Genomic DNA, 288358 nt, shown 5'->3' on the forward strand with positions numbered 1-288358 from the left:
TAGTTAACTCACGGGGTGTTTCTGCCAGACTTCTGTTTCCTTCACAATGTTGTTTTGCGTTTCTTCCCACAGCCCTCCCGAATATAAACACCTCACTTCCCTGTTCTCTTCTCACCCGTGTACAGTGATTATTTCATTTGTGTTTTAATAGATATTTATTTATTTATTATGTATACAATATTCTGTCTGTGTGTATGCCTGCACACCAGAAGAGGGCACCAGACCCCATTACAGATGGTTGTGAGCCACCATGTGGTTGCTGGGAATTGAACTCAGGACCTTTGGAAGAGCAGGCAAGGCTCTTAACCTCTGAGCCATCTCTCCAGCCCCATGTTTTAATAAATAAAGCTTGTCTGAAGATCAGAGTGCAAGCCTAGCCACACTCCTCAGTCATACAGGCACACACCTTTAACCCCAGCAGCCACACTTGTTAGACACAGGGGCTGGGCAGTGGTGGTGCACACATTTAATTCCAGCAGCCACACTGGTTAGCCATAGGGGCCGGGCAATGGTGGTACACGCCTTTAATGCCAGCACTAGAGAGGACTATAAGGCGGGATGAGACAGCAACTCGCTCTCTTATCTGCCTGAAGATTTCATAGAGGTAAAAGCTCTCTGGTGGTTGGCTGCTTTGCTTCTCTGATCTTTCAGCTTGAACCCCGATACCTCTGTCTGGGTTTGTATTATTCATGTGACGCCTGTTAGAATGCAGTGAGCCATTAGAAGGAGCTTTCAGATGGGGTCTGAAAATAGAGTAACCATTAGCAAGCGAGTGCACAAAGCTCTGCTTGTATATTGTACTAATTACGTTTCTTGTCACTATGGTAAAACATCTGGCAGAACAACTTAGAGAAATGATATTTTTGGCTCTCATGGATTTCCATCCACAGCCCTCGCTTCTCTTGTCCTCTTGATTTTGCCTCCACAGTGAGATAGAATATTGTGGCAGTGGGATATAAGGAGGAGGCTGTTCACTTCATGGCAGACAGGAGCAGAAAGGGGCAGTAACGGGGAAGCAATATAGGCAGGAGCCCAGACAAGGCAGTAGTGACATGCTCCCAGTGACCAATTCTGCCCTTAACCACGCCTCATCTTCCACAGTTCCGCCAACTTCCAAAGTTTCAATGTATTCAAATTTTGAATCCATCAGTGGATTAAAGCGCAGATTAGGCCAGAGCCCCCATTATCAACTGTTTCTGAAAATGTTCTCATGGACAGACCTTTACAAATTCAACCCAGCCAACCTGACAGTCAAGATTAACCTTCACACGGACTGTGGAAAAGCTGGAGAAAGTCTCGTAAGCCACAGTGCAGCACGTTAAATATTATTTGGGAGGAGGAAATGCTTGGGAATCTCAGAGACTGCTCTCCTGGAACGTCATGGAGAGCTTCACAAGGGTGGCATCTGGGGCAGATCCAGGATAGAAGATGGTGTGAGTCGCACAGCCTCTTGATGGAGGAGAGTTATCTGTCTATGTTTCTTTCATTGGTTAAGTAATAAAGAAAACTGCCTTGGCCCTTTAAGAGACAGAAAATTAGGTAGGTGGAGTAGACAGAACAGAATTGTGGGAACAAGGAAGTAGAGTTGGGGAGACGCTTCAGGCAGTCGCCATATGCAGTCTCCATGCTTCTCCTCTCCGAGATGGACACAGGTTAAGATCTCTCCTGGTAAGCCACACCTCGTGGTGCTACATAAATTACTAAATATGGGTTAAAGCAAGATATGAGAATTAGCCAATAAGAGGCTGAAACTATGGGCCAGGCAGTGTTTTAAAAGAATACAGTTTCCGTGTAATTGTTTCGGGTGTAAAGCTAGCCGGCGGCCGGGTGGTGGGACGCAGCCCCGCTGCTTCACACTACAGCCTCTTAATGATAAACAAAAACAAACAAGCAAACAAAAAAACCAAGGAACAAGAGACCTTGATCCTACAGCACCTTTGCAAACACCAGATGGTCCTGTGGATGCCTTACTAATACCTTGCCTGTGGTCTTAGGAGAGGGTGAACATGTGCAAGGGAAAACACGAAGCTTAAATCTCATTGTCCTTGCAGCAAATCTACCCCTGGAGATGACATTTAAGTGGGTGTCCAAGGCTGTCTCAGAAGGTGTCAGAAAAGCACAGAGAGGATCATCTTCTTTGGCAAAACTATCAGTACTTGCAAGGGCCAAAGATATAAAAACAGTGCCTATCACAGTGCCGATTACATAGATAAAAGATGGCACAGACAGCGATATAATATGACAGGGCTTCTGATTATATTCTGTTCCATTTTACCAGACTTGTTTAAATGAATGTTCTGGAATAGGATGAAGAATTTCTTTCCGCCGGAAGTGCCTGAGCACCTTGGTGACAGATCGCTGCTGAGCTGATGCTTCAGGGAATGAACTAGGTCTGTAGATTTCTAGGTCAGAGCAGGCTGACACTGTGTAGGTTATTCACAAGCCATAGAGAGCCACTGTGGTACTCTGAATGAAATGGCTCGTGCGTTTGAATGCTTAGTCTCCAGTTGGTGGAACAGTTTTGGGAAGGATTGGGAGGCCTTGTGTGTCGTTCGTTGTTGCGGGGTGGGCTTTGGGGTTTCAAAAGGTCACACCAGACCTAGTCTCTCCGTCTTACCATCTGAGCTGTAAGCAAGCCTCCAGTTAAATGCTTTGGTCGTGTTTTCTCTTCACAGCAATAGGACAGCCTCCCAGTCCCTGCCTGAGACATGGCGTTATGCTGGTGGAAGCTGGAAATAGAAACCTCAGCTAGCCAGCGTGCCTGCTGGGGCCGCCACCTGCCCTGACATGCACCCGGCACTTCGCTGAAACCAAGGTAGGGGTTCTGACGCACATGCGTCGTCGCTGCAGTTTATCTCCCACTGAAAGCAGGATTTAAACCCCATTTTACCTTTGCTGAAATGCCAAAGCAATGTGATAATCAGTTTGCCGCCGCTGCTGCTCGCAAGAGTGAAGTCCACATCTGTGCTGCTAGGCAACAAGATGCTCCACTTCCGGTGCACTTCCGGTGCGTCACTGGGTGGCTCAGAGCATCACAGACTTCCCTGCCAGCAGCATCCTTGGCACTAATGCTGAGCTGAGCTAGCTGTCCTGCCTTAACCAACAGGGATGCCCTCGGCTGCCTATCTGATCTCATGGGCAGGAGATTTAATCTGGATGGAATCTTGAAACTGGTCCTCGGCTACTTAATGGGCCACTGTATGTCCTCAGGATAGGGGGGACTGAATTTCATTTCTAAATGATCTGCTTCTTTCTGACTCCTCCCCTAAGTGGGTCAGGGTAATTTTAGACAAGATCTTTTGAGGCTCTAAGAATTCAATTCAAATTGGAATTGACTTTAAAGGATGTAAAATTCTCATGGGAAGATATTCCCACCTTGTCATTTTGAGCTCTCGTGTTAACTAGCTATGGTTTGGGAATGACCTCCTTCAGGTTCTCAGTGGTACCAAAAAGGAGAGAAGTGGCTGATGCAGTCCCTTGCATGGTGATTTGGAAACATTGCCTGGGCAGAAATCCAATCCCTCCATGTCCTCTGAGGCATCCTAATTGCCAGCGCCCCTGGTGAGCTTTCCAGCCCCGCATCTCCGCTGTGACCCCTACTGGGGGATTTCTGCCTCAGCAAGGCCCTGAGAGCTTCCGAATTTCTCTATGGAAACCGTTCAGGGGATTCATGCTAATCGAAGAGGGGTTAGGGAAGTTCTGGAAATAAATGCTTCTCACCTTGCATAGCAGCAAAAAGCGAACATTCAGACGCAAATATAGGAGAAGATGCGGGATGAGAGGCAATGGGTTCTACGCTTGGTTTCCTGGGCGCAGCCCACCTAGTCAAACTTCCCAAAGTCAGGGTTTCAAGGCGCTGGAGAGTCATGGCCAGCAAGTGGCAGTAGTGAGAGACGGTGGGACCGTTAGGCGTGACTCAGTGGGAAGTTAGGGCACCGGAACTGGACTCTGGAAGGAGTTACAGGACCCTGGTGCCTTCCTACGAGCCACAATGTAGGCGAAGCTCTGCTGTACGCTCTCGCCATGATGCAGTGTGCCGCCACAGGCACCAAGTGAGGCCAATCATGGACTAGAACCTCTGAACTCGTGAGTCAAATAAACCTTTCTTCTGTGTGCCCTGACTACCTTGGGCATTTCCGTCTGCGACGGACAGTGTGGAAGTGCCTTAGGCACTCCCCTCTCCATCACTGGTTCAGCAGACGTAAACTCTGTAATATTAAGGCTGAGCGTGTGCGCCCTTCTCCATCGACTGTTCTAGGATTTAACAGGCTATGATCCCTTGAGACATGGGCCCCACGGCAATTAAAGAAACAGTCATCTGCAGATATTGTTTATCTGGGAAAGAGAGAAAAAGGATGTGGTCAAATAGGTCATTTAAGACTTTTTTGCCACCTTGACAAGGGATAAATTGAACTCAACAAGATTCAAGACAGGTCTTAATGCATTCAGCTGCAGGAGAGCCAGGAAGACCCCAGACCTACACAGCAGCTTAAACGCGTCCCCCAGTGGGGCCAGTTCAACTACTAGGAATGTGAGGGCATTGGTTATTCCTTCTTGGAGGAAGAAGGGTTAGTTTGTGAGACTCAGAAACATCTCAGTGGTTAGTACAAACTAAGTGTGTTAGTGTAAACTGCCTCTGTTGATTATAACTGGGTGTGCTGGCTAGTTTGTCTGACCCAAGCTAGAGAGAGGGGAATTACAATTGGGTGTGCTGTCTAGTTTCCTGTCAATCTGACACAATCTAGAACAGAAGGAACCTCAACTGAGAAAATGCCTCCAATCTAGAAGGGAAGGAACCTCAATTGAGAAAATGTCTCCCTACCATCAGGATGCAGGCAAGCCTGTAGGGCATTTTCTTAATTAGTGATCAATGGGGGAGGGCCCAGCCTGTTGTGGGTAGTACCATCCCTGGGCTGGTGGTCCTGGGTTGTTTAAAAAAGCAGGTTGAGCAAGCCATAGGGAGCAAAGCCAGTGAGCTAGTAACCCCTCCATGGCCTCTGCATTAGCTCTTGCAGCCAGGTCCCTGCCCTGTTTGAGTTTTGACTCCCTTCAATGATGGAGAAGAACGTGGAAGTGTAAGCCAAACAAACCCTTTCCTCCACCGGGTCACTTTGGTCAAGGTGTTCCATCACGGCAACAGTGACCCTCACTAGAACACTGGGTTACCCTGAGACAGCCACAAGCCTTTCTGACCCTTAGTTCCTTTAGCTAAGAAATTAGAAAAATCACCTCGATCCACAAGGCAATTGAGGACTGGAGAGATGGCTCAGTGGTTAAGAGCACTTATCGCTCTTACTGAGGACCCAAGTTGGGTTCCTATACCCACACAATGGCTTATAACCATAGAAAAGTCCAGTTCCAGGAGATCTGATGTCATTTTCTGACCTCCTCAGGCACTTGGCACAAACATGGTACATACATACACTCAGGTTCACCATGTACACATAAGATTTTTTTTTTTTTTTTACAATGTGGCAATTGAGAGAATTAAATGAAATGTCGCTAGGAGGAAAGTGTCCCATACTATGTCTCCAAGTGCTCACAGCCATCCTGTGACGTCACTTCCCCATTTTGCAGAATGAGAAAAGAGAACGCTAAAGAGCCTAAAGAACTCTTTATACCCATATAATGATGTGGATTTATACCCATGTCTGCCAGATTTTGGACCATTGAACCTGTTTATGAACAGAGCTACCAATTTTGAGAACAAAATTACCTGAAGATTTTTGTTCTTCAATTTCCAATGTTGAGATGTCACCACGATCGCTTACATCTGAGGGTCTAGGGTACAGACGGTTAGGGACCCCCAGGCTTCAGAGACTCTCCGTTAATGTTGGGTCTCAACCGGCTGTTTCTTCAAATCGCCAAGGGAACCATTTCCAAGATGGCAGTGGTCACACTCAGGAGCTTCTGGGTTATAGCGTGTGCTCCTTCAGTCCACTAGAGCCACGGTTGTGCTGTGATAGTGAAGGGAGACCAAGGTAGTGGAGTTTTTGACACCATTGAGTCTATGTATAAGTCAAAGGCTGTGCTCACTGGGTGGGGGCGCGCACCTTTAATCCCAGCACTCGGGGAGGCAGAGGCAGGCGGATATCTGTAAATTCGAGGCCAGTCTGGTCTACAGGGTGAGTACCAGGACAGCCAGAGAACATAGAGGGAAAAAAAAGCTTTGCTAAGATGTTCCCAGAACCCTTCTGATTGCATTTGCGCTTCCTTAGGAGGAGTGCTGTGTTGTCTCCATTTGCCAGCGGGAGGGAGAAACTTTCCCCCACTCAACAAGTGGGTGGTGGAGGCAGGACAGGCAAGGAACAGCCCCCAAGAGTGTTGGTGCAAGCCTCCTGCTGCGTTCACACAGCTGGCTAGATCAATAATGAGGTCAGTGTACATTCATCTGTCCTCTTACTGAAGGATCTGAAATTTTCCTTATTAAAGTCAGTTTTTTTAAAAAAACAAACAAAATACTCTTTTCATTACTTTAAACTCTCTTACCCTTTTGATGACACCAAGTGGCATTTGTGCATGTGTTGGGATGACTCTGCCTTCCATTTTTAGTGAGAGGACAGTTATATTGCACTGTTGAACAATCCCCAAATCTCAGTGGCGTAATGGTAACTCATGTTCTTTTTTTAAAAAAAATATTTATTTATTATGTATACAATATTCTGTCTGTGTGTATGCCTGCAGGCCAGAAGAGGGCGCCAGACCTCATTACAGATGGTTGTGAGCCACCATGTGGTTGCTGGGGATTGAACTCAGGACCTTTGGAAGAGCAGGCAATGCTCTTAACCGCTGAGCCATCTCTCCAGCCCCTCATGTTCTGTTTTAAGGTGCATCTGGGGATGGGGGCAGGCAACTGGGGACCCAGGCTGGTGTGGTGCTTGCATAATTGTTTGGGCAGAATAAAGAACCTACTCAGTGTGGTCTCTTACATGTTCCAGCACTGGGGGAATCCTATCAAATGCTGACTCCTGGATACGGCACGGCTGATGTACTCATGAACACACAGCAGCTATGGCTTCCCTCACAAGACCTACATGCTCATAAATAAGACACGACAGTGAGAGAGGGGCCTGACAGAGTGGGAGGGGTAAGACAGGGTAACGGGGTAAATATGTTCACAATATATTCCCTCCATGTATGAAATTGTCAAAACTACAGTGATTTAAAAATGTCCAGCACAAATTGAGACACTCGGTATTGCTCACATCTCACTGGCCAAGAGTTGTACCACCTTAAAAGGAAGGCTGACGAAAGTCTGGCTCAGAGGGAGGAAGAGGGTATTTATGAACAGCTGTCATGACAAACACATCAAAACGAATATGTAGATATGATTTTTGTTAGCACGTCCCTAGAGCCTTGGCAGCTGTCCACAGAGTGTCACTCACAAGGACCCCACGGATTGTGGGCGTGACTACCTGGGTCACTAGCTCCGCTGGCAGCGAGCTGAAGTTAGCACAGACTGATGGAGACAGGGGATATTGCCATGGGTGCCGAGGAAAAGTGACTCCTTCCACACAAAGCCAGACCAAGCATGTGCCAGGGGAGAGGAAACAAGTCTATCTGTGGACCACTGCACAGGACCAGCCACCCTAAGGGATGGCGGGTCCCTGTGTCATCATGCTGTCTTTCCCTTCCCAATTTCAGTTTTCTTTACAGCAAACCTTACACAGGATCATATTTGACTAAAGCAACAACAAAGCAATCAAACAGCAGCAACAAACCCAAACGATTGTCAAACAGCCAAAATAATTGATAATAATTTTGAACCTATCTTGAAAGAAGTCCCAGCGAGGTATGAGGACTTTTTCTTTCTTCCCTCTTCTTTCCAGGCTGGAGAAGCCTGTTTTCTTCGAGACTCTTGCCAACAGTGTGAGATCTTTCTACACCGCCTCCTAGACAAGACCAGTCCCCTTACACGCTCACTCTACACTTGCAAACAGTGTGAGATCATCCTAGACAGAACCAGTCCCCTTACACGCTCACTCTATGCTTGCCTGCACCATTACAGCACTCACCATGCTGTGCTACAGCTTGCTTCTTGTATAGTCATTTATTTAACCCATGTACATAGTTCTCGCTATGATGCTTACTGTTTAGCCAGTATCACTTAATCCAATCCTTGTGACCTGTCCAGGAGGCAACCTCTGCATTTCTACTTGGGAACATGAGCCACCTAGCCTCAGAGGAGCAGGTATTTTCGGTTCAGGAGAAAATATGGAGGCTGGAGTTGACCCAGATAGTTGACTCTCTTGGCTGGATCAGGAACCTTGGGGGAAAGAGAGCGGCCATCATGAGCTTAGTATTCTCAAAGGCCTCGGCCAGCATCAGGAATGGCTGTTAAGCAAACAGGCTTGCTGATGTAGCTGCTGTGATAGCCAATCCTGGTTGTCAAGTAGATTATATCTGGAATTAACTAAAACCCAAGCAACTGGGCATGAAGTAAGTGGTTTTCTTGATTTTCTTATAAGTGGTCAAGAACCATCCTAGACCTGTACCACACCTTCAAGAACATGGAAGGGAGCTTTCTCCTTTTGCATGCTTGCCCTCAGCCTTGCATGGTAAACTCCTGAGTCTGGATTATGTATTTTGTTGTGTTTTCTTTGATTTTTTTGACTGTAAAGGAGCTAAGTACAGAGAGACATTTCATTATATGGGCTGCCAGGATAGACCAGAATGGACATCTTAACGGTATGACTCCAGGATTTGGATCTAAGAACATGATGCTTTGGAAAAGAGTTTCTTCTTTTGTTTTCACAGAGGACGAGACTCTGTGGATTGCTTCTATCCCAATATGGTATGATAGACCACGCCCTCCTGAAAGGTTGCTGTGAACATCTTCAAAAAATTACTTCACTCAACTGCCAACTGAGAGGAACCTAGCACACAGGTTATACCATGAAAGACCTAAATAACAACGCCCCCACTCAGCAGGAAGCAGTTTGGAGAGAAATAACTGCGCCCACATTCCCAAATATTGTTTATAAATGTTCTTTTACATTTAAAGGGGGGATATGATATAGATATGAATAATTTGCATTGGTATGGATTTTAAGGTCAATTTGTTATATGTATATGTATTTCTGATTTTGATTAAGCTATTGTGATTGTAGTTCATTTTAAAGAATGTAATGTATAATTAGGAAATATAGGTTGTTAATGGATAATCATCAATAATAGTCAAGCTTGTAGTCATGTTAGTTAGATTTTCTAGATGTGCATAGATATATTTCAGTTAGGCATTCTTCATATCTTTCAAAGACTGCAGAATATGGCATTTAATGTTTTAATAACTTAGGGTTTTTCATGACAATGAGACACGTCTGCTCCTGGCAGCACCAATCTACTTCGAGAGGAAGATGGGCATCGAAGAGGCTACTTATGGAGTTTGTTAGCCATTTGGGCAAGAAAATGCTCTTGCCTGGACTGTTGCATAAACTGGACACAAGGAACCCACAGAAAGAGGACTGCTGAACTTGCCTAAAGGTGAGATGGTCTTTCGGGGTTCCTGATTCATGAAAGAGTCTGCGAGACGTTCTGCAGGACACAGCAGAAAGTGACTGAACTGTCTTTGGAATTTTTCTGCTTCATGGAAATGTCTGCTGGATACTGTGGGCCTGAAGCCCGAAGATGGATGCCCCAACGGTACAGAGGAACTTTGGGTGACTGTCCAGGCAGCGAGTTGTCTCTGTCATTTCTAGAGTTTTATAAGTTACTTATTTCTTGTTTACTTAGGTAGCATTGTATCCTTCTGGAGTCTTTGATGGAGTTGAAGAATAAATAGATAGTTATAGATTTCCTTAGTTATGATAAAAGATAAAATAGATTTAAATATTGTAACTGTAATACTTGCTTGATAACTTTTGTTATATGTAATTTTGCTATGTTAAAGTTGAAGCCTTTCTTTTTTGTTTAAACAGAAAAAGGGGAAATGATGGAGGAGAGTTATCTGTCTATGTTTCTTTCATTGGTTAATTAATAAAGAAAACTGCCTTGGCCCTTTAAGAACAGAAAATTAGGTAGGTGGAGTAGACAGAACAGAATTGTGGGAACAAGGAAGTAGAGTGAGGGAGACGCTTCAGCAATTCGCCATAGTGAGTCTCCATGCTGCTCCTCTCCGAGATGGACGCAGGTTAAGATCTCTCCTGGTAAGCCACAACTCGTGGTGCTACCCAAATTACTAAATATGGGTTAAAGGAAGATGTGAGAATTAACTAATAAGAGGCTACAGATAATGGGCCAGGCAGTGTTTAAAAGAATACAGTTTCCGTGTAATTATTTTGGGTAAAGCTAGCCGGCGGCGGATTAGCTGGTTGCTGGGAACTGGGCGGCGGGAACGCAGCCCCGCCGCTTCACACTACAATCCTAGACAGAACCAGTCCCCTTACACGCTCACTCTATGCTTGCCTGCACCATTACAGCACTCACCATGCTGTGCTACAGCTTGCTTCTTGTATAGTCATTTATTTAACCCATGTACATAGTTCTCGCTATGATGCTTACTGTTTAGCCAGTATCACTTAATCCAATCCTTGTGACCTGTCCAGGAGGCAACCTCTGCATTTCTACTTGGGAACATGAGCCACCTAGCCTCAGAGGAGCAGGTATTTTCGGTTCAGGAGAAAATATGGAGGCTGGAGTTGACCCAGATAGTTGACTCTCTTGGCTGGATCAGGAACCTTGGGGGAAAGAGAGCGGCCATCATGAGCTTAGTATTCTCAAAGGCCTCGGCCAGCATCAGGAATGGCTGTTAAGCAAACAGGCTTGCTGATGTAGCTGCTGTGATAGCCAATCCTGGTTGTCAAGTAGATTATATCTGGAATTAACTAAAACCCAAGCAACTGGGCATGAAGTAAGTGGTTTTCTTGATTTTCTTATAAGTGGTCAAGAACCATCCTAGACCTGTACCACACCTTCAAGAACATGGAAGGGAGCTTTCTCCTTTTGCATGCTTGCCCTCAGCCTTGCATGGTAAACTCCTCTATCCTGTTGCTGAGGCATTCCATGGAGGGATTAGAACCTGATTCTTCGGGGTTCCAATGCAGACTGAAGACTAGCAGTTCCCTAGGAAACCTCCAGGACTCCAGCTGTAGACTGGGCCAGTTGAGACATTCAGCCTCATGGACGGAACAGTTACAGGCATTTTTATCCTTTCTATTGGGAGAGAGCCTTTGTTGGGTTACATGTGTCACAGCTTGTACACACACACACAAATACACACACACACACACACACACACACACACACACACATGTATAGTCTATCATTCTGTTCCTTTAGAGAACACTGACTAATCCATGCACCATCACTTGGTCAGCCTTCCCCACATCTCACTGAATGTTTGACCCCATACAGATCCATTTCACAGATTACTCTGAGCTCACTGAGGTTATTTGGGAGCATATCCCCCTGAGTGAAATGACTCAAGATGCAAATACAGTATTATGGAGATAAATTCCTTTCTCTCTCTCTCTCTAGAAATGTAGAACTCAGAATTACAATAGGCATTATTAGGTGCATCTAACTTACTATCATACCCTCTTATTTTTAGGCTTTGCTTTCATTTTAATTAATCTGAAATGGGTATTTGTAGGGGACAGAGGTGAGCTAGGTTTGCCTGGTGAACCCAGAGCCATTGATGAATGCAAATTCATTCCAGGATCACTATGAGGATTTGGGGGTTTGTGTGTTCTCCTAGGGCTTTCCCGAAGGCTCCTAGCTTGCTAGGAGATCGGGGAACATCAATCTTTGCAGTGAGACAGGCTGTCCCAACCTCACAGGAACTGGGCTAGGGAAATAAGGCCAGGAACCCTTTGTTATCATTTCATTCAGATTGTGTTGCAGCACTGACAGCTGGGCCACTGTAGCGCTCTCCAACCACCCTACATACAGTGACCTCAGTCATCCCCTTATAGAACAGAACAGAACAGAACAGAACAGAACAGAACAGAACAAACAAGCAAACAAACAGATACTTACTTTTGCTAGGTTACAAATGTCAATAATTGTTTACAAGTGCCTAACCTTAAAGAACCAAAACACAAAAGAGAACCTAGCTGTTAGTTAGGGAGGGGCTGAGAGAGGAGCAAGCTTCCTAAGAAGGTCAATAGGCCTCAGAGGTAGCAGAATAAATAATGGTTTTAACTGAGCAACTAGGAGTGGCTCTTGGGTTCCTAGTCAGTGTGTGGGTTCTCTGCAGCAGACCCCACTGCCCTATTCCTTTGTGAACCCGACTGGAGCAACTGCAGAAACTGCCCAGACCACCCTGCCTTCCTCCCTGACTAAGTACCACAGCCCTGGTCCTGGAAGCCTCCACCTCTTCCTCTTCTGCTGCTTACAACATTCGGGAACTCCTTTGCTTATTATCTGACAGTGCCTTCCTTCTCCCATCAGAAAACCCTAGCCTGTCGTGGAATATTCAGCTATGTAGAGATGTGTTACATTTGTTTACGCTGTGAAATATTTAATTGTGTAAATGTGCATTACATTTGGTATACTGCTTTTGTTACTGATGTAAGGATGTGTGTTTAATTATGTAAAGATGTGTTGCACTTGTTTTGCCTTACCTGCCTAAGACACCTGATTGGTCGAGTAAAGAGTTGAACAGATAATTACTAGGCGGAGAAAGGATAGGAGGGCTGACCGAAAGAGAGAATAAAGAGGGGAAGAAATCTGGGCTTGAGAAAGAACGAGAGGAGGTGACAATGAGGGGCAAGAAGCCAGGCAGTCTCCAGTCGGCCACAGAAGCAGTGAAGGTAAGATATATACAGGAGGAAAGAAAAGTAAAAATCACTAAGGCAAAAGGTAAAGAAAAGCAGGTTGAGCGTAAGCTAGGCCAAGCATTGAAAACTAGTAAGAAGTCTCCATGTGTCGTGATATGGGAGCTGGTTGATGGCCCCTCGAAAAAAGCATGGTACCTTAGCCCTTCCCTGCGGATGCCTCCTCCCCCCCCCAACCCCGCAGGCCTCCTCATGCCCCAATTTCTCCTCTGTCCCTCTCCAGAGCCCTTTACTCCTCCTCTAGCCATAGTGACCTTAACATGGAGATCATCCTCCCTCCCCACAGGACTTTGACCAGGCTCTTCCCTGCCTAGTGACTCCATTTTCTTGTTTAGACATGCTCCTACCCCTGCGCACGCACAAATGGCACCTTCCTGGGGAAGCCAGGGTTATGTGGGTTCCTATAGCGGTTCCTCACGATGAAATTTATTTATACCTTTTTCTTTTGTAAGAGACGTGAGCCATTCTCCTTCCCTAAAGTTGGAAACCTGGAGACTAAGCGATTTCAGTTGAAATCCAGAGAAGACCTGAGCAAGCCTCGGCTCACTTGCTTCCAGATCCTTGCTTTGCCCCTGGTCGTAGACGTCATTTAATGCACTGCCAGCTTGGTGAAGAATGTCTTATTTGTTTTTGGGGTTTTGAGACAGGGTTCCTCTGTGTAGCTCTGGCTATCCTGGAACTCACTCTGTAGACTCTTGAACTCACAGAGATCCACCTGTTTCTGCCTACCTGCGTGCTGGGATCAAAGGCGCGTGCCATCACCGCTTGGTGAAGAAATTTTTATTTGTTTTGTTATGGGGATTTGGAAATAGCTTTCCTTGTTTAGCTAGAAATTGTTGGAGCCACTGATTCCTTTTGTGGGCCTGTAACAAGTGACCGATAAATGACCTTGGAATGGTGGACCATAAGCTCCGCCCTTGGGTCATGCTAACTGCCGTTTCCTGAACCTCCAACCTTACCTAAAGGAGCGTTATTAAGTTCATGTACACTGATTTCTTCATCTTCCTCACCTCAAGCCCTCCCAGCCCAGACCACCTGTTTCTGCATTGCATCCCTAGGAAGGCTGACTTAAGCCCAAAGACTTCCTAGTCTCTTTGGCTGCCTCATGCATAGGCAGGCTTCAGGGATCAGCATAGTTAAGTGGCAGGCAAAATAGGCCCCACTTGGTAGCAGCTGCTCTCTCTACCAAGCAAGCTTTCCTGTTTGCTCTGCATCCCCAGAACAAAGGCTCTGTAAGGCTGAGGGGCTAATCCACCTCTCCCATGGCTGACAACCCTGCACATGGTATCTTGTACGCAGTAGGTACAACTGCAGACCTTAATCCTGACACTATCCTAGTGAAGCAGGAGTCACTGCTGCTGCTTTTCAACTGAGCCTTAGAAGAGTGGCCTGATGCTGCAAGGGTTTGAACCAGGATTTGGCCACAGGTCTTTGGCTCTTAGTGCCATATGGATTCTAGGGCCCCAAGTGGTTTTAAATATGCAGTGTCTTCAATTTTATGAAAATAGCTTATCTATGACTCAGCCTGTGTTCTTGCTATACATGATTCTGATGCACACCACGTTCAGAGAGAAGAGTTGCTGAAAGGCCACTATGTAATCAAAGACAATCATGACGGATGTATTAAGAATGGGGGCCTCTCGCAACAAGGAACTCCAAAGTGCCTGGTCCTGGCTGCTCACTGTGAATCCTCTCCTTTGGAGGAAATGCTTCAGGCTCTTCAAAGGTGGCCAAAAGCTTTCTTTTAAAAATAGACACATACTATCAACTACTAAATGGATGCACAAAATACAATGCATTATTATACACCATAAAAATGAATGACGCCAACCAGGAGGTGGTGGCCCACACCTTTAATCCCAGCCATGAAGAGGCAGAGGCCAGCCGGGTCTACAGAGTGAGAGCCAGGACAGCCAGGGATACTAAGAGAAACGTGTCTTCAACACAACAATGAAGTCCTGTAACTTGTACAACATGGATGAACCCTGAAACCTCTATGCTAAGTGAAAAAAACCAGACCTAGAAGACCACACAGTCGATAAAATACCCACCTACGAGAGAGTTCCTAAGTAAGCAAGACCCAAATCTGGCTCTAGACTCCATTACGCCTGTAATAGCACTGGCGAAGCCACGGCAGGAGGACTGAGTTCAAGGCCAGGTGGGCTACACGGAGAAAGGCTCTTTAAGAAAAAACCAGAGGGAATAAGAGAATCCATTTCGGGGGCTCTCCCTGCAAGAGTGAGTATGCAGTGAGCATTACACTGTGCATACCAAAACAATAAAGAAATTAAGTATCTGCAAACCTCTTAGGTCATTTTATAGAAAAGGGTAAAGAAAAACAATTAGAGTTACGTACAAAGATATAAAAACCAGATCCATAATTTGATTTTTTTTTTTTTTTGCTTGTTTTTCGAGACAGGGTTTCTCTGCAGCTTTTTTTAGAGCCTGTCCTGGAACTAGCTCTTGTAGACCAGGCTGGCCTCGAACTCACAGAGATCCGCCTGCCTCTGCCTCCCGAGTGCTGGGATTAAAGGCGTGCGCCACTACCGCCCGGCTCATAATTTGAAAACCTTACCATAGTATGGTATTTTCTGGAACAAACATGTTGGGCCCAGTGTGCAGATCCCACCCCTTGACTGTGGTTTGCCAAGGTCTGGGCTGCTGGAGCTGCCACCCCCCCCCCCCCCCATTGGTAGGGCACGCTGGTGGGTGAGTCTTGCTTCCTGGGCCTCAGGAATCTGCCACATCTTTCTTTAGTATGTGAAAACAGCTGGCACATGAAGGGTGGCTGGTGGAGATGGGCCCTTCCCTTCCCCTGAGCCCTTCCCTGCAGGCAGCTGCTCTGCCTTCTTAGCCGACCCCAAACCCACAGAACTGCCTTAGCGTTCATCTCGACGGACCGGTGGGAAATGATCTCATCCTACTGTCTTGGCTCTTAAAGTTTCAGTGACTCCATAGTCAACCTAAGTATCTGGAGGTTCCAGATGGCTTTATTCGTGGAAGGGTTGCAAGTGGAAGGGCTCCCTGATGAGGATGCTCTTACTGAAGCTTCCCACGCCTCTCCGTCACCCACAAGGAAATGGTGATAATATTGTCTGCACCACCCCAGGCCCTGCTGTGCCTTGGAAGCTTACCTCTTCCATCCAGATGGCACAATGCTGGTGACGAGAGCTTCTTCCTGCACCTTTGGGGTGTCTCGTAGCAGCACCCAGCCTGCACTGCCTTCCAGGCACCCTCTTCCCTTATTCCAACAGCTCCCAGAATCCTTTGCAGGGCCAGCCTGTCACCATGATTGGCTCAAGTGGTGCTGGAATAGCATCCTTGATGTGTTATGAGGACCATCGCGTCTGAGCTTTGTGGAAACTTGTTCTCTAGGGACCCCCAAAGTCACAGGACTGACTGCTGGGATCATCACCGCCAATACTCGGGATGCTTGCCTGAGGGTGCACAGGTGGAGACGGCAGTCCTGATGCATGCTGTCACCCTAAGCTGCTGGTGCCAGAGGAAAGAATCCCACTGTGCACCTGTCGATGTCTCTTTCTGTCCCTAAGGCTGGAGGCTGATCCCAAGGCTTCAGACACGCTATGACCACTCTCCCAGGGAGCCACATCCCAACCACACAAAACACACCTTTGCTGACAAGTTGTCCGTGGCTCTATCTAGTGTGATTCTGTGAAATTTCTATTGTCTACATTAAAAATGCTTTATTGTGGTAAAATTGCAAGATTTACCGTGTTGGCTCTTTTAAGTGTTAACTCGCTGGCATGAAGTGCATTCTCACTGTTGGACAATGCTATCATTAGTGCATCTTTTCTTCATCCTACACTGAATCCCTGCCACCATCCGTCCAGCTCCCATCTCTCCTGCCTTCAGCTCCCCCAGTGACTACTATTTTAATTTGTCTCCAAGAATGCCTGCATTAGTAAATAGCACGAGTGGAAATCCACCCCTAATTTGTGACTGACTTACCGCACTTACAAGGTTCACAATGAAGAGTGTACCAGAGCGTCCTTCTTCCCACTGCAAATACATGCTTTGTTTCTCCCCTCACGTGCGGGTAGCCATGTGTGCTAGTTCTGGCTTTCTGGCTGCTGTAACAACACCGCAGTAAAAAGAGGTGTAAAGGCATCTCTATGAGTCCTGTCCACTTACAAGCCTTGTGTATCCGCCGTGGGATGGCTGGCTAGGCGGTGACTCTGTGTGAGGGTTAAAGCAACTGTTATGTTCTCTTTCCACGGTGCTCCATCACCAACATGCTGCCAAGGTTCAACGGCCCCATCTTCTCACTAACATCTGTCTTTGAAAACTGCTTAAAGGAGGCACTGTGTGACCCCGGGAAGAGACCTTATTTCCTTTTCTTTAGAAGAGAACCATTGAACTAATGAAGCATCAAAGCCAGAAGCTCTGGCCTTTGTAAAAATAGTCCTGGGCTCTTCAACGGCGTCTTCATAACTCAACCCTCACACCACCCCCAACCCCAAAATGCTGGTCTGCCTGTCTGCAGTGGAGAAGGAATGACACGCGTAGCTGTGATCTACTCCCTTTCCTGAAGGGAAGGTGCTGGCCACATATACTTGTTGGTAGCCTCTTTGACATGTCCCTCCTCAGCTCCAGTGTCTGCAGTGAAAACAAAGCCATTTATTTTCCTGGATCTTCAGAGTCCTGAAAGCGATAATACCATGTCACAAGGGTGCGGCCCCAGGAGATGTGTGGCCAGCCCCCTCCTCTACATCCCCTTTCCCTGCACTCTGCCAGCGACAGAAAACCTGGAAAACCTTTCCCTTTAGAGCTGAAGAAGACAAGGAGCGGAGGTGGTGGGGGGGAGGAGCCAGTGAAGTGTGACACCCAAAACCTTGTTTCTTCCTTGTAAGGGCTTTATTTCTGTAGCATCATGGTCTCAGACAGACTCTGAGGCACTGTCATTTGTCTCAATTTGGTATCCTCATGGGTTTTTTTTTTTTTTTTTTTTTTTTGTAGTGCTTTCCCTTAAACAAGAAAATGTTGAGTGAGCTTTGTACACACTGTCAGTTAACATTTTAACAATAACTTAAAAATGGTGCTGTTGTCTCATTGGTACAGGGGACCAACAGTAACAGGGCGGTACAAGGAACTTTACAACAGCTCACAGTGGGTCAGCCCGACGCACACGCAGGTGAGGGCAGGGACGGAGCAGTGTATGTACAGGCAGGTGCCCGAGGATGTGCGGTAGGCAGAGTTTATGGGTCACACAGTGAGTCTTAAGTCCATCTCATGGACTCTGTACCTTTTCACGACTGTTGACTGCGTCCTTCCAGATGACAGACGCTCTTGTCTTCTGGCCGCGTGGCCTTTTCACTACAAAGAGTTCACTGAGTTGGGCAGTCTCAAGCATTAAAAAAAAAAAAGACTCTTAAAAAAATCCTAACACTGAACAAAATGAAATTTAACTTAGAACGCTCTGAACTCAATAGGGAGACCCCCCCCCCAAGCATAAGGAAGCAGTGCAAATTGAACAGAGGCAGTCGGGATTGGGAACAAGGTGGCTCGGAATCTCGTAAGATGTACATATTAAAACTCTTAAATCTATTTATACCTTATTTGCCTTTTTGTTTAATATATTGTGTGTAAAAAAAAGATGGAGGCAAAAATAGTTTTCTGAGCTATGAAAAAATTATTACAGGCACATTTTTCTGTTTCATGGCCGAAACATCTCAGTTTACCAGGTTGAACATTCAGCAGCCGTGTGTGTGTGTGTTTAAAGACATCCATTGATCTCGAGAAAGCTACATCTTCCCTTTGGGGCAGAGGTGGGTGGATGGTGATGGTCGGGTTGTGCAAATTACAGTGAATTATTCTGGTGACAATCCATGCAAGCTTGCATCATGTCACAGGTGTGGCTTCTCCTCTGGTGGCTCCTCCTCACTGTGTTCCTCCAAGGACACTCGGTCTCCGGGTGACTGAGACGGCGAGGCAGTGGGGGAGGGTGGGGCCCAACGGGATGGAAGGCGGCGGTTGGCTGGTCTCTCCGGCCTGGAGAAGCAGGGCTCTAGGGATGGCGCGAGTGCAGAACAAGGTAGTTCCTTCAGAGCCGAGAGAGGGAGACAGCGTTATTCAGACCTGGAGTGTCACGTGGGCCATGGCCCCAACATACATCACACATGCTGAAGTCGAAGGGAACAGCCCAGGAGGCTACAGCATCTGAACGATTATGGCATGCGTGGAGAGTAACCTAAAGCGACCAGTAAAACACTCCACATGGATGACTGGCGACACAGGACACGTGACCTTTCACACCGCGACAAAATACAACAAAACACGGGGACATGGTTCTGCTTGTAGGGCATCTCCAGAACTGGGCTCCAACACAGAGAAGATGAGGTAGCAATGGGGTCACCTTGTCTCAGTCCCATCCTTGAGCTCCTTGAGGGATCCCTTCAACTACTGAGTCAGTCTCGCAGGATTTCAGTCTACGGAGGCCCACAGAGTTCTAGGGTGGAACCCAGCTGTATTAGCAAAGAGAGCCAAACAGAACTCTGCCACTGTTTATTCCAAGCTGACTGGCAGAAGGCTAAACAAACTCCCACAGTGTGGGAAAAAAAAATGCTGCAGGCAGAAATTTTAACTGAGGTCTAGTTTTCTTTAATGATCGCCACCACAGAAGCAGTCTTACCAACGAGGACTAGACCATGCATACACGTTTGTGTTGCAGCCACAGTGCTGATCACGTGACACACAACACTCAGGCGTGGTGCAGATCATCTGTAGCTGTTTGCTTGTTTAAAACGGGCTGTGGAGCTACGTGTTCCTAGCCTGCAAGTCAGGGAACAGGGATGTCCAAACTTGGAAGTTACAGACACACAGAAGGGCGGAAAGCTGTGTCGCACAGTGAACCGTGGATGACGCTCACACAGGCCCGGAGGGGGTGATACATTATGTGATGAAAGGCACACGCATGATGTCATGGAATTAGGGCCCACAAAGGAAGTCAAGAGGTGAACTAGAAGGTTTAACATGACAATGAAGAACCCAGAATGAAGAGATTAGGAACAGAAGGGATGGGAGGACAGATGCCATGTCCAGGGGGCAGGCGATGGCTTTGGGGACAAGATGAAGACATGACAGGATGCTCAGAGATGGCCAGTGAGGATGTCATGACCCAAAGGCAGCAAGGGAGCCACAGGCTTCTGTAAGAGAGATGGAGTAATGGAGCAGTCTTTCCCTCAACCCTGAGGAGCCAGCAAAAAAGGAAACACTGAGACCATTCCATCAGATGCCTCCTTTTGGTAGACATCTTTTCCCTGACCTAGGAGAATCTTCCCCGGGCCACTTATGCCAATGGTACAGTGACTGCCAGGATGTACTCCTAGCTGCCACGAGGGTACACACGAAGTCAAGGTGGTACTGTATCTGTGTTACCTCACCTCACAGTACCCGGAGGAGGGTGGGTACAGCTTGTGAAATCCATGTCCCTGCTCCCACCACTGTAGGAGTGAGCACGCGCATGTTTGCTGCAGTTGGTGTGGCTGCCGCTACAGGTCCATCCAGCCCCTTCTTCCCACTGAGGCTGAACAGAACCAGCTCAGAGACCATCACACACTCCTTACTAGTATCTGTCTGTGCAGGAAGAAATGTGCAGCCACGACATCACGGAAACTAACATTTCCTTAGCAAGACACCAGTGCACATAAACGGGCGAAGCTGGCCTTTACCCATAAGCCAGTGAGGTGGTTGTGTGGGAAAATGGCCCTTCCCATCACTTCCTTGGCCATTCACCCTCTCCCCCTGCCATGGTGGCTATGTCTCCCTCACCCCCAAGACAGGATCTCACTATGTAGCCTGGCTGGCCTCAAACTCACTAATATCCTCCGTCTCTGCCTCCCCAGGGCTGGGATTAAAGGTGTGCATCACCACGTACAGCATGGCTCTCTCATGTTAGTTCTTAACTTCTGGTAGATTAGGAGGGTGACTACATCCTTGACTCAAACCAAAATGTGTGCTTTCTCAGAGGCCTCTCTCAGCTCAGGCTCTGAAGGCCAGTCCCAGAGTTCTCAAAAATACAGGGAACAGGGATATCCCTGCTATGATCCATTCAGCCAAAACTTAGCAAGAACTTACTTTTTGGCCAATAGACTCACTTGAAAAGACAAGATACATTTGGATTTATTCTTTCTGGTATGGTGGTATGAAAAAAGAAAAACAAACAAACAAACAAACAAAAAAACAGAGAAGGCTTAACACAGCCCAGCACACAGCAACACGCAGATGCAACCGAAATACCAGCAAGCAGTGGTGGGTGGGTCGGAACCAACAGACGCTGGGCACTAAGACTTGAGTTGTCTCTGGAGATGCCCCCCCAGCCAATGTTCCTTCTCAACTGCAAACTCCCTGAGAGGAGAAACCCCAGTAGAATCTACAGGCTGAGTAGTCGGCCCTGGAGGCACACAAAGCGGGGTGTCTGCACTCAGTGTCTGTTCCTGGGGATGAGCGTGGATTTGCACAGACGGTGAGGAATGTGACCATGAGTACATGAGCTACACACACAACTCTCTGCATGGAGGGAAGTGAGGAAGGAGGCACTTACAGTGTGAGGCAGGCAGGGCTAGAGTCCCCATGGGGCAGTTAGTAAGACAGTTTGGTTCTGGACAGACAGACAGAAAAAGGAGAGAAAAACCAAGTCGGTTGGAAAGTTCGTTTCAAATGGAAGAACAGTACAAGTATAGCCCCTGCTCCGAGGTGGCCTCCAGGAGAGAACGGTGGTCCCTGGGTTGTTCACTCAGAGGCAGGCCGGGGAGAGGCAGGAGGAGACGGCAAAGGCACTTAGTCACAGGACTGTCTTCTGCCAAGTATCAACAGGCTGAAGAAGGTGGGTGAACCAAGGACAGGCAGTTGTCCCTTAGCTCTCTGATGGCACTCACGTGACCAAGGGAGTGGTGAAAGTGGCTCAGCTGAGTACACAGCCTGGCTTGTTCTGGTCACAAGCTATGGCTGCCTGTGCTCAAACGTCCCCTCCACCGTACATTTAGCTCTGGGAGGGAAGGATGCCAGAGCATTCTCTTGGCACAAATCTGCTTTGCTGCCAAGCTTCAAGAGAAGAGGCTAGGGCCACTTGTGGGGTGAGAGGGAAGCAAGGAAGGGAGACTTCCTGTCTCTCATGTGTGGAGATCCTGGTGGCAATGCCACACAGGGTACTTGGCAAAGGCAGGGAACACACCAGCGACTCTGCTGTTCTGAGTGTCAAAGCCAGAACCCCACAAATTCACCGAGATGAGGCGTGACTCCCAATGCGCCCCTTACGTGGGGTCCAACCAAACAGGATTCTGCTGGTACCCAGAACAAGCAAGCTGCTGAGAAAAGGGGGAGATGAGCCCATCGCCTTGAAATGCTGCCAGTGAGTCTCCCTGCGGGTTCTTGGGCTCTGAAAAGTGCCTGTGCTCCTGTCGTGACTCTCAGCTTGTTGGGGACCAATAAGGCGTGTGCGTGTGCGTGTGCATGCACGTGCACAAATAAGAATCTAAACACATGCCTTCTGGAAAATAAGGGCAGTGCGGGGTGACCGCCGTGACAGCATGGGTTTTACATCACAGGGCTTTGACTCCATTAAAGCATGTGTCATCTCTATTAAATCTCTGGGGCACCCATTTTCTCATTCGCTGTCAAGAATACAAAGGTTCTTTGGTTCCCAAACTTAATTTCTACTTGGTCTCTAAGATGAGTAGAAACTCAAGACAGCCCATTGACAATGCCTGAAAACGAGTTCTGTTTTACCCGAAGGCAACATATTCATCTACAAACAGACCCTCCCAAGCCACAACTGAGGGCTCCTGAGGGTCAGGGGTAAAAAGATCAGAGGAGACACCATTTGCTACCTGAAAACTCTTATCCTGTGATGTCCTTTCTTTTCAGAGCACGTATGAAATTGGTCCCTTCTGAAGTTGGGCTGAATGCATTTAGCATTATGATCTGGCTACAAGTCCATGGGGGCCAAGGAGTGAACTGTGGTGGTTTGAATAAGAATGGCCCCTATAGGTTCATATATGTTAATATTTAGTCATCAGAGAGTAGCACTACTTGAGAAGGATTAGGAGGTGTGGTCTTGTTGGAATAGGTATAGCCTAGTTGGAGGAAGTGTGTCATTGGAGGTGGGTTTGAAGTCAGGCCCAGAGTCCCTCTCTTCCTGCTGCCTGTGGGTCCAGATGTGGAACTGTTAGCTCCTTCTCCAGCACCACGTCTGCCTGCATTCTGCCGTTGCTTCCCACCATGATGATACTGGGCTAGACCTCTGAAACTGCACACAACCCCCAATTAAATAGTGATAATGATTGATATTAATTATTAAATAATCATAATTAAATTATAAAACTCTTAAGAAATCTGTCCCTAGAACTCAGACCTTGGGAAGAGCAGCTCATGGGATTGCCATTTCTATAGCTAAAAGTCAAAACAGCAAGGCCTGCCCTACTGGTTTGAACTCTGTCTTTTGAGTTAATTACTCCTCCGAGGGCTGGACCGGAAACCTATCCATTTCTCCACTGTGAGCGGTTTGTGGCTAGTGGCAAAGGGAATATACACCTTTCCCCTCCTGTCACCCAGGAAGCCAGAGCTACCAGGAAGCAGTGGGCAGTCTGAGAGCACCCTGCAGTTTTCTGCCCCTGCCCTTGCTGTATGTGGGAGTGGCTGGCCTTGGATGATGCTCATGAACACAGGCACGTCTAGGCTCACGGGAGCAGCCGGCATGTGATCACGTGCCGGCCAGACCTGCTCTGTCGGCACTGCGTGAGGCGCCAGTCCCCACTGCCGTTACCACTCAGTATCAGGCTGCTTCGTTTTGCTGTGGACATGGGATTCCTTCCTTGCTTTTGAGACAGGCTCTCATTATGCAGCCTTGGATGGCCGAGGGCTTGGAGATAAACCTGCTGCCTCTGTCTCCTGAGTGCTAGGATTAAAGCTGTGTACCACCATACCTGTGGGCTTCCTTGTTTGCTTGTGTGGTTTTTGATTTGTTTTTGTTTTTATTTTCCAGTGCAAGAACACAAGGGGATATATAGGTACATGTATAAGAATGGACTTCAGTGCTGGCAGATTTGGGTCACCATTGCCACATTCTATTGGGGCACTGTTTTTACTTTATCCACTGCCTGAGTCCAAAGAAGGGTGGTTTATAAGACGACAATCTGCTGATCTCTACTGAGATGGCCCGAGAATCCAAAAGCTAATCTTGTAGTTCCTAATGAAAGGGTTTTGTGTCTGTGTGGTCCAAATACACACTCATGAAGCCCACAAAACGTCTGCAGCGTGTAAGTCCTGACAGGCAGACAGACACACGTGCACGCATGGTTTCCACTCACTCAGTTTTCACCCTTGCACCGAGTCACACAGAGAGAAAGCCAGTGTGCTGCAGGTACAACTCCCAGACCGAGAGAGGAAGGCTAACCCAGACCAGACGACAGTGTCGGACCAAACCACGTCCTCATGATTTTGAGGACAGTAGAAGTAATCTCTTCTGTAAGTTACTCAGGGTGTATCTTTCTGCCTGTCCCACTTCACGGTTCACTGCTTTCCTGACAACTTACAAGAATTCCCGAAACCAGTGCCCAGGACCCACCCGGCCTTTCTAAGCTAGGCAGCTAAAGGCAGAGCTAATGGGAGATGGAGCGGTACCCAGTTTACCTCCATGGATCCTGGTTCAGCTGGTCCTGCTTCTCCGCTGTGGCTGTCGCTGGTGAGACCTGAGGGGCCATGGGCGGCTAGCTTCTTCTCCTCCTTTAAGGCATGCTCCAACAACTTTTTGTTGAGGATCCGGGCTACATTCTCAGTGAGCGTGTAGCCAGGGGGTGCAGATAAGTCCTGTCTGACTGGTGTGTTCTCTCCCCCGTCCTCCCTGCACACCTCTGAGCACACGCCTAGGGGACTGGGGGACCTTCCTCGGGAACTGGTGCCCGTTTCCTGGCCTGGACCCAGCTCCTGTCGAGGTTCTGCTGAGCGAGAACGGCTCCCAGCTCGCATCCCAACAGGACTGTGGTCAATGATGTTGAAGAGGCTGGAGAGGCCATCGTTGATGGTGGTGTGCACAGGGCTCTCCCTTGTGGTGGTGGAACGGGCCCAGGCTGACTCACTGAACCCTTTCTGGGCCATGCCTGGCGAGGTCCTACTATTTGGCTGATCAGCTTTGGACAGGGGCTTCCTCTGAAGCTTGGGAGAACCATACTTTGGGGAGCAGCAGGTGCGTTCAAACTTGGCCTGCACCTTCTCGATAGCAGGGGCCACCTGTCTGTTCCTAAGGCTTCGGGAAGGAGAGGACACGGGTGTAGTGCCACCTCCGGCTTTTGGCGTGAGACACTTGTGGGGGCTGCTGGTGACACCGCTGGCACGCAGGGCCTCAGTCTGCAGGCCCACGCTGATTGTCTGGACGGTCTGTGTTCCTGCTGTCCTGGACCCGTTGGTCTGGCAGGCCATGTCCCTGACTTGAGGTTCGCCGGGACCGGAGCAGATGGCATTCCTGACAGAGAAGGCCACCTCTTTCATGTCGTCACTCATGTTCTTAGACATATCGAGGCTGTGCAGTGGGGAGGGGAACCCCAGGGAGGGGCAGACAGGTTTCTCTAGGGGGCGAAGAGACCCCTCCACATAGTCCCTGGAGTGTCTGGGTGGGGTGCAAGGCCACCTGTTGAGTACAGGTTCCGGATGACCTCCCTTGGCATCTGCCAGGTTCCCTCTTGCTCTGCTCATAGGAAAGGGACCCTCGGGGTCCACTGGACTCCTGCCCTCACCACCTGACACGATACTGTCAACCCGGCGGACAGCAGGGGGGCTGTGCAATACATGTACCCCAGACTGCTCGGTGAGGGCATGGCTCCGCAGTGGCTGCTTCTGGCAGTGCTCTGGGCTGGTCATGGTGTCTGTCGTCATGGTGACACTTGTGGTCAGGTACCAGGAGGAGTCAGGGAAAGGCTCCATGGTGGAGTCATGTCCTACCCGCCCCACCTCGGTCCTGTCTGCCCAGAGGTCTGGAGGCCTATCGGTCCCAGCCCTTGGGGAAGTATAGTCCCAGTTTTTGCTGTTGAACTCCTCGATGTACTTCAGGTCATCGGGAGACAGGGGTGGAGTGACATCCTCCTTGCTGCTGGCAGATGGTAGGCCCTTCTCAGGCAGGAATGGGGAGACGTCCATCAGACGTTGGAATTCAGACATACAGGACACAGACACAGCCCTGGGGAAGAAAGCAGAACAGGGGTCAGCTCCTGGAACGTACTCTACCCAGGACATACCCATGGAGGTGCCTGCCTCTACCTGACTCTTAAAAATCGGGCCAGCCACTAATATCCTGCATGGTTGTTACGCTCACCCCATGAATGCCCACAGTTGTGCCTGCCGTTTTGCCTTGGTGTGAATTGAATAGAGCTTCTCCCTCCGTGGCCACACAGATGCGTAGATTACCTACCCACAGTCATAGCTAATTCTAGACTGTGGTCTGGCGACTCAAGCCACTACGGAGGATCACCCTCTGCTGGCTTCCGCGAACCTGTGAAGATGAACACGCCATACTCTCTAGCTACTGTGAGCCATAGGACGTTCAGAGAGAGACCCTGGTGAAACATCTACAGGTTCTCATCTCTTTTCATCCAAACAGCCTCATCCTCCACTGGCTGGAAGGACACTGACTTTGACGTCTCCAAAGGCCACTTGGAAGATGTCGGAGGAAATGGGGAAGTGGAAATCCTGATCCGTTTTGAGTCTTGTCTCAACCTAGAATACGATCAAGCCCACCCAACTCAGTAAGGGGTGTCCTCGCCTTCTGTCCCAGCTTTCTTCTCAATAGCCAAGTGGCCTGCCTGTCCCCCCCCCCCCCCCCCGTGTGTGTGTTGGTTCTTTCTGTCCTCTAGAGGAGGAAAACTCCCTCAGGCACACGAACAACGGTAAAGGGGGAAGGTAGGTGGGTGACAAGAGCTGGACTTGGGTAGCCATCGCCCAATGTGTATGAATGTGGGCGCAGATCCTTGGTACCACCATTTCAACTTCCCATGTTCCAATCTGACAGAAACTTGGTGAAAGCTTTCTCTGTGCTCTTCAGTCTCCACAGAGGCGGTAGGGTGGCAAATTGGACAAATCAGGAGGTGGGTGGGGTCTTCATGCTGCTTGCCCATCCACCAGGGAAAACATACGGTCAGAGGCTGGGGATCGGGTGTGCCCACCAACACAGGTGACAGAATCGCTCCAGCTGCAGTAGAAGTGGGAGGAGGCAAGGCGGACACTAACTTACCATCCTACTAGATCCGTTTCCTCTTGGCCTGACGGGCAGACTTTATACCTAGGGTTCTAACTCAGTCCTAGCCACACCAGAAGGGATCCCATACCTGGTACCCAGATCACCCTCTATAGAACCTGGTAGTAACAGGAAGGCCAGACTGTGAGCAAGTCTAAATGCTCAATGGTTGCTACACTGAACCACTAGTGGCAGTCACAGGTCGGGGCTTCGTGGGGTTAACTGGATGGAGGAGCACAGAGACGAGAAAGAATGGAGGGGTGTGGACCTTAGAAACGGCCACATTGATGAAACAACATGCTAGGATGCACTGGACGCATGGCCGGGTGCCTCCTGGTGCAAGAGATGGTGCAAGATGTTGGGGCAGGGCCCCAACATGGCTAGAAGTCAGGGGCCACATGGCCTGGGGAGGGGTCGGCACCTTAATTGTTTTGTCTCAGACATTTGATGCTACTTAAAATGTGCAACCCCCACATTGACTACTTCTGAAATCAGGAGAAGCAAATAAGATTTAAAATCAGTTGCAGCACACAAAAGAAGAGGGAGATGGGAGGCCTGGGTATCAAAAGCGAACGGCACGAGCCTTCATCTGGACACAGAGCGATTGCTGCTGTAGATGGGGCACAGCAGTTGATGGAGCCACAGCTAAACCGTATGCGCTGCTTCTCTGGCTTTCTGTGTGTTCATACGTGTGAACTCCACAAAGGAAATAACAACAAAATCTTTCAAAGAATCTGACTCCCCTATTTACAGATGAAGCAACTACGGCCCAAAGTACTTAAGTCCCAGACCCACGGAAACACAGCAAGAGGCAGATGCAGATCACTTCCAGAGCCCAGGGCCACAAGTATACTTGCATTGCCTGGGGAAGACAGAGAAGGGCACCATGTCTGGGCAACTCTGTGGGTTCTGTGGAAACAGATGGTATAGGCTGCAAAGGAGACAGTCATTGCCAGCCTCCAAGATCACCGGGAAAAATAGGATGAGGGGAGCTGACAGCGGGAAACTGCTAGAGACACAGGATGCAATGGAGATAACACACGTCCGTCTACGGAGGGAAGAAAAGGCAAAACCAGAGAGCATAGGCTGTCAAAGAGGAAGCTGGGTGCAGCTATTACGAGGGTCACAGCTAAGGTCTGTTCCCTCTAGGAATCACAGCAGGGAAGACTACAAAGACAAAACAAATCCCCCATTTGCCTCAGAAATGAAGTGGTTTTCTGAGCTTCCCATAAGAAAGTCTCTATAGACCTCTGAAAGACTGGTTTTTCTCAAAAACTCCTCTGGACATGGCAAACACAGTTCTTATCCTAAAACACAAACCAGCTCACGTTGCCTTTTTTGCTAATACTAATCTAGGAAACAAATAGTTTAACAGCTGCTACTTACTGTAAATTTTGGAGAATACCCACAAACACTGCATCAAAACAGTGGATCCTTAAAGGCAAAAGATTAGAACTTAGCAATCAATTTTACTTACCTTTGAAGATTTCCCTTGCGACTTTCTTCTTCCTGTAAACAAACAAACAAACATCTGTCAGAATCAACTGATTCTGGCTTCCTAGGAATCCCGTCTGCAGTAAGTGACTTGTTTTGCTATGGTCTCTTAAGATGTGGTTCAAAATGCTCACTGAGGCCAAGTCCTAGGCTACTGCCCCGAGCTCTTTGAAGTGGAACAGTAAAAGCTGCATCCACAGCATCATGGGAGGGTAGGAGCTTCTGAGGTCTCCCCAGGGAGGCAGGGGCCCGCCTGAGTGAGAAACACTGACTAGAAAGCTTGCTGAGGAAATGGTTCTCCTGCACCCCCACTGTATGAAGAAGCTCAAAGAACTGGCAATCCCGAGTAAGTCCAGGTGCCTGTGGGGGTTAGAAGTGGGAGACGACAGTGAGCAGAGAGGTGGGAGACCGATGTCCTCCGGTCCAAATCTTGCTATGGAGGTTGGTGTGGGTGGCATCTCTGGGGCAGGGACTCCTGCTTGTTTTTGAACATTCGTGGTTAGGATCAGAAGTAGAAAAATGGTGACTTCCCCTTAAGGGCAGCAGGAACTGTACTGACAAACCGCGACAGAGACAAAGGCTGTCTATTGAGAAAGACTCGCATGCTGGCATGGTTTGGAAGAAGCAGTCACTGGACAGTAACGAAACCGTATCCCTTGCCCAGTCACACTGAAGCGTGCCTTCCTCACAGACTGCAAGCCTTTGCTTCCACCACACAGAGGAGTAAGGGTCTCCCTTGAACCTGTGCTCTCTCTGCTACAAAGCTGTACCACGGAGATTGCCTGCAGATCTGTGGTGGGGCACACCAACCAACAGACATCCTACTGACCTGCTACACACTGATGAGGGTAAGGCATTGGACTTCACTGACGTGACTGACATACATGGTTGAACATCCATCCCTTAATCCAAAAACCCGTAACCTGAAATACTTCAAAATCTAAAAATTTTGGACTTTGTTTCACACACAAAATAAGCATAGAATAAGATTGCCTTCGGGCTACAGGCATAAGATGAATATGGAACGTAAATGATTTCTGTGTTTGAATCGAGTCCAATCCCCAAGATACCTTTTTATGAACATGTAAATATCCCAAACGCCATGATAGTTGGAAACCTGAAACCCTAAGGTCTCAGCATTTTGAACCAGGGACATTCAACTCTCAGAATGTCTCCCTATTTCAGACCCATCTGAGACAAGTCCCATAGGTACGAAGTATCTGGAAGAACAGTAGCCAGTACAGTCACTGTAAACTGGCTCACATGTAATAACGCCCAAAGCAGGGTGCCCACCCCATCATCCGGGTTTAATTGAGATGGGGTCTCACTATTCTTATACCAGTTTTTAAAATGTGGCTTTAGAAAACAAAATCATCAGAGGAAAATAAGTGGCATCGTGCCACAGAAATTTTGGTGGCTCTCTTGAATTCAATCATTTATCTATCCACTTGTTGGATGTTCTTTCCCTTCGCCCAGAATAACATATTTACTGCGGTTGCCATTTAGTGATATCTACTAAATGTTAAGATATTCTTTAATACAGAATTATTTCTCAGCCTTCTGAGTTTTCTAGAATCAGAAAATGCATAATGATTTCAAGAAAAGTTGAAACTATACATTTGCTTTGTCTACTGAGTTTTGTTGACTACACTTGTTCTTGAGAGTTTTCATGTTCCATGGGATCCTAGTCCAGCATTTCTGAACCCAGGACAAGACTGGCTAAGTTAAACTGACCACAGGAGTAGGGTCGGGCCCACCGAACAAAACTGTTACCATTGGCAAGAATTCATAGGTGGTCTGGGGAACTAACTTGCCGGGAGGGTACCACCAGACACTGGCTGCACCAAATGTTGGCTCCCTCCCGCTGCTGGTAACCTCAAAGGACAAACCCAGGCTGACCTTGGCGAGGCAGTTCCTGAGGGGTGGCGGATCCTCTGGTTCATCATCCACGGACAAAGCATCCAAGTACAGGTTCTCGCTGGCTGAGCACCTGTCTGACTCCTTCAGTTTGGAGAGTGGCCGGTCTTCAAATGGGATGGAATCAGTGTCTGCACAGGGCCACATGGACACAGGCCGGGGAGCACGGAGGTCTCCTTGGTGTGGAAAGGGGCGGGCGTCGTCTTCCTTTTGACTGCAGAGGAAACTGCCGCCTCTCCTGGGGCTGTTCTCTTTCTGCAACTGAATGTCAAAATGGAAACAATAAGCCTCCCTTTCCAGGGTGACAGTTGCTCTAAGCCCATCCTTTCTCCACTATATCTACCTGAAAAGACTTTTTCAGAATCAAATGTGCCTAACAGCGTGGCATCGGGTTCAAAATGTCGCACCATGTCACAAATGCTTCCAAAAGAGAAACACACTTTACCTGGACTGCAGAATCTTCCTGATGCAAATATTTGTGTTTTGAGGGTTTCTGCTATTGTCTTCTTCATTTCTGTTGTAGTCATATAATTTGTTTATCAATTATTGTGCTTATGGGAAATTAGACATTTTGTATTTAAGTTTAATGGGAACAAGTATCATGTTTAATATTTCTTTTACAGTAACCTCCAGAACTTTAGGGATGCTCCATGGAATACTGCCAAGGATGGCAAACTCCTGAGGGGAACCCCATTTTCCTGCCTGACCCAAGGCAGATAACAAGTTTGATACAGAACCAAGTGAATGAACTGGATTGTAGTCACATGGTGCTCAAGACAATGTTAACTTTGCTTAAGAGAGTTAAACTTAGCTATAAAGATGACTAAAGACCTGGAACACTTTTCAGCCCGACTTGATAAACTGAAGTGGTAACGGGTAAAGATGGGTCACTTGGGGTGCCGATGAAGGCGCTGGGGGTATAGTTGGTGGGGGAGCACTTGCAAAGCCCTGATCTGGTTCCCAGCAAGGCAGAGATGCAGCTGTGGAGGTGTGGCTTGCTGCTTTGCAAGCAAAACTGATTTCCCAGCTCTTGCCTAGCTCAGTGGAGATGTGCAGACAGTTGAGCAGACAGGTGAGCAGACAGGGGGCCTGGCAGGTGCACTCACTGGGTCAATAAGCACCTTTCTTCCAGTGGGAGATCTTGAGTGGAGTGTTTTATCAGACAACTATATAAAAATCACAGAGGACTGATGGGACGTCCCAGAGATGTGGCTCACGGGTTTCGTCTCTCTTACTTACCGCCTCCCTCTTCCTAAATACTTATAGAAAGTGCAATCGAGGCCGGAAGCTACTCTCACCTAGGACTTCCTAACATGATTAAGTGCTCAGCGTCCTGATCAGAATGACGTTTGTATTTCACTGGAAAGAGTGGCCAGCTCAAGATTTCCAGTCCTCAAGTGCTGAGATGGTGGAGGAAGGTATTAAAAAAAAAAATCCCTCAAACCCAGACTGGTTTTTTAAATATATATAGCTCTACATTTTTCTCTGCTCCCCTCCCCCTTTCCCTTTAACCCTCCCCCAAAGTCCCCATGCTCCCAATTTACTCAGGAGATCTTGAAATTTCCTCTTTATGGATTTTTCCTGTGACTAATATGAAATGACCTTTTTTGTCTCTTTTGACTGATTTTAGCTTGAAGTCTATTTTGTTAAATATTAGGATAGCTACACCCGCTAGTTTCTTGGGTCCATTTGTTTGGTATATTTTTTCCCTTTACTCTGAGACGATGTCTGTCTTTGAGGTTGAGATGTGTTTCTTGTATGCAGAAGAAGGATGGATTCTGTTTTCATATCCAATCTGTTAGCCTGTGCTTTTTTATAGGTGAGTTGAGTCCATTTACATTAAGGGATATTAATGACCAGTGATTGCTATCTCCTGTTAATTTAGTTTTCATGGTTGGTGATGTCAATTTGTGCGTTTCTTTTTCTTCTTTGGGATTTGCTGTTGTGAGATCAATTGTCTGTGTTTTTGTTGGTGTAGTCATCTTCCTTGGGTTGGAGTTTTCCTTCTAGTATTTTGTGTAGGGCTGGGTTTGTGGCTAGGTATTGGTGAAATCAAGATTTGTCATGGAATATCTTGTTTTGTCCTTCTATGGTGATTGACAGTTTTGCTGGATATAGCAGTCTGGGCTGGCATCCGTGGTCTCTTGATGTCTGCATAATGCTTGACCATGACCTTCTGGCTTTCATTGTCTCCAATGAGAAGTCAGGTATAATTCTGACAGGTCTACCTTTATATGTTACTTGACCTTTTTCCTTTGCAGCTCTTAATATTCTTTCTTTACTTTGTATATTTAGTGTTTTGATTATTATGTGGCAAGAGAACTTTTTTTTTTGGATCCAGTCTATTTGGTGTTCTGTAAGCTTCTTGTATCTTCATAGGCATATCTTTCGTTAGGTAGGGAAAGTTTTCTGATATGATTTTGTTAAATAAATTTTCTGTGCCTTTGAGTTGAACTTCTTCTCCTTCTTCTATAGCTATTATTCTAAGATTTGGCCTTTTAATGGTATCCCATATTTCATGGATATTTTGGGTTACGCTTTTGTTAGATTTAATGTTTTCTTTAACTGATGAGTCTATTTCCTCTATTGTATCTTCAGTGCTGGAGATTCTCTCTTCCATCTCTTGTATTCTGCTGTTTATGCTTGCATTTGTGGTTCCTGATCTTTTTCCTCATAATTTCTGTTTCTATAATTCCTTCAGCTTCTGTTTTCTTTATTGTTTCTATTTCAGTTTTCAAGTCCTGAATAGTTTCTTTTATATGTTTGATTTCTTTTTTCTTAGTTTTCTTTAAGTGATTTGCTGATATCTTCCAATTTTTTTCTTTGCCTTTTCCTCAATTTCTTTAAGGGAACTTCTTATTTCATCTTTAAGAATTTCAAACATTCTCTTAAAGTTATTTTTTTAGGTCATTTTCTTCTGGTTCATCCATATTTAGTTGTTCAGGTCTTGCTGTTGTAGGGTCTTTAGGTTTTGCTGGTGTCATGTTGCTCTGTGTGGTGTAGCCTGTGATCTTACCTCTTCTATTCATCTTTTCCTCTAATAGGTATAGTTGGGGCTGTCTGAGATTCAGTTGAATAATCTTCTAGGTGCCAGTGAATCCAAAGCTCAGATGGTTGTTCCTTGTGGTACAGTCATTGTCACAGTTCTAGTTACCCCGTTGGTTACTCAGTGTTCCTGGAGATAGCTCAGCGCTCCTGTGCCTTGCTCTGCTCCCTTGCAGTTTGCTGTCTCAGGCCTGCTTTGGCCTAGGTTGCCGGCTTTGCCCTGTTTCTGTAAATCCTGGTCTGGAACCCCTCCTGCAGAAGTCCCTGGCTTGGGGCTGAACCTGTTCTGGTGGAGATGGCGGACTCTGGATCTGGTCGCTGGCTCAATCCTGGTCTGCCAGTGTCCGGGACTGGGTTGGCTTCTGGGATTGGCTTTGCTCCTGACTTCTGCTCCAGGTGGAGCTTCCCTAGACTGGTTTTTTAAGAGTACCTTTACTAGTTGCATCTCTGAAACCCGATTAGAGCCTACATCCACGAGCTTGCAGAAGCATGGCTTGTGAATGCTCAGGAGGAAGCTGAACAGGACAAAAGGCCCTGCAACTCGCTTTTCTAATTAAATGTCTCTGAGCATCATTGGTAGTCCATGAGCAGATGGGGGTCTCTGACAGCAGCAAAATCTTAGATGCCAGTCTGCAGCAGGCTCAATGTTAAATCAGGGAAAGAACAGATTACTCCAGATTCGAGCTTGGTCCCCTCTACTCTCTCCTCCCCCTTCCTAATGACACATTTCTTTGCAGTTCCCTTAATGATGCTAAATACTTTATTTAAAAAATCTATAAAAAGGAAAGCTTTTTATTATATTTCTCTAACGCATGTCAGTGCAGTTGAGTTTAACACATGATCATCTCCCAGGGTATTTTGGGCAAAGAATTAAAATGCAAGAATCACATTGGAAGCTGTAAGTGGGCACTGAGGGTGTGTGTGAAGGGGGAGAAGGAACGACTAAAGAGAGCTACGAACAAACACAACCTAGCTCAGCAAAGTGGGATTTCAAAAATAAACCCAGGCAGCCAGCAGCAGTTTGCACCGGGGCTGCTAAGTGTCAGATTTCCTAAAAAACCAAGCCAAAGCGGCTAGAGCTGGCAGTTCCTGCAGCTGAGATGCTTGTGTGCTGCTGCAATAGTCTTATGGGTCCTGACCGGGTAGGGTTTCCCGGGGCCACACACCTACTGTACTTGCGATCTTGCAGCAAAACGCATTAAATGCAAATGGAAAATTTAACAGGTTTGTATTTCAAATAATTGAGCACGACAGACTCTCAAGAGGGTCACCTTACAGAGGGCAAAGAGAAAAAGGTCACCCTGTGAAGAGATTTTGAGGATGCCTGGCTGCTCGGGTTCTCACGGCAGCTGACTTGAGAAAATTAACTGTAAGGAGAACAGGTTAACACAATCGTCTTGTAGCTCCCTAAGTACAAATATAGAGACATTCTGTGACAGTGGCCCGGGCGCTGGCCAGTCCTACGGAGAAATCCATGGTGGCCCCATAAAAGGTGACTGACCCCCACGCCATCACACATGGGTTGAGACGAGAGTTTTACTATGACAGGTGAGATACGCCGAGTGACCTCAGCCACATTCCCACAGTCTTTCGCCACACAGGCCACCGCGGGTGGTGTAGAAATTATGCGGGAGTTTACTGTCCCTGGGCAAGTATGAAGCACATGTTCTGGGAGTGGAAAATGGATTTACGGTTGCTTCCTTCGCTGTCTGTATCAAGTTCTCACAGCCAGTGCTATATGGTTTCTCTGGGGGTCAGATATCAGGTGGACACCACGAGGAACACTCAGTTGCTCATCTACGGAATGTGCAGCTAGACATTAGAACAGCAAGCAACGGGTGAAACCTGTGCGCGTTTCCCCTCGTGCTGACCTCTCCACGGGCATCTGAGCCAGCCTGCTCTTTCAGAAAACGCTGACAGCTACTGTGCTAGTGCTCAGAAGCCCTTTACAATGCTGACTAGCTTCAGCGGAAAGGCTAGACCGAGTCCTCAAAGCCACGTCTGCATGCATTCAGCACCCTTTTACCGTGGACCCATCTGACGACGAGCGGAGAATCCTAACCAGATCTACAGCACAGGTGCTAGGGCTAGAGAGATAGCTCAGTGGTTAAGAGCATTGCCTGCTCTTCCAAAGGTTCTGAGTTCAATTCCCAGCAACCATATGGTGGTTTACAACCATCTGAAATGAGATATGATGCCCTCTTCTGGCCTGCAGGCAGACATACAGACAGAATATTGTATACAGCACAGGTGCGAGGGCCAGGTGCAGGTCTGAAACACCAGGCTGCGGCCACGCGGAAGACACGGCAATGAAGTTCAGCTCCTGGTCCTTGTTTTTATTGCCCCAAAACGGTATCAAAGTGAGGTGGCAGCTCGGCCCTGGGTCACTGTTGCCTCAGAAACTGAGGGTTATCACATGTGTCTGACCAAGTTTTTCTTTGCTAGAAATTCCTCATTCCTCAAAGAAAAACAAAGACCTCAGATACCTGTTTAACTGACAGTATGTGCGACTTTCAAAACTGAAGAAGTCAGAGACAGGCTGGATGAGCGGCAACAGCCAGGCAAAGGGGACCCCAAAGGCCCATGACAGGGAACACAATGGCCTCACAGGGTGTGGCAGGGACACTCGAGGTAAGCAATACAAGCAGTGATCAAGAGTGACGGTTCCCTGGTACCAGGCTGCAACAACTTGCTGTAGTACAAATTCTACCTGGTATTAATAATAAAAACCCAGAATCAGTTATTAGGGGTGAAAGCTGAAAGATCAGAGAAGCAGAGCAGCCAGCCACTAGTTCTTAGCTCTGTGAAATCCTGAGACCGAATAGGGTATCCTGCCTCTACAAGACCTCAAACTGAATGCTCAGACTGAACGCTCTGTGGCCCTGCCACTTCCTGTCTTATATTCCTCTCTTCACCCAGACACATCGCTCCTGTCTCCACCTCCCTAGTGCTGGGATCAAAGGTGTGAGCCTCCACCGCCTGGCTGATTCTCTTTTAGGCTGGATTGATCTAGTGTGGCCCAGGGTAGCCTTAAACTCAGAGAGATCCCTCTGCCTCTGCCTCCGAAGTGCTGGGCTTACAGGTGTGTGCTACCTCTATGGTTAACTAGTGGCCAGCTCTGTTCTTCAGGCAAGCTTTATTTGTTAAAGCACAAACAGCACACCACCACAGCTTACCTGTTCTTCCTAGGAGATAAAGCACAGCCTCTTGGAGGGAGGCGAAAGCTTCATGCAATTTACAAGGCCCAAGAAGCACAGAAAATTAGAAGTGGATTCACCAAGAGTCCTCCGCAAGGTTACATAAGCAGTAACAGTTGTGGAGGAAGGAGCTGCCAGTGGGCTGAGCCGCCTGCAGTTTGTGCACCAGAGATGCAGCTCGCGTAAATCATTGCCACTACAGTGGGCTCTTCGGTGAGGTTTCCACCTGGGAGCCACCCAGGCTCCAGAAAAGAACTTTCCCCCGTGGTGGGTCACTAAACTAGATTTGGGTGAAATCATCCTTTGGTCTGAATCAGAACTCCAGCTGGGGCAGAGGCATCTGCTCACATCTCCTCAGAAAAAAGTCAAGTTGGGCGTGACAAATTGGCGATCATTTTATAGGAATACATGCCGTCAGCTCTGAAGTTCTGCCACGTAGCGGACCCCTCAACAGAGTGCAGATGCTGGGCACAGTCTGGCAGATTCTTCACAGGGCTGGATTTCCAATCCACACAGGAAGTGAGGACTTTTCCTCTTGGAAGTATTTGGAGAATTTTGAAATGGAGCCATATCAAATATTAGCAAGGTGACTCAGCCCAGAAAAGCCTCTGCCCCTTCTGTCCCTAGGGTGCTTTCTTCCTCTCTACTGTTCCTAAGTCAGAAGCTCTGGGTCCCTCCCTGTGCAAATCTGGACTTCACTTCACCATTGCCCTTCAACTTTAGCACAAGAACTGTGTCGTACACGTGGCCGGAAGAGCCTCATTCTCAACAGGCTAACATACTAACTAACATACTAATGCTGGCCAGGCGAGTATTAATGGAGCCACGCCGTATTTATTTACCATTTCTAACTGACAGTTCTTAAGGCTCTGGGCATGTGTAAGAGTGACAGGTTGGAGTAGGCAAGGTATCTGTAGGGGTAGGAACCTAGCCAGGAAGGAATTCAACACCCCCTTCTCAGCGTGATGTGAAAAGCTTTCTGAATTTCCACACCACTCTGGGCCTGCTGCAGCCACACAAACCTCACCAAGGACATGCAATGCAGGGAAGGATTATATCCAGGCAGCAGGAAAACAGCTTCCTCTGCTCTCCCCGCATCCATCAGAGTTTGTTTATCGGGAGGTGATGAGCTACCAGACACCTCCCTGGATTCTGTTTCCGTCTAATCACAGCCCAGCAAAACCCACAGCAGGCGCAATCCCCAGCCAGCAAACAATGACTTCTAACTCAATTTGGTAATTACTTCACTAATGGTGATGATTCCACTCAGGCTGCAGCCAGCGCCATGACCAGGTCTTCCGGGGCATCCTAAGTGTTAGCTTACTCAGGAGCAGAAGTTTCTGAAGATAACCTGAAGTAACCTCCCCTTTCAAGTCAAATCCCTTTTAAAAAACGTCCTTCCCAGTCCCTGTACACACATACAAAGGCAGATCGCCTACAAACTCTGCAATGAAAAGGTGTGTGTCATATAAGAGTGTGATGATTCACCTCGACTGTCAACTTCACCAGGCTGAGAAATGTCTAGATTAGTAATGTTGACCAGGGTATGTTTGCAGTGGCCACTACATCCTGTGGACTCTGACCTAATAAATCAATGAATTCCTAGACGAATTCAAAGTTGATGGCATTATTGGAAGATAGCAGAAGACAAGAGATTGGGGTGTGGTTGGATGCAGTTGGTCCCTGGGGCTGTGCCCTTGGAGCTACAGCTTGCCCAGTCCTCCTGTATTGCTCTCTGTGCTGCCCATCCACCATGAGATGAAGGAGCTCCTCTACCATGTGCTCCAGCCACGAAGCAACATTGACTGACGCAACGCTAACCACGCCTTTTAAGTTGATCTCACAGGTATTTTGGTGCACCTAAGTAACTAACACGTGGAGCACGGAGAACTCTGCCACAGGAAACCTAGCATGCCTCGGTCTTCCTCTGGGTGCCCTCAACGGAAGGCAGGTAACAGCAGCAAGCTTCTTTCTGAGGTCCCCTGGCTCCCAGGGCCATGAGCTGTCTGCACGCTGCTTGCTCTGGTGCAGCTGCCCCCCACTCTGGGGCTGCGGCACACCTACCTGCTCCACCCGCCACAGGAGTTCCTCTTTCTGTCGCCCCCACTCCTGCCGCTCGCTGTGCAGACGCTCCAGCAGCTCCACCTTCTCTCGGTTCCAGTTCTTCTCCCGGTGATGGATCTGCCAGCGCAGGTCCATGACCAGGCCGTGGCTGTCGGCCAGCAGCTTCTGGTGGACCTCTCTCTCCTTCTTTAAGGCCCCTTTGCCCTCCGCAGAGGAGTCGAGCTCTCCCAAGCTTTTCTCAGCCTTCTCTTCCAGCTGCCAAAGAAGACAATACTCAGGGCCACCTCTGTGAAATCCAGCAGTGGAGGCAGACCCCTCAACTGAGGACCTGCCTCACTCAGGCTGGCTGTCTGCAGGGGAATTTTCTCTTCAGAGAGCCTAGCACCCCAAGCCAGGTCTTAAGGATTGACTCAGCAGACTAGAAAGGCTATGTCTTGCTTTGGTTTCCGCTATACAGAGATGCTGCCACGGGCCTCACACGTGCAAGGCAAGTGATTTTATTTTGAAATTGGTTCCTTTTGTTACCAAGCATGACCTCAGACTTGGGATTCCCCCTGCCTCAGTTTATCTACAGGTATGTGCCACCAAGCCCAGCTAAGCAAAGGCTGTCCCACGTGTTGCTGGATTCTCAATATTTAGAGCAAGGTCTTAGTTTGGGAGAAAAAAAATAGAGATTTGGGCTCCACTGAAAATATCTCGGTTTTTGATTTGTATTTAAGCAGAAGGCCATGCTGACCCTGGGATGTGTACGTTGAAATATCCTGAACAAGCAAGGCAGAAGATGAATTGGCTGTGGTACTACCTGGCTTCTGAACTTGAGGTCCTAGCTTGTTTCCTGTCAGGAAGGCTCTGTTCTCCCCTGAGGCTTTAATTGTAGCCAACACACTGGTAGATTTCAGGCTCCTCTGAGGCAAACACACAATGTTTGAAAGTGGCTTGCATCGACACGCATGTCTTCCTTCTTACCCACACGGATCCCCTGCATATTTCTGGAGGGATTTAATGGCTCCTCCTGGAAGAACATCCTTACACACTTCTTCCTTTTGGCCCCTGGCAGACTGGACACCCTCGCCTGAGCAGCCAGGAACCAAAACAGGGCCACATTTCTATCATTTCATACGTTTGGCCTGACTCTGTTCCTGCCTCATCAAGGATAGGAGCCTTAAACCTCAGAAGACAGAGCAGGCAAGTTTGTAAGATCTGGTGGCAGATGGCAGCAGGGTGCCCAGGGTCGGTGGCAGTACAGGTGGATGAACTTGAAGGTCCCTAAGTTCATGCCACAGGTGAACTTGAGGGGTGCCCGGGGTCAGTGGTAATGCAGGCATAGTAGTAAGGATCAGGTGGTGGTGCAAGTGATCTTGAGGGGTACCTGGAGGTCATGTGGCGGTGAACTTGGGGAGCCCTAGGAGAGCTATTTTCTTCGGGGTGACAGGCTCTCCTCATCTTTTATCACGACTGAGGCTATCTACAAGGTATCTCCTTCTTAGGGGATGTTTTCCTTTCATGACTGAGTCAACCCATATAAAATTTTACTTTATAGTTTGCCTCACAACAAAGGCTAGAAGATACATGCCACACAGAGGCCTTGTTCCTGTCCGAGCACGACTGGAAAATGGCAGTGAATTGCAGTAAATACCCCTAAGAATGCAGCGTCCCCTCTCAGCAGGAAGTAGCCAGACAGATTGACAACGCCCAAATTCCCTAAGTGGGGCCCCTTCAGTGGTTGCAGAGCAGCAAGCCTGCTTCCCTGAGTTCTGCTCCACTTCATGCACCAGTTTGGACCCAGAACGAATGCAGCTGGGGCTAGAAGGCAGCTGGAGCAGAGCTTTAATAGGTGGCTGTGGTGGGAGGCACATTGCCTCAGCCTAGTTGGTGCCTAGCCTGGTGGATGCCACAGCAGTGCCAGAAGTACATGTTACCTGGAGATACTGACCCCTCATTCCCCTGAATACTTAAGATCAGACACTGTTTTATAAAAAATTTAGGGGGGAGATGTTGGGAGCAGTGAGACCCCAGATCCTGAATTTCTTGTAATCCCCTGATCTGAGTGCCTACAGCTGCTCTGAGCACGAGACCTTCAGGAGTTCCTGATGGCAGGAGAGTGGTTTCTGGTGGGTTTGGCTGGGGCGTGGCTATCTCTATATATTCTGCCCCTGAACACAATAAAGGGGGCATTCTTGGGGAATTCAAGGATGACTCGTGTCTCTGTCTCGCTGTCTGTCTGTGTTTGTGTATTTTAACCTCCTGCCCCTTGCATGAATCTCGCGAACTGGGTGCCAGCGCACCAAACGCAGACATGGAGGCGTGTTGCGCGGCACAAAACCAAAACAAAACAAAACACCTCTACTCTGGTTTCTTGTGGTCCAAAATGGACAGCTTCACATGGCGACAGCTTCATGCCACCAGTCCTTCAACAGGGCTCAACAGCACAAGGAAATGCTACTGGTGAAGGTGCATTCACCCTCGGGAGGGAGACTACCATGAACAATGGGACTTGGGAGGTGAGGCCCTTGGCGGACAGCCTCAAGACCAGCCCCTCTCCCTGCCCCGACCTGGTCCACAAGGGTTGCTGCATAGGGAAGAGGCGGACGTGTTCAGGAGGGAGGCGGCCCGAGGGGCGGTACCTGCTCCAGGCGGCACTTGAGTACGGCCCACTCCACATCCCAGGCAGCCTTGTCGCTGGCGTACTGCTGCTGCAGACGGAGCCGCGCGTGCTCATCTTCCCGCAGCTCCGAGCGGAAGTCCTCCAGCAGGGCCTTGAGGGCCCTGAACAGCTGCTGATTTTCCGCCACCTGTGGGAACAGAGCCAGAGCCAAGAGAGCCTCAGTTAAGAGTGCCTCAGTCAGTGGGGGCTGCAGCGCCGCCTTCCAGATTACCTGCAGAAGGCACCTGTGGGTGGGGCTTACAATCACCGAACAACGGCAAGATGGTCCCCTCTCTGGCCAGAGGCCTCCTGAGGCCAAGGCCCTGAGCAGGTGTGTTCAGAGGCTGAACCATGGACTGGTGCTGTGGGCGCCTAAGGCACGGGGGTGCCCTCAAACCTGAGGGTTAGTTTAGAATCAAGAAGTTGCCAAAGGCCACTGGGAGCCCTTGAAGCCAGTCTGTCGGGCGACGCTGCGGGACTTCTGATACCCTGCGCTCTGAGTTGGGCTGGCTGAGGTGGTACCCATCGCTCCAGTGCAAGCTACTGAACTAGAAGTAATCAATAAGGGCCTAGGAGCTCTGGGAGACACAGGACGGTCACTCTTTGACTTCTGATTACTCAGAGACTAGGACAACGGCAAGCAAGGCAGAGTGGGAGGGAGCTTCTGAGAGTTCCTAATTAAAGCCGGAGGGGAAATGCTCAACTTATTCACAGGCGTTTGCGGATTCCACGACGCAACTCTGCCCTTGTTACTGTTTGTACTCCACATGAAAGCGAGCAGGCTCCAGACCCTGCCCAGTCTTTGAAGGCACACTTCAAAACTCTGATTTATGTTCTACTGTGTGCTGGCATGGGCATTGTATCACAAAGGCTCACACACAGCACCTGTAACCCCAGCATGACTGTAGATGAAATATAAGTGGAAAATAACCATAATGGTTTTGATCTCGTCTTTGGGGCAGTCAGTCATTCCACACGGGAGAAACTGCAGCGAAGTGTGTAATACATGGCGGCAACACTTCTCCGTGAACCCCACATCATGTAACAGCTTGGTCTGTGATGGCTCAGCCCCTGTACCACATGACTAACTAATGACATTAGAACCATGTAATGGTTCAGCCCCCGTGTCACGTGACCACTAAGGGCCTTAAAATCCGAGGCTTCGCAGCCTCTTTGCAGATTGAAAATTTGCTTTCTCTGGAAAGCAAAGTGGGCACTTTTTGGCATGAGCAGACATTGGATCGGATAGAAATTAAGCCTAAATATTTCTATGCACATTTGGGTTCAAGCCACCAACATAATACCCTATGATCCCAGGACACTACTTGTTACCAGACAATGAGCTCCAAAATGACTCCAGGGGGGGAAGGTGGCCATGAGAGCAAGCAAACCTTGTTATCATAATCACCCAAGAGCCCTGTGTGGGTGGCAGGAAGCCAAGACAGCTTCTGCCATGAACACAAAACTTCCATGTCAACGTTTCTGGAAACATTTGAGCCACCGAAACAGTCACCATTCTTATGTCTTTTCTGATGCCTTTTGCTGGGATAGATTTCTGAGTAAAAAGGTGATTCAAAGCAAGGTAAGAGGGCAATGGATCAAATCCTAGGAGGGTCTCTGTGAGTTCAAGGCCACCCAGGGCTATATAGGCATGACTCTGATCCATAAAGATTTCTTGATTTGAAAAGTCATTGGGACACAAGAGTTTTTTTTTTTTTTTTTTTTTTTTAAACCTCTCATGCTGGAGCCTAGCTAAGTAACTTTTTGGCTTATAAATTTCAGCACAGGGCTGGAGAGATGGCTCAGAGGTTAAGAGCACTGACTGCTCTTCCAGAGGTCCTGAGTTCAATTCCCAGCAACCACATGGTGGCTCACAACCATCTATAATGAGATCTGGTGCCCTCTTCTGGCATGCAAGCATACAGGGAAGGAATGTTGTATACATAATAAATAAATCTTTAAAAAAATAAATTTCAGCACAGGTTAAGTTTTAACCTAAATAAAACAAAACAAAAACACGCGATTTCCCAAATCTCCTCAAACGGGATGGTTGATAGCAATGGCTTTACTATTTCCTGTTCCTTTCATTAATGGCATTCCAGTCCGTCACAGCTCATCTCTCTTGGGTGGGACACTTCAAAAATCCAAAATGAAGGTCTGTGCTCAGGGGTCACACTTTATGACAGGTTCAAGGCTGCCCTTCGGTGCCCCAGATTGCCTTGTGAGCCTGTGGCACTTCCAGAGCAAGTGAAGCAGGGGTATGGATAAGCTCACAGACGAAGATACGTGCGATGCAATGCCAGCCCCTTTTCTGGGCTCTGAGATTTCGGAGATGTACGCATCACATGAAATTGTACGTATGGGAACAGGAAGCCACCATGAACTTAGCCTGGCTCGCCTTGGAGTCATCCATTACCTCTGGAAATGGGCTTAATCTAAACGTGAATGGAATATACTGACCTGCCACTGTGGGGCGAAACACAAAAAGCCAGTCACAAAACCGAGGTGATGGCCTTTTATTTTTTTCAGCTATTCCTATTTATTTCAGCTATTCAAAACACAGGGGGGTTCTGCAATGCTGAGGGAGCTGCCCTGATTACCTGACCTATGCATGCCAGTTTCCATTTGACAAAGACGACAGGGGAGCTTTTGTGGTGTCAAAAGAGCAAACAAATCAATTCCAGGCAGTCCTGCCTCCCCTGTACCTCCCCCCATTGGTAGGAAACACAAACAAGACCTTAAAATGACAGATCTGCGTATCAGCCATTTTACTAATGAAACCATTTGTCACTCCGGCCTTCATTGTCACACTGAGAAGAAATTCAACATGCTTTTCTGAACCCATTATCTTTCTGCAGATAAAAGAATGGGCCCCCAAAGACAGGCCTTGAAAGTGTATTCTAAGGCTGGAGTTTTCAGGAACAATGCTCACTTTCAGTCAGATGTCCTAGGGGCTCATGGCCAGGAGGGTTCTGTGTCTACCAGTCCCCCAAGAATGCAATCAGGTGGGTGAGGACCTCTTCAAGAGGCACCTGTTAAGCAGATTAGACAGAGAATTACCAGCTCACAAGCTGAGAAACCAGGGCGGGCACTCAAACACGGGGGACCACTGAAGCACTGTTGAAGAGCACTAGGAACCCCGCACCTCCCTTGTGGAAGGGACACCGCAGTGGCGGTCCATGGTGTCAGTTCTGACATGCTAATCTCATCTATTAGAAGTGCTCTTTCTAGAAGTTTCTTTATCTTGGGGGGGGGGATAGAGAGGCAGCATGGACAGCTAGACCACAAGGCTTCGAGTGCTAGGATTAGTTAAAGCCTGTCAGTAGAGGGAAGAAGGCCCTTTAACACTGTGGCTGGACTGGGGACCAAGGACTCTGGGAGCCGGATAAATGAGGCCTTAGAGATTAATGTTAAACCACACTTCTTAAACTATTGCTGTGAATCTTATGTTAGGAGCTCCACATTCACAGTATAAACTGTCATACCGCTGAATGTCAGAGTAACTTTACTTAAATAATTACTCTAATGCCAGGAAAGCAAGCTGTTTTCTCTCTAGCCCCAGGGTCCCAGGACTGGCAACACGAATCACCTCTGTTTCAGGCCTTGGTCTCAGGGATGACTAAGAAGAGTAGGAAATGCATACCCAGCCGATGTGAACCATACAGCCAGTTCTCCCCTGCTCAGCCTCGGCTTGACCCAGCAGCAAGGAGAGAATGGAAGCGTGCTTAAGGTCAATGCCATTGGGACTGTGTAACAATAGAACGGGAGGCGGGAATGTGGGCGCTACCAAAGTTTGCCAACCTGACGGATTTTGCTTCTGATCTGACTCCATGTGGGTCGGTACAGTTGATATTTTTTAACTTCTCTGGCTATGATAAATGTAGCCATCTACAGCACTGCACTGTGAGAATGTGCAGTAAGATACAAATCCCTGACTTGCGCCCCCCCCCCCAGAAGTTTTGCTACATTTGCTCATTCATCCTTGGGAAAGCCGATTGGCCTTGTTTCCCATGCGACTTATCACTCCCTGAGGTTCTCAGGGCTTTGTGGGGGCCACGGTTCTGATCAGAAGCTCTTTAAGACACGTGGAATGGCTCCTGCATCCAGGCTGCCTGGCCAACAACCACACCACTCCCAGAGAGGCGAATCTTCTAGCGGAGAATGTTCGCCCTCCGTAAGCCAGCTGTCGCTTACAGTAAGGCTCATTAATCTCCTGCCCTCTTCCAAATGCCACTGTGCACACGTTTGCTTTTATGACTGCGGCGGGCTGGAGATTCAGTGAGCTGCAGAGCTGGTTCTGACATGCGCGCTTCCCATCAGCCCATCCTCCAGAACGCCTTACGCAGCGAAATCTCACACGTCTGTCTGTCCCACTCTTAAGAGTCACCACAGAAGGCAAGGGGAGACAAACATCCAAGCTCTGGTGGGTGGCTCCGGCTGAGGGCCTTTACAGTATTTTTCTCCCTGGGGTAACATTTTCCATGAGTGTTTAGAAAACCAGACATGTTGCATCTTTTCTCTTTCCCAAAGTGTTGGGATGCACTCCTGGGAAATGCCCATCACTGGATCTTAGTTGTGGCAGGTCTGTCTACTGACGGGAGCCAATCACGGGCACTACAGAGGACTAACCGACGATACCTCGCTTCAACACAATAAAATGCCTACATTTTAAATCTTTATTCGCAGTCTGTAATGTTCTAGTTTTCTAACTAGATCACTGCTGGAAAACTTATTCCATGACCTCAACTCTCCCCAGGGATTCTGGCACGCTGACGCACTTCCTGATGACTCCGAGGAGAGGCTCCTTTGAAAGTTATTATCTCCAGCCTGAGTCACATTGTTCAGGGAAAACAAAGGTGGGTGGGGTACAGACAACTGTTCAGATTTGTGTCTGAAGAGAAAGTCGTCTCCCCTTAACGGCTCCACAAAGGCATCGCTTTCTCATTGGAATCCGCAGTGAGGCCTAGTGACAGCCCATCTCCCACTTGACCCACACCACTTTGGGCAGAGGGGACAGGCGAGAAGCAGCAGCTGCTAGACACACTGCAAGAGGAATCCGGAATGGCAGTGGCTGGAAGGCTGAGCTGTGCCCGGTGCCAAACCTGCACCCTTACACCAGCAAGCAAGCAGCCAGCCTGGGGACCCAGGGCTTTCTGTAGGTGCAGAGAGTACTTGGAGAGCTACCTCAGGATCTCAAGTCTCCAAATCAAATACAATAGCCACTTTGTTATAGGAATACAAAATAAATCAATAAATAAAAATAATAAGGTTTATGTCACCAATAGTGGGGTTTAGAGGGGGGACTGGTTTTCAGGGTTTGTCTGTAGTATCACCGACACCAAACATTTTTAGCGATGTTCAAACCCCTCTCCTCTTTCCACAAATGCTATTTTTCCAAAGTATTACCATGTATTTCCATTTGGATGCGTGTTGTAAGTGGTCAAAGAAAAATGTGAAATACTTTGTACATGATGGGAATTTGAACAAATACTTCTTTATTTTTCCTTATCAACTATGCTGCCAACACAGTCCTGTTGGCAATGACAACCTGGTTAAACACCAACCAACCAAGTCCTGTAAGGTTGTTCCCTGGCTATGATAAAAATGAGTATTGTCTCTTCTTAGAAGTCTGTCTAATGAGTATCTTCCCTCTGAGACCAATTTTCTGGATCCAAGGGGGCACACACTCAATGGGTTTGACCTTACACTGGTCCTGAGTCAGGGGTTAACTAAACGAATAGATGAACTGACAATGGAGTGGAAAGATGGACAGACAGCTAGAAACATTCTAGCCATCCCAACCTTACCCCCCGACACAGACAGGCGGTTAAGACAGTGGAGGTCTTTTCTGTACCCAGGAACTTCAACACTTGGAATAAGAGGACAAGAGACATGGCCCAACTAGTTTCCTTCTGTGTACAGAAGGCTGAGCTCAGAGCTAGGCACCCACCTGCCTGTTGAGTGGTCCCCCATCTGCAGTCTGCAGCCGTGATCCGTGTTCACTGATCTGTCCTGGAGAGCGTGGGGCGTGCTCTCCCACGGGAAGGCCGCAGCCTCGGTCAGCATCGTCTTGGTCTGTTCCATCTGTCTGGTGAACGCCCTGGACACCGAGCTCAGCAAACCCAGGCACATTCTCTGGATGTTCGCTCTGAAAGCAGAACACAAGATCATAACTTGGCTTACAACCTTTTGTTCTACAGAGTGACTTTTCCCCTGAGACAGAGTCCCATTATGGGAGTAGCCACGACCAACCTCTGTGAGACCAAACCCTTGGTCTCACACAAGCCTCCTTCTCACATTACAGCTCTGTGTGGCCTGTCAGGTAAGCGCTCACCTGCAGGTGATCTGGTCCCCAGACTTCTCCTCCGGGAAGCCCTCACCTGCAGGTGATCTGACCCCCAGACTTCTCCTCGGGTAAGTGCTCACCTGCAGGTGATCTAGTCCCCAGACTTCTCCTCGGGTAAGTGCTCACCTGCAGGTGATCTGACCCCCAGACTTCTCCTCGGGGAAGCCCTCACCTGCAGGTGATCTGGTCCCCAGACTTCTCCTCGGGGAAGCGCTCACCTGCAGGTGATCTGACCCCCAGACTTCTCCTCGGGGAAGCCCTCACCTGCAGGTGATCTGACCCCAGACTTCTCCCCAAGATGCTAGTCTCGCTCACTGCACTTCTTTCACGTATGCAGCAAAGATGCTCAATTTATTAGAAAAGATTAATGCAGTTTTCGTCTTTGTAAGCTATGACCGCTCACGGAGGAGGAGGCATCCCAGTGTATTATCAACAAGAAACCTCAGAACCACATCTAGGTTTTGCTTCACCATGTTGCTCCACAGCATAGACCCTGGTTGAATTAATTTTTAAAGATGTTCTTCAATCTGAGGAGAGAGAATTACCATTCACAGAGTAACTTAAAATGTCACACAGTGTTCACTAGAGTTAAAAACAGACAAAAGGCTTCAGCAGCTCAGGGGCTCCAACTACTCACAATGCAGGAGCAGCTGCGTTCGCAGCTAGTGTGGCTGCACTGGTCGCCCATGCTGTGTGTCACCGTACTTTGACAGAGAACAAGACTGGGGACAGGACACGCATAGTCACAGGGCAGTCTGACTTGTGCTGTAAAGAGTTGGGTCAATGACAAGGACAGTGGCCCACACCTGCAATCTCAGCAGTCTGGAGGCTGAGGTACAAGAACCGCTGTGTTCAAAGCCAGCCTAGGCTCCACAGAAAGATCCTGTTTCAAAAACAAAAACCTAAGGGGTAGGAAGCTCAGGGGCCATAGGCTGCTATTGCACAGAGAGGGATTTGGGTTTAGTTCCTAGCACCCACATGACAGCTCACAATCGTATATAACTCCAGCTCCAGGCAGATCTTACACTCCCTTCTCAGTTCTGCAGGCCCCAGGTACCAGCCACACACGGTGCACAAAACATACAGGCAGGCAAGACACTCATATACCAAACAAAGAAAACTAAATAGAAAGCAACAAACCCTGCTCTCTAAACCTAGGAATTGAGACACATGGGGTCAGCATATACAAATGTCGGAGGTGACAAAGGGACCCATGTGAGGCCCAGAAGGGGGGGGGGTCTTACAAAACAGGAGGGATGGGCGGGACACATTTGTGCACTTTTATAAAACCACTGAGCTCGAATGAGACAGTGAAGACCCCGGGGTGATGACTATATAGCCTTTAAAGATTTATATCCACCCACAGCAAAGGGGATGTGAGCCAAACCATCCCAGAGGGGAACTAAAGACCAAGTACCAAGTACAGCACTCCCTCGTTTTTTCGTGCACGACTTGAGGGGCCACGGTTTCCATGGCTTGGATTGATAGCAAAAGATAAGTAAAAAAACAACGAGAGGCCACACAGTGGGTGAGATAGTGGTGTGGGGGTGTCCAGAATAAAGCAGATGCAAATTAAGTGGGCTGCACGGGCGGGCGGCCCTACCTCCGCGAAAGCCTCTCCTCCCTCCTCCGTCTGCCTCCCTTGGCGCCAATGTTTCAGCAGCCACCTGAGCTTGACATAGAAAAGGAAAATGTTCTGCTTCAAGGACCGGAGCTCCTGCTGCAGCAGATTCTTCTCGTCACTCCAGGTCCGCTTGTGAAGGGTGTTCTGCAAGGCCAGGCTGTGCATCTCCAGTTCTTTCCACCGCAGAGCGTAGAGGTGGTCCTCCTCCATCTTGAACAGAATCGAGAAGCAGCTGTGACGAGAGGCCGAGCCAACGCGCCATCCCAGCCTGACCAGGGTTCTCAAGAGCAGCCTATGTCCAACCTCAGTGGGACACGGGGGACGTGAAACACCAGAGTCCTTAACGAGGTTAGGGTGATTAGTAGCACCCAGATGTGCAAAACCATGAATTTTGTGATTTGGAAGCAGGTGCTATTTCAAAGGAAGGCACTGCAACCATCTTCACGGTCAGCCTCTCTCCACGCTTTTAGATTATCTCCAACCCCCACCAGGAAAATTGCTATTTGGATGTATGGCTTGCGATGGACTCAGATGCCATTTAAGGAGACCCCATCTCCCCTGTATGCCTGTGCTCGGCACACAAGGGCTCATTACTATGGCAGGGAAGAAGCAGAAACCCACCTCTTCCTGAGGTTTCTGGCTCCTCTTGAGCCCTGGCAGAGAACACTGAGACAGCAGAAGGGCCACTATGCGCTGCAGAATTAGAGCAGGTGGCTCAGAGAGAACTCTTCCTGAGCTCGCAGGACCCAACTGCGTACCACCACTGGGCAAACGTGACGACCCGTTTCCAGACTTAGCATGCTCGTTAAAAGTGTTCACCACTCAGGGAAGCAAAAACTTCACTGAAGAATTACCCATCTCCATCTCTGCATTAAGTTCCTTGGCTTTTTCTTTTTTTAAGACAGGGTCTCACTACGGCCCTCAGACTGCCCTCTTGGGTTAAAAGCAAATCTCACGCTTCACCCTAAAACGTAGCTGGAACACTTGAACCACAGACACATGCCACCACACCTGGCTAAGGTTTTTTTTATTTCTTTTCCTTTTTTTAAATGTCCATACGGAGCTCTTCTAAGCAGGAAGCAATTCCTGTGTCAGTACTAAGCAAAAGGTGCAAATAAAATCTTACTGTGCAGATAAAGACGCAGGGATAACCTTTATTGTTGTGGAAGTGATACAGGAAACCGAGGGCTTCTGAATCAGAGCAAACTGAGGGTCAGAATGGTACTCCTACTACTGCCTTCTGACTTAATGCTTAGACCAAAAGCCAAGGAAGTGTGTTGATCCTCATAAGGTACTACATCAATCCTCAAGAACCACAGGATTCCAACTACGGGTGCCGGGTGGAGACAGCCATATGGCCGACGTGCTAAATGAGGGCCGATACCCTTGAGAAGGTCCGATACCCTTGAGAAGGTCCACGAGGCTATGCAGGGACCTCGCATTTGCTCTACACTGGATTTCGAGCTGGAAGAGGAAGCACCCGCTTAACAGTCCTCGGAGTGGCTATGCTGGCTATGCCCAGAAGGACGTGACGGCACAGAGTGGGGGACAGCCTGCTGCACTGGCAAACCCAGCTCTGCAGCTCCTCACTGCTCTGTCCCCGACCAGCCACCTCAGTGGCTGCGAAGACAACAGTAACTACTCCCCTGCTGCTGCGGAAAGGTTGAGGTTCAGGGAGCTGGGCCTCTGAGGCGCTCAACTGACTCCTGGCAGCACCTGTCCAGACCCTAGGGGACCTGAGGACCTCCCTCTATACTCTCCCACCTGCTTTCTTTTGTGTGTTCACTGGGGGCCTGAAGAGCTCAGAGCCTGGCCTTTTGCCCTCTGCCTTTCCCCTTTCCAACACCTAAAAGAGAACGCCTCCTCCTTTAAAGGCTTTCCAACCTACTCCTTTATCATAAGCCCAAATGCTGCGCACACAATGCGACTCCGCTTCTGTGTCGCCAGCTTCTCCAGTGATAACCTTACTTCTCAAAGCATTTTTGAGGCCATGAAAACGGCTGCATGTGAGTTCATATGTGTGCATGGGGGGTGGGGAGTAGATGTCTCTCTTATGTAACCCTTTCTCTTTGGTAATGATATGCGAAACTTTGCTTCTACAGGAACCGTTCCGAAAGGAGTGTGCAACTGGGGAAGACACAGGAGGAGACACCGAAGAGTCTTGCATCCAACTCTGCACGTTCTAAGCTGCAGGGTAGAGCAGACGCTCCCTTAATCAGCCCATGACCCGTTTAGAGCCTTTCGGCCCGGTGGCCATGGAGGTATATGCCTACAGCACACATTCCCAGCCAAAACAAACCTTGGATGTACCGAATGACTCATTTTGCACAGCATATGTGTTTTGGAGCATCAAGGTGCATTACTCGATGCCAACGGCTCTGCTCTGCTTCCTTTCGAAGCTACAGCTCTCTTCTAAGAATGAGCACAGGGAATAACGACCATGGCAATTCTGCGTCTAGATACAATTCACAACTAAATTAGATGCAAGGGCAGTGTCCTTGGAGGCCCAGGGCAGGAGCACCCGGGTCTGGGAAGCCCCTAGTGGATAAAAGGGATAATTAGTCTGTAATACATAATTTTAAAAATAACTACAAGCTAATCAGGTCATAGCTCAATTAGTGGCTGTTTTCTGAAGGCAACACTAGGGTGAGTCGGTGTTTCTATTGGACGGTGACAGACACATGGACTGGTCACATTTAAAGCCCTTGTTTCATGTTAGTTTACTGGTGGGCATCACTGCCCACCTGAAGATTTTCCTGAAACCATATTTCTCCCTATCCAAGGTTTTGCTTTCCGTGGTTTGTCATCTGTGGGCTAACTGCAGTCCAAAAATGTTAAATAGGAAATTCCCCCAAAGAGTTGACTCATCCATCTTAAATGTTTACTGCGAGATATTGTTAGAATGGTTTAGTTATCATTGTTCATCCGTACGGTGCATGATCTACAAGTTAACGATACAGGAACAAACAGCCGGTGAGAGCTTTGGTACTCTCTTTGGCTTCAGGCATCTCTGGAATGTTCTAGCATGGCTTCTCCGTGGCTTAGGGGAGTCAACATCACTGAAGCGAGTGCTGCAGAGTAGCTAGGTCGACGGTTTGCCCTGGTGCATCTAAGAGGGAGCGTCTCCACCGAACGACCTGTCTATACGCCTGTGGGTCTTGGCACCTGCATGCAGCAGACAGGCAGCGCTATTTTAGGATGCATCGTGGCATTGCTCCTGAGGCACTCAGAGCAGATGTGCCGGGATCCTCATGAAATATTTACCTTACGGATCTTGTTTGTGTATGTCTCTGTCTCCTCTTGATGCAGTCTGGCCGCCTGGGCGAGCTGACCCTGTAGCTCTTCTACCGACACACTCTGCTCGGGTAAAACGGGGGAGCCCCTGAGCTGATTGGCAGGATAAAGGAAGGGTTTAGTGGAAGAGAGAACTCTGCCTCAGGTGGTGACGCAGGACACACATCTGGACGAGGTGACACACACAGGGAACACAGCACAGCGGCTGCAGCAGTGGAGTGACCACCAACCTGCCCAGGGGTTCTCACAGGGGAGCCCTGCTGCTCTGGGCCCAGTGGCTATCTGAACTTCCCTGTATCTTTTTTTTTTTTTTTTTTACATAGAAGATGAGACAACCATAAATTAGCTGTGGCAAATAGCCAGGGTGTACAAGAAGGCTCTCTGCTACCCACAGGGGCTTCTAGGTGGCTCATAACATTCAAGTAGGACTTGGCGGTGACATCTCAGTCCAACATGGGCACCATCACACAATCAGCCTCCAGGATTCACATCCCTGAGCCAATGGGGTCTTTCTAAGGGGTCCAACTAATCTGGCCATAGGCTTGCATATTGGGGATTTTTCCAAGGGTGCCTTTAATCCCACAGCATGGCCCTGGTCACTCAAGAGTGGTTGTGGCTGGCTCCTTCTAAGATAGACGCCTGCTCCTCAGTCTCTCTGTCACACCGTGTCCAGGAAACACATGGATCTATTAATACTTACTGCACTGCAATCTAAGGAGAGGTCAAGGGATCTATACTATTATTCTTATTGATAAAGCTTACATGTTGTAATCAAATGGCCATGAAAGGGACTAGTGAGGATTTTTGAAAGAACGGTATATTAAAACCTCAGGTACCACTGAAATTTAAGCAAAATGTTTACCCAATTAGTTTGTGCTAATTAAAGGTAGATAATTTAAAAAATGAAAACAAGACAGGGTTGCTATGTAGTTCAGGCTGTCCTTGAACTCTGTATATATTCCAGGCTAGTCTTGAAGTCACAGAGATCCTCCTTCTTCTGCCTCTCAAAGGAGTATGTCACTACACCTGGCTGGGTAGGTGGTTTTAAAAGCTTGGACCTACAGTGGACTGTTGTAATTAAGACAAGTTATCTCTCTAGCTCCTTTTGTCTGCCCTTAACTAATTTCTACTTCTCACTGAGAAAACTGTTCTAGATGTTGGTGTTACTCGGCTTGTCATTGGGTGAAGACCACACGCTGAGGACAGAAAATATAGACCTCAAAAGGCAATGCCAAGGCAGAGAAAGCTAGACACTGGGGGTTTGACAACTTTGCAGTAAACTTTAGAGTTCCAGAAGATTTAAACTCACTGGGCATGGTAGTGCATGCCTTTAATCCCAACACTTGGGAGGCAGAGGCAGTTTGAAGCCATTCTTTCTGGCTTACATTGTGAGTTCTTGCACAGCCAGGGTTCCATAGTGAAACCCTGTCTCCAACTTTAAGAAACTCAAGAATGGGGATCATGAAAAGTTACTCTGGTCTACGAGTTGTTGGACACTGCTGTGGGGTTCTCTTTGGATTTATCATGATGACTAACTTCAAAGCTAATGGCTTAATTTCTTTTAAACTATGTGCCGACTTGTGTAACAACAACTTATTCTTCCCTTATGCCTGCCTGGAGCAGCGCTCAACACCCTGTTTATTGTCCATCTGATAATCCTGTTTGTTATCTGAAGATATCGGCTGAATCCTGGTGTTCGCTTACTCCTACTCTTTCACTTCCTCGTATTCTATTTCATTTTGAAGTTTGGTATCTTTATGAATAAAACCCTTTGTCTGTTTCCTACAGGTATGTGATGCATTTTGCTCATATTTGTCACCTGCTCTCCTCTATTCCCTCCCACCTTCTCTTCTTCCCACACTTCCCACGTTCATGTCATTTTTGCTCTCATATAATCCCCGCAGTTTAGTTCGGATTGTCTGCACGGACGTGGCTGCGGGTTTATCTGCCTGCTCTAGCTGGTGGACATTTTTCTAACTGTGTGCTTGAAGTTCTGCACTGTGAGCTCATCCTCAGTGGGTATTTATTTAGTGATCGTGCATATGACTTGGGTGGCAGTGTGGGTGTGATCACAAGTTGACTTGTGCTTGCCAAAGACATCATTTTAGACATAATCCTTGGTGACTAAATTCAAATCTTGGTCCCGGGGAAGGTCAGCCATAGTTCCTTTTCCTCTCAGTCCCACACCTGTGCTGGTGGACAGGTTCCTGTTGTCTCACTTCTGCCTGCAGGCAACTGTTTTTCCTGCTCACCATTGTCATTCTCTGCCAATGGTTTGGACCAACACTGTGTCCCCTGTTCCCTTGGAACTACTGAAGGCAAAGGTCACCACCCCTGGCAACTACTATCCAAAGTCACATATCTAAAGGCCGGATACTGCTCTCTGCCCAATCGGAGTGAGTTCCGGCTCTAGAAGATGCCTGAGAACTCATTATTGAAATATATAATGTGTGTGTGTGTGTGTGTGTGTGTGTGAAAATAAAATGTATTTTTGTATATATGCCTGTGTGAATTTATGTGCACCTGTATATGAAGATGCTGCACGTCAGAAGAGGGTGCCAGAGCCTCTGGAAGCGGCATTATACTTGCCTGAGAGCTGCTCGGTGTGGGTGCTGGGAACCAAACTCTGGCTCTCTGGAAGAGGAGCAAGTGCTCTGAACTGCTGAGGCATCTCTCCAGCCCTGGTGTGCTTCACATTTTCTGCAGTGGATTCAGGTATTTACTATTCTGGGCACTACCCACAGCACTGGGGTCACAACAGGGAAGATTCTGCAGCTCAGATATTTTCTACAGGGTTGTTTCGGGGGGCCTGGGTGCTTCCTGCCAACTTTACTTTCTAGTTACCCATTATGGATATGAAATGTGAACACTCTAAATTTCAGAGTCTTAGATAGCAGAGAAAGCACTGCATTGCTAAGACACAATCAGACATTCTCATCAAGTTCACTGTTATGAAAAGCATATAATATACCTTGGGAACAGCACCCAGACTAAATACAAAATTCACTTACACTTTATATGCACCTTATACACAGTCTTAACACAATTTTATACATTTTTAATAATTCTGTGTGTGATACTGCATGGTATGGAGTTTTCTATTTATGGAGTTATGTGGATACTCAAAAGTTTTAGGTGCTGGGACATTTTGTTGTTCAGTTCAGATATGCTCAGTCTTATATACTTTAGTTTTAATCTTAATAAACATTTAAAATAATTATAAAGAGATAAGCCTCATTCTTCAGCAACACCTGATTGGCAGCACGCCTTTCTGTTTGAGCCACACTTGTGCAAGGTCACAGAAAGAGCCCTTGAGGTCATCTGAAGGTATTCACCTGAGGCAACAATTTCTTACAGAGGACCAGGACCGGCCGTGTAGACCACACCCACTTAGACTCCTGCTCTTTCAAGTATCCTTTCGCTTGTGAAGTACTACATAGAACACTTGTGGTCACTCCAGTGTTACAAAGAACGAAATACAAACATACCGTGTTGGAAATTCCTTCCAGAGTGGTACTACTGCCACACAACTGCAAACAATCACATACATTGAGGGAACACTGGCACGCAACACAAATTTCCTGTAGCAAAATACATACTTTATCACCAAGTCCCCAAGGTTTGAATTTAAAAACCGTCCTTTGCTCATTTACCTATTTTGAGCATAACCACAAATGATGTCACCCTGATTTTTTCCTATTAAGTCAGTCTATTTAAACACTAGGCGTACCTGTTCTGAGGCTGCCAAGACACTAACTTTGGCATCAAACCTCCCTCCCGTCAGCGTTCCGACACCCACCATCCAGGCCCCTCCCGCTCGTCCGCACTGCTAACTTTCTGACCAGGTCCAGATAAAGCAGCTTATAAATTAGCCCCAGGCTTAAGAAGATGGCAACACTATCACAATAAGCAAAGAGAGAATGCTTTGTCCCTGTGGCCCTCCACCACCCAGGAACCGCTAATACGGTAGAACCCTGCAACTACTCTAGGACCATGACTTCACTTCTGGTGAATTCCATTTTGTCCTGGCCACTTTTCCCACCATCCCTTTCAAACTCGGCAGATGAGGTCCACACATGCACAAATACTTGGCACAAACCCCACCACGCAGTTTTCCCGGGACTGGTATTTCACAGCTGAGGCATGAAGGACCACAGATGCTGTGTGCTTCAGTGATTAAAGGATAAAGAGGAGGAGCGAGCGAGACCTGACCCAGAAACTCAATCCTCTGGCTCAGGCTTGGTTTCATTTATGTATGAAACCCGACCGGTGCCCGTGCTTGGCCACTTCTCACTCAGCACTATTTTTAAGGTGCCCTGCACATTCCACAAGAAATGTCCTATACGATGCGTGCTCTTAACGAGTGAATCTCTTGGCACGCTTAATGGGAAACACGGGAGGAGCCCAGGGCCCACAGGGAGCCTCCTGTCAGTGCATTCTGGGGGGGAACAGGCAACAGGAATGTTGATCTTTCTAAGTCTGGTTGTCCATAAGTTCTCCTGGCTGCTAATTTCTGTGCATCTGCATCGGGGAGTTAGCAGGTGAGATGGGTTGAGATGGGTTCTGACTTCTACCTTAGAGCACGCTGGCTGGCTCGGGCACATCTTTCCTGTCCTATCTATATTACACCTGTTCGCTATCTACTTAGAGTGACTTTCCTTTTCCTCCTTGCTGTTAGCAATGCTGCCACGAGCGTCATTAGTAGTGACCATAGCTTAAACCCGGGCAAAAACAAAAACAAAAATAACCCAAACAACAACAAAACAATCTCCCAGAGTAGCGACCTTTGTCCTCCAACCTAGACAACGGAACTCTGAAGTCCAAAAACCACAGAAGGTGCCTCAAAAAATGGAGCTGGAGAAGTCTAGCCTTTAAAAAACACTTCCATTTAAATTTTGAAAGATGTTCTCTTAACGCCAGGGTTCTTGCCCATCGGCGTCCCCACCCCCCTCTTACCTTTAAGACTCAAGAACAGAGAGCTCAAGTTTTACACACGGGTACAAGTTGGCTCGAGTACAGACTCTGTGGTTATTTAAAGGGCAGTGCAAGAGGGGGCAGAGACAACTGCCATGAGGACACACCCCAGCTGCCTGCCAGGCCTCACTCCCAACCAGTGTCTACACTGGGACCAGAGTATGGCTCAATGGTAGAGGAACTGGTTAGCATGCACAAGGCCCTGGGTTCAACCCCAGCATGACAAAAAAAAGTGCTCGTGTTTGCTTTACCCCCCCCCCCCCACACACACACACTCTCTGCCCCCGCGGACTCTCCCCACAAGTGTTATCGTGATCCTGCTTGCTTCTGCTAAGTTAGCACCAGTATATGCTCAGCTCTCCAACAGGAAGGCCTTTTCCTGTCACACCCCAGGGAGTCCACATTTAATTCCCTCAGGGCCTAAACCTAGGTACTACCTGCACAGGTGACCTGGCATCTGAAGTTATTAGCAAGGGGCAGTGGGACTGCACAGGATGCTTAACACTCTCTGATTTCTATGCTTTTGAGGTGATGCACATGCCTTCATGTGCCCAGCCAAAGGGTAATGATGTGATGCATTCTTTCACATGTATGTGTGTGTGCATGCATGGGTATATGTGTATGTGTGTATGTGTGTGTGAGAGAGAGAAATAGAGTGTATACACACAACAAGGGTAAAGATGTGATCCATTCTCTCACATGGGGTGTGTGTGTGTGTGTGTGTGTGTGTGTGTGTGTGTGTGTGTGTGTGTGTGTGTTGGGGCAAACAGATCCCCAAACCAAAGATGTTTGGTCTTTTCCGGCTGTGACCACCTCTGGTGGTGGCATAAGCAGCCCCTACCTCATTACACTGTTCCGCTTTGCCCAGCTATGGGCTCCTTTTCCACCCTACCCAGCCAAACTTTTCCACAAGTGAGCTTGCTTGCTTTCAGCTGTTACCACTGAACTTTTCCTTCAGCCCTGACACGTGGGAGCTGCTCCCAGGCCTCAGAGCTGATTGGTAAAGGCTTCACAGAGATGAAGGCATACAGAATCTTCAACGCCTCAGAAGTTCTGGTCCTTTTCCAGTGGGGAACCGGTTGCTCTAGACTTCCAACCTCACTCTGACGCCCTCCCCAGCCCTTTCTGTACTGGGAGTTACTGGTGACTCAGAAGCCCCCTTCTGTATAAGAGTGTACATAGTCCACTTTTCAACAGGATGAGAACTGTACAGGTAGCTTTGACACTGCACACTGGGTTACCATGGCAACAGAGAAGCCTGAGGAAGCTGCAGGTAGAAAGAAGACATTTCTGATCCTGCCCACAGGCTGGAAGAATGTTTCCAGCCACCATGAGGGCAGCTCACACCACACAAGCAATGAAGTACTGAAGAGAGAAGCCTGAGGAGCTTCCTCCGAACCAGGAAGAACCTGCCTGGTTTCCATCCCTGCTTTCTCTGCTGTGGGACAGGAAGCCACCAAATGTTCACCTGTCACTGCGGTATATGTCTTATAACACCTCCAGGCACCCACGGGTCTATTGGTGTGTGGGGGGGTGCGGGGGTCATGCTGCAGTTAGCCTTCACTCCAGCTGACAGGAGAGTTGCAAGTCTGTGGTGATATTTTGTTTATGCAATAACAAAGCTTGCCTTAAGATCAGAGGGCAGAGCAAAGCCACAAGTTAGCCATAGAGCCCAGGCAATGGTGGCACACAACTTTAAGCCCAGCAGTCAAGTTCAAGGCCACCTTGGGCTACACAAGATCGAATCTTAAAGAGAAAGAGGAATATAAGGCGGGAAGAGCCAGGAGCTCAGGCAGTCTAAGGATTCAGAGATAGATGCAGTCTGAGGATTCACATGCTCTGAGCATGGGTAGAGGTTAAGAACTCTAGTGGCTGGCCACTCTGCTTCTCTGGTCCCTCAGCTTTTCACCCCTATGGCTGACTCCGAGTTTTTATTATTCAGACCAATTAGAACTCGTGTTACACAAGTTAGCCACACGCAACTACATACACTCCCTAGTTACTCAATACAAACATGCTGATTCAAGAAGGTGCTACTGGGTTCCACATCCTCCTGTAACATTACCTCAGAGCATTGCCATGGGTAGGAAATTTCACATTGAGACACCCAGTGAGAAGGGGGAGGGAGACCGAAGGCAAGGAGACTCAGTGAACACAGCAGCTCACTTACCTCTAGGCTGAGACAGCTCTGCCCTCCCAGCCCAAGGCTCCCGGGATCCCCATCAGCACGCCGGTGCAGTTCCCGAGTGGCTCGGAGGCGCAGGCCCTCTCTTTCGTCCCCTGGATCCTGACTGAGCTGCCACTCCAGCTGGTCTCTCAATTTGGACTGTTAAGTGCACGAAGGGGGTGAGATTTATTTTGTTTTGTTTTGAATTTTTAAAAAAGGAACGAAAGACAAAGGGGACGGTAAGGAGTGGTGGGTAAAAACAAAAGTCGGCAGACGATGGGGGAAAAAAAAAAAAAACTACCAGACAGAGTAAAGCATGAATGAACACGATCAACTTAAAACACTTGAAACAAACGGAGCATGAGCAAAAGTATGCGCTAACACGGAAAGCGGGGTGAAGGGGGAGGTTCCGAGACGCATGCGATGGGGACACAAGCACACTACCCATGAAGGACATAGGGAAGAGGCTCTGCCTTCCTTACTTGCTGAGCAGCCACAGTCCAGGGTGGCGGCTGGGCCATGCACCCAAGGCGAAGCCTGGGAAAGTGGTCCTTGCAGGGCTGCTCCCCTTGGCTCTCACCCTGGGCGGCGAGGGAAGGTGGCAGGAGCGAGTGGCAGCGGGGTTTTCCATCAAAACCAGCCTTTTCAGAACCGGTTCCTCTCCCCCCCCATCCTGGGTTATCTTCCAGAGGGAGTAGGTGGGGCTGGGATGTCTGAGACTTCTCAGAACTGCACTTGTCCCTCTGGCAATAAACCCAGAGGGGGCCGGGCGCTTGTTACTGAGTCTAAGTGTCCTGACTGTGACCCGAGTTGTGTTTTGTCTTAAACTCCTCATAGCTTCTTCGTCAGGGTGGCTGGTTAGGTTGAGACCCCAAGGAGGGAACAACGGAAGGCTGCATCGGTCCCTAGCGCCTCCACTGGGCTTAGCCTGGTCACAGAAGGCCCTCTAAACCAGGAAGAGCAGTGCAATTAAAAGTGAACACGGGAAGGAACGAGGAAACAAAAAAGAACTTACAAAACGAAATTAAAAGAAAGAAAAAAAAAATGAAACCAACCAAGAGAGGTTTGTTTGACGCCGAGGTTTTAGTACAATGCAGGTCTGAAATCAAAACCAAGCAGCCGTGAGCAGTGCGAGCACCAGAGCAGCAATGCCAGCGAGAAGGAGGAAGAACGAGACCGAGCAGGGAGGCGAAGTCGCAAGCCCCCTTACCTGCAAGTCTGGGCCCAACTCCTTCCCCAGGGTCCCGATGGGGGAGTCCCGGGACACAGAAGTCACAGTGGAGAGGAAGCTGGATGACTCTGTGAGGTGGGATAAGGGCGACAGACTGTCCACCATCCGGGTCATCTGCTCCAGGAAGGCTTGCAGCTCCTTCCTGAAAGCCTTCATCTTCACGTTGATGGTCTCCAGCAAGTGGGGCTCGTTCTGGCCGCCCTCACCTTCACCCTGGACCCCAGGCGAGGCCAATCCCCTGCCCCGCACGCCTGAATCATGGATGAAACCATCTGTGTCGGCGATGAGACGCTCCACTGTCCGCTCAAGCCGCTGGGCTTCCTGCTTTATGGTCACCAGGCACTCGGTGTCTTCCCGGACCCTTAAGAGTTCTGCTGGGCACGGCTCGCTCACCTCGGAAGGCTTCCCACTCCCAAACCCTGAGGTCTTCTCGCATACGTCCTCTGAGTCACTCTCGCCACCAACAGGGCCTTCTCGCTTTGGCTGCGGCAAGCGGCACTCCTCCCCGTCACTCTCCTTCTTGCCTGCATCGCTATCGGCGTCACTGTCTCGAGGACTCGGTGCATGCAGCCCCAGGTGCGCAGCAAGGTCGCACCGCTGGACGTTGGACAGCAGCAGCCGGTTCTCAAACTGCAGCTTCAACACCTTCCCGCTCAGCTCATCGATCTGCAGCCTGGCTGACTTCAGCTCCTCCTGCAGGGGACCGCTCGACCCGGGACCCTTAGATACCCCGTCCCCCAGCCACCCTGACGACTCTTGGTGAGGCTCAAACTTGAACTTGCTCAGCTCGCGGGTCAGCTGCCGATTGTGGTCCTCGATCTCGGATATGGACCTCCTCAGCAGCTCGGCTTCTTCCTCCACAAACTGCAGGTGCCGGCGGAGCTCCGTGGAGGACTCCAACGAGTCCCCGAAGGGTGAGGTAGGAATGCTTGGCACGTGGTCCCTGCCTGTCCCCTCCCGCTCGTGCTGAACCCGCATGTCCTCCATCTCTGCCTTGAGGCCACGGTTTTCCACCTCCAGTTCCACGATCTTCCGACCCAAGATGTTGGCTTCCTCCTCCACCAGCTTCAGCCGCAGCTTCAGCTCTGCCTCCCGGGTGCTGGGGGGCCCACCCGCCTCCCCTGTGGGGAGGGGGCTGTCCACATCACCGTAGAGGGACTTGTACTTCTGCAGTTCCTGCTCCAACTCGTCCTTTTCCCGGCCTAGCTTGGCCATCTTCTTGCGCATCAGGGAGGCTTCCTCTTTGGCAAACTGAAGCTGGCATTTCAGATCCGCGCTGTCATCCTGCCAGGCAAGAACAGCCCGAGGAAGGGTTATCTGAAAGTATCGAACACGTGTCTTAAGATCCCTCACACCTCAACCCCAACACACACACACACACACACACACACACACACACACAGAGGCACGCATGCATGCATGCATGCATGCACACAGGCAAGCACGCGCGACACATTCACAAATGTCATTCTTTCTGTTGGTGCTGTTGGCTTCTGGAGAGACAGGAGCCGTGATAAAGCAGCAGTGAGCCCAGAACCTTTGCAGATCGGGCCCTGGGAAAACCCATGATTCACTGTTTTGTCAAGAAAGTGAACTGGATGCTGGAGAGATGGCTCAGTGGTTAAGAGCATTAACTGCTCTTCCAGAGGTCCTGAGTTCAATTCCCAGCAACCACATGGTGGCTCACAACCATCTGTAATAAGATCTGGTGCAACTTCTGTCTGCAGGGACACATGTAGGCAGACCATTGTATACATAATAAATAAATAAATCTTGAAAAAATTCTATTAAAAAAGAAAAAAGAAGAAGGAGAAGAAGGGCTTTAAAAAAGAAAAAAGAAAAAAAAATAAAAAGAAAACTGAACTGATAGTTTTGGGGGAAATTGTGAACATAAAATCCACACAAGTTATATGTGAAGCAGCAGAAAGTTAAATGAAGTCCAACATGTGTAAGGAACATGGTGGCCCTGGTAACTTTGTAGAGCCACCATCAGGACCCAGAAAAAAAAATCACCAAAATCCCTCATCCAAGCTGGTGGCAGAGCGAGTGGGACTTCGGGACTATATACATCTACCCTTTGGCCACTATAAACCTCTCATGTGTCTGACTGTCTAGAAGCTTCCACCAGGACAGGGAGGTTGGACAAGTGTTAAGCTGGAGCGGAGCTTCTCCACGGACTAACCGAGGTGCATGAACTGGGGTAAGTCATCTCCCCCTTGCATGTCTCCTTCCTCAAGTCCCCCAGAGTGACACGAGGTCAGAACAGGGAGACAGCGGGCATCACAGAGCATTGCCAGCTAAGGTCCTACGTGAGAACAACACCCACAAGTGAACAAGAACCACTTCAGGGCCCTTTCTTCTGTCCTCTATTCTAGCTGCTGTAACTACAGGAAATTAAACACAGAGACCAAAGAAAGAAGCTAAGGGTTTGCAAAAATGGGAAGTGGTTCTCAGCAGAGTACCACAGAATTCAGAGGGCTCCAAGGCAGGTGCTCGTGGCCCTTGCCTGGCAGAGGTTAAGAAAGTCAACTGCCTTTTCAGCCTGGGTCCTCAGGCCTTGAAGCAATCTGTACTATCTTGGCCTTAAGAAACTCTTATTCTTTGTGTTCAGTAAATAGAACAGTGAAGTTCACAAAGCAGCCCTGTTTGATTGACCTCATAGATCAACGGGGGCAGGGGTGATGTCTGCAAGGGCTCCCTCATCACGTGGAGGAAATTCTAACAGCAGCTCTGAGACGCTGCTGCCCAGGCTGTCACCCATGTGATGGAACAAGTCGGTCTTCCATGAGTGACTGGCTGCATCCAGTGCTGCCCCATGCCTAACTGACTGCTGTGCTCCCCTATGGCTGACTGGCTGCAGTACTCCCACCATGCCTGACTGGCTGCTGTGCTCCCCCCATGCCTGACTGGCTGCTGTGCTCCCCCTATGCCTGACTGGCTGCTGTGCTCCCCCCATGCCTGACTGCCTGCAGTGTTCCCCCATGCCTGACTGCCTGCAGTGCTCCCCCCATGCCTGACTGGCTGCTGTGCTCCCCCCATGCCTGATTGGCTGCTGTGCTCCCCCATGCCTGACTGGCTGCAGTGCTCCCCCCATGCCTGATTGGCTGCTGTGCTCCCCCATGCCTGACTAGCTGCAATGCTTCCCCCATGCCTGACTGCCTGCAGTGCTCCCACCGTTTGTGACTGATTGCCCTGTTGCACCATTCAGAAGGATTAATGACATTCTTTTTGGTTTTTGATTTTTTTGTTTTGTTTTGTTTTTTGAGACAGGGTTTCTCTGTAGCTTTAGAGCCTGTCCTAGAACTAGCTCTTGGCCTCTAGATCACAGACATCCGCCTGCCTCTGCCTCCCGAATGCTGGGATTAAAGGCGTGCGCCACCACTGCCTTTAATGACATTCTTGAGCTCAGAGGACTGCAGCTGCTCTGCCACATCTTGGCAGCACAAAGCCATCTGGTAGAAAGGCACAGAAACGGCTTCCTTGGTGCCTCCAGCACCTCTGAGCACTGTGGAGAGTGATCTATACACGTCACAGTCTTCGAACTCTGAGAACTTCCACCCCAAGGATTTAGTCTTCGTTAGGCAGACAAAAAATAAATTAGATAAATAAAATAATTTTTTTTTTAAAAAGAGGGTTCCAAGACTAAAGTAAGAGTACCTGCCATATTTCTTTAGTTTTTTGAGACAGATTTCTTGTTTCATTTTCTGAGGCAGAGTCTCTCTATGTAGCCCTGGATCTCTTAGAACTCTCTATGTAGACCAGACTGGACTCGAACTCACAGAGATCCACCTGCCTCTGCCTCTTGCCTGCTAGGACTGAAGGCCTGTGCCACCAGGACCGGCTGCTCTACTCTTTTAACCACTAGGCAAAAATGGGTTCACAGATTGTGGGTTTGAACAAAACTTTCTCAGACAGGTCTTCATGCAAGTTGTAAGGACACACTCGATCCTGACAAAGCACTCCTGCTCCTTTTCCCTCATTCATTCCTTCACTGTCTCTTGAACGTCTGCTGAGCAGCAGTGATTGGCATACATTTTTCAGCAGCCCGGATTTCTCAGAACATTCTAAAGAAGAACAATGAAAACCAGTTTCCCAGCTTCCTGCTAGACGAAGGTGCACACCAAATCCAAACACACTGAAAGGTCTCTGCTTAAGGGAAGCTACAGCACTCATCAATGGAGACAGGCTGTAAATACTTTGTTACCACATTCCTTTAGGAGTTAAATGCAGGAACTTGAAGCACTCAGTCTATCTTTAACTGGGTAACCAGAGTGTGCCCACTGGCCAGAACCGCCCAAGTGACCCCGATTCTACCTCTGCACAGACAAACCCTTCAGGGGGACTACTGTTGAGAATGCCATTCAAGCACAGATACCTTCCCATGCTCTGCCTGCCTCAGTCTGCAGCTCAAGGAGGCCAGACCTTGAGATGCAGGGTCATCTGCCGTAAACCACCTGAGGCCTTGGCATCAAAGGGCCAGGGAGGGTCCTGCTTGGCTCTGGAAGCAATTGCCTTGAAACAGGAGCCTAGATCAGGGTCTCTCTGCAATCTCACCTGGGGCAGAGATGAACTAAGTGACTGGAGAAGGGGAATCCCCGAAGGCTCTGAGACAGGCTTACCATGTGTCTACCATCACCTGCTTATGCAAGCAGAGTGTCCTTGACCCCTGCAGTCACCTGCCTTCTAGAAAACCTGGACCTCACACTAATCTCCATCCTCCTCCTCCACATCATCCCCAGCACCACCATCCCCATCTTAAGCCTAGACCAAGGGACAGTCACGGCAGCGATTCCACAAAGGGCTGGAAGGGTGTCCAGTCTGCGGACCACCTGAAGATTCATCACTGTCCGCTCTTCTTATCCTTGAAGAAAGCAACTATACGAACAGCAGGCGCTCTGACAAACGATGAAGCATGCTGCCAACTCTACCAACACCCATGCACACTACAGTACTGGCCACCAGAACCAAAGCAGGGAGCGGAGCGGAGGGAGAGAGAGAGAGAGAGAACATTAAAGCCTGGTAAGTGAAGGAAAGATGTGAGGAGTTGGTCTCCCTCCCCGATGTCACCGCAGCTGAAGCAGGACCCATACTACTCTGTGAGGTCCAGGAGAGAGAAGGAGGGGGAAGGATGTGAAGGAGTGGGTTCCCCTCCCAGATGTCACCGCAGCTGAAACAGGACCCACACTACTCTGTGAGGTCCAGGAGAGAGAAGGGGGGGGAGTCCCTCTACCTAAGGGAAGCTGAGCTCAGCCTGTTCTGAGGCGCAGCCCACTCCTGAGACAGGTTCAGCTCAAACAGCTGGCAGCTATGTTATTAGCATGTAACCGGAGACATCTCCGGAACTCTGCCAAGACTCTAGCGGAGGAATCTAGGTAGACTCCTAAACTGGGGGTCACAAGCTTGAATTTCAGGAGCCCATGGCTAGCTCCAGACACAGCATGAAAGGACAAGTCAGACCCATCTTTCCAAGGGAAACTATTCCAACTATGGGCAGAAGGGGCAAGCATGGCATGGGGTTGAAACACACGGGGACCAGCACCATCACCAGCGACTGCAAAGGCTTGTCAAGCAACAAAAATATATCGCTGCTGGTATATATTCTCTGGCTTGCAAGTCTGCCATCTAGCCCGCACCCCAGCAGCCAGCTGACCGTGTGCCTACCTTACGCCTTGGTGCCGGCTTCCTTTGGGTTTTGGTTGCCGACCTGCAGTTCCCAGGGCGTTCCATTCCACCATGCTGCTGAACAGAAACTCCTTTCTCAATCACCCTGCAGGCTGCATGGAGCAACTCCACACAGCACGGGTTGCTTGTGCACACGCCCGTGAATCTACAGGTCCTGTGCCTACCAAGCTATGCCCGAACGCTTCATCAGTCAGCAACTGCACTTTGAGGAAAAAACCCTTTGCTGGGCAAGAGACATATTTTAAATCCAGGATACTAGAGACACCCAGCAGTGGGTGCCTTCAATTTTCCTGTGATCAATGGATTCTCAAATGGCATTTGGGGGAACTTGCGGGAGGATGAAAGAAATCAGTCTTGTGCTGAGTCCTCCAGTGACTCTGATGTTCTCGGGGACACGGGAACCAGGGTGTGGTAGTTCGAATGTTCCCCACAGTCTCCAGCATTTGAACACTTGGTCCCTAATTGGTGAGACTGCTTGGTGAGACGTAGGAGGAAGTGCACCCCCAGGGGGGGGCAGGCTGTAATGGCCTTCAGTCATCCAAGTTTGATCTCTCCCCTTCCTGCCTGAGCTTCAAGATGTGAGCTCTCGGCTCGCTACTCCAGCAAGCATGCCTGCCTGCTGCCATGCTCCCACTACCTTGATGGGGATGGACCGTGAGTCCAAATAAACTCTTCCTTCCGCAAGTCACCTCGGTCATAGTGTTGCTATCACAGCAATGGAGATGTAACTTGAGGGAATCAGAAACGGGGAGTTTCCAGGATGGTGAACACGGGCCCTTGAAGTCTCTTAGTAAGCCTGACTCACTGTATCCCTCTAATTACGGCCTGCTATTTTAGAGTCTGCTGAAACTATAGCAATAACACCTTTGTTCTCTTCAAACGACTAATACTAAAAGCAATTTTAGAAAGAGAAAAGGAATCCAGGGGCAACAACTTCAAAAAAGCCAGACAGCCTTGGCGAATACATACCCTGGATATGAAAGAGTACTGAACTTCCTCAGTTTTTCCTGCTAGAGTGCTTTACTTTCCAGTAAACGTGAGGCATTGTTCAGCTACATATTGAAAGCACACACATTCACAAAATAATGACATATAAATGACCCAGCCACCCAGTGGCTGAATTATGACACTCTGTGAATGACTGAATGACTGTGAAGACCACACCGCTTTCTGGCAGGTAGGAGAGCTGCCAGACCCTGGACTACACTCACTACGGTTTCCCACAAAGCCAGTTTGTTCTCATTCCTAACGAGCCTGCAGGTTATCAGAGCGAGAGAGAGAGAGAGAAGGACAGCTCTGTGGATGTATGTGGTAAGAAAATGTTCACCCTGAGAAGATTGAGCGAAATCCAATGACTTGGCAGGTGATGTTTCTTTTAGTGTCCTAAAGGCAAAGAGGATTTTCAGAATGGGGTGGCTTCCTTCTTCGGGTTAGAGCCCTGGGATGAAAACCTCAGCTTACCTGGCTGGCAGCTTTCTTCTCTTTGTACATTTCCCGGCTGCCTCTTCTCTTCAGGGAACTCTGAAAAAGATGCAAGCGTCGCTTTGTTACTGAGGGGTTGTACATGACAGCCGGCACTTGTGCCTCCTGGTGAAGCTACTTGGATTCTAGAGAAAACAACACTCCTCTCCGTGACATTTAAATGAGGTTGTGTGTGTGTTTGGTGAGTCTCTGAAGTACCGTGGTAGTTGATGTTCTAAATACTGTCGCTGGGGAGCAGTCCTCGATTACTCTGTTTAATGCACAAAGGGCGGCTTCCATGAATTAACAGTGAAGAGAAGGCAAGAAGACAAACACAGGAAGTTTCAGAAACAGATACACAATAGTTCTGAACGTGGCTAATTTCCTAATTACAATTAACTACTATCAAAATTAATTCGTGTGTTCTCAATGGTCAGATTAAAAAGCAGAGGCTCTTATGGAGAAAACATAATCTAGGTTGCAATATTATTAACCTGACACCATTAAAGCAACGTCTTAAGGATATTATAAAGCTCTTAGTTATTATTACAAAGTAGCCTTGGCTCATGCGCCTGCCTAGATTCCATACGGTCACCGCTCAGTCTGTGGATGGGATCTCCTGGATCCTGGAGAGACCAAACTCCATGGAAGCTCAAGTCTCTTAAATAAAATGCCGCAGTTTTTGCATACGACCTATGAACTCCTGGCACACTTCGAATCATCTCTGGATTATTTATAATGGCTAGTACAATGTAAATACTATAGCCAATTCTACACTGTACTGTTTCGGTGGTGATAAGAAAAACAGTCTACACACATACGCGTTCTATACACATACAATTGGTTTTCGAATATTTTTAATATGCAGTTGGTTGACTGCGTGGATTTGGAGCCCCAGTGAATTCATCCCATTAGGACCCAGCTAGTGACATCACAAGAGACCTCTCCCTGCTTCGAAGAGAATCTGTGACGAGTGACTGTGTGGGGCGGAGCCCAGCTGGCCAGCCTTTGCATCCCTGGCACCATTAGAGTCTCCTGACAGCCCTCTCCCTTCCTGGGCTCAGCTCAGAGGGTGGGGCGCCCTCCTGGGTTCTCCTGTCTCAGCTCAGGGGGTGGGGCGCCCTCCTGGGTTCTCCTGTCTCAGCTCAGGGGGTGGGGCGCCCTCCTGGGTTCTCCTGGCCTGTCTTGAGGTGAGCGCTGTCCTTCTGTCCCAGCGTCACTTCGGAGGAGGCTCCTGTGTTTGTCACTCATGTCCCTCTTAGGTGGCTTGCCGTTAGCCCCTGGTGGGCCACAGTGGTGCGCGCCTTTAATTCTAGGGAGTCAGAGGCAGGCAGATCTCTGTGTCTGAGACCAGCCTAGTCTACAGAGCGAGTTCCAGGACCGCGAGAGCCACACAGAGAAACCGTGTCTTGAAACCAAAACAAAACTCAAAACAAGGAGGCGAAGAAGCAGCCGCAGCTGACTTCATTAACAGCACAGCTCCCAGTTGAAGTAACTCCCTCCCTGATTACCAGGCCTTGCAGCTATTGTAGAGATTTGAGGGGTGTGTGGGTGTGTGTGTGTGTGTGTGTGTGTGTGTGTCTGTGTGTGCGTGTGTGTCTAGTTATGTCTTAGTCTCTAAGAGGCTGAGGAAGAAAACTAGTAACAAAAATATTATGAAGGCTAGCCAAGGGGGCTGAGGCACAGTCTCTAAGGACTGGCTTGGTTTCCTTTCGAGTTTTTAGAAAAGGCAGGGTCCAACTAATTTAATTAGGACAACCAACCCCATGCGGACAATCCCCCACTGAGGATTGTCTCGTGTAATTCTGAGTTTTGTAGAATTGATAATTAAAGTGAGCCATCACAGAAGGAGATAGAAGTGTCTGCTCCTTCCAGGGTTACAGGAACAAAGATTCCGTTAGTTCTCGGTCCAGGGCTGAGATGTAGAAAGAAGGTGGTGGCCAGCCTGTCCGTCACACAGTGTGCCCTGGCTGGAACCTGTCGCCTTTTTCCTCCTCTTCACCTGTACTAGTTATTCCTCTGTGGCTGTGACAAAATAGCATCACCAAAAACAACTTAAAGAGCTTATTTTGTGCTGGGCGGTAGTGGCACATGCCTTAATCCCAGCAGTCGGGAGGCAGGGACAGGTGGATCTCTGTGAGTTCAAGGTTTGATCTACAGAGTGAACTCCAAGGCAGGTAACAAAGCTACAGAGAAACCCTGTCTTGAGGAGAGAAAAAAAAAATATTTTGGCCTCTAGTTCCAGAGGGCTAGAGTCCACAATGGAGGGGAAGGCCAGGCATGCTGGTTGCAACAAGACCCTGGCTGGTTACGGTTCCATTTACAGAGGAATCAGAGAGGGGGAACAGGAAATGGGTGGGGTGATTAACCTTCACAGCAGGCCCCCAGTAAAGCACTTCCTCCAGCAAGGCTCCACATCCCAAAGGTGACATTACCTCCTCACACAGCATCAACAACTGAGGATTAAGTGTTTAAATATATGAACCAATGGAAGACAGTTCTCTTCCAAACCACCACATGGAAGACAGTAATTCCAGGGGCTCAGGACATACAACCCCCTCTTAGCCGCAACGCAGAAAATTTCCCCTTTCCTCGGTCCTCTCAAAAGGACAAGGATGATCTTACCAACTGCCCTTCATTGGGCACTTAAAATCGGGCACCATGCCAAGCCCTCCATTACACGTCTGTCACGGCTAAATCCTTGTCCCCTCCCAGCCCCTATGTTGAAGCCCCTAAGATCCCGTGTGACGGTGTGAAGAAAGAAGGTCTCTGGAAGACAACCGGGTCAGGTGAGTCCTGGGGTGGAGCCACCATAACGGGACTGATGTCATCCTAAGAGAAAAAGACACCAGTGCTTCTGTGTGCTCTAGAATGAGCCTCCGAGGATGCAGCCTCTGCAGGCCGCCAAGGAGCCTTGGGTAGGGCTCAGCCCTGCTCACGCTCTGACCCTGGATGACCCTGGACTCAGGGATTCCAAAACCGAGAGATCTGTTGTTTAAGTCAGGGCTTTCTGGAGGCTTTTTCTATTCCTGGTATCTTTGTGCTGGACAAATTTTCATGCGCCTTCAAGCACTAGCTATCTGGAGTATGACTACAAAACACTCAGCAGTGATAAACAATAAAGAGATGTGTCTGAGCACAATACCACTAGACACAGAATTTTCCCGTCTACTAAAGACGAAGGCAAACCTGCATTCTAATGTGGTGCCTTGCTTGTTTACTTCTCATAATGAGCAACATCTTGACGGAGTAGTTGGCAGCACAGGATGTAAAACATCTTCAACGTTTTTCATAGTTGATCAATATTTTGATTTCATGATTGTCAAGGCTAAGAACACCCCTTGGCATGAATGTGTAGTAAAAAAATAAAAAAGCAGAAGTATATTTAGAGCCTTTTCAGAAAAAAATGGCTGGAAATTCTCTCCTAATCTCAAGGCAAATGCATCAAAAAAAAAATTTTTTTTATAAAACCCGAGTCAGCAACTTAGACAACAATCTTTAAAAAGAAAACATTTTAACACAATATAATCCTAAGTTATGCGGACGTGAACTAATATGCTGAGGAACGATGGTAAGAAAACATAAAATTTTTACTTCTGTAACTAAACCATTATGCTCGTATAAGAGCTGATTTTCTGTTCCAGAAAAAAAAAAAGAAAGAAAGAAAAGAAACCTGAAATTCCCAACACAACCTGACCCACGGAGTCTGAGGCAGCGTCCTCTGGTGTCAGGAGGCGTGAGGATATGCACTGTGAAGGTGCACATAGCAGGTGTTCAGCATGAGGCAACAGTGAAGCCCCATGATGACAAGCGAGGGCCCTGCCAGATATGGGGTTGTGAGCCCGAATTTAAGAAGCTCCGGAGTATGCTACCCAGCCTGGGCCATTTTGTTACAGCAGCCAGAGCTAACACTACCACCTGGAGCTGAATGACAGAGAGGAAGGGGGATGGATCAGTGCTGACAAACTGAAGAGTCAGATGATGTTGACATGCTCATATGAGGGACACCCCCTTTGGGACATCACCCTGTTCTTAGTCCCGGTTCTCTGATTGGTAGAGCACCTTCCAAGGATCACATAGTCTCTTAATCTCCCAGAGTTTAGCTATTTTTCTTTATTTTCTGAGCCTCTAACTGGCATGTTTTCTTACCACCCTCCCAAAAAAAAGTCTTGACTTCCTCTGGCCAAAAAAAAAACAAAGAACTGTCCTGCGAAGCCACCCCGCAGCCGAGGCTCCTCGTGCACAGCTATGAAAATGCACTTGTCGGCACTCTGGAGGCTTCTGAAAGAACTGAGCTGCAGACAGCACACATCCTTATTTGGAAAAGTCAGTCAGAAAACTGTCATCAGCAGGCAAAAATACCCCCAAAGTCATGGAGGAGAATTATATTAAGACACACTGGGCTAATGAAAAGTAAAACAACAGGAACCGATTCCCAGTGGCCAAACCTTGAGGAGGTGAGAAGGGACAGGCAAGGACAATGGCCTGTCAAAAGCCACAATGTCCGTGGATGGACAGGGACCACCCAGTAAGTACACCCAACCTATTTTTTTTTATTTATTTATTATGTATACAATATTCTGCCTGCATGTAGCCCTGCAGGCCAGAAGAGGGCACCAGACCCTATTACAGATGGTTGTGAGCCACCATGTGGTTGCTGGGAATTGAACTCAGGACCTTTGGAAGAGCAGGCAATGCTCTTAACCACTGAGCCATCTCTCCAGCCCCACCCAACCTATTAAATACAACTTTTCCCCCAAGAAACTCAGTGATAAGGACAGCAGGACAGGGCACATGCAACCTTGAGGATCAGGACCCACGGGTGCCCTGTACTGTACGAGTTGGTTGAATGATTCATTTCACACCCTATAGACATGTGTCTTGAAACCAATTTACTGAAGATTGCTTGGAAATGTACTGCCAAATAATATCCAATAAACTGAAGGTAACAACAGTAAACTATACATGAAGAAAAATGAGAAGCCATGGACCACTATAAAATCTTAAGGACGACTCACGCACAGCAAAGTATCCCCCTAAAAGTGTAAGAACACCAACTCTTACACAATCACATGGGAATCAATGTCACCACCGAGCGTGGTACAAAATAGCCAATCAGAATCTGGTTTTCAGAAGCCAAGCCCCGGCTGACTCCTTTAGTAGAGAATCGATAAGCAGCCCTTGCCTGGTGATAAAAGTTGGAAAATCATGCCAATTGCCTGAAGATAGAGCTCTATCTTTGGACACAATTTGTCTCTGGGAAGAGTTGGCTGTGGTGGTGCTCGCTAATACTCCCACAACTCAGAAGGTTGAGGAAGGAGGACCAAGGTTTAAACCAGCCTGGACAACACAAGGAGACACAGTCTTTAAAAAAAATAAACAAACAAACAAAAAGAAGTAATCTGCCTCTTCTGTCCCCACCTCTGCCTCTGTCCTCCCTGATTTATCACAGGGAAATAACCCAGTCAATACTATATTATTTGGCAGGGAACTCCCACAGCTGTAAACATCAGTAGTCCTCCTATAGACAAATGATAAAGAAGCTGAGAAAGAAATCAGAGAAACATCACCCTTCACAATAGCCACAAATCACATAAAATATCTTGGGGTAACACTAACCAAAGAAGTGAAAGACTTGTTTGACAAGAACTTTAAGTCTTTGAAGAAAGAAACTAAAGAAGATACCAGAAAATGGAAGGATCTCCCACGCTCTTGGATAGGGAGGATCAACATAATAAAAACGACAATCCTACCAAAAGCAATCTACAGATTCAATGCAACCCCCCACCGAAATCCCAACACAATTCTTCAAAGAAATTGAAGTACTGAAAAAACAATACTCAACTTCATACGGAAAAACAAAAAACCCAGAATAGCCAAAACAATCCTGTACAATAAAGAAACTTCTGGAGGCATCACCATCCATGATAGCAGCATAATAAAAGGGAGAACAAATTGAAAAATGAAGCAGAGTTGAAAAATTATATAAACAAATATAACTAAAACAATGTGCCCTTCCCAGAGAGGCTTCATCGGTCATTTCTTCAGACGCATTGTGACTAGAAAAACTATTGCTTTCACTTAGTCTCCAAACACAAAAGTACATGAGGTTGTGAATGACACCTCGTAGTGTTTTATAGCCATCTATCACCATGTCCTAATTTGACTTAGGGTATTGTTTTAATTAGTGTCTTGTTGCCATGATTTAAAAAAAACTTTACAAAAAGCAGTCTAAGGACACATGGGTTTATTTTGACTCCATCGCGGTACAGAAGTTACGGTCACCAGTGGCTGAAGGTGACTGTGGTTACACTGTTTACAGTCTGGAAACAGAGGCGGAGAAAAGCTCTGCCTTGCTAGACTCTGCAGTCCAGGACCAAGCCAGCAGGAATGAGTGGCGGTACCTCCTTCCTTTGGGGTGGGTCTTCCTGCTTCACTTAGCCTAATCAAGATAAACCTCACAGGACTGGCCAGAGGCTATGTAATCTGAGTAATCCCTCTCAGCTGAGTCCACGGGCTTGTCCCGTGAGTGAGTGGATATTCTGAAACCTTGACAGTCAATATTCAATTCGCCATCGAAGGTACCATCCCAGATAATCGAGTCCACTGTGAGACTCATAGCCATCACATTTGTTGTTAAAATTCAATGAGCAAAATAATCCAAGACCTGTGCATTTCAGTAAAGGAAACCATCTCTAATTAATAATGTGTATTTAGGGGGAAGTCTGTAATTTATTTTCAAGTGCACCAAAACGAGAGCGAGAGAGAGAGAGAGAGAGACAGAGACAGAGAGAGAGAGGGAGAGAGAGAGAATAGATGAATAGGTAGGGCAAATCAAGAGATGAGATAAACCAAGTGTGCCAAAATCTCAATGTACACGGTAAGAGGGGGGAATAAAGGTGCTAACTATAAAGTTAGGTTTACCAAATGTTTGAAAATGTTCACAATAAGCTGAGTGGTGGTAGCACACGCCTTTAATTCCAGTACTTAAGAAGGCAGTGGCAGATGGTTCTCTGTGAGTTCAAGGCCAGGCCAGCCTGGTTTACAGAGTGAGTTCCAGGAAAACCAGGACTGTTACACGGAGAAACCCTGTCTCAAAACACAAAAGCAAAAAAGAAGAAAAAGAAAAACAAAGACAACGTTCACGATAAAATAAAAGGAAAACATTAAGTGTGTAAGTTTTTAAGGTCGCTGAAAATGGTCAGCATTAATGCTGCAGAACCATTAAAGTGATTATTACAAATATTTAGAGACATGAAAATTTTTAAATATAATCTTGCTCTTTTCAGTGTAAAATAAAAGCCAAAAAAAAAAAAGATACATTTGTCTTGAAAATGTTTCATGCTAATACACTTGTAAAATGCCAACACGGGGGGGGGGGGGGCGGGGGGGGGCTGGAAAGCTGGCTCCGCACTTAAGAACACTTGTTGCTTTTCCAGAGGATCCTGGTTCAATTCCCAGCATGCACATAGCTTCACACAAGCATCAGTCACTCCATCCTTCCCCTGGGTATCTGATGCCCTCTTCTGAACTTTGTGGTACCAGGCACACATGTGGTGCACAGGCAGATGGACAGGCTAAACACTCATGTACATAAAATAATAAAACAAAGCTTTTAAAAATTAAAATGCTTCCGTGCAATGGTGGCGCACACCTTTAATCCCAGCACTCGGGAGGCAGAGGCAGGTGGGACAAACCCTGTCTCAAAAATCCAAAAAAAAAAAAGGAAAAATTAAAATGCTAAAAGCTACTTGTCAACAAGTAGCAGAATTATGAGTGACTACAGATTTTTAAAAATTCCATTAAAAAGTCAAAATTCATAGATGTTGAGGCACAATGGTATTATATCCTGATAAATACATGGTAGGTAGAAAATATTTTACTTTTAAAAAATGCTTCTTTTCCTCTACCAAACAGCACAGGTGAACGGCACGACACACGGAGGGTGCTGGTGACTTAGCGACTTCCACTCATGCCCACAGCTGACTGGAGCTGCTGTCCAGCACAGGAGGAGAAGGCAGTACCTGCATCAAACACAGCTGGCCCAGAAAAGATCAAAACCCAGAACCCTGAGGACAGCTTCTTCTGAATTCACTCCGTGTTTGCAACACTGCAAAGCTGGTAACACCTGAGTCAAAGCCCTTTAGTCAGGCATGATTTACATCATCCTTTCGAATCAGGAGAGATTGCTGGTTTAAGGATAGTTTAACCAAACATTCAACATCCTAATTAATAAGCCTTTGTCCACCCACCTACCAGGGCTGGGTGAGACTGAGGGGCCGTGAGCCTCACACCACACAGAAATCAACAGGAAATTAAACAGTATTAACCTCCAGATAAGATTAGCTAGCTCTGTGTGCCTGGGGCCCCTAATGGCCATCTTTGCAGAGGGCACCACAGGGTCTAATGGACACTTGGGGCTAGAAAACGGAAGTGCCAGTCTCTAATCGCCTTCCTGGGCTCAGCGTTTCCTATCTGGAGGCTCCCTTACTGGGTGAAGTATAACGTCCATCTGACTTACTGACCTGAATCTGCCTAGAGCCCTGTTATCTAGAGTCACAGCCTGGTTTCATTAATCATCCACCATGCTGCTCAAACACTGGCCTGGCTGGCACCGTACAGAAAAGCCATTCCAGTTCTAAGGGCAAATCTCCAGCAATTCTTGTCTCCAGGCAGTGGCTGCCTAGATCCCTGCCTCCTAGCATTTACTGAGGCGCATCCCAAATGACGTGTGGGAGGTGGGGGTGGGGAGAGCTTGCCCCGTGGATTTATGATTTATGTGGACAGGAAGCTTTCTCTCTTCTCCATGCCTCCGTGTTGTCTGAGAATTACAAGTGATTCAATTACGCAAAGGCAGTAACTGAACTACAGGGGAGGGGCAGGATGTGTACAAAGCCCCAAGAGGCCACGGTGCAGCTCTGATGCAGGGGACACGTTGCCCAGACCTGGTAAGAGCTAGGAACAAACCTGTGCCCAGTGAAAGGCAACCTGGGAGCAGAAGGGCGTCAAGAGCAAGAGCTGCCCCGGGGGCTAAGGATGGGCAGGGGACTGAACAGATAGCGGGGCTGCAGCAGCTGGCCCTCAGCTGTCTTGCACATGCCTTGATGAGGCCAGGAGAGGACTGCACTGGAGCAGCCTTCTTTGGAATATCTCACAACATGAAAGCATGGTCAGTTGCCAGATCAAACGTTTCCAATGCAGCCCCTCAATAGCTAATCGAGAGAGCCATGATTTGAGCCACCGTTATCTGCTAGACCCCCACTTGGGGAATCCGGGCGCCACTCTCAGATGCTATGACACCACAACAGAGCCCAGAGAGCGTCCTTCCTGCAGCCTGGCAGTACCGAGCAAGCTCCCACAGATGCTGTCTTGCTGAGGATGCAGCAAGGTGGACCAACTCACAAGGCAGAAAACCACACACAGACTGGGACAGAAGTGGCCTCATTAGGCAAAGTTCTGTGTACACTTCCGTTGAAATGCGGGGCTGTGGTGTTTCGCGGCTGTGCCTGTGTGCGTGTCCACGGGGGGTGGGGGCAGGTATGCCTGTTCCCTACACAGCTTTACTTGGGGGCTCCTAAATGACATCAAATCTAGAACTAGCTCCGCCACTTCTGTGGTGAGGCCACGATCAAGGCAACCTATAGAAAAGACCATCGGAGCTTACAGTCCTGGGGGGTTAGAGCCCTTGATCATCGTGGCAGGAAGGAGGGAAGCGAGCAGGCAGGCCTGGTGCTGGAACAGCAGCACAGAGCGCATGTCTTGAGACAATAACCATTTGTCAGAGGGAACTGAGAAATAGCATGGACTTTTGAATCTCAGAGCCCACCCTTCCACAACTCCTTTCACAAGGTCACACCTCCTAATCCTTCCCAAACAGTTCCATCACTGGGGACCAAGTATTCAAATACATGAGCCTATGGGAGCCATTCTCATGCAAACCTCCATACCACTTTGATGGGGACTTCCTTATTTATGATTGGGAATAACAGCAATGACTGGCCCTGAGTGTGGCGGTGAATATCCCAGCACACTAAAGGAAGAGGCAGAGGTATCTCTGTGAGGTTGAGGCTAGCCTCGTCTACACAGGGAGTTCTAGACCAGCCAGGGATAGTGAGGCTCTCTCAAAAACAAAAACAAGCCAGAAATCACAATAACAACATTAGAGAAAGGGTTCCTGTAGGGATGGAGCAGTCATGTGCTTTAATAAATGACAACCACAATAAACAAGACTTAGGGTAAAACCAATTATGTCTTTTCTTGGTTAAAATTTTAAGCGTTCATCAATAAATAAACAAGCACAGAAAAAAGAGCCACTATGAGTCACCCTCGCTTTCCCCTCTCTAGGAGAAAGCAATGTTCAGAAAAAAGTGTTCTCCATCCTGCACAGAAACGTATACTTGGAGAACAGATTTCAACCTGTGAGTTCCCGTATGTTCTTTTTGGGCAATCTGGAGTGGCCCTCCACAGTTCACATGATCTCTTGTTGGGGAAATGTCTTACTATTATTGCCTGCTCACACTCACCAGAGAGATTTTAACAGTAGAACTTTCCCACAATAAGGAAGGCTTCGCTTCCGCCACCACGGGAGGTAAGTAGGTCAGTCTTTGAACAATGCTGCTAAGTACAGGAGAGAGCCAATGGGAGCAACGATTTCACACACGATTTATGGGAGATGTCAAACCACTAGAATACAAGTTACAACAATGTTCTCTCCCTCCTGTCCGAGCTAACTACCGGACGGCAAAGTCTTGGCTCTTCTTCAACATATTAAAATAAAATGAGCAGGAAGATGGGCACCTTCTAAATTAATCAGCTTTGTGGGGGGGGGATTCTGGGCTGGGGTGGTCCCAGGGGACAGCCCCAGACAGCTTGCCTTGCCTCTGCCCCCAAGGCATCCCTCCCACGGCCCTGCCTTTCTCTCGGGCATTTTTACCAATTCCTTTCTTTCCAATCCTCTGATCATTTCCGGGTTTCCATTCCTTCTTCTCCAAAACTGAAAACCAGACCCAAGATGCTCAGCCTCTTTCACAAGGCTGCCCTTTCACATGGGACGAGCATCTCCTGTTTTGTTCTAAAGAATAGAATCGACAATGAATGGAGCTGTGCATTAGAATTCCAGAGTGGAGGATTTCTGTGAGTCAAAGCTCTTCGGGCTGCGGAACATATGGATTTTCTAAGGTACTTCCAAAAAAAAAAAAAAAAATGAACAGAACAGAGAAGGAAGAGAAAGAATGGAGAAGCTGAAACACAGGCAGAAGGCTGAAGGGCTGCCTTCCGATCTCTGTTTCCTTGTGCTGTCTCTGTAGATCCTAGACACTGTGCTTTCTGTCACCTATGGGTGATGCCTCCTTCTACATGGCCATCACTACCGCTCAATTCTCCGTCACTTTTGGGCCCCTGGAGGCCTACTCTCCACCCTCAAGGACATCCACTCTGTTGGCACTGACCCTTCTCTCTGTTCCCTCCGCGCGTGTGCGCCCAGCTACCACACGTTGTCCTTTCTTCCTTCTCTCCACAGCCTGGGGAGGACTTGATCATCTGGACTCTCTCTAGAAAGCCTCCACACTAGAAGCATCAATCAATCCTGAGCTGTCTAATAACATGGTGGGTTGGGGAGGCCACAGTGGCACCTCTACTCTTGTATTATTAATGTATCCAGAGGGGGAGGGGAGTCGGTACCCATGTGCATGGGCAGAGGCCAGGAGGTGGTGTCTGGTGTCCTGATCTATCACGCTCCACCTTACTCCCTTGAGAATCGTGACTGTGCTACAAGTACCCTTGCCCACCGAACCATCTCCCTGCTCCCTCCCATCTCCTTTACTTTCAGTATTACCTACATCTGCTCACTGATAATTTCACTTATGTGTACTTTGCGTTCCAATCACTCTCACGCCCACCAAGCCCTACTCTCCTCCCTACGACCCTCTTCTCTATAGTCTATCTTTTTGTTTTGTTTTGTAAGCCACTGAGTTTAAACGGGGCCGTCTCTGACTACCCACTGGAGTCCGAAGGCCTCACTAACGGCTTTGCAAGTGAAGACTCCCCTGTCCAAGAATCTAGTCTAGCAGGGAAGAGTAGGACCCCATAAACAATGCTCCCTATCCATGACTGACTGTTGACGGGTGTAAAGGTCCGGGGTAGCTGCTGTTGTGTGTGACTACAATGGCTGTGTCATCCCCAGAAGATGGCACGTGGTAGCCTTTCTCCCCTTCTCTGAGCTTTTGGCGTTCTTTCTCCTCCTTTTTCCATGATACTCCCTAAGACTTAGTGGGGAAGGTATGAATGCGATCCTGGGCTGAGCACTCACTGTCACTTAACTCTCGGGACCTTGAGCAGCTATGAGTCTTCTGCTCTGCACCTACTTTGAATGTCACCTATGCCTCTGCAACACGGCTACCTCTCTGTTTGGAGGTACACATTCCATCCTGGGCAGGCCTTGCAGACACATAAATGGGCGTGTTACCTATGGGGAACACGCAACGCAATGCCATGTGCGCATTCTGCTAGTCACCAATGTGTCCTTCTCCCCAAAAATCACAACACACAGGAAACTTTACAGAACACTGATTATCAGGGACTCAAACAGATAACACACCAATGTTCCAGTCACACTGCAGCAGCCAATGGTAAGCATACCCAAGTGTCTGTCAAAACATGGGTGGATAGCCACAGTGTGGTTTAGACCTATGCTGGACTTATCAGACAGAAAGAAGAAAGCAGTTCTGCTGTGAGACAGAAACAGGCACAAATACTGCATGATTCCACTAGGACACTACACCTAGAATACAAAAATTCACCGAGACAGAGAAGAAAGCCAGGTTAGTTCCGGCTGGTAACCAGTGGTACTGCTTAAGAGGTGTGGAACACTTCGCTGGGGATTGTTAAAACGTTCAGGAGACAGCAGCGATAGCTGCTTGCCATTGAGGGAAAAGCCACTCAATTACATGCTTAATCAGAGTTAAAAATGCCAACTTATACATTATGTATATCTACTATACTAAGAAAATATAATTAGACCCAGATTAGTCTGCTTTGAGAGTTTGAGAGGCACACCCACAACTCTCATATGGGTTCCGCGGCTGAGTCGGGGTGTCACCATGGACCCTCATGATTTACTGCACTGGCCCCCTGCACAAAGCTATATGTTCCCTTTTCTCTCCTTTTATGGGCTTCACAGCTAAGATTAGCCAGCTCTGTTTTCAATCTGTAAAACCCATGCTGGAGCAGGCCCACACTGTTTATAAACGTAGTGACGGCAGCTTTTAAACACACCAAAGCCTCGGCAAGAGTTTTCTCCAATGGCTTTTTTTAAATGTTAATATGCTTTCTATAATTTGTATTTTCTTCCACCTCCTCTACTGATACTTCAGGGCTGTCTGTTCTAATAAACTACCATAGGATGCTTCCTTCCTATGTAAATAATTTCTCCCTCACTCACGAAAAGGGATTTCTAAAATTTACTTAAAAAAAACTAGTGGGAGAAATTTTGATCCTTCACAGAGTTATTAAATCTTAAGATCTGTTGGAAACACATGTTTTACAATCAAGAAAATACCTTCTGCAGTGTCTTCTACAGGTGTTTTATATGTACACGCACACACACCTGCAAATACAACACTGTCTCCTGGAAATACGGGAGAAAAACGGCAGGCACGGAAGGAGCTGGAAAGATTGGGGGTAAGAAAATGGGGACCTAAATCAGGAAAAGGTCTGAGTCTCATCTTCTTCTCTTAGAGCAGTTTCTAGCATGTGTGCCCCCCACTAACTAACCCCCTAAACTAACCAAGAATGTTGGGAGAGCAGAGTACACAGCACATACACCAAAGGACTGTCACGCAGAATGGCAGGAAAGTTGGAGCACGTGTGGCTTCTATTCTGTGTCTGGTCGCTTATTCTTTTGGAGTTGAGGTGTCTCCTGACATACAGGAGGTAGATATTACTCTCATGTCAACGTACAGAAAGAAGCTTGCTGTCCTACAGCCAGATTTTGAGCTCGTCCCTTGGAAGCGCGAGCCTCCCCACATCCGCACACGGCCTCTCACTGCTGAGGACTCTAGGGGAAGACAAACCCAAGGCCTTGAATGGATGGCTACTTCTGTGCTCACAGCACTCAGGAACTGCATGAACACCTGAGGTCTGCCCAGATTCCAGAGGAGATGATGGGTATAAGATGCTGTGACCTGGTCATTTTGTGGAGGCTCCAAAGAGGGTGAGCTGGGAGCTATGCACTCCTTATACAACCAGAGATGCTCCGTGCATCTGGGTTTTAGGACGGAAGAAAGGACTCCCGGGTTCAAGTATGAAAGAAAACGTAGGTCCACAGCACCACACCCGCTCCACCCTAAAGGTCCCACGGCCCTAAGACCGCATGCTCTGTCAGTCCCCTTAAGAGACCTAGACTCCATAAGCTCGCGACCTTCCTGTCAGTCATTCCTGTGTCCCACCTTCTCTGAGTTCTAGCAGCCACCTGCCAAGGTCTGATGTTTTCTGAGACTCTGGTAGGAACAGGAAGCCCATTTTCACCCCAATCAGCCATTCATGACCATTGCACTTTCTCTGAAAATGTGTGCCAATTACACGCCTTTCCAAAGGTCCCCTGCTCGGGCAGGCAGCTTGCCCTTAAGTAAGGGCCTCTAAATTATGGTACTCTGCCTTTTGAAATGTTTTCTTCTCCGGAGACTGTTCTCATGCTACTGATAAAGAATGAGAGCCTCTTCAATTTCCCTACAGGCGGGGTCTCAGAGTGCCCTCTGGAGAAGTGCTCTCACCCTGAACTAATGGTGGAGAGAAAGGCTGAAGTGTATATGGTCCTGGGCATGGGAAGGTGAGGAAACCAACTCCTCAACCGCAAAGAGCCAGTGTTCCAGCCTAATCTGCAATCAGCACAGTTCTCTCGTAGGCCTCCTTAATCTGACTGTGCCATACGGCTAGAAACCTGCTGAGGGCTCAGCACAGACTGGACCGAGCCTCTCAGGAAAGATGTTTTGACAGTGCTGCATTAACTGAGAAGAGCAAGCGTTAAATTGTGGACACTAAGCCTCAGAGGCGAATCTCTATAAATCATCACAACCTAAAAAAACTGTCACTACTTTCCCCCTACATCCCAACCCTCATCCCCTTTCGCCTTTTCCCTTTCTGTTCCTTGGTCCCAGACTGTAAAAACTGGAAGGAGAAAGGGAGGGGGTTTTTACAAAGCTGGTATAATCTGTGCTCCTCAATTCCACTTTGAACACCTGCTGTCTGGCTCCATGGGTATCAGCAAAATGTACAAACCCCCTGCTCCAAAGCCACTGCCATTATGTACTGTCTGAGCACAAACACCGAATGACCTCAATATGCCTAAGTTTCAGGAAGCCTTCACAGCACCAAAAGCCACACCTTTACAGATTTAACAAGTCATATGACTCAAAATATCAACGTGGAAGCATGATTGATCTGAAAGGTTTAATCCATTGTCTTCAATCACCCCCAAATTCTGGGCTTGAAGGAACAATCTATAAATTATCTACAGAACCGGAAAATTTAAGAGATTATTTTTCCAAGGAAATATGAGGTGAGCCATGCCAGTTGAGTGAGCGGGAAAAACCTCACAGTGGTACACTGGCCACCATCACAGTGCTGAGAGGGGAGCCAATGAGAAGCTTCGCCAGACACTGCCACAAACTCTCCCCAAAGGGCAGCTGGACAGCTTTTATCTCCTGCACATAAAAAGCCAACAAGCTGGCTTTGAAAACCCTTTATCCACATCCACGGTTCGGAAGCCAGTTACAGGAAGAAGATTCATCTTCTTCAAAGCAAGGAGCGTCTTTTATTACCACCGCAAAATGCTACTGCATCTCAAGATGTAGAAATCTTTATCAGACGGTCCCATCAGAAGAGGTACTTCCTAAGCAAACAAAATCCCTCAGAGAAAGTGGCCTCTTCCGTGTTTGTGCTTCTGAAATACGCGGCAGATGTGTTTCTGCAAAGGGACCCAGGTCAGGCAGAGACAACACCTCCTTCCTGTTCAAAGTCCTCTCTGTGGCAGCCTGGCTTCCTCAAGACTTCTGACCCAGGGTCAAGGGGCAGAAAACAGTCTCTCTCTGCCCCTCCACAGCCCTCTTGATTCCAGTCACCTCTACTTTTGTTTCTGATCTGCGGTCTGCATTATGGGACCTTTCTTTTTTTTTTTATTGTTTTTATTGAGCTATATATTTTTCTCCACTCCCCTCCCTTCCTCTCCCCTCCCTTTCTACCCTCTCCATGGGACCTTTCTTATGAGAAGACAGTCATCACTACAAAGCCAGTGTCAGTGACCACTGGGATCGTTCACGGACCCAGCACCCTCAAGAGTGAGACATTAAACCTGCCTTTGTAAACACTAAGATGTAAAAAATAGAAAACAAAGTCCACCACTCTGGAAGGATGTGGCATTCTAGACTCCTGGACATCTGCGGGCAGGGAGAGGAAGGATGCTGAGGTAGTCCGTGCTGCCCCATGGCAGGACCTAGGCAGCTAGAATACCTTTTCCAAAATGCTTGGTATCAGCAGTATTCAGACTTCAGCCTCCCCCCCCACCACCACCACCAGATATTAGAATTTTAGCACATATAAAATGAAATATCTTGAAGAACCAAAACCTAAATACAAAATCCATGTGTACATTACACACATCTGTTGAAGGTAAATTTCCACGGTATTTTAAAATAATTTTGAACACAATAAAGTTTTGGGTATGGAATTTTCCATTTGTGACACTTAAAAAGCCTTGAATTATGGTGCTTTTTTTTTTTTTTTTTTTTTTTTTTTGCTTTCGGATTATGAATGCTCAATCCGTATTTCTAATGCCCATCCACTCTTCTGGAAAAAAACACGGAGCTTGCTTTTGCTTTCCTTCTCTCTTTTTCCGTGTCTTTAATGGAACTGATAGGTTATAGGTCACCTTTCCTTGTATCTTGTAACCGAGGCTCCCCACAGCAGTCCCTAGGGGCCCTACTGTGGGGTTTGTTGGCTGACTATCCCATGGTACTAACTCTCCTCCCTGACTCATTATCAGGGAGTCAGAGGTGCCTCCCTTGTGCCCTGTTAACTTCAAATCGTTAGAGGACAGCGCACTAGACAACCATGGGCATTAGAAACGGGTGAAAGCACCTTTGTGTAGAAGGGGGTCTCTGAGGTATGAATACACCTCACTTGTCTTAGGATTTACTCTATATGGCTCTTCAGAATTAAGGGATTTTTTATTTTTTAAATACTCAGAATTTCAGACTGCATCACAGATGCTAGAAGCTGACAACACCTGGATGCTGGACAAGAGGAATAATTTCACCACCTCACGTGCCCAAGACACATTCAATTTTCATTTCTATTCCTCCCTTGCAAAGGCTCTAAATGTTTCCTTTCTCCCCAAAAGGTTGCTTCTATACTTCAATATTGCTGAAAATCCACCTGCATACAAATTTTAATCTCTTGCCTTCGATAAATAACATTCTTTGTTCATGCCTAAGATTAAGTTCTCAACCTGTTCTGCAGTAGAAACACAGAGGGGAGGGGAGGGCTACCCCACTACACCACTACACCCTCCATGAATGCCAACCCTGCCCCAAGAGACCCCAGTGCTGTAATCTGTTAGCCTGGTCTGTCACCTGGATACCCTGCCGCTTTAAGAGACAAGCCCTGCCCACTCCCAATCTCCCCAGTTCTTTCCAGCCCCCTTCTGAAGAGGTAACTACTGCCTCTCCCCACCTCTATTTACCTCTTCCCTCCATAATCCCCTTACCCTTTAAATAAACTCTATACCCAAGCTCTCTCTGCATGGCACTCCCATGTGGCCTCACACCATCGGCTGCCGGCCCTCCTGGGACCGGCCTCGGATCGCCCCGTGTTATGAATGGTAACACCCAGTATTCTGTGCTAAAGCACAGGCGCCTGCTGTGTGGGAGACAGCTGCTGCATGTATGGTAATTCTCAGTCTGCACGCTAACCTAACGAGTGTATGACAACAGTCACGTAAGAGCTATGTGTCACAGCTCGCCTTGCAGCATCCAGAAGCATCTAGAAGCACGTCTGCTCGGTGCAGGACCGTGTCCTCTCAAGGAGGATGAGGGTTTCTCTTTAAAAGGTGGCTTAGACATTAAAAATAGTTGTAATCTGTCACAAAATGGGTCAGGTTAACCTGGAGCCCCCAGAGATGTTCCGGAAGGCTCAGAGCTATGCAGGCTCATGAGGGTTTTCTGGGGCAAGGTCGGTTCCAGGGAAAGTGGGCAGAGAACGAAGTGATGGCCCTTGAAGTGTCCTCGGCAGAAGGAAGGGACAGCTGCCCATACTATTTGTCTTTCATAAAGAGTAGCAAACGTCAGGAGGCCTCCCAGTCCCTTCTCGCCACAGAGGAGCGGGATCAAAGAGCAAACGCCAGTGTTCCGTACTCGTGTGGCTATTTTCTCCTCCAAGGTAACAGCAGCGAGCAAGTCCAAAAGAGCAAGTGCAAGCTGGGTTCTGGAACCTCCCTGTGTTACCTGTGTGACTTCAGACAGGTCCTTTGGTGAAATCAGGGGGTTTATGAAGAAGCTGCCACCTAACTCCAGAGGGCTGAGAAGCAGCCCCAGTCTGGTAGCATTTGGAAGGCCACACCACATCGCGCTCTATACTTAATGTGGCCATCTTCACAAACGGGTTTCCCAGGGATTCCAAAGCAGTGTGTGTGGCGACTAAGGGCCCCCACCACCAGTAGTTAGTGGAGGGCAGGCTGCTCACACCAGGGGGCCTCTTTGAAGCTGCCTTGTAGAATGCATCAAAGAGTAAGGGCGGAGGTTAGAGAGCAGTCCACCTCCAGATCACTTCCTTCCCGCCTCAAAGGGACAGCGCTGGCGAGGGAATAGACAACAGGAAAGACCACAACACAGAGAGGGGAGGAAGGTTACCACTGAGCGTGCTGTGGCTCCCGGAAACCCAGGTGGGTGTGGCTACAGAAATACAAAAAAAAAGAGAGAGAGAGAGAGAGAGAGAGAGAGAGAGAGAGAGAGAGAGAGAGAGAAGGCGAGCGACCATTCCCCATAGAAACCCTATGAGAAGATCGGGTTCCCTTTTGCTCCCTGATATCACAGGTGTTTCATTAGAAGGCACTTGGGCTGTTTCACTATACTCAGGTTGCAAAGCCAAGCTCAAGGACCGAATCATTTGTGCCTTCCATACTCACACCAGTATGAGTATATGCATAGGCCTATACACTATGTACACTGTATGTATATGCATAGGCCTATACACTATGTACACTGTATGTATATGCATAGGCCTATACACTGTATACACTGTATGATTTATAAAGACGACTGACTGCGTAAGGCAGCGTGAAGAGGTGGGGAGAGGCAGAGCTGGACGCAGGTCCCGAAGTCTACAGGTAAGCATCAGGAAAGGTAAAAGCGTGAACAAAAATGAATGTAACGTTAGAAACTTAAAAACTGTATAACCAAATACTACGCCAGGAGGTGGCCTTGTATTCGCCCCAATTCACGACACACTCCCCGATGTTTTTGTGTTGTACGGCACAGCTCGCACACTCTGGTGCGTATGCTATAAACAACCCAAGGCTAGGACCAGTCTTCACTTGGACCATTTCTCAGGAGGGTTTGCATGAGCCGGAAGAATGAGGCAGCATCATCCCTTGGCAGCAAAGAATAGTCTTCTCAGCTGAGACACCAACCCACTGCAGACAGTGTCCACCTAGGCCCACCAGGTCACACTTCCTGGGCGGGGGTGGGGTGTGTGTGTGTGTGTGTGTGTGTGTGTGTGTGTAAGAAGGGGAGCTGCCTGGTATGTCCTGAGGGATAAAATCTTTTGTCTTCACCCGGAAGTCTCACACCTACTTCTGTAACCAGAGAGAAGCAGCAAGCTCACTTTTAAGGCTGCAAGCAACCTAAAATCTAATTCCAAATGCCAATAACTTGATTCTAAATAATGATTTATTTCAATTTTAAAAATGGCTTTGGGGGTTGAAGAGACGGTTCAGCTGTTGAGCGTGCACACTCTCGCCCAGAGGACAGGATTTGATCCAGTCCCGAGCACTTACAAGTGCTTGTAACTCCAGCTGTAGGGGATCTGACAGTGTTCTGACCTCCACGGACATGTGCATATATGGCATACATACACACACACACACACACACACACATACATGTGTATATAAAAATAGTGAAAACAAATCTTTGAAATAAAAGTTAGCCTTTACAATTAAATCTAAGAAAAAACAACTGGATTACAAAAACAAAACAAAATTTAAAAACCATATGCCCGCCAGGCGGTGGTGGCGCACGCCTTTAATCCCGGCACTCGGGAGGCAGAGGCAGGCGGATCTCTGAGTTCGAGGCCAGCCTGGTCTACAAGAGCTAGTTCCAGGACAGGCTCTAAAGCTACAGAGAAACCCTGTCTCGAAAAACAAAACAAAACAAAACAAAAAAGACAAAAAAAAAAAAAACCAAAACAACAACAACAACAACAAAAAACCCACATGCTTTTAATTTTAAATAGGATCTATCCAGCAGCTGACGTTTTAAAAAGCACTGTCATTTTGTGACACCCATCTTTCCCATGTGGTGCCCTTGAGACGCAGTTACAAGGGCGCGTAATGACTTCTGTCTGAAGCATGCCCAGCCGGCCAGGCGTCCCCGCCGCCTGCCTAGACATTTGGCTCATTCATGCCACTATCATCCGCTCTAGAGTGTTCCTGGGCTTCTGTCGCAGTCAGCAGTAAAAGTTGGGACTGGGAATGAAAATCAGCCCGATTTTAGTTTCTCTAGAAGCTCTAAAGAGCGGTGTTAGAAACGCTGACCAGGCTGCTTGCCCACCTCACCCGGCTGCCTTCTCCCTGCTGCCCATGGCTCTGTACTGTACTTCTGCCCTCCCTACAGGCTTGCGGCTACACAAAACTCAGCTCTCCGTGTTTTCAGAGCAGGCTGCACACCCAGCGTAGGGTACCGATATCCCAATCACTTATGGTTCTTATCTCTGTCCGTATTTCCAGCATCTTTCTGCTGGGATTAACGGTTGAGATGGAAGCAAGGCAATTTTACTGAACAGCTGCCCCAAGAACCTGTGTGTCTGTAAAATAAATATCACTACTTCTTTAATGCGTGCAATACCATTTTCCCTGCGTGTATAGACGTGCAGCGTGTGCGTGGGATGTGAGCCTGGTCCCCGTGGAGGCCGGAAGTGGGCTTTGGAGCCTTTGGGACTGGAGTTTCAGGCAATTAGCTTGAAGCTGCCATGCAGGTGCTGGAAGCCCAGGTCCTCTTAAGTGCTCTTAACTACTGACACCTCTGCAGCCCCCAAGGCTGGCAATATTTTTACTCTTCATAATTAATTCCTTTGTCAGGTGCCTTCCTCTGAGACAGAGGTAGGCCAGTCCTTTCTTAAGCTTTCCTTCAAATCCAACATGAAAACAACTCTCACAACTGCTAAAGAAAACCAGCAAAAAGTTCTACTTGGACTCTGCACCGAAAACCATCAGGTTCTCTTAGTCCACACGCAACCCAGTATGTGGCAACGAAAACGCTAAATAGGCAAGATTTTTTTTTAACAAATTTCTCAAAATTCCTACTCTAGTGTACAGGTGATTTCTATAAGTAGTCACAATATTTACGCATCTCACTCAAAGAATCAACTGTTGAAGCCTCTTACTCAGCACACGTGACAGTGTTTAACCTTACCTCAACATTTAGCGTGGCACGCCCACCAGACCTCTTCTCCCCATACTGATGCCCTCGGCCTCTGCTCTCAGGACACCGCAGAGCGGAAGGTCTGTCTGTTCCACAGTCCGCTCCCCTTCCCTTCAGCATACACACCCAGGAACAGACCCCCTTCTGGATGCCATCATGTCGGCTTCAGCTCCACTCTCGAGTCTAAGTGGGTCTTAAGCCCTATGCCCGAGTCAGTGAGATACATTCACAAGGGGTCCCGTGGGCTCTGCCTGCCCAACTCTGGGTATTTGCATTTGACAACAAATGACTTCACCGAGATGCACACTTAAGCCCTTGGCGCTGTACCCTGTGCCAAACGGACTTCAGTCACATCGTGCAGTTTGCCCACAAGTCTGGGTCTGCATTGGGTCGCTGGGGTTCCAGTTTCGCCAAGAGTTCACACCTCAGGCTTCCTCTATGGTAGAAAGGCATAAGGCTGGAGGTCCCAGGAATACAGAAATCATTCTCAGGGTACAGGCATACGGGAAACGGATGCCAAACACAGTATCCCAATCAAAAATCATAGCAGAGAATTCAGGTTTCCGTTTGGGAAAAATATACATGGCCACTCTCGGGCATAGCTCAGAACAGCAGTAGCAGTGTTAGCTACACCATACAGAAGCATGTATAAAAAAATGTTACGTGCCTGGGTGGTCACTGGAGAGGCATGTTTAACCTCTATCTATGCCTATAAAATCTAAAACATGGAACCCGTTACTTGGCACAATTCCCTTCTGGGGCCTTTTATGACTGAGCACACACGAGCTATGTCCAAACACGTCAAAAGTCTATTTAAACATTTAAGCAAAAAGTGGGGAGTCAGCGACAGTCCGAACCTTACGTTTTCTGCATAAATTTCTTCTCAGAATCCAGAGAGGGGGCGCGAATCCAGCACGGATGGAGACAGTCACAGGATGGTGAAGAGATGCAGTCACAAGAAGCCTGTGCCCAGTGCATCTGCCAACCCAGGCCTCTTCATCTTTAGGGCACATGAGGGCAGGAAGCGGTGACCTGGCACAGTGACCTGGCCACAGGCACCCTGCAGCTGTAATAGAGTCTGCCCCGCCCCAGGGCTCCAGTGTTCACTAGCAACTGCATCAACACATAAACACAGAGGAACTCTGCAGGCCCTGTGGGGGCTCCTCCTGTCACTCCTGCGGGGAACTTGCTCTATCTTTCATTGGCGTTCTCCTAAGGCAAGCCCCCTGAAGTCAGGTGAGTCACTACAGTGCCTTAAAAGTATGGTAATAATCTTGCAGGTCCAGAAAAACACCCTCAAGTCCCATTTCTTCTGGAAGTAGGCTCTCGAGGTCAGAGTAGGTAACCTTGAGGAAGAGCACACAGTCAATCCTTCCTCCCCGCCCCCATCTGATGTAAAGGTGGACTCTTCTTGCTTTTGCACATTCAGCCAGCCAGTTGAAGAGCAGCTACTGCCTTGGTACCCAGTTCTCTTTGAGATGCTGGGGACACAGAGAAAAGAGTGTGTGTACCCTTATAAGGTAGGCTTGGGGCTGGGTTCTTTCCAGGACCCTTGTTCTAGCAGCCAATAAATATCTGTCATAAAATGTCACTGTCACTAAACACTGGCTTTACCCCTCTTCCCACGGAGTCAGAGAAGCGAGTTCCATGTACCAGCTTAGGTTGTCTTCGTACAGCCGCGTCACTCAGAACAAAGCTCAAGCCCACCAAGCCAGAGTTAACCATACCAGAAGGGGATGCTGGCATCCCTGCTCTGCAGATGTCTAAGTCTGGGTCATTAAGTTACTTGTTCACAGACACCTGGCTGCTGAAGGGCAGACCAGAACTCACGTCCAAATGACACAGGGCTCATGCGCCTTCTGGTCACTACTCACTGTGACACGGCACCACTCTGAGTGGAAGGGGCTGTCCTTCCAGGTGTCCAACAGGCGGCCACGCCCTCCACACTATCTCCTGACCTTGGGGCAGGGGCAGAAGGCCACGCCCTCTACATTAGCCCCTGACTGTGGAAGGCCATCCCTCCACACTATCTCCTGACCACGGAAGGCCACGCCCTCCACATGATCTCCTGACCATGGAAGGCCACGCCCTCCACACTATCTCCTGCCTGTGGAAGGCCACGCCCTCCACCTCCACACTATCTCCTGACCGTGGAAGCCTGTTATCCCCACGCTTCCCCCCCCCCACCTAGATCCTAAACACCTCACTCCATTCTTTCCCAGTGTCCACTCTCCTCCAAATGACTCTAGGACTGTACCATGCTCTTCTATGATTCCTTTCACACGCGTCCAACAGCCCGAGCTGGACGCGAGGCCCACAGGACCTGCCCTTCGCCTGCAAGCCTCCCTCCGGCTCAGTTCTGACTCTTCTGCATCCTGCATCTCTTGCTGCAGTGAACATGGTTTAACAGCCCCAGACCAGAGGCTTTCCTACCTTCTGACCACGGGACTCTCCAGACCTGATATAACAGTATTACTGAGACCCTAGGCAGCCTGGCGATCCAGGTGAGCTAGGGTGCACCTGACTTTCTGTCTGCGCATCCATGCCATCCACTTTGAGTGAGGAGAGGCTTCTTCTCAAAGACCACCATCACCCCAGGGGCAGAAGACGCTGAGTTGCCGAGAGTTACCAAGCATATACAGTAAGTGGTCAAATGTGTCTCGAGTGCCTCTAGGGCAGGTCCAGGGTCTCTATATAACAACTAAAGGTGAACACAATGTGCATGTCACCACGAGCTGCTGATGCCATCAAAAGACCTCATTAGTCCTTAAATGAGAGCAACTGCTCGGAAGACATTTAACTCTTGGATGACAGTGAAGGTGCAGTTGCGACCTCTTGGCTAGAAGACAGAAGAACACCCTGCCAATCATTTTACTAACCAAGAGGCTCCCTTCCCTGAAGCCTCACCTTGACCCACCAACAATGCAAAAGACAGAATACAGAAACATATAAACCAATAACCCCTCTCCCGCACTGGACTGCCCACAGACACATGCATACATCCTGTTCCTTCTCTGCTACCAGAGGCTTCGGGGAGGTGGCTTAGTGGGTAAGGTGCTCACTGCTGGGCCTGATGACCTGAGTTCAAGGCCCAGGATCCACGTGGAGAGGACCTCCACACCTGCACCATGGCACATACACTACATAAACAAACAAATAAAAAACATTTTAAAATGTGATTGTCCTGTGTATCACAAGTAATAAAAACCCAGAGACAGATATTGGGGTTCAAGCAGACGATCAGAAAAGTAAAGCAGCCAACCCACTAGAGAGTTCTTTATGGGTATCTGTCATTGTTTGGGGGGTTTGGTTACAGGTTGTTATTGGTTAGGGTCAGGAGGAAAGTTGAACAAAAAAAAATTAGATTCAGAGTTATTGTTCTGAAAAGAAAAAAGGGGGATACAGATATGACAGGAGAAAGGGGTAGATTACGGAATATACTCTGAAAAGAAAAAACAGATATAGATAATAAGAAGGTAGGTTATTGAATCTACTTTTAAAAAGCAACTACCAGTTTTGAGTCTCTTACGTTGGAGTGGACTTTAGTATAATGTATACAAATTTTGTATAGTGATACAAGTTTGAGATTAATTTTGTTAAAGCATACTGTACATACGTTTGTAATTTTGTTCAAGGTATTGAACCTATACAGCTCATTTAACATCGTAATGTAAATTTCTAGTTCTTGAAAATTTTTATTACCAACTGGCTAGGATACTAAAAAAAATGCAGGTTAGTAATTAATCACCTATTACAATTAGACTTGTAGTCATATTAGGTACGTCTTCAAGGTCAAACAAATATCTATGTTTAAGTAGACAGATCATTTTCAAACACTTCAGAGATCTACAGAATATGGCTTTTAGGATGTTTTAGTAACATAGGTTCTTTTTTGTGTGTGTGTGACAATGAGACACGTCTGCTCCTGGTAGCACCAATCCACTTCAGAGAAGATAATGGGTATGAAAGACACTTCACATGGAGTTTATTTTCTTTGTGGCAAAAGTAAGCCACTGGGCAAGGAAGTGTCCTTGCCTCGGCTGTCAGTATGCTGTCCTAATTGGACAAGCAGGACAGAAGAGAGTGACTGCCAAGCCTTATCAAGACAAGGCAGAACAGTCCTTCAGAAATCATGCTTCATAGAAAAGCCTGTTGAACATTCTAGGCCTTTAGGCTGAAGATGGATGTCCCAATGTTGCGTAGGAACTTTGGGTAACTGTCTAGACAGCCAGTTGTTTCTGTCATTTCTCACATTATTTGGAAGTCGCTTGCTTGCACGTCCTGCTTACTCAGTTAATATGATTTCCTCCTTAGGTCTCTGAGGTAGCTGAAAACTAAGTAGTTATAGTTTTCCTTTTTTACGACACTCAAAAAGGAAACTGACTGAAGAAGTATAAAGTGTATAATGTTGAGAGATATCAAAGGATAGTTGATGTAAGCTATGATACAAAGCAAATTAGGTACAAGACTTTGGACTCACCAAGATAGAAGAGATAATGAAATTTTTTCTGAATTTGTCAAATGCAAATAGACTAGACATTGCTGATATACTTATTGCCTGTATATATTATATACAGTTATTATACTTATTATATATAACTTTTCTTATATTAGTTATAGCCTCATTTTTATTTTAGACAAAAAGGAGAAATAGAGTAATATTTTCTTTGTGTTTTAATAAATAAAGCTTGTCTGAAGATCAACGAGTAAAATAACCACACTGGTCAGCCATACAGACCAGGCATACACTTTTAATCCTGGGACTCAAGGCCACTCTGGGCTACACGAGAGGGGACCAGTCTAAAAGAGAAACAGAGCTCACACATAGATGCCAGCACTAGAGAGGAATACAAGGAAGAGTTCAGTGCAGTCTCAGCCTTCAGCCTGCGGTTTAGTGGAGTACTGCAGTCTGCCCTAACACTGAGGACAGAATCGCCCTTTGTCTGAGCCTTGGTAGAGGTGAGAACTCTCTAGTGGTTGGCTGTTTCGCTTTTCTGATCTTCAGCTTGAACCCCAATATCCGTCTCTGGGTTTTTATTATTCGTGCTACAGCCCTGTTTTTCTGGTGATCCTTATTTTATAAATCTATTTCCATTAACTATTCTTGTTTTCTTAGTAAAAACTGTTGCTTTTTTTAAATCTGTTGGGATTTTTGTTTAATATTTTTATACAAATAGGGATTCATAAAATACCTCACTGTCAACAAAAATCAAGCAGAAACCAAGGGAGGGATTTTTTTTTTTTCTAAACTGAAGTAGAAATGTTTACTATTCTAAAGAATGCTTTTTGGCCAACTTCCTGGGACATACACAACAGCTAGTCACAGGCGATGCTGCGAATGTCCTACTTTCAAAGCTGTGCAGAGAAAGCCTGACTTGCTGGCTCGTGGCTCGGAGATGCTGCCTGTGTCCTCACGGCTAGTTTCAGCTCCTTAGCTTCCATGCGGGCAGTCATTCACGCGTTCAGTGCATGCGTTTATCCAGCCGCTCATTCATTCACGCGTGCCCTCGTCCACGCACTCAGTAAATGCTTCCTACATTTCTACTGGAGTTAAAATAAGAAGTCACTGTAATGGAGAGAAAAAATGAGTGAGATAGTGTTTTCTGTCCTTCGCGGGACAGGTCTACCAAGGAGGGAGGTCAGGGCTGTTACTCAGATACAAACAAAAAAGCTTCCACAAGATAGCCTCCCAGCTGTGTTCCTCAAGAGACTGGGAGCTTAATTAAGGAGGCCACAAGGAAGAGGACACACCATATGAATTAATCAATGTGGGGGATACACCCTAGCAAAGCCTGCGGGGGAGGGGAGATACTAGCAAGTACCCAAGTGAGTCACTGGGTATTTGGGAGCAGCCAGGACAAAGGTGGAAAGGAAAGAAAGTAAGTTCCCAGGGGTTACCGGCCTATCCATGACTCTGTGGGGAGGGGGGGTGATGAAGAGGACGGTTGCAGAAGGCTCACATGCAGCTTTGTGCAGGACTTACTGGAGGGGAGGCACCGAGGCAGAGGTCTGCCATGGGACTACCATGAAGTGAAGTCCTGGGAGCCTTAGCTCCATGGAGGCTGAGAGAAGAGAGAGAGAGACAAACGTGACTACAAGGAAAGGGGGCCACGGTTAGGCCTGAAGATCCTAAGTAGAAGGACCAATAGCACCGCCAGCACAACTCAGAAGTGACTAACGAGATGGCTCAGCTCCTCCAAACCCATGGGTCGGGGTGCTCCAGCACAGAGTGCACATGAAAAGGCAGGAATAACAGAGACCCTAGCATGCTGCTCGGGTCATGGTTAGGGGGGGAAAGATCACTGCAAATGAATTTGGACCGAGAGAAATTACAAAGAAAGAGACAGCACAGGTCTCTGATGCTGTGCTCGTGGGCTGTGTGCCATATCAGGTCCCATGAGGGTAAGGGCTGGCGCACAATTGAATTTATCTGCCTACCTCAGCATTGTGGGCTGACCCCAAGAAGATATACTCAAGTCCTGGCTCTGACAGCAGCGAGGATAATGTTATTCAGAAAAAGAGTCTCGACAATGGGATCAAGTTGTAATGAGGGCACCTGGAGGAAGACAGTTGAGTTTGATCAACTGCCGTAAAGATTCTCAACAGTAGAGGGAAGAGAACACACACTCGGAGAAGGCTAAGCATGTGCTGACACGGACACACATTGAAACGCACACTCAGAGAAGGCTATGGGAGGACACGGACACACAGAAACACACACTCGGAGAAGGCTATGGGAGGACACGGACACACAGAAACACACACTCGGAGAAGGCTATGGGAGGACACAGACACACAGAAACACACACTCGGAGAAGGCTATGGGAGGACACACACACATGCAAAGAAAACTAAGTTTCAGCTAATGGGGACACTAAAGTAATGCAGCCGTGACAGGACATCTAGGATGGCTGGCACCAGCGGAAGCAAAGGGCAGAGCCTCTTCAGTAGAGCCTTCAATGAGTATGGGTCAGCGCCACCGCGATTTCAGGCTCCTAGTCCCCAAACTATGAAATAATAAGTGTCTAGTTTAGTCTGCTGCCCCAGTAGCCTGAGGAAAGTCACAGAGCCAGGACTATGGAGCCAACTAGGGAAGGCATCAACCCGCCTGTCCAACGGCTGACTGTCCTCTCAGATTTCTGTCAGGATGGCCGGGCCAGTATGGGACACTACAGAAAGAATGATTGCTATGCAACAAAGGCAATATAAGAGGAGAGAGGAAGGAACTGGTCAGCACGGTTCTCAGGCTTGGTCTTCAACTGACTGTCCTGTTCCCAGCAGGAATGGGGTCCCTAAAGACCTTCATTGAGGAGACCACTCTGGAGCAGGTTGCAGCTGATCCCACGGGACCAGGATCCTTATGTAGCTGCTGTTTCTTCTCTAAGAACAGAATACCCACTCCACATGTTATCCAGCCATTGCTTTTGCATTTACACAAAACTACATTAAAAGTCACCCAAGGACAGAGATTTCCTACAGGAAGCCTGAAGAGATCAACCTTACTCAAAAAAAAAAAAAAAAAAAAAGTCCCACTGTTTATATGCCTAACTGTCAGGAATTCATCACCAGCCTTAGATACAGTGAGGTAATGCTGCAAAAAATATTCTGAAAACTCTAGGACCCAGCCTACTCCTCTAAGACAGGATTAGCAAACAGCCTAGAAAACTGATCATCCACATAGGAGAAACAGGACTGGCCCTCTGCTCATATTGACCATGAAGCTAAATCCAATTTCACTCAAGAACTTAATTGTGTGAGTCAAACATTCAATTACGTTAGAATAGGTTCTTAAGCTTGGAGCGTATAGTACAAGGATGAAGCTCGTAAATTTAAGCACAAGATAATAAAAATCTCTATTCTCGAAAGAGGCCCCGAATGATGAAAAGAGGCCAATCTGGAAGAATATATGTGATACAGGGGAAGCCTTGACCATGTTCATAAAGATAGCCCTACTAAGACAAGATAAAGAGTTGGGTGTGGTGGCATGAGCCTTTACTCCTGCAGAAGCATGTGGATCTCTGTGATTCTGAGGTCAGCCTGATCTACATAATCAAGTTTCGGGACAGCCAAGGCTATAACAGTGGGACCCAGTCTCAAATACAACCACCATGCAAGAGCACAATAAATAATGGACACATACTGATATGATTTTAGCCAGCACTTCTGGGTCCCAGGGACATGCATGTGCGGTCAAGCCTTCAGGCAAAAAACACCTAGCAGCCCGGAGACCTTAAAAGGCCCTGCATGACCCATGTGTGGCATGGTTGCACCACCTACGTATGACGTAGCCACGTAAGCCCTTGCGTGCATGCGTGAGCTCTGTCATCTGCGTACAACCTAACTACGTCATTCCCCCTGTGCACATGTGCTAGGCAGCCTTTAAAAGCTAGACACGCCATCTTCAGCCCTCTCCTGCACACTGACTTCCCCAGGCCTGTACACGTCTCCTCTAATAAACTCCTAAGCGGGTTTGTTGCGTGTTCCGTGCTTCCTTCTCATTCGCGCCAGGTAATGTCACATACTCCATAAAATACTCTCTGACTTCAGATGCCAACAGGAGAAGGCAAACCGAAGCCGTAAGCATACACTGTGCTATTCGGCGGAAGGCAAAAGTCTAACCATTCAAGACTTGAAACATACACAAAATAAAAATTTCACAAACATATCAACTGTTACAATCAGCGTGGAAAAGCATTTGTTTTTACCTAAGGAAACAGCGCAGCGCACGTAGAGCACCCGAATGGACGTTTCCTCAAAGATGAGTAAATGGTTAATAAGCAAACATCACTAGACATCAAGGATGTGAGGCGAAGCCAACAAGAGACATTCAGTCACATTGATGGCTACCATCAAATGAGAGAACTGTAAACTGGGGGGCGGAGGCAGCGCAGGCCTTTAATCCCAGTACTTAGGAGGCAGCTCTGAATCCAAGGCCAGCCTAGTCTTTCTTTACGTGGAGCTCCAGTCCAACAAGGGTTACAGGGTGAAACCTGTCTCAAAAATACTAAAACAGAATAAAGTTTAGCAGGGCTCTGGAGCAATTAGTACCTTGGTGTATCACTAGTCACAGTGTAAAATGGCACGGCCGCTGTAAAAAAAAAATCACATTTCCTCCAGAAAATTAAAAGTAAAGCTACCATAGAATCCAGCAATTCCATCTCTAGACAGACTTCCTTGTACATCTGTGTTTCATAGTACAAACACAGGATTCCCACGTCCATCAACAGACAGAGACACAAACATGTGGCTTAATCGCCCAATGGATCAATATGATAATCCTGATACATACCGCCCCATGGCCAGAACATGGGGGACGTTATGCCAAGTGAAATAAAGCAATAAACTCCCAAGTGGAGCGCTTGCCTTGCCTCTAGTGCATGCTGAGGTTCAATCCCAAGCATTTTCAAACACAACAAGGCTCCCTAAGTCTAGCCATAGAACATTAGCTGCACTGTGTCTCCATAGCTCCGCGTTCTCAGAAATGAAACACATGTAAGCTGCATTAAGGGAAACTGCTTCAATTATTATGGACCCCTTCAGCTTGCTATATTATGTTCCACATTTTCTGTTTGGGAAAAAAAAAATAAAGAATTCAAATGCACTAATTCTCATTTGTGTGGCTATTCGACATTTGCTTTCTAAAAGTCAACACACAGGGAGGAAGAATGATAAAGGGGAAGAGATAAGAACATCACTGTTGACAATGACCCGGCTGGGCTGGAGATCCTTGCAGATTCACTGTACTGTTCTCTCCAATGCTATACATATAATTGTCTATGATTAAGATAAAAGAAAATGAAGTCCAATGAGCTACCACTAGTGTAAAGACTTCTACCTCCCTAACCATTAACTGGGAAAGTGGGTCCTGTTTCACTGGGGTCAGCCCCTGGGGACGAAGCTGACTGGGTATCAGGAGCAGGGATTTCTGCACCGCACTCAGAATTCCCGTATAACCCAGGCAAACCGAAGAGGTCAAGGGAAGCAGGACTCCCCTGAAGACCCCATGTTGCTTCTCAGCAACTTCCCTGAGACTGCGCCTTCTCCTCCGAACAGCTCACCTGCCAGGGCATGCCCAATCCAGAGCTCCACACAGCCCTGGCTTCCAGCTGCCCCAAGCCAGCTTGTTTCCAAAGCCGTTTAACTCTCCATTAACTTGGTTTGATGAGTTCCTGGACGGCTACCAAGTGCACTGAGAAATAAAGTCCCAAACAGCAAGCACATCATAATTTAACCATAGCCATTACTGGTCCATGCGCCTCTGTAGCTTTGGCAGCAAAGCAAGTCACTCTCGGTGTCGTCTTTCTCTCTCCTCCTCCCTGCTTTGTGTGCTGCGTTGCCAGGCGCTCAGCTGCAGTTTTTCTTCAGCCGTTCTTCCATTTATTTTCCCCATCCAACAATCTTTTACCTACTTGCCGCTTGCTGTTGCCGTCCATATAAGTTTTGTCCTGGAGAAGCATCCAGTTCCTCCTATGCATGAATCCGACTAAAAGTGCATCTTTTAAACATCTGGAGTGCTAACAACGGAGTCAAAGGCACTTGCTATTCTAAGTAATTTATCTGAAGTCAGGAAAAGCAGAAGCCAAAACAAAGGACATTGATGAATGGCTAAACCCAGTGTCCTCATTAATTCTTCCTGGAAGGTTGGGAAGGGAACAGCCAGACACAATTACTATGGGTTAATTAACACCACTGTAATTAGCCAGGGTCCTGTAGACCACACTTCGGACTTCATCAGACAACCCCAAACACCTACTCTCACCCACTTCAAAATGTCTACAACTCCATCTTTGCAAGCATCTAACTGTGTCGGACCCCGGACACTCTCCTCAAGCTTAAGAAAATCTTGGGCCTGCCAACTAATTCTGTAAAAGGAGAGTTAAGGGTTGTTTCTGGAAATATTTAAATCTGTGGTAAGAAACCCTCCTAAGAGGCAAAAAAAAAAAAAATCTGGTTTACTGTTCCCTTTCAATTCAATGAAGAGAAGAGCAACTGCTGGAGATAAGAGCAGACTAGGCCCACAGTGCCTGCCCTGAGGAAATCTGTTCTCCCACTTCCTAAATCAATTACCCAAGATTCCAGCTCTTAATCTCCCCAGGCCTGGGGGTATCTGCCTGATAATGGCAATAAAATAATCAATCAGCAGCCAGCCTGCCTCCCAGGGCTGTTAAGTGCAAATAAAGCCAATACTGGGCCATTATCCCATTCTCAAGGAGTTCTCCGAGCTTAAGCTGATTCTCAAGAGCATTGAAAAAGATACAAATAGCATTTAAAGTTCACAGCACATGGAAATGACAGCTTTTAAGAAGAGAAAAATAAGGCAGGCTGCTGGTGGTGCAAGCCTTTAATCTCAGCACTCGGGAGACAGAGGCCGGAGGATCTCTGTGAGTTCAAGGCCAGCCTGGTCTATAAGAGCTAGTTCCAGGACAGGCTCCAAAGCTACAGAGAAACCCTGCCTCAAAAAAACCAAAAAAAAAAAAAAAAAAAAAAAAAGCTAATGGTCCCACTGTTGAAATGCATTGTCATACCGCACTCCATAAATATGTGCAAATATTATGCCAATTAAAAAAAACAATACAAGATGAGAAGCACAGAGATCTCAAAGCTTAAAAAAAATTATTATTTAAATAATAAATATTGCTTTGTTTTTAAAAAAGGAAGAAAAAAAGACTGGAGCCAGGTGTGGTGGTGCACGCCAGTTGGGGTGGGAGTGGGGAGGCAGAGGTAGGAGGATCTCAGAGTTTGGAGCCAGCCTAGTCCTTCCTACAGAGAGAATTCCACGACACTCAGGGCTGCACAGAGAAGCCTTATCTTAAAAAACAGAAACAAAACAAAAAATAAAATAAAAAAATAAAAAAATAAAAAGGCAGGCAAGGGGGCACCCATCTTTAGTCCCAGCACTTGGGAGGCAGAACCTGACCCATCTCAGTTGAGTTCCAGAACAGCCAGAGCTGCATAGCGAGACCCTGACAGGAAACAAACACACAAACAAAAGAACAAGCCAAAACACTGATTTTAGTTAAGGACCCAAAACATACAAATGTGAGTTTAAAGCACAATATACAGACAGCTATTTCATTTTCATGATTCATTTTTTTGTGTGTGTGTGTGTGTGTGTGTTTGCGCGTGCGTGCATGTGGTGTGTGTGTGTGTGTGTGTGTGTGTGTGTGTGTGTGAATGCTTGTGTATGTAGGTGCACATGTGCATACAAGCCAAAGGAGGTCAGAAGAGGGTATCAGATCCCCTGGAGTTGGAGTTACAGGCATTTGGGAGCCACATGATATGGGTGCTGGAAACCAAATTTGGCTCCTATGGAAGAGCAGCAAGCCCCCTCAGCCAGAAGCGGTCCTCCAGCCCTTCAGCCACTTCTTTAGAAGTACATGGCTTGTCTCCTGCAGAATGGGCAGGAGACAGTGACGTTTTAACAAGAAAACGGTGGTATTTTAACTCTACAGCCATCTTACGGCGGCCCTTTGTACAGACAACATACAGACTGCCTTCTGGGTCCCGGGCTGCAAACAGGCTCCACAAGGCTTTCTGTTGCCCTGACCTGGAGAGCTCTTGAGCCACAATCCTCAGGGGACACGTTCAGGTCATCCCGGCTATGTATCCCACAGATGCCTGAGCTCCCAGGAGGACTCACAGACATGCTTGTCTCCTATACACACAGACGACAAAGTTCAGTTTGTAAACTGGGCGCACAAAGACATTCAGAAAAATAAAGCAGAACAAGCTGGAAGCGGGGACCCACCCCTTTAATCCCAGCCCTCAGGAGGCAGAAACAGTAGACGGGTCTCCGTGAGTTCAAAGGCAGCCTGATCTATATAGTGAGTTCCAGGACAGTTGGGTCTACATAGGGAGACCCTGTCTCAAATAAAAAACAAAAACCTCCTACATGCCTGTTACTAAATGTTCAAATGGAGCATGAACTCAGAAAAACCTTTTAGTGCAGACTAGCTGTTCTACTGCCTGCTTTGTCAAATAAAAGGTCAGCCTACGTACGTACGTACGCATGTAAATGTATGTATTATGTATGTATGTACTATGTATGTATGTGAACGTCCTGCTCTAGGACGCTACAGTCTCATAAAAGAGAACAAGGATCAAGCATGGGCACTGGGAATGTTCGGTGCCATTCGTGCCCCCGAGTTGCTAATGCAGGAAATATTTGGGTATGAAATACATTAGGGTTTGTTTATACAAGGGAACCACAATACATGCATACATGCAGCACACATACATGCAGCACATACACACAATACATGCATCGTAAGGCACACATTCACACGTGAACATCTCTAAAATCAGGTCACGGCCAATGGCTTGGCATGGTTTCACTAGCTGCAGGTTTGATTTTAATGACAGACCTTCTAATCTCTGGCCAAGTCAGTGAAAACTGGTTTGTCTCCAGACAGTAGCCATTCCCAGGCTGTTTGTGAAGTGGGCTTATTAAAACAGGCAACAGGATTGTAGGATTCTTCATCTTTCTCTATTTATTTTGAATGCATGCGGTCTTACACAGGCCAGTTAGACACATGTACACACTTCAAACGTAACATCCCCACTCTCTATGGGTTTCTCTCTGGCAGAGAGAAGACATTCTGATTTTTCAAAGTGTCTCGGACCCTTAGACTCACTGCTATTCGCTGTGTATGGACCACTCTGCCACTGACACTGTGTGCCCAGGGAGTTAGATCCTCCTTGCCCTGGGGTTCAATTTTCTCACCATGTTGAGTGAACATGCCCCATCCAAATCACTGGGTTGTGCTGAGAAGGAAAAAGACCGGCACTTAGATCACAGTGAACCACACCCTACCAGCTCGGAAGCTTCCGCTGGTGGTGAAGGTCTGGCCCCGCCCATCTCCACCCATCTCCACTGGCGTTCTTAGAAATGTGCAGTGTAAGTCCAACTAGGCTGGTCAACCATTCTTAACTCTTCCTAAAGCAAAATGCATCCTGCTGCCCTGATCCTATGGCTTTTTTTTCTTTTTAAAGAGCAAGTCTCTCAGGATAGGCAGTAGTAGTCCACATCTTTAATCCCAGGACTAGGTAGGAAGAGACAGGTGGCTTTCTGTGAGTTCTAGGACAGCCAGAAACACACAAAGAAACCATGTCTTGGAAAAAAAAAGGGGGGGGGGGTCTCTCTACATAGCCCTGGCAGTCCTGGAACTTACTTTGTAAACCAGGCTAGCCTGGAACTTACAGAGATCTGCCTGCCTCTACCTCCCAAATGCTGGTATTAAAGGGGTGCACCATGTCTGACCTGATGGGATGTTGAAAAGGAAGAAGGGGCCGGGCGGTGGTGGCGCATGCCTTTAATCCCAGCACTCGGGAGGCAGAGGCAGGTGGATCTCTGAGTTCGAGGCCAGCCTGGTCTACAAGAGCTAGCTCCAGGACAGGCTCTAGAAACTACAGGGAAACCCTGTCTCGAAAAAACCAAAAAAAAAAAAAAAAAAAAAAAGGAAGAAGGCAGAGATAACAGCACCTGATTGGCTACTTTGTGATGGGTTCCAGTCCTGTCACATTCCACCTGGAATGGCAGGACCACCTGCAACCAGGAAGGCTGGAGGAAGGACTCCAGGGGGAAGGGCAGAAAAGGAGAAGCCAAGATGGCAGAGACGGGTAGAATCAAGTATGATGAGTATTGATTTTAAATGAACTTCTGACACAGGTCACCTTCCTGTACACTAGAACTGTGGCCTCTGGTTTCTAATTATTGGAAAGGAAACAAACAGATGGCGTTATTGTCCTTTTACAACTTCAGAAGTCATAAAAATATAAAACCCACGACTGCACTTTCCTAACTCACTACAGTAATTACCCACAGTAGCTATGATGTCTGCCTGGGCCTCCACTTTGATGCAAAGAGGTCATTTGCCTAAACAAGCCACCCTAAACAAAACCTCAACCGCATAAAGCACCAGTTTGGGGCAACTAGTATTTTACCCTTCTTGACTCTAACCCTGCACTTCCCCTCAGGTGGAACACACTTAAACTACAAAGAGGGAGCAATACAACTATGGAGTTGTACACCCTTGTTAAACTCCACTGACCTGGGAGTTGCGAAAACCACAGAAGCCCGGTCCCACCTCGAAGAACCCTAAATTAGGCCAGGGTATCAAGAGTCTTCAGAGATACCTGGCGGTTCTGATGTGCAATCAGGGCCAAACAGCATGGCGCCCAAGACTCAATCCGTCATAAGCACTCTTTCCCCATCCAAGAAACCCATGCTACAAAGAAGCCACTTGTTCAAGGACGTCCCTCAGGATCTTCCTAGATACAGAGCTCCAAGTATCACCTCAATTATTTCACGGGCGTCTTACAAAGCTTTGCAAGAGGTGAGAGCAGAGGAGAAAGTGGTTGCTACCTGATGCTCATCTAGCTGATTCAAAAAACAAAACAAACAAAACAACACAAACAACAACAACAAAAGAAAGCACACAGGCCAGCCCACCCCTGAGAAAATGCACAATGACTACTCTTCAGTTTCCACAGGAGAGCTGAGGAACAAGATAAGATGCAAGACCAGATGGAAGCCTGGAAGTAAGAATGCGCTTCTGTGACGCAAAACAGAACCCTGTTCTGCCACTTCAATCATGGCAGTCAAGCCCTTCAAGAGGAAGGAACCGGCAGCCCCTGTGGATGGCAAACACACACACACGGACAACTTGGCTTTCCCACACACGTGTCTAGGTCAGTGGTTCTCAAGAGAGGGCAAGTCGAGCTGCACCCCTGCCCTAAGACACTGAGAAATATCTGCAGACGTGGTTTTTTTTTGGTTTTTTTTTTTGGTTTTTTTTTTTTTTTTTTTTTGACGGTCCCAAGCTTGGAGCTGTGGCGGCACGGATAGCATCTAGTGGGAGAGACGCGTCTGACATCCCCTGGGGACAGCTCCTACCACAGGAAATTACCCATCCAATATGTCACGCGCTCAGAGGCTGAGCAAGCCTGTTCTGAGCGGATACTGGGAATGAATTCCTCCTACAGCCACCCCCTCATGAACACCACGATGGTTCCGTGGGGGCTCCGTGACGTGGGGGCTCCGTGACGTGGGGGCCTCAGTGTTTCAGTGATCACAAAGATAGCATTTGTTTACAAATAAGCCCAATAACCTTGACCCAAAAATGCCTGCATCCAAACCGCTGAAAACAGACAGGAAATGCTTGGCATGCCTTTAAAACTAAAGGCAAATAGCCCTGGTGACCCCCCCCCCCCCCCCGTGGTGACGCAGGCTCACTGGGGAGAAGGATCCCTCCGACTCTCCTCCCACGGGAGGCTGGTGGGATGCCGTGGGAGGCTGGTGGGATGCCGTGGGAGGCTGGTGGGATGCCGTGGGAGGCTGGTGGGATGCCGTGGGAGGCTGGTGGGATGCCGTGGGAGGCTGGTGGGATGCCGTGGGACGCTGGTGGGATGCCGTGGGACGCTGGTGGGATGCCGTGGGACGCTGGTGGGATGCCGTGGGACGCTGGTGGGATGCCGTGGGACGCTGGTGGGATGCTGCGCTCTCCATCACTCAGAGTCACAGGGTCCTGCCGCATACGGCTGCACCTTTAAATGTTCATGGGTCTTATATCTTAAAACGATCAATCCCAGGGAAGAGTTTTTCAGCAATTAGTTCATGTTCCTCTCAGGCAGGAGAAAGCAACAGCGATGCCATTTGTGTGAATAAACACAAACACACACCACACACACACACACACGCACAGGGAACTCTCCAAGGGCCTGGTCTCCGCAACTGAGGTTGTCTGGAAGTCCCCAGGTGTCCAGCACCCACCCCCAAAGCTCCTCCAAACACTCTTGTTGCCTTTCCTACGCCACTCTCTTCCCCTCCTCCCACTGGAAGAGATGAGGCCAAACGACACGGGCAAGAAACCCCAGGTGTCTATCCTTGACACTCTGAATTAAACAGAAACAGCTGCTCAATAACCACACTGCTTTGCCTCAACAACCCACTTACACCAGCACCCCGAGATGAACAGCACCCGTATACTGATGCCCAAGCATCTGATGGGCACCCCACACTTCCCATGTTCCCTGAGCCTGGCGAAACCAGTGTGGGCAACAAATAAGCACAACCATGAGCCCCCATCCCCACATGGAGTTCCTCCATTAACACAACTAACCAAGCTGTATAAACTAAGAAGGAGGAAGCTTGCCTTCGGTGAAAGATTCTCGTTAAATGGGGGCTGGAGGGCTGGAAAGGAAGAAGTGGCTGGAGCCTAAATCCCTAGGAAGGTGTATAAACCACACCGATGCTTTAACGCAGCCAACCCACAGGGCACAGCCATTGCCTTGAGAGGCCTCCAGGGCACCGCGATGCTGTGGGTGAGGCTCCACCAGCTCACAGGGCCAACTTGGCACTGCATGAGCCCAGCGGAGCGTGGCTGGATGTTCAGGAACCTTACAATCAAGCGCAGCCCCGCTTACCACAGGCCAAACATGATGCTTTTATGACTCATTGCCATTGTCAAAAAAAAGCAGACTTAACCTACAGTAGAATTACTGTCTCGAGGTCATCACTTTCAGAATCAGAAACCCCTTAGGAAGAGATTTTTGAACAATGACAGGGCTCTTTCTTGAGCAAGAGAAACAATTTTTGTTGTTGTTGTTTTGTTTTTCCTGTTTCTCTGTGTAGCGCTGGCTGTCCTGGAACTCACCCTTGTAAGACCAGGCTGGCCTCAAGCTCACAGAGATCCGCCTGCCTCTGCTTCCTGAGTGCTGGGATTGAAAGCGTGCGCCACCACCGCCCGGCTCAAAAGTTACAGATGTTTAATGAGTGCCCAACAGGCAGGGGAGGGCTACAAGCATTTGTACCGCAAGGCTAAGATGTGATTGACAGTCCAAAAGTCCTGTGAGGGAACAGATACGCACATCCCTGGCTAGCTTAAGAGAACATCAGCATCACTGTTGGAGAATCAAGCCTGTGCAGTTTGTAGAGAATGAGAAACAGAGCCACACAAATATGCCCAGCTAATTTTTGGTGGGTGGTTTTGTTTTGTTTTGTTTTGTTTTTTGAGAAAGGCTCACTATGTAGCTCTCGGTGGCCTGGAACTCACTATGTAGACCAGGCTAACTTTCAACTCACAGGGTTCTGCCTGCCTCTGCCACCTGAGCGCTAGGATTAAAGGTGTGTGCCACAACCATGCCAACTAATATTTGACAATAGTACAAAAAAAAAAAATCCAAATGGAGAGAAGGTATCATTCCCATGTGTGGTGCTGGGGCTGGCCGGCCACTGGTACATATAAAAAACAAAGCAAATAAACAAAGCCCAGGATCTAATCCATTTCAAGTAAAATGTTAACTCCAAATGAATTGTAAACCTAAATGTGAAACTAATTTTTTTAATATTTACTTATTTTATGTATATAAGTGTTCCATCTTCACACACAGCAGAAGGGGAAATCAGTTCCTGTTACCGACAGTTCTGAGTCACCATGCGGTTGCCGGGAGATGAACTCAGGACCTCTGGAAAAGCAGCCAGTGAGCCATTTCTTCAGTCGCTGAAACTATAAAATCTTAAAGTGGGGGAAGGAGGGACACAGAAAACATTCCGTCTAAAGCTAGGTCTTCAGCTCTTAAAGCTCTTAAAACCGTGACCATAAAAGGGGACATCTATAAACGAGACTCCATCAGAAACGAAATGAAGAGCTTAGGACTGCGTAAGACCCCGTGGAGAGGGTAAGACAAACTAGAGACGGAGACTCTGTTTGTGAATTGTGCGTCTGCCAAAGGACAGTGTCGGGAACGCGAGTAGAACTCTCAAAACACAGAAGTAAAATAAATAGAGAATCCAACTGCAAAATCCAATGAGAGAAACACACGGAGAGAGTTTTCCAAACGAGACACAGATGGGAAACGGCATGCGAAAAGATGCCTGGCGTCACTGGCAGAACTATTGAAAACCGTGCCTGCTGGGTCCTTTAGTCCCAACACTTGAGAGACAGAGAGGGAGGAGCTCTGGGAGTTCAAGGCCTGCCTGGTCTACACAGTGAGTTCCAGGATAGCCAGAGCTAGGAGGTGAAACAGTCGCGAACCAAAACAAAAACCGTGTTGCCTATGCTTGTCGAGGGTGTGGAGACCTTGGGATGCCCGAGCATCAGAGTGGGAACAGCCACCCTGAGGATTTTCTCTACAGAGTTCAACGTGCAACTCCTACACAACCCAGGAACTGTTTGTTACCTCGGGTGTTTATCCCCGGGAAATAAAATGTCATGTTCCCACGGACACTAGCACACAACGCTATGGAAGACACGGCTGCCTTCCTTGCCCTGGGATGCAAATTCAAGGCAGACCACGTCTAAGACAAATGGATGAGGTGTTCTCACAGTGATCCATTATCCAAGACCAGGCGGGGCCAGGCGGGGGCGCTACAATAAATTCAAGGCTGATACTGAGCTAGAAAGCATCAGACGGAGACCTCTGAGCTCTGTAAGGCTTCCTGACCCTCAGATGCCAGCTGAAAAGGCCAGGTCCCTGGCTACCTACATTCAGCATCTGCCCAACTTGCCTAAAATACGAAATTCTCGCCAATTATTTGCTACTATCACTCATGGACAATTTCACTAGTATTTTAACCATTTTTATTATAAAAAGATGCAAATCAAGCATGACCAGCTGGGAAAGCTGCCTGGAGCAGGGAGGGTATGGGGATTTGAAGCTTGCCGTGGCCTCATACTCTCTCTGCTTTCGGAGTCACAGAAGGCTTTGCTGCAAAAGCATGGCTGGTTATAGCATTGGCGACTGATGATAACTTGACCTTTGCTTACCTGGTCTTTTTCTTCACATGGTTGGCAAGCTCTCCATATGGCCACACCCTTACCCAGATTAACATAAACATCCTTGAGTGGCTCCTTCCTTGCCTTTGCTCCCCAAAGATAGAGGACCTACAGTCTCCACGGCCAGCGGCTTGGAGACCATGCAGAGGACCCCAAACATCTGTCCTGTCCTCTCATGAGCACCCTTGTCCCATGGGAGATTCTCCAGGTTTGAGATTAAGATGAGCTAGGAAGGGGTGTATGGAGAAAGCAAGCACGGCTGTAAGCATGTGGTCCATCACTGACTGGATTTGTGACTCACAAAGGCGATCCCAAGTGAAGGTAGTACCTAATGATGACATCATCATCATCATCATCATCATCATCATCATCATCATCATCTCCGTTTGTGCAAACATGCCCGATGATGTCAGTCCCTGTCCGTGCGCTCTGAGACCGCTTCCACCGCTCTAAGGAGACAGCGCTCAGAGTTCCTGGACAGCTCGCCTGGTGAGGAGCTGGCAATAATCTAATTCCATCTCTAGTATTTTTGTGTAGGCACATCGAGAACCATGAACAGCTTTAAGAAGGAAGAGTTTGACCGTCATATCCTCGACAAAGGCTTTACAGCCAAGGACATTCTGGACCAAAAGATTAATGAAGTTTCTTCCTCTGATGACAAGGATGTTTTCTATGTTGCAGACCTGGGGACATTCTGAAGAACCATCTAGGATGGCTAAAAGCTCTTCCCCGCATCACTCCCTTTTATGCAGTCAAAAGTAAAGACAAGCCTTTAATCCCAGCACTCGGGAGGCAGAGGCAGGCGGATCTCTGTGAATTCGAGACCAGCCTGGTCTACAAGAGCTAGTTCCAGGACAGGCTCCAAAGCCACAGAGAAACCCTGTCTCAAAAAACCAAAAAAAAAAAAAAAAAAAAAAAGACAACAGAGCCATGGTAAACAGCCCAGCTGCGGTCGGGACAGGTTTTGACTGTGCTGTGCAAGCAAGACTGAAATCCAGTTGGTGCAGGGGCTGGGTGGGGGGAGGGCTCCAGAGAGGATTATCTATGCAAACCCTTGTAAACAAGTCTCAGAGATCAAGGATGCTGCCAGCAGTGGAGTCCAGATGATGACATTCGACAGCAAGGTTGAGCTGATGAAGGTCTCCAGAGCACATCCACAGGCAAAGTCGGTTTTGCAGATTGCCACCGATGATTCCAAAGCAGTCTGTCGCCTCAGTGTTAAGTTTGGTGCCACACTCAAAACCAGCAGACTTCTCTTGGAACGGGCAAAGGAGCTAAATATTGATGTTCTTGGTGTCAGCTCCCGCGGGGGAGTGGATGTACTGACCCTGAGACCTTCGTGCAGGCCCTGTCGGATGCCTGCCGCGTCTCTAATATGGGAACAGAATTTGGTTTCAGCATGTGTCTGCTTGATATTGGTGGTGGCTTTCCTGGATCTGAGGATTCGAAGCTTAAATCTGAAGATATCACCAATGTGACCAACCCAGCTCCGGACAACTACTACTTCCCACCCGACTCTGGGGTGAGAGTCATAGCGGAGCCAGGCAGATACTATGTTGAGTCAGCTTTCACCCTGGCAGTCAATATCATTGCCAAAAAAAAAAAATGGTATGGAAGGAACAGACCAGCTCTGATGATGAGGATGAGTCAAAGGAGCAAACCTTCACGTAGTACGTGAATAACGGAGTGTACGGATCATTTTAACTGCATTCTGTATGATCACGCACATGTGAAGGCCCTGCTGCCGAAGAGACCCAAGCCAGGTGAGAAGTATTCCTCGTCCAGCATCTGAGGACCAACATGTGATGGTCTTGATGGGATTGTAGAGCGCTGTATCCTGCCTGACATGCATGTGGGTGACTGGATGCTCTTTGAGAACAGGGGTGCATACACCATTGCTGCTGCATCTACTTTCAATGGGTTCCGGAAGCCTTCTATCTACTATGTTATGTCGAGGCCAGTAGGGCAACTCATGAAGCAGATCCAGAGCCATGGCTTCCCATCAGAAGTGGAGGAGCAGGATCCTGGCACTCTGCCCATGTCTTGTGCCCAGGAGAGCGGGATGGACCGTCACCCAGCAGCCTGTGCATCAGCTAGTATCAATGTGTAGATGCTATTCTTGTAGCTCTTACCTGCAAGTTTAGCTTGAATTAAGGGATTTGGGGGGCATTTAACTTAATTACCGCTAGTTTTGGAATGTCTTTGAAGAATAGGGTTGGCGCAGATGCAGTGTGGAAGGCTAGGAGATGGGTCACACTTCCCTGTGTTCCTATGGAAACTTGGAATATTTGTTTTATATGGGCTTTTATCACTTTTCAGACATGATACTAAGGTGTGCCCCTCAGCTGCTGAGCATGCATTTGTAGCTTGTACATTTGGCAGAGTGGGCCAAAAGCTAATGTTGTGACCCATTTTAGAAATAAACTGTCATGAAATAAAAAAAAAAAAAAAAAAAGATACCTGATGTATCTATGTAGGTGCACAGGCTAAGGACAGATCGTTCAGAAATTCCCTTCAGATTCTATGTGACTGCATCACACCTATTACAGTTTGATTTGCAAATAAATCACAGCAAGAGATTAACAAAATAATAAGAGACAACGCGCTGGAAAGAAAACACTGGTATTATCTATTTTTGGAGTTTCCATCTTCTGTATTTTCTTTCACAGCTGGCCTACAACACTGGAAAAACCATGAAAAGTGAACCCACAGATAAGGCAGGATGAACCACTGTACTTTCAAAAGCCCGGATACATCCTCACTGAGGAGACCTTGATATTTCTGGAACACACTCAGCATGATGCTTATGGACCCTATCTTTCCAGTGACCCCCCCCCCCCACACACACACACACCCTACGGGATTTGTTTACCTGGTCTCCTCCTCTTTATTGGGAAGCCAAAGGAAAAGGAACACTGCTTGAATGACGATAAACCACGTGATTTGTGTAATGACACTACTTAATTCCTAACAGAACTAGGCAATTCTATTCATTCCCTACAGAACTATACAATATTTCCAGTTCCAGGCAAAGAGCTTCCTTCATTCCTCATGTTCTCCACAATAACCGTGTAGTGGTTTCACCACCCGGAAACGTCTGTTCAGAGTTTGGAGCGTCACAGAGCTGGCTTTTCCAGGAGAATCTTTTTCTTTTTTTTCTTTCTTTTTTTTTTCTTTTTTTTTGGTTTCTCGAGACAGGGTTTCCCTGTAGTTTCTAGAGCCTGTCCTGGAACTAGCTCTTGTAGACCAGGCTGGCCTCGAACTCAGAGATCCGCCTGCCTCTGCCACCCGAGTGCTGGGATTAAAGGCGTGCGCCACCACCGCCCGGCTCCAGAAGAATCTTAAAGAATGTACAAGACCGGTAGAGGGATGATCAGAAGCAGAAGGCACAAGCCAAGGCCCTGGGTGGAGCAAGATGCCTAGGGGGGTAGGGGCCACATTCACACCCTCCCTAGAAAGGAGAACCTTCCCTTGCTCCTCCTGAAGTGTTCTCATTAGATGAAATGACATTCAGCACTTCTAAAAATAGAAATTAATCACACAGAGATGCATCCGTGGGTCAAAGGAAGGCACAGGTACCTTTCTCCAACTACCTGAAGATAGACCTGAGCTGCCTGCTGTTCTCTCTGCCTTGACTGTCTCTGCTCCAGAGCCCTATCCTGGGGTCCTTACCTAGTCTCCAGCCTCATCCAGCAACAATGAAGATGCTCAAGGGAGATAGGGAGGAAGAGAAGGGCTGATTCAGGAGAGTCCCTCCTCCTTGCTGCAGCGTGCCTGGAGACCATTCAAAACGCCTAGCTCCAGGCTTTTCCGCTTTGCCCTGGGAGGGTGGGCCCAACTCCCTAGAAACCCTTGGGGCTAGGACCTCAATAAACCCAACTCTATGAGTCCTGTAAAAGCCAACAGGCTGCCGGGCAGTGGTGGCGCACGCCTTTAATCCCAGCACTCGGGAGGCAGAGGCAGACAGATCTCTGTGAGTCCGAGGCCAGCCTGGTCTACAAGAGCTAGTTCCAGGACAGGCTCCAAAGCCACAGAGAAACTCTGTCTCGAAAAACCAAAAAAAAAAAAAAAGCCAACAGGCTGAAGGTGTGTTTGGGAGCCTGTGCTGCTCCTGCCAAACGGTGGACCTTCAGGAGGTGGGACATGGAAAGTCACCGGAGTGTGCCCTTGAAGAGGCCAGTAGAGAGTGTAGACTAAACAGCTCTGGTGCATCCCCATGCGCCTCTACATCACTTCATCGCAGGCCTCCAAGGACCACGGGTTGAACTCTCTGAATCCACGAACCAGTCAGTTATCTCAAGGTTATTTTGTTTGTTTTTCTGTTTCGTTTTGAGTTGCAGGAAGCTGACCCATCCCTTAGGTCTTAGCACACAGAGGAGACACACAGCTCACGCCTTCAAGAGCACACACACAGTCTAAGCTCACCTCTGACTTCCCCCATTCTCCTCACCACCATGTTCTTTCTCTATCTTAACAAAAACCAAAACCGGTGTTGGTACAATCTCTAACAACCAAACTTGACGAACAAACATAAACTAAGAAACCAGAATATTCCAAATACTTGAACAGGTCAGTCACCTTTCCTCACGGATCTCTGACATAGTTCCTGTGAAAAAGCAAATAAACTCACCCAGCACAGGGCCCAGCAGCAGCATGGGAGGGTGCTGGGGAGAAGGGAGGGCGATGGGGAGGAGGGAGGGTGCTGGTGAGGAGGGAGGGTGCTGGGGAGGAGGGAGGGTGCTGGGGAGGAGGGAGTGTGATGGTGAGGAGGGAGGGTACTGGGGAGGAGGGAGGGTGTGGGAGGAGGGAGAATATTGGGAAGAAGGAGGGTGCTGGGGAGGAGGGAGGGTGCTGGGGAGGAGGGAGGGTGCTGGGGAGGAGGGAGGGTGATGGGAAGGAGGGAGGGTGATGGGGGAGGAGGGTGCTGGGGAAGAGGGGAAGGGTGATGAGGAGGAGGGACGGTGTTGGGAGGAAGGAGGGTTCTGGGGAAGAGGGAGGGTAATGAGGAGAGAGAGTGTTGGAGGAGAGAGGGTGATGGGGGAGGAGGGTGCTGGGGAGGAGCAGCAAGCCATTCCCTGGCCTCAGAAACTTTAATACTTTGATACAAGTTTGCCTTGATTTAGAGAAGAAACATTCCCCAGTGACCTGTGCTCCACTCTCAGCTTCCACAGTGGTGATTAGCCCCTAGTGTGTTTACTGCTCCTGAACTGAGGGCGCCCTCTCTTCCAGCCGGCCAGCTACAGCTTAAGCACTCAAAAATATTTATGCTTGCCTTTCTGTGCCTGGTGCCTGTTAAAATTCTCTGTGAGTCTCTGCACTCTGCACTTCCCAGCTGGGGACACCTGACCTGTTGTCGTATGGATAAAAGATAGAAGTGGCTCCCAGGAGCAGAGGGAAAGAAGGTGACTTCCCTGCAGGCCTCAGACACTGTACACCCACACAGTATACACACAGAGAAAGACAGACAGACAGACACACAGAAGACACAGAGACAGACAAACACACACACACAGAAGACACAGACACACACACACAGAGAGAAGACACAGACAGACACACACACACACACACAGCCAGCGACACAGAGACAGACAGACACACACAGCCAGCGACACAGAGACAGACAGACACCATGGGCCGCCTCTTCCAGTATTAGGCAAAAGACTTAACCAGACACCATTAATTCTTCTCCCCCTGCCCGATCCCTTCTACTCCATTATTAACTTAGCAGGGCACACAACTGGGATATCACTTGAGTCACCAGATTTCTTACCCTTCCTCTACCTCAGCTGGAGTCTCCCACACTCAGTCACACATGAAGGCATACCACGACTAGCGAGTGAAACCAGAGACCGCTTGGTTTCTTCCCAGCTGTCCTCAGTGGGACTCGCCAGGTTTGGAGCCGGTGTCCTAAGGAGTACTCACTCCCCTGTAAGATCTGCCTACAGAGAATTTTACCGCCTTCTTCCCCCAAGCAAATCTTTGCTTACCAGGGGAACCATAAAGTCTGAAAACACCAGTGATGATATTTTACTGTGCTGTAGCAGAAGGACAATGGCTCTTTATTGTTTTTATGTATCCACACTTGCAGACTCCCTGGCTGTCAGACAGTCTGCATATAATAGTACATAAACAAAGTCCTAGGGAAGATGCAGACCCACGGGGAAGGGGGGATGCAGACCCACGGGGAAGGGGGATGCAGACCCACGGGAAAGGGGGGATGAAGACCCACGGGGAAGGGGGGATGAAGACCCACGGGGAAGGGGGATGCAGACCCACGGGGAAGGGGGGGATGCAGACCCACGGGGAAGGGGGAGATGCAGACCCACGGGGAAGGGGGATGAAGACCCACGGGGAAGGGGGGATGCAGACCCACAGGGAAGGGGGATGAAGACCCACGGGGAAGGGGGATGCAGACCCACGGGGAAGGGGGATGAAGACCCACGGGGAAGGGGGGATGCAGACCCACGGGGAAGGGGGATGCAGACCCACGGGGAAGGGGGATGCAGATCCACGGGGAAGGGTGGATGCAGACCCACAGGGAAGGGAGGATGCAGACCCACGGGGAAGGGGGATGCAGACCCACGGGGAAGGGAGGATGCAGACCCATGGGGAAGGGGGGATGCAGACCCACGGGGAAGGGAGGATGCAGACCCATGGGGAAGGGGGATGCAGACCCATGGGGAAGGGGGATGCAGACCCACGGGGAAAGGAGGGAGGAGGGAGGGTGCTGGGGAGGAGGGAGGGTGCTAGATGCAGACCACAGCCAAGTGGTGAGCAGAGAGACAAAGAATACCACTCAAAGTTCCTAAGCTGCTGCTCTGAGAAACTCCACTGAACCCCAGGGCCACACTCAATTTAGGCAACACAGTGTATCAAGCTATTGTGACCCTTCCCAACATAAAGCCAAAATACTCAATAAAACACAACAAATAAAAATTTCTACTTAGTTGAACTTGGGGAAAAAGAAAAGATAAGACTTCTCCAGTGTCAAAAATGAGTAAGGGGTTGAAAACCACGGCAGGCTCAGTGAGAAAACCTGTCTCAGAAAATCAGGTAGAAAGAGAGAGAGAAGACATCCCACATTGGCTTCTGGCCTCCACATGCTAGTGTACACACATGTAGATACACAAACATGCACACATCACACACAAGCAATGACAAAGAGAAAGAAAAGGAACGAGTGGACAAAGTGCCAGTCAAAGAAAATAAGCATTGCTTATTAGATGTATCAACTAAGGGGAGATTTTTAAAAGATGAAACAATAATGTTAACAGGAACGAACAGAGTTGATTAACTCTTTAAAAGCTGTGCGTATTCCTCAGGAAAGAAGCAGGTATGATAATTTTAAATTCAAATCAAACATGCATGTGAAATATGAGTCAAATGAACGGCAGAACACACAGTGTAGAATGTACGGCGTCCCAGATGACAAAGGAAACACGAGAATTAAAAAAAAACAAAGAAAAGCAACATTTAAGAAAACAATCAAAAAATGCATGGAAAATAAAGAACATGAAATACAATGATCAAAATAGAGCAATATATTTATTAATAGCCACATGGCATAAATGAATTAAATTCATTGATTCAAAAATACTCTTCAAATATTTTTAAAAAATAGCTATATTTTGGTTCATAAAAAATAATAACGTAAAACATAATCACAGAAAATCAGACACTAAAGGAACCACAGAAAAGCTATCCCAGGCAAGTGCCAGTAGAACAGACGTCCCTGCCAACTGATTAGGGTAATTAATTCCAAAGCTTCTAAATCTACTTGGATTTTAAAATATAGCTTCAAAATACATAAAGCAAGGGTTTGACACAGCCCGAATTACAAGAAGATCAAATTATAAAGTACACAAAAAACTTGAACATATTAATGAACTGAATGCACTTTTACAAACTACAGCAACACAAGGATGGGCTGGCTGTAAATCAATTAAAACCTAACGGAACAAGAGTGAAAATATAGTAGACTCCACAGACAGAGAAATATGACTTCATCAAACCTTTACATCCGAACACTGAACACATACATTATCCTCCCTGCCATGGGTTACAGCTGAAGTTGTAAAGCTTCACACTGATGGAATTACATGAAAATCTCCACTCAGACTCGGAGCAGCCACAGTCTCTGGGACGCACAGAAGCATAACATCAGCCACTTGTTTTCTAAGCACAAACCCCACAATGACATCACATCCAGGGTCTGGAAAAGATGACCTGCAAAAAGCCTCTGGTTTCTGGCGGCTCCTGCGATTCCTATTAAAGAAAATACGAGGCCGTTTGTTTGAACCAAGCTCCTACAGCAGGTTCAGAGAACCAGAAGGAACCCCAATAAAATTCTCTGGCTAAAGTTCTACACGCCTCACTCCAACTGCGTGCCTTTCTGACAGAGACCAGGAGAGACCAAACAGTCAAATAACACGAGCAAGTCATCCCTACTGATGTGACAGTGCCCTCTGAGTGACTGCTCACAGGACAGTAACCTGAGCACCACCCACCAGGCTTCTCTTTCCCTGTTCCTACGCCACAAAACCCACTGCTCTACCACTGGTCCAGTAGGGGTGGGGGTTCTCATTCTATTTTATGAAATGGAAATCATCCTAAATCTCAAAATCACAACTACCAACCAATGGGATCTGACACTCAGTTTGTCTTTCAACACTCCTTTCCACAGTACTGATTCACTGGGGTGACGTATCTGTCGCTAGAAATTGCCAACTAATCTGGCTACGTATTATTTGTGTCTAGTTCATGACTGTATTAAAAAGCTGGGGGAGGGCGTTATTGTAGAATAAAAAAGGCATAAGGGTGACCATCTTCGAAAAGTGGAAGCTAACCAGGCCTGGTGGCGCACGCCTTTAATCCCAGCACTTGGAAAGCAGAGGCAGGCGGATCTCTGTGAGTTTGAGGCCAGCCTGGTCTACAGGGCAGGTTCCAGGACAGGCTCCAAAGCTACACAGAGAAACCCTGTCTCAAAAAAAAAAAAAAAAGAAAAACGAAAAGCTAAGCTAGCTCACCCACTTTCCCTTCCTGAGATTCTGTGGGAGTTCTGTGAAGAAACAACACAGAAGTCCAGGACCAAAACAGCTTGAACTCCAAGGCAGGGCAAAGGACCTGGTTCCTGGATGCAGGGACCATGAGTAATCAAGCACAGAGAGCAACCAGGAGACCTGGCCAAGTAGGTCAGCCCTCTTGCCTTCCCATCTATCAACAGAGAAAGTGAGTTTCCCATGACACGCCTGTTTACCTTTAAAGAGGACCAGAGGGGAAAGCCCTTTGTCACCCTTTGACAGCCCTGTCCCCGCTCCAGTTTGCATCCTGGGTGGGGGAAGGAGGGCAGGGAGACAGAGTGAAGGCCAAGCCCCTGCGTCATGTTAAGAAGTCAGAAAAAAAATAAATAAATAAAAATTAAAAAAAAAAAGAAGTCAGACAAGTCTTCGGCAAGTCTGTTGAAGGCCGAAGGACACTGTCAGACCTCTGGGACGGAGAGGAGAAAAAGGACTTGACACCATGCACCCTGTTACCCCACATCTTCACCCAAAAACACTGGTCAAGCATGACAGAAGAAAACCATTTTGAAAAAGGTTAAGGGAGCTGGAGAGAGATGGCTCAGTGGTTAAGGGCACTGACTGTTCTTCCAGAGGACCCGGGTTCAATTCCCAGCACTCACCTGGCAGCTCACAACTGTCTAGTAACCCCAAGATCTGACAGTCTCACACAGGCATACATGCAGGCAAAACACCAACGCACATTAAAATACAAATAAATAATTAAAAGAAAGAAAGAGGTTAAAACTCACACAACAAAACCAACCATTTCAAGGGTATAAATCAACAGCGCTTGGCACACTCACGTGGGGTATAAAACCGCCACCTTGTCTGCTTGGTCCTGAAACACGTGCATCACTTCCAAGGCAATTCCAAACCCATCACAACAATTCTGTAACTACTGGAAACGGTTCACCTGACTACAAAAATTTCGTAAAATTTATCACCGAAAAAGCAGAACAGAGCCCAGAGCTGGTGGCAAACACTGAAGATGGGGGCGAAGGGTAGTTAGTGACTGTTACCACCAAGAGCCCTAGCGACTACGGGACCCTAGGAACAGGGCTGCTCAGGTCCTCTGAGACCAGGCCCCTACATGCAAGAAGGACTCTGTTATTCAAAAACAGGGAAAGCCCGTGCATTTTTAGGTCATCATGCCTCTCTTTACAAAACGCCAGAAGTCAACCACGAAGAACAAAGCTCACCAGGGCCAAACTTATCTGCGTACTTTTTTGCTTTCGTGAAAACATTCCTCCTACGGAGACCCAGCTGGCATTTCCCAGCAACCCCTCTTCCACCACCTTGGGACCCCTGCATCCCTGGCTCCATCACTCTCTTCATCCAGCATCCTCTGCCTGCGTCTAACTCTCCTGAGAGTCCTGTACGTTATGCAACCCTTTAGAGGTTTGGTATAAAAATATCATCCCACCGGACTGACGGCAACTCCGGTGGTGAAACTTATTCCGTCTCTACTGAGCCATTTTATCCCACTGTATCATTTTGACCCACAGGGAGGGGCTGGTCTCCTCCTCACGTCGACCTGAGCCAGCATGGGGCTCGGAGATGACCCTGCCTCCTCTGTAGAAGCCAACGGTAGTCATTTCTTCCTCCCAAGGAATCCCAAGTCTCACGAAATCCATTTAAACACATGCAGACTCTTCCCTTGCTTAAAATATATATGCAGTCAGTCTTCTGCATCCATGTGCTCCACGCGGGCAGATTCAACCAATCAGGGGTATAAAACAGTCCACCAAAAATATTGCTGCCAACCTGATTACATAGCCTAGATTTTTAGGATTCATGTCTAAGCGACATTACTAAAACAACTCTTTATATAGTGATTATATTGTGTTAGACATAATAAATAGCGTAGAGTTAAATAAAGTATGCCAATGTGCTCAAGTTCTATCAAAAGGTTTAGCATTTTATGTAGGAGACTTGAACATCTCTGGACTTCAGTATCTGTGGGGGTCCTGGTAACACTATATACATAATATATGTATGTATGTGTGCAGTTAATTTTAATACCAAAACACCTATCCAAATCAATCTTATAAAATATACTTCTGAATTATTTTCTGTGCACACAGGTAGGGATTGACCTGTAAAACAGCATAGTTTCAGAGAACTAAGACCAAAGGAAGAGCAGATGATAAAAGGTACCAGTGATGGTGAATAAAGCAAAAAAAAAAAAAAAAATCCACGATTAGAGGGCAAACTCCTCCAGCCTGAAGACGAACCAGGCAGCAATAAAGGGCTGCGCTGTACTCATGCTGGAAGCAAGCCTTCAGAAGCGAGCCTCCTGGGCTGGGAAACCTTACAGCCTCGCACCCGTCCCCAGCAAGCCGTGATGGCCGTCTGTGCTCATTCCCTCACCCGGCATGTGTTCAGGCTCACATTCAGGCTCGAGGATTCCACGGTGAACCAGACAGACAAGCCCCTGCCCCTTGCAATGGAGCTCACGTTATACAGGGGAATTAGTGGAAAGCTGGACAGGTGAGAGATAAAGAAACCATAAGCAAAGGCCGTGGGGGACACAAGAAGTGGCAGTATCGTTGCTTTGCTGTGGTTTGTACTTTACAAAAATCCTTGGGTACCCTGAAGGACTACAGTATACTTTCACGTCTTCCACCCCAGAACTCGGGACCCCACCTAAACAAGGTGGGGTGCTGCACATTTGGGTGGGAATGACTAAATGAAACAAATGGACCGAGAAGACACGAACTGCTACTTGTGGCTATCAGCAGGTCACCCATGCCAGCGTGAACCAGTCTCCCCCAGCGCTGCATACTTCATCAGTATGCGGGGTGTTTTCCAAGAAAACACTGCAGCTACAGTCTTGCAACAAAGTCAAAACGAATGCCGTCAGGATTTACATTGCCATATGCAAATGAAGTATTTTTCTAGACTACTCTGCTAGAATAATCACTCTGTAACATTCGAAAATATCTATACCTATAGATAGATATCTATGTTGGATCCTATCGGCTGAATAATACACAGACATGTGCACGCAAAGGAACATGTATGTGTGCAGCACGAATCTATTTACAGAGAGCTTTGTCGTTGCTATTTTGAGACAGGGTCTTACTATGTAGCCTCGGATGGCCCGGAGCTGGCTATGTAGATCAGGCTGGCCTTGAACTCGTTGATTTCTGCCTGCCTCAGCCTCCCAACTGTGGGAATTAAAAGGCATAAGCCACTGGCTGATAACAGAGTTTTCATAGACAAACATAATTTACTCAGAGCTCACATGAAGAGAAAAAATTCAGAGCGTGGGGGGGGGGCTACTATTTAATTCTGTAACAACACACTGCACTTAGACACACTGAAGGGATTAATGGTCAGCTCACTTGAATAGAAATGACAGGGAATGAATTTAGACTAGAGTTTCAAAGCCTTTTATGTAAAAAGGCAGATAGCAAATATTTTTGGCTTTGTAAGCAACCTACAGTCTTTGTTCCAGAATTTCCTTAGCATCTGTGTGTCTGTGACTTATTTTTCATTTACAATGAAAAAAATAATATATATCTTTTCTCCTGAGCCCCTGAGCCAAATAGCCTCGTCTTCCAGCATAAACAAAAGACGCGAGGAGCCCCCTAACTCCTGTGCCCGTGTGTGCGCATTACCTCTTTGAACCTCTCCAGCTCGTTCTGGAGGGCCTGTCGGGATATCTCCACCTGGATCATCTGCTGCCGGAGAGTTTCGTTGTCGTCTTCGGCTTTAGCACGCTTCTCCTCCACGGTCTCCAGCTCGTGGTGCAATCTGACGGACACATCTTTGGCTACCTGCGTTGGACACACGGGGAGGATCATCGGGATATGAAGATGAAGTCTGTCGGGTGGGGATGCTAAGGGAACATTCAGACAGCCTCAGAGGAAGACCAACCCATTAGCTTAGTCATAGCAAGAACCCGGGAAATACGCGCCAGGCTTGTATTTAACGAAGAAAGCACTTCGTGCTGAGCATCCCTGATCCAGAAATCGAACATCTAAAATGCCCTAAGATCTGAACCCCTTTAGACACAAGAACTCTGAATAACGAATACAGTCTTACTGTTTCTATTGCTGTGATAAAACACCATGACCAAAAGCAGCTCGGGGAGGAAAGGGTTTATTCCACTTTAACACTCCCACAATACAGGGAGGGACCTGAAGGCAGCGGGGTAGGGGCAGGAGCTGAAGTAGAGGGCATGGAGGGATGCTGCTCACTTGTTCCCCATGGCTTGCTTTCTTATACCATCCAGAACCACCAGCCCAAGGATGGCACCACCTGCAATGAGCTGGGCCCTCGCCCGTCAATCATCAACCAAGAATAGGTCCTACAGACTTGCCTATTGGCCAGGATTACAGAGGCATTTTCTCAACCAACAGTCCCTCTTCTCAGATGTGTCTAGCTCGTGTCGAGTAGACAACAAAACTGTGCATCACAGATACTCAGTGTATAATTTAAGACATGAAACTCTATTGCAAACGAGAAAATGGTTTTCATAACGACTAAGCCACCCTGGATAGGACTGTCTTCTCACGGAATATCAGCATTAGTGCCAATTCTCCTAGCACTCATATGCTTCCTGCCAGCCAAATCAATGTAAAACCTAAAACTGCCTGGTGGTAGTTGTGCATAGCCAGACAGTGGTGGCGCACACCTTTAATCCCAGCACTCGGGAGGCAGAGGCAGGCTGATCTCTGTGAGTTCAAGGCCACCCTGGTCTATATACAGAATGAGTTCCAGGACAGGCTCCAAAGCTACACAGAGAAACCCTTTCTCGAAAGAAAAAAAAAAACCTAAAAGCAGTAAAAAATAAAAATTCTGTATGCAGTAGATGATCCACAGAGTCAAGTTTTTCAAGATGTGTTCTGTGGCTCTTGTGTGGTTAAAACCTTGCAATGCTCAAAGCAATTAAACTCTTTTACTTTCTTTTTAATTTTATCTATTTTATGTGTATGCGTGTTTTGCCTGCATGTTTTGCGTGCAGTGCCCATGGAGGCCAGAGGAGATAGTGGTCGATCCCCCAGAGCTGGAGTTGTAGATGGCTGTGAGCCACTATGTGGTCTCCGGAAATGGAGCCCAGGTCCTTTGCAGGAGCATCCAGTGGTCTTAACCGCCGAGCCTTCTCTCCAGCCCAAAGCTCCTTTACTGTCTTACAGCCAGTGAGGAAAGACTTTAAGACAACCAGAAATCACCCTTTCTCACACTGTCTGGCACTGCATGTGTGGTTGAGAATCGACAGGAGCCAAGATTATCCCTGGCATAAGGAAAGCCAGATGCCATTTCAGTCTTAGAACCTGAGGCGTTCTGGAGAATCCACATCTAGATCCATGACTGGATGATGAGGTCATGGGCTTTGCAGTCCACACAGTGAGTTCAGTCCCACTTTCAACCAGTGATTTTCATTCTTTCCTCATCTCTTTAAGATACTTAATTTTAGGGGCTGGAGAGATGGCTCAGAGGTTAAGAGCACTGCCCGCTCTTCCAAAGGTCCTGAGTTCAATTCCCGGCAACCACATGGTGGCTCACAACCATCTGTAATGGGGTCTGGCGCCCTCTTCTGGCCTGCAGACATACACACAGAATATTGTATACATAATAAATAAATAAATAAATTTTTTTTAAAAAAAGATAATTTTAGTCGGGCAGTGGTGGCACATGCCTTTACTCCCAGCACTCGGAAGGCAGAGGCAGGCGGATCTCCGTGAGTTCAAGACCACTCTGGTCTACAAGAGCTAGTTCCAGAGCTACAAAAAAAACCTTGTCTCCAAAAAAAAAAAAGATACTTAAATTTTATTTTATGTGTAGAGGTATTTGCCTACATGTCTGTATGTCACGTTTATCCCTAGTACCCACTGAGACCGGAAGAGGGGGCATTGTATATTATGGGCGATGTTTGCGAACACCATGTGGACGCTGAGAATGGAATCCATATGGAGTGGGTAGGTAGGTGTGTGGAGTTACCACCTCAGAGTCCTAGCCACGGGACGCCGCGTGCGCGCACTCACCTTCAGATCCTGCTCCAGGCTTCTGATGAGCTCCCCGTCCACCTGCCCGGTTTCTGCCACTTTCAGGCTTTTCTGCTCAGCCTTCCTGAGTCGGTACTGCAGGATCCTGCAGTTCTTGTTGGCGCGGTCCAGCTCTCTCCGGAGCTCCTGCAGCTGGTAACCGTCCTCTTCTAGATAGCTGTCTCTCATCTCCTCCATCTCTGCACGGAGCTCATCTAGTTCATCCTAGGGACCCAGATGCCACAGGTGAGCCAAAGACCCTAGCAGGAAGGCAGCCTCTCTCCAGCCGCGAGCCCACCCCACCCCACCCAACACACTAATGTCGAATGCTTACACATACCCATCAGCTCGCGGCCATACCAAGGGGACCACTGGAAATTCTCACAGGAGATGGTAAACTCACCAAGTATTCTTTTCAACTGAGGCTCTAAAACAGTCCCCATGACTACTTACATATCCAGAAGAGAAATCACCTCTACAAATAACCAAGCCTTCAGAGTCAAGCCAAAGGCACCAGTTACATACTAAGATGAACCAGACAGACCTTCTACCTTCGATGGACATAAAGTTTAGCAGGACTGCCATGGAATTACAGCAAGCCTGCAAATGTCTCTAAAATTCTATTCTATGATACAAATGTCAGCATTCAATGATTCTAAAGAGGAACTTTTTCCACTACTTCATATACACGCTGAGTTTGGTTTGGTTTTGTTTTCCAATCTCCTATCCTGCATTTCTCAAACCTCCCATTTTTACTATGACGATGAGCACTCTCTGGATGCAAAAACATTGCATAAAATGATAAAAGTCCACTCCTCCACACTGAGCTCTGGCCTTAGGCCTCTACCTCAGTTCAGTCTGGATATCAAAATGAACTCATACTGTTTCCCAGGCCACCAAACAAAACTGTGTTGTTAAACGTGACCTTCTGAAAAAAGTCAGGATGTCCCAAACAGGCCAGTCTCAATGCCATGGTAACACACTCCCTGGTACTTTCATCCTCATGGGGAGCAGAGTAACCTGTGGTAACCCGAGAAGTACGCTCCTTTCCTCTGGTTCCTTGGCTCCGTCTCCCTGGTCCTGCCTACAGGCAGAGTCACTATGAAACACCCAGGCTGCTGTTTGCTTCTGCTGCCTTCAGTCTGTCTAGAAAATCTACCGCAGCCCAAGGGACTCCAGATTCAAAGAAAGAGGCGAGCTTGATTCCGGAATTGCCAACCCCTGAGACTTCGCACCTGTCTTCCCTCCTACCCTACAGCCCAGGCTCCTGAAAGTTTTATCTTCTCAGTGGGTGACTCTCCTCCCAGGCTCCCAAATCCCAACCCTAATTCAGGTTTCGGGCCTCAATCCCATTCAGAGGCTCCAAGCTTCCCAGCAAGCCTCCAGATCCTAGGGTGTCTACTCTACAGCTGGGGAGTTAACCATTGGTATGTAAATTCGATGACTCCACCCACTAACCAAAGCCTTCAGGACTTTTCTTCCTCAAATTCCTGCCCAGCACCCCTTCCCATCACACTGGGGGCCTTGGGGCACCTCAGGGCCTGTACCCCTCTGCTGCCTTTCTTCCCTTCTAGAAATGTTTCTGCCCAGATCCACGGGGCAATACCCTCTCGTAATGTGTAAAGCACCTGGGTTAAGGCCCTCTGACCAGTCCAAGGTGTCTGTCCGGCTCTCTCTTTTCTCCCATCTCTTATCGCCAATTAGTAATATTAGTGTATATTTTTTTACCAGTTTCTCAACCTACCCGAAAGTGAGCTCTGAAGGCTGGAAACCTCGTCCCCTGGCCCTTACCCAGAGCGGCAGAAGGCTCACAGCAGGCTCTCAAAAACACTTGTGATATGAACACAAGAAACATCAACACGTAGAAAAGACCAAATCATCAGGACAATGGAACTCAAACTTAAGTGCAACATTGCTTTGCTGCAGTCTTGAAGACTGGTAAAGAAACCCCCCCCCCAACCTGCAAATGTAGAGCCATACACTGAATATATATTCTACCGAATATGAAATATTTCAAAATATTTTAAGAAAAAGCAATTAGGGAAAAAACACTAAGGAAAGCATTCTAGAAATTTTTGTGACTTGTCTAATATTTGGTGATTCAAATGCCTACTGAATAAGGTGCTCAGTTATTCCTATTTATTTTGCTCAATAAATACTGAGGCCCTAGAAAAAGAAGAAACTCTCACCCACACTTGAACGCCCTCAATAGCCTCTCTGGCCCTCCTATTCAGTTTGTTCCAGGGTTCTCAGGGTTCTCACCACCCTCCCCAATCCTGATTTGTTCTTAAAGCTTAGGGGTGGACTTACAATAAAGGACTTGGCTCCCAACATCTGAGCCTCAGCCTGACAAGACCCTGCATGGAAAGAAATGTCCTGAAAAGGAGATTATCTTGGGTAAAGGTGAAGTAAAGGAAACAGGAGGAAATCCTGGTGGGCATGCCTGGAGGAAGATGCTCTCCAGTCAACCGCAGCTACACAGAATATTCTAGAACACACACTGGGAGCCCATCCCCCTAACCCCACCTTGCAGCTTCCTCCGAGCTGCCCACTATCCTGATCAACAGAATCCCTGTGGGCTGCTGGCCAGCTAATCTAACCCGATCGGTGAGTTCCGGATTCAATAGGACACACTGACAAAATACTAATAATAAAATGAAGATCAACTGTCAGCATCCGGCATCCACAGGAGCACACGTACATGTGTATGTCTGTATGAATATGCGCGCGCGCGCGCGCGCACACACACACACAAACCACCACCCGCTAATGCTAAAAAAAAAAAAAAAAAAAAATCCACCCTCATAGAATATTTTATGCTAACCTTGAAAATATCACTAAAATAAATCTATTCTGCTGGGTGTGGTGGGACACACCTTTAATCCCAGCACTCTGGAAGGCAGGGGCAGGTGGATGAACCATAGTTTCTCTCAGGGGCTTTCAATCTTGTAGGTCACGACCCCTTTGGGGTTGCCTAAAACCATTGGAAAACAGAGATACTTAGTTATGATTCATAACCGCAGAAAAATGACAACCGAGAAGCAGCAATAAAAATGACGTTATGGTTGGGGTCACCACAACATGAGGAACCGTATTAAAGGGGTCACAGCATCAGGAAGGCTGACAACCACTCATTAGCCTACCTAGTGAGATCCAAAAAAAAAAAAAAAGCCAAGGTATTAATGCTTAGAGTTTTCTGCTCTGTTCTTAAAAGTCTGTGTACACATAAGAAGATAGCAGATACAGTTCTCAGATATAAAAGTGTTCCTTAGTTTCCACACATTACAATAGAGGAAGCTCGTGCCCCCTACTGCTGGCTATGCCCGAGCAATGGGTTAAACAGCTATTACCAGCTAAAAGCAGTTTTCGGTGCACCTTCACCTCTGTGAATGAATATCCCTGGAAAGAAGCTGTGTCTGGCTGTAACAGACTCCCTTGAAGGAGTCTGTGTCTGCGGAGACTGGGGACCGGCTGGAATTTCAGTACTGTGGGAAGATTAGAATTTTGTGGGTTCTGAAGCTAACTAATTACTTTATCTTAGGCAAGTGTTAGCCTTTTGGAACAGCCACGCCTTGTCCTACTCTGGATCTGAACAAACACCTCATGATAACAAAGTCTCCCCCTGAAAGCTATTAACTCAGTACAGCAATAGCTTCTACCAAGATAGGAGCTAAGCACCCTGGGCCTGCAATTCCCCCATGGCTGGAACCACCTCTAGGCTACACCACCCCCAATGTGTTTTAAGTTGCTTTACATACAGCTTTCTTTGTTCAGTAAAACCACAAAAGCCCTGAGAAACTGCTTTCGAGTTGGAACACGGAATGGGAGTAACCTAAATCAGTGTTCCTGGACCATGGTCACTCAAGATGGCTCCAGAACAAAGTACTTCTTCTTCTCCTCTTTAAGATGAGAGCTGTGATTTTTCTGCTGACAACCCCCCCCCTCCAAAACACTGAACAGGCCATATGTAGACAGATAATTTTATTCTGGGTACAAATAACCACCCACATTAGTAGAACTGGATGCTAGAAAAAGATCCGAATTATTTTCATTTCAACCACTGCTTCCATAACCTTGTGTTTTACATCAATTTCTGAAACAGAAGGTACCCTGTATCATGCACTTTAACCTCTGAGCTAACCCTAAAATAAGCCTCCATTTTCAGTGACAAGAAACCAAAGAGTGGCCAGACCCTGTAATCTAGGTCTCGGAGCTAAGAAAGGAAAGTTGACTGCAAACACGGCTGTCTGCTACCACACTCCAGCCTCGAGTAAATACAACAAATTGCCTGTTACAGGCAGGGCAGACGAGACGGTAACAAACCTACAATGGTACTTTTTAAAAGCCCAGCATCCATGTAAACTAAGGAAAGTTGCCTGGCATTTAGAGGCTGAGAGTGGATGGCACACATCCCCGTCCGTTAGAGCAACTGGCACGCAGGGAAGAGACAAAGATTCTCATTTTAAAAGTCGGGAACCCGAGAGATCAAACGCTCTCCTGACACAGCAGGCCTGTTTCAAAGGTAAACTGAGGCTGGCGTTTCAACTCTTTCTATGGCCTGGAAAACTGTGATCTTTAGATTACCCCAGAGGCCAATTATGAATCATGTAAGACGGCGGTAGCCGCTTGAAACCCGAAAGGCGCTATGACTCGGACAGGGGTCAGGGTGGATTGTGATGGTTCTTTCTGGGGACGTGCGAAATTTCAGAAGACAGTGTGTTCCTGAACCTTAAAGATGCCTGCCATTTTTGTCATTTTTTTAAGACTGTCAAACAAAGCAGAATATGCATTGTTTCTGGCAGATAGAATCTTGATATAGTAAATAAAGCCAAAGAAAAATGTTGGTGTCTCTACCACCATCCCCCCGCCCCCCCCCCACACACACACATAATTTCTTTCTTTTCTTTTTAAGATTTAGTATTATTTTTTTTTATTTACGTGTATGTGCCTGCATGGATTTATGTGAACCATGTGTGTGCAGATGCCCTCTGAGGCCAGAAGGCATGGGATCCTTTAGAGCTGTGGGCTGCCAGGTGGGTGCTGGAATGGAACCCAGGTCCTCCGCAAGAGTGGCAAATGCCCTCAACTGCTGAGCCATCTCTCCAGCCCCGATGCCCTTTTAATGCAGGATTTATATGGGGAAAAAAGCACTATCCTTAATCAATAGTGCTTTTGAGCATTAGACTACTCGGATATTTTTAAATATTAGGTCATTATCTCATTCAAAAACTACATTTTTATGACATATTTTTATCTGTAAAAAAATTACATTGTGTTTATTCTTGGGGGGAGGGGGTACACACCATATACTTAAGGAAGCCAAGAGAATTAACTTTCAGAAATTGGCTCTCTCTCCTTCCACCAGGTAAGTGGCAGGAATCAAACCCAGGTTTGGTAACAACTTTGATTACCCACTAAGCCTCCCTGTGCATTAACTGTATTTTTTAAAATATTTTATGTAAAATGGATTCTTGAGGTTGCATGAAGCTGTCCAATGACTCCCCTTTGCTACAGATAATGAATCAAGCCTTTTAACAGACATCAAATTGGAAGGGTGTTGGGTGCCACCTGTGCAGGCGAGTAAAACAACGTTCTACTCATAAACACAAAATCCAGGGATTCTCGGTATAACTACCCAAACTCTAGATCACACTAATGGCGATATCCAAATGTCATTTCTCTTCATCAAAGGTTAATGGCACATATGGGTGAAAATGCTGTAATAAAAATCCATCCATCACTCGGTACCTGAGCGTTAAAAAAGACCAGTAACTATTCCTACATTAATAATTCCTTGCAAACAGACCCACGGGGAACACTGACAGTCCTTTGGTTACTGTTGCAATAGTCTCCTCTTCTGGGAGCTTACCGCAGAAAATACTGTCCTTTGTCATATAGGAATAATCCGCCTCATTTCCTTTGGGACAATGGAAATGCTCTGTGCAGTGGACCAGCTGTAGCTGAGCAGGCTCAGGGAGGGCTATTGTTTACCAAGTCACAGGCCAGCCAGCAGCTGAGTGGCGACTGTCCCAGGCCACAACATCTTGCCACCTAAGATTAGCATATTGGTGCTTTCATGGCTGAATAAAGAAGGCCTATGTGAGGCAGAATGTCGGGGAAGAATAAAGAATATCCGTGTTAACACCCCCCCCCCAAAGAAAAAGGAAGGCGAAGGAAGGGGGGAGGGGAGGAGGGAGGAGCTGACCCCCCCCAAAGGCTGAGATGCTAATTCTTGCCCATACTAACACCCAGCCCTCAGGCCATGCTAAGCACCTGCCATTCAGTCAGCCAAATGGAACAAACCCTGTTCGCCTGAAACTAAAAATCTCCCCAAAACCTCAGGGTGTTCTGGGTGCCAAGTCTGTGCTTAGTATCCAGATGACGGGGTTCAATCCACGTGACCCCCCACAAAACCTCAATGATTAAGAAATCACTCCTACCAAGAAACCGTGTTCCCTCCCTTATTTTTTTTTCTTTTTTTTAAGTAGAAGTGATTCTTAGAAAATAACCGAGAACGCAGAGTAGAAAGGAACAGCCCTCGCTAGCCTAGCACCAGGCCACCACGCAGGACATCCGGATGGTGTCCACGGTCCAGGGGCACGTTGTGAGCACGTCACAGTAAAAAGTGAAAGTCTGCCGAGGACATTTTCAAAACCTGCCAGTGAACTCAGTGACGACCTCAGGAGGAAGCCCGCAGAAACGGAGGGCATAATAAATACTATGCCCCACTTGTCCGATTGTCCCAGGGCGCTCAAGCAAAAATGCCAGGTGGGGAGGAACCAGGCGAGCGGTTTGTGAATTCTGTCCTCGGCATTAAGAAACTTGTCCAGGTTTGTCTAGAACAGACCCAAAAGGCATGGGATGCCTACGCTGGATACCTTAATTTCTGAGTATTCTCTGTGAGTTCATCAGAGGTCAAAGGACACTCCAAGTGTGTTTCTACTTGTCCTTTCGAGCAGAGGCAAGCCACCGGAATGGAAGCATTCTGGTTTTTTCATCTAATTATCTAATGCCCTTTGATGAAAGAACAGACAGAGTTAGCGATGACCCTACATGCTCCTCACAGAAGAGAAAGTGTACTAACCCAAAAGATGCCCTTCAAATTTCCTTACCAGCGAGACACCCTCCCAGACCTTATTTTCTTATTCCAGACGCTTTGGTCAAATCAGAAAGTTCTGAACCGCCGTGGTAACAGTTCTCTCTCAGAAAAATAATATGATGCTTCACGTAATCACAACATCCCGAACCTGTAAGCGTAAAACCTCTGGACGAAATCTCTTCTTAGAGAACACCGGTGCAGCCAGATGCTGTTATCTCAGGAGTTCTGAGCAAGAAGCATGTATCCCTCTACCATGGTGGGAGGGGGCAAGGTACCCCAGTGCGGCATCAATAAGCGAAAAGCAAAATGAAGTTTATAACTTACACATTCTAGCTACCATGAGTGAAAAAGGAATGACGAAGGCCCACACCTCGTGAGGCCACTGCGATACAGTCCAATCAATTTCTACACAAGGGGGCAGGCTCGTTGACCTGTAGGAGAGTCCGTTAGGATCCGTGCTCTTTTGAACTACTATATATAAGAAACCCAGAAGACATGGCAAAATATACCAATAATTGCAGGAGGCAATTATTCTGGCCTCCTGCTCTTCCTTCAGACCCCTTCTTACCAATTATTTCTCCTGCTGTCCAAGGAAAGGCTGAAGGAGGGACTCCAGGGCTCAGGGAAGAGACAGCCAGGATGCTTTCTCCCCGGGAAGCAGCAACTGGACATTTCTTGCAAATCAAACCCTACCAGTGGGATTTCTGTAGGCCTTTCACAGGCCAGTGAGACATACTCATTACGGGCCTTTCCCCTAGGAAAGCAAACGAGAGCTCCGAAGCATGGTGTGGTGTACAGGCAGAGAGTGCTGCCTGGGAGGAGGTTCTGGAGAGGGCAAACAGAAGGGAGCACCACTTCTGAGCAAGATGCCAGTGTCTGAGGAATCAGAGTTAGGATGGACGTAACAGCAGCAGGGTCTGGAAGGTGTGGGCCGGTAGCACAGATCTTGCTTAGAGTGCTCGGCCCTGGGTCCTCCACCTAGCATACTGGAGAGTGGAGGATGCGGGCAAACCCCAAACCATGTGGCAAAGGTCCAATGAAATGTCAAACACGCATGAATCAGACTCCAAGGTCGGGCAGCTGCTTTCATTCACTGGGGGTTAATCAAACGTTTAAAATCGAGGAAGGCAAGGCATATAAAGCGGTTATCCAAAAATTAGCTTAGAAATGATGTCTAAAGGAAGCCGTGACAGTTTCTTTAAAGAAAACTCCATTTTCTGCTGCCCAGCAGTTTGGATCTGGATGCCTGGGATTCGATCAGGACTACTGCAGGCCATGGGGCTGCAAATGCGTGGTTTCCTTTCTCACCCCGCAGGACGCTGTGTTTGTTAGTGCTACAAACACACACACACACACACACACACACACACACACACACACCTCTGAAATGCACTCTGCTGTCTATTACATAAGATCAAGCGGCAAAAGCCTATACATTATCAGAAGCATCCCCAAGTGCCCAGTTCTCTCTTCTGTCTGCCTTGCTTCACGTATGATAACTACTGGACTCCAGAGTCACTTCTGATAAACGATTTGGGTTCAGAGGACCCACAGTTAAAGGTGTTCATCCCCAGCTTGAATTGTTCACCAATCACCTTAAAAACCTGACACACACCTCCCCCCCAATCCCAGCCTCAGCACAGGGCCTCAATCAGGCAGGTCCAACACCTGCTAACAAAACAAATCACACAACCCACTGGGGAAAGCATGGGCCACCTGGCTCAGTGGAGGACATTCAACAGGACGGTAACAGAGGTGTGAAGAGAGTTACATTCCTGGTGTTATTTACTAACCTGAGGGTTACAAAAATTAGGTCACTTTCACACACACACACACACACACACACCCGCGCCTGTTTTCTCCTATCAAACGGCCAGTTACTCTCCACCCCCTGCTGTTTTCTCTGTATAACCCAAATGTTTAACTCAACCCCCAACACTGTTTAAACCCTCTGCTCTGCAGGACAGTCCCAAAGAGAAGAAGATGGAGTCCGATTATTCATCCCGGGGCTAACGAGACAAGACCATGGCTGGCAGGCCCCACTGGGTAATACTCAAGAGTGCGGGAGGATGCGGTTCCTTCGAAAGAGTCCTTCCCTGACACAGGTTCTGAAAACCTACTTGTGGTCACTTACACAGGCTGCTCCCACAAATACTGCTGTCCCTGAACACAGGCCCCGAGTTCAAGGCGCTTCTTCTGAATTTCAAATTTGTTTATCACTAAAAGGACCAGCCCCCTCTGTTACACCCACAAAGGCTTGGAGGAGACCGAATGCGGGCCCAGCTTTCTGAACCCTCGGGAGGACCCGCGGGCAAGTCCAGCACCTGGAAACCATACTGCACACAAGTGCACGTGTGGGGTCACTGCTGGGCATTTAGATAACCCGCAACAGGTGACACTGCGCGGGTCCATGTTTTCAAAATGATTTACAGCCACCCAAAAGGCATCAGCGAAAGCACCCAAGACTTCTAAAAACAGAGCAAAGGACTGAAAAACAGACCTACAAGTCACAAGTTTGGGGGTTCAGTTACTAGAACCTAGTAGATTTGGAGAGCAGTGGGGTGCAAAACAGAAGAGGTAAAGAGTTAATGAGGCTCCCCAAGGAGACAGGGTTCGGAGGAAGCCAGAGGACCCGGGGTCGGCCTCTGAGACACCTGCCACCCCAGAGGTTGCTCACCTTGAGGTAGTCATTTTCCGAACGCAGTTCCTCCATCTCCCTCAGCAGTTCTTCCTCCTCGGCCACCACCAAGAGCCGGGGCTGTTCGCCCAAGCTAGGCTCCCTGGGGGTCCCGAGAATCGTCCGCTCCGGTAGCGTTCGGCCCCCAACATCCTCCAGCGAACCGGGTCCCGGGGAACCTGAGGGGGCCCCGCCTGGGCTGCTTCGGCCCCCGAAACTGGCACCGGCGACAGGGGGCGCCGTGAGCAGGGCGGGGGGTTCGGGACTGCCCGGCGGCGGCCCGCGGGCTCCAGAGCTCTGGGTGGGTGCTCCGCGCAGGGGTTCCCGGTCACTGGAGCCGGTCCCCGACTCGGCGTCGCTGCTGGCGGCTGGGAGCAGGCGCTGCTCATCAGACAAGGGTTCGGAAGCGCAGTCGGAGAGATCCGAGCTGCTGTCCGTGTGGCTGATACGCGAGCCGGCCACCGAGGTCACCGAGAGGGTCACGGCGGGGACCCGGGCGGCGGGAGCCGGGGGCCCGACGGCGCGAGCTGGAGGCGTCCCGGGGCTGCGCTTGGTTTTGCGGCCCTTCGCGACGGCAGGCGGCGGCTCAGCCCCAGCTGGCCTCCCGACCCGGGGCAGTGGTTCCGCCGGCCCCGAGCGCGCCGCCCTCCTGGTTCCCGGGGCGGCCTTGGCGCCACCCGCCGACCTGGCTCCGGAGCCCGGCGGCGGCTTGTCCTTCGCGCCGGGGACTACACCGCTGCGTCGGGAGAGGCGGCCGGGTGCGGCCGGGGGCCCGGGCGACGGCGGCGCCTTCCCAGCGAGGCTGGGCGAGCGGGGAGTGGCGGGAGTCGGGGCACGGCCCGCAGAGGAGGTGGTGGCCGTGGCGGGCCGCGTGTGCAGATCCTTGAGGAAAGGTCTGGCGGGCGAGGGTGCGCGGTGCAGCCGCCTCCTCTCGGCCAGCGGGTGCAGGTGGTGGTGGCGGTGATGCTGGCCGGCTGGCTGCGGCTTGGTGTCCGAGGCGCCGCCGCCCGCGGGGCCATTCAGTGTCTCCATGGCCCGGGCGGCGGCCGCGATCCGCAGCTCAGGCGGCAGATGCTCCGGGCGGCGGTGGCGGCGGCGTGCAGCCTCCCCGCGCGCCCGGTCATCACTGACCCCCTGCCCCGCCCGGCGTGCGCCCCGCGCTCCCGCCGTCCCCTCCCCCTCCCTGGGCACACCCGGGGGAGTTTCTCCCCTGGCTCAGGTCAACGGCGCTTGGGTTCTAGTGGCACAGCCGCCGCGGTCGTTCGCATCCCCAGTACCGTGCGTTCAGAGCTCGGAAGCAGCCGCGGCCTCGCACAAAAACACTTGTCTGGCGGCGCGCGCCTGGCTCCTGCGTTCCGCTCCCCGCCCACTGCCAGTCCGCGGGGACCGGCTGGCAGCCACGGCTTCGGCTTCAGCCCGGCGGCTCCGGTGGAGAGAAGCTGCACGCGCGCTCCCCTCCGTTCCGTGCCCGGCGCGCACGCCCCGCCTCCTGCCAGCCGGCCCGGGAGGGGAGGGAAAAGGAGGGGCGGGGCGGGCTGGAGGGCGGGGCCGAAGCTCTTGGGGCGCGGAGCCCGAGTGCCCAAGCGCCCACGCGTCCTCTACTCCAAGGACCACTCTTTGCCTTCGGATGTACTGGAGATACCACTCAGAGCTGGTTAGGGAGAGAAAACGCTGGGGTGAAGGGAGGGAAGAGAACGGGCATCGGCCACTTGGGGACACTGAATGTGCGGGGGTATGGAGGGCCCCTCTGAAGTGGGTGCCAGCTTTCTCTCCTTCGGCCCAGCGCCCTCTATCCCCCTCGTGCCTTCCCTCTTCTGCACGCTCCCTACCGTTCTCCCCAGAGCTTTTTTAAGGGTCACTGGTACTGGATGCAGCGTCAGGACCAGCATAGCGCTCCACAGTTGGCACCCCCAGTGGCCTGGGCAGCTCCGAGAGGGAGGAGCCGCTGTAGAAATAGGAGAAGCAGTTCGCCAAGCTTGGAGTCTGAAAGGGAGCTCACATTTATAGTTCCTGCGGCCTTGAGTCAGGCGCTGCCCGGTGCACGCTTTATCGTCCTAGTAACAGTCCCGAATTGGAAACGCTGTCTTCAGAATGAGACACCGGCGCGAGGACGTGAAGCCGCTTGTCTGAACTCCGTGGCTGAGCCTGGATTCAAACCCAGGTCCGCGGCAGTCTCAGCCAAAAAGGAGCCTGAGTCCGGTCTCCGCCCCGTAGGCGAGACGCTTGGCCTTGCGAGTCTCGGATTCCTTCCTCACCTGTAGAATCAGAGAATACAGACTCTGGATGTATTCTGATTAAACAAGGAAATAGAAAGACGCACTCATCAACTGGAAAGTGTTTTTGACAGATAGTGAGCAAGCTTTACTACCCAGGCTTTGGATGGGCAATAAATGCGCCGAGCAAGGACTAGCTTAAGTTGTCCTTCGTCTAGACTTGGCGTTTGGGAAGCAAGGGGAACTCTGTTTTCCTGAAAGATGTGCTGGTCTTTGGGCAGAGGCTAGTCCACAGCCCAGTGTTAAGGAGGACAAGGCTTAGAGCTAAGTCTGTGGAAGGGAGAGGGAAGGACTCCGAGCCTGAGTAATCTTTGCTGAGAAAGATCCCCGAGCAGCAGGATGGGGCCGAGGGAGGTGAGTGGGGGTGGCTGCAGCATCACGTAGAGAGGAGAGGACAGACTTGGGAGTGTGAAAGGAAAACAGTACTCCAAAATCTTTTAATGACAGAATGATCCTACTTAGCCGGAACTGTTCGAAGATGGAGGAGAAACTGACATTTCTTTTTTAATGTATAAATCCGGAAAGTCATGCTCCTGGAAGATGCCATGTGTTGTTGGAGCTAAAACTCAGACCCAGTTGAAACCTCCTCCACTCTACTTGCTCTTACAGGCCTGGACTTTGCGAATCCCTTTTCTGGAAATCTTTTGAAAGTGAGATATACCAAATATAATCCGTCCTGAGTAGCCTTCGAGTCGTGTCCTTTGAAGTGCTTGGAGTGGGAAAGAACGCGCTAGTTGGTTAGATGGTGAGCCAGGAAAGAGAATAGGGGCCGGCAGCCACGCTTGATTAACCATATCCACTAGAGGGCGCTCCAGTGCCTCCTTCAGAACCAAAGCGGCGACTACAATCCCCTGCAGGTGGATATGCAGAACTCCCACACCCTCACATTCCTGAAGAATTATGTTCAGGACTCTAAGCACAGCATATCACCTCTTCAGACTATACACAGTCACGCAAAATTCCACCCAAAAGCGTTTCACTAAATCGACTTTCAAAAACATCCACGAGACTGGTACCCAACTTCCTTTTCCTTTAAAGAGGACAAAATTCCTCTTTCTTAGGGTGATGGTGATGCTACTGCACTCGGCCTGGATGTTACGTAATGTTTTGTTTTCCAGCTTCCTGTGAGTTAATGAGTTTAAAGAAACAGGTGGTTGTTGGGTTGGTGACGCGGCTGACTGGCGTGGCTCAGTGAAAGCAAGTGGACCGGAATTCCAGCCACACCCCAGGTAAAAAGCGGAGCGTCCTTTTGTGACCTGCGCACTGGAGGGGATGGATCCAGTAGATCCCGGAAGCTCAATGGTCAGCCAGTCTAGCAGAAACAAATGTGCTCTGGGATCTCCAGAGAGTGAAGGAGAGAGAGAAAGAGAGAAGACAACCATATGAGTACACTCTGGATGCACACTATACAACGCACCACACACCCACACGCAGGCGAGTGTGTGCTGGCACTTGAACACACACGCATGCACGCACGCGAGCACGTGCGGTTCTGCTGCCTGTGGGCAAGATGTTTCTAGTCAACTGTAATTTGAGAATTTGTTTTCTGTTATCAAATTAGTCTAAAGATTAATTATTTGTAGTTTAAATGAAACTTAAATTTTTTATTCTGAACAACAAAGCAGGATGTGCCTGTGCCTGCTTGGCTCCTCTGCCCTTGGATGTAGACCTTTACTCGGCCCTCCTCAGAAAGTGCTGGACCAGCCTGCCTTCGCCTTAGTCTTAAAGGTCATCTTATGGCAGAGGCAGGTGGATCTCTGTGAGTTCAAGGCCAGCCTGGTCTACAAGAGCTAGCTCCAGGACAGACTCCAAATCTACAGAGAAACCCGAAAAAACAAATAAATAAACGGCAAACTTAAAATAAAAGATAAAAGATAAAATAAACAGATTCATTCCTGTTTAGGATTAAATTTGCTTCTCAAGAATCAGGAATCCTATGCACAACCCTAAGGTCAAAAGGTTCTGCACTGCCTGTTCCAGAAAACAGCAACTATGTCTTTGTTTCAAAAGTTTGTAATAACACCCCCACACACAATCTTGCAATCGTGCCTTTGTTTCAGGAGGCCGAGGTCGTTAGGACTAACTTGTTACGCTTATGTTCCTGTAACCCCTGCCTGTTTTGCCCACCAAATCCCCCATTTGGAAATCCTCCACCCCTGAGCTATAAAAATGTTGTCTTCCTCTCATCCCATGTTAACTTCTTGAACCCAACTTTAAGGACAGGCACTCTGTGTCCACAAAGAAAAAGCTTGCTTTAGTTAATTGCTGACTTTAATGAATTTGCCCATGGTGATTTGGGCCAGTGGTCTTTTTCCTCAGATCTTTGGGATGAACAGGTGCCTAAAACAAGAAGGGTTTACAGGTTTGTGCAGTTGTTGACTGGGTTTGGACGGGGCAGTGAGGGGTACTGTCGGGAGACTGGAGTGGGCCAGGAAGAGAGGAGACAACATATTACCCTCGCTTCTCGGGCTTCAGGTGTCCTGTCCCGCCGTGGCCAGTCTTCACAGAGTGTCATTCCTAGTGTCTCGCTGTCCCTGAATGATTTGCATTTTCTAGTAACTTTCATCTTCCCATTACCTGACAGTGGAAGATTCTGGCCTCAATTCTATGCTTGCCAATCTCTGTGTCTCTTCAGTCCCCCATTTGGTTCTGGGTTCCTCCACCAGCTCTGTGACCGACTAGGCATGGGAACCATGTTGAATTCGTAATGTCCGCTCCAGAGGTCAACTGTTCTCCTACTGCAGAGACTTAGATGAAGTTCTCTGAAGTCAGGCACTCAGCACCGTTTATAGCTGTATTGTCACCTCCTTGTCAAGGAGCTGTGTGGTGTGGCGGACAGAGCTAACAGGAAAACCCGGTTCCCAGTACCGCCAAAGTTATTTGTGACTTTTGATGTGGACTTGACCGAGTTTCCTTTGTTCCTTCCCCTGCCCTCCCCACCTCTTCCTTTCCCTTTCTTTGCCTTCACTTCCTCCCTGTCTCCCTCCCTTTCTCATGTTGCTGTGTTGCCCAGGCTAGCCTTACTCCTGTGCTCATGGATGCCTCCTGTGTCAACTTCCCAGGTTAGCTGGCACTACAGCCCTGTGCTGCTTTCTTCTGTGTGAGTGGGTGCCCCTCGCGGGGGTGGAGTTGTCACCGTAACACGCCTGCATTTGTCTGCATCTTCTAATTAAAGAGGACTTTGTTATATGTTTCCTGCTCGGTTTATATACAAATTTTATTTAGTAAAATACAAAATTTAATATGAATTGCTCTTTCTTTTTTGCTTTTTTTATTTTTTTATTGACTTTATTGAGCTATGCATTTTTCTCTGCTCCCCTCCCTGCCTCCCCCCTCCCCTTCTACCCTGTCCCATGGTCCCCATGCGCTTTTTGATTTTATTCTTACCATTACAACATTATGTAAGTTGTTGGTTTGTGTGTGTGCACGCACGTGCATGAACTGTTTATTGGGTTTTATTATGTATAGTGATTTTTTTTTAAAGATTTGTTTATTTATTATGTATTCCATGTTCTGAATGCCTGTGTCCCTGCAGCCTGCAGGCCAGAAGAGGGCACCAAATCTCATTACAAATGGTTGTGTGCACATGTGGTTGCTGGGAATTGAACTGAGGACCTTTAGAAGAGCAGGCAAAGCTCTTAACCACTGAGCCATCTGATGTGGGAGGGTCTTCTGTTTGAGTTGATTTCATTGGTTAATAAAGAAACTGCCTGGCCCATTTGATTGGCCAGCCCTTAGGTGGGCAGAGTAGACAGAACAGAATGCTGGGAAGGGAAATTAATAAATCACCATGCCTCTGCTCTCTGGGTCAAACGCGATGAAGCTCTGGCCCAAGATGGACGTATGCTAGAATCTTCCTGATAAGGCACCACTTCGTGGTGCTACACAGATTATTAGATATGGGTTAATCAAGATGTGAGAATTAAGACAATAAGAGGCTGGAACTAATGGACCAGGCAGTGTTTAAATGAATACAGTTTGTGTGTTGTTATTTCGGGGCATAAACTAGCAGGCGGCTGGGAGTGGAGCTGGAACACGGCCCGCTGCTTATCACTACACCATCTCTCCAGCCCCTATCATATATCGTGATATTTTGTTTGTGTGTTAATAAATAAAGCTTGCCTGAAAATCAGAATGCAAAGCTAAACCACTAAAGGCCAGGGAGCGGTGGCACACACTTTTAATCCCAAGACTTAAGGCCACCCTGGGCTACGTGAGATTAAATCTGTCTGAAAGAGAAACACAAAGGTGATCCCAGCGCTGGGGAGTCACAGGCCTTTAATCCCAGAATTAGGGCGTTGGAGACAGGAGTGCTATGGCTGGGCAGAGAGAGGTGTATAAGACAGGAGACAAGAGCTCACTGCAGGCTGAGGTTGGGTGGAGATCATTGCAGTCTGCAGTCACGTTGAGGACAGGATCGCCCCGCCCCTTTGCTTGTCTGTGCCTTAGTAGAGTTAAGAACTCTCCAGTGTCTTGGCTGCTCTTCTGTTCTTCAGCTTGATCCCCAATATCTGTCTCTGGGTTTTTATTATTTGTGCTACAATCATGGTTGGGAAATGAGACCTTATGGCATGCCCCTCCCCCAAGCAATGTCCATTCTAATCCTTTTGGGAGTTTTCCCTTCCCACTTCCCACCCCGACACAGGATCTCACTACTAAATATCCCTGACTGGCCAGGAATTCTCTGTGTAAACCAGTTAACCTCAAACTCTCAAGAGATCCTGTGCCTCTGCCTCCCGAGTGCTGGGATTAAAGGCATGTACCACTGCATCAAGCCTAACTTTTAAAAATATATGTCTAGAGTAATATACATAATCCTCATTTCATGTAAGGAAAAATAATGCCCTGGGGCTAAGGATTGAAAACTACAGCCTCTTTTCAACCGAACCCCAGTTGGGGAGGGTGCCCCCTGGTGGTCGATGTTGGGATGATATCCTCTCTCTGAGGCGAAAACAAAAATGAATTTCAAAGCGTCAGCCGTGGGGGTGGGGTGGAATTAGGTTGGGTTGGGAGTGGGGTACCCTGTGTAATTTAGAATAGTTTCCAGGGGATCATAAGAGGCTTCTTCTCATCAAAGGCTGAGGTAACTCCCTTAGACAAACTTTGGCATGTTTGCCAACCTTGGAATTAAAAATTTGGATGCCTTTCCTCTGGCAGTCTAAGTGCTAAATTTTTTAAAATTATATTTAAACGCTGTTCCGGGCCACTAAGCTTGATGCACAGAGAAAACATGTTGTTAAATAAAGAAAAGTAATGGAAACTCTCTTCCCTGGTCAGCGCTGTGTGGAGCTATGTTGCCCATCTTGATTTAGAGTGTTGCCATTTTCACAGCGCTTGACAGGCTGCCTTTTGTCTGCTTTTGTTGCAATTCGCTAGTGCTTATTTCTAATTCTACGGAGTTACTAGCCCTTCAAAAAGGAGATAGAGGTGTGAGGATTGGGAATGCAACTCAAGGGTAACATGCTAGGGTAGCCTAGCACACGTGCGGTTCTGAGCTCCAGCCCCAACACCACAAAAAAAGAAAAAAATGGAGAAGATACCAACAACCATTTCTTTCATTTATTTGTCTTAAAAGACTTATTGTTACAGCTGGCCACCGTGATACGTGCTTTTAAGCCCAGCACTTGGGAGACTGAGGCAGGCTGATCTCTGAGTCTGAGATCAGTGTGGTCTACAGAGTGAGTTCCAGGATTTTAAAGAGTGTTTACGGTCCTGACATGTCCCCCGGTATTTCGGGGATCCCATATCTGGTGTCTTCCAGTTAGTGCATGGAAGCAGTTTTTTCCCTATGATGCAATTTATCATCCAGACCATGGGACATTTATGACTCCTTAATTACAGGGATAACAGGCAAGATCAGGCTGTGTGGTCCCCATATGATTAACACGCATTCCTCGAGGTAAGAATGTCTCACGTCAAAGTGACTCATCTTTATGTCCACCCACACCGAGAAGACATGACCACTTTCCATTTTAACTCTTTCCAATAGACCTGGGCTAGAAGGCGTGAAAAAAGCTAGTTCAGTCACTCGCTCGCTTATACACGCTTTCGTTGGAAGATTGTTAATCAAATGCCTAAGATGCTAAATTTCATATAGACATTAAGAGTCGTGGGGCTGGAGAATATAAAGCATGGGACCTGCTTTTGGGGGTCTCATAAGACAGACGATGTCATGAAAAAGAGAAACTCTGACACTGGCATCCAGAGCCGGTCTCCATTGACATCCAGGCCTTCATGACAGCAGGAACCTGCCTGGCTCTTTAGGCCCCATGTTTCATCTAATGCAAGCTATGTCAGAGTCTTGGGTATCACAGAGGGGCCACTCTGGGACCATGCTGGATCAAGAACTAAACAAGATCTTGAATCTTATGTCATACAGTGTTATTCATTTTCCCCCCCCACTGGTTTTAAATTTTTGCTTATTTTGTCTTTCAGGGAGAACCGAAAGGTATTAAGCAGAGAGTAAGCGTGCTATTCATTTTTAAACGCACAAGCACAGACATTTAGCTCATAGATACCATACAGTTTGCATTTTGAATCTTCCACATTTCCCTGTGTTTTGTTGCCAGAACTGTGGAGACAGTGCTGCCAAGCTGACTCAACTGTTTGTATTTTGCTTTGTGATAGTCTTACGTCCTGCCGACACTTGTCAGCTTCGTGGTGTCAAAGGAGGGGGACCTCTGGAAGGGGAGGCCCCATCTCTCTCTACATGCTAGCATTTGCACCATAAGGAGATGGGTAACACAGAGTAGCAATGCAAGCAGCAAGGTTTGTGACTATGTGACTGTGCTCTCATCAGAATGGCCAGGCAGTTCCCTGTTCCAGGGACAGAGTTTCCAGTGCCCTTCCCGGCTACTCAGCCACAGACCCAACAGCCTTCTCTTCTAACTCTAGGCCTCATGGGTCCCCTGCACACAGCGTGAAAATAAACCACAAGAACAACAGACATGGATCCTGTGTCCTGTGTCCTGCTTAGCTTACCCATGTGTTCTGTTGTCCCTCAGGACTGTCCTGAGAAAAATCACAAGTTCAGAGATGAACGCTCTTAAGAATTTCAAATCCAATGTAACAGTAAGTCAGTAAAACTAACTCAACGTATAGTGTAACTGTAGCCCCCAACCCCCCCAAAGTTCACGTTGGAGGCTTGATGCTCAGATTCGTGGTAATGTTTCCTAGGGGTGGTAGTTAGGATCAGGGGATGGCATAGTGACTTTATTAAGAAGCCATTGAGAGTCACGGTAGCATGCTTGCCATGTCATTCCTGGTTACAATCCACCATTGACTAGTGCCAAACAAGATGCAGTTGTTTATAAAAGTTACCTTTGGGGTGTGTGTGTGTGTGTGTGTGTGTTTAGACATGGTTTCTCTGTGTAGCCCTGAATGACCCAGAACTCCTTCTGTAGTCCAGGCTGGCCTCAAACTTATATATCCACCTGCTCCTGCCTTCCAAGTGTTGGGGTTAAAGGTGTGTGTTGCCACATCCAGCAAGAATAAGCCTTTTTAAACATAAATCCTATGGGTTTTATGCTTAGAAAGAAATCCTATGGGGCAGCATGGGCTAAACACTTGGGAAAATAGCGGTCTGTATATCCTCGTGGCTGAAGCAGTACAGAATCCACACAACAGGTTCTCATGACACAGATCACATCTGAAAGTTGGGGCTCAGGGTAGACCCCAGCATCACCTACTGTGTCATTGGATAAGGATCTCTGTGTTTCCACTTTCTTGCTTAAAAAAAATGACATTGATATCCGATTCAAGATTATTGCGTGACTTCTAATATATATAAACATTTAGAATCATATTAACATTTAGTATGAACGAATATTATCTATTGACAGTGGAGTGGGCTGTGTACTTCCAACTGAGTTCCCGGATTCTCTGAGTAACGCCTGCCAATAAATCAGCTTCCCTTATGAACTTGTGTATAGGCAAAGAAGATGTTTTAGGGTTTCATTTCCCATCGAGCAGGAAAAAGAAGGTATTTTGATTAGCAAGTTGAAAAAAAAAAAAAACCAAGTCTGCAGGTAACTGGGTTTAGTGGCTGTTATGGTAGAAGTAGCAATTGAGTCCACGGGAGGGAAAGTGAATCCTGCTGTGGGCTTTGTGGGTGTTATTTCTAAGTCTCACAGATGAAGAAGCCACAGCACAAGGAAAATGATACTTTCAGGATGGTGAGATGAGTCAGTGGGTAATGGCACTTGCTCCTGATGCTGACAACCCTGATTTGATCCCCAGGACTCACGCAGTAGAAGGAGAGGATTGACTTCCAGGCGCACGCGTGCGCGCGCGCACACACACACACACACACACACACACACACACGCACAAACAAAAATGTCCATGACTGCAATTTAAAAATATTTCTGAAGAAATAGCTACTCCTCCAACAGAATTGAATTATCGCGAGCCCAGGGGAAGTAGCAATTGTTCACATTTCCTGAACAGAGCTCGTCAGTCTATCTATATGTAGATGAGTTTTCTCTGGGTCACTGTCTGCGACCCTGACATCAGGACTATTTATGCATTCCGAATGAGGTCGTTTTGAACCAAGAAGACTGTAGAAAACCAGCTTGGGGCTGTGATGAGGTGGCACAGCCAGGCTGTGAACTCAGAAGTGTACAGGTGTCCCCACACTCTCCCCAGCTCTGCTTTGTCTTCTCGCGGGTACCGTTCATCCCTGCCCACGAGGCGATCCGGCAGCCAGCCCTCAGAACTGCCACAGGTCTCTGCTAGGGAGTAGTAAGCCAGCTTCCCAAGGTGCCGAAGGAGACAGATGCTGACCAGGCGACTGGAAGGAGAAGCTGATGGTTATCAGAAAGATGGCGCCCAGAGATGTCTTGCTTCTTTGTGGGAAGGTTAACACGAAACTCTGGAACCGGGAGCGGTTCTAGAATTAATACGCCTTAGAAAAGAAGGCTGTGTATCGATCAAGAGTCTGGGTCTTAGCCAGGCATGGTGGTGCGTGCCTTTAATTCCAGGCAGAGGCACGCAGACCTCTGTGAGTTTGAAGCCAGTCTGGTCTTTGTAGAACAAAGTTCCAGAACATCCAGGGAACACAGAGAAACCCTGTCTCAAAACTGTGATTAGAACGGAGTGACGATGGCCAACAGCAATGTTAGCAGGGGACATGGAGACTGCTTGGTGAGTTTCAGCTAAAGCAACGGACACAGCTTGTGAACTTGTTGCTAGTAAATTCTGACAGGTGTGTTCATCTGGGTTTCTGACAGGACATGCTCACAACATTCCGGGTGTTTCTGTGTGTCTTAACCCCAGGAAGAATAGGGGTGGTTGAAATGATCCTGTGTTTCTACTGGGAAGATATTTCCGGAGGGCAGAGTAGAAGGAGGCTTCACAGGAGAAGCCCCAGCTGGGCGTGGTTGAGTTTGTCTTCAATCCCAGTGTTTGGGAGACAGAAGCAGGTGAATCTCTGTGAGTTCGAGATTAAGCTAGTCTACGTAGGAAGTTCCAGTCCAACCAGGGCTACATATGAGATCCTGTTGCAGGGTGGGGAGAAAGAGCCCATCTGTCTCTATGCTGCTTTTTTCTTCCTACAACTCGCCATCAGCCTCCTAAGGGTCATCCTTGTCCTTCTTCCGTTGAGTGTCCACCATGTGCCACAGACTTACTGTAGCGAGGATCTCGTGACCATTCTCCCCACTGCGATCCACCTTGCCCTTCTTAGCTACACTCTCTGGAAGGCTCTGGGTGGTGGAACAGGGGAGACGGTTCAGCGGGTCAGAGCACTCGCTGGGCAAACATGAGGACCATGAGTCTAAATGCCCAGTACTCACATAGAAAGGTGAGCACGCTCTTGGTTGCCCACCATAAGTAGGCCGTAGGACCCTACTGTGGAAGACACAGCATCCTTTGGTTGCGAAACTGAGACGTGAGCTGGGACCTGACCTGAAAACTAGTTTGTGCTGGAATGTGCTAGGCAGGCCACCAGTGATTTTACCCAGCGGTGAGCCCTGCGTAGGACAACCTGTCAGGCACAGTGAGACAGGGACAGTGATGGTAAAGAGGCTATGAGGTGACCAGCCACTTTTGGATTGTACCTGAACTCCTCAGGAGGGAATTCGTACCTAGTGTTATCATTTATAAAGATGTGGGACCCGAGGTTGGTGTCACAAGGAGTGGTGGTCCCACGAGGGGCAGTGGCGGGTCCCCTTGGTAGATGGGAGACTGGGGCGTGTGAGAGATAGACAGATAAGCCATGCAGAGAGAGCAGGGGTACAGAGTTTATTTAGTGGGCTATGGAGGAGGAAAGAAAGGGGAGAAGACTGGGGAGAGAGAGAGAGAGTGAGAGAGATTACCTTAACTCTTGTGAGCCAAGACCTGCTGTTTTTTTGTAAGCCAAGACCTGCTGTTTTTTGTTTGGTTGTTTGGTTTTTGTTTGTTTGTTTGTTTGTTTTTCAAGACAGGGTTTCTCTGTGGCTTTAGAGCCTGTCCTGGAACTAGCTCTTGTAGACCAGGCTGGTCTCGAACTCACAGAGATCCGCCTGCCTCTGCCTCCCGAGTGCTGGGATTAAAGGCGTGCGCCATTGTTTGGGTTTTTTGTTGTTGTTGTTGTTTTTTGTTGTTGTTGTTGTTGTTTTAGACTGGGTCTCTCTGTAGCTTTGGAGCCTCTCCCGGAACTAGGTCCTATAGACCAGGCTGGCCCCAAACTCATAGAAATCCGCCTGCCTCTGCCTCTGCCTCCAGAGTGCTGGGATTAAAGGCCTGAGCCACCACCCCACCACGGCCCGGCTGAGCCAAGACCTTCTAATGTCCCCTGGAACCAGGGTGACCTCAACTCTCAACCTGCTTCAGCTGACTAAGCCAGTCGCTAGCATCTGGGCAAGTTGGGACTTAATTTCTCTGTGTGGTTAGGTAGTTTTCCTTCTCGTAAGTAATTTAGTGATAATGAAATCCCCCAAAGCTATTTGAGAGAATTAAGAGATGTGCCAGGAATGATGGTGCACACCCTTTAGCCCCAGCACTTGGGTGGTAGATGCCAGGTAGGTACTCTCATCTACCTAGTGAATTCCAGGCTAGCCAGGGCTACATAGTGAGACCCTGTCTCAAAACAAAAACAACAACAACAACAACAACAACAAATCCACCAAGTAACTGAGATATTGCATAGAAAATCCTTTGCACTTTCAAAACCAGAGCAAGCTTCTGGTGGTCACGTGACCCCTTCGGGCACCTCACTGAACCTCCCTGGGTTTCAGTTTTTCTCCAGTTCTCAATTTCTTCTTCCCAACAGCCTAGAAAGATTACAGAGGCTCCTAATTAGCAGCTCAGCTCTGCAGCTCAGCTATTCTTGGAATTACCCTGTTTATATGTAGATCTAGGTCCCTGAGCCTAGCCGGCCTCATCTTTAAGAAAACAGCGCTTCTCTCCTGTTGACTTTTCCCATTCCCTCAGCAAACCTTTCGCTGAGAACCCAAAAGCACACAAACTGCCTTAAAGAGAACCAGCAAAGGGGTTTGAATTTTCAAGATTTTTTTTTTGCCATCAGTGAGCTCAGAAGTGACCCCCCACGTGTGAGTATGAGGTGACCTTTCTGGAAGAGGTGTGCACTAACGGGGGGAGGCTGCAAGAGCCTATTCCTAGTGGAAAGGACTGTCCCAAATAGCTACCATAGCTTTTTAGATAGAGAGGGGTGTGTGTGTGTGTGTGTGTGTGTGTGTGTGTGTGTGTACCTGTCATGGTGAGTGGATCTCCTGCATGTGCTCTGTGCTCTGCCCCTGAACTACACTCCTAAACGAAAAGGGATTTAATTTACGTGAAATTAGAGCAGCCATAAGGGCCTATTAAAGGAAAACTCCTGATGCACAGAACAGTCTCCAGCCCTGGTGGAGACGGAACTAACATTTCCAGTTGTGTGGGTCAGTCCTCAGGCCAAGGCCCCACCCCTCAGGAAGGAGGCTGGCTCACCTTAAACCAAGCTGAAGAGTTAGGCAGGGTAATTATCCCTTTAATGAGACACTGTGCTTGTTCCAGAATTCCTACCTCTAACACAGTCCCTGCAAGCTGCCCTAGGTTGGCAATGAGATTTGTTAGCATCCTTCTTCCTTTTTCTTTTACTCCGTTTCTTTCAGACGCTGGCCAGAACCTAAGTATGCTCTCTCTGACACACGGGCTTCCTTCTCCTTCCTCTCCTTGCGGGTGGTTGCCCACTGAGATGCAGCAGACTTTTCATGCCAGTGATGCCAACGGTATCATTCTGCATTTTTTTCCATTTCTCCTCCATTCTCCTCCTCTAAGAAGCTGCAGAGATGTATAGCTTGTAAACCCTGGGTGTTTTCTTCTAAACTGTAATAAATTGTCTGTGAGTTTCCATTTGGCACCGTTCTTAAATTATTTTATTAATGAGACTAATAATCCCAATAGGGGATCCCAATTTCCCTGATACATGTCCCTTTACCCAGAAGGGAGCCCCAACCCCAACCTCAACCCCAAACAAAAAAAAAATTCCTGGTAACAAAATCACCATCAAGGTGTGCGTGTGTGTGTGTGTGTGTGTGTGTGTGTGTTTGTGTGTGTGTGTGTGTGTGTGTATAGGAGGAATCTGCAATGAGGAACATCTCTCTACAGGGCAGTTCCCACCTAACCACCCAGCCAAACACAGACTAAGCAAGGATCGCTATAATATTACATCAGGGAAGATGGTCGCTGCTCTGAATGCAAGGGAGACAGAAGTTAGTGTTCTCTCAATCACGGAAGGAAAGGCTGGCGAGGACCGAGCTCGACATCTGACAACCCCTTTTGACTTTTCCTCAGATGTGTTCCTGCGACCATTACTTCTGTCTGCCCCTCACTCTAAGATGCTAATAGCTCCTACCATCTCTCCAAGTCTTGAGATCTCCTTTTGGGAACATGACTTTGTCTCTAGCTTGCTGTGACAGTGGGAGACCTGTATGATTGAAAACCACAAGCAAATCAAAATTTTGCCGACTTCCTTGGACATGTCGCCTCTGAAGAAAACTCTCATCAGCGCCCACGTTGGCTTCTTCCAGAATGGGAAGGTTGCGGCTGGTCAGCAGCTGGTGGTTATCGTGGATACAGGGTAAGCAGCGACTGTTTATGGTCTCGGAACCAGACTCTATAGTTTGATGTGGAAACAATAAACGAATGAACTTTTCTTTGGGTCACTGTCTAAACTGGTCATCGGGATTATTTATTAGAACGATGCCAGTTTGAAGCAAGAAAATTGTGGACAAGACGTGTCCCCTGAACTTCCAACAGCCCTTCGCGATGGATACTTTGTGAGTTCCTGCATCCTCTAAACAGGGATCCTTACATTGTGCGTGCCAGCATCACCTGGTACCCAGAGCGCTGCAGTAGCAGCACTTCCTAATCAGTGAGACTGGGTAAACCACAAGGCTGTGCACTTCTAGGAAGGTTGGTGTATGCTGCTGAAACCCACAGTACAGCAACCTCACAGCATGACTGATGCTCGCTGAAGCCATCACTGCAGACTATTTCAGTGTGAGATTTAGTTGACTCTTCATCTGAGGAGAAAGACCTCTGGAAGAGCAATGCTGTTTACCCTTAATGGGACGTTACACAGGAAAAGAAAGTGTCATTATGCAACAGACCAGAAGCAATCCGAGAAGTAGGTTTGCTACAGGTCAGCCTTGCTCAGCTTGGTTGGGTGTGATAGCACGGGTCTGTGATTGTAGCACTTGGAGGATGGAGGCAAAGACCAGAAGTTCAAGGTCATCCTCCCCTGCCTAAGGAGTAAGAGGCCTTCGCCAGCCAAGGGAGACTCTGGCTAAAACAAAAAGAAGTTAAATTCCTCTCAGAAGAACACTAGGACTCCTGTCTCACTAAATTACATGCTGTACCAGATTAGATATAAGTCACATTATCTTTTACACCAGAACACAAGGTCTCATGAATTTCTATTGTTTGAAAGATGGTTGTTCTGAGGATAAACAGTTCTCTGGCTTCTGTGAGGTGAAGACATTTCTGGTCTCCTGTACTGGGAATCGGACCATCTTGTGGCTCCATTGCCTCTTCTCCCTGCAAACCGTGTCTGCACACTGACTTCTCTTTTGTCATTTCTGTTGGTGGCTTTGGCCACCTTTGGGAAAGGTCTGAGCTACAAACACATAGGACATTGCAGCTCTCACTGGTTCCTTTTCCCAGTCACGCCAGGCTGTGCGGCCACTGCCTCACCTCCGCCTCACAGAGCAAGAGGGGGCATCACAGATCTGAGGTGCAGGATACCCGGGAAGGGCACATCTTCTTCACACTGTGCACAAGGGTGACCATTCCATTAAAGATTTTCTTTTTACAAAAGAGGTGACAGAAAAATCATGGCTATGTGAGATTGTACCTTGAGCCCAAGGGCCTAACCCACATCACCGGCTGGAATCTAAATGCCTGAATACTCGTGTTTTATGTCAAATTGTGTGAACAAAGAAAGGTTTGTAATCCCAGCAGAGACAATGACTTGAGGTGTCCAGGAGTCACACACAACTTGGCCTTTGTCCGAGCATGCTCCCTTGATCTCTCTCCTCTCTTCCCTCAAAACCGCTTTCTCCCTCCCCTTTATGTTTGCTTGCATTTAAATCTTGTCAGTATTACTAAGATTGTCAGACAGCAGAGGACATTTTTTAAAAACTGTATGCGAGTGTTTTGCCTGCATACTTGCCTGCTTACCATATGTGTGCAAGAGGCAACTGCCAGGGTCACTAGGATTGGAGTTTCAGACAGTTGTGAGCCACCATACGGTTGCCGGAAGTCAAACCCAGATCTTCTGGAAAAGCAGCCAGTGTTCTTACCCACTGAGCCACCTCTGCAGCCCAGAGGCCACTTTTGTTGTTTATTTGAGACAAGGTCTCAAGTACATCAGATTGTTTTTGAACTATGTGTATGGGGGGTGTGTGTGACGGGGGCAGATCTTGAACCTCTGATTTTTCCATTTCAATCTGGCTTGGCACTGTCACCCATGACTGTCACCCACGTCCAGCTTACCACCTGTTTCGGTTACTTTTCTACCTCCTGTGACAAAACATCAGGACCAAAAGAAAGAGTAGAAGAAGCCAGGCAGTGGTGGCGCACGCCTTTAGTCCTAGCACTTGGAGGCAGAGGCAGGTGGATCTCTGAGTCTGAGGCCAGCCTGGTCTACAGAGCAAGTTCCAGGACAGTCAGGGCTACACAGAGAAACCCTGTCCCATAAAGACAATAAATAAACCAATAATCAAACAAACAAATGAGGATAAGATGGTAGTTAGAATGTAATTGGCCCCCATAATCTCATAGGGAGCGGCACTGTTAGGAGGTGTGGCTTTGTTGCAGTGGGTGTGGCCTTGTTGGAGGAAGTGTGTCGCTGTGGGGGCGGGCTTTGAAGTTTCCTATGCTCAGGGATATCACCCGGTGTATTAGTCAACTTCCTGTTTCCTGCAAGCTGGGGCGCTCTCAGCTCCAGCACCATGTCTGCCTGCATGCTCTCATGCTTCCCGTCATGATGATAATTGATACAGAACCTCTGAAACTGTAAGCCAGCCCCTCAATTCAATGTTGTCGTGGCCGCGGTGTCTCTTTACAGCATTAAAAACCCAAACTAGGGGCTGGAGAGATGGCTCCGTGGTTGAGAGCACTGAATGTTCTTCCAGAGGACCCCGGTTCAAATCCCAGCGCCCACACCAGAGCTAACAACTGTTTGTAACTCAAACATCTGACTGACGCCCTCACACAGATGTATCCGTGACCATTGATGGCTGGCCGGGAGCTGGGGAACAGGCAGCAGGCAGGCAGACATGGCCCTGGAGCAGTAGCTAAGAACTTAAACTGATCCACAGGCCTGAGGCACAGAGAAAGCCAGCTGTGTCTTTTGAAACCTCAAAGCCCATCCGCAGTGAGAGTCCGCAGTGACGGACCTTTAACAAAAACCACACCTCCTAATCCTTTCCAAACAGTTCCACCAATTGAGGATCAAGCATTGAGACACGTGAGCTCTTGGGGAGGGGTGTCATTATTTTGGTACTGTTGTTTGCTTGTTTCAAGGTAGGGTTTCTCTGTGTGTAACAACAGCCCCGGCTGTCTTAGAACTCACTTTGTTAGTCTTCTCCAGAGAAAACTCCTCTGGGCCCTTGTGAGAACGAAACAGGTGAAATACGAAATACCCCTTGCAGGTTAAGAGTTCTGTTTGCTGTTAAGATAGTAAAGAATACATTCCTGGTAGGCGGTGGTGGCGCACGCCTTTAATCCCAGCACTTGGGAGGCAGAGGCAGGTGGATCTCTGTGAGTTCGAGGCCAGCCTGGTCGACAGGAGCTAGTTCCAGGACAGCTAGAGCTGTCACAATGAGAAACCCTGTCTCGAAAAACAAAAAAACAAACAAACAAAAAAATGAATACGTTCCTGATTGTCCTATGTTTCTTTTATCCATCCGAATGTGTTTGATCACATGTGGGTGGGAGGTATGTGGGCAGGAAATACATCAGATGTACACTCGCTCCTGATTGGCTCTGATGGGAAATATGGTGGCCTTATGGATTTGCCTTTAATAAGCCTCTGCAAGGTGTACTGGGAACGCAGAGATGGACCTGGCCAGAATCCATCAACCTGGCCAGTATTTATTTAAAGCTTACTTCAAATTCGTCTTCAAATTGTGGTAGTGGTGGAAGGGTAAAGAGACTTCAGCCCTCGGGGCTCCTAGGTGCCACTGTCCTCCTCTGTGTGCCTTTCCCTTGCTCATCTACTGCCACTTCATCAGGGGACTCAGGATGGGATGACCCCCACTTCCCTGACAGGGAAGGACTAAAAGGTAAGGATGGTGGATCAGCTCTCCGACCCCTACTCCTCGAGGGCAGATGACGGAGGAGAGCTTGGTAGCCACTGAAGAGCAGAGGAAAGCCAGTCAGTCTAGCCTGCCTGTGGACACATGACATGGTCTGGGAGCAGCGCTCTCCCTGCTCAGTGGCTCCCACCAGGCTGCCAATATGGGTGCCAACATTGTATGGGAGTCTCTGAAGTGTGCCCCCACTAGGCACGTCCTAGACAAGGGTGACCCTCCTTCAGATGTCACAGGAACAGATCTGCCATTCTTACAAGTTCCTTTTAAGGCCATCCCAAATGGGGAGTGGTGACCGGAGACTTTAATCTCAGCACTTGGGAGGTGGAGGTTGGAGGGTTGGTTCAAGGTCATCCTTAGCTAGGGTGTTGGAGGCCAACCTGAGTGGGGGAAGGAAAAGAAAGACTAGATGCCATTGATATGAAAATTCACTGAAGCGCGGGCGCGCGCGCTCGCGCACGCACGCGCACACACACACACACACACACACACACACACACACCCCTCACCCCCCACCCCCACCCTCACCCCGCAGCCTCCCCCCCGAGGACTCCACACTTTGCATACAGCTGGGGCCCTCCCTCTGAAGTCGCTGAGCCAACTGGCGCGCAGTGGAACAAAGAAAGGCGCGGCTTTTGCCGGAGCCTCAGAATAAAGATTTAGCCCTGCACAAATGGCCGGGACCCCTATTGTCCTGCCACCGCACACTAGTCTTATTTTTAAATTTTAATTAACAATGCTGAACTGGGAGGCCAAGTCTTTGTCTTCATTTAAGCCTGTCTCAAATTCCATGCTAACCTGCAGGACCTATGGGAACATGAACAAAATAAAGTGATCAAAATCATCAGAGGTTGTCGCTTCCCGAACCAAAGGGCCCCAGGGGGAAGATTTCTTCGTACGACTTTCAAAACAAAAGCACTTTCCGCCTCTTTCCTGGGGAGAGGGTGCGGGTGCCTCAAGACTTAAAACAGGCTCCTCCCAGAGGCAGAAGCTACCGAGGCCTGGGGAGTTCAGTCTTTGCAGAGCTGATGGTCCCAGGGCCCCAGCACCCACCCTCATTCATCAAGAGATCCGATTAGCTTGCAGTCCTGGGAGGTCAAGCGCCCAGCTGCCAAGTGCAATGAGAAAGGGCGTGGTTTCCAGTCCCCGCCCGCCAGTCTCCTGGGTGACGGTGGGGGCTGTTTTCCTTGGTAAAATTCACGGGAACCAGAGGAGAAATTTTTAACGGGCGTCCCAGCCTCGAGGTACCCCGTGGAACTGGTCCCAGCTGGCCTTCCATCATAACGCACAGCTACTGGGACCAGCCTCCCGTTTCCTAGTCTTTCCAGTCAGTGCCACACACTAGCCCAGAGTTTGACTGGCACTGCGTTATTGTTTAATTTGTATTAACAGGTAAAAAGGCAACTGTGCAATTTGTCTTTTCATATGTGAGCAGTGTGCTTCTGTAGAGCAATTCACGTTAAAGGCTCCTTACAGTACGACACTGAAGCTTGTACGTGTGAATAGCTAGCTTTCTCTCTCTTTGAATTTCGGCAAAGCAGCATTGAAACGCGGCCCCGTATTCACCCACGTACCCATTTGGCAACGTCACTGATAAAATCAGCGTTGCTATCTTATAACAAAGTCGGTGTTGTTATCGTCTTGCCTCCCTCCCTGCCCCCTTCCTGGGCGGTCATGATCAATCATCGGTCGGCTCCCTCTCAGACACTCATTTGCACCCTCAGGACACACCTGCCTTTCACCACACCCTGACCTACTAGGGAGACTGTCCAAGAAGTAATTACGGACACACACCAACCACCAGGTTGAGTGGCTGGGGAATCCCGTTAATGGCAATACTCCTGTCCCACCTCTGCCCACAGAGCCTGGCTCTTTCTTCTCTTGGGCTGAATCAGGATTGTTAAATAAAAGAACAAGTACAATACTCGGGAGGCAAAGGCAGGAGACACTTTTGTGAGTTCTAAGCCAGCCAGAGCTACCTAGAGAGATTCTGTCTCAAAACAAACAAACAAAACAAAGAAATAAGTAAGCAGATGAATTCTCATACATAGCTATGGTCCAACTAAGCGAAAAGTTTCTGCAGCCGGATAAGCCCCTCCACTGACGCAATAATCCGAATCAAACCAAATCGAACCAAGTTAGAAAAAGTCTAATGGATACCAATGCTCCTGGATGGCTTTCCAGCCCCCAGAGAGGATCCAGGGAGGGAAGACCGGAAAACACTTTTGTTCTCTGGAGTACACTGTGGGAGTGGTCTTGAGCATCTCTGGGGAGGGGTCATCATTTGGCCGGCTTTCTTGGAGGTGGAGTCTGTATTGAGGCAACTCCGAGGGGAGGGAGCTTGGGATGGAACTTCCACCCAAACATCCTAGACTCTTCGGATATATGGATGCCAGGGGCTGAGGTGAAGCTTCCACCCAAACACAAAGTATGCCTTGCTTTGGGTATGAATATGTCTCTGAAATTGGTTCAATTCAATTACACCACACATTATAAAATACAGTTCACTTGTTATTTTTATATCTTGATAATGAGTTATGTTGCAAAGCAAAGGAGAGTACATTTTATAATAACCAGGATTAGTAAATTTCACTGGTCTGAATTTTCAGTATTCAAGAGAATCATCTATGAAGCCATATAGAAACAGAAGTCAGGGCCAAAGATACCAACCTAAATGTGCCACAGTCCCTACTAAAGAACAAGACACACCTAGGCAGATCCCGATTCTTACACAGTGCTCTACTGCAGATGCAGCTTTTATTCTTATTATTATATTTACATTTATTTCCCGAGACAAGGTTTCTCTGTGTAGCTTTGGAGCCTGTCCTTGCTCTTGTTCTGTAGACCAGGCTAGCCTCGAACTCACATAAATTTGCCTGTTTCTGCCTCCCACGTGCTGGGAGTAAAGGTGCATGCCACCACCGCCCAGCATTTTTTTTTTTTTTTTTTTTTTTCGAGACAGGGTTTCCCTGTAGTTTCTAGAGCCTGTCCTGGAACTAGCTCTTGTAGACCCGGCTGGCCTCGAACTCACAGAGATCCACCTGCCTCTGCCTCCCGAGTGCTGGGATTAAAGGCGTGCGCCACCACCGCCCGGCTCTCCGCCCAGCATTTTAAAAATAATTTTAATGAATCATTTTTATTTTATGGGCATTGGTGCTTTGCCTGCATGTATGTCTGTCTGTCTGTCTGTGTGAGGGCGTTGCATCCCTGGAACTGGTGTTATAGTTGTGAGCCGCCATGTGGGAGCTGGGAATTGAACCCAGATTCTCTTAACCGCTGAGCCCATCTCTCCAGTCCCGTTCTTCTTTTCTTTTTCTCTCCAAATATTGGTATTGGTTAATGTCTACAGGAAGGTTAGGCTCTGAGCAGGCCACTTCACCAGAGCCGTAGTTCTGAAGCCCTGTAGGATGCCTGGCAAGCCCTTTGCATGCTATTTAAAAAACAAAACAAAACAAAGCAAAAACCTGCAAAACTAGTTTGTGGTAGAGGAAGCAGGAGGCCGGGGCCTCTCAGGAGGGTAGCTAAAACCTATTTAAAGCAGACTTTGAAAGGACTGAAGGTATGCCTTACTTTAGTGTGCTTACCTAGTACCTGTGAGGCCCTGGGCTGTATCCCCTAGCACAGAAAAATAGCAAAATAAGACAGAATGCTAAGGACGTGATAAAATTACAGACTTATGTTAAGCCAAGTGAAGGGCAGGAAGTACTGAACATGATTTGACATTTATTTGTTTATTTATTTGCATGTGTGTGTGGTCCCACTGCTAACACTGCTTCCACAGGGAGGCCAGACGCCAAACTGTGGGAGTCAATTCTCTTCCTTCAGCAAGTGGGTTCCAGGACTGAACTCAAGTAGCCGGGGTGGGTAGCAAGTGCCTTTTCCTACTGATTTAAAGATATAAATTTAATCTAAGATTTAAAATAAGGAAAGCCCCAGAGTGTGCGAGGCTCTGGGCTCAGTGCCTGGCATTGCAAACAAACCAATGAGGGAAGGGAATGAATGAATGAACGAACGAATGAATGAGGAGGAAAGCATCGTAGATTTTATGAACTAGCACCCAAAGGCCTATGCCAATTTTTAGCAAGAGGAGCTGAGAAGCTTACCAAGTGGCCTTGGGTAAGTCCGCGGTCAACTTCTGTTATCTCCTCTGTGACGCGGGACTGGTGACAGCTCGACCCAGGGCTCTCAGGAGCACCTGGTGGCCCTTGTCAGCATCTCAGAGCTGGGTGATGTGCCTTCAGGGCTGTGAGGCTGTTCTCTAGGGAACTCAGGGTGTGGACCACAAAGCCACAGGCTGTCCTTCCTCAAACACAGTCATCTTGGAAGAACAAAGGTCCAACCCTTGAAAACTAAGGTGACTTGAGCCAGGTAACCCTGGGGCCGTTCTTCGGGTTGATCTTAGGGTCAGCTTGGCTCCCAGGGAATGGGAGCTATCGCTTATCTCAGGAACATTACAGGCACGTCACATTCTGCCCTTGAGATCTCATTTTGTGGACAAGAAGAAAAGGAGGCCTCAGGAATTCTGTGCCTTCCTCAGATTCATGGGATGTGGCAAGTTACAGCTGGAATGGGAACCGGCTGCTGCCCAGGAATGGCTCTTGGTTCCTATCCGGGAAGGCTTTGGGTTACTGACTTTTCCATATACACCCCTAGGGGCAGAAGGACTGTGGTTCCAGCTGCCACCTCTTTTCCTCACCAACTGTGGGAAATGGATTCCCACCAGCCTCACGAGCAAAAACAGTCCAGGAGGCAGATCAGTTACCACTGAACTGAACGTCACAACTCTAAGTGCCAGCCTGCCCTTGGCACCTGCAATCTAATCTCAGGTCCAGGCCCCTGACCACTCAGCCGGGGTCAGTACAGTTTGGTAGCCGATGCGGTCCCTTTGCCAGCTTGACCTTCGTCCTGTGGGCTCTGGTGACTGCCACAAAGCACTCTGTAAAGGATGGGGTCGTGTTTGTATGTCTGCCGTGCTCAAGCTGGCTTCTAGAGATGTTCTGGAGACAGAGCTTCCTTGGGGAATCTGTCCATAGGAAGCTTTCCCAGGATAGGGAGCTATCACAGTCGAACACCAAGATGTGACAATAAATTTTGCCATAGCAATTGTGACGTAAGATATCTCTGGGTTTTCCCCTTCGAAACTTATTATTTATTTATTTATTTATTACAGTATTCTGTCTACATGCATGCCTACAAGCCAGAAGAAGGCACCAGACCTCATTACAGATGGTTGTAAGCCACCATGTGGTTGCTGGGAATTGAACTCAGGACCTTTAGACGAGCAGGCAGTGCTTTTAACCACCGAGCCATCTCTCCAGCCCTCTTTTTAAAAAATATTTATTTATTTACTATGTATACAATATTCCGTCTGTGTGTATGCCTGCAGGCCAGAAGAGAGCACCAGACCTCATTACAGATGGTTGTGAGCCACCATGTGGTTGCTGGGAATTGAACTCAGGATCTTTAGAAGAGCAGGCAATGCTCTTAACCACTGAGCCATCTCTCCAGCATCCCCTCCCATTTGAAGTTCTCGAGTGCTTCTCCCCTTGCTACAGTCAGTTACTTTTACGAGATTAAGTGAAGACAGTCCTTTTTCTTGAAGATGTCCAATCTTGATTTTTAGCTACTGTGGGGACAGAGTGACTGGGCTCCCCAACGGGAAAAGACGCCGTAGAGCTTTATCAACCCCCAGCTGGGTACAAATGAGAACAGAGAGAGCACGAGATAACTGCTGGGCTCCTTCCAGGACCAAGTTTGTAAGGGAGGCAACTGTCTGGACTGCTGCCCAAGGCTCCTCAGCACAGTCTGAATTGCCTTGACCTGGCAGGTTGCTACTTGCTATGGCTCTAGGGCAGATAGAATGGGTACCCTGATAGGAGACCGGCCGAAAGACCAGGAGGCCAGGAGGCAGTTTTGGGTAGAGGTAAAACTTATGCAACTTTTTTTTTTTTTTTTTTTTTTTTTTTTTTTTTTTTTTTGGTAAATAATGAAGGAAAGCCAGGTGTTGGTGTTCCATGCCTTTAATCCCAGCATTTGGGAGGCGAAAACAGGCAGATCTCTGAGTTCGTGGCCAGCCTGGTATACAGAGCAAGTTCCAGGACAGCCAGGGCTACAGAAAAAGCCAAACAAAAAAACAAAAAATGCAAAACAACAACAACAAAAACCAAACAAAAAGCAAATAAATAAATAATGAAGGAAATATTGTAAATTTCTAAAGTGTGAGGATGACTAGGACAGGATAGGGCCCGGCAGAGGCTCCTCCATCTTGTGCTGTTGCTGAGGCCATTTCAGGTTTAACTAGGATTTGATCTCCTTGATGGAGAAGCCTGTGGAATATTCCCACCTCTCTTCCAGATGCCCCAGCTAATTAATCTGATAAACTGCTTGGTTCTGAGAAGCCACCCGCAGCTGTCCAGAGAGATGCCAGAATGTAGGGTTTTTTTTTTTATTTTTATTTTTTATTTTCGAGACAGGGTTTCTCTGTAGTTTTTGGTGCCTGTCCTGGAACTAGATCTTGTAGACAGGCTGGCCTCGAACTCACAAAGATCCGCCTGCCTCTGCCTCCCGAGTGCTGGGATTAAAGGCGTGTGCCACCACTGCCAGGCCAGAATGTAATTTTTACCTTAAAAAAAAAAAAATCTCTGTCCTCTGTCTGGCAGTGGTGAGGCACCTTTAATTCCAACACTCGGGAGGCAGAGGCAGGCAGATCTCCCAATCAAGGCCAGAGCCTGGTCTACAGAGTGAGTTCCAGGACAGCCAGAGCTGTCTCGGAAAAAAAAAAAAAAAAAAAAAAAAAAAAAAAAAAAAAAAAAAAAAAAAAAAAAAAAAAACAAAGAACAACAACAACAACGGAAACTCTATCCTCTCGACACTCAGGATTATACCGAGGACCCAAATACCTGAGTGAGGCTTAAATTGTGTCTGAGTGGGGTCCCTGTGACAGATAAGGAAAAGCAACTCCAAAAACCGTAAGGGGACCAGCTCCTGGACCTTAAAACCGAGGCTGTGTGATGGTGTGGCAATGATACCACGGTGCCTTTAAAGACTCTGTCTAAGACTAAGGCTCTGCTCACTTGGCTCCTTTGAGCCAAAGAAGAGAAAGGAAGGGAAGGCGACTCAGGGGGCGCCCTCTGCCGGAAGTCTGGGGCAGTGCAAGGAGTGACTTCAACAAAGCCAGGCTTGTGTTAGAATGGGGAGGTCACAGCCTGCAGCTCCAGGCTGGCAGGACACCTGATAGTCTCATATCTAGGTCTGCGGGGTGCTTGGGGATTCTGTGCTGCTTCCACTGAGCGTTTCCCCCTATGAAATCAGACCTTTCGTGGAATGTGAGCACGGGTTTAATGCCAGGGGCAACGAGCCATCACAGATGATGCCAATAGGAATGCAGAGAATTGTTTGACTCTCTGGAGCAGGCAGCTGCTAGTTTGGGGCGCTGCAAAGGCGCGGTGGGACCCAGGACATTGCTTTCCACCTCTTCTCCCCTCCATCTGGAGAGGGGTCTTCGAGGAGCCACTCTGGCAGAAGCTGCCCCGTCCTTGGCTCTCCCTGTACGAAAGGACTTCTGGGATGGCTGCCCAGGGGCTGCACACACAGGCATGAGTCCGGGAAACAAACGCTCCTCACAAAGCGACTTCACTCGGGCTACACTTAAAGTCCTACTTCTGAGGGAGAACAGTGCATTTCCTTTCTCTATAAATCCATCTGAGCATGAAGACCAAACAGAACCACGGCGCAGCCATGCAAAGCCAAGTTGCTGGGTGAAGTTCTTTTTGAGCAAGTCCTCAACCATACGGAAGCTCTATCATCTATCTATCTATCTATCTATCTATCTATCTATCTATCTATCTATCTATCTATTTATCTATCTATTTCAGGACCATCAACCATGAGGCTCAAAATCTGAGAAAATACAATTTGTTCACCAACATGTTTTTGGAAGATGCCACAAATGTCCAGTGAAGTAGAGAGTCTGAGATCTTTTGGATGGAGTTAATTTATGCCCAGGTTACCTGACATTGACCTTAGCAATGGTGCTGACCTCTGCTGCTCTCTCGAGGTCACTGCCACTGCCACCGCCAGCTGCCGCCAAGTAGGGGTTCATCTCCTTCCTGGCTCTCTCTACTGAGACATCACATCCCAAATCACCCACTAAAATTCAGTAGAATTCAGTAAAAGCTCAGTAGAAACACTTCAGGAGAGTACCTCGTATATGTAAAGAGCTGCTACAAATCAACAAGAAAAGCAAAGGACCTGATAGAGAAATAGAACAACCACAGTAAGATCACAGTGAGGGCTGGGAGTTACAGCTCAGTAGTAAAGGGTTTGCTTAACCTACACGAAGTTCCAGAATCACAAAAAACAACAGAGACAACAAAAAGCACTTTGAAATGCCACCGTCTGATGATCAGAATGGGGAAAAATGAAAAGGAGAAGCAGCTTCAGATTGACAAATTATGCCTATATAATTTATAATTATATTAATTTCATTATTAAACAGTTGTTTAAATTTACATGATAAATCAAATTATAAGATCCAATTTAAATATTCAGATAACCTAACTATTCATCTAGTTGATCATTATTTTTGTTACAGAATAATTATTTCAATAATATTACATACCATCTACTTAAATACAGAGTGGGCAGTATATTCATATACTGTTTTCTGGGAAATGTGTGTCAGTTTTGAGGCAAACCCACTATCATCGCAGAAAGAAGCGGAACATCAACTCTTGTACGCCTCTGCTGTGGCACGGGGGAGGTTCTGCTTATTGGCACAGTGGACACGATCTGCAACCTGACAGACGTTATGGCTCCCCCGCATAAAGAGCAGAGCCAGTGAACTCGGCCGCGGGGTGAGCCATTGGGAGAGGCTGAAGGGGCAACCTCTGAGGTCTGGCTGCTTCTTGGCATTCAGAGATAGTCACTGAGAAAAACAACAACAACAACAAAAAGCTATATAACTCATAATTTATGTCCTCTTTAAAGACAAACAGTGGGCCTGATTCTGCCGTCAGTTCCCCAAACAGAGCAGATCACCAGAGAACTTCCAGCGCCGCCTGAGCCTCAGGAGACAGCAGCTGGTCTGAGGCAAGGGAACTTTCTCCTAGTGTACCCAGCTCCTGTATTGTGCCTGCTTCCTGTTTGACCCCCACTCCAACTTGGGGCTTCTCCTAGCCCTTTTTCTGCCTAACTGAGGCAAATTTAGACTCTCTTCCTTGTCCCCTGAGTACTCACGTTTCCAGAATTCACAGGACATATCTGATCTCTCAGTTTTCCCATTCCCACCCCCTTCCCTCTGCGTATGGAACCTGACGGCACAGTTTCCTATGCGCGCACTGTCTCAGCGTCTCAGGAACATGCTGGAATACAACCTACGCAGCTGCCTCTGTGTAGAACGGACCCCTGGGTCAGCCTTCCGGCTCTTGGCGCTTTCTTACCCATCACACTTGTTGCTGGCTCATCTTTTCCTTCCCTGCTCCCGGGATGTCTGTTCTGGTCGCCAGTCACCTCTAAGTGTGATCCATGTAACATTTAATGCATGCCTGAGGACTGAGCTGGGGTCCCTGGTAGTTATGTAGACGGTTGAGGGGCATGGCCTATCATTCCAGCCTCAGAAGGCAGAGGTCGTAGAGAAGGGTCCCCTAGAGCGGCCAGCACTCTAGGTGAGCTTTGAGTTTGGTTGAGAGATGCCGCCTCATTGAATAAGGTGGAAGAGCCGAGAATGGTCCCCACGTAAGCCTTGAGCCTTCGCAAACATTTATTCACCCACATCGATCTGCGCGCGCATCCCCCATGACTTCACATACGCACACGCACCACACACATATGAAAATAGAAAAGGAAGGAAAGAAAAAGCACATGTCAGGTTCATTTAGTAGTAGTATACAGTTTGACCCGGGTGTTGTCCAGGGCTCTTGGAAGGCTGAGGCAAGAGCAGCTAAGTTTGAGCCAATCTGGGTTGTGTGGAGCCAGACCCTGCATGGAAACAGACAAGCAAACAACACACACACACACACACACACACACACACACACACACACAAATAAAAAACAATTGTCTTCCTTAGAACTTAGGGGAATACACCTTGCTCGAAGAAGTACCTTTAATATTATTGTACAGTTTACTTCTAGGATTTCTTTCTTTCCTTTTGAGACAGGGTTTCTCCATGTAGTCCTGGCTGTCCTGGAACTTGCTGTGTTGCTGTTGAGGCTGACCTCAAACAGAATTTCTTTGTATCTAAAAAATCTGTCCTCTATTAGGAACTCTTCCCTACATTCAAATGGAATTTATTAGGTAAAATTATTGCTAAGATTTAGGATACAAGAGAAAAACCCACGTTCTTATTGATTATACGTAACGCTCAACAATGAATTTCAATTCGGCATTCACTTTACATACAGCGTAAAACATTCGAGATTCTAATTTAGAAAAGAGTTTACCGAAGCAAGCTTGCAATACGAATATGGGTGCTGTGCTGCCACCCAGTGGAGCCGCTGCATTACTGCAGCACGGTTCAAGGTTCTTCTGGGTTACGTTAGATTAGAGGAGAGCTTGGTTGTGTCACATCAGGTGAAGCTTTAGTGCCAGAGCACAACAAAGAATGCCAGGGGCCCAGCTACGTGGGGAAGAAGCCGAGAAAGGCTTTGCACTATGTGTATTTTTGAGTAAAGTTGAGCATCGCATTTTGAAGCCTGTGTTCACACGGCAGGAGCGCAGAGTGTGGGCACGCTGTGGAGATGATTAAGAAGAATCCGTATGTTTAAAAAGCACCAGGCGCCGGGCGGTGGTGGCCCACGCCTTTAATCCCAGCACTCGGGAGGCAGAGGCAGGCAGATCTCTGTGAGTTCGAGGCCAGCCTGGTCTACAAGAGCTAGTTCCAGGACAGGCTCTAAAAAAAAAGCTGCAGAGAAACCCTGTCTCGAAAAACCAAAAAAAAAAAAAAAAAAAAAAAAAAAAAAGCACCAGGCAGGGCTGGAGAGATGGCTCAGTGGTTAAGAGCATTGCCTGCTCTTCCAAAGGTCCTGAGTTCAATTCCCAGCAACCACATGGTGGCTCACGACCATCTGTAATGAGGTCTGGTGCTCTCTTCTGGCCTTCAGGCATCCACACAGAAAGAATAGTGTATACATAATAAATAATAAATAAATAAATATTAAAAAGCACCAGGCAGATGGTAGGGCTTGTTCAGGTGGTGGAAGATTATAAAGTCAATGGAGGTGGTGTTGGATCTTTTGGAACAGGAGTTACAGACAGTTGTAAGTGGCTATGTGGATGCTGGGACTTGAACCCAGAACCTCTGGGAGAGCAGCAGTACTCGTAACCACTGAGCCATCTCAGTGAGCCATCTCCAGCCTCCCTGAGTTAATTATTTATTTATTTATTTTTATTTATTTATTTTTATTTTTTGAGACAGGGTTTCTCTGCAGCTTTTTTTTAGAGCCTGTCCTGGAACTAGCTCTTGTAGACCAGGCTGGTCTCGAACTCACAAAGATCCACCTGCCTCTGCCTCCCGAGTGCTGGGATTAAAGGCGTGCGCCACCACTGCCAGGCCTCAAGTTACTTTTTAAATGTATCTCATGATCCTCTCTCCACTGAATCACCTTGTCCATGTGTCAAGTTAATTCGCCATTCCATGGTGGTTCATTTCTTTCTCCATCCCGTTCTCCTCTCCCTGTACTAGTGGAGACTCAGAATTACTGAAACCAGGTAGAGTAATGGGGGCTCTTTGATGATTCTTTTTTTTTTTTCTTCAAAATTGTTTTGGTGGGTCTGGCTAAAAATCCAGAATGAGCGCAAAGAATCTTGCAGGGTTTGATTGGAAAAGTCACGAGGAAATAGACCCCTTACCAAGTGAGAGCCTGCAATCCATAAAAGTGGCATTCGTCTTCAGAGTCCCGGAGTGTCTGCCCCAGAGACAGGTCACTGGGACTACGTGAAGTTTGAAGCACAGGTGTGGGTGAGTGTGTGCACACTGGCCACTGCGCCGAAGAGGGAATCCTGAGAGGTGAAGCTGCCTTCGGCTTGGGGAGGATCCCAACTGAAAGCTGCATGAGCCAGAATGCAGAGGCTCCGGTTTAGCTCCGTGACGGGAAAGTATTTGGCTTCTCTCCATTTTCCTCATTTCTAATATTTTGACAATGTTTTAAAAGCAGAATTCCTTGACAGCTCCAGGACAGTTGGCGAATCTCTGAGCAATCTGTGATGATGGTCTACTGAGAACCAGGGAGGCACCTGAGAACACAGCCCTCTTTGCCAGCAAGCTGCTGCCACACAGCGGCACCTGTCAAGGCAATTGTGGGAAGACACGTCCTCTCTAGGAGCATGAGGCCACTTATCTGAATAAAACGAAAGAGGCCAGGAATGACTGTTGGAAACGGGCCAACAAATATCCCACTCCTGAAGAGCAGAGAAAGAAATGCCTATAAAAAGAAGTGCCCTAGGGGCTGGAGAGATGGCTCAGCGGTTAAGAGCACTGACTGTTCTTCCAGATGGACCCGGGTTCAATTCCCAGCACCCACATGGCAGCTCACAACTGTCTGAAGACCCAGTTCTGGGGGATCTGACACCTTCATACCAATGCACATAAAATAAAGTTAAATAAGCTATAAGAAATATTTTTTAAAAGTGTCCTATATTGAGGACACTGATATGGGCTACAGAAGTCAGACAAGAAATATGGAGAGGATGTTGATTTTATTGTCCTCTTGGTGGTGATGATAGTCAGCTGGGGTATACATCAGTAGGGGAGTAATTACCTGGTATGTTTGGTCCATACCGCTGTGTCCAGTGGATGAGAACTCACAGGCTTGCGGTCTGTTTGTATACTGACTGCCAGAGAGCCTTTGTGGGTCTAAGACCCCTGAATCACCCTCAGTTCCTAGTTCACCCTTCATGAGCACACTGAACAACAGTGATCAAGATCTGGTCTCTAAAATTACTTTATGTAGGTTCAAATATTGACTACTTAAAACATCTAATAATCTAATCATTGGACTTGGGTGCTTCCATTTTCCTGAGAAACGGGTATAATTGATGACCACTACCCCCGCCACCCGACCCAGCTCGGGGCCTTGTGAGAATAAGTATCTGTAGGTCTCCTGTAGCAAGGCCCAGCATCCAGCAAACAGTAATTAGCTTCTGCTACCAGTGCTATAATGTTAAATAACCTAAAAATAACTTTAGACTAACAGGAAGCTAGAAAAAAGGAATCTAGTAGAGGCCTACACTGTCATTCCTATGTCTGCTTATAGTGACATCTAACATGACCAGAATGCAATGATTGATCGGGAAAGACGCGTGCACAGGGATGTGACCTGGTCTTGGACCTTGTTCTGCATTTTACAGTGTTTCGAGATAACAGGTACGGCCAGGTTGAGGTCCTTAAGGGACTGAGGAGCCACGGCAGAAATGTCAGCTTAACTAACCAGCACTAAGAAAAGCTGAACTCTTGCTGCCTCAGAGGGCTTGAGATAGACACAGAGACCGGACTCTCGTCACGTCTGCCTGGGTAACATCTCTTCTTTTTTGGCAAAACATACTCTATAATACAATGAAATATGCATTTTAAAGCTTACTCGTTGAACTGTCTTTGGACTTGCACCAACTTTTAAAGAAATGAACCTTGCAAGGTTTAGGGAGTTTTGCGTCTTGCTCATTGTTTTTACTTATTCTTACGTGTATGACTTGAACTTGTGGGTCCACGTGGAGGCCTCCGACAGCTTTCCACAGTGGGTGCTCGGCCAACTTCATGTGCGTTCCGTGGATCAGACTCAGGCGGCGAGGCTTATGTGGAAGTACTTTTACCAGCTGAACTATCTCACCAGACCTTGGTTTTTGTTTTTAACTTTTACTTATAAGGGCTCAGACGGCTCAGCGGTTAAGAGCACAGGATGCTCTTCCAGAGGACCTGGGTTCAAATCCCAGCACCTGCACAGCAGCTCACAACTTTCTGAATCCCCAGTTCTACGGGAGCCTCCTCCTCTGGCCTCAGTGGGCACAGATACACAAAACAAAGGTCATTCGTGTTTATGTGTACACCTGTCTGAGTTACGTGTACCCTATGACTACAGACACCCGCGGAGATCAGAAGGCCTAAGAGTTCCAGGAATCGGGATTGCAGGCAGGAGTGTACTGCTTGATGTAGGTGCTAATAATTAAATCAGGCTCCTTAGCAAGAGCCGTAAGCACTCTTGATCACTGTTTGTCTTGTTATTGGCTTTGGTTTTCAAGACAGGGCCTCAGTACGTAGCTCAGGCCCGCTCTCAACTTCCCTCTTCCTTCCATCTGCTTACTGAGTGTACAAGTATCTACAGGTGTGGGCCCTGCCACACCTGGCACCCACTGAGATTTAAACATTCTGCACCTGCTAGCACTTAATACAGGCCGGCGCCCCTAGGGAGAAAGAGCTCCAAGGAGCCCTGCAAGGGAGCTCTCAGGAGCTCAGACCAGGGGGGGTGGGGGAGGGGGGAGGGGGGGATGACCAGGATGCAGAGACAACAGCGCAAGTGTGGGATGGCCTGGCAGGCAGGAGAGAAAGGAGCCCTGAGGCTCATGTACTGAAGCTGGGGTCCCACCATTAGCGCTACCATGGCAACCTTCCTTCCTCTTCTCAAGTCCCTTGCATCTCTCATCAGGCTTTATCAGGAAGAGGTAGAGCTTGGGCGTCAGCCCAAAGGGATTGGGGCAGTCAATGGCTAACTGCAGACTATGGCTCGCTCGTCAAAGCCTTGAGGACTCTTATGCTATACTGACCCATGCACACCATTTGTGTGTAGGAGCTCACCATCTTTAAGCACATTCTTGGTGTATCGCCATACCCAACACCCATCTCCACAGCCTTCCATCTTCCTCACAACACTCCACCCACTCCACCCTGGCTCTCACCCCAGCTGGTAACCACAGTCCTGCCTATGGACTTCAAGACTACTTCAGACTGGAGTTATATAGTGACCACTCTATAGTTATATTACTTCACTCAGAGTGATATCATCAAGGTTTTTACATATTCACAATAGTATATAGTGGGTTGACTTATCTTTAAAAAAGTTGCTGGCTTTCTGGTGGGATATGAGACAAGGTCTTGCTGCGTGGCTCTGGCTGGCGTGGAACTCACTAGGTAGACCAGGCTAGCCGTGATGATGATCACCAGTGTGGTGATCCTACTGCTGCTGCCTCCGGCACACACGGAGTAGTAGCTGCTCTTTCTGGAACTCACATGTGCTTACTCACTGTTCTGTCGACAGACATCAGGGCTTTCCTGACTTCTGACTACTGTGTACACTGCCCTGGGCACTGCAGCTGAGGGCGCCATTGCCATGAACACGGCTGGAAAACTGTCTGATACCTGACCTGCCTCCTGAGCACACAGACTCAGATCCAAGCTGAACCCTTCCCGAAGCAACCAGGGTGTTTTCCACAGCAGAGCTCACTATGCTTTCCCTGCCTACACTCAGAAGATTAAGATTTGGAGCTGTGAAATACTGGCATGAATAATTTGTAACTATATAAATGCATGTGGCAATTGACTGTCATTCATAAATACAAAATTTTATTTGCACTTCATTAGTGTAGAAAGACCACGATGCTTCTCATACCACAACACTCAGGACACGCCAAGTTATTCAAATACATACTTATTTACCTTGACTAAACAAAACAGTGCAGTTTAATAAAAGATATACCAAAGATAGCGTTCACAAATTCTGTATCAGACCAAAAAAGAAAAAGAAAAACAAAACAAAACAAAACAAAAATAAAAACAAGAAAACTTGAACACAGTCTAGGCTTAATAGGAATAGGCTTCACCGTCGATGAGAAGTTCATCATTACAAAGATACAGGATGTTTAGGCAAATGCATGTGTATTCTTCCATATAGTAAAATGTAATTCTTAAAATCCCTATAAACAGGATTTGTGTAGGACAGCAGTGTGGTTTTAAAATCTTTTTTATAGTTTCAAAAACTTGTCTTCTTTACTTTTCTTTATCCTTCTTTCCCCCTGGTGCTGGGGTTGGAGTCAGGGCCTCGTGAGTGTTAGGCGAATGCTCAACACTGTGACACAATCCCTGTCCAACAGTCTTTTTCCTATTGAACCTTTGCTGTTCTCAATAGCACAGGTCACGGCCAATGGAAATCCCTAGACTGCAGCCACGGCACCCCGTCCCATCCAGCCCTCTGCCTAGGAAAAGCCTCTCACCACACAGCCCGATAGACAGCTCTGCCGGTGTGGAGGGGCTTTGCTTTGGGGGCGTGACACTCCAAACCTCAAGATGCTACGGCTGGGAAAACCTCGGAAATAAAGAAAAAGCAGTTGTCATATCTTCTTTTTCAAAAATCTTCAGTTTTGTAGTTTTTCTTTGAAGCGGAAAGCGAAGCACCAGGTCCCCTCTTCTCGCTGGAGTACCTGCCTCGCAGTGTGATTACCACGGACATTTGTGGTACTCAGGAGACACTGCACTTTTCTTCTCTCCCGTCCTTCATATGCGAAGTACTACGCCCCCAGTGCGTGGACGCTACACACTGGGGTAATGAGGAGACATAACTTGAAGGGAAGTGTGTAACTTATAACCCAACCTTACCCAGGGCTGCATATTTGCATATTTACAAGTTAGTGTATATAGCTGACTTGGGTTACAAAGTGCGAAAGGAAATTGTCACATGATTGTAGTGCAGAACAGAACGGTTTCCCCCTTCTAGGAATCGTTTGCACTCTGTCTCCAAAGCAGCAGCTCAACAGCATCGGACATGTGGTCTAGGTGGAGGCAGCTCTGGTGGGATCTCAGGCTCTGGTTGTAGAGAGAGGATGCTATTGGATAACTCGTTTCTCAAAATGTCAAGAGGCATCTAAAGGACAAGGAGAGAACACAAAGACCTTAGTCTTGCAGGTGAGAGGTTTTGTTCTAATTGTACAACTTCTGTTTATGAGCCTGGGTGTTTTCCGTGTGTGTATAGGTCTGTGTGCCACATGTCTGTTAAATGATGAAATCAGAAGGGAAGTGGTGGATCCCCTGGAACTAGGGTGCTGGGAATAGAACCTGGGTCCTCTGAAAGAACAGCCAGCATTCTTAACCACTGAGGCATGTCTCCAGCCCCTGAAGTATTGTTTTATAATGCCTCTGGAAGAGGCTGGTGTTTGCCCAGCATGTGTGAGGAGACTCTAGGCTTGATCCCTAGCAACGTGATAAAATCAAAACAAACAGAAATCTACACAAAAACACAGAATCTACTATAATAAAAATTTAACATATTAATCAATAAAAATAAAAAACTGGTCCATTGTCTGAAGAAAGCAGCAGCCTCTGCCAGGCTTCTGAATCCTGTCACATCTGTGGCAGTCTATGAATTGGTCCTCCCGGGGCCTCAGTGACATAGTCTCTCCACTGCCAGGTTCAATGACATTCTGAGGGACATCGGGGAAGAAATAACCGTGTCTGTAACAGGCACAGCGGTCCATACAGGGCACACGCTGCAGCTGTTTAACAGCACTGTGAGTCATCTAGCGATGGCTTTCAGGGTTCCTAGAGTTACCCCTGACTAGTGGCTGGAAGGGGTCCAAGGAGAGTGCTGCTGCTCAGCGGGGCGCCCGGCACCCTCTGTGGAGCCCCCTCCAGAGGGGCTCCTGAAGACCAGCAGCTGTGGTCCTCCGCCCTACACCACAAGGGGGCTCCGCATTAGAAAGGAAGTGTCACATGAACTCGGTACTTTATTTACCTGTAGTGCTGGACGCTGAGCCCAGGCCTCGTGACTGCTAAGAAATGCTGTATCACATTATATTTATATGTTGCTAGGCAAGAATCCAGAGCCTCAAGCATGCTAGGCAAATGCTCTACCAGTGAGCCATGCCCCAGCGTCCCATGGCCATTAGACCTTGTCTAAATCATTCCAGAATATCCTATCTCAAGCAAAGTAAACAAACTGCCTATCAACCCTGAGGACTCAAAAACCCTACGCATGAGCAGCAGCTGCCGTCGCAGCTAGTCGAGCGGCGCATTTATTTATTTTTACCTTTTTCAGAATATCGTCAACGAGTTTCAGAAATATCTCATCCACATTGAAATTGTCCTTGGCGCTGGCTTCACAGAACCGCATCCCCGTTATCTGCTGTGCAAACTGAGAAGACACGTGCCCGTTTAACCGCGCGGCACAACCCAGACCTCTGACAGGACCACAGACTCTGTGCTTTACCACTAAGGGTGGGGGAGCTCAGGGTCTGTACGGTCCCATTTATGTTCAAATATCAGGTTCATGTGTACAGCAAATTCCTGTAGGCAAATAGCAATGCATATAACAAAACCTCTAGAGACCTTTAAATCCTATTATGCGTGTAAGAGTCTAAATGAACAGTGTATCTGACATTTAAAATATGAGTATCAATGCTTCTTCACGACTGGATCCTTAGCAAAAATCAAGGCAGGAGAAAAAAAAAATCATCAAAGCAAATCTTACAACCTAAAAGCATTTTTTCTGTACAAAATGTCAACTTACATAATAATACAGTAGATACTAACGTGCTTTTGCCCTCTGCTTCAAATGAATCCAGAGGAGGTAAGTGAGCAACCAGAAGGCTGCGCCTGGCACTCACTGCGCGTTAGCAGCACGTGAGCGACTGCAGGGCACCCACACTCACGCACCTTTTCTCCTTGCTGCCTGGAGATCTCTCTGTCTGCTTCACAGTCCAGCTTATTTCCAACCAGGAGAAGCTCAGCGTCTTCTGAAGCGTACTGTGGGGAAACGCGAACGCATACAACGTGTCACCAATTACTAACTGTTCCTTCTCTCCACTGCCCCTGAGCACCTCCTGGGGTGGACAGGGCCCTCGGTGTTCGGAAAGCGCCTGGCCAGAGGCATCACAACGACCATGATTATGATCCTGGCCTTGGCCCTCGCCATTCTTAAGACTCTGTTAAGGAAATGACCAAAGCATGGTCAAAACTATGTGCTCAAAAATGGTCGTCAACTGGGAAAGGTCAACGTTCAGCAAAATGAAGCAGAGTGGGTAAAACCAGCCAGTCCTGTTCCAAGAATATTAAACGACACAGGAAGGCCCTCACGGTAAATACCTGTGACAAGATGGCGTCGGCCCAAGATTTTAAAGTTACTTTTATGCTATAATGAAGTTAGTATTTAACTCTACAATCCAGAACAATTTTAAACTGCCTCTGCAAGGCTTAAAACCCACAGGTATGCTAGTATCTCTTGAATAACTCATTCCACTTTGTGTGCTTTAAAGTCATTTGAAGCAGACTGCATGGAAGGAGCCTGAGGATCGTGGCCAGAGCACTCTTGAGGCTAGGAGAAGGGGTGGGAGGCAGCTCCCTAGGTGGGTGTCTTGCTGACATGATGGGACAGTCTGGCCCAAGCTGGGCTTTCCACAAATGATAGCTCTTAAGTCTTGGTTGTGTACACCTTTGATCCCAGCACTTGGGAGGATGAGGCAAGTGGATCTCTATGAGTTCAAGGCCAGACAGGGAGGGCTACATAGTGAGACTGTCTCAAAAAAGAGAAAAGAAAAGATAGTTCTTACACAAAGAATGACAGATAGAACACAGGCCAGGCCAGGGCTTCCAACCTTGGTGGATTCATACACCCAAAAACCTAGCAGGCCCTCATTCACTCAGCACATTTCGACTATAAAGTGTGTACTGTCTTCAGGATCCAAGGTTCCAAACAGAGGGAATCCTCCACGGCACACAAACATCTGCTAGGCATTTCTAAAGGGTGGGGGCCTACAACCATAAACATGGATCTTACGATGCTCAAACATCTCACAGGTTCTGAAAACCATTTTCAGCCCCCAACGACTAAGACCTGGGATGGGAGGTAGCCCAGTTGGTAAAATGCTTACCACCTTAAGTAAGTATCAGGATTTCAGTCTGAAGTCTACACACCACGCATGTGGTGTGAATGAGATGCGCCCCCCCCCCCCCCCCAGGCTCTGGCACCTGAACACTTGGTCCCCAGTTAGTGGCACTGTTTGGGAAAGCTTAGGAGATGAGGCTTCGTTGGAGGAGGGGTGTAGCGGGGTGGGCTGTGGGAGTTAAACTCACACCATCTCAAGCTCTCTCTCTCTCCCTGGGCTTGGTATTTAAGATGTGAGCTCTCAGCTTGCTGCTCCAGCTGCTGCACCTGCCTGCCGCCGTTTCCCCACTTGGACGGGGATGAACTCGGATCCCTGTAGAAGCCTAGAACCCTAAGGCAGAACAAACTCCCCCTTCTACAGCTTGCCTAGGGCATGGTCTTTCATCACAGCAACGAGGGCGACCAATCCACCATGTACGGAAGCCGACTGCAGAGGAGTGTGTGTGATCCCGTGACGGAGAGACAGAAGAGGCCGCCTAGCCCACGAGTCTTCCCAAAGGGTGAGCTCAAGAATGAGAAAAACCCTGTTTGCCTGGACTGGCCCAGAATCCGACTCTGATGGTAACATCCACCTTAGCCTCACAGTGCACCAACCAGCTCTTGTCCGTGTGATCTCTCTGAGTCCCTCTCACTGCCTGATCTTAGCTGGCTTTACAAATCACTAATTCTGGGAGCCACACAGCTGAACCACATCCTCTCCGTCTCTCCCTACCTCTGCTTCGGACAACAATTTTATAAAAACACAGGTTTGATTTTGTTTGTATATGTGTGTGCACACTACGTGGCTGTGTACGGCGATCAGACGACAGCTGGCCGGGGTCAGTTCTCTTCCCCACGTCAGGTCACCTGATGAATCCATGTCATCAGGCGAGGATGCATCCTTACCCACTGAGCCCTCCCACCAGCCCCGGGCTGATGGCTACTAGGTTATGTTTTTAGGGACTTGAAGCTGGCCTTACTTTTTTTTTTTTTTTTTTTAAACCCCTGACTCTTGACTTGGGCCTCTGGCCTTCTGATATCATGAGGACTCAAATTCTTCCCTCACACGAGGATGCCCCACAGCTAACACCACCACTGTGTATGAAGAGCCTCACAGCAGATCACTGACCCCCTTCAGCTCTCCCCACATCCTCACCCATCCGCTTGTTACCTCATAAACATCCCTGCCTACCCATGGAGGTGCACTAGAGACTAGGGCCTTCCTGTACACAGGCACGCTCTCCTGTGGCATGAGGGTACCCATGTGACCAATGCCAGGCATGGGGCAGGTAGAGGGTAGAACCAGTGTCTGCTTCACTCTCGGTTGTTGCTGAGTTTCTCTATGTAGCCCTGGCTGGCCTGGAACTTGTCACGCAGACCAGGCTTGTCTCATATTCAGAGATTCACCCACCTCTGCCTCCTGAGTGCTGGGATTAGAGGTGTGCACCACCATGCCTGGCTTGTCTATTTCTTACACTGGACCCTAACATACTACCAAGAGGTACACAGGGAAAGCTTGCTTAGCAAAACCAGAACCTTTGCTAGCAGCTAAATGACACCAAAGTACAGTCAGGATTGAGCACAATTTACACAAAACCCATTTTGTGTTTGTAACATAAAGGAATTGAACATCTAATTATTGCCTAAGGAGACAGAATCTCAAACTGTAGTCAACTGTATATATATGGTCACATTTCAGTCCCAACTGCTCTGTCTTCTAAAGGTGTACTGCTTACACACATTTCCTAGTGGAATATACAGGTCCCATTAACCATGAAGATACAGAATTTTCTGTAATAACTCAATTTTAACCTGAGAGAAATTGTCTCTTGTTCAAAATGAGGAACCCAAAGAAATTGTAGATAATTAGACCACTGGACCACTTGTGGGTAACATAAAGTACATAAAGAGTGTCCACATGACCTTTCCTGCTTTTAATTCTGAGCGAGAGGCCAGACAGAGCAGAAAGAGTAAGTAAGGCTTTTGACAAGAATGAAGGTTTGTTTCCTTGGTTACAAGCTGATTTTGGGTATTCTATTCCATCACTGCCTTATCTCTAACAAGGTGGCATAAGGACAAGATGACATTTAGTCCTCCATCATTCTGTTCCCCTCTTCCTTTTACGAGTAATGCTACGAAGCGCACAAACCGAGAGCTCACAACGGGAGAACGTGACACGTACCTTATCAACCACGTGACACACACCTTATCAACCACGTGACACATACCTTATCAATCACGTGACACATATCAATCACGTGACACATACCTTATCTGATGTGCACAAGCCGAGAGCTCACAAGGGGAGAACGCGACACATACCTTATCAATCACGTGACACATACCTTATCAATCATCTTCATCCATTTTGGCAAGTCATCGAATGTCTCTTTCTTGGTGATGTCATAAACTAATATGATCCCCTTGGCACTTCTGTAATAGGCTGAGGTAATGCTGTTAAATCTCTCCTGTCCTGCCGTGTCCCTAGAAAATAGCAGTAGTAATCAGTTCCCAAACCAAGTCTACATGTTGGTGCAGACACTCGTTCTGCTCCTCCTCCACCCCAAGGAGACGGGGATATTCTGCCCAGCCTTACAGGTGGAGAGGAAAACTTCATGCTGTCTTATACGGTTAGAAGACTTGTAGTTTGCCTGGATACATATTGACAACTAAATCGCATAACTGGAGACAGAGTACTGAGATCAACCAACAGCTAACCAGACTACCACCCTTCCTCAGAAAGCCACAGCAGGCAGGCCAGGACATCAAAATATGGGGTCACCTGCTTAAGATAAAAAGGGAAACACGGCTCTTACAAAACCACCCGCAGTTCCCACTGACCTGCTTTTGGCTCCTGACTGAACGCTTGCGCCAGGAGAAAACGTTCCTTAGAATTACTATTCCGAATCCTCCAAATAAATACTCAGGTTATTTGCTACTCCTCAAAGCCACTCCACACTAAACTGTACAACCACACGACTGAGCACAGGGAGAGCAAAGCGTCGATTCCACTCCACAGGATATTACCCTACTATCTACTGTACGTCAGGGTGGAGCCACTTCATCTAAAAATGTCAAGGTTTGTTTATCTCTTTTAGTGACACAGTAAGCTTTCATGTACATTCATGTACATGTAGAAATACCTAAGGACAGAGAAAAAAGTGGCAATCAATCAAAGAGTTAAAAACGTGGCTATGACAATATGTAACGTGAAAATGTGACAGACGGCTGGAGCCTTTGGGATGTCAGACGTGCAGGACTCAGTGTGGTATTTCCCCCAGAATGACCACACAGAAATCATCAAGAAGAAACGCATCTAATAGCTGCTCTGTGGCGACCAACGGGCACCCGGGAAGGGAAGCCGTTCTGTCCCTGGCCCAATGCTGTCCACCTGGCTCCTGACATGCCGCTCAACTCCACTGTCTTGAAGCTTCTGACACACAACACACAGATCACATTACAACAGCAATGGCATGGAGACTGCCTGGACTTTGACACACGTCACACAGTAGAGGCTGAGCATCCTCAATCTAAAAATCCAAATGTCCCAGGATCCTTTTGAGTCTGGCATGATGCTGATGCCACACATGAAAAACTTCAGACCTGACCTCTAAAGAATGCAGACCACAGATGCTGTGTAAGATTATCTTCGAGTATATGTAAAACAAATGAGGTTCATGTTTAGACTTGGGACCCATACTCAAGTTATTTCATTGTATCTAAGCAAATACTCTAAGATCTGAAACATTTCTGGTCCTAAGCATTTTGGTTAAGTGTACCCAATCTGTACTTTTATTAAAGAAATAATCAAAGAGAACCATGACCCCAGGATTTTGTTGACTAGCAAAATGAGTACCAAAATTTCTGGCTCAGTTTTCATCTTTTAAATAAAATATTTCAGAAGAAAAAGTCTTGAGTATGGTGTGATTAATCAAGTAGCTGACATATTATAAAAAGAAGATTCACTCTGAAAACCCTTCAGGAAAAAGGTTGTGACGACTGTGGTCAGATTAAGCAACTCCTGGGCACTGGTGAGTCACAGGGCCTATCTCTAAGTGTCTACACTGAATGACCTCCCACCATCCTTGGGCGGGGCTCTCTGGCTAACACTGACATTCCCACCCTGTTTCCTGGGCTGCTGAGATGTGAGAGAGCAGCTCTTGGCTCCCTACACAAGCCCTTTCCAGTGCAAGGGACTCCAGCCCTTAAACCATGAATGGGGACAAGCCATCACTCCCTTAAGGTGCTCTGTCAAGTACTTTTCACAAGAAGCAAGGAGCACCAACTCCTGCTTCCTAACTGACCAGGAACATTCCATGCAGAAGTGTGCAATCAGCTTTTCTGTAAATCTAGCATATACCACTCTTCCCCAGAGACATTTCCCAGTGTCACACCAACACTCTTCCCCCGTGACATTTCCCAGTGCCATGCCAACAGCTGCAGAAATTTAGAGGGTCAAGAGGGCAGAGGGCAGTTTCTGGAGAAAGTTTTCACATCTAAGAGAAAGGCAGTCTGTGAGCCCCACGTGGCTGAATACAGACTATCAACTCTCATGGACCAGGCTTTCATAAGGAAAGCCAGGAATTAATCCAAGTTGAAGACACTGGGGGGAGGCCAGACACAACCAACAAGAGGCACTTGACATAGCAAAATAAAAATAAACACAGCCAAACAAACAAACAAACAACAAACGACAACAACAACAACCTTATTCTTAATTATGTATACATTTGTGGGTGCCCTTGCAGGTCAAAAGGTGTCAGATCTTCTAGAGCCTGAGTTACAGGTAGTTGTGAGTGAGCCATGCAGCGTGGCTGATGGGGACCAAATTCGGGTCCTCTGCGAGAGCAATAGCTGCTCTTAACTGCTGAGCCATCTCTCCAGCCCCAGGACATGTTCTGCTCGTCACCCACTCACACCATCTGTACACGCATTCTAATATCGGCCATGTTACCCTTCTCAGGGAAAAGACAGCCAGATGCTGATGCAGAGGTGGACACGTCCTGGATCCTTCAAAAGCTGTCCTAAGGTGCTTATAGTCAGGACAGCAGCTTGTGTCAAAGTTTAAACCTTCACGTATATGGGTGGTTTTCCTGCATGTATGTGTGTGTACTAAGAATGTGCCTGGTGCCCAACGACGTGAGAAGAGGTCAGAGGATCCCCTGGGTCTGGACTCACAGACAGCTGTGAGACATCCCGTGGAGCCGGGGAAGTGCTAGCATCCTCACTCCACCACGAGAGACGACCCGAGGGACAGCAATGAACTAAAGGAAAATGGCTGCCTTTCTGTGGAATAGTTATCAGATATTTAGGCAAAACTGTTGAAAACCAAACAAACCCATAAAACCCTGTAACACAAATTCTAGTTGGTATTAATAATAAAAACCCAGAGTTGGATGTAGGGGTTAATGCTGAAGATCAGAGAAGCAAAGCAGCCAACCATTAGAGAGTTCTTTTACCTCTACCAATGTTCAGACAGAAGGGGCAATCGTTCTCAGTGTCTCCTCAGACTGCAACCTGCCTTCACCAAACCTCAGAATGCCCTGCCCCTCAGTCTCATTCTGCCTTATATTCCTCTCTCCACGCAGCCATAGCATTCCTGTCTCCATATCCCTAGTGCTGGGATTAAAGGCCTGTGATCCCAAGTGCTGGGATCACCTTTGTGTGAGCTGTCTCTTTTAGACTGGATCAATTTCATGTAGCTCAAGGTGGCCTTGAATTCAGAGATTTGTCTGTCTCTGTCTCCTGAGTGCTGGGATTAAAGGTGTGTCACCACTGCCTGGCTTCTATGGCTAGCTAGTGTGGCTAGCTCTGCACTCTGATCTTCAGGAAAGCTTTATTTGTTAAAACACAAACAAGCTATCACTATAAAACCCCAAAGCCCTTATGTGGGTTACAGAGTGGCAGATGACCAAACGAAAGTGATTACCTCAAGACACCAGGAGAGCAAGGCTGGCTTGGCTGCAGCTGTGCCCCAGACAAGGACATGGATGAAGGATGGAGACATGCCACTAACATTCAAGTGTTAGATGACCGGTGAGACCACAGATGCGGCAGCAATTAGCGCGGATGAAAGCAAACACACACAGACGGTGGACAGACAGTCAGAGCTGAGGGCGACCTGCCAAGATGAGTTAGTAAGCTCAGTGTTGCACCAGTGTTATGAAAACCACAAGTCATTCTCCAAGCAGCTCAGGGGGCTACTACTCAAGTGCACAGGCCAGAGCCTGCCTTTCTTCTGCAGAGGTGGCTAGCAGCATGGGAACTCCAGGTGCCACTATGGGCTGCTAGCAGGGAAGAGGAAGAACACAGCCGGCCTGGCCTCTTGCTCCAACGCTGAGCTGAGAAATGGTCTTTTCTCCTCAGATGGGGTTTCTGGGTCCCCTTCAGCATGCAGAAGATGCCCTGGTCACAAAGTACCCACAGGCCAGCAGGACAGGGCATGTCAGCCACACTATACCCACACTGCATCAGCGCAGGGCCCTGGGCTGTGGTGTAGGTGATGTGTTTTTCCCTCCCGACAATATGGTTGTGAACATATTGGGCTCTTTTGAATACCATGTAGTAATTTTAAAGACATGAAGACATGCCTCCCCTCAAACCCCCACCGCCAGCACTGGGGACGGAAGCCAGGGCCTGGGACACGCCAAGCAAAGGGTTCTACCACTGAGCTACATGCCAGTCCAAGACACTCCATCAAGCAACCATTTTAATGACAGCAGTTTGGAGACATCAGTGATGGGAAGCACAGGCAGAGGCGCACAGGCTCCCGGGACACCGACACAACACCCATGTGCAGATGAGGGGTGAAGTGGACCCGTCCCCAGGAAGCGCTACGGAGATGAGGTGAGGTCCATTTTAGTAGCCAAGCGTGTGGACTGTTAACACAGGGCGTGACTGGAGCAGACTGAACTTACCAGATCTGTAGCCTAATCTTCTTCCCCCTCAGTTCTACAGTCTTGATTTTAAAGTCAACACCTGTAGATAAAACAAGTGAATATGAGGCAAAAATAATAAAGACGCAGAGTATCGCAAGAATCCTACTTATAAGTATGACTCAGAAAACTAAAAGGATCAGTGTTGCGAAAATTCAAAAGTGCGAGGGACGAATGTGCCCAGACCGCGGCTCCCGGCATTCTCCCGCTCCACCCTCAGCCGGGAGCCCAGCCCTGGCTTATCCGAGCACCTGCCGGACATGGAATTTATGAGTCCTGGGGCCATTTCAAAACCACAACAACATCAGCAGAGGATGCCAGCTCAGAGATGGCTCTTAGATGGAAAATTTGAAATTCAATCCTGATTTCAAGCAGCCTTTGTTTGAACCTGGAAGTTATTAGTACATTAAAATTTTTGGCTCTCACAAGTGTTGGTAAGTATGTGCATGACTCAGCATATTACTTATGGAGAAACAAATTGGCATAAACAGACTGGGCAACCAAGTTCTCAGCACAAAAAAAGAAAAATATTACCCATCTATGATTAGCATATTTAATTTTAATTTTTAGTCATTTTAATACTGAAAGCAAACCATCATGTGTATTATTTTTTCTTCTTAAAATCAGACTAGTAAGCTTCAAGTAAATTTTAAAAATTCAAATTTCATTGGTGTATCTCATCTGATATCTTTTATGGTTATACACAAAAAATATCTCAAGCCGAGATTTTCAAATAAGCATTTACAAGCAAAGAAGTGAGGAGATGCTGGCCAACCAGAGCACCAGAAACACTTCTTTCTCTTCTGGGTCTACTTCCTAACCACCTGCCGGGACCCAAGCTGGACAACCCAGGCAGCAGGTGTGTGCAGGGCACCACAGCCAGCACAGTGACTCTGCCTGTCCTCTGCTCATCCATTTTGGGACCTGAGGCAGCAGTGGTCAGACGAGGAGCTGAGGTGAACAGAATGACATGTGACTGGGGTTAAAATTAGCAACACACCAGACATGTCTGTGAGACCGAGTTGGGGGCAGTCCCTACATGGACAGCAGAGAAGTTCCGTGACTAGACAACATCACAGTGGAGATGCTCTATTTCAATTCTTGCTTTTATTTTTTTAATGTTTGTTCATTTTTTGTTTGTTTGTTTGTTTGTTTGAATAAGGGTCTCTCTACATAGCCCTGGCTGGCCTGGACCACAGAGACCCACTGGCCTCAGCCTCCGAGTGCTGGGATTAAAGGTGAGCGCCAGCACACCTGGCTCCTTTCCTTTCTCAACCCTTCACAGCAAGGCTGACTAACACCATCTCAGCTTCCCTTCTCCGGCTGAACGCTTTCCAAAATCAAATGGTTTTCAGGCACAGCCGTGAGCCTGGGAGCAGGTCTGTGCAGGCGAATGGCCTTGAGCAAGGCTCCCAAATGACTCACGCCAAGATGACAGCACCTTAAAGTGACACCTCCAAGGCGCAACCGCACTGGCGACTCTACTGCGACACGGCGCAGCCTGGTGACAAACCCGTCTCTGCAATATTAACCTAAGTGCAGGACTTCACGCCATGACTCTGCGATGTGAACCCAGCTCACATTTTAAGAAGTAAACGCTTCCGCATTTATTATCTCTGTGCCGTGTGGATACCGGGGGCACATGGTCAGGCTCCGAGGGTGGTGGGGGCTTTGCACACAACCATCCGCCAGCCCCTTGATTTCACTTTTCTTCCTACTTCAAATGACTTTGTTTGCAGAATCTGAGTTTGAGATGTACCTTTGGGAAGTTTGTTACTTTACTAAAAAGAATTGGCCAGCGGCCTCTCTCCTGAGTTCTGCTCCCAATAGCAGCCAGAGCGGGCCTCTGTGCTCAGTCGGAGGCTAAGTTGTGTCTGCACACGTCACATGCTGGCCACTCTTTCTCAGCCAGCTTGAAAACCTACCTGTGTTAGCAGTCCTTTACGAGATTATTTTTCTAACCACAGAGCTCAATGAATGGAAATAAAAGGATCAGACATCAAGACTCAAAACCAGAAAATAAGGACAGTTACTTAAAATGAAACTGAACAAAGACTCTGTTCAGCCCGCGGGAGAATGGAGTCCTCTCGGAGCGCGGTCAGTACAATAACATCAGTAACTGCAGCAGAAACATTCTAAAGCTGGGAAGTGGCTGAATTGAAAAGTCTAGATGTCGGGCCGGACAGCTGATTAAGAACACTCCTTGCTCTTGCAGAGGAGGACTTGGAGTCAGTCCCAGCACAGACATGACGGTCTATAACTCCAATCCAGGGGACCCAATGCCCTCTTCTGACCTCAGCAGGTACTGTGTGCACCTGGTGCACACACATGCCTGCAGGCAAAACACATGCCTAAAATATATAAATCTAAAAAAAAATCAAGTCAATAAATGATAACGGCTCCCTAAAACTATCCCTTCTCTTAGATAAAATAGCCTGTGTTGTATCTAACAGCTCCAAGTAATGTAATGTAATGTAATGATTGGAAACGTAATTCAATTTATGGCGTGGACATATATCTTTGTATTAATACAAGTACAGCACTGAACATGTCTAAAAAGGTGGCCTCACAAGTATAAAATGACTCCATGCTGTTTATCTGCAGCATCGGCATGCCACAGAAACGACAGTGCTGACAGTCTCGACTATTCGGGCCGCAGCTTTAGGGGCCGTCAGCAGTCAGGAGCGGAGAACTGCACATCCGTACTCAGGGACAAAGCGGGCATCACCTTCACTTCCATCTGCAGTTCTGCTGAAAACCAAGTTTCTCAGAGGCTTCTTGACTGACAGGCATGAAACCTTCACTATCTACCCTGCGGGTTAATGGGCACAGTCCCTGCCCCCAAAGCTGGCTCACACTGACCTACATTAACACTTGGCAACAGAGTACCTTCCGTGGCTATCCCTCTTAGAGAACCTTCTCGTCTCTTTTCCAGCCTAGATTTCGCACAGAACCTTCGCTGACCACAGTGCCCTGCTCCCACCCCGGGTCCCGGTCCTGCACTCTTCATGCCCTCATGGAATCTTTCTCCGCTGGCCTCACCCACAGACTGTGCATCCTCAAAGATCTAGCACCCTTGGCTCACTGCCCAGCACACAGCAGCAACTCGATGACTTGGATGGTGACGGGCAGTTGGCCTCTGCACTAGACGCTGGAGAGTAACTTAGGAAAAAACAGTGGTATTTTGAACTGAGGTAGTGTTTGTTTTTAAGACAAGAGGTAGACAAGGCGCTATGGAATGGGAGTCCCGGATATGAACACATCTTGTAGGGGACATCAGATCTGAGACAGCAGGGATAACTAACAGACTGCAAGCTAACACAACAGCAGAATCAGGACTCTTGCTCACGCTGTGTGAACAACTGAAGGCTGTTATAAAGATCAGGTGGGTGAGGAGGAAAGGCACGCGAGAGGGTGTGTAAATGGCCCGCTATCATCGTAATCACGCCGCTAGAGGAGAGCCTGTCTCTCACAGCTGAAGAAATGCTGACTAGGCAGGTCAGAACGGAAAACATTTCTAAAACATTGTTTCTTTTTGCTGGACGCTAAGAAGTTACAAAACAGAACAGCAGGAATACACAGACTTCTCTTTCTTCAGTTCCTTTCCAGTCTAAAGAGAAGATCACCACCATGGCCAGACAGGCAGACCCTGCTACCGGCCTGTAGGATCACCTGGCTTCTCTACCAACTCACGACCTGCAGCTTGCTCTAGATGGCATTGGACTTTACATGAGTCTCCATGTAAAATGGTCGTGACACTCTGGTTCTGTCCCAGTTACTGCCTTTGGTTTGGGGCACAGCTTTTCTTCCCAGCATATACCTTAGACAATGTTAGCCACTTTGGGACATTATATCCCTGACTGACAGTGGCATACTAAATTAAGAGATGTGTCAAGTCACAGGGGCAAGTCCAACATTGAGTGGGCGACACTAATGTCTGACAGCCTGTATTTTTATTATTATTATTATTATTATTATTGGAAAAGAGTCTCCTGTCCAAGCTGCATCCCCCATGAGGAGACTACAGGGTGAACTGCACACTTTGAGGGACAGGAAGATGCGCCGGCTGCCTCCAGACCTAGTCCTCTACTCTTGTAGCAAGTTCAGATTTTACTTTTATTTTTATGTGCATTAGTGTTTTGCCTGCATGTCTGTATGAGGGTGTTGGATCCTCAGGAACTGGAGTCACAGACAGCTGTGAGCTGCCATGTGGGTGCTAGGAATTGAACCTGGGTCCTCTGGAAGAGCAGTCAGTGCTCTTAACTGTTGAGCCATCTCTCCAGCTCCCAAAAGATACTTTTACCCAAAAGTATCTTATGGGTAAAACCTCATAGATTTGGCTGGCTTTCCCTCCCTAAGCTAAATTGTAAGGATTCAGTACAACTAAAAACAATATTCTAATTATGAAATTTTGTGATCATTTCAGAGAAAGGCTCTGTTATAGAGCAAAACTGAAGATGAGAGAGGGCTGGACAGATAGTTCAGGGGTTTAAGACCACTGGCTACTTTCAAAGAGAACCCAGGTTTTGTTTCCAGAATCTACATAGTAGCATGGAGCTATTTGCAACTCCACTTCAAGGGGACCTGACAGTTTTTTCTAGTCTCTGAGGGCATTATACATGTGATGCAGAGACATACATGTAGGTAGAACACCCAAAATACACATAAAATAAAAATAAATCTCTGAAAAAAAAAATAAGGGTGAGTGTGTGTAAACCCAGCACGCGCCACTACAGAAGCTCACCAGGCTATGGCAGCACAGGCCCACGGGTGTAAACTCACCATTCCTCACTAAAGAAGCTCACTGCGCTACGGCAGCACAGGTCCACGGGTGTAAACCCACCACGCGTCACTACAGAAGCCTTGACAAATGCAAACCATCCTGTGCCTCTGCTCCAACACACGGAAGCATAAGACACTGCCACATACCTGACATGAAACACGCTGGCCCAGCAACATAGCACAAGGCAGAGAGAGACTGGGTGCGTGTGTGTTCGTGCCCGGAGACAGCTCTATTTTCATGGAAGTATACAAGAAGAACCTCAGACAATGGTGCTCATGCCTTCCTAAGGAAAGGAGGCAGAGCTAACCGTCCTGATGGTTGCTGTATTCCAGGCAGTACTCTAAGAAAGAACACCGACAGCCCCTGCACTGAGAAGCAGTAAAGCCGGCTGAACATCTGGCTTTCCCCAGCTCTTCCCCTCTGTAAAGGGTTATGGCACACAATTGGTATTTCTTGCACTGTGCGCGTCTTTACAGCATATGGATTTTCTGGAAGTTTCTGCATTTACAGCACTGATATGGGAAACAGAATGGGGGATCACCTTTCTGGACCTGGTTTTTAGGACATGCTACCCCCAGTTATTCCAACCTTGTGAACTAGGGAGAACGTAGGGAGAACTCTCGAATGAGAACCTGAGGGAAGTGGTCTGCCGAAAGACACCCTGGTAACTTACAGAAGGCCCTGAACTGAGGTCCAGCTGGCTCCCTGCCAAACTCCACGATCTGAGCAGCACAGGGAAAGGCCAAGGGGCTGAAGAACAAGACTTTTCTTTTTGAGTAAAAATTAAAAGAAAAAAAGATTGCTGGCTTGAAATTGTACTTTAGCTGATCAACAGGAGAATACTAACATCTTATCATACAACAACAACAAAAAATGCACAAGGAAGGGAAAGAAAATGGGAGAAAGAGAGCTTAGCTCTTGATTGACCGGGAATGGTGAAGTCACAGGGTTCTGACCGGTCAACTTCAGAGGCTTCACACATTAAGAAGGGCGGGGAACAGGAAGGCTCTTCATCCGCTTGCCAGAGGTTCACTGGAGCTTGTTTACTTGGAAGCTAAGAAGGTAGGAACACAAGTGCTGGAGTCAGCAGTCGGTCAGACTGGAGAGGAGGGAGGGGAAGACTTTCAGTGGTACGCACATGGTGTCCTCTTAGGTCTGTATTGTTGCTTCCTGGCTTTAAGGATTAAATAACAACATAACTACACTCAATTAGGGTACAGGGTTGGTTTTCAAAATACTTTCCAACATGAAAGCCGTGCAGCAGAAAGGAGAGCGGTAAACAGCGAGTCCCTTCCCTCTGATGAAACACATCGGTTCTCACCTCTTTTCTCCTTTTACACTGGACGCCACCGTCTTTGTGACTCACACCCCTCTCAAGGGACAAGCCAGGTATGCAGGTGTCAACTTTGTGTCCTATTTAAATGCTCCTAGAATGATCTGATGTAGCTATAGAGAACCTCTTCAAAGTATCTGTGAGAGACGGACTGCTGTACAAAGCCATGTTTTCTTCCCCAGTTCGGATCAATGGCAGTTGGAACAGTGTGTCTGATGCCTCCCTGCAGAGCAACTCTCACTTCTCATCCTCAAACGCCAACTACTCTCTTCCCAGCCAGCTCAGGGCCTCGACAGAGACCCCTGGCAGAGTACACAGGCCGGCTCTACCCTGATCATGCACAACGAGACTTACCCTCTTCGGCGTGAGAAGCAGAAGCCAAGTGGGGAGTTCTGAGGCCAGGTCTAACTAGGTTTTTATTTTCCTTATGCAGCTGACTCCAAAGAAATCTGCAGTCTTCCTCCGAAAGACAGCTACCAGGTGTCACAAGGTGGACACCGCACAAGCCTGTGGGCTTACACTAACTCCCGAAATAAACCCAAGCACAGTGCGCTGCTCCCTGGGCCTGTGACCCAAACCACACCACTCGCCTCTTCCTGAGCTGTCATCTCACACAGCTCTGCAGTGGGTGGGGCAACCGGGGAGGCTGTACTGTCCCAATGTTTGGGAAGGGGATTCTGGACATTCTTGCCTGACTCCCCTCTCTTTTCTATTTTATGTATTGGTGTTTTGCCTGTCCATCTATCTGTGGACCACATGCATGCCTGGTGGCCTCTGAGGTCAGAAGGGGACATCAAATCCTCTAGAACTGGAGATACAGATGGTTGTGAGCTGCCTGCTGGGTGCTGCGTACTAAACCCAGGTCCTCTGGAAGAGCAGCCAGAGTTCTTAATGGCTGAGACACCTCTCCAGCCCCCCTCGCCACAATTCTCTTAAGTGAAACACTCAGCATATGTACAGAAGGGCAATCAAAATAAAATCAGAGTTTTAACCCAGAAAAACAAGTACATCTTGACTATTCTCACCCCAGCTTCAGCCCTGAAAGCTCTAGACTAAAGAGCAAAGCAGCCAATTTCCTCCACACCCACTCTGAAACTTACAGGTAAAGACACCGATGACCGCATTTATAGGCCAATGGCCATGTCTGCATGGGTCTTACTCATTCAACTGTTTTACGAGCCCTCAATTCTGTGGTCAGTTCAAGAGCTCCAGCAGGTGTGGCCTAGGCTGAAGCCTGTCCAGGTAGCTGAGGCATATCCCACCCCCGCAAGAACCAGAGAGGACATCCAGGAAGATAACACGAGGACCGTGGCCAATAGGTTAGCATTGTCTCTCTAAGTACTCGGTGTCTTCTGAGACGGGCTGGGAAGTTGTAAGAATTGCTGGAGAGGACAAAGGTCCCCAGAGGGAAATTTTAAAAGCTTTGATCTCTCCTATCTTTTCCATCTTCATTTTAACTCTCTCCCTCTTTTGGAACTGATGATGGTGGGTTTTGAAAACATCATTTTTTTTTTAATGAAAACATCTTTACTTGACAAAGTAAGAGAACCAATGATCCTATGACAGTCTCTACCATTTTTAAGGGGCCTTTCACTGCTCAGGAATAATAGAATTTGGTTTAGATAGCTTTACATCAATTTATTCTGTGTTCTGAAAGGTTTTTTTTTTTTTTTTTTTTTGACAGGGTTTCTCTGTGTTGCTTTGTAGCCAGTCCTGGAACTAGCTCTTGTAGACCAGGCTGTTCTGGAACTCACAGAGATCCGCCTGCCTCTGCCTCCCGAGTGCTGGGATTAAAGGCGTGTGCCACCACTGCCAGGCACGTGTTCCGAAAGTTTCAGAATACTTTTATATACATGAGATGACAGAAACTGGAATGAAGCCCAAACACGTTTGTGGTTCACATCGCTCATGAATGTAGCAGGAAGGTCATTTAATGCATGAATCCCTTGGAGATGGAGCAGTCAGTTCCTAACTGCCTGATGTGGGTGCTGGGACCAATCTCTGGTCCTCTGCAGGAGCAGCAACACTCTTAACCACGGGACGCTCTCTCTAGCCCTGCCCCCAAATAAATTTTAATGGGATTTACAACAGAGAAAACAAACCAGGAACTCTGCATGGCTTCTCTGTCTCTCACCCAGACAGTCATCACATGAGTATATGTGTACCTAGGGTTCACAGCAGTGCACGTAAAGTGTTCACAATCACATGAACACACATGTACCTAGGGTTCATAGCAGCGCACGTAAAGTGTTCACAATCACATGAACACACATGTACCTAGGGTTCACAGCAGCGCACGTAAAGTGTTCACAATCACATGAACACACATGTACCTAGGGTTCACAGCAGCGCACGTAAAGAATGTTCACAATCACATGAACATACATGTACCTGGGTTCACAGCAGCGCACGTAAAGAATGTTCACAATCACATAAATACACGTGTACCTAGAGAGTCACCCAGAAAGTAATCACATGAACACACATGTACTTAGGGTTCACAGTAGCACACGCAGAGTGTGTTTATAATCACATGAACATGTGTACCTAGGGCTCACAGCAGCACATGTAAAGTGTGTTTACAATACAGGAATCCACGGAAGAAAACGATTCAGATATGTCAGAGACATTGTCTAGGCAAAGAAACTGGAGAAACTGGCACATAGGGGCTGTGGGCCTACATCGATAGCAAACTTGCTTTCTTTCTCCTATCTCTCTAACTTCACAAACACTGTTCCTATACTTTGAAAAGAACTGGTCAGATTATTCTAGTTGTATCTGACTAATTCAATTCCACAAATACAAATCTATTTGAAAAATAATATTCTAAAATAATTGCCATTAAATAAGTTAATATTGTAGCTTTTCACACCTTGTGAATTCTATGTGTTTCAAACCCAGTCTGCTCTGAAAATTAATCATAACAATAAAAAACCCCCAACATTGGTTGATTCAAAATTTACATTCTTCTACCAGCTCAAATCCCTAAGGAGCACCCTAATTTCCTGTTACACCAAGTCCACAGGTGTCTGATGCGCTGTCAAAGGTGTATTTCAGAAGTCTCTCTTCCAGTCTCTGAACTGCAGGTGCCTTGCTTCTGCAACCCATCTCTGCGCACACATGCGCAGGGGCTGTGGTCTCCTCCAGAAGCAGCCAATATCCGCAAGCCCTGCCTCAGTGAGGAAAACAACATGGGGAAGACACTCGTCCTCTGTGTGGGGCATTGTCCTGGGACGAGAAGAAACTAGAAACACAGGCCACAGAAGGATCCCAGGAGTTTCTGCTCAAACGGCAGCTACAACACTACACCACACCCAGAGTCATATTTAAACAGCATTTTCTAAAGGAACTTAAGGAATGAACTTAGCTCCACGCAGTTCAATGGGAAGGAATCCTCTAAGAAGCCCTCAGCCCCAGCTGGGAAGCACTTCGAAGCTAAGTGCTCTCCACTGGCATCTAGCTCCCCGTGAACGTGGCACCACTTGACGCTGAACCCACACCCTGTTCCACTTTCCCCACGGGCAGCATGACAACCAGCCCACAGCAGGTGCTCCACCCATGACCTGCTCACTAGGAGGGAAAGCGAGTCAGTGGCAGGAGCTAAAGAGACACCCGTTAGCATTTGCCGTCTTTAGCTTTGAGTAAGTCATGATTTCCGTCTTCCTTTCCCCGCGACAAGAAACTTATTGAAATTAACTACTACAGGCTTCATACGGAGTAAACAAAAACATTTAAGAAAAAAATATCCACCCTCAGTGTGGGGAGACACACTTACACACGTACATATAATTATGTGTGTAAGTTTCCCCGCTCATTCCGGAGAGTCTATGTAATCCCATGATATCCCGTTGACTGGTTTCCCTCTGTCAATGCTGGGAAAGCTCACAGGGCAGGTCCACCCTTCTCAGAACTACATGCTAGCCAGGGTCTTGAAGCATACATTTCTATGTGTCCCATGAAATCTTTCTCGAGTGTGGGTGTCCTGTTCTGGAGGGCAGCTTTACCCATTGCCTCACACCCCATGCCTTCACAGTGTTAGTATCTGCACTGACTTTTTCCTTCCAAATTAGGCACAATCATACCTTACATTTCTACACATGTAAGTGCAGGGCCCTAAAAGGCTGGTAATCCTCAACTGCCTTCAGACCCTACTGCATTGACATCAGCTACTAACAAAATAACAGCAGCCTTATTTCCTGGTTAATAACTCCCTATATACTTTCATAATCCAAGATTGGATATTTGCAACAGGTATAATTATGTTACTGAATTTTAATATCACATCCCCAAGACAAACAGACAAACGTTAAAAAAAAAGGTAGAAGGAGCATAAATATTTCAAAAAAAACCAAATAAATAAAAGTAGAAGGGAAAAACATTAAGGGGCACACTCAAAACGGAAATTAAAAAGGTCAATGTGAAAACTGGAGGATTAATTTTCCAGTTAAGAACTTAAAACTTCCATTGTTTTGTTACCTGACAACTCACAATTATGATCTCATGATCTCTTTAGGGAGAGGCCCTAAACTTCTCTACAGAATTCTTATCTCAAAATGGGCACCATCAATGGATGGTTACAACTATAAACATGTGTATAATTTTTAGCATTTCAAGTCTCCAAACTGAGATCTGCCTTGTTTGAGACAGGGTCTCTCTACATAGCCTTGTCTGTCCTGGAACTCACTGCATAGCCCAGGCTGACTTCGAACTTACAGAGATAAGCAGGTCTCTCACCAATAGTGGGATTCAAGATGTGTACCAAACATTTCTGGACTCCCTGTCCAGTCCCTTTTGTTTATTCTACAGAGTCACCCCAAATTAGAGTCCTCCGGGCAGCCTTTCTATGGGCACAACTGGTCCCCATTCCCTCCCCACCCCCAAGCCTCAATGTCAAGTTCTGTCAGTCCAGCGTCATTAAAAAACATTCCCTTGCAGTTTCAAATCCAGATCCCGAGGAAGGAAAGCAGCAGCGTTACCGACTCCGGTTGGGTAGTGGAAGAATGGTTCTCACTTTGCCTGTCACCCGGTTATTTGAGGTCAAGGATAAACACAGCCGAAATCCCTCTGCCCTACATTTGTACTCAAACCAAGAAGCTTGAGCGCAGCTTTACTGCGAACGGTCTCTGTAGTGATTTTTCAACTTCTTCGCAGTAAAATATGAAAACGGATGGGAAATGAGAAAGCAAGCCCTGGTTCATTCTTCTAGCCTGTAAAGCTAAGAGGTTCGAGCCCGCTTAGGATGGTGATCTCGGGGCGCTGAACCGGTGGCTGGCCCCGGGCTTTACTTTCCCATCTCACAAAGCCGTTTTCCTGGGCGAGCTGGTGTAACGGACCGGGAGTTTCTACGGATGCATCACCCCGACTTCATGACCCGAGAAGTCTCCGGGAGGGAATGTCCCGTCCCGGCTTTGGGGGTCGGACACCCGCGGAAAGGCCACGGAAAACTCGGCCTGGCCCCGGGAGGGGGTCAGAGCTTCCACGGGGACCCGGCCTGTGCGCGGTTCGGATGCCTGAAGTTCCCACGGCGGGAAAGCCCGGGCACCCGCAGAATGGCCATGGGAAATTCAGCCTGGCCCCGGGAGGAGTCAGGGTGTCCACGGGGAACCGGGCCTCGACCTCCCCGCAGGCCCTCCCGCCCCAGGCCCGGCGTACCCACGGTGGACTTGCAGGCCTCGCAGAACGTGTCGTCGGTGAAGCGCTCCATTAGGCTGGTCTTGCCCACGCCGCGGGAGCCGATGATGATGACCTGCAGCTTGAAGTCGGCCGGCCTCGGGGGCTGCTTCCTCCGGCGGGCCTGGCCGCCCGACAGCGCCGGGGAGACCGCGCCCAGGCCGCCGCCCGCGGGCCGCCGGTGCAGCGCGGCGCTCGGATCCATGCACGCATACGGCTCGCCCTCGGGCCGCCTTCCGCGCGCCCCGGGCCCCCGCACACCGTCCACCCGCTCCGCACCGCCGCCGCCTCCGCCGCCGCCGGGAGAGGAGGAAGGGAAGCAGCTCCTCCGCAGCAGCGGCAGCAGCATCCCGGACCGGGAGGGGCTGGAAGCGCAGGCGCCGCGCGACGCGACGCCGGAGCGCGACCCCTGCCGGCCGGAGGACCGAACCGCACGCTCCGCTGCGCGGCAGGACGACGCTTTTGGTCACCACTGTCCCCTCCGCCCTCGCTCCTCCGCGCATTTCCACTCGTGGTTTACTTTCACCGCGATCAATCCCAAAGAACCACGCACTTTTTTTAGCCGCTCGCCCCGCGAACATGTTGCAAAGTGCTTGGGCCTGTGATCACCGTCCCTAACTTAAGTTGTTCTGGGTGCCAGGGGTTCCCCACCCGGTTCACGCGGGTTCGGGTGTGAACTCCACTTTGACTGAAGCCCCGGCACCCTGGCGGGACCGTGGCTCTCCGTGCGACTATCCTGTGCGGGGTCCCAAGGAATCTGGTATCTTAACTGGGCTTCTGTCTCTCTCAAGACATTTGAGTGAAGTCCGTCAAATTTCAGTAAATGGCTTGCACCTTTGGGGACGCGAGCAGGTAAAATCTCAGAGGTCAGGCGACTAAAATTCCCAAAGTTTAGGAATTGATATGGGTGGGTTATTTTGCCATTTGTACGTGAAAGTATTTAAAGCTACAGAAGCTTGCCAACGATTTATTTAGCAAATTCCTCCGCGTGAACTTGAGCTCCTCAGAACACTAGGTTCTAAACATGATAGGAGCTGGCACCCGCGCGGAGGATGATCACGTTACTCACCAAATTTCAGCCGCATTTAGAACTAGATTTACTAACATATAGCGCATGCGTCTGTTTCCTGTGGATGCAAAGTTGAAAGAGTCACATTATTTTGCAAAGGCAATTGCAATTGGATTTTAGAAAATCTCGTAGAGAGTGAAGTCACCACAGATAACCATATAAATAAAGTTGGTTCTCTGGTGCTCACTCTTAAGCCCAGACCGTGTGATAAAAGGGGCGCTCTCAAATCCTGCCTTATGAGCAATTACTCCCCATCATTCCAAAAGGCCACCGTCAACATTACCTTAACACACACCGAAGACCTGTGCAGACCCTGTGCTGTGGTTTCGGCCACTACCGAAAGGTAGAAGTTGAAGAAGAAATGGGAAGGAGATGCTGGAGATCTGGAGACAGCACAGCCTGGGAAACCAAGGGTTGTGTTTCACAAAGCGGGGCATGATCAAAAGGCCTCGATGTTGCGCGTTCTGTGCTTTGGTGAATTCTTTTTTTTTTTTTTTTTTTTTTTTTTTTTTTTTTTTTTTTTTTTTTTGGTTTTTCGAGACAGGGTTTCTCTGTAGCTTTTTTAGAGCCTGTCCTGGAACTAGCTCTTGTAGACCAGGCTGGCCTCGAACTCACAGAGATCCGCCTGCCTCTGCCTCCCGAGTGCTGGGATTAAAGGCGTGCGCCACCACCGCCCGGCTTGGTGAATTCTTTTAAATTAAGTTTGTTTTCATGGAGACATACAATTATACATGTTTTGATGCACACATGCTGTGTAATATTTAAATCAAATTAGATATATATCTCCTCATACGGTTGTTATATTTTCACGGTGAAAACACTGGAAGTCTTTTGGTTTTTTTGGAAAGGCATAGTACGTTTACTGTCATCTTAACGGACCTATTGGGCAATGACACATCAGGGACTTTCTATCCTGGCCATACTATTAATACCCATTGATCAGTCTCTGTTGTCCTCCCCTCCCACACCTACAGCATTGTGCTCTTAGCTCTCTGTGAGGTGAAGATGTTTTTAGACTCCACATATGAGTGAGATCACATGGTACTTATCCTTCTGCGCCCGTTTCACTTCATTTAACATAAAGATTCCCAGTTCCAGGCGATACAAAGGACAGGATTCTTCTTTCAATGGCTGGACGATAGTCCCTTGCACATCGAGCCACATTTTCACATTTTTCCATTTGTCAGGTGGTGGACACTCCGTTTGCTCCCATTTCTTGGCTGTTGTGAACAGCCCTGCAGCAGACACGGCAGCGCAGATGTGTCCTTAACACGCTGATTACGCTCTCTTTGGTGTTTATCGAGTGGTGTTATAATTCAGGATTGAAATGGCCCACTAAGGTCTGTGTCGATTAAAGGCTTGGTCCCTAACAGCGTAGTAGGGAGGTGATGGGGACACTTAGGAGGTGAGACCTTGACTGGGTACGGTGGTACACAGCTTTAATTCCAGCACTTGCGAGGCAGAGGCTGGTAGGATCTCTGTAAATTCAGGGCTAGCCTGTGCTACATAGTAAGACACTCTCAAGAAAAGAAGAAAGAAAGAAATGGAGCAGTTAGTCATCAAGGGCAGGCCTCCAGATGAGGATATTGGGGTTCCCAGCCCTTTCATCATTTGCTCCATTATGTGTACCTCACTACATGTAGGCCCAAAACTTTGGATCCAATCAGCTACAAAACCAAATCAAACTCTTCCTCCCGTGAATGCCTAATGGCAGGTATTTTGTCACTGTGACAGATAGCTGACTAACGGGATTGCGAGATCAAATAGTAGCCCTATTTTATTCCTATTTGTTTGTAGATTGGCGAATTGTTCTCTTTTTCTTAAGCTGGATCAGCTTCCAACAATTAATTCTTTGTGCTTTCTATGTTTTGAAGCAGCTCCCAAAGTTCACGGGATGCTAAGTGTTTTGCTGGCACCATTTCCTCTGAACCATCTTTATTCCTTTTATTCGGAGGCCTTTCTCTTTTCATGAAGAAAGTAGGCTTGCCACCAAGGGCTTTTTTCTCTGGCTACACACCAGGAGTTTCTGAACAAGGGGTGGGGACACCCTCTGCACAGTTAGCTGTTTCTTAATGACTTGACTCATGGTGGACTGGTATCTCACATGCAGAATTATCCAAGTTTGTTTCTTGGCTGCACTTGCATTTTTGTTAGTCTTTCTTTTTTTTCTTTCTTTCTTTCTTTCTTTCTTTCTTTCTTTCTTTCTTTCTTTCTTTCTTTCTTTCTGTTTTGGCTTTTCAAGAGAGGGTTTCTCTGTATAGCTTTGGAGCCTGTCCTGGAACAAGCTCTTGTAGACCAGGCTGACCTCGATCTCACAGAGATCCTCCTGCCCTTGCCTCCAGAGTGCTGGGGTTAAAGGCATGCACCACCACTGCCCAGCTTTGTTAGTTCTTTCTTTCACTTAACCATTTGTCAAAAGGCACTGGAAGACAACTTTAGTTGACTGTGTGTTAACTGAGTAACGCACATGATGTTGGTGTTAGAATAAGTGGTGTCCCCTGCAGATTCATGTGTCTGAACACTTGGTCCACGGCCGCTGGTGCTCTTTGGCGAGGCTGTGGAATCTTTGTGATATGGAGTTCTGCTGGAGGAAGTGGGTCACTGGGGGCGGGGCTTGCGGGGTTTGCGGGGGGTGGGGTGGGGTGGGGGGGTGGTGTCTCCTGATTGATATCCAATCCTTCATCTAGGCAAGATGACTAGAGGCCTGGGTGCTCTCTTCCTGAGGTGCTGCAGAGCGAGTCAAAGCACGCAAGCTTTGCGGAGGAGCCCTCTCTCTACCCTCCGTGAGCGTTCAGCTTCCTTCTTTCCTGGGCACTTAGGCCATTTTTCATGGCAGTTTGGGACGGCTGCCCTGTTCTCTCCAGAAAGGTTTAATTATGTAAAAAAGCAGCAGGGTGAATAACAGATACACCCTCTTGGGGCAAGAGCAGCCTCATCAGTCTTGACACCCGAAACCTGTATTAGTGGACGTCCATGCGGTCTTTCCCCTGGAGTGTAGCCAACAGACACAAATGGTCAACAACAGTCAACTGTCACCGGTAACCGGTTACAATGGATGTGATGTCATTTATATGGTGATCCGTGAGCTGAAAAGCTGGCTGTGAGTTGACAGTTTCTGTAAACTCTTTTTTTTTTTGGTTTTTCGAGACAGGGTTTCTCTGCGGCTTTGGAGCCTGTCCTGGAACTAGCTCTTGTAGACCAGGCTGGTCTCCAACTCACAGAGATCCGCCTGCCTCTGCCTCCCGAGTGCTGGGATTAAAGGCGTGCGCCACCACCGCCCGGCTGTAAACACTCTTGTAAGGCTGAAATCAGAACTGTTGATAACTGGCATTATTCAAGTAAGTGCGACATGGGACAGTTTCCTTATCAGAGCCATACAAAGAGGACTAACGGTATTATAAAGCAGAGTGGGAATTGGGTAACACATGCAGAGTGAAGACCGAGACCCAAGCAGCAGAGGCGTCCACCTTCTTGCTCAGGCGTATTTTAGCCTATCTCATCACACATCCCCAGGAGACACGTGGCATGACACACCACTCCCAGTGGTGTACTTATACCACAACCCCTTTGTTCTCCTCCAGGGGAGCACACTAGAATCCCAGGGAGTAGCCACAGTTATCACTGTTGCTTACCCACCCCACAACACACCCTAATTCACCCCAACAGAAATTTGACTTTTGTTCAGTTACCCACACTGACAGCTCGCGGAGGCAGCCAGAGCAGGAGGCTTGAATGTTCATTTTCTATGTCGATCGTGTGGATTCATTCTAACCACCATGCCCATCAGTGGCTTAGGAAGCAGCGTATGATCAGACTGGCCACCCACAAGAAGCTAATGACATCTTTCCAAGGATAGAGGCTTCTGATAAAGCATCAACTGCGAGAAAAAAGACAACCCAGGGCAGAGCTTTGGACCTTTGTGTGGAAGGCTTATGGCTGCCGCCGCCATCTTGAAAAAGGCTGGCTGGCTTACTGTATCTGGCAGACTGGGGAGAGCAGGACTTTGAGTTGAGAAATGAGAAATCACATATATCAAACGACATAGTACATACAACCCACGCACCTTCCTTCCTTTGTTATTCATGATCTATCTATTTATCTATCTATCTATCATCTATCTACTATCTATCTATCTATCTATCTATCTATCTATCTATCTATCTATCTATCCAGAATCTCACTGTGTAGCCCTGGGTAACTAGAATTCATTATGCAGACCAAGTTGGCCTCCAACTTAGATTCTCTTGCCATTGCCTCTTAAGTGCTGAGATAAAAGGAAGGTACCAGCACACCTAGCTCCTGAGCACTTTAAATCATTCTGATGGCTTAAAATATGGATACAATGTAAATACACTGTACTGTATTATCTGTGGAATAATAGCAAGAAAAAGAAGTCTGTATCTGTTCAGCACAGACACAGTGTTTTATGAACATTTTCTATCACTCTGGTTTGACTCTAGGGACCCAGAACTTAATACAGAATGCTGCTGTACTGAACAGGAAAAGAGAAAGAAGGAGAAATTGTTGTTACACCATCAATGATCATGCACGAAGTGTCTGAGTGCCCCTCACCCCAAGGAAGAAGGACACTTTCGTGATTCAGTTCAAGGACAAAAGTGGTGTTGGGCCGTGGTGACACACGCCTATAATCCCAGCTCTTGGGAGGCAGAGGCAGGTGGATCTCTGTGAGTTCGAGGCCAGCCTGGTCTACAGAGCTGTTCTAGTTCCAGGTCAGCCACTGCTGCAAAGAGAAACGCTGTCTCAAAAACAAACAAACAAACAAACAAAAACCCACCACAAAATAAAACAAAACAAAACAAAAAAGAAAAAAGTGGCAGAAGCATGCGAGTGTTTTAAAGTTTCTCTCTCCACTGTCTTCGAGTGTTTCCTGTGTTAAACAACCATGATTTGTAATTTGAAAAAAAAAATGAACTTAATAACAGAAGTAATTCAGGAGTCAGCTGCATTTTTCACAACTTGTGAACGGAACAGATGTGACTCAGGGGCTCTCATCATGAAGTCATTTTATTTCATGTTGCTATTTAAGAAAAAAGATTTATTTTGTGTGTCTATGTGTGTACCTGAGCGTATGCATGTGCGACACACGTGTGTAGTTGCTCAGAAGAAAGGCTCCAGTTAACCAGGAAGCAGAATTACAGGCAGTTGTAATAAACAGGTAGGTCCTGGGAACTGAACTGGGATCTCCTGTGAGACCAGCAAATGCCTTTAACTGCTCAGCCATCTCTCCAGCCCCTGTCTCAGTATTTACATTTAGTCAGCAGGACTTGCTGGTTGCTGCCCCCTTCTCCCCCCCCCCCCCCCCACGGAAGCCTAAGCATTTCCATAACTTTAGCTCCTTCTCAGTACAAATGGTCTAGCACAGAAACAGACCCTTGCAGGCCCCTGTAATACCCTAAGCGCAAATTTACACAGGGTGTTTCCCCATGAGCCAGGGAGGAGCAGCTAAAGAGAGGAGGCTGGAAAACAGGCACCCTCTCTTTCTCCACCCCGCGTCTTCCCAGTCCCCAGCAGTTCACCTGCCGTGGGTATGGACATCTATGGGCTGATGGGTGCACAGCAGGTACTGATCAGAATTCAGCCCATGCTCTAGTGAGCTGCCTCCTTGTTCCATAGTCCTGGAAGATGACCAAAGATCACCATTGCAGTCAGGTGGTGGCGCACGCCTTTAATCCCAGCACTCGGGAGGCAGAGGCAGGCGGATCTCTGTGAGTTCGAGGCCAGCCTGGTCTACAAGAGCTAGTTCCAGGACAGGCTCCAAAGCTACAGAGAAACCCTGTCTCAAAAAAACAAAACAAAACAAAACAAAAACAAAGATAGCCATTTCTTTAAGGAGGTGTATGATTTTCTTGCACATCTTTCTCCTGCTGCCCATGCCAGTAGCCATCTCTTGCTGTAGCAGACTTCCTTATTTGGGGCCACCACCCTGTTGGGAGCAGTGAGACCCCAGATCCTGAATTGCTTGTAATCCCCTGATCTGAGTGCCTACAGCTGCTCTGAGCACGAGGCCTTCAGGAGTTCCTGATGGCAGGAGAGTGGTTTCCGGTGGGTTTGGCTGGGGCGTGGCTATCTCTATATAATCTGCCCCTGAACACAATAAAGGGGGCATTCTTGGGGGAATTCAAGGATAACCCCTGTCACTGTCTCTCTGTCTGTGTGCGTCTGTGTTTTCTAACCTCCAGTCCCTTGCCCGAAGCTCAGTAACTGGTTAATAGCGCACAGAGCACAGACACGGGGGCGCGGTGCGCGGCAATTGGAGGTCTCCACCGAGATTTCAGCACCACCCAGCTCCAAAATCACGACACGGAGACTTACTATTAGTTATGAATATACAGCCTCAGTTTACGCTTGTCCCGCTAGCTCTTATAACTTAAATTATCCTGTTTCTCTTCATTTACGTCTCTGTCTCGGGGTTTTTTACCTTCCTTTCTGTTCCATATCTGCCTGGCTGGCTGGCTTCTTACCCCAGACATGTCCCTCTCTTTCTCCCTCATTCTCTGCTCTTTTCTCTTTCCTCCCACCAGCTCCCCTACCTGCCTAGCTATCTGCTGCTTAATTTTTTTTTTTTATTAAACCAATCTGGTGCCTTAGGCAAGCAAGGTAAACTAGTGTGGCTACTGGGATTAAAGGTGTGTGCCACCCCTGCCTGGTCTGGAAGGCTGACCAGTGAGGCTGTTTTACTCTCTGATCTTCAGGCAAGCTGTATTTATTAAAAATACAAATGAAATACCACTACACTAGTACTCAAGTCCCTTTGCCCTGGAGTTCTAGGGTAGAGACCCAAGGTTGATGCCACGTCCATGTCTCTCCACAGACCCTCTCACTGGATTTGAAGCTCACTGTGTAGATGGAGATTGCACTTTCATTTCCTGGCCAATCAGACCTGAATAATCACACAAAACTATGTTAATTATAACACTGTTTGGCCAATGGCTAAGAAGTATTCCTAGCTAGCTCTTACATCTTAAATTAACACATTTCTATTAATCTATGCGTCACCACGAGGCTGTGGCTTACCAGTAATGTTCTGGCATCTTTCTCCTTTGGCAACTACATGGCACCTCGTTGACTCCGCCTACTCTTTCTCTTTCTCTCTGTTTGGATTTCCTGCCTGGTTTTACTTTGCTAAGTCATTGGCTGAAACAGCTTTATTCATCAACCAATAAAAGCAGTACATATACGGAAGGACATCCCAAGCCATCACTAGCCAGCCAGTGAACTGCAAAGATCCACTTGCCCACTCCCAATCATTGGGGGTGCAGTGCCTGACTTCTATGTGGGGGCCAAGTTCTCATCCTTGTGTGTCATCTAAGGCATAGGCATCTCCCCAGCTTACCACTTTTATTCCCTCTTATGCATCATACAATGTCTCCCTCTTTTGTCTACACCTGCATTTTAGAGAACATTGTTTTACCTTTGGGGGCCGTATTTTGTTTGTAAAATTTAAAAGTTCCACCTTGTTTTTAGTCCATCTACTTAAAAAAAAAAGCTAGGTTTGGGAGGGTTGCCACCCTCTGCTCTGGAGTTAGGGCTCGGCATGTCGATAACTGTCATTTATATAGAGTTTAAAAAGGAGAGTCTTCAAATTGCTTAGACACAAAGCAAAGCAGCGTTAGGGACATAATGGTGACGTGAGATAAAGCAATCTTTTATGCCTGCCTCACGTACTCAGGGAAGTGTAGGAGTAGGGGGATGGCTTTCAGACGTTGAGAGCAGCTTTGTACCCCATTTTATTAAAGGATGGCATTTTATTATTTTCAAATATTCTTCTGGACGTCTTCCTTGATTGTCATGCTGGCAAGAAAACAATTCCAGTTTTTCTTCTCCACCTGTGAAAGGAGCCATTCAGCCTTGCCGACGAAGCCCACAGCGATGTGTTTTAACACTGCCCGTGTTAGCTGGTGCTAATGGTATGAAATGGCGGCTCTCCAGGTAGCTAAGAGCCTCTGGGCAGGCAGCTGTAAGACAGGTGAGGCTGCCCCAGATGTGGTTTGTGGTTTGTCTGGTGGCCGCTCCATTACCGGACAATACACATTTTCCCCGTAATTTCAAGTTCATCTGCAAAGCGTGTAGTTACTGCTCCCCACTGCGACTCGCCCCTTTTATTCAGAAAAAAGTCTCAGATGATGGGATTGTGGTTTGTGAGCTCCTCTCTCTCTCTCTCTCTTTCTCTCTCTCTCTTTCTCTCTCTCTCTCTACACCTTAAAACATTAACAAAACCCTTACCCCTCGCCTTCCTTTTTCTCCCCCCCCCTCTTTTCTTTCACTCTGTTCTCTATATAAACTGTGTCTCTGGCTTTGAAAAACCTAGTAAACATTATGGCGTTTGTCTGGAGGTCTCCCCTTTTATCCCCAAGTGAGTGGGAAGAGGGGTCAGGAAGAAGGGACCTTCGTCTTGCCAGCTGTTTTCCCCTTTAACTGTGGGTGTGATGTTCGGGATCCCACAGTTCTACCCGCACCCAGCCACGACAATATCTGCCCACAAGGACTCACCCACCTTTCTGAGGAAGTGGGCAACCTTAGTCTCCGTCCCTTCATGACTTCCCCAATTTCTTAGTTCTGACTATGGTTAGGACGTTTAATGAGATAAAATGTATTTCTCGATAAATAATACATGCCTCTATTCTCAGAACCATGACGCTTCCGTGCCCAGGCTCAATGGCTCACAGAATTTAAGAGGGCACTGTCCTTCCACTAGGGAAGATAAATCCATGTCTGCCACACCCGTCTGGATCCCTCACTACAGGATCGAGCTGTCTTATTAATTTCATGGTGAGTGATCCCCAGCAAAGGTTTTCTGAGCATGTCTATTAACGTCTGTGCTCGGTAATCATGAAGGGACTTGGCCTTTAAAGAACTGACCGTCCAGGGGAAGTACCCGTTCTTTCTGCATCCGGCTCCAGCAGGCCAGACTCTGCACTGCCCAGCAGCTTCAAATCCTCTTGGCCCTACCTCAGTCTCCAGTACCAACACCACTACCCTCAGGGAGGGCAACCTGGTAGGGTCAACAATTCCAAAGTAAGTATCTCTGGCTGGGGATCACCAGCATTCATATAAAAGCCAGGCCTCCTGCCCGCAAACATCTGTTACCCTGGTGCTTAGTGGGGAGAGCAGGGACAACAGGCATATCTCAGGGCTCACTGGCCAGTCAGTCTAGCCAAAATGGCAAACTGCAGGCCTGGTGAGAAATCCTGTCTCAAAAAACAAAATGGAGAGCAATAGAGAAAGACTTCTGCCCTCCATATGGGCAGGTATGAGTGAGTGCGCGCGCGCATGCGCACGCGCACATGCACACACACACACACACACACACACACACACACACACACACGCACACACATCCATTCACACACATTCATACTCTCTGGCTCAGGGGCATGGAAGAACACATAATTTAAGATCAAAGGTATACATTAGCTTAGGTTATAAAAGCTGACTGTGTGGGAATTCTAAGGCAAGTGGTTGGGCTGTTACAGTGTCTTTTTAAAGGCAGGTGAAACCAACAGGCTGAGTACACAGGATGCCAGGCTGAGTCTTAAGTGACCTCAAGCTGTCTTATTAACATCTGTGAAGTTTAACAAAAGTCCCAGGCTCTTTAGATGTAAGGGATATTTTCATAAAATTGTACCGCTACACTTAGAAGGACCAAGTCATTGACATTGTTTGACAGTCTTGGGAGCAGCGCATGGTCACTTCCAGGACTCTGCCCATCTAGGATCAACAGGTGCTCATTGGACACTGTGGACCTGGGTAACTTTAAAAAAAGACTTAATCTTGAGAGGCTGTATTCTCCACAGAGAGCTGAAGCTGGCAAAGTTAACATATCTCAGAGGCTATGGAGATATTCTGAATGGCACTGAGTTTAATATTCTGAATTTAACATGTCTTCACTGTGTTGATCAGCACGTTTCAACTGTAGATCCGCACTGGCTAAAAAAAATTAATGCTTCAAATATTCTCCAAGTTATAGATTCTTACAAATATTGGAATGGCTATGATTCTGTCAACATCATGAAATTTGTTTTCGGGATATTGCTAAGAAAAAGATAAATGAATTTTGAGGTTTAGTGTTTGCTTGGCTGTTGTAAGACCCCATGGATATTCTTCTTTCTTTTTTTTGTTTGTTATTTCAGTATACGAAAACACTGAAATTTGTTTCACCAGAATATAACATTATTATAATCATCATTTCCTCCAATCTCTCAATCCTCTTGATGCTTTTAAGGGAATTAATGTATCACATGTCTGTTGTGGCACTGTTCTTATGACATGAATTTTACTTAAAAATGAGTCCACTTTAGTGCTAAGCAAGTTCAGTTGAAAGTAGGGGTTTTTTTTTGTTTTTTTTTTTTTTTTTTTTTTTTTTTTGGTTATTTTTTTTTTTTTTTTTGGTTTTTCGAGACAGGGTTTCTCTGTAGCTTTGGAGCCTGTCCTGGAACTAGCTCTTGTAGACCAGGCTGGTCTCGAACTCACAGAGATCTGCCTGCCTCTGCCTCCCGAGTGCTGGGATTAAAGGCGTGCGCCACCACCGCCTGGCTTGAAAGTAGGGGTTTAAAGATGATACTTTCTAGCCTGATTTCTAGATTGTATCTCTTATTATATACTTTCAGAGATTTTCACATGGGTTCATTTGAACCCATGTGAGATTTAACCACATCCTGCTTTGGAAATAAGTACCAGGGATTGAATCCACACCAAGATACACCAACCCAATGTACTACTTTTTATTGGAAAAATTTTACTTTTTAATTTAGAAAATTTTCATAATAGCAAACAAATTGCAGTATATATAATAGATTGTTCATGGGTGGATTATTAATAGCAAATGAAAGTTTTTTTTTCTATAGATCTGATGTGTTGTTTTTCTTGAATTGTTTTGTTCTTAAATGTGCATGGGTGTTTTGCCTGCATGTATGTCTGTGTATCATGGGCATGCAGTGTCTGAGAAGGTCAGATGCTCTGGGCTGGCATAACAGGTGGTCGTGAGCCATCATGTGGGTGCTGGGTTTGACTCCCCATCCTGTGGAAGAGCAGCCAGGGCTCTCAACCACTGGGCCATCTCTCCAGCCTCTTGCTGTGCATTTTAATGGAAGTATTGCAGACTAAAACCAGACTCTCGTTGTGTTTCAGGCTCACCTGAAGTTCTCTGTGTACCTTAGGCTGCTTTGGAGACTCACATTTCTCCTGTCTCAGTCCCTCAAGTGCTGAGATTTGGGGATTTCTCTACCGTGCTCGGACCAAGACCATATAAGCTTATCTAAGCTATTTTCTTATATAGTAGAAATAAAAGTATGGCTAGCTCCTCCCACCAGCAGAGTAATTAACCGGATGCCAAGTACTGATGGAAGGCAACTCATGCTGGCTCTGAACCCGACCGACTTCTTTCTTGCCACGGTTTGCTCAACAGTGCAACAACAGCTTGCAGAATCGGCGCTGTGTTAGGCCCCAGAAGGAGGCACGGTGCGACCTGAGCCAGCCTTCCAGTTCCACGGGCTTTTAGTCCCTTGATTTTTTGTTAGCTTTAAAAATCGCCACTTCTAAAAGTCTCCTACCAGCGCTGTGGTAGACAACATCTCTCCCGGTTATGATGTACCCCTGACAATGGTTGCCTAGGTGACCGCTCTGCAGCTCACAGGTCAGTGTCTTCATTGAAAACACTGACTCTTCATTCCAGCCTTGCAGGTATGCGATGGGTGACCTTTTGATGTTGGGGGCCCAACACCCTGTCCTAGACAATGTTAACACTACTTCTCTCTCTTCCTCTCTCTCTTATTTAATTTTAAATTATGTATATGCATGTGTATGTGTATCTACATGTGAGTTCAGGTGCCTTTAGAGGCCGGAGATGTCCAGTCCTCCCTCCCCCCAACTCCCTAAGAGCTGGAGTTAAAAGAGGTGGAGAGCCGCTCATTGTGGATTCTGGGAACTGAACTCAGGTCCTCTGTAAGAGAGGTCCTTACTCTCCAGCCTCAATACAGCTAGTTTCTAAGAAGAGAGACAGGCTGATTAGCTCCAGCCACTCTTCCCCAGGCCTCCCCAGCCCATGCCGCTTCCTTACTCCATAAACATCCTCAACCTTTATCCTCTTGGTTTTGAGGCTTGGGTCTCCTCACCTCCATGCTCCCTGCTTTATGAATAAACCCCCCTCCACACAGGACTTTTTGACATTTCAGTGAATGTCACACTGTGCAGAGGTCAAAACAAGACTTGTTCAGTGGCATTATGTAATCTAGAGAGACCCAGGACATGGGTAGCTGTAGCACTGATCCTACTTCCTTCAACATGGACTTTGGTCTTCCCAGGGATGGGGCCAGCGCCCTGGAATACTGCTGGACAACTTAAACAGTTGTAAACAAAAGTCCCTAGCTTCCAAGGTCCGGAGGCGGAAATATAACAAGAGAAACTTCTTGCGTTTAACTTCTGAAATATAGGGAAAAAACTTACTATCCGCGTTGAGCAGTTTGAAGACCAAAAGCTGGAAGAAGGCACAGCAACACAAATTGAAACCTTGACATCAAAGCCTGCAGAGGCCAAATTAATTAGCAGAGGGCAACAGGGCTCCCGGCCCAGGAGAAACCAGGCCACAGGAAGCGATGTGCTGGGAAAGTTAAAACCGGTGACTACCAAGCAATCACACCTCTGCCTGAACTGTAATGAAGTCATCAGTGCCCCTCCCCTACTTTCCTTTGGTGACGCTTTCCCATCATCCCCTGGGGTAGATTTGCACAGTGACTGAGAAAATGTGACCTAGAGGTTTATTTTATTTTATTTTTTTAAAAAAATGCACAGGGAGTTTAGGATAAACTAACGAGGTTTCTCGTATATTTCAGAACAGAGGACAAACTAGAAGGGTGAAACTGGCTACAAATTTAAGAAAGAAAGGTCGGGTGGTTCATACTGACCGATGCTCGCTCATGCATTCGCTGCATTGGATGATTTTTCCGTCCAGGTTTTGAGGCAGTCTAAAGCTTTGGAGAAGGATGCCTCTATCTAGGTGTTTGAATGGGAGCCGGATCGAGACCACAAAAGGTCTGGGCTGGGGCGGGGCTGGGGCTGGGGCTCAGTGGTAGAATGCAAGCAAGAAGATTCAGGCCCCAACCCTAGAACTGCAAAAGAGAGGAAAAAGAAAAAGCAGCAGGACAGTGTCGAAGCACAGCCCACGTACGGAACGGGCGTCTGGCCCAGCACCAAGGACAAATGAAATTCAACCAAGATGGCTGCTAAGGGGTCTCCAGGCACCCCAGACTGTGCCTGAATCTCAGGGCTTCGGTGAATTTGCATCAAATATATGAGAATAAGAGAAATACTTTCTCCAGAGACTATGATTTTTTGGCTACCTCGGCTAGAAAATCTGTAGGGAAATGAGCCAGCAGAGCCTTTGAAAAGGAGACGGGAGGGGGCGGAGAGATGGCTCATTGGACAAGGGCACGTGTTGCTCTCCCTCAGGACCTGAGTTTGATTCCCAGTACCCACATCAGGTGGCTTGCAACTGCTTATAACACCTACTCCAGGGAAATATGAGGCCTCTGACTTCTGTAGACACTTACATTCATGTACACATACCCCCCATAATTAAAATAATAGAAACATCTTTAAAAGAAAAGAAAATATTTTCTTCAAATGACCTCCTGGCTCCGTGGGTCTCTGTGGGGCTCTGCGGGAGCTCCATGGGGGCTCTGTGGGGGCTCTGTGGGAGCTCCGTGAGGCTCCATGGGGACTCTGTAGGGGTTCTGTGGGAGCTCCGTGGGGGCTCTGAGGGTCTCTGGGGGGCCCCGTGGGTCTCCATGGGTCTCTGTGGGGGCTCTGTGGGAGCTCCGTGGGTCTCTGTGGGGGCTTCGTGAGGCTCCATTGGGACTCTGTAGGGGTTCTGTGGGATCTCTGTGGGATCTCTGTGGGGGCTCTGAGGGTCTCTGTGAGACTCTGTGGGCCTCTAAGGTCTCCCACAATTGCGTCCGCAGCTAGGGCTCTGCATATGGATAGTTTCCTTTTTGTTCCTCCATGTTTCCTTTCTTTTTACACATATTTTATCCTTAATTGTATAAATATCCCTGTTTGTAATAAATAATACTATAAATGTCCAAAATACAGCTTTTATATAGTCAATTCATGAAACAAATACTTAAAGAGACAACACACACACACACACACACACACACACATACACACACACAAAGAGGAAGGGAGGAAAAAGAGAGAAGGGAGAGAGAAATAGAAGGGGAGAGAGGGACAGGGTCAGAGAGAGAAAGAGAGACGGAGGGGAGAAGTGCACTGTTTTAGCTTAGAACTTTTGTTCTCTGTCAGTTGCTTATGAGGGGAAGATTTTATGCTCTGACATCAACGGTCTCTCCCTCCCTTCTGCATCATCTGCATTTCCTTTGTTTGTTTGTTAAAATGTTGCAAGGCTGGTTAAATTCTAAGTCATTCTTCTAGAGCCGTATTCTCTGCCATCAGCCCTAAGTCTGTGGCTTCCTCACAGTGGCCTCAGGTCCTTTTAAAAGCTACTCACTAACATCCAGGGGTTATCTGGGGGGATTTCTTCACATCCTGGTATGATATTTGTATGAGTTTTTAGAATCCATCTAATCATAAGTTTTTTTTTTTTTATCATTTTCTCTTATATTTTTGGTTGTGTCTGGTCTTTAATGGCGGAGGCACTTCTCCAGCCCTCATTTTCTCTTAAAATGGAAAAGCAGCAGTAGGTTCTGCTGTGGGAGGGCGTCATTTTCTTCGGTGGTGTAGCCACTGACATGTTCCTTGCTCCAATAAGTAGCCTCTCATCAGCACTCATGTTAAAGTTTTATTGATGTGCAGAGAAACCATGATCGTGGCAACTCTTATAAAGGAAAACATTTAATTGAGGCTGGCGTGCAGTTCAGAGGCTTAGTTCATTGTTTTAATGACAGGAAGCATGGTGGCATGCAGGCAGACATGGTGCTGGCGAGGTAGCTGAGATTTTTTTTTACATCTAGATCCTCAGGCAGCTGGAAGAGACTGAGCCCACTAAGCCTGGGATTGAGCTTCTGAAACTCCAAGCCCACCCCCAGTGACACACTTTGCTTGCCAAGCCCACATCACTTTGTATTTTGCACTTGAGCATCACAGCCTTGGGTTCCTGCTGGGAATCCTGGACCAGGGGCCCCTGCGGATACTGAGGAGTGATTGCACTGCATCCCTCAGGCACGGTGATGCTCTAGGAGTTGGGATTGGGTTGGAATGCTGACCTTGACTACTCCTAGGGATAGCTATAGCAACACAGAGGGCATTGCATGTGGTGCCCTTCTGTAGCGACTCGGATGGATGGATATTTCCCAGTGTTGATCACGACTCACTTTGCGGCAATTACCTGAACAAAGGTGTCTGCTCTTGCTGTCTGGTTTTCAGGGAGGAAGGAATTCAGATGTCACCAGACAATGCTTCTTTGTTGGGGCGTCACATCTGGCTTTGGAAGCGCTGGTCCTCTTCTTATCCCAGATGTTTGCATCCATCTGTAGGGTGCACTAGAAGGACTTGCCCTGTCCTCCCTTCCTCTCACAGCCTTCTCTGCAGCATCCTTTTGTAGTGTTAATGTAACTCCAATTCTAATTGGTTTAATAATACCCCCCCCCCATGTCAGATATTAGGGGCTGAAAGCTGAAAGATCAGAGAAGCAGAGCAGTTAATCACTAGTTTTACCTCTACAAAATAATTAGGACAAATAGGGTATCCTGTCTCTACAACTTCTCAGACTGAATGCCATAAGCTTCTGTCTCCTCCTGCCTTATATTCCTCTCTCTACCCAGCCATATCCCTTCCTGTCTCTACCTTTCTAGTGCTGGAATTAAAGGCATGTGACTCCCAAATATTGGGATTAAAGGTGTGAGCCATCATCGACTGGCTCTGTTTTTCTTTTAGACTGGATCAATTTCATGTAGCACATGCTGGCCTTGAACTCACAGAGACCCGTCTGCCTCTGCCTCCAGAATGTTGGGATTAAAGGTGTGTGCCACCACTGCCTGGCCTCTATGGCTAACTAGTGTGGCTAACTCTGTACTCTGATCTTCAGGCAAGCTTTATTTGTTACAGCACAAACAAACTATCATGTGCAGAGGGTCCTGTTCTTTCCCCAGGACAGAGAGAAGCCAAACTATGATTTCCCCAGATAGTTTTTCTCTCTCCTGAGCAACATTTATAATTTCACATTAATGATCCTTTTCTTAAATTTCTGGAGAATCTCATGACTGACTTTTGCTCTGAAGAATGCAACACTAAAGGTGGTTTCAGTTATTGTGATTTTTGTCATCTTCTACTATCATAGAAACATTTTTTTTTAAGCTGGAAATCATTGTTGTAACCTTTTCCTAGGAAACTGTACTTGGTTTCCCAAAGGGATCACAGGACCTTACAGAATGATCCAAAAACCTTAGTGGTTTCGTGCTTTTCTTTCCTTTTATGTTGACTTAGAAATGTTGTTGAATTTATTCCTTGTGTCAGGTCTGTGTGTGTGTGGTTTGTGTGTGTGTCAGGTCTCTGTGTGTGGTTTGTGTGTCAGGTCTGTGTGTGTGGATTGTGTGTCAGGTCTGTGTGTGTGTGTGTGTGTGTGGTTAACTGCTCGCAAGACCACCTTCTCCCTATCTATTACAAGCCTACACATGATGCCTGTGCTGAGTACAGATGCCGAATACAGATGTGCAGAGGGTCCTGTTCTTTCCCCAGGACAGAGAGAAGCCAGATCACAATTACTAGCTTTGAACCTAGCAGCTATGCAAACTCAAGAGCTTGTACCTGACGCCGCAGGGTGAAGCCTTCACGGAAGGTAGGGACCTTCCAGGTGTCTCTGCAGAGCTTTTCAGTTTTCTTAGTGTTAAACCGTGACCCCAGAGTGTAAGCTGGGCTTACCCCAGAACGTCAGAGTTGTCCCGGAAAATGGCAAATGAGGATTAGTAGAAAATTGCCTTGCTTTGCGAAATCGCTCCCCACACCACAGATGAGGTGTAAGCAGTTTTCGGGACAGTGGCAAGACCACTTACTTGCCTAAAAGAGGCGGTGCATCTTCTCAGAGTGCAGGAGCTGGGGGCTTCTGTAAATGCCACATTAGAGCTGTAGACAGACAGTGTGTGCATTGGTATGACATGTGTAATCACAAGGGACAGGATGGGACTCATGGTGACATAGCTGTCACTCCCACCCCTGAGCAGCACACCCTCGATGGAGATGGGGGGGGACAGGGACTAAGGAGTAGCTGCCAGCAATTTTCAGAAGCCAGAATGTGTCAATTTAGCATCGTTAGGCCAAAACCTGGCATGAAGTGAGTTAAGGCAGGAATGATTCCCTTTGGCCCGCGGGTCCATGTCTGTCATGGTGAAGTAGCTCCAATTCATGGCGGCAGGAGTATATCGTGGAGGCTTGTTCACATCACCGTGGTCCAGGAAGTAAAGAACAAGGCAGGGAATGGAGAGGAGGCATGTCCTTCAATGACCCGCCCCGAGAGACCTGCTCAGAAAAGGCTCCCTGCCCATTCTCGCTGGAGAGCTACAGGCAGCCACTGGGTACTAAGACGGGGAGAATCAGTTTTCTTTCCAGGGATAGGACCCTGATAGGGGCTTATCCAGTCACAAGTGGTCAGTCCTAAACATGTGGCCATATGAGCAACAGGCTGTTGTATACATACATGTATGTAACAATAGTAACCGAAGAAAAGGCGATTATGAATTTGTAAAGGAGGGGGGGAATGGGAGGAGTCAGAGGGATAGGGAAGGATTGAAATGGTGTAAACGCAGTACTCATGTATAGAATTCTCAGAAAACTAGAACATTTAAATTACAGAAAAAGACTTACAGGACAGCATTTCGTGTGTTAACCCCAATACAGGATGGCACTTACATCACCATGTACTCCGTCCAACTTCTCTCTTCATAGTCAGGGACAGGATGGGATCCTTGACTTGGCCCAGGAGTCTGGGGGTTAATCTGCCCCTTCCCTCCTCACCGAAGGCCCCAAGGCCAGTCTGTAAAGAAGGTTTACTTCTGCTTCCGGGAGTTCACTGCACTGTGGTCCCTTCTCGTCATGAGAGAGCCCTTGAGCTTGGTGACCAGGATCAGAATACATTCCACCCAGACACGCTGCTGTTTCATAACATCTTTTATTTTTATTTTTTGTTAAAAATGATTAAGCAACTTCAAACTTAAATTTGAATTTTAAATTTGGACGGCACGCAGTTGTTTTTCTCTAACCCATTTGTAGGCAATTTGCCCAGACGATGTCCTATGACTCCCACCTAATCCCCAGACCTTTGCTCTTTGTCCTAGAGATGTCCCTCGCAATGAAACAATCCAGTTGAATGCCGTGCATCCCAGGAGCTCGTGCCCCCTCTTCCCCTTTCTTCTGCAGCACAGGAAACTGAATTTAGAGATTACACAGAGGATGACCTGTGTGATGACCCAGGAGCATCCGTGAACAGTAGACTGCACTCAGCAGCAGCAAACATCAGCAAGCCTTTGTGGACAGGAATGTGTGTGACCATCTGCCGTATGCCTCTGCTTCCTTTCTCCTGTGCTGCGACAGACCAAAAGGAAGTCGGAGAGGGGAAGAGTTTATTTGGCTTATACTTCTAAGTCATAGTCCATCGTTGAAGGAAATCAAGTCAGGAGGCCAAAGCAGGAACATGAAGAACTACGGAGGACTGTGCTTGCCGGTTTGCTCGCAGACTCATGCTTAGTGAGCTTTCTTTTATAGCCCAGGGCCATCTGTCTAGGGAATGGGGCCCCCCACCGTGGGTTAGGCCCTCTTGTATCAATTAACAATCAAGTCAGCTCTCCTCTCCCAAGACATTCCCATAGGCCAGTCTTATCTGGTCCATCCCTTTAGAAGAGATTCTCTTCTTAGGTGACTCTAAGATGGGACAAATTGACAGAGTATGACATAGTATGACACTATATTTTTAAGCAGGAAGATTAAGTCTTTGTCTTTGATTTATGGAGTCACGGTCTTCATGGGCTTTGCTGAGGCTATTATTTGTTTTTCTTTTTATGTTTAAGTCTTACCTGCATGGCTTCTGTTTCTCATGGTCCCCTGTTTCAGGTTTGCCTGTATATGTGGGCTTTCTCTGCTGAGTCCTTGGCTGCCCGTTCAGATTTAAGAATGAGTAGCATAGAGTTGCCCCACTGGCCTCACTTTTGAGAGCCTGCCGTGTTCATAGAGAATATGATGGACGGCAAGCATAAAGGGACTAAAGAGGCCACACTCGGAGTTTGTCTCCAGCAAAGACAGGTGACTAGGTTCTGAAAAAACAAGGGGGTGACGTATCTGGACCCTAGTAAAAGCTCCCAGCTGTGGGCGAGGGGCTTCGCTGTGAAAACCGTTGTCACGTGGAGGCAAATACAGCCATTGCAGAGTGACATGAAGAAATGTGAAAACGAATCCGAGAACTCCCAATCCTCTACAGTCATCCGGAACTGGAGCAGAGTGTCCTTAGTTCGGTAGAGCCTGCTCATGGGACACAGTGTGTGGTTTATCGCGGGAACAGAGAACAGAGAACAGAGAGCGCAACAGGGAGGAGCCTGAGGTGGATCCCAGAAGCAAGGGGCAAAGATCCCACACAGGGATCGTTCTCTAGGGAACAGTCCAAGATCCCCAGGAGAGTCGTAGAGCTCCTGGGTGGGGCACCTACAAGCAAGGGAAAGATGTCCAAATGGAGACGCGTGTCTAGCCCCACCCTGCATTCTCTTGTGTCCCAGACCTGGTCTCTTTGCACTTGCTACTCAGGACCTTAGTGCACCCAGGGAGGAGGAGCGGAGTTCCCTTTCCACTCTGTGAATCCCAGACATACACTCAGATTTGTGGCTTCCTCCTGGATGACTCAGTTACCACTTCTCTTTCAAGAACCCGCTGAAATGCCTTGGTTCTGCGCACTTCCCCCCCCCCCCCCCCCTTATTCCCCTGTTTTACTTACTTTGCTTGGAAATGGAATACCTAACATTTCTACATTCGCTTTAACCAAATCACACACACGAACCATTCATAGGTCTTTAACGTTATCTCCAATGTCCAGTAACAGTATAAAACGAGCAATCAAAGGAAGACCTTAAAGGCAATGTTCGCACATGGCATCGTCAGTGGAATGTATTTTGAGGACAAAAAGAAAAACGTTGAAGAAATCTTAACCTTGGTATTGGATATGTTCTTTTTAAATGATATTGCCAAGAACGGTGTCTGAACTGTGGTTTAGAACACATGAGTAGTAAACGGTCCTCGTTCGTGTTCTATTGCTGCGATGAACAGCATGACCAAGAGCATCCCAGGGAGGAGAGGGCCTTTGGCTTACACATCCCCATCATAGTTCATCTCTGAGCAGAGTCAGGGCAGGAACTGAAGCAGGGGAAGGGGTACTCTTTACTTACTCTTCTCAGGGCTTACTCAGTTTGCTTTCTAATGTAACCTAGGGCCACCTGCTTAGGGTGGGGAGGGCCTGCCCACATAAACCATCAATCAAGAAAATGCTCCACGGACGTGTCCAGACATCAGTTCCATGGAGGCTCTCTCTTTCCTGGTGACTCTCGTTTGTGTCAAATTGGCAAAACCTCACCTGCACAGATCATTATCCCTAGGTATGATGGGGATTGGTTTTAGGAACACCACAATACCCAAGTCACTGACTGCTCAAGTGCCTTATATAAAATGATGTAGTATTTGCGCATAACCTATATATACATATATGCACATATATGTATATATACATACACACAATATATACATATACATATATTCTCTCAAAAACCACAATCCTCTCTAGATTACTTATATCACTAGTATAATATAAATTCCATATAATTTTCATACTATGTAGTTTAAGGAATAATGACAATACAGATGCAATTAAACTTTTTTAATTCTCTAATATCATTCTAGTATTCTATAAAGTCCTCCTTATCAAGATAATAGTTTTATTCGATATATCTATTTAGTCTCATCTTTTACGTTCTATAGAAAACTCAGGTTCAGGTAGATGCACCCCCCACATACACTAATCTCAGTCCATGGCTGGCTAATTAGTTCATAAGTCAAAAGGCCTAGAGAGTCCATTGTATATCTATGTTTTGGGAAGCAGGGTTTTCACTGAGTGGGGGGGATGCAGTGTGGGGAAGGTGAGGCAAAGCACTATATATCTTGGTTTGATCCTCCATTTCAAACACCGGCTATGCTCTGTTCGTGCAGGGAAGCAGTGAGAAATTCACAGGTTCCTCACACACTCTTGCTGGAAATGTTTGACCCAATCCTCACCACGAGAAGTGAGTCAGACAAGTCTAGAATGCAGCCTGGTTTGCAGGAACTCCTCGGGACTTCACGGAGAGCAGAGGGGGTGATGGGATTGTGTCAGAGGACGGAGAAGAACAAAACAGTGTAGTTGTTTTTTCTCCTTGGGGGCCACCAGCTCCCAAATAAACACACGGAGACTCATTCTTACTTAAGAATGCCCGGCCTTAGCTTGGCTTGTTTCAAGTCAGCTTTTCTAACTTGAATTATTCTGTTTCTCTTTAATTACATTTTGCCTCTGGTCTTTTTTACCTCTCTTTATTCTATAGATCTTTCTTTTCGTCTTACTACTCTGTGGCTGGCTGTTTGGCTAGGTGGCTGATCCCTGGCTCCTCCTCTCCTCCTTTGCACACTCTTCGCTCTCTTCCCTAGATTTCTCTTCCTATGCCTGCCAGTCCTACCTATTTCTCTCTCCTGACTAGCTATTGGCCGTTCAGTTCTTTATTAGACCAATCAGGTAGGCAGAGTAAAACAGTTTTACAGAGTTAAGCAAATACAACATAAAAGAATGCAACACATATTTGTGTCATTAAACAGATGTTCCACATCGTAAATAAATGTAACACATCTTAAACTCATAGTCCACAGCAAGACGAGAAGGCTTGAGTGTGAACTTTTAACTCCATTTTCAGGCAAAGGGAGCGATATCCATGTAGGGTACTGTTGCATGGAGAGGTGCCTGTGCCTGCCAGCCATAGTGCCGTAGGAGGCAGCTGTGTGTGCCGTGCCAGCCCAGATGGCAGCACTTGATGAGTCTTGAGTGCGGGCATTGTGTTGTTATTTTGGAAATTTTAAGTTAAAATATAAGTAAAATAAAAAGGTGTGATAAAAAAGTAAAAAAAAATAAAAACACATTTTACTTTAAAATCTCAAAAAAGAACATTAATACTGAAAAGGTTTTGCTTTATGAAATAAAGGACCGAGGCACCCTGAACTAAAAGAGGAAAGGCGAGGAGAATGTCCTAGACAAACCATTTCACATAGGATATGTAAAAGCTGGGCTAGATAGATGACCCAGCAGTTAAGAGAACTTGCTGCACTTTCTGAGCACCCAAGCTTGATCTCCGGCCCCCATGTCACTGTGTAGAATACCTGTAACTGTAGTTCCAGGGGATCTGATGCCTTCTTCTGGCCTCTGTGGGTACCTGCACACACATGGGGTATATAAACTTGTGCTCACACACATTCACATATATTTAAAATAATCTTATATGGTATATTTTGATCATATATATGATCTCCTCTTAGATCCTCCCTGTGGTGTTTTGACTGGCAATGGCCCCCCACAGGCTCATATATTTGAGTGCTTGGTCCTGGTTAATGGAACTATTTGGGAAGGATTAGGAGGTGTGGCCATGTTGGAGGAGGTATGTCACTGGGCAGGGGGCGTGGTATGAAGTCTCAAAAGACTTGTGTTCTTCCCAGTTAACTCTCTCTTGTGCCTCATACTCGTGGATCAGATGTGAACTCTCAGCTGCTGCTTCGGGCCATGCCTGCCTGCCTGTTGTCATGATTCCAGCTATGATTGGCATGTATTCATCCTCTGAAACCGTTAAGCAAACCCCCAATTAAATGCTTTTTTTTTTCTGTGAGTTGCTTTGGTTATGGTGTCTCTTTACAGAAAAGTAACTAAGACACTGCCCACTTCACAACTCACCCAACTTTGTGTGTGTGTGTCTCTCTTTCTTTGAAACAAACAGACCACAAAACATAAACCTAAACAAAGACCAAGAAGACAAAAAAATGCCCACAGCCCAAACTATAAGTCCACAAAAACAAATACCAAAAACCAAACAAACCAACACCACAGAGTTCAGAATATGTTAATCAACTACCCCTGAACACGAGGCCTGCCCTAGAGTGTGATTGATAGACTCAATGGAGAAAATGGATTTTTTCCCCTTTGCCAGTGGGTGGTAGCAATTGCAGAGAGCTTCTTGGTTAGGGGTGGGACTCCGTGTCACTTTCCCCTCTCAGTGCTGGGACCCCATCTGGTTTGAAGCTGTGCTCCCAGCACAGTCCCTACACCTCATCAGGTCTACCTGCCTGTGATGGTACAGCACACTCAGCAGACAGGGCCTGGCGCTGCGCTCCCCTCCCCTCCCCTCCCCAGAGGAGATCCTTCCTAACGGGTTAGCCTCATTACAGAGGAGCTAGTCTTCATAATTGCCCCTCTGCACGCACGTACTCACATGCCGTGACTTGATAGCTGCTCAGCGGGAGCACAGTGGGAGAAGTTTCCCTGTGGCAGGAGCTGTCTGTGCCCGGCCCGCCTGGCTCACTTTGGCACCCGTGTCTAAATCTGCAACCAACTTCTAGCTGTAAGAACCCGTGACTCTGCCATAGAGATTTCAAGAGCATGCTTGACCGACAGAGAGACCGATTAAGATCCTTGGACTTCCTGTTCCATGAGAAATAATAGAAGGGTTCTTGTTTTCTGATTGGCACAGTCCGGAAGCTTGGTCCAGGACTGTGTTGGTAAGTTTTTCCTTTAGAAAGCCATATGGTAAATATTTTAGACTTGGTAGACTAAGTCCCTGTCACAACTGTTCATCTCTACATTATAGGATATGAACAGTCATAGCACAGATATACACAAATAGATGGGCACTGCATCTATTAAAACAAGAATTTTAGTAACTTGCATGTCACAACATACTTTTCTTCCTTGGATTATCTTCCAACCATTTAAAGTCATAGCGACCAGCCTTACCTTTTGGGTCACATGAACTCAATGGTCTTGGTTCACCTGCTGTGGTTTGCTGACCCTAACCTAACCAGAGGCCCCTGATGAGTTTGGCCTTGTGGCTCACAGCAGGATGTGCACATTAGATACCTTGTATTGTTCTCCCCCTTCCCTGGCTTATTTATGTTCATTCCAGGATCACCTTCCGAGTACGCTGCTTGTTTCCAAAGCGCTTCCAGGTTCCTACTCTGTTCTTAGACCTCTCACCAGACTGACAAACTGGGTTTTCTGTTTCCCTTTCTGCCAAAAGGAACTGAGCATAGATATTTAGAGCAGGGCAGCTCCAGCAATCACACAGCGGTAGCATAGCACCTGGCTCTCTCTCCACAGGGTGGCCCCTGGATCCGTATCTCCAGATCCACCATCTCTCTCCCGTTTCCAAGTTCTTGACTCTAATCTCACTTCAGTGAAGAAGGCTGTCCTCTCGTAGGCAGTGACTTTATGTCATTGAATAAGGGGGGGGGGGGAACGGCGAGTGTGTGTAGTTACATATCTGCTGCAATAAAATGCCATGACCAAAAGCAATTTGTGGAGGAAAGCGTTTATTTTGGTTTTATAGTTCCAGAGGGAGAAGAGTCCATTCTGGCAGGGAAGCTAGTCTGAGTGGTCGGCAGGAGCGAGAAGCTGAGCGATCGCATCTTATCCTGCAAGCAGGGGACAGAGAGAGCAACTGGAGGTGGGACGGGGCTATGAACTCTCAAAGTCGGCCCCCAGTGACATACTTTCCTCAGGCACGTCCTCAAGGTCCCATGACATCTCCAAACAACGCCACAAATGACAGACCACGCGTTCAAATACCTGAGCCTATGGAGGACAGTTCTCATTTCAGCCACCGCAGAGAAGCAATGGGGGCACACTCACTGAGCCCCTGTCTAGTGTCTGCCCACTGTGCTACAGGCCTTGTACTGTGTACTTTAGACCATCTCCTTAGGTTCTAGAATGCTGAGTCAGTGGGAGTCGGTAGCATCCAGTTCGCAGGGTGGACCCAAGGCTCCAGAGAGGAGGCGCTGCCACTACGGAGGCTGTAATCACTGGTTATACATAACTAACTGCAGTCCGTGCGTTCTTATCCACCGAGCTATGATGTTTCCGAAGCAGGCAGAGCAGAGACTAAACTGGTCTTAGGGAAGCAGAGGAGTGCAGGCAAGACTGTAGTGTGAGCTTCGGCTCGAAGCCAGGCTGGAGAAATTGAGAGCTGGCCTCCTCCTGAACTTAGTGTGACAGAGAAACGGGCTAGGGGTAGAGGGGAGAGGTAACGATACAGACTAGAGGGCAGTGTATGAACACCCCTGCAAAGTGTTCCAGATAGCTGGGATTCACCCTAAGGCAGCAGAGATACCCCAAGGGCTTTGGAGGCTTTCTTTCTTTATGTCTTGTCTTAAAGACATCGCTCTTCTGAGAACGGAGAACCAACAGGAAGGTGGTTGGACCTGACAGGAGAATAACAATGACAAGCGGAGCACGTGGATCGAGGCAGGGATCTGAGACAGGACTGGGCAAAGGTGAAAGGTGAGAGATTGACAGGAACTGTAGAAATTGGTAGGATATGGTGACTGATGGGTGGGTAAGGGCAAGTTTTCCATGTGTCTGCCTTGGGCAACTGGGGGTGATGGCATTTTCCTAACAGAGGGACAAGGAGGACGACTCAGGGCTGACGTAGGTGCTAACAAACCAAAGTGGGCACTGGACCATCCGTCCAACAGAGTTTTGTTGGAGTGTGTACTCCAGGTCGGGAATCGGTGAGAGGCAGCGATTCCAAATCGAGGGCCGTAGGGAGAATCGTGTTCAACGACAAGCACATGGCCCTGCTGAATAGATAGAATTTCACTTTAATAGAAAGAGGACTGCTGTGGGCATACCACAGCATCAGAGGCCAGCTTCCCATGCACACCAAGGGAAAAGCCTGCCTCCCGGACAGCTGCGATGGTCTCAATAGGCGTCCCAGGAAGGCTCATGTGTTAAAGGCTTAGTCTCTGGTTCGTGGTGCAATTGGGAGATAGTGGAACTTGGAGCTGAGAGATGGCTCCGCGGTTAAGGGCACCCACCGGCTGTTCTTCCAGAGAACCCGGGTTCAATTCCCAGCACCCACAAGGCAACTCACAACTGTAACTCCAGTTCCAGGGGATCTGACACCTTCACACCAATACACATAAAGTAAATTTCAATAAGTTATTAAAGGAGAGGAGGAGCCTTGATGAAGGGAGTTAGGTTTCGGGGGGGGGGGGCGGGGCGTGTAAAAAGGGAGGTGGAGGCTTTCTGCTTCTCACTTATCATGAAGTGGGCACCTTTGGCCCACTGTGATGTGCCACCATGCCACAGGCCAAGGGCAGTGGGGCCAAGTGATCATGGACTAACATCTTTGAACCTGTGGGCCCAAATGAACCTTTTTTCCTCATGAACTGATGGGAATGAGAGATGGGAATAACAAGTAGCGGTGACACCCCTGAATTCCTCTGAGCCCCCACATCAGGGGGCTACATCCCAGTTCCAGTGAACCCCAAATACTCAATTCCCGAGGGACCGACTGATGCTGCTGCATCCTGTCCACAAAGCAAGGGCTAATAGTCACATTTTCTGTTTTAAGACAAACTTCTGGGCTTTGGAAGGGGTGGCGGTGGGGAAGGAATAATCAGGCAATTACTAAAGGTCAGCATCTCCTCCTCAGTGACCTCCTGGATGGTCTGGAGAGACGTGCATCTCTCTTTTCCGACGTCAGCTACCCAAAAACGTTGTTCTATCAATAACCCTTCACAGCTTGACTTCTCAATCGGGATTTCAAATGTGGCTTCGGGCAAGTCCTGGTATATGTCTTCTGCAGAACCCAAGGCCGCTGGTAAAGTTTCATCTTTGGCTATGAGGCATTGCTCCACGATGATGTTTTCAATCCTCAGCTCCTCAGTTCCATACAGGGGGTCTCTAGCCATGGAAGGATCTGGTTTCACCACTCTGACGTGGCACGGCAGTTTTGTGATCTGGCACAGCTCCTGCAGGGTCCCTGGTCCAGCATCATTAAACAGCTCCCGGAATTCTCCTTCTGCGAACAAGGGCAGCTTGACGTGGGCTTTGGTGGTGAGGTTCAGGCACTTGAGAACCTCCACCCGGTGTAGCTCATTGTGGATCTGTGCAGACACCACACTCTTCTCCAGAGCCAGGAAGCACTGGTTGGCTGAGAAAGATGCGAACGGCTCCATGCAGGAGGTGTAGTCCCTGCAAGACTGGAAGCAGAGCTGTCCTTGTTGCATGGCTGCCGCGACATCAGAAACAGCATTAAAATAGCGACCCCCCCTAAGGACCAGGCCCTGATAGGTGTATGGGATGAGAAAACACCTCCCTTTCTTCCCTTCGGAAATCTCCGTGGCAATGAACTTTTTCACCTCTTCCGTTCTGAGGATGGTTAAGAGCTGCCCGTTCTTCAAAGGCTTTGGGACCGCCTTGCTCTCCGACATGCTCACACTCATTATTTTGATCCTCACTGGGAATTTGTTTGCTTCCATGCCGTATATTTCTCTCATTGTTAACAGTGCAAAGGGCTTACAAGCCAAGCAGCTAATCTCAGTAACATGGATGTCCAAATCGGAGGGGATGCTGATCTGGACCGCACCTGGGAAAGTCAGAAGGGATATAGCATGAGGCTTTGGAAGGAAGCACAGCTAACGGATTCATAAATTTTCTCTTGTGTCTACAACCGATAATCCTCTCCTATCGACTGTAACTTTTACCCAAGAGGTTTGCTATGTTCACGTGACTCTATCAGCAGGATGGTTCCGGACTTCTTTTGCCGCGGGATCTGTCAGTGTGTCTGGTACTGTGGAGTAAATGCAATCGTGAATCTACACTCTTCATAAAGAACATGAGGGGCCCGTCTAGAAAGCGGGAACACAGCTGAGTGTTCAGCTCATCGTCATCCCACATCCACAACCCTCACCAAGACCCCAGGCAGCAATGGGAGCTCTTACTGTTCTCATCTGTGGTTAAAACTTGGATAAGACTTACGACGGCTCTTGGAAGAATCACATGGCTTCCAAAACAGGTCATTTGAGATGAACAAGATTGAAAACAAAATGTCTGGACAGAGCATGGGAGACAGCCCCAGAAAACAGTTACCCTCCCTGTGTAATTAGCAGAACCCAGCATAGCCTGGTTGGAGCCCTGGGCAGCAATGTAGTTAAGAGTCCCCCGTCCTCTTTAACGTTCCTGAGTTCTCTGAGAACTTCCGTTTCTTGGTTGACTATTATGTGATGGAAGAAAGGTGTGTTGATACCACCTTCACAGGTCAGTCCAACCTCTGGGCTGTATGACAAGGGGCACTGAAGGGCTAGAACAAAATGAAGGTTTCTAGAGTAGGATGGGGGTGTGGGATCCGCTTGGAGCCAGAAAGGAAGGTACAGACAGACGTATTTCTACATCACCGTATTTCAGAAGAATGAGTACGAGTCTGTCAGAGTGTGGCTATAGCCCTGAACTCAGCATCCTCCTGCCTCAGTCTCCCAAGCGCTGGGAGCACAGGCTTGCAGAGATTTTTTTTTTTTTGCTTAAATTTAAAAAAAGTATTTTTGTTTATGTGCATGAGTGTTTGGCTGCATGTATGAGTGTGCCCCTCGTGTAGAGGCAAGAAGAGGGCACTGAAACCTCCAGGACTAGAGTTACAGACAGCTGTGTGCCATCATGTAGGTGCTGGGTACCAAACCTAGGTCTTCGGCAAGAGCGGCAAGTACTCTTAACTGCTGAGCCATCTTTTTACTCCTCTTGCTTAAATGATCTTCAAGGATGAAAACAATAACCCATGACTACTAAGGCGGTAGCTTTAGGAGGATCTCTGGGTAGCCTTTTAAACTTCAGAAAGTCCAAGTGGGCGATGATTTTGAGCAGGCACTGAAGGGATAGAATATTTACACAGTGCAAGGAGCAAGCAAATGTGAAAATGATCAGAAGGTTTAACTATGTGTATCCTTCCTATGTGTAACCTCTGAGCTAGCTTGTTGGCCTGTCAATAATAGTTTTTGAAGATGAAATAAGTTTATTGCTGTTATTCTAAAGCAAGTGAACGTGCTTTCAATTTCTCAGTTAATTCCTAATATAATCCCTTTGGTTTTTTTTAAAAAGACTTATTCCTGTTTATATGCATGTGTGCATATATGTGTATATATGTCATATCTGTCTGTGGCCCCACAGAAGCCAGGCCTTGCATCCTTGGATTTGAAGTTACAGGTGAGTGGCTTGAAACAAGGGCTGGGAGCGAAACTCAGTTTCTCTGGAAGAGCAGCCAGTGCCGTCAACCAGTGACCTATCTCTCTCGGCCTCACTATTTGATAAGTCTAGCTCACATCAGCTGATATATGCAGCACCCCTGGCCACAGTTACAACCTGTGTCACAAGGCTCTTGTCATCCTCTATTGCCCAGTGAAGAAGATAGCCCTGGCCTCACTCTGGTGCTGAGAACACTAGCCAGAAACCCGTGCCAAAGGCTAGGATTTGCTGTTCAGGGATCTCTATCAGATGGTAATAATTTAAACAAAATTTTATGCATATGGGTGTTTTGCCTGCATTTATGTCGGTGCCCCACATGTGTGCAATGCCCACGGAAGCCAGAAGAGGGAGTCATGTCTCTTGGAACTGGAGTTACACACCATTGAGAACTGCCCTGTGTGCTGGGAATTTAACGCAGGCCCGTTGGATGATCACTTAGTGCTCTTACCCTGAGCCATGATCTACCACCAAACCACAGCCTCAGCCCTACCTCGTAGTTTTAGCAATAAACACAATCCATTCATCTTGGTAGAAGCTGTATGGCGTGAGCTTCAGAAGCCAGAGTGAGGCAAAGCGAGGAACGGCTCAGCAAGAACGGGTTAGGAAGAAGGCTGGATTGGAGGTGAGCTGATTCAGCCGCACAACTGCACATGGGTGAGAGACCCAGTCCTTACCCCCAGGTCCCCTTGGGGACGGCTAGACCAGCCGCTCCTGTGATACTCACAGCTGTTGTCGTCATTGCTCAAAAGACTGAGCAGATGGAGGATAAAAGACATGAACTATGGAGACGTCATGGAGTGAGGGCTGGGGGAACGTGTCACGGTCAGTCTACGTACAGCCGATAAGCAAAGCTGTAGCAAGACAAGTCAAAGCAAAACTTCTGTCGGAAACCCAACAACAAAGGAAACCACGCCCACTGGAGTCCCGCCAGGAAGTGAAATTAGTCTTTTATAAGCACTGCCTACTGAAAGGGATCTTCCGGCAGGCGGAATCTGAAGGCTGTTGTAAATTCACACTTAACATAACGCGGCGTTTCTTTCTGCAAAGGACCGTAATGTGGTGCGGTCTATGAGAAGAAAGAAAAGTGCACTGGAGTCTGGCTTTCCCGTGGACTATAAACAAAACCATAAAATTAATAGGTGGTGAGGAACCAGCTTTTATGATGACATATAAGGAAATACATCAATGATAAATGCACGCAAAAGGAGAGACTCTTTTTATCTGCTTACGGTCCATCTGACTGTCGACATGGAATGGATATTTATTAAGGGAATCAAATTAGAGCATCTTAGGTTTACTGCAGGAGTGTGTTTAAATGCATATGATGATAAGGATGTAATAATGGGCGATGGGATGGAGTGGATGTGTAACTAATAGGATAAATCACCTGGAGGGGGTGGGGGTGTCTCCAGCACCTAATAGTTTTCCATAAATCAAGACGTGAAGCCAGTGAGGTAAGACGTGACCACTTTCTGCAGATGAATCTTTGCGTCTATTCCTGGGGTTCCTCAACCCACCGATGTACAAATCTTTGGACCTTGGCAAGATGCCTGCACAGCCTAGAGCCACTGCTGTTCAGCCCAAGTCCTTGAAGAAAATGCCCTTCCATGCCGGTAGGGGGCAGCGTCCTCGCTTTTGTTGCCTGCGGCATGGGTGTTTGAGTATATGACCTGAGCCTGACCTGCGAGAGAGTGTTTGTTCCGGAAACCTGGTCCCTGGAGAGGTGATATTAGACCCAGCGGGATCGAGCTAGTTCTCAAGAGAGGGTTATAGAACGGCTATACCGCCTCCTTGCTGCGGCTTCTTGCCTTGGCACGTGGTCTTTCTTGCAAAAAGCTCTGCCGCGATGCCACCTGCCACAAAGTCCCTGCCAAAGTTGGCGCCATGCTATTTGGGCTCTCAGTCTCCAAGGCTAGGAGCTATAAAGTCTCGTTTCTTTATAATTACCTCAGCCTCAAGGTTTCTTGTTCTTGCAACGGAACCAGACTGTTTCCCCCACTCACCTACCTGGCAGATACGCCTTCACCGAGAAGTAGGGGTGCAGAACTAGGTGGCCACTAAAGTGCGCCGGAAGCAGGGGGTTAAGAAGCCTCAGACGGTTTCCTGCCTCCATCCGAACCTTGCGTTTCCTCCCTGCAAGCAGCTTCCACCTCACGATGGTGTCAATGGAGTAGAACTGGTCATCCTGGCACTCTTGGAAGTGGCCCCTGCAGTTCATGGGCAGGAGCAGCCTCAGGGGAGGGTCCGTCTTCCTCACCTCACATCGCAGCAGCTTCCTCCCGTGACTTTCCTCGAGGCCAATTAAGGACAGCGTTTCTCTTTTCTTAAGCATCAGGGGCCAATCATCTGTGGAGATGGGAACTAAGTTCTGGAAACAGGGAGGACTTCTGTAAGTCGCGGGACTCTGGGGCAGTCGGACAGAACGGACTAAGTCAGCCACGGTTTCAAAAGAAGCTGGATCTGCAATCAGTTGGAAGTTTCCTGTAGAGAAGATAACAGAAAAGAATGTGCAGGGTCTAGCAGCACAGGACTAGGGGGACCTTGACTCCAACCCCGCACCATTTGGAGGTACAGTGATGGCTATCACCATTGTTTATTACAGTTCTCTCCTCTGCTGGGTTCTAAGGGCACAGAAGACCTTCCTCAAAACCAGGTCTTCTCCATCCTACATCTTCTGTAGCAAATCAGAACCAAGTGCCTTTCCCCGTCGAGAAGGCTGTTGTGCCTCCCGTCTCTCCCCTTCCCAAAGACCACCACGAAATCTCTAGCTGCCATTCCTGTGCTGGGAATTCCCTGGCATCTTCTTCTTGACATTCAGACCACACCTGTTCCTAGCTCTTGGTTCCCTGCCACCTGTCTCCTGTCATTCTCCCATCACCGTCTCAAATACAGACACACCTGGCAGTCATTCCCAAACTTGGACACTTCTCACCCAACAGTCAGACCTTTCCGGGCTTCGTATTTCTGTTTAGCTTTCATCAATGAGACGGATTAGCCTTTCTGGACTCACAGTTTTGGAACCCAGAACCCCCCTGTTCCTGTCCTGTCTGAAGACTGCACTGGTGGTGGCCCTTGGAAAAGATGGGAGGAATGCTAGCGCTTGCCCATTATGTGGTCGTCTGCCGCATGATGGACCCCACAGACATTGTAGCCTGGATCAAGTCCCCCCTTCTCTCTCTGAGTGAGTCTCATTGTGTAGCCTGGGCTGGCCTCAAACCTATGGAAATCTGCCTGACATTGCCTCCTAAGTGAGGGTTTCAAAGGCATGTGGTATTATACTAGCCTGGGGTTCCCTTCTTAAAGCCACATTCATTACCATTTGTGTATTTTTTTTTTCGAGACAGGGTTTCTCTGCAGCTCTAGAGCCTGTCCTGGAGCTAGCTCTTGTAGACCAGGCTGGTCTCGAACTCACAGAGATCTGCCTACCTCTGCCTCCCGAGTGCTGGGATTAAAGGCGTGCACCACCACCGCCCGGCCACCATTTGTGTATTTTGTTGCTTTCTAAAACATTAATCATGAGCACTCTTATTTTATTATATTTGTGTGCTGGTCTTTATTCTTGTCCCACTGTGTGCACACATAAACCTTCTTTCCGTCCATAAAGTTACCACCCCCAGTGTCAAAATTCTGTTAAAATTATTTTCTATTGAAAATTTCCATGAGTCAAAAAGTCTTTATCTCACAAGAGTATAATGTTTTCATTTATATCTAAATTCCTTATCAAATGAGAAACATCCTACCAGATTTAACGGAGACTGCTATCACCAAAGGAAACCAGGCACATGTTCAATTGTGTGTTCACAGTGTTTAGGGCATGTTCTGTGTGTCTATGTGGATTCACTGCCCAGTCCCCCAAGTTAATGACCCATCAGTCAAAAGTGATCCATTTCCCTGGCCATGGAGACTGATTCAGAGGTGGGCACGTGATCCAAAGAGACCTTATCCGCAATCACTGAGACTTGGACAATACAGTAAGATGTTATGCAACAAGAGCTCATAACCACCCCACCCCTCACCAGCCCTGCACACAAAGGAAGTTACACACAATACACAGGAATGGGGCCAACTGGTAAAGGGAAGTCTAAACCAAAGCCAGGATGCTTAAAGAATGAGAGATAGGGAGGATTTTTACTGTCCACGCTGTTAGAAACCGGGCAGTTTATAAACACACTACACAAGACGCTATTTCCAGTGCCAAGGGCTGAGAAGTCTTAAATCAAGGTGCCAACAGAAAGACTGTCTAAGGAGAGGCTACTTCCTGGTTCACAGGTGCTCATCTTCCCTGATAATGCCACATGGAAGGTGAGGGTTCTCTCTCAGCCTCTTTTATAAGGAAACAAATAACCACCATCAGGACTGCAGCTAAACACCTCTTAAAGGCGCCGCCTCCCATTACGGTGAGGGCTGGGATTTTTGGCATATCCAGTGGGGGTGGGGAAATGAACATCCAGGTCACAGTAGAGAGGAAAACAAGGAGGAAAGAAGAGATTCAAATACATGCGAGCGAGACAGCATCCACCTCTAGTTAAAGCCACGGTTCTTCGCCTCAGCGTGATGGCCACACGAACCAGTAATTTCCCTTTTCTAGCTAAGCTGTTTTAAATTGCTTTCCTTTCACTTGGAACTGAAAAGACTTCTCTAATCAATATGCCTCTCAGATCTCAGGACACTGAGCTCTGGAACAGGCAAGTGCTTGAACCTCAGTCTGTCTGACATGCTAGCTGCGTCCCAAACAGTCAGTAGCAGCAACTGACATTTAACCCGTACCAAGAGACAGTGGAAACAACTGTGCCTAGAGAAGCTAATCACAGAAAAAGGGTTGCGTTTCCCATTATGGCATCAGGTAGCTTTGCTTTCTTTCTTTTTTTTTTTTAATATTTATTTATTTACTATGTATACAATATTCTGTCTGTGTGTATGCCTGCAGGCCAGAAGAGGGCGCCAGACCCCATTACAGAGGGTTGTGAGCCACCAGGTGGTTGCTGGGAATTGAACTCAGGACCTTTGGAAGAGCGGGCAATGCTCCCAACCGCTGAGCCATCTCTCCAGCCCCCTAGCTTTGCTTTCTTGATTTTCATGAATTGACTATTTTTCTCTCGCTTTATTTATTTATTCATGAGACAGAGTCTCCCTACGTAGCCCTGGCTGTCCGGGAACTCACTTCACAGACCAGGCTGGCCTTAAACTCGCAGAGATTTTCCTGCCTCTGCCTCCCTGCTACTGGGACTAAAGGTGTGCACCACGACACTTCTCTTTTTTTTTTTTTTTCAAAAGAGCAATGCTCACTAAATGCTTAAGCAACAGTAACAAAAAAAAAAGGGCTAGTAAATTGTACTTCAAAAATATTAAAATGTGGGGCTGGAGAGATGGCTCAGAGGTTAAGAGCATTGCCTGCTCTTCCAAAGGTCCTGAGTTCAATTCCCAGCAACCACATGGTGGCTCACAACCATCTGTAATGAGGTCTGGTGCCCTATTCTGGCCTGCAGGCATGGAGGCTGAACACTGTGTACATAATAAATAAATAAATCTTTAAAAAATATTAATGTGTTTTCTATATCAAAGCACTCTATCAAGAAAGTGAAGAGACAAACTGAGCCTAGGGACACATTTCTTTAGTCCCAGCACTCTGGAGGCAGAGCCAGGCAAATCTCTGTGAGCACAAGGCCAGCCTGGTCTACATAGTGAGCTCCAGGACAGCCAGGGCTGTGTAGAGAGACCCTGTCTCAACCATAGACTGGGTTGAAATTGCTGTCAAATCATTTAGAAAGAACACCCACGACTCAGCGGCAGTGCAACTACCTGATTAATGAAGAGTCAAGAGGGTCAGCCACGCAGTTCTCCAGAAGAGACGGACGGCCAGTAAATCTTAATTAATAAGAAGCCTGAGCTACTGGGCCAATCAGTTTATAATTAATGTAGACTTCGGTGTATTCCTTTGGGACGGAACGGCTGCAGAACCGGGCGGGACAGAAACCTCCGTCAACAATCAGGGAGTTGGGTTCTACACTGGAAATGAGCGAACCATATTATATGCAAAATAGGCTCTGTAAAGCTTCAGCTTTACACACAAGACAACACAAACAACAAGGGCCTACTCTAGCAATCCTGGAAACGCTTCTCAGAAGAAACCAGGCCCAGGGGAGCATCCTAGTCAGAGGCGGCCTGACAAAGCTGCCTAACCTCCCCACCCTCAGTACCTCACTTGCATTTAAAATGCCCTCCCTCCTCTACAGGGCTGCTGGCTGCCTACAGCCCGCTGAAGACCCTTCAGCAAAGGCTGACTGGCGGGAGGAGGAAAATCTAGTGGAAATCACTGTAATCGGCAGCACTTGCCTTCTATCTTCTGAACTGCTCCTGTCTGGTTCCTGGGAAGCTGTTTGCTTGACATTGCTAGCCTTGTTACCAGAAGGAATTATTCACCTCAGCAAGGGGGAAATGCCAACCTGCAGAAAATGCGGCACTAGCTCCTGTGTCCACTCCATTAAACGCAGGAGTTCCTAGATGCTGCTCTGTCCCAGAGCTACCCTCACCCTTCCCTGTGGTGAAGAAGCAACAGGGACTCCGCAGCCCCAGGCGCTGTCCGGCTCCATCTCTCATTTCCCTTTCAATACTTTTAAGGCTTCTGTTATTAAGTAGGGATGCTCGAGTCAAGAAAATCATAGTAACATTTCAACTTTAGCATTTAAAGGATCATGTAAAAGCTCACTAGGCAGCAGAGAACATTTATTAAGTGCCTACTGAATGCCAGTCACCACCCTAGTGTGGTTCTACGGTCTCTTAATCTCTGCCAGCCTGGTGTCAGGGGTTCCTACTCTCTGCCATGTCACCACACACAGATGCCTTGTTTTTTTTTTTTAACTGTGTAGAAGTCTGCACAGCACGAACCCTCTCTGAGTGCTCTACGCCTGTTTCTTACTGGTGGACGTTTAGGTTGTCTTTCTCATATCATTTCTTCCCTCCTTCCATCTTAGCCCATCCAGCTCTGTTTGGTTAATTAATTCCCTCTCCTCCTGGCTCCAGAAGAGGGTACCAGCTAGCCTAAGGTCATCAAAACTGGAGATGGTTGCTGGCCCAGGAAGGTATATAGCTTGTTGGGCTTGCCGTTCAGGTTTGGGGGGAGACTGTTTTTAAATGCTGTCTTCGATCCACTTCTCTCCTCTGGACAGGCTCCAGCAACTGAGAGAGTTCAACTGATCCAGAAATGGCAGAACTCACCAAGGAAGGACCAGTGTCTCTGGTGACATCTGTTAGTGTGTCACATCGCAGCCGGGCTCAACTCTGGAACTGTAATCTTGCGAGTGGATATCTTTCCTACTTTTAAAAGCTGGTTGGCATTACAGCCTCTGAATTTCCTGTATCTTCAACAGCAGGCAGATTTGGTCATTTATAGTGTACGAAGTGCTTAGAATAGTGTTTATCAGGAACCAGCCATGACATTAGGGTCTGCTGGGTGAACACATGAGATACACGACGCGGTCTATCTTTCTTCTATTACACATAATGCTGCCACACGCTTGTCACATGTACATATTGGTCCATTTCCACAAGTATAAATATAGACTGTGGCAGAAGAGTTGCTGAGTCAAAGGACATCTGTGTTTTGAATAAGAATAAGCAATGACATGCTGCTCTGCCTAGAGGGTTCTGAATTTACTCATCCCCAGCCCCGTGGCAGAGTATTTATATTCAAACATCTTGATCAATAAGTCAAACTGATAAGGCTTTTACACTTGGGTGGATTTAAAATGGTATGTTGTTATTTCATGTCTGTGCTTCTTTCACTGTGAAGGAATGCAGCTCTCTATGTGTTGTTTATCTCAATTACCTTTCAAAGTTGCCACTTAAAAAATCAACCTGGCTTCAAATATTCAGAACTAACTAATTTCCCATGGTGTTGAATCTGTAAGAATTGAAACATCTTGTTGTTAAAAGCAGCCAAACGCTACCATTAAATACAAGGAGATAAAGGACCCTCTCCAAGCTAGGAAACATATTTGTAACTTATATCAAATTGGATGATATAAACAATTCTTACAAATCAAAAAGTAGAAAAACTCCATTTTAAAGCAGGCAAAGGCAGCCTAGCATGGTTGGCATACCTCCGTAATTTGAGAGAGGCTGAGGGAAGAGGACAGTCAGTTTGAGCTATCGCCTTTAAACGCCAGGACTGTAAATAAAGCAGGTGATTAGACAGAAGGCGGGAACAGACATAAAACTCTATGCCTCGCTAGAATACACTTAAAAAAAAGTCAAAGTGAGATGTCACCATTCAGCCACTGGGTATGCAAGGATTTCTTTCTTATAATTCTTAGTGTTTAAATTCTCACCATTCAGAGAGGCAGGAAATGTCATGCACTAGTCAAGTACAAATTGTTCCGTCTTTGGAGTATTTGACTCACCTTAAAACTGTGTCAAAGCATAGCGTCTTTAGGGCAGTGGTCTGCAAAGGTGGACAAACATTATGTGTTTGTCCATAGTCAGAGTGGACAGCACCAAGTATGACGCCCAGGCTGTTGTTGGAGGAGGGCCCGTTTGTTTGTCCCGGCCACCCAGAACCAAAATAACTACTCAGAAACTATACTAATTAAAACACGGCTTGGCCCATTAGCTCTAGCTTCTTATTGGCTAACTCATATTAATTTGACCCATTTCTATTAATCTGTGTATCACCACACGGCAGTGGCTTACTGGCAAAGATTTGGCATGTCTGACTCTGGCGGCTCCATGGCGTCTCTCTGACTCCGCCCTTCTTTCTCCCAGCATTCAGTCCAGTCCTCCCTGCCTACCTAAGTTCTGCCCTATCAACAGGCCAAGGCAGTTTCTTTATTCATTAATGGTAATCACGGCACACAGAGGGGAATCCCACATCAGACTGTGACCAGAGACGATGTGTCACTGCGGTGTGTCCAGCTGGCGTTACTAAGGGAACATCTCGTGCATGTGAGGACAGGGGTGCTGGGGAATTTCTGCATCCACCGCTCAGTTCGGCTGTGCTTTGCTTCATTTTGGCTAAAATTGCTCTATGAGTAAAGGGAAAAATTCAAATATGTGCACCATTTCCTGACACATCCGTTCTGTGTTTGGAAATGTATCCTTAGGAAGTCGTTAGCGATGAAGCCAGGTATACACACATTATCCTCATTTGTAACCAGGGAAAATGAGCACTTGGCTCAGGTAGTTTTTTAGCAAGTATGGGCGTGGCTCTAGCTCAGAATATAATGCAGACTTTAATGATCAGGATCAAGCTATTAGATGGCAAAAGAAGCTGCCAATGATATACCCAGAGGGAACGATTTCAACTGTACTAGTGACGTGTGTCGGGGGCTGAGTTTGCAGGTGACATCGAGGGCACAAGAACCAACAGAGGAAAAGACTGTGTGAGCATCCCATGCTAGCCACGCTATCTCCAGCCAACACAACCCACCCGTGGTCTTCATTCTTTGGTGTGGCTCCATTTGCTTTATAATAAGCACATAGCAGATGCCTTCCCCTAATGAGCAAAGCTACAGCATTTTCACCCATTTTTATATTTCTCGCAGTTTGTCTTACGCTAAATGAGCGCAATGCTCTAGCAACCAAGCTGATGGCTTCCTTGTTGGCGGAAAAAAAAAATCATACTGTAATTAATACGCAGCCGAGGTTGTGTCTAGGCGGCACCGAGGCACGACTTAGTACAGTCTCTAAAAAAGCACCTCAGTAGCAGAACTTCATCACACACGATTAGCTAGGATTCACAGCCGAGGACTTTCCTGGCCTCCAACTTCCTGGGCGGTGTTTTTTAGAAACATGTAATTTGAAAATTAAAACCGTCTCGTGCGCTTTTTGTTTACGCTGCAGTTTTGGAAATTAAATTGTTTAAGGCAAAATTGTTTGAGTAAGCACCGCGTCCTCTTTTTAATCTGATTGTAGTTTCTAAATTCATTTTTAATACACAGAGAAGCTGGAAATTAGCCTGATACCCAGTGGGGCAGAAAACTTACTTATCTTGATGAGAAAAAGAAATTAGTTGGGGAACCCACCCAATCTTATAATAAAAGGGGACAGCAAATTGCTTCTTGTACGAATGACATAATTTGGCCGGCGCTCCCTGTTGTTTGGGTTCACTGCTCTGAGCCACAGTGCGCTGTAAATATGCATGGGCAAACCTGGGACCTCGTGTTTGGAGCCTCCCGGAGACTCGCAGAGACAGAGGACTCCTTTTTAACTACCCCCGCTCCTCCCCCCCCACAGTTACATTACTGACTGTTTACTGAAACATGTTTCAAGAACATGTCACATGACGGAATCACCTGTCAACTGTCAACCCTTAGTTTCCAGTGGTTTCTAAATTCCTTATATTTTATTTTCAAAACAGTCTCACTATACAGACCTGGCTGGCTTCAAAAAATCACAGAAATCCTCATGCTTCTACCTCCTGGGACTGAAAAGCATGGGCCACCATGTCCAACTGAGTTTTAAATCGTTGGCATGTACTAACTGTACGTTATTAGTGGGGTTCAGTGTGGCAGGCCAATGTTTTTTTTTTTTTTTTTCCCAAAAGAAATTTAGATTTCCCGTTTTGTGTATGGGTGTGGGTTTGTGAACCTGAATGCAGGTCTGCCTAGGCCAGAAGTGGGTTCCTGATCCCCTGCTCTGGAGTCACACACAGGTGGTTGTGAACCACCCAGAATGCGGGCTCAGGTCCTTTGCAAGAGCGGTGTGTGTTCTTAGCGCCTGAGTCAACGCCCTTGCTCCACAGAGTGATGGCGCTATACACAGATGCGCATGCGCAAACACATCTCACTAGCCCCCACCCTCCACTCCCACACTGCTCTCACTGGCCAAATCCAGCCTCCCCATGCAGATACCACCCACTTATAGTACGTGGTAGGTAATAGGAGCTGCCTTTTAGAAGACTCTCCTTTGGGTTGTTTTCAGTCACTCTCTACATGCGACCATGGGCAGGGAGGAATTTCATGGTTGCCCTCAGATGGGCCTTTATCAAGACCTGCAGTCTTTGTTCCCGTAAGACACTAGGGGGCAGGCTTGAGTCAGCTGGGCGTGGCGCAGACCCACCCTCAGGAGGTAGAGGCAGGCGGATCTCTGTGAGTTCCAGGCCTGCCTGGTCTACAGAGTGAGTTCCGATTGCCAGGCAGATCCACACAGAGGAAACCCAGTCTCGAAAAACCAAACCAAACCAAACCAAACCAAACCAAACAACCAAACCAAACCAAACCAAACCAAACCACCAAACCAAACCAAACCAATCAACACCCAACCAACCAACCAAACCCAAACCAAACAAACCAACAACCAAAAACAAACCAAAACAACAAAAGCAAAAGCAAACCAACCAAACAAAAATAAGTGCCCAGAGAAGCAAATGGTCAGGGGCCTTCTTTTCTCCATAGACACGCAATTCAGTAGTTAACAATGTCCTTCAAGGCTCAGGCAGGCTGAAGCCACCTTCTGACGCTTTCTCCTCGGGGATTGCCTGAGTTCCCTTGACTCTGTTATTATCCAGATCTGTCCTCTGAGAGTCTGTAGAGACACCACCTAGCCCAGGGTATTGGAAGGCAAGGGGTAGTGGCTGTGCATGATGTTTGTGTGTGTGTGTGTGTGTGGTGTGTGTGTGTTGCACTGAATTATTTTACTCAATCTGTCTCACAAATGTGGCATCTGAGTCTCAATGGTTGCACCCACTCGGCGTCTTCCCCCCATCTTCAGTTATGCTCCTCTGAAAACTACATACCGAGAGCTTTGACCTTCCCCCACAACCAGTTCTTTCTCCTTCCTTTGGAAATAAACACAGCACAACCCCCCACCCCCCAACTCTAAAGTCAGAAGCCCAGACTGGGCTAGAGCCCTCACTTTCATCCAGCCCAGTCCGTCACCACGTTCTAGTGGATCTCCTAAAGTACGCCTTGCGTTTATCCTTTTCTCTTTAAGGCTACCATTTCTATCACATCAAGGCCAGCGCTGGGCCCCTGCAGCGACCTCTGTTCACCCTTGGCTCTTCCACCCCTTCACCAAAGATCTGCACAGGCGGCTGCTGTGGTTTCAATATGTGCCCCCCGATTTCAGGGGTGGGAAACTTACCCCGTTCATCTGTTAGTGGTATTTGGAGACAGGAACTTTGGGAGTGACGAGGGGTGGGCGGTGTGGCAAGGGTGGGCTCTCAGTGGTGTAACTGGCAAGGGCATTTTACGGGTACAGGGCCCAAATTGTGTTTTCCATGCACTCTTTCTAAGAAAGCTACTAGGAGGTGTCTCCTCCCCAAGTTAGAGGGTAGACCATGAGGAGAATCGAGGAATCTGCCCAGGGAGAGAAATGTAGGCAGGCGAGGAGGGTACCAGGGAAGAGGCCAAGGGTGGCAGAGGGCTGAGTTAGGAGAAGGCCCAAGGAGGAAGGACGAAAGTACCCGACAGGCCACAAGCTAAAGGCTGGGGAGAAGTCAGATGGCTAGAAAGGAGATACGGTGTGGTAAAGGAAGGAAGGAAGGAAGGAAGGAAGGAAGGAAGGAAGGAAGGGAAGAAGGAAGGAAGGAAGGAAGGAAGGAAGGAAGAAAGAAGGAAAGAAAGAAAGAAAAAGAAAGAAATCCATGCTTGTTTTTTTTTCTAATCTTTAGGTCTCCAGAGACTTCTGCAAAGCTCAGTACAGAGAGGTGTGGAAGGATGGCTCTGGGGGTGGGCTTGAGAAGAAGAGGGACACCCGGCCTGCCCATGGAAAAGGACGGGGACGAGTGGGAATAAAGAGGAAGACTGTCCCCGTACTTATTCTATTAGGGGTTCACAGGTAAATGTCAGAGGAAGTTTAGAGATTCAAGCTTGGAATACCACGTTCAACGTGGAGCCCGGCCGGAGGATTGGCCTACACACTGAGCTCCGGTGGATGGTGACCCAGGCTGAGAAATCGGGTAGAAGTGTTGATGGTACCTCCTCATGGAAGCGAGCGGAAGACAGAGGCCTGTCTGTGCCTTTGGTGCAGCAGTTTTACTTCTGCGACTATGCCCCAAGGCGACAATTTGACACAGAGGCAGATTTTTTTTTTTTTTTTTTTTTTTTTTTTCGAGACAGGGTTTCTCTGCAGCTTTTTTGCTTTCTTTTAGAGCCTGTCCTGGAACTAGCTCTTGTAGACCAGGCTGGTCTCGAACTCACAGAGATCCGCCTGCCTCTGCCTCCCAAGTGCTGGGATTAAAGGCGTGCGCCACCACTGCCCGGCAGAAGCAGATTTTTGTACAGAGGCTGGTATCACAGTGTTACTGGTAACAGCAAGGAAGAAGACAGTCCTAATTTACCCTTCTCTTTTGGGGATAATTTTTAATAGCAATGTAAATATACATATATGCCTGATCATATTTTTGCCTATGTTCAATGCCTATGGCATTAAAATGATATTTGGTGAGCTACTGTGTTACCACAGGGGAAATAAAGTGATATCTGCTATCAAGACCTATGTTTGACCTATTATAGCACTCCCCTTTGCCCTTGGTGGATTTATTTTAGGCTTGGCAGCAGAGACCTGAAACCACGAACTGTCAATCAGCTTTGCACTACTCAATCAAGGTACAAAAGTTAACCTGCTTACACAAAGAGCATCAGATTCATTTGTTGGGGTTTTAGCCCGTGATCTATGCCACTGTTGGTTTTGGCCCCGTAGGAAGACAGCATGGCATGGTGGAGAGAGAAACATGTTTACCTCACAGCTCCCAGGAAGCAAAGACAGAGGAAAAAGAGGGGCTAGAGTTTCAACATCCCCCATCAGAACCCCCCAATAACCCAACTCCTCTACTAAGTTCTACCTCTTAATAGTGCTAAGGGCTGGGACCAAACCTTCACCAAGTCTTTATGGGACATTCTAGTCCCAAATAACAGAAATGACCCATAACAATATCAAGTGGTTATGGCAATATACTCTGAGAAAACTTTCATGGATTAGGTGTCTCTCCTAACATATTTTCACTTTTTATTTAGAAGAAGCATTTTGTAGCTTCTCGTTGGCTCACTAAAGCTATTCTTGTGCTCGGTGACTATTAGATTTAAAAAAAAAAAAGCCAGTTAGACCTCATCAGCGTGAGACTATGGCATTTTATGAGCTAACCCGAGGAGCTGCTAATCCCCTGGCTGCCAGGTGGCACGGACAAGCTGGGTTGAGGGTGATTTACATCCTGGGCAGGGGTGGGACAGGAGGCCAGCACACTGGAGCCACACGCAACTTCAAACTTCTGCACTGCTGGTTTCTGGGACTTCCCACTTAATATTTTGTGGGGGGGGCTCGAAGTGTTTTTGCATGCAATTGAAAAAAAAATCTAGGAGGAAAGGGGAAGGGAAACTAATGAACCAAAGAAACAAAACCAAGCCCACTTAAGAAAACACTCAACTAACAAACAAACACCTGGAAACGGTTTGTGAGCTACCGCCAGCGATAGGGGTGATCTTTTTTGGCACGTGTCCTATTCCCATTTTACGTAATGAATACATGGTGCTTGTGAACAGAAAGTGTAATAATATTTGTAAGAGAGCTGGGATCTGTGCTGCTGAAGGGAAGTTCCTAACGTCCCCCCCAAAGACAGCCTGGCATCCCCGGTCCTCTACCAAGTGTGGCGGATTTTTTTTTTTTTGTTTCTATGTACTTATACCAAATCCCGAATTTCTATCAAGTTAATCAGAAGTTCAGTGCCCATCCAACCGAGCGGCAGAGTTATCGTGCGTCTCAGATTGTTCTTCGTCTTCTCTGCCAGAGGCCTCAAGCATCATTTGGTGTCTCAAGGAGTTACCAGGCCTCTCCTTTGTAAGTGGATCAATAAGTCTCTTTATTAGATTTTTCTCTCAGGTACACAGCCGTCACAATTAACAAACCCAGCTGTCACTCAAGCCGGAGCATATCAAATCTAAAGGCCACAGAGTGTGTTCTCAGACAGCGCTGGCCATGTCTTCCTGAAAACAAGATAATGCCAGGCAAGAGGGAGGCCCATAAATATTGCATTCAAGAACACTGACATTGACCTACACTCTTTGACAGAAACATTAAAGCATGGAGCGCGCTAACATTTCTCTCTGAGATGTCTATTCCCAGAGGTAGCCAGGAGTCAGGCCTCGGGCATGGCTGACAATTCTGAAATTCTGAAAGGTCTCCTATCTAGTGCTACTGTTTTCTCGTCACCCAGAAAAGCTAGGTGGCTTTTCCTCCTGGCCTCGCCGGCAAATTGGTTCCGTGGAATCCCAGGCAGACGAACACGTCTTTCCTTAAGCCAGAGAGATGAAACTTCTTGTTAGTTCTTAAACCTACCCTCTCCTCCCTACCTGCAGAAGAGCCCTAGACACACTCCTATGGCACCCCGGGGAGACGCCGATTTCATTGACTGCCAAGGAGGATTTTGAGGGCAGACACACGGAAGAATGCTCAGAGCCGTTCGCGCCTCTAATACCGCGCAGGATCACCAGATGGCGCTGTCACCACAGCAAGGTACTCTGAGCCCTTCCCTGCAAGCGTGGAATTTCTGGTACTCAGACTCACCTGGGCCCAAGGGTAGCTCCTGGTAGGAATAATGCCCCGTGCTGGTTCCATGCTTGGGGAAAGACGTATAATTAAAGGATGTAGTTTTAGTTTGTTACTGGGTGACTTTAATGTGTTAACAGTCTACCAACACCTTAGGAGAGTACATCTGTAAACATAGTTTTTACACAGCCGCTCTGGGCAGCATCATTTTTTTTTCTCTCCATAAAGAATACATAAATGGAGAAAATAAACTGTACTTAAAACCCTGGAGCAATTTTTGTTTCATAAATTCTCCAACAGACACTCACCATAATTTTCAAAACAGGATTTTTATTTTCGCTATTAACAGCCCCTTAAATCCAATTCAAGATCTCAAGGTGTGTTAGTTACGTTAATTAGCTTTTTCTTCTATTTTTTTTTTTTTTTTTGTCAATGTGGCACAAGTTGGACTCATCTGAGAAGAGGAAATCTCAGCAGAGAAAATACCCCCATCAGCTTGGCCTGTAGACAAGTCTTGAGGCACTTTTTTGATGATTTATGTGGGAGGGCCCAGGTCACAGTGACGGACTACAATCATAAGCAGAAACAAATCATTTTTTCCCCTCGTTGCTTTTGGTCATGGTCTTTGTCTGCCTTGGTCCAGCATCAAATAGAAGATTAAAAAGCCTGGAAAGGGGGAAAAGCCTGGAAAACTGAACAGCAGCAGCTAGCAACCGAGGACAGTGCTGGCCAAGAGTTCTGGGCTCCAGCAACCCTGACGTCAGCCGGACCCCTGAGCCAGGTGAGCTCCATTGTGCATCAGGCCCACAGCAAGGTTGTGGTAAAGAAACTCGCAGAGGTTAGCTCTCCGAGGGCTTCACTGCCCAGGCCTGGGATGTGGTCCCCTCATTAGGCTGTACGCCACCCTCTCTGCTCTGTACGCCCCTGTCTCTGCAGATCTTGTTTCCCTCTAGAACCTTCGCTCTGCAGCCCACTCGCGCTCTTCCTCCACAACCCACCCCACCTGGTGGGTACCACTTGTGACAGTTGAGACTAATGGTCAGTTGGCAGGATCTATCTAGAATCACGGAGCGACAAGCCTCCGGGCGTGTCCGTGCGGGAGTTTCTAGACTTGGCAAACTGCAGTGGGGAAAATGAGTGGAAATGTGGGCCGCACCGCTCTGTGGGCTCGAGTCCCAGACTGAACGTAAAGGAAACAGAGCTGAGCGCGCCACACTTTGTTTCCTGACGGTGGCTACAAAGTGACCAGGTGCCTCAAATAAACACTCTCATTCCTTGGCTCCTGTCAGATATTTTGTGCAGTAAGAAGAGTGAACAATTTCCCTGAAATGTTAATAGTGTCCTCAAGTCCTCTGTAGGTCTCCAGGATGAGCCGCGCAGGACCACAGGGCCCCAGGGGCAAGGCGGCAATGCCCGCAGGATTGCAATGCCCGCTGTTCGCAGCGCGCGAACCTTTTTCTAAACAACCACCCTATCCTCACTCCACAACCTCTGCACAGAGCGTCCGTACCCTTGCCGTGCATCAACTCCACTCCTAGGCGTCTCCTGAAAGGAACAGGAAAGCACATTTCTACAAAATACTCAGGGAGGCTGCCAGGGGACCACACTCGAGAGGAGCAGCCCAGAGCTTTGCTCAGCCCTGACGGCTTCTTACAGTCACCTGGGGAGCCTTAGCGCCAGCCAGGCCCAGCTCCACCTTAGCCTAATTAAATCACACGTTCCGGAGTGAGGCTACCACATGCTTTTAGAGCCCACCAGGGATTGTGATGCATAGTCAAGACCATCTACAGCCCTAAAGATCTCGACTCGCCCTTATTTCTTCGATCCCTTGTTTCAGGAGATCCTCTGTGCCTTGCTTACCAGCACAGCCAGACCTATATCAAGTCAGCCTTCTGCCGTTTCCTCTGCTGAACCTAAGCCACTCAACGCACACAGACTAAGACCGCTGAATGCTATCTCCAGCTGCTGTGGCCGGGTGCTTGGAGAGTGCACCCCAAAGCCCTTGATGATCCCTGTCAATTTCCTCAGGCTCCTGGGTATCAGATATGATATAAAACACGCCAAGCCAGGGCCTCCTGCGCTTCGGGGGCCACACTCGCTAACAGGCTACCACAATTCCTCAGCTTCAGTATCTAAGGACGAGAGACAATCATCTGCGTTGGGTTTGACGTCAGAGCAGTCGCATGAGAAACTCATCTATAGTCATTATTGTCTGGTGGTCTTTCTAAGGTCTGCATTATTTTTGTTTTTTGAATTCCCGAATACAAGCAGTGTTAATGCTATATAACGTGGTGTTTTGAAACACGTGCACACCAGAACGGCCAAACCAAGCTAACACACGTTACCCCACGTACTGACTATTATGGGATGTGCTCTTTCAGCATTTTTTTTTTTCAAGTAGAAGTTATTGACTGGAATAGGCACTATTATCTGAGGGTTTGCTTTCAGGGGCTTCATTACCTATATGCAACCATGTCTGAAAACACTAAGTGGAAAATTTTAGAAACAAATTATACATTTTAAATTGTTCCACATGATGGGTAGTGAAAGGGATCAGTATCGGCTCAGGACCCCCAAGACCAAGTTCTCAGCACAAAGGAGATTTATTTGCCCTGGAGGGACAAAGGGTAGGGACCTAGAGGCAAAGACAGGAGATAGAGGAAGCAGGGGAAGGGGAAGGGAACAAGAGAGAGGGGTAAGGAGTCTTTGTCCTACAGGGGGACAAAGGACTGCCTCTGGATGGAGAGAAGACAGACATGGCCCATGGGAAAACGGCAGTTCAGAAAGATAAGAGGGGAAATCCCCGTGTTAGGATGAGGTGGTTAATTTTAACTGGGCATGTTAATTAGGTGAGTCAAAAGGCATTTTTGATTGCTGGAGTTCAATACTTTGATAGCTGGACCTTGGTAGTCAGCCTCAGAAGGAGGAAGTGGCCAAATAAGGGAATAGACCTTGGTGGCTAGCTTTAGAAACATAATCTAACAGCTCTCAGCAAGGCAGAGGGAATGGGGGAGAAGGGCAAGGCCTGCCAGAGCCACATTTGCCACGCTCAGGCCGGCTAGAGTCCCTTCAAGTAGTGTGATGGACTCTCTTGATGTCCCTTCTGTTCCACCCAGGATGTGAATGATGCCCTGGCCAGTATATCCGGACTGTGTTCACTACCTGTTTGACAGTCACCAGGTAGCCATTTCTGAGGGGACCACAGTGTCTGCTTTTAGAACCTGGAGAACAAGAGCAGAAACGCCGGTATGGATGTGGAGAAGGGGGCTCTGACACTCTGTAGTAAGTGAACTATTTTGAAGATCATTCTAGAGAGTTTCCAAACAATTAGAAATAAGGCACTGTATGAGCCAGGCACCCCACCTTTGGGCAATATATATGAAGGACTCTATATCTCACCGCAGAGATACGTGTGCCTCTGCACTCATTACTGCTCTGGCTAGGAACTGGACTTTGCCTACATGTTAATAAATAACCACCATCTACTCGATGGAATTTTACCGAAATGGAAAGAGAAAAAAAAAGAAAATTACGAAAATTTCAGGAAAATAGATGAACCTGGAAAAATATACTGAAAGAAGAGACCCAGAACTAGAAAGTCAAACACTGTTCGTGCTCTCATATACGGTGATGGTTTTGAAGTTATAGTTGCTTCACTTGGAATGTATGTAGACGCCTAGAAGCGGCAAAGGGGTCATAGAAGAGGAAAGAGGAGGCTGTCAAGTGGGGTGGGGATGGTGGACCACACGTGCTATGGAAAGAGAGGGAGGGACGATGGGAGTGGCCTCATTTCCTGCCACATGTTCCCCCCCCATAACGCATGACGCTACATGGGGCCAGACACCTTTAGACTGAGACCTGCAGAAGCGTGAGATCTTCTGAAGGAATTTTGCCAGAATAACGTAAGCTGTTTAGCAAGAGGCACAGTGAACTTTGGGGAAGCGGCTGGATCTGTTATCTGTTCAGCCAAGGAAGACTGAAGCTCCCATTTCTTCTTCCCGGTGCACACTGGGTATGTGAGTGGGCTCACACCTCCTCTTCCCAGTGCACACCGGGTATGTGAGTGGGCTCACACCTCCTCTTCCCAGTGCACTCTGGGGATGTGAATGAGTCTACACTCAGCATTTGGGTATCAGAAACTTAAAATGAGCCAGCAAGAAGATGCTTGGCTGTTACTTATCCCCTTTATATCGGAACTCCCCATTTATAAGTCAGAGATTTATTGTGTCTCTTCCCAGACTTAATTTAACTTAATCCCACTCACAGGATTAAGTTGTAGTCTTATGGGCTTTTCTCACCCCCGTTGGCAGGTGTTATGAAAGGGTAAAGCATGTGTGGTAGCATCATGCATCAGCCTTGTTAGCCTTCAACTGTGTGTCTGAGCTGTCTAAGACGGCAGAATAACTCCAAAACATAAAGACCCATGAAACCACAAGAATGGAAGTCGAGTCAAATACTAAGTCACAGATACATTCTGCTCACTAAGTAAGCAAGCTCTACAATCTACAACTCCAGCGACCTTCTCTACGAGGGTGGATACCAATGCCTCTGCTAATTACCAGCATACCATAAGAGAAAAACATTTGGTTTCTAATACTTTAATACTGTGGGTTCATCAGGGAAGACCGGGGATGGCCGTGCCTTCCTTCTCAGGTAATTATAACAATCATCAGCAATGAGGAAAGAGACGGCACCAGGAGTATACAGCATAGAGTGTCTCCAGTAAATGGCACAGGGATCATGCCCTGGGCTAGCTGGCATGGTTGGTTGCAACGTGCTACCCCCATCTGATTAGCCCCACTGGGCACGATCTGAGGGAGGTCCCCCTTAGCAACATCCCTCAACAGTGAACTCACTGTCTAGCTTCACTGGTCCGCTATTTGTTATCCAATCCATCGACATCCCCAGGTTCTACCCTATAGGAAGTGAGCTAGGAGAATGAAACCAAACAAAGCAAAACCAACCAACTAATCAACCAAAACACTAATCAGACGCACTGTCTGCTGGATTAATTCAAATAACGGTGTTTCTCCTGGGCCTCTGAGGGCGTCTTTTGCCTTCCACACTCAACCTAGGTTCTCAAGACAACGGCAGCAAGGCCGAAGAGGCCGTCCTTTGCTGACTAACTTGCAGATTTGAAGGTGTAAGAGCGCAGCTTCCGGTCTCTGATTGGTTTAGTGAATCTAGCCTTCTGACGACTCTACAGGAAAATGTATTCCTGAGTGCAAAGAACTGTCAGGGTTTCGTTCCTGCCGAGGAGCAGGGCGCCTGTGGAGAAAGGGCTGAGTGCGGATGAGGGGCTCAGCGGGGAAGAAAAAACACCCAGTGCCACCTTACGACACGTCTGTCATCTACTTTAGGGAACAACTCAATCCATGGCTTCGCCTTCAAAATAACTGTCCTGGACATCTTCAGCTCATTCTTGCTGCCCTTCTAGAAAGTTCCCTGAGCAGTACCTCTTCATCCCATTACTGATGTAGAGCTATGTGGCCACATTCAAATGAACTCATAGCACAAATAAGCTCTTTTCTAAAATGGGGGCTGGTTCCCTAATTTACTATGGAGAATCATACGAGCTAGCTAATATTTCAATTACTTCACCGATCCATTGGTTTTTTTTGTGGTAAGCATGTTTAAAATCTGCCTCAGTGATTTTTTTTTTTGAAACGCCCAAGACATCATTAACCCCTGCGATCAGCCCGCGGCGCATGCGGCAGAAGGTCACAGGAGCAGTGTCTTCTTTGATCAGTACATCACCGTCCCCCAGTCCTCTCCATTCCCGCCAGCCTCAGGAGTCACAGCTCTCAGCTGCGTCTACGCTTTAACTGTTTTCAGATTCTACTTATCGGTGAGGCTATGTAGTAGGCATCTTTCTAAATCTCTTACTTATTTCACTTAGCATGATGTCTATCAGTTTTAGCCAGGTTGTTGGAAATGCCAGACTTCTATCTTTATAAAAGATGTATAATATCCCATCACTTCAATGTACCCACTCAATTGATGGACATTTAGGTTGCATCCATATCCTAACTATTGTGAATCACGATGACAAAGAAGATAAATTTCAATAGAAACCAATTAATAGATGTTTGTACTGTCTGGTTTTGTGTGTGTGAACTTGACGCAAGCCAGAGTCATCAGCGAGGAAGGAGCCTCTGCATAGAAAATGCCTCCATGAGATCCAGCTGTAAGAAGACATTTTCTCAATTAGTGATCAATGGGGGAAGGCCCAGCTCATGGTGGGTGGTACTATCCTTCGGCTGGTGGTCCTGTGTTCTATAAGAAAACAGGATGAGCAAGCCAGGGGAAGCAAGCTGGTAAGTAGCACTCCTCCATGGCCTCTGCATCAGCTCCTGCCACCAGGTTCCTGCCCTGCTGGAGTTCCTGTTCTGACTTCCTCCAATGATGATCTGAAAGTGTAAGCCAAATTAACCCTTTCCTCCCCAACTTGCATTTTGGTCATGGTGTTTCACCGCAGCAATAGAAACCCTAAGACAACATCTTCCTGATATGTTAGAATAGACCAAAATTCACAGCTTCAAGAAGAAGCATGGCTATGCTCTTCTGAGAGTCTTAGAAAATAAGTTCTCAGTTTTGGCCAACTAGCAGTACCCAAAGTTACTGATGCTTTACCTTCAAGGGCGGCTTTGCTGAAGCCAAAGGGGAGAGTGGTGGTTGGTGGACCTGTGCGACAGCTCTGGAGGGGACATCAGCTGAGCAGAGCATGGACATTTTTATTTTTTTAAACTAAAGGGTACCTTGTAGGATTTTCCTGATGACCATCCAGGCTCCCTGTAGTGACCAAGCTTTCAAAGTATCATGATTCACTGGATCCTTTACTTCCGCTTCCTGGAATCCCAAGCTGACAGCCCCAGATACAGAGCCATCCCTGTGGTTCAAATAGGCACGGGAAGACTGAGTTTGGCTCCGCTAGGATAGCAAGACCCTTCATCTCGGAGAAAGACCTATTTGAAAGCCATTGGTTCTAAATCAATCTCTCTCAGACTAAGGAGAGGGTGTGTCCTTTCCTAGACACGGACCGATAAGCATCCACTTAGGGAGCCTCCTCCTTCCCTGGCCATTGCACCATGTACTTGAACTGCATTTGTTCGCTTGAGCATTCTAAGAAACACGTGTACAGAGGTGGACAGATGTGGGTGGGCTTTGAGGCAGGAGTGGTCCCGAGATACAGGGGTAAACAGGCATATGGAAAGTGATAGCAAATAAGTCACCCCTGAAGCAAGGCATGCGGGGATTTCCACAGCCTCACCCTTCATTTCTGGTTGGCTGCAAAGTGTCAACAGCTCACCACCCACATTCCACCACCGGCTCTTCTGGGTGACAGTGCCAACAGCAAGGTGATTTGCAGGGTCATAAAGGCACATCTCGGCTACCCCTGGTCTTCCCTGGGCTGGGCTGTCCCTTCACAATGATGCATTTGAGTTTCAGGAGGGCAAAGCCAGTATTGAGAGCAGTTTCTTGTTGGACGTAGGCGTGAAGGCTTGGAGAGTTATTATACAACCAACATTTATTCTTTCATTTTTGCATGTTCACCTGAGAACTGAAGCTAACAGGATTTCATTTCCCGTAAAAGGGTTTTGTGATTCATCTTCTTGCTTCATGCGCAGCATCTTGTAGCCAACAGAACAAGGCAGGCAGTAGCCAAGCACCAAGGGAAGGACGGTTTAGTAGTGGTCTCAGTTTTCCAACTAAGAAGAATTATGTATGGCGAGCCTCTCCCAGCTGTAATTGGAAGAGGGCTGATGTCCACAGGACCACAGGAGAGCCTGGGCAGGGGTGAGTTTTACTTGTCTGCAAGTCCCTTGCCCAGGATGGCTTTGGACTCTATGCTCTTTCCTGAGCACTCTCCAGCTTTGCTGTAGCCGGCACACTGATCAGAGCGCCGCTCGTGTAAGAAGCAGAATTCCTGAACTTGGAAGAGTCTGGAATCTGGAGGACTGAAAAGCTGGGCTAGAGCAGAGCTCTCCAGATCTCCGTGAGATGTTGGCAGGAGCCCATTGCTGAGGCGGAAGTCTGTGGCTCTCCTCCACAGCACTGATGGTGTGCTCGTCTACCCAGGAAAGCCTGAAAGAAGCCTCCGTGTGCCTCAGTTTCTCAGCAGAGCCCAGGGTGACTGACTTTTTCACATCTTGTTTTGCTGTTTCTTCTCTTGTTCAGGTTGTCAAGGGCAAGCCTCTGTATCGTGGTTACAGTACCTAGGGCAGAAGCCAGACGGGCCGAACCGGGCCCACAGAGAAGTCAGCGGAGCCAAGTGAAACCCAGTCACAGAGCCCTGGCACTCCAGATGGGACCGGCTATGACTTTGGTTTCTGTTTGTCTTACAGCCCAGCAGACAGGAACATGAGTGAGACAGGGGGTGGGGATACCTTTCATATTGTGTCCCCCTGGGATTCAGTAACTAGAGCAGAGCCAAGGAGCGTTGCCGGCTCCTTCTCAGGGACTTGATAATCAAGTCCTTTTTGCTCTGTTCAATGTTCCCGGTCAGCCATGTTCCAGTGGACAGCTCCGCTGGATGGGAAGACATGCCGAATGAGCACGGGGAAAACACAGCTGTGATGTAGTCGTCATTCGTCATAAGAGGACCTTCTGTCAAGGAAGCCGACAGGGTGCACGAGTTAGAAGCGTCTAGTCTTTATGGGAGCCTTCCACAGTGCTGCAAGCTCTTGTACTTCGTTTTCCCTTTGATCATCACTTAGCTGACTAAATGTTACCACCAGTGACTTCTGATTTATTTTAATTTCTTCCCTTTGAACAGAAATGGGCACGTTCATTGAAGAGCAGGCCTCTGGTCCCCTACTCAGCTGGATTCATCTTGATAACCGTAGAGATAACACAGTTCAGATGCTACCGGATTCACATTTCTAAGACATAGCTCCCGGCTCCTGACATGAGCGGCAAGCCCAAAGCTGCTGCCTCCGAGTCCCCCCACGCCTGGCCTTCCCATCTTGGTTCCGTGACTGGTTGCCCGATGTGTACTCTAGGCAGATACATGCTATTCCGGAGATGATGCTGATGTCTTCCGTGCTGGGAGGAGGAACCATTTAGCTGCTTCTCCGCAGGCTCTCCCCTCACCTGCTGTTCCGTTTTCCAGCCCACTTACACCCCATTGCCGCCGACAGACACATAAGCATGTTCTGTTGCAACCAGGCACGTCGGCAATCCGGGAGGTGGGCTCCCAGAGGTCCCAGGCACGGTGCATTAGGAAGTGGGCTAGCAGGTTCCCACCCCAGAAAGCTCTTCCCAGAAAAGTCTCATTAGTTTCTCCCCGTACAGCGAAAGGCACGGCCATGTAGGTTAGAGCAATCAGGGCAGAATTGCTTGTGGTTGCGCTGGGAGCTGCACTAGATTCCCGAGGCTTTAGACAATGCTGTTCTGTGAACTGTGGCTTTTTAAAAGTAGGGCTTAACTCGAATGGCAAGCGCGTTTATCCCACGCCCGTTTCCCTTGCTTTGTTCTGAATGGGAAATGCGTGCAGGTGTCAGCCTCAGATCCTCCACAGCCCAGGAAGCTCTTCTCTGGGCTTTAACAGCAAAACATAGCATGTTCAGGGAGTATAGCATGTTCAGAAAATGTATTTTGCTCAGCCACGCATCCTGGCAGGGGCTTTGACAGCCAAATAGGATTTGAGAGTCGGGAAAAAAAAATCTTTTTATCTGCAAAGTTAACAAACTGGATCTGAGACTTAGTTGTCAAAATGAGCAGAGTAGGAAGGCCCGTGTGGCCGGATAAGCAATGAATTACTTCGCACGGCTATTGTTGACCCTACCATTCATTCGCTTTTCAACAGCTCATCCATTTTCCCTAATTGGAAGGAAACGACGCAACCAAATGGGTAGATGACAACTGGGCTTCGTGTTCATGAACTCAGTAACTGATCCCTATGAACGTCTGGGTTCAGCCCAGCTCTTGTAGAATCTGCTATCCGCAGGCACAGTGTTAGCTCTGAGATTTGGTCCCTGACACCTAGTTTGCAAAGGGCGGAGGAAGGACACTTAAACATGTCACTTCAACAGACAAAGAAAGAGGAAGGTGGCTTCACAGGGGTCTCAGTCAGTCCAAATTCTAGTCTGAAGGCAAGGTAGAGCCTTGCAGTAAGTGTAAATCCAAACTCTGGCTGAGTTTGGATTATCCACAGGGGTTCTGCTTTCTCTTTCTGCAATAGTCACCCCTAAGTAACTATATTCCCAGTTTTTGGAATTGGACACAGACTCCTTTGGTATTGGGCTTCAAGAAGCTATAGGGTCTGAGATCTGGGCCTGGGAAATGAGCTTCTGGAGAAAACTCAGGCAGCAAAGGGAACTATTAGGAGCCTGGAAATGCCACTGTGTTTGGATGCTTCATGCACTGTTCTCCTATGTGTCTGTATCTGCATGCTGCATGCAGAGTGCTCCTATGTGTCTGTTTCTGCGTGCTGCATGCACTGTGCTCCTATGTGCCTGTATCTGCATGCTGCATGCAGAGGGTGCTCCTATGTGCCCGTGTCTGGGTGCTGCATGCACTGTGCTCCTATGTGCCTGTATCTGCATGCTTCATGCACTGTGCTCCTATGTGCCTGTGTCTGGGTGCTGCATGCACTGTGCTCCTATGTGCCTGTATCTGCATGCTGCATGCACTGTGCTCCTATGTGCCTGTGTCCAGATGCTGCATGCACTGTGCTCCTATGTGCCTGTGTCTGCATGCTGCATTCAGAGTGTGCTCCTATGTGCCTGTGTCCAGATGCTGCATGCACTGTGCTTCTATGTGCCTGTATCTGCATGCTGCATGCACTATGCTCCTATGTGCCTGTGTCCAGATACTGCATGCACTGTGTGTCTATGTGCCTGTGTCTGGGTGCTGCATGCAGAGTGTGCTCCTATGTGCCTGTGTCTTGGTGCTGCATGCAGAGTGTGCTCCTATGTGCCAGTGTCTGGATGCTGCATGCACTGTGTTCCTATGTGCCTGTGTCTGGGTGCTGCATGCACTGTGCTCCTATGTGCCTGTGTCTGGATGCTGCATGCACTGTGCTCCTATGTGCCTGTGTCTGGGTGCTGCATGCAGAGTGCTCCTATGTGCCTGTGTCTTGGTGCTGCATGCAGAGTGCTCCTATGTGCCTGTGTCTGGATGCTGCATGCACTGTGCTCCTATGTGCCTGTGTCTGGGTGCTGCATGCAGAGTGCTCCTATGTGCCTGTGTCTGGGTGCTGCATGCAGAGTGCTCCTATGTGCCTGTGTCTGGATGCTGCATGCACTGTGCTTCTATGTGCCTGTGTCTTGGTGCTGCATGCACTGTGCTCCTATGTGCCTGTGTCTGGGTGCTGCATGCACTGTGCTTCTATGTGCCTGTGTCTTGGTGCTGCATGCACTGTGCTCCTATGTGCCTGTCTTCTTCCCTGTCAGAATTTCCACCCTTGAGGACACAAACAAACAATGACAGGGTTTAACATCCAAAAGCAGACCTTTCTGATGTTCAACCCAGTGTTTATCATCTTCTCCCCTTACATCTCGGAGCAATAAGCATGAAAGAAAACAATAACAAAATGGCTGTCCCTCCTTATCTGCAGGTTCTATATCTTCAGACAGAACCAGCTATGATAAGAAACATTTGGGGGGAAATTTGATTCAGGAGGACGAGGCAGGGCGATAGTGAGGTCAAGGCCAACCTTTGCTACATAATGAGACTATCCTAAAAACAACAAAACAAAACAAAAAATCACTCCTAAATCTATCCAGAACAACCACTTATATACCATTTACTTTCTGCTAGATATAATAAGTAATCTAGAAACGATTTAAATAGCCGTGAGGATCCATGTAGACTATATGCAGACATGCCATTTTATAGAAGGCACTTGAGCATCTAAAGATCTTCTTTTCCATGTAGAGGAGGAATAGGGACACCAATCCCTCTCTTACATTGTGAGATTTAGGAAGTCTCATGTTAGAAAATGTTTGAATCTTCCTTCTTCCAACTTAATTATTTTTTGGTTTTTGTTTTTGCTCAAAATGTGAAGTTTTCTCTCTTCTCTCTCTCTCTTTCTTTCTTTCTTTCTTTCTTTCTCCTCCTCCTCCTCTCTTCCTCCTCCTCTCTTCCTCCTCCTCCTCCTCCTCTTCCGACTGTTATGTATATGTGTGTGAAGGTGTGTGAAGAGGCTACAAGAAGGACTTAGACTCACTGGAGCTGGAGCTGGACTTACAAGTGATTGTAAACCATCCAAACTGGATGCTGGGAACTGAACTCGGGTACCCTGGAAGAGCAGCAAGTGCTCTTAACCACTGAGCCATTTCTCCAGCCAAAAAGGTGTAGCCTAGGCTGGTCTCAAACTCCTGATCTTCCTGCCTCTGCCTCTTCCACATACGCTATTGGTGTGCACCACCGTGACAGACAGGAGCAGAGTTGACCATACCCATTTTCTGCTATGCTAAGGGAAAAGGCTACACATTGAAACCAGGAAGAAAACACCACAGATGCCTCTCAAATGCATACCCTGATGCTGTATAACTGGATGGAAAACAGAGGTCCCCACCCCACTGCTCTGATATAAGAATAAGCAGAATGGCCACTAGCAAGTGTTCCTTAACAGAATCCCCAAATGCAGTGCTAACGTGCGCGACCCCTGTTGCATGCAGGTTTACTAAAAACACCAGCTTTTAGCTCTGACTCATAAATCACACGCTGTTTTTATTCAGAAACTGCCTGTTCAATTTTAATACCCACCACACAGTCAGCCCGCCTCCCTCCCTTCATCACAACGTGAGAACATTTCTGCCTTGTAGCATGGGGCCGCTGACCCTGTAAAGCCTTGAAAAATTTGTTTGTTCCATTCACCAAAATGCTATAAAAATAGTAAGGGGAGTGAATGGTGACTGATGAATTTCAAAACACAAATAATGCTTGTAATTGCAATTTAAAGAGGAATGTTCTTCACTTTGATTAATCTGACCCTCTGGGCCACCCTTAATAGAGAGGCATGGTAGAATGCTAATCAGGAAATGGATCCGGAGAGGAGGAAGTAACTCCCCAGGTGTCCGGCTCTGCCTCTCCAAGGCTGCCCTCTGCTCTCTCCACCCCTCCATCTTTTGGGGCTGCAATCTGCAACAGACCCCAATCAAAGCCGCAGTATTATGGCTTCATCCTCAAACCCTACTTCTCGGAGCTGTTTCCACTTGAGGGCCCTCCTGAGCGGTACTGGGACCACCATCCCCAGCAATTTTAAAGCATGGTGTGCCTATCGGCGGCTTGGTGAGCTGGCTAAGCTCACGCGTTGTTAGGCAGAGACGTTGGAAAGCCGGACACGTCTCCCACCTGCCAGCAAGCAGAATGCGTAATAGAAGCGAAGACGCTCCTTCGTTGTGCATTCCAGCTGTGCCCTCACAACTGTGAGAGCTCCAGGGCAGCCTTCTTCGCCGAGGTGCCTCTCTTCCTGCCTTCTGGCCATCCTGGGGTTTCCTAGTGCTCCAGTACATCTTCTCCCCTCTTCGTTGTTCCTGCCAACCTCACACCTGAACCTGCAGAGAGAGCCACCCCGGCTTCTGATAAGCTCTTTAGAGCCCAGCAGGTTCCACCTCCCTTTATATTGCAGCAGCAGCAGCAGCAGCAGCAGGTCTTTGAATCTTAAGTGTCAGGGATACAGCTCACATCCCTGAGCCAGGAGGCAGGTCTTCCGGCTGCTCATACAGAGTCCTGTGTGTTAGGACAGTTTCTGTCCCTGCTTCTCCGGGTGGGGTGGGGGAGTTAGGTATAGTAGTAGTGGAGAGGGCAAGCAGGGGGCATGGATCATCTGCCAGCTGCAGCTCCCCAACAAAATCTGTCTTCAGAGGTTCTGGTTGCCAGAGCTGATGGACTCAACAGCCCCACACAAGCCCCACTCTTAAGCTATAAGAATCACAGTGTTAAATGAGAACTTTCGGAGCCTCAGCTGGGAAGAACTCATGGAGAAGAGAAAGGCAAGGATTCTGCCTTGCATCTCAGAGGAGACTGACAGCTTGGGCTGCGTCAACAGGCAGGGCGAGGGGATGTGGGCTCTGGGGAATATTCCAGAAGACTCCTTCCAAGTTAATCCTGGTCCCAGAAATGCTTTTCCAGAAGCCTGAATAGCAACACGGATACTTTTCATTCCTTCTTTTCAGGGAATTCCTGCTTTAAAGTCCTTATGCTCTGGGAGAGCTGGGAAGTGTGTCTATACCCAGAGAAGAGAGCCTCTGGGGCTGTGCTTAGGGCGAGAGGCCACGGGCGGGATCCTGCTCTTCCTAGTTTCTCCCACTTCTGTCAAGTGCGGTTGGTGGTGCGCCCATGGTTTCGACATTTCTACGCCTTTTAGGTAAATCTTTGAAAAGGATTTATTTGTTTTTCTTATTTTATGTGTATGGCTGTTTTGCCTACCTGTATGCCTACACACCACGTGCTGGGTAGAATCCAAGGAGGACAGAGGAGGGCATGGGGTCCCCTGGAACTGGAGTTACAGATGGTTGTGAACTACATTGTGAGTGCTGGGAACCGAACCCCTGTGCTAAGGCAGCAAGTTCTCTTAACTCCTGAGTTCTCTCTCCAGCCTTCAAACAGTGTATTAATAAAGAAGTCAACAAACATGTCTTTTGTATCATTTGCTCAAAATTCAGCACGGTCTGCTCTGGCACCAACCTTGGCACCTTCTGTGGCTCCTCCCTTGATGTCAAGACTAGAGATTATTCATCAAGGGCCTTAGTTGTGGCACCATGGTGTCTACTGGAAATTCTACCTCAGCAACATTCCTGCCTCCCCAAACCCCACCCCCTCAGAGAAATGGGGCCCACAAGCCAGGTTCTGCTGAGGACAGGGGTGGGGAGGAAAACCCCTGCCCAAAAGCTTACCATAGCAGGAACCCTCCTTGGGGCACATGATCACCCCGAGGCCCTATATGGCCATGTGATTCGCGTCCCTGCTACCTCCCCTGGAGGCTGGAAAGGGCATCCACGAGTGCTTGGCTCATAAAACCTGGTCTTTTTAATTTGGCTTGGTCTGGCTTACTGTGTCGGAGAACCTACTATGGGGGATCCAAAATAGCCATCAGTGTCCCCAAAGCACCAGCAGAACCATCCCTAACTCAGCGATGGAGGTGAAAGTCACCGCACTTGGACTGGAGCTTTGACGCCCACGCAGAATTGCTCTCTGGCTCTTAAATCCCGATCACCTCTGTGCATGCGTGTGTCTTCCTCTTTCTCCACCTGCATCTGCCTCACACCCTGCTCACTCTCTTGTTTCTCTTCTCTTGGTGTTCCCTAACTGACCCCACTGTAGACACCAAAGTAATTCAGATTGTGATTTGTTTATTCCATATACTCTTAGTTATAAGGGGTGTGTAATTTTATTCCTCTTTCTGACTCAGAAGCAAAATAAACAACGCCACAACTGGGCAGCACTGTTAATGTCTACGACTTGGTAGTCTTGGCCGCAGTTTCTAATACTGGCTTTACTCTTGCATGGGAACATTCACCACCAGATCCAGCACAAGAAAGAAAAGCTAATGGGTTTCTTCAGCCCGTCTCCAACAGGCACGGAGTTGACGCCATAGCGTGAGTGTGGGTACAGGGCTTTGCAGACTGATGTCAACATCATCAGGAGAATCCTGTCCCAGGAGCGGGACCGCGCATGGTGTTTGGAAAATGTCCACTTCCTATTGTTTCCCCACTCACCAAGACCCAGCTGATAACCTGGCTTCCTTTCATGACATCACTGGACAAAACTCGACAGAAGTGACCTTCCCTCCTTCCTAGACCCGTGTTGTACCAAAATTCTCAAGAGCGAAAAGGAAGCGTTTCGCACACTGTACCTTTGTATTCAAGAGGTATATTGACCACATCCAGAACCTGCTCTCCATCCTTCACTTCTGCTCTAACGTGGGTCGGCTGGAGGTCCGTCACCGTAATGATATCCCCTTTGGAGAATGACAGGTGGGCTAGTGACCCTGAAAGACAATAATTGCCATGGGAACATCCAGAGATTTGTATTTCTCCAGGTAAATGAAAGCTTTACGCAAAATGTGCAAACATTTAAGTAAAATTTGTTAAATATGGCATAGAAGACAAACAGAAGCCTCTTAACGAATACAGAAAAAAAAGACAAAGACCGCTGATTGGATAATTCAGCATCGTTTAATGGAGGCAGACTCTTCAGTCTGTCCAAATATGTAATTCACTTTAAAGTTAAAAATATTTGAAATAATTTTTTCAGAAGCAGTCATCATGATTTGTCTTGCCCAGTGGGCAGCGTGGCCGCCCTGTCATTTCCAGCAGCAAGCCCTATGTCCTCTGTTCTAACAATGCAGAGAGTGAGCTAGACGGCCCTCCGAGGCACAGGCGGAAGGCTTGCTAACCGTGGGAAAACGCGGAGAGCAGTGACATGAATTTTTTGGTTATCATCAAGCCAACAAAAGACAATTTTTCAACCTCACGCTTAACTGTGCCTTAGATTTCATGTGTCAAATTGCAGTAATTTCTCAGCAGCGTGAAAAATCTTCACTGCTCAAAGATAACAGTTTCCCCTTCCTAAGCAATGCTGGTGAATCGCCCCCTCCTTTCCCAGCGTCCTGTCAAGTTAAATAAATAAATAAAACAACCCTTCAAATGGCGGAAATATGACAGCCCACGGCAAGGAGCAGGGCCAGGCCGTATATTTCATTCTGCCCGGGGATAAGGAAAATACTTTAGCGAGTAAATATATGTCTTCCATAAACAGAACAGCTTTTTTCTCTTTTCCAATACTCTAGGTGATTCTGGTAGAATAAAGCTTGATTCTCCAGACCCTAGCATCCCCCCGACATAATCTAGATAGAACACCCCTCCCATTCCTGAAGTCTCACAACCAGGACTGATAAGGAAGCCTTCGTCTTTGGAATTGGTCGGCTCATACTTCTTCTGACCCCAGAATTCTCCATCTTTTTCTCTCTTTCCTACCTGAAAAATAGTTTCCATCGGTCACTTCCACTCGTCTGGGCAGGGAGTTCTGATTTAAGGAACTGATGTAAGAAGCCCAAGTTTGCTCCATGATGAAGTTCTTTCCTCCAGGACATGGCCACTGCTGCTCCAGGGCAGTGAACAGACAGCTACCAGCCACCCGATCACGATCTGGACTGTGAGCCATGCGTCATAGGGGGAAGGAGGAAGTAAGCAACTTGCTAGAAAGAAAGTTGATTAGTTCAATGTCCAAGGGCTGGAAGGGGCAGGCACTTGACTGTTTTGGATGGAAAGGCTTGCAAGGCTTGTGGGGAGTATCTTCTAGATTAAGGTATCCCACGCAGCACCGTGCACAACATCATCCAAGGATCCCATCCCAATGCAGACTCTGATTCCATAGGTGGGTCTAGTCATCTGCATGTCTGGCAAGCCTCCAGATGACACGCTAGTACTTCAGCTACCTTCTGAGGAACAGGCTGCTTAGGATACCAGGGTTGCTTGGATGACATGCATTTGTGATTAATTCTGAATCACTAATAATTGCATAGGCGTCACCATAAGAAAGAAAGAAAAGCTCTTCCCCTTGATGTCGTTTAAACCAAGAACGGGTCCAGATTTGGATTTTTCTCCTTCCTGATCCTTGTGTTTTTGATCCTGTGTCTGTTGTGAGCCTGAATCTGTGTCTCTCTGAAGAAGGCTTCTTGTGAATCTGTTGTTGTGTCTATGTCTTCCAGAAGTGTGTGTCTGTCCTAACAAAGGACTTAGCTCTGTATTTACTGAACAACACAGAAAGCATCACATGGGGGAAGGAATGGGGTACTTCACAGAAATCTTTATTAGAGTTTTAATAGGGATTAAGTCACTGGCTCCAACCTATTACAACCGACCAGATAACAGGCATTGTTATTTATTAACCAATATCCATAAATGGCTACTTTCAACTTTTATGGTGGATTTTAAGAAGCTGTTTTCAACTTCTGTATTTGCTGCTTTCAGTAAATGATACACAGTTGCTGTCTGGGCTAGGGGCATGGAAGAGCACACAATTTAAGATTTACAGGTAGGCATTGGCTTAGGTTGTAGAAGTTGATTGCGTGGGAAATCCAAGGCAAGGAAGGTTGATTATTACATTGTTCTTATAAAAGCAGGGTAAACAAATAGTTTGAGTGCATAGTTAGATAGCTGTCTTTTTTTTGAATGAATATTTTTTATTGATTTTATTGAGCTACACATTTTTCTCTGCTCCCCTCCCTGCCTTTCCCCTCCCCTTCAACCCTCTCCCATGGTCCCCATGCTCCCAATTTACTCAGGAGATCTTGTCTTAGATAGCTTTCTTAAGTGACAGCAAGGTATATTGTTAACTCTGGCTGTGAGGTCCAGCAAAAGTTCCAGTCTCTTAGGATGTGAGACCTGCAGATCAGGCCCTCTAACATCACCCGAGAGACAGAACACAGGTCAACAAGCCTCTGAACCTATCAAATGTGACTCTAGGTATGTAGTCCAGTAAGCTGTGGCCCTGCTTGGACGCATTTCTGCCATCTACCAGTGTGTTAAGGATGCAGACTCAGGCCTCACTCTGAGCATCTTGAACCAGAGTCTTCATTTAAACACCCTCCCCAGTCAGTGGGGTTAGATATTAAAGTTTGAGAGACTCACTGGAGAACTGTTCTAAGTAAGACAAGCTTGATCAATTAGCACTTAAGGGGGTGACACATTTCAAACTTGAGGAGCAGCTGTCTACACCCCACCTACTCAGAGCTGAGCATTACCCTCTGACCCCCAGATTTGAATTCTAGTGGCCCACTAGAATTCTAGTGCTCCACCCATCACAGCCCACTCCATACAGGGCTTTTTCCTCTTCCTTAGTTGATTCGAAGAGCAACATCTACTATGAGAATAAAATTGTAAAGAAGAAATGTACATTCCCTATACCTTCCCTCCCAGAGGAAGGCATAGATTCATTTATAGTTTGGAATCTATGTCTCTTTGTGTATGCATTGTTCAGATACCACAGTGCTTTTTACTTGATATTATTAGGTCCAAATAAAACTCCATTTCCTCAAGTTCTGTCAGTTAGATAAAAGCCAGCAGTACTCAGGAACTTGGGAAGCTAAGTTCCTCTCTGCCAAAGGACCCATTTCTTCATCACTGGCAGATGGGTAAGTGGCTATCTGTAGAGCCTATTAGCATACCAAAGCCCATGCTGGTCTCCAGGCTCCCTCTGTATCACAAGTACCCGCTACACACTTCAGCATCCATGCGTCCTGGCTCTTCTCTCCTCTCCTCCTCTTCTACCCTAAACTTCTCCAGCACATGGGGCTTCCTCCCTGCAGCTACTTGTTCTCCTTACAGTTTCCTGCTATTCTCTCTCTCTCTCTCTCTCTCTCGCTCGCTTCTTCAGCTCTACAAGAGAAAGAATCCTGAATAAGCTACAACTTCCCCTCCCGCCTTCCCCCTCCTCCCTTTTCCTCTCCCTCTCCCTCTCCTCTCCTCCCTCCTCCCTCCCTCCCTCCCTCCCTCCCTCCCTCCCTCCCTCCCTCCCTCCTTTCCCCCCTCCTGCTTCTCTCATAGCCAGGTCCAGTCTGCTGGCTACGTTCAGTTTACTGCTTTCTCTCCCTGCTCCAGACTCTTCCAGATGTTTCTGACTGTATTCTCCCTCATATCTACAATAAAAACCTTCTCTTAAACTATACCACAGAGTGGTGATGTTAATAGTTTATACAGATATTATTTTAGGCTTTAAAAGAATTCTATCGACGCAATTTTAATTTCTATAAATACCTAAGTAGTAGCCACTAATAAACATCTTTTGTACTAATGTTAGACAATAGGCCACTTAAAAATCTTCTTTCTATATGTGCAAAGGAGATCTTTATATTCATCTCACTTCTTTTGGAGCAAGTCCTACAAGTGTTAATTATAGTAATTACTGAGCTAAATAGTTTTAATATTTCTAAGGCTTTTGTTATCTATTGCCAAGTTGCTGTGCAGAAAGTTTGAATAGTTGAAACTTTGACTTGTATATCAGTGTACCCGTCTTCCTTTCCAGCTTTGAAAACTATTGATTCTGCAATCTTTGCTAATGTGGTTGGAGCTAGCCTGGCATGGTTGCTGTTTTCCTGTTTCCTAAGTGGTGATGGGCCTCCATTCACTGTGTAGCCATGACACCCTGGGAGAGGAACTAGTGGGATTCAGGCATCCACAGGCATCCACATTTAGCCTTCCCTATGTCTGTTCCTGGAGTGTTTCCCATGCCCTGGGATATTCATGGCCACTAACCTTTTGCAGCTCTCCAGAATATTCCTTGGGGCAGTCTGATAGTACCATAGCCAAGTGGGCAAGCTTCAGTGGGGGAAAGGGGACTTAGTTTAGCTCCACTTCCCTGCTGGTCAGATGCTGCCACCCTTCAATAACTGTTCAACTCTGCCAATGACCCCAGACTCAGCTCCCTCTGAAATTTCTTTATAGACCTTGTGCAAGATTTAAGAGACTGTCATTGTAATGTCGTCATTTAACCTCCCGGCTGTATGTGTTTATTACCTTGTTGCTTGTTTCTCTCTAAAGCTGGGCTTCCTAACTGGCATAGGCTCAGAATGTCAATGTCTCCTACCTGCCCTCAGATGTTTATGGCTTGGGGCTGGCCTTTTCCAGTCCACATATCTCCCGAAAGAGCCGCTGTCACAGCAAGGCTTATGCAGGGCTCTGTTCTGAACCTGATAGAAAAGACAGGGCTGAAAAGATAGGGTGTTAGCTTGGGGAGAAAAATAAAGAGAAGCTACTTTTCTCAGATTAACTATTAGAAAGATGGAGAAGTCACGGCCATGGTGTCTAAACGATGGTCACTGAAGAAGGACCTCAATAGCCAGACTTCTTCTTGGTGTTAAAAGATCATCAGAAAACAGAAATGATGGCTAGCGTGTCAAACCCCCCGCTGCTGCTAACCCTCTGTCTTATGCTTCTGAGACCACAATAAGGACCTATGTGTCTGCCACTGATAGGTTAAAAGATACAAAGAACTGTTGAGATTATTTATATTCTTTTGAGACAAGGTTTCATCTGTCAAGGTTGGCTTTAAACGTGGCCATGCTAAACATGACCTTGAATTTCTGATCCTCCTGCCTCTACCTCCTAAGTGCTAAGATTATAGGCATGTACCAATACATACATTTGATGCAGTGCTGGGCATTGAAATCAGGGGTTAAGAGCAGTAGGCATGAATTATACCAACTGAGCTACATCCACAGCCCAAGGTTTATAGCTCATTGCTCTATGACTTTGTTTATAAACAAATCGCTGTCCTGCTTATAGCAATCACAAAAGTGATATCCTTTCAGCAGTATTCTATTAGTTTTTTTCTACACAGTCCCAAGGGGTAGGGGCTGCATCATCGTTCCACTTCCTGTAGCTATAACAAAATAACCAAGACTGGCTAATTTGTAAAGAATGGGATTTGAGGGGCTGGAGAGATGGCTCAGAGGTTAAGAGCATTGCCTGCTCTTCCAAAGGTCCTGAGTTCGATTCCCAGCAACCACATGGTGGCTCACAACCATCTCTAATGGGGTCTGGTGCCCTCTTCTGGCCTGCAGGCATACACGCAGACAGAATATTGTATATATAATAAATAAATAAAAAAAAAAGAATGGGATTTGATCTGGAGGCTGGGAAGCTTTGGAGTACACCACCTGAAGAGGGTTTTGCACTGCATCCAAGCTTGGAGGAGTGCATCTCGTGGGGAGACAGGGTCAGTGTGCTAGATCAGGATTTCCCCCATCTTTTTATAACACCACTAGCATCATGAAGGAGCCTCATCACCACCGCCTCTTCTAAGCCTACTTGCTTCCTGTCTTAGGGTTTCTATCGTTGTGAAGAGACGCCATGACCACAGCAATTCTTATAAAGGAAACCATTTAATTGGGGCTAGCTTACAGTTCAGAGGTTTAGTCCATTATCATCATGGCGGGAAGCATGGCAGTGTGCAGGCAGACATGGTGCTGGAGATGGAGCTGAGAGTTCTTTTTTTTTTTTGGTTTTTCGAGACAGGGTTTCCCTGTAGTTTCTAGAGCCTGTCCTGGAACTAGCTCTTGTAGACCAGACTGGCCTCGAACTCAGAGATCCGCCTGCCTCTGCCTCCCGAGTGCTGGGATTAAAGGCGTGCGCCACCACCGCCCGGCTGGAGCTGAGAGTTCTTGATCCACAGGCAAAAAGAGGAGAACTGAGTGTCACACTGTGGGTATCTTGAGCATAGGAGACCTCAAAGCCCACCTTCACAGTGTTGAGCATAGGAGACCTCAAAGCCTGCCTCCACAGTGCTGAGAATAGGAGACCCCAAAGCCTGCCTCCCCAGTGTTGAGAATAGGAGACCTCAAAGCCTGCCTCCCCAGTGTTGAGAATAGGAGACCCCCCAAGCCTGCCTCCCACAAGGCCACACCTCCTAATAGTGTTATTCCCCATGAGGGCCAATTTCTTTCAAACTATCGCACCTCCCCATGGCCTCACAATAACTTTGGGGATTAAGTTTCCTTATTGTATAAATTAGCAAAGATTCATCTTTTAGAAAAGTAGCAAAAAATTCACCTAAGCAACGAATGACTTTTTTTTTTCTTTTAAAGCATTTTCCTTATAGATACTGACCTCTCTTTAAAACTTTCAACCTAGTCCAGGAAGGAGTGTTTTTTAACAGACCGCTTGACTTCAATCCACTCTGAGTGTTTGCTTTGTCTCAGATCCTTCCCATTATCCACAAATGACATCATATCTAGAGACCATGAGAGAAACTTCCTTAACATGAAACATAATAGTGGTCCACTTGAGCAGTCTCGAGCATGAAATAGAAGCCCAGGTTGAAAAAAAGCCAGCCCATTCATGGACCGCCTGAAAGTAAAACAAGACCATAAAACTTACTGGGAGATAGGCCTGGTCATAGGTTAATTGGTTGGGTCACTGTATGCAAAACTCTTTATACTATGTAACTTTTAATGAGAAGATATTCAAATAAACTAATAAAAGGTGAACTTTGAGCTCCCTCAGTCACCCGAGTCAGACATGCACAGGATTTTGTGGGTGTGGATGTCCTGAAGAATCAAACTTCAAGCAAACATTTGGGGCAGCGACTTCCTTGACTAGTGGCTTTTTAAGGCAATGGCTTTGCCTCGTAGATGTGGTTTCTCTTCAAAGCTTTCAGCTGAGTCCAGGGAGCGGCATCGTGTTGTCTTCCTTATGTTTTTGTATAGTGTAGGGCTTGTGGTTGATAATTATTGGGAATGCTTGTGTAAATTCTTCTTTACCGAAGAGTTATATTCATGCAACATAGAGCCCAGCAGCACAACAAAGGTAAAATTGTACAGATCACAAAGTCATGAAAGAATATCTATGTTCTACATACAGGTCTTGCGAGGCCATTTATCCAAAACAGTCTGCTACGTTTGGGAGATTGGGTGACATCGGCCCCATCCTAAGCATGAAAATTAAAGTTTATCTAGATCAAATCAAGGAAGTCTTGATTTGGAGACCCATGGCAAATGGGGGTTGAGAAAGGAAACCGGAGACAAGCCCTGACAAAGGATGTAACACTCGGTGCAATGGCTGCCACTCTCTTCCCACACATGGCAGGTGGCAGAAGGCCTCTCCCAAGGTTCTCCTGTGATGGGAAGGTTCGTATGATACTCATCAGCTCTCCATCTGACCAAACATTGTGCCAGATGCCTACCGTGAATCTGATAAGTCCCAACAGCAGAAAGACCAATGGGACTTTGTGGTAGGACCCTGTCCCCCCAGTACCATGAAGACATCAGGTGGGTATCCACTGCCCCTCAGGTCAGGCGCCACTCGAAGTCCAGGAGGATTCACACAAACTGGTATTGGATTCCTTAGATGCTGAAGGAAAGCCTGAAGTCCTGCTCACTCACAGTCTCCATGAAACCCAGAGGGAAAGTTGCTTTTTAGGACCTTAAGCTAGCTTCCACTTCAGAGAGAGAATTTCTGCCCTTCATTCTTATTTTTTAAATTCCACTTTGAACATTCTGGCTTATTGTTCCAGCAGAAACCATGGTAACCCAACACCTTGGCAATTTGTGTTTCTCTTTCTCTGCGCATCTTTACTTAGTGGAAGCAGGAAATGGCAATGCTTACTTCTCTGGTACTTTTGTAGTTGGGAATGGTCACATGATCCAGCCCAGGCTAGTGAGACAAAGGAGAATCTGTGATGGGAAATTTGGTTTCTTAATAAAAGAGCGCCATGTCTTCCCAACCTTGTATGTATCCAACCCATACTGACCACCTGATGAACCATCCAAATGGAGACAAAGGAAAACTTAGGATGAAGGCAAGAGGCAGAAATGGCCACAGGAGTGGAGGACATGATTGAGCAGTAGAACCACACTAACTTATAAAAACAAATTAGCCTTTAGTCAACCAGCTTGCTTCACAGGTATTCTGGCGTTCTTAGCAAAATACTTTAAGCTCCATTACTGAGCCTCTGAAAAGGTCGCCATCGGTTTTATACGCACATGCTTCTCTATGCATAGTGAAGTTTGTAGGAGGAAATCAAGCCAATAATTTCACTCATGTTGAAGATAAAGAAGAAACTCAAAATATAAAATTTAAAACAAAGTAAAGTTTTATAAAAAAAATCTTTGGGAGAAAAGTACTTGAAAAGATCGTAAGCTATATACATATATTCCTTGCTAACACTTTATACTTCAAAACATTTGGAAATACTTAGCTAAAAAGGGTTTCAAGCTCCAAGACGTGGAACTCTCTAATGCTACTAAGTGTTGATTATGTATGTCAGTAAAAGTACATGTCAGTGCAGGGTGCATGTGTGTGTATGTGTGTGTAGTGGGTATGTACAGTTGCTTTCTGGATCTGTGGGTCCTCCACCTAAGAATTCATCCACCTCTAGAACATATCTGGGGCTGGAATGATGACTCAATGGTTAAGAGCCCTGGAGGCAAAGAGGCGCCATGGAAACCTCCAAACAACTCAGGTTATTGCCAAGGCTATTGCGTGCTCTCCACACACTGATAGCAAGGGGCTATCGATGACCTGACAGTGGCAACTTGTAGTTCTTCTTCCTGGAATTGTTGGCTTCAGTAGTTTACGAGGTTGGAGGGAACAGAAGCAGGGAACAGGGTTAGGCTGACTGCGGATATGACAGCGACAGCCATCTGGGAGACAGACTCAGGTGAACCAGCTCATTCCAGAGTATAAGGAATAAACAGGCTCGGAGAGACTGGGACAAACCCTAATTTGCATTAAGTGGCATGCTCCTATCACATGACTTTGTATATGGCAGTAGGGTCCTATAGCTGAGCTCTTAGCACAAGTCTTCCGGCAGGAATCTGTGTCTTCAAGGGTCAAGCTAAAGATAAATCAGGGATCTGGCTTAGGGACAGATTTCAGATAAGGTCAGCCTTCCAGGCCCAGGGACAGCCTCCAGATAAGGGCAGGTAGAAAGCAGGAAGTTTCGCTGGGGAGAGAGGAAGTCTCCAGCAACACCACCTATATATCTCATTGAACATGAACAAGCTGCACCCAACTAGTGTCTTCACCCTGACTGGATAGTGTTCATGGTACTAGAAGGTAATATGGACACTATTAGAGGAGAAAGGTAAACCTCAACCCAGCTCTAAAATCTTTGATCCACGTTGGTGACCTGTCTACACGATATGCTGGAACAATAGTGGCACAGAAGTTGTTGGAGTAACCAACCACTATCTGATTGGATTTAAGGCCCACTCTGTGAGCTGGAAGCCATACCTGATACTGCTCAGGTGGCCAAGAACCTGGCACTAGCTAGGCCTGGGCCTACGGGAAAAGCAAATACTATTGCTCTGCTAAAGAAATCCAACACTGTAATGATTTTTAACGACATTTTGCTGTTCCTACAATCGGTGTCTAGCTCGATCATCATTGGAGAAACTGTCCTGCTGCAGTAGATAGAAACAAATCCCAAGACCCATAGCTGGAAAATGTGTAGAGAGTGAAGGACCTCGGGATGCTCAGTCCTAAATGCGACGTCTCCATCAAACCCCTCTCCTCAGGGTTCAGAGAACTATGCAGAAGAGAGTGTGGACAGACTCTAGGAGCCAGTGGGGACAGATGACACTGAGGCCTTCCAGACACAGCAGGGCTGACACACACGGGACCTCACAGAGACTGTGGCCGTGTGCACAGGGCCTGCACAGGTGAAAGCCAGATGGGGTCTCAGTGATGAGAGGGAGACGTGGAGATGATTCTCCCACCCTAACCAAGAAGCTGTCTCTGACTGACAGCTGTTTGCAAAGAAAAATGAGCTCTCTCCAGTGGAGTCTCACACGGTGATGACCACACGTAAGGGCAGGCCCCATTCCCAGCCGGAAATGGCTCACTCAAAATGAACGCAATGGCATTTTAGAGGCTTTTGTTTGGTCTCATAATGCTTTGTCTGAGCATTTTTTAACCTCACTAGTCTCTTGTTTATATATTATAGTTTCCTTTTTTGTGGTTATATATATATATATGTATGTATGTATATATATATATATATATATATATATATATATATATAGTATGTGTGTGTGTGCTTCTTGCAATGTTTATTTTTGCTTTTTGCTTTGTGTTTGTTTTGTCCTATTCTGGTTTACTTGCCTGTTTGTTTTCTAAAAAGAGAGAAAGAAAGCACGGAGTTGGATGGGTGGGGAGGTGGGAAGCGTCTGGGAGGAGAAGAGGGAGGGGAACCATGACCAGAATATATTGCATGGAAGAAAAAAACTGTTTTCTATAAAAATGTAATATTTTAAAAGTAGAAAAAATGGGGGGAGTAGGAGAAGAAGAGGGAGGGGGAATTGGGGTTGGTACGTAAAATGAAAAATAAATTTTTTAAAGCAAAAAAGAAAAAAATAGTTTTAAAAAAAAGGAGCACTGATGGCTGTTCCTGAGGACCCAGGTTCAATGCCCAGCTCTTACTGGTGGCTCACAACTATCTGTATGTAACTGCAGGCATAGGGGGTCCAGTGTACCCTTCTGCCCTTGGAGGACAGCAGGCATGCCCAGGATACACAGACATATGTGCAGGCAAAGTACCCATATATATAAAATAAAAATAAATAATATGTTAAAAAAACTTGTATCTGTACTGAACATACTTGTTTTCCTTGTTACTATTTCTAAACAATGAGGTGTAACGGCTATTATATGAGCTATTATATTATATCATTGTGAAGAGGAGTTAAAGTGTACGGAGAGACAGACATAGGTTATGGGCAATGCTCTGCCATTTTATACAAGAGACTCACACATCGGTGGATTCTGGCACAGAGTGTGTGTTCTCTGTAACCCCACCCCCAGGAATAGGTTACATTCCATCTCCTTCCGTTTGTGTGTGTGTGTGTGTGTGTGTGTGTGTGTGTGTGTAGACAAACATAGGCCTGTACTGCTTTTATAATATCGAGAACTTAGGGAGGGGCCATCTAAGATGATTATAGGAGAAAACCTGATTTTCTAGGAGGATCAGATCGTGGAGGGCCTGGGATATGAGGCCTGGGAAGGGTCAGGAGCTCACGGGAAGCTTTGGTTCAGGCCTCGCTGGAGACCCGCCCTCCTGTCTTCAGTAGCTACCTGTCAGGGGTGAGGACTGGATTAATCAAATTTTCAGTTTTTCTGGTCAGCTCTGTCAGTTCTTTAGAGATATGCGGGAGGCAGCTTTCAAGGAACCCTCCCCTCAGCTTCCCTACCCTCATTGGGGCTGTGAGTTACAGGTCTTACTTTCTGGTTTACTCTCTGAGCATCTAGGCGAAGTTTAAAAGGAAAGCAAGCCTTAAAGGTTAATGACCTAACAGCTTCAGGTGAAAACACCTGCCCAGTCATCACCTTACCCCTGCCCCCACTTACTTCTTCTGATAGATCTGCTCCCAACCTCCACTGCTATCTACCACTCTGAGACTGCGGGGGAACTGGCCAGCAGATGCAATCTCCTGGCCTCAGAATTCCTTGTCCACCCCGTGAAACCCAAGCCCCTGAGCCACACACAGTTCCACTCCGAGGAGACACTGGTGTCTTTCGTTGCTCTGCTTAAAGGAAAATCTGCTTTTGTTTAGGTTTGTTTAGTAAATTAGTAAATTAATTAGTAAAATTCCAGGCTGCCTCCATCAGTCCTGATCTAACAAGGACAACTTGTGACAAGAACTGGCCTCTACACTTTAAGGACTGTGTATTTTTCCCCTAATGGGAGAAATGTCTTTGAAATTCAGACTTGCATACATGGACTTCGGCACAGATTATAAAAATAGTTTCTTTATGGAGTCGACCCTTCATTGGGAAACTTTGTCAAATGAAATTTAATGTCAACTAGTTTTAGCTGAAGTGGTTTTACCCCATTGCATTCTGTTGGGTCGCACTTGTACCTGCCTTTTCCTTGTCTATTTCAAAACATGATTTAAAAACATAGAAGCAATAACTCTTCCCCTAAGACGCTGTTTCAAGTGAGATGGCCCCTTCCCCCACTCAAGCATTTAATCTGTAATTTTGTAGGTTACTCTCATTTGCAGATTTTAGAAGGAGTCTTTTATTCTCCTCCAAGTGTTAAAGCAATTTAGATTAATTGGCCTTGGAGTCTTTGATACCCATTTTAAAGACGTTTTAAAATCTGTTGAAGACGATACCCTTTCATATGTGATAAGTAAAATTCTTGGCAGATGAAAGCCCTCTCTTTTTGTTTTTTGCACAAAAGGAATTTTCAGAGCTGTGGAAAAGCTGCGGAGCTGAGAGGAGGTGAGAGGAGAGCGTTTCCATGCTGAAGACCAATTCCCTTCTCCTTCCCTGGGGGATCTTATCCTTCACAGCTGCTTGGAGAAAATGGGAGCAGAATTAAGGTGCCAGCACTCTTTGCGGGACAAAGGATGAGTGGCAGGCACTCCGCACGCTCCACACTTGGCATTTGATGGCCACCATCCAAACACGTTTACCAGACTAAATATTCCACCAGAAATAACGCGTCCACAAGCAAGTGCCACTCCCTAAGGACAAAGGTTCAGAGATTAAAGGTAGCCTCAAGGCCAGGATGATTCCTTGGAATCCTTGAAAGAGTGGAAGGATGAGGCCTTCCTGACCTTGACTCTGACTCTTAATTCCTCCCTGGGCTAGCCTCTGAAAGGGAAAGGTAGAAGCAACCAGGGCTCTCTCTCCCTTTGATTGTTAGAGACAAAGTCTACGTAGTCAAGGCCAGCCTCAGATTGGAGAGCCTCCTGCCCAAGTCTTGGACTCTCAGAATTCACTGATGTCCCTGGACTTGAAGAAAGGTTTAAAAACATGGTACAGCTATCATTTGAGCTTGGTGTACATTTGTGTGTGTGTTTAGGGCCGTTGGACAAACAGGTAGAAAGCTTGGTTAATAAGTGTGAACAACACTTGGAAGTAATGCTAAGCACTGCAATCCCATTGCGTGGGAGGCTAAGGCAGAAAGATGGTGAATTCCAGGCTAGCCTGGACTATACAGTGACATGACAAGAAAAAGACCACCACGCAAGCACTTTTGGACACTTTCTCATGGACTCATTTTTTTCCCTCCCTTTGATTAAGTTAAATGTGTTGCCTATTAAAGGTCAGCAAAGCAAATTGAGCCAGGTGGTGCAAACCTGTAATCCCCACGACTTCAGAGTCTAGGCCAGGGGACAAGCTCAAGGCTGGCCTGGGAGACTTAGCCAGTTCCTGTCTGCAAATAAATACGGAAAGCTGAAGATGCAGCTCAGCAACGCAGCCCTTGCCTAGGAGGTGGATGCAAGCCCCAGGACATGGAAACAAACAAAAGCAAAAAACCAGGAACACTCCACAAAAGTCAAAGATAAATGGACTGCTAGGGACATATTGCTGTGATCTTCATGTATTGGAAGCCGACAGAGCTGAGGCCGAGCACAGATTTCCAGCCCACAGCACTGAGACAGAAAGGAGTCTGCTTCAAGCAACTTATGTGTAGTACTTTGTTGTGGGAACCCTAATAACAAACAGTATTAGCAATTAATAATTAATATCTCTATCTAGAAGATAACAAAATAGACCACTAACTTAGAGAAAAGAGAGTTACAGAAAATAGATAGGTGAGCTTAAAAACATGGGAGGAGTAGCTGGGCACCAAGGAAATTTTTTTTTTCGAGACAGGGTTTCCCTGTAGTTTCTAGAGCCTATCCTGGAACTAGCTCTTGTAGACCAGGCTGGCCTCGAACTCAGAGATCCACCTGCCTCTGCCTCCCAAGTGCTGGGATTAAAGGCGGCGCCACCACCACCAGCAACCAAGGAAATTTAAATAACCATGGGCATACTTAACAGGACTCCCAGAAAGTACATTTAAAAACTCAGCTGCCCAAATTGATACTATTAAAAGCAGGAGATAGATTGTTAATCCCACTGGTCAAGAATAAGACCATTATAACAGTTTAAGGTCAAATTCGAAGCAAGCTTTAATTAAATACTGGCCAAATGGATGGGTTTTGGTCAGGTCCATACCCACGTTCCCGGGAAATGGCCCCAAATCAAGTTTTGCAAGGGCTTAAGAAGGAAAACCTGTAGTCCATTGCATTTTTGACCAGGTTTAATCAGGGGCAAGCATACATCCTGACGTATTTCCTGCCCGTGACCCTTCCACCCACACGTGATCAAGCACATTAAGTGCTGATGGGCCAAACATGCGTGTTTAGGGGAGTGAAAACACATGGCTCATTAATCACCCCTCAACAACAGCTTCCAGCATTTCAGGAACCATCCAGCCTTGAGCATGAGGCTTGTAGATCAGAGGCGTTTTTTGTTTCGTGGACCTTTTGGGCACAGTAATTAGAACTTAAAATGTAACTTTGGCTCTCACAGTATAAACGCATTGATTTCTGTAGCAAAGAGAGAGTTGTGAAAGGTACCCATAGAGTTGGGAGTGTTTTGCCAAACACTCAAACTCCTTGAACGGGAGAGCTTGGCAGGAAAGCCACCCCTCCTCCATGCTGATATCTTGCTCTCACTCAGATTTTAGTTATCATAAAAGAGAAAAGACAAGCCATGCCACCCCAATCAACACTGTTGTAAATTTCCTAGGTGAAATATTCCAATGAAGAAACAATAGTTCTCATCTTAAAGGGGAAAAAAAAAGATAGTTTATCCTGTTATCCCCAATTCCATGCTCCAATGCGGAAGCAGTTTCATGCAGTTTTATAGAACAAAGAGAATTATTAATCAAGACAAAAAATACATTGGTGGTACATTGGCAGTACAGGGAGATGGGCAAAAGCTTTCCTATGGGCCCAAGATGCTCTCTGAGCTTCGGGGTTGGTGGAAGCTTGTGGTCTAATAAGTAATAGATTCCAGAAGGTCTCTCTGTTAGTCACAGGACGTCAGTCCTGACACAGTGATGGGCAAGGAGTGGCTGTCCTGGTGCTAGAACTAGCCCAGGTAAGTCAAGCCACGTCTGGACCTGCAACACCTGGACCTGCAACCTCCCCATCGTACTGGATTCTAATCGTTCAGTCTCTGCAGACAGCTTCCTTCCAGGAGATCTCATTCACAAATACTGCTGCACACACAATTAAGTCAATTTCAGCAGTACCAATGTGGCCAATAAGAAATCAATTAACATAACATATGTTAAAATATTACAAGGATAATAATAACCCATGCAAATGTACTTGAGTCAAGAGATTATTAATGATTAAGATATAAATTACTCTAGTCTCACTCTCGGGGAGCCAGAAAGGCACCTCTTTGTAAATGACAAACAAGCTATAATAATATTCATATGAAGGCCTGGATTAACTTTGAAAACATTATTTTTATTTTTATTTATTTTACAGTAATAAGCCATGGATGATGTATCCTCTGTGCTATGGGGGAGGCCCATAAATTTTACAGTTGTCCAAAGGTCATAGGTTAGCAGGATACTGTTGTTAAGGATGCTGGTAAGGGTGTTTTTTCTGAGCTGCCGAGGAGTGGAGATTACACAGGAAGTGGAGTTCACTCCAGGAAATCCAGATTTTTCAGGCTTGGCTATGAAGTTGGGAAGGGGAAGAAAGAAAATGATTTTTTTTTTTTGTTTTTCGAGGCAGGGTTTCTCTGCAGCTTTAGAGCCTGTCCTGGAGCTAGCTCTTGTAGACCAGGCTGGTTTCGAACTCACAGAGATCTGCCTGCCTCTGCCTCCCGAGTCCTGGGATTAAAGGTGTGCGCCACCACCGCCCAGCAGAAAAATGATATTTTGAACAGTATACTTTTCTATCACGCCCTGTCCCAGCGCAACTTAATGGGTTGTTACCAGTCCCTTTAGGGTGTGGCCTTTGAGTAGCTACACCCTGGGCCTTGAGAAGGTCAAACAGGTAGACATCTTTGGCCTGGCCCCAAAGCAGCAGGGGCGGACAGTGGATTTCTGAGCTTCCCAGTTCTCAGGTTTATGACAGAGTCATACAGCCAACTGCCAAAGTCAACAAATGTTTCACGGAGCTTGAGGACTCTTCTTGAAGCTCAATGCTGACTTTAACCCCTAAACCTACCTACAGGGAGCTCATCCCTGAACGTGTTTTCAGTTTAGGTGTTTTCTAGTTGAACTACACAAACACATACATATTCTAGCTCCAGGACAGGCTCTAAAGCTGCAGAGAAACCCTGTCTCAAAAAAAACCAAAAAAAAAAAATGGGCCAGAAGTCAGGGTGCCCTAACCCCATCCATACCTCTTCCATGCTTGACGGGACATATGGTCTCTGATGCCATAATGGACCCCACACCTTCTCAATGACATTCTCCCTGAGAGGACAAAGGGCCCTTCCTTTCTCGGAAGGGAACAAGGCTGGTAAAATTCCCTACTCTTTTCTTTCCTTTATACACTCTGTATTGCCTTACTTTGCAGAAAGTGTTCTTTGTGGCAGGAGTCTACTTTCCTCTCTGGTTAAATAAAAGATTTTCATTTGGCCTTACATTCGTGGTGCCCTGTAAATTACCTGAGATGGATGTATATGGTCAGTAGGTAGCTATGTTACTTGCTGGGTGTCTTGGTATTTAAAAAAAAACCAAGACTTCCCTGTGAGATGTGAGAAATCACTCTGCACACTTAGGGCTGAAGGAAAGGCTCTTTAGTAGTGCTTGTCTGACTGGGGCTAATGCCCAAGGAAGAGCTGGCCTCAAACAGAAGGTCAGACAAACTTACAAGCACTTTAGGTTTATGCATTTTACATGAGCTGTGATGATTAAAACGCTTTTATTAGGTTCCGGCCTCTGGTTATACTTTGAACAATTTTAAATAGACAAGGGACTTCAAGTCTGGTCACTGGCAGATGAGAGATTTACAAAGCAAAGACAATGTTATTTCTTAAGTTCGTCTGCCTGCACTGTTCTGTTCTTGTGCACCTGGCCGAATTATAATTTTTCTGATAAGAGCACAGGAGATTTAATGGTGGTTGTGACCCTGTGTTGCCCCCTTGAGCTACCTCTTAGAGACACGTTCTTTGATATGTGCAGCGATGAACCTAATGGCTGGTTGTCAGTCAGTCAGGGTGGTCTTCTTTTGTTACGGAAATGCAATCCAATTGGAGGTCAGTCTTGGTGAATGAACCTTAGAGGAAACTTTCTCAGCGTTCCTAAACTTCATTTGTGGTACAGATTTTCTTTCTCTCCGTCTCTTCCAAACCCGGTTAGTATACTACTTACCTCCCAGTCATATCGGATGCAGAGGTCCTTTAACTAAATTCTACTTCATATAATACTTGCTTAGTATTTCCTAAGCAAGTTTATGAGCAAATCCTTTGTAGAACTAAATTTACAACTTATGTTTTCCTGCTTCTAAGTACTCTAAACGGTGACTATCACACTAGTCCAGGCAGGGCTTCTTATCACCTGGTCAAACCATCAGCAATCCAGAAAGGACGCTTGAATATGAAATGCTCCCTGTAGATTCGTGTGTGAAAAGTCTCAGAAGAGGGGTTTCAAACAGACACTGGAGCTGATGACTGGGGAATAAGGTCATTAAGAGTCTTTAAAGCCAGAGATAGAAAGATAAGCGGCAACATGGGCAGGGGTTACCGACAGGGGTCAGGCCCCAGCATCAGAAGCAGATAGCAGGGGGAATGTAGCGCTAGAAAGGATGAGAGCCCTTGCGACAGAAGTGAGGTCTGTCCAGGCAGGAGACAGCAAGGGATGGAGAAAAGAGCTGCTGATGTCCCTTTGATGCAAGCTCAGTTCCTGGGAGGGATCCTGGCTCTAGGATGCGTTTGGCTAGATGCTCACAGACGATGTCTCCATCCTGTGTGTGAAAGTGGAAGCTTTGCTGCAGATATTGGAGACTAGGTCCCAGCTAGATTCTAGCACTACATCCTTACAAGTGTGTTGTGTCCTTGTCCAAGATGGCGGTGCTACCTGGGAGCTCCTCGGAACAAGTATGTCCCTGGAGGTGCTCTGAGAGTTGCACCTTGTCCTGCTTCCCTTTCTTGACTCTGTTTCCTGTGTGATCTTGCTGCCAGGATGCTCTACTTCATCTGGACTCCTAAAGTTACACACACAAGGGCTATGCAGTGAAATCCTTGAAGCCATGAATTCAGCAAACTCTCCCGCTCATGATGTTTTGTCAGGCATCTTCTTCCACCAGCAAACAGAGCATCCGAAGATTGTGCAAAGCTAAGGTCTGGCAGGCACAAGGGGACCTCGGCTGAGCGTTTTTTTTTTGTTTTTTTTTTTTTTTTTTTTTTTTTTTTTATAACCATGTATCAGGAGAAAGAAGCCACACACTATTTTGTTTAATATAAAGACTATTGCATTGGGAAATATTGTTTTAGGGTGTGCTGCATTTGTTTAACTCTGTGAAGCTGTGATTCCTTGCTTGTTTAAAACACCTGGTGGTCTAATAAAGAGCTGAACAGCCAATAGGAAGGCAGGGGCAAGGATAGGCAGGGCTGGCAGGCAGAGAGAATAAATAGAAGGAGAAATAAGGAAGAGGAAAAGTGAGAGAACAAGGAGAGGAGGATGTGGGCAGCCAGTCATCCAGCCAGCCATGGAGAAAGAAGCAAAGAAAGGTATAAAGAACGAGAAAGATAAAAGCTCAGAGGCAAAAGGTAGTCGGGATAATTTAGTTAAGAAGGGCTGGCTAGAAACAAGCCAAGTTAAAGTTGGACGGTTATAACTAAGAATAACCCTCGGTGTGTGATTTATTTGGGAACTGGGTGGTGTCCCCCCCCCCAAAAAAGACAAAAGAGTCAACACACAACATTATTGAGGTCGGGATGATAGATTAGTGGGTCAAGTGCTTCTCGCACAAGCATGAGAATTTGAGGCAGTTCCCCAGCACCCATGTGTGTGGCTGTCAGGTGTTGGTGCACACCCACGATGTCAGTGCTGTGGAGTTAGAGATGAGAGGATTCCTGGGGCATTCTGGGCAGCTAGTCTTGCAGAATCCATGAACTGCAGCCAGATTTAGTGAGAGTTCTCTTCTCAAAAAAGGAGGTGGAGAGTGGATGAGAAAGACACTGAGTGTCAAACTCTGGCCTCCATCCACATACAGGTCTCTATACACATGAACGGACATGCCCATATGAATGTGTGCACATGCGTATAACACACACACACACACAGAATGATTATTCTCGGGAACTGCCACAAGAGTTGAAGTAAAGAGAGCTTTAGAGAGCACCCTAAGGAGTCACAGATACAGGGTTGAGCTGGGACTCTACACAAGTGACCCTTCACCACTCAGGCTTGTCTAGACATGCTAGGTGGGCAAGGTAGTGACTCCTTGGTGGGTCGCCCTAACAGAATTCGATGGGGTCTTTCTTATTTTGCTTCTGCCAGTTAAAGAACTAAAAGGCAAGAAAAGTCTCAAGCATGATGGGTGGCCATGGAGAAATCTCAAACACAGCAAACAAGAGCAGGCAGAGAATCAGCAATTGAACATGGCTTTATTAGGGCCAAGGATACAGCAGACAGACCCTCCCCAGAGCAGAGGTGGGGACATTCAGGAAGCAAAGTCAGCTTTTCCTTCGGGGTGGGAGTTTTAGATGCTTTGAAGGTTCTTCCTCCCCAGATTTAGGGCCAGTGAGTTTGAAGACAATGGCTGATGGGCACATAACTGCCAGTGTGAACCTGTCCTGATCCAGTCTTGACCTTGTTGAGTCACCCATCATCAGGGGCCTCCCAGGCAGGACAAAATGCCCACAGGCCTTTGCTTTAAGGTGCCAGGCTTTTGTCTCAGGTCAGGAAGGGTGAGGAAGAAGTCATCCATCTTGGAAATACATCGCCTTTATTGCTCAGTCATGGCGTCTCTCCTTATCTGTCTGCCTATCAGGGAATCTAATCTTTTATCTCTCTGGAAATTTTCCTCTGAGAAATGGGGCAGCTGTCTACGTGGCGGAAATGAACCTCAGAAGTCCCTGCCAAGCTGACACTGAACATGCTGGGAGAGCCGCCCTGTGGGCCACTGGCTCATGGTGTGGGACTCAGGCAATAGATGTGCTCCAGGAGCCTTATGAATATACCATCTCCCTCAGCCTTTCTCTCCCACATCTTAGAGGTCTCTTTAAAGCTCACCTTCAATTTTGACCCATTTCCTTCAACTAGACTGAAAGACACTATAGTGTACAGATTAGGAGAGCAAGTTTGGAAAAGTAAGCTATTTATTACTGGTAAACTCCAGTTACTCCTAAGGCAGAATAGATTACTGACGAGGTAAAGACAATAGCCCTGGGTTCAGTAGGTCACATGTCCTTACATGGCATGAGGACCGCTTATGATAATTCCTGGAAATGGTCCTTTGTTAACTATAACTAATATAAATATAACTATAACCATAAGAAAAGAGACTAGATAAATACATATATTCTGAACTTAAGCATACATGTCCTGTATGTTCAGAACTTAAACATCTCAGGTCAATTATTCATGTCCCATTTAGCCTGTTTTATGTCACTCATACCTTAGACGATACATACAAAGAGGAGGTTCTTATTAGTTCATGGATTCAAGGGCTCAACAAGTTCGGGCTCAGGTGGCCACATCTGGTGATGGGGTTCATGCTGTATGCTCAGGCATGTCCCGGAACGTAAGTGGTGTCTGCTGGTGACGCACACGCAAGAGGTCAACCATACGGTGGGGCGACCTCACTTTGCTTTTTATTTATTTTCATGCACGATTTTTAAAAATCTTTAATTTTTAATTCTTTAACAGTGTCAGTCACTTTTATCCCCCGTTACTGTCTCTCGACCCCTTACGTGGTTACTGAAACCTTTCTTTGCAAGTCCCCTTCCGACCTTTCACGGTGTGTGTGTGAACCTCTGAAGTGAATTAAATTAGGGTTGCCTGGGTGAGTGTGGGCTGAGGTTATTTGCTGAAACACGGACAGCTTATCAGGTGTGTGGCTTTTGGTTAGGCTGCATTTGTATAACTCTGTGAAGCTGTGGTTCTTTGCCTGTCTAAAACACCTGATGGTCCTAATAAAGAGCTGGATGCCTGGTGGCAAGGCAGGGGCAAGGACAGGCAGGGCTGGCAGGCAGAGAGGATAAAAGGCGAAATCTGGGAGGAAAGAGAACAAGGAGAAGAGGAAGTCATGGGGGTTCAGGCACCCAGCTAGTCATGGAGTAAGACGGAAAGTAAGATATACAGAAGTAAGAAAGAGAAAAGCCCAGAGGAAAAAGGTAGATGAGTTAATTTAAGATAAGAAAAACTGGCTAGCAACAAGCCAAGTGAAGGTTGGGCATTCATAACTAGGAATCAGCCTCCATGTGTGATTTATTTGGGAGCTGGGTGGTTGGGTGCCCCCAAAAGCCAAAAAAGTAAAATATCATACAATGCTGACTAGTGGTAATCTCTGTACTAACCTCTGATGCAATAAGAAGCTTTTGGATCCTGCCTTCCCACCATGGGTGTAAAAGGCAAAATCAAAAACACACTCAAAGGAGCAGAAAGCAAGCTCTCAAAGTAAGCTCACCGAGGAAAGTAACCAGCCAGAAAAGACTGAACAAGTGAGGGAAAAGGCGCCACAAATGACAGAGAGGGAGAAACAGCCACAGTGTGTCAGGTGAGGTAACAGGATGAGGAGACAAGGCCTAGAGGAGACAAGAGCAAAGAGCTGGAAGAGGCAGAGAGCTGGAAGAACAGAGCTGACGTGTCAGTGGGCTGGACTCCAGACTGCTTCGATCGGCATTTCCCTCCTTCCCCGGGGCTTCCATGAGCCTCTTGGTCCTGGTGACCTCTCAAGGACCCAGGGGACAGGCTAAGGAAGCACTGGGCATTTCTGACAGAAGCTGTGTAGCCTGCTTTGGCTCAACTATACCCGAAGGGAATGAAGATACCAACCTGTGTGTGTGCTTGGAAAAACTGAGGCTCTGTTTTCCCTGATGCTGGGTGATGCTGTCCCTGACACCCAGGTCTACTCAAGATGTGGTGTGTTCTTTTTATTTATTTTTAAGATTCATTATTTATTTATTTATTATTTATTTATCGTTTGTTTGTTTGTTTGTTTATTTATTTATTTAATGTGTACTGGTGTTTTGCCTGTGTTTACTCTGTGTGAAGGTGTTGGATCCCTTGGAACTGGAGTCACCGACAGTTGTGAGCCACCATGTGGGTGCTGGGAATTGAACCCACGTCCTCTGGAAGAGCAGCCAGTACTCTTAACCACTGAGCCATCTCTCCAATTCCTTCCCTGTGTTCTTATTCCTTTTACATCCTTCAGAATGTAATAAGTAGGGCCAGAGAGATGGCTCAGTGGATAAGAGAGCCTTCTTTGAAAGCACACGGACTTTAAACCCCAGCGCTTCCAGAAAAAGCTGTCAGCGGCTGTGCACACCTGTGGGGATCTGAGGTAGAAGGCTCACTGGAGCCTGCTGACTGCCAGCCTAGTTCCGGGTTAGTGAAAGGTCCTGCCTCCAGGGAACACGGCAGAGAATGACGGAGCAGGATACCCGATGTCCTCCTTTGGCCTCTTCCACATGGGCACACACGCAGGAACTTGCATTTGTCCCCACATATACACATTCACATATGCAACACACACACACGCGAAAAATAAATACCAGAACACAATAGTGTGCACAATACCCAATGGCAGCCATGGTTCTAAAGGTGCTTTACACATATTAACTCCCTGGGCGCTCAGCACAGCCCCAAGCGGTGAGCGAGAAGCACTTGCAAACTGCAGAGAAAGACAGAGAGCCAGGCGAAGCAACTGGATAGGGTCAACCGGAAAGCAGCAGGCCATGTCAATTCCTCCTGAGGGACGCAGCCCTTCGACATGGGCAGGACTGCTTATTAAAACATACCAACAGTTAATTTATTTTATACCACCATAAGCTGCCACTCTTCTGTGGCCAGGACAGCATTTCTGTGCCTCCTTCGTTTAGGATGCTTACTTATTTGATGGCGATTTAATGAGTAGAAATTAAAAACAGGCTTTTGGTATGTAGACATTTGCAGGTAATCTATATTCAAAACAGGCTAGTCAAAAAAAAATCAAACATCTGTTGGTCACATTCATTTTTTGTGGGAGCATTATCGTCTCATTCTGATATACATTTGCTGGGGAAAAAAATGTCTCCGGATTTACAAATTGGCTTTGATGTTCTGTGCAGGAATCGCCCTTTGAATTGATAAACACGCTGCTCCGTGGAATCAGTGGGCTGAAATGCTGTCAGCTGCAAGGAAGCTCTGAATCACGGCAAAGTCCTGGGTGTGATGATAAAGTCATCAGCACACCCGCTGGCTGGTGACGGAGGAATTGATATTAGCCTGGCAGCCTTGGCGATTGCTCCAGTCTGCCCGGCTCCTGCTTCAGCAGCTGAGGGCACCCAGCCTCCACTCCGGCTGCTGATTGAGCCGCCATCTTGAAAATCTGGATTCCAAACCGCATCGATGACCTTGCGACAATTGGGTACACTAGGCTGTGGTGCTGTGGTTACTTCACCAGGCAGGTAAGGTCACGACTAAAGAGAAGACTTCTGCTCATCAAAGGTTAATAATTCTTTTTCTAATAAAGGGGGGGGCTGGAGTTCTGGGTACTCTGGCTGAATCTCCAACACCCATATGGTGGTTCACAACCATCTCTAACTCCATGTCCAGAGGATCTGGCACCCCCTCTGGCATTCCCAGGGGCCTGGTATCCATGTGGCACACACGCACATGCAGGCAAAACACTTGTCCATAAAGTAACAATAATGATAAATAGTAAAACCCCATATCTAAGATGGCAGAGAGAGACCAGAGAAGATGGCTTCTCCCATTTGAGACAGATGAGGGAGAGCCACTTGCCACTGAAGCCCTGGGAAAGTATTGAGTATTGTTGAGTACAATCACTAGTCAGAGGCCTCGGGACCCTCAGCCCTAAATGAGATGTCTCCATCAAATTTCTCCTCTTGGGGCTCAGGGAACCCTGCGGAAGAGGAGGCAGAGAGAGCGTAAGAGCCAAAGGTGATTAAGAACACCAAGAAAACAAGACCCTCTAAATCAACATGAGCGAAGGTCATGTGACCTTACAGAGCCTGAGGGCGTGCACAGGGCGTGCATGGGTCTGCTCTAGACTGGGTCCTCGAGCTGAAAGGGGCAGTGGACATAAGCCCCCATCCCTAAACCAGAAGCCACCTCTAATTGCAAACGAAAATGTAGTTTTCTCCAAGTGTCTTTTCTTGGGCTCTTTTCTTTCTATTTTACCCTATTCGGATGTTTTTGCTTTATATATATATATTATTTTAATTATATTGTTATCCCTTAAAATCTAGTTTGTTTTCTAATGAGAGACAGAAAGGATGTGGATCCAGATGGAGGGGAGGAGGAGAGGGAGGGGAAACTGTAATTGGGATCTATTTTACAGTGGGAAAAAAAAACCTATTTTCAAGAGAGGGAAAAATGTATTTCTGATGTTCACTTTCTGCAAATAAACCAGGAAGATGAACGGAGAACAACCTGATTCTCTACTTGGCTGCTGTGGGGCTCTCCTTGCTCCCAGTAGTCCTCGAGCCAAAAGGACTGCCAGTCAAATAGCCAGCCAGACTACCCTTGCCAGCAGGAACCCTCTGGAACATTCCTTGGGCGCCTTGAGAAAACATGGCTACTGGAGGCGCAGGCTTTAGCCAAGGATGTTTGGTACCATTTTGTCCTGGGCCTTTGACTATCACAAGCCTCTGTGAATTCTAGATAACTCTATAAATCTCTCCATCCAGGCCAGAAAAGAAGCCCTGGTGGTCTAGCACCTGGTTTCTTTTATATTTTTTTTAACATCATGATATAAATACATAAATCTTCCCCTTCCCTTTCCTCCCTTCAAACCCTTCCATATACTCCCTCCTTGCTCTCTTTCGTCTGTATAATGTTACTTGTATGTATGGTTTCAGGCTGACCACTGGGTGTTGGATATGATCAGCGTGTGCTTCCCCGGGAAGATGGTCTCTCCCGCTTTCAGCCTTCCTTACTTGCCTGTAGCTCTTTGTGTAGGGTTGAGGACCCCTGAGCTCTTCCCTACTCACTTTGGCATGTCTGTGGATGCCACCTTAGTTCAGTTCATGTTTGGGATTTGATGGATGTAGCCTCTGACATTCCAAGCAAACACGACCTCACAGCCATCCTTCTGACATTCCGGCTCCTACAATCTTTCTGTCCCCTGCCCCGCAATGTTCCCTCAGCCTTAGGTGTAGGAATTCTGCATTTTCATTACTTGTGGTTTTCTGTAGTGGTCTCCATTTGTTGCAGAGAGAGGTTTTCTTGATGAGGGCTGAGGGCTACTCATCTCTGTGAGTATAAGGACAGCTGTTTAAGTTGTTTTTAGGGGTCATACTGGTTTAGTAAAGTAGTGGTAGAAGATTCTCCTCTGAGATTCATGAGTTTACTAGCACCGAATTTTGTTTCCAGTCCCAGACATGGTTTCTGTCTTGTTGAGCAGGTCTTAAGCCCAATTAGAGAACTGTGCCTTACTGCCAGGGTATGTGTGCCACTACTGCCCCGTAGGGTTATTGTGACATGCTGGCCATTGGTTGTGGTTCTTAGGCATCATGGCTGGTTAGTTGATTGTCATCATAGACTGTTGGTTGCCTCCTTCCCTTGGGAGCTTGCATGGCACCTTCCGGTACTGTGATAGCTAGTCCTCTGGGAGAAGACTTTCAGGTCTGTTCTGGGGCCTCTGGGCCCTGTTTCTGAAATGCACTGTACCTTCAGCAATAGGGATTTACCTTCCCCTTCTGTGGGGTAGGATTAGGGTGGGCACTCAAAGGCAATAACAATAGGCTGTATGTTTTGGGAGCCTCTTGGGCAACCCTGACTAAGAACTCAAAAGAGAGCTCCTCGTGTCTGGTATTGGGGGTTTTGGTGGTCTCTTGGAGAGAGCACTTTTAGCCCAGTTGAAAAAAGTTCACTACAAATTGTGTGTGTGTGTGTGTGTATATGTGTGTGTGTGTGTATGTGTGTATATATATGTGTATATATGTGCATATATGTGTGTATAAGTGTATATATAAATATATATGTGTATGTATATATTTGTGCATGCATGTGTATGTTTATATGTATATATACATATACAGAATTATATATGAATATTATAGAGCTTTTTTGAGATAACTTGTTAATAGTATTATTCCTTATGACTCTTACAAACATCCTTATTATTATTTTACCCTCCTCCCTCCTTCTGGATTTGTCTCCCTTTTTCCTCCTTACAGAGCTCCCCTTTTCCATGTCCCTCATCAGATTGCTTGGATACACTGTTCCCCTCTTTATTGCCACCCTGATCCTGGCAATAGTCCTGTTTTACTTTCCTGGTTTCTGTAGTAGACTATAAATTCACATCTGAAGACTTGGAGCTAGGGGGCTGCCAATAAGAAAGAACATGTGCTGAGCGGCGGTGGTGCATGTCTTTAATCCCAGCACTCAGGAAGCAGAGGCAGGTGGATCTCTGTGAGTTCCAGGTCAGGTTAAAGATACAGAGAAACCCTGTCTTGATAAACAAAACAAGAAAGGAAGGAAGGAAGGAAGGAAGAAAGGAAGGAAGGAAGAAAGGAAGGAAAGAAGGAAGAAAAAGCAGACGAACACATGACATTTGTCTTTCTGGGTCTGGGGTTACCTCATTTAATATGATTATTTCTAGTTCAGCGTATTTACCTGCAAAGTTCATGACTTCATTTTTCTTTACAGCCGAATAGTATTCCATAGTGCATATTCCACATATGCATTATCCCTTCTTTGGTTGAAGGACAGTTAGGGTGTTTCCATTTCCTAGCTCTCATGAAAAGAGCAGCAATGGACTTGGTTGAGCAAGTACCTGTGAAGTACGATGTTGAGTACTTTGGGCATAGGCCAGAGAGTGGTATATCTGGGCCATATAGTAGTCTGCTTTTACCTTTTTGAGAATTCTCCACACTGGTTTCCAGAGTGGCTGGCCCAGTTTGTGATTGCAAACTCGGACCGAGCATTCCCTTTGCCTTCCATCTCCTCCAGCATTTGACAGTTGACTTGTTGATCTTTGTCCTTCTGACGGGTAAGATGAAATCTCAAAGTTGTTTTGATTTGCATTTCCTTAATTGCTAGGGATGATGATCATTTTGTGAGATACTTCTGAGCCATCTTTTCTTCTTCTAAGAACTCTCTGTTCATGCCCCAGGCCCATTTTTTTGAATGGGTCAATTTTTTTTTGTCTGTCTCCCTTCTCCCCCTTTAAAAGTCCCTTATATATTCTAGATCTAAACCCTCTGTCAGATGTCTTGCTGACAAAGGTTCTCTCCCATTCAGTCCTTTAAGTTTTATGGAGTTCCTTGTCAGTTGCTGCTCTAATTCCTGGTCAAGTGAGTCCTATTCAGAGATTCCTTTCACACCTACATCATGTAGGGTAATGCGTAGGCTTTCTTCTAGCAGTTCCAGCGGTTCAGGTTTCACATTAAGGTCTTTGGTCCACTGGACTTAGCTTTTGTATAAGGTGACAGATAAGGGTCTAATTTCATTCTTCTGCTGTGGGCCATCCATCTTCCTCAGTGCCATTTGTTGAAGATCCTTCCTTTTCTTCAGCCTATTCTTTTCATCTTTGTCAAATGTAAGGGGCTGAAGCTGCATGTGTGCATGTTTGGGTCTTAGATTTGGTTCCGTTGGTCCACATGTTTCTCTCCGTGCTGCTACCACAGTTTTTATTCCTACGGCTCTATACCGTATTTTAAGATCTGGAATGAAAATTTCTCAAGCATTGTTCTTTTTGCTGAGGATCGTTTAGGTTACCTGGGATATCTCGTGGTTTCATAGGAATTTTAGGACAGCTTTTTCTTTTTTTTAAATATTTATTTATTTACTGTGTGTATACAGTGTTCTGCCTGCATATATACCTGCAGGCCAGAAGAGGGCACCAGATCTCATTATAGATGGTTGTGAGCCACCATGTGGTTACTGGGAATTGAACTCAGGATCTCTGGAAGAGCAGTCAGTGCTCTTAACCACTGAGCCATCTCTCCAGCCCCTAGTACAGCTTTTTCATTTTTGTGAAGACCCATAAGGGGATTTTTTTTTTGGTGGGGCTGATTTTTTAATTTTCTTTATTTAAAAAATTTAAAATTTCACAAATTAGTCTCAGTTCCCCCTCCCACCACTTCTCCCGCCACCACCTCCCCCATCCCACCTCCATCTACTCCTCAGAGGAGGTAATGCCGCCCTTGGGGAGTCAACAAAGTCTGGTATATCAAGTTGAGGTAGGACCTAACTGCTTCCCTTTTCTCCACCCCATATCAAGGCTGAGCAAGGTATCCCACCATAGGGAATGAGCTTCAAAAAGCCAGTTCATGCACCTAGGATTAGTCCTGATCCCACTGCCAGGATCCCCTTTTCCCCCAACAAATCAAGTCACATAACTGTCACCCACATTCAGAGGGCTTAGTTTGTTCCCATGCAGGATCCCCAGCTGTCAGTCCAAGAGTCCGCAAGCTCCCATTAGCTTGGATCAACTGTCTCTGTAGTTTTCCCAATGTTGACCCTGGTAAGGGAATTTTGATTAGTATTGCTTTGAATCTGCAAATAGCTTTTGATAGAATGGTCATTTTTACATTGTTAATTTTACCAGTCCATGAGGATGAGATGTCTTTCCACTTTCTAGTGTCTTTATCTCTTTCTTCAGAGGGTAAAGTTTTACTTGTAGGTGTCCTTCACTTCCTGGCTTAGGCTTATTCATAGATATTTGATTTTATATGATGCTACTATGAATGGGTTCATGATCTCCTTCCTTGAGGGCTTGTGGTTGATGTATAAAAAAGCTTTTGATTGCTGTACGTTGACCCTGTTTCCTGCTACAGTGCTGAATTTATCATTTCTAGAAGTTTTCTGCTAGAATTTTAGTATATCATCTGCAAAATAGGGATTGTTTGGCTTCTTCTTTCCCCATTTGTATCCTTTAGTTACTTCCTCTTGCCTTATTGCTCCAGATGGATTTCAAGCACAGTTTTGAGGAGTGCGATAGTAGACACCCAGTCTCACTCCTAAGTTCAGTGGGATGGCTTCAAGCTTTTCTCCTTTAGCATGCTATTGACTGTGGGCTTCTTGTATATCAATATTATTGTGTTGCGGTGTGTTTTCTCCCATCCTATATTTTCTAGGACCTTTATCATGAAAGCATGTTTTTCAAAGGCCTTTCTTCCTCTATTGAGATGATTATGTGATCATCTCATGTCCATTTATGTGGTTTATTACAATTATTGACTTGCATATGTTGAACCATCCCTGAATTTCAGAGATAAAAGCCAACTTGGTCATGCTGGATTATCTTTTTGATGTATGTCTATTTTCTGTTTGTAAGTTTTTTATTGAATGTTTTTGAATCTATGTTCATAAGGGGTATTAGCCAGTTGTTTTCTCTTTTTATTGTCTTTACGTGGTTTGAGTATTAGTGTTACTGGTTCATAGAAGAAATTTGGAGTTTGAGAGTGCTCCGTCTCTTTCTTTTCCTCCCTCCCTTCTCTCTCTCTCTCTTCTCCTCTTCTTCCTCCCCCTCGTCTTCTTCTTCTCCTTCTTCTCCTTCTTCTCCTCCTCCTCCTTCTTCTTCTCTCTCCTTCTTGAATAATTTAAGAAGGATTGACTGTAGATCTTCTTTGAACATCTACTAAAATTTTTGCTGTGAATCTATTTGGTCCTAGTTGCTCTGTTTTACTTTCTTTTTCTGAAGTTTTTTTTTTTTATTACTATTTCAATTCTCTCACTTGTTATGGGTCTGTTTAGGATTTTGACACCTTCTTGGTTTAATTTTGATAGTTTGGCCAAATCTAGAAATTCTTTCATTTCTTTTAGGTTTTCTAACTTAATGAAGTGCAGGTTTTTAAAATACTCTTTTATAATCTTATGAATTTCGTTGTGTCTGGTATAATGGCTCCTTGTTGATTTCTGATCTTATTAATTTTGGACCTGTCTCTCTTTCTTTTGGTTAGTGGGGTTAAGAGTCTGCTAATCTCATTTATCTTCTCAAAGAATAAGCTCTTAGATTCACTGGTTTTTTTGTATTTTCTTTGTTCCTATTTCATTTGATTCCTGTTCTAATTTTTATTATTTCTTGCTACTGACTGGGTTTGGATTTTGTTCTGACGTTTTGAGTTGCGACATTAAATTATTTATCTGTACTCATTCTGATTTTATAATGTGGGCATCCAGAGCTATACTTTTCCATGACAAGTCTGCTTTCAATGCATCCCAGAGGTTCCTTGTGCTGTGTTTTCATTTTCATTTAGTCCCAGGAAGATTTTTATTTCCTTCTTTATTTTTTCTTTGACCTATTTATTGTTCGGTAACAACTTGTTCAATCTCCATGAGTTTGTGTATTTACTAGAGCATTTTTGCTGTCAATTTTTAAATTTTATTACTTTGTGGTTGGACAAGGAGTGATTTCAATCTTTTTGAATTTGTTTTGTGTCTCAGGAAATGGTCCATTTTAGGAAAGCTTCTGTTTGCTATTGAGTAGAATGTGTATTTTGGTGTGTGGTGGTTTGAATAAGAATGACCCCTACAGGCTCATAGGTGATGCTTTGTCACCAGGGAGTGGCGCTATTAGGAGGTGTGGCCTTGCTGGAGTAGGTGGAGCCTTGTTGGAGGAAGCACGTCACTGGGGATAGACTTTGAGGTTTCAGCTCAAGCAAGTCCCAGAGTTGCTCTCTTCCTGCTGCCTACTGATCTGGATGCAGAACTCTCAGCTACCTCTCCAGCACCATGCCTGCCCACATGTCACCATGCTTCCTACCATGACAATAATGGACTAAACCTCTGAAATTGTAAGCCACTCCAGTTAAATGTTTTCCTTTATAAGAGTTGCCGTGGTCATGGTGTCTCTTCATAGTAACAAAACACTGTTATTCTGATGAGTTTTCCTGTATATATGATTGTTGTATGAGGTTTTTACTCCTTTGGGTTTTTTGAGGGGCCCACCACCCAGCTCCCAAATAAATCACACAAAGAAACTTATTTTTAGTTATGAGTGCCTGGCTTTAGCTTGACCGTTCAGCTCTTTATTAGAAACATCTAGTGTTTTAGATAGGCACAGTAACAGAGCTTCTCAGAGTTAAATACAGGGTAAACAAAAGTCACACACCTGAAACTAATATTCTCCAACACGTGACTTGTGTTTTTCCTCCTGTAACTTTCAACACTCTCTTTGTTACATCTACTGAGTGTTTTAACTGCAATATGCTGTGGGGATTTTCTTTTCTAGTCTTGTCTATTTGGTGTTCTGTGAACTTCTTGTATTTCTACAGGCATGTCTTCTCTTATTTTGGGGAAGTTTTCTTTTATGATCTTGTTGAAGATCTGGTCTATGCCGTTAACTTGAGATTATTCTCCCTTATCTATGCTTCTAATTTGAATTAGGATTGATAGTTTTGTGGTGTTCCACATTTTCTCTGTGTTTAAATTTTTTCATAACCCTTGTTTATTTGATCTAGAGCCTCAACTTTATCTTTGAGTCCTGATTTTCTATCTTCTGTTTGATTTGTCATTTTTGTACTACTTTCCTTTGAGTTTTCTAATATTGTTATTGGGTTTTTCAATTCCACCTTCAATTCAGCGTGAGTCCTCTTTAATGTCTCCAACTCCTTATTGAATTTCGTTCTTAAAGTGTTAGATTGTCTTTATGGTTTCTGCCAGTTTGTGTTTTCTTGGGCACCGCTCAGGTGTTTATTCTCCTCAAGCACCTTCTCCTTAATCCCATCGAGCTGGTTCTTTGAGTCTTTAAACTCCTCGAATCCTTTGGTGAAATTTATGATTGCTCTTTTAAATTCTGCATGCTGGGATCCATCTAGATAATTCTCGTTGGCAAACGTCTCTACCGCACTGGTAGGTTTTAGGGAGAAGTAGCGTGATATTTTGTGTTTTAACGAATAAAGCTTGCCTGAAGATCAGAGTGCAGAGCTAAGCCACTAGAGGCCAGGTGGTAGTGGCACACACCTTTATTCCCAGCACTTGGGAGGTGGAGACAGAAAGGGGTATGACTGGGCAGAGAGAGAAATATAACGTGGAAGGAGAAAGGAGCTCAAATGCAGTCTGGGGTGTGGTAGAGATGGTAACAGTCAGACTGAGGACACAGCCTGAGGACGCAGTCTGAGGAGGCAGACAGGGTTGCCCCTAAGGTCTCCCTAGTGGCTGGCCACTCTGCTTCTCTGACCCTTCAGCTTTCACACCCTGATAACTGGCTCCGGGTTTTTACTATTAAGAACAATTGGAATTCATGCTACAGAGAAGGTACTGGCCTGATCTCCCATATTGTCATTTTTTTTTTTTTTTTTGATGAGTTCTGGGCATGCGGACTGCTTTTGTTCTGAGTCTGTTATGGACAGAGCAGGTTGGGGTAGAAGAGCGGTTGTGTGGGTGGCTAGGGTTAGAGGTTGGAAACGGTTTGTGTGGAATGAAGACAGGTGATCAGAGGACTGGGCTGGTGGTATACAGAAAAGCTGGAGTGTTAGGGTAGGCCTGGTTTGGTGGAAAGGTTGATATGGCTTTTGAGGGGCGTTTTATGGGTTGGGGATTGGTAGGTCCTGGGTGAAGCCCCAAGCTCCTTTGCAGTGTAGGCAAGAGAGTTCACACCAAGCAGGGGCACTGGTGGTTGGGCAGGCCCAGGCTAGACCTTTCAGGTTGTAGACAAAACGTGGACTGGGATTTCAGGGAGACTCACTAGGCTAGATTCTGGAGGAGGACCAGGGAAGTCTGGGCACTGAGTGGATTGGTTGGAGTAGCATAGTTGGTTGTAGGTGGGGCCAGTCCTGGTGGAAGACTGGAGTCTAGTCACATGTGGCACAGGAATGGGGGTCAGGCTAGGCCAGGGCACTGATTATAGTGCTGGGACTAGACCTGGAGGGCTTTGAAAGAAGATGAGAAAAGTATGGGTACTGAATTCTGTGGTCGGAGGCTGTTGCACACTGTTTCTTAAGATGTGAGTTACCATGAAGGGGAGGTAGGGGTGTCATTAAATTTTGGCAATAGCAAAGGTTTCTAATACCGAATTAATTTCTCTCGACAGAGCAAATGGACACCAGCCAGCTGATGGGAGCCTCAGGGATCCAGGGATGCACTGGCAGAAACTCCCACATACCTGGGAAATGGCCTGGGCTGGGCATGCACTACAGTTTACCTCAGCATCTCAGGGGGCAGCCTGAGAATGTAAAAGGTGAGGGTTGTGGGCTGCTTTCTCTTTTCTTTGCATTGAGCATAAGAGGTAGGCCATACAAGGAGGCCTCTGCCTTTTTAGAGGCCACATTTTATCAGAAAGCTGGACATAGCCTGATTTCTTCCTGATTTGGAACCCAAAGGCTTAAGTTTCTGTACGCATAGGAAGGGCACTGAGGGGATAGCATGGAGTCCATGCAGAGCCCTGGGGGCTGTGGGCTCTATGCAAGAGCAACAACATTCACACTTGATCAGTTGAGAGGAAGGTGGAGAGATGTGGTTTGGAGTTACTACTTTGAAGTAGTGGGCTCTGCATTTGGATGGAGGACTGGGATGTATCATGGTTGGCTGACTTGGCTGTGGTCCACATGTTTAGAATCACCTGCGGAATCCTAGAGCAGGGTACAACGGTTTACATGTTCTTATGGAAACAGGCTTGTGGTAATATGTTATTAAGCTCTTAGGACCATTTGGCGGGCCCACCACCCAGATTCCAAATAAATCACACGGAGGCTTATTCTTAGATGTGAATGTTCGGTCTTATCTTGGCTTGTTTCTAACCCGCTTTTCTTAACTTATATTATCCCCTCTGCCTTTTGCCTGTGGGGTTTCCCTTATCTTGCTTCTGTAAATCTGATTCTTCCTCTGTGGATTGCTGTGTAGCTGGATGGCTGGCCCCTAATGTCCTCCTCCTCCTTTGGTTACTTCTCTTCCAAACCCACTTCCCTGATTTCTCCTACTCAATATTCTCTCTGCCTGCCAGCCCTTTCTTTCTCCTGCCACTGTTGACTACTCAACTCTTTATTAGATCATCAGGTGTTCTAGACAGGAAAAGTATCACAGCTTCACAGAGTTAAAGAAATGCAACATAAACAAAAGTAACACACCTTAACATAATATTCCCAGTATAGGCTCATTTGAGTACTGCGTGTTTTGTAATGT

At 47.3% G+C, this 288358-nt stretch overlaps 3 protein-coding genes and 1 pseudogene across 5 annotated transcripts; 1 reads left to right on the forward strand and 3 right to left on the reverse strand.

Annotated features, from left to right (window-relative positions):
* Positions 1-18526: 18526 nt before the first annotated feature.
* Positions 18527-135481, reverse strand: Mtcl1 (microtubule crosslinking factor 1). Of its 3 annotated transcripts, XM_038315422.1 has the most exons (15): positions 134450-135481; positions 124674-124898; positions 122304-122462; positions 68156-68215; positions 60992-62296; positions 59785-59940; positions 52611-52733; positions 49326-49556; positions 47327-47524; positions 41357-41524; positions 38733-38987; positions 30409-30687; positions 28493-28524; positions 24423-25962; positions 21355-21393 (listed from the first exon to the last, which is right to left on the reverse strand). In XM_038315422.1, the coding sequence occupies exons 1-15, from the start codon at positions 135479-135481 to the stop codon at positions 21355-21357; spliced, it is 5802 nt and encodes a 1933-aa protein (XP_038171350.1). The 3 variants fall into 3 exon arrangements, with proteins under 3 accessions (XP_038171349.1, XP_038171350.1, XP_038171351.1); XM_038315421.1 differs by lacking the exons at positions 21355-21393; positions 52611-52733 and adding an exon at positions 18527-18835; XM_038315423.1 differs by lacking the exon at positions 52611-52733.
* Positions 110170-111728, forward strand: LOC119803928 (annotated as a pseudogene).
* A 33562-nt stretch (positions 135482-169043) lies between the features above and the next one.
* On the reverse strand, positions 169044-192423 carry Rab12 (RAB12, member RAS oncogene family). Its single transcript, XM_038315549.1, has 6 exons — positions 192057-192423; positions 180271-180331; positions 175699-175837; positions 172147-172236; positions 171521-171625; positions 169044-170359 (listed from the first exon to the last, which is right to left on the reverse strand). The coding sequence occupies exons 1-6, from the start codon at positions 192421-192423 to the stop codon at positions 170246-170248; spliced, it is 876 nt and encodes a 291-aa protein (XP_038171477.1). The 3' UTR covers positions 169044-170245.
* Positions 192424-217832: 25409 nt separating this feature from the next.
* Positions 217833-254975, reverse strand: LOC119803967 (protein THEMIS3-like). The gene is made up of 4 exons (XM_038315494.1): positions 254848-254975; positions 253725-253859; positions 224450-224923; positions 217833-220796 (listed from the first exon to the last, which is right to left on the reverse strand). The coding sequence occupies exons 1-4, from the start codon at positions 254936-254938 to the stop codon at positions 219775-219777; spliced, it is 1722 nt and encodes a 573-aa protein (XP_038171422.1). The 5' UTR covers positions 254939-254975; the 3' UTR covers positions 217833-219774.
* Positions 254976-288358: the final 33383 nt, after the last annotated feature.

Source organism: Arvicola amphibius, chromosome 18 (assembly GCF_903992535.2).
Source record: "Arvicola amphibius chromosome 18, mArvAmp1.2, whole genome shotgun sequence".
In the NCBI taxonomy this organism is placed as follows: Eukaryota; Metazoa; Chordata; class Mammalia; order Rodentia; family Cricetidae; genus Arvicola; species Arvicola amphibius.

Bases quoted from the DNA above. Each gene is read 5' to 3' on its own strand.
- LOC119803967 (XM_038315494.1), bottom strand. From the start codon at position 254,938: ATGGAGCAAACTTGGGCTTCTTACATCAGTTCCTTAAATCAGAACTCC. The intron at 224,924-253,724 runs GTACAGTGTGCG...TCTTCTCTACAG, and splicing joins TATACCTCTTGAATACAAAG to GAAACTTCCAACTGATTGCA. The intron at 220,797-224,449 runs GTAGGTGAGTGG...TGACTTTCCCAG, and splicing joins GGTGAAGGCGTATCTGCCAG to GTGCGGTCCAGATCAGCATC.
- Rab12 (XM_038315549.1), bottom strand. From the start codon at position 192,423: ATGCTGCTGCCGCTGCTGCGGAGGAGCTGCTTCCCTTCCTCCTCTCCC. The intron at 172,237-175,698 runs GTATGTGTCACG...GTTTCCCCACAG, and splicing joins GGATGAAGATGATTGATAAG to TACGCTTCAGAAGACGCTGA. The intron at 170,360-171,520 runs GTAAAAATAAAT...CTTGTCCTTTAG, and splicing joins TTGACGATATTCTGAAAAAG to ATGCCTCTTGACATTTTGAG.
- Mtcl1 (XM_038315421.1), bottom strand. From the start codon at position 135,481: ATGGAGACACTGAATGGCCCCGCGGGCGGCGGCGCCTCGGACACCAAG. The intron at 41,525-47,326 runs GTGGGTGCCTAG...CTGTTCCCACAG, and splicing joins GGGGACCACTCAACAGGCAG to GTGGCGGAAAATCAGCAGCT. The intron at 38,988-41,356 runs GTACCGCCCCTC...CTTCTTTGGCAG, and splicing joins TCAAGTGCCGCCTGGAGCAG to CTGGAAGAGAAGGCTGAGAA.